The 265,668-nt window shown below is 41.1% G+C and overlaps 12 protein-coding genes across 24 annotated transcripts; 3 read left to right on the top strand and 9 right to left on the bottom strand.

The window, feature by feature from the left end:
• Positions 1-380: 380 nt before the first annotated feature.
• On the bottom strand, positions 381-11,210 carry brpf1 (bromodomain and PHD finger containing, 1). 3 transcript variants are annotated; one of them, XM_004546138.3, is made up of 16 exons: positions 10,988-11,210; positions 9,021-9,808; positions 8,474-8,663; positions 8,095-8,382; positions 7,032-7,549; positions 6,435-6,624; positions 6,128-6,259; positions 5,822-5,950; positions 5,238-5,619; positions 4,354-4,662; positions 3,952-4,227; positions 3,716-3,863; positions 3,343-3,473; positions 2,489-2,604; positions 2,243-2,397; positions 381-1,512 (listed from the first exon to the last, which is right to left on the bottom strand). In XM_004546138.3, exons 2-16 carry the CDS (start codon positions 9,761-9,763, stop codon positions 1,329-1,331), a joined length of 3,891 nt encoding a protein of 1,296 aa, XP_004546195.1. In that variant the 5' UTR covers positions 9,764-9,808; positions 10,988-11,210; the 3' UTR covers positions 381-1,328. The 3 variants fall into 3 exon arrangements, with proteins under 3 accessions (XP_004546195.1, XP_004546197.1, XP_004546196.1); XM_004546140.5 differs by lacking the exon at positions 10,988-11,210 and adding an exon at positions 10,641-10,865; XM_004546139.5 differs by lacking the exon at positions 10,988-11,210 and adding an exon at positions 10,592-10,864.
• A 409-nt stretch (positions 11,211-11,619) lies between these two features.
• Positions 11,620-54,217, bottom strand: LOC101487235 (serine/threonine-protein kinase WNK2). Its single transcript, XM_004546146.3, has 30 exons — positions 54,112-54,217; positions 53,345-54,008; positions 52,179-52,966; positions 38,613-38,785; positions 38,311-38,531; positions 38,047-38,204; positions 36,019-36,107; positions 35,391-35,610; positions 34,203-34,482; positions 34,002-34,117; positions 32,811-33,713; positions 31,050-32,192; positions 29,375-29,560; positions 28,079-28,420; positions 27,826-27,869; positions 26,696-26,855; positions 26,488-26,604; positions 25,746-25,916; positions 25,435-25,477; positions 25,012-25,098; positions 23,786-24,570; positions 23,323-23,380; positions 23,145-23,218; positions 22,288-22,952; positions 21,285-21,514; positions 20,865-21,089; positions 18,755-18,853; positions 15,282-15,326; positions 14,435-14,736; positions 11,620-14,325 (listed from the first exon to the last, which is right to left on the bottom strand). The coding sequence occupies exons 3-30, from the start codon at positions 52,824-52,826 to the stop codon at positions 13,975-13,977; spliced, it is 7,935 nt and encodes a 2,644-aa protein (XP_004546203.1). The 5' UTR covers positions 52,827-52,966; positions 53,345-54,008; positions 54,112-54,217; the 3' UTR covers positions 11,620-13,974.
• On the top strand, positions 54,055-65,456 carry LOC101468645 (ninjurin-1). The gene is made up of 3 exons (XM_012917753.3): positions 54,055-54,381; positions 60,317-60,554; positions 63,254-65,456. The coding sequence occupies exons 1-3, from the start codon at positions 54,346-54,348 to the stop codon at positions 63,394-63,396; spliced, it is 417 nt and encodes a 138-aa protein (XP_012773207.2). The 5' UTR covers positions 54,055-54,345; the 3' UTR covers positions 63,397-65,456.
• On the bottom strand, positions 65,453-70,009 carry LOC101464386 (caspase recruitment domain-containing protein 19). 3 transcript variants are annotated; one of them, XM_012917860.5, is made up of 6 exons: positions 69,720-70,009; positions 68,440-68,585; positions 68,192-68,348; positions 67,654-67,722; positions 66,359-66,424; positions 65,453-66,229 (listed from the first exon to the last, which is right to left on the bottom strand). In XM_012917860.5, the coding sequence occupies exons 1-6, from the start codon at positions 69,724-69,726 to the stop codon at positions 66,117-66,119; spliced, it is 558 nt and encodes a 185-aa protein (XP_012773314.1). In that variant the 5' UTR covers positions 69,727-70,009; the 3' UTR covers positions 65,453-66,116. The 3 variants fall into 3 exon arrangements, with proteins under 3 accessions (XP_012773314.1, XP_012773315.1, XP_076734566.1); XM_012917861.5 differs by having other exon boundaries at positions 69,705-70,009; XM_076878451.1 differs by having other exon boundaries at positions 69,614-70,009.
• An 89-nt stretch (positions 70,010-70,098) lies between these two features.
• Positions 70,099-75,177, bottom strand: susd3 (sushi domain containing 3). Its single transcript, XM_004546148.4, has 5 exons — positions 74,438-75,177; positions 72,695-72,889; positions 71,679-71,823; positions 71,029-71,196; positions 70,099-70,934 (listed from the first exon to the last, which is right to left on the bottom strand). The coding sequence occupies exons 1-5, from the start codon at positions 74,511-74,513 to the stop codon at positions 70,589-70,591; spliced, it is 930 nt and encodes a 309-aa protein (XP_004546205.2). The 5' UTR covers positions 74,514-75,177; the 3' UTR covers positions 70,099-70,588.
• A 13,944-nt stretch (positions 75,178-89,121) lies between these two features.
• fgd (faciogenital dysplasia) lies at positions 89,122-141,311 on the bottom strand. 4 transcript variants are annotated; one of them, XM_004546150.3, is made up of 19 exons: positions 140,968-141,311; positions 108,708-108,878; positions 106,382-106,583; positions 105,502-106,114; positions 102,458-102,547; positions 100,394-100,530; positions 99,436-99,592; positions 99,117-99,255; positions 97,312-97,370; positions 96,660-96,806; positions 96,470-96,562; positions 96,283-96,362; positions 95,070-95,100; positions 94,361-94,462; positions 93,830-93,883; positions 92,987-93,088; positions 92,737-92,862; positions 91,780-91,920; positions 89,122-90,692 (listed from the first exon to the last, which is right to left on the bottom strand). In XM_004546150.3, exons 1-19 carry the CDS (start codon positions 140,987-140,989, stop codon positions 90,447-90,449), a joined length of 2,712 nt encoding a protein of 903 aa, XP_004546207.3. In that variant the 5' UTR covers positions 140,990-141,311; the 3' UTR covers positions 89,122-90,446. The 4 variants fall into 4 exon arrangements, with proteins under 4 accessions (XP_004546207.3, XP_012773298.3, XP_076734246.1 ...); XM_012917844.4 differs by lacking the exon at positions 140,968-141,311 and adding an exon at positions 125,145-125,289; XM_076878131.1 differs by lacking the exon at positions 140,968-141,311 and adding an exon at positions 110,829-110,921 and having other exon boundaries at positions 92,987-93,085.
• Positions 141,312-145,966: 4,655 nt separating this feature from the next.
• On the bottom strand, positions 145,967-188,064 carry LOC101465152 (protein bicaudal D homolog 2). 5 transcript variants are annotated; one of them, XM_012917816.4, is made up of 12 exons: positions 187,531-188,064; positions 169,976-170,188; positions 161,473-161,625; positions 160,429-160,643; positions 160,100-160,346; positions 158,073-158,330; positions 157,728-157,931; positions 157,053-157,601; positions 156,425-156,576; positions 151,730-151,991; positions 149,996-150,064; positions 145,967-148,283 (listed from the first exon to the last, which is right to left on the bottom strand). In XM_012917816.4, exons 1-11 carry the CDS (start codon positions 187,768-187,770, stop codon positions 150,017-150,019), a joined length of 2,541 nt encoding a protein of 846 aa, XP_012773270.2. In that variant the 5' UTR covers positions 187,771-188,064; the 3' UTR covers positions 145,967-148,283; positions 149,996-150,016. The 5 variants fall into 5 exon arrangements, 4 of the variants coding, with proteins under 4 accessions (XP_012773270.2, XP_004546210.2, XP_012773269.2 ...); XR_013095005.1 differs by having other exon boundaries at positions 149,996-151,991; XM_004546153.4 differs by lacking the exon at positions 149,996-150,064.
• A 3,252-nt stretch (positions 188,065-191,316) lies between these two features.
• On the top strand, positions 191,317-195,338 carry ptpdc1b (protein tyrosine phosphatase domain containing 1b). Its single transcript, XM_004546155.4, has 10 exons — positions 191,317-191,605; positions 191,962-192,057; positions 192,493-192,658; positions 192,805-192,885; positions 192,999-193,117; positions 193,194-193,331; positions 193,433-194,436; positions 194,701-194,883; positions 194,979-195,089; positions 195,199-195,338. Exons 2-10 carry the CDS (start codon positions 192,012-192,014, stop codon positions 195,328-195,330), a joined length of 1,980 nt encoding a protein of 659 aa, XP_004546212.2. The 5' UTR covers positions 191,317-191,605; positions 191,962-192,011; the 3' UTR covers positions 195,331-195,338.
• Positions 195,339-195,496: 158 nt separating this feature from the next.
• fbxw12 (F-box and WD repeat domain containing 12) lies at positions 195,497-200,075 on the bottom strand. Its single transcript, XM_004546154.5, has 10 exons — positions 199,857-200,075; positions 199,738-199,775; positions 199,465-199,631; positions 198,221-198,345; positions 197,589-197,795; positions 197,338-197,502; positions 196,959-197,169; positions 196,293-196,474; positions 196,023-196,153; positions 195,497-195,879 (listed from the first exon to the last, which is right to left on the bottom strand). The coding sequence occupies exons 1-10, from the start codon at positions 199,953-199,955 to the stop codon at positions 195,780-195,782; spliced, it is 1,425 nt and encodes a 474-aa protein (XP_004546211.2). The 5' UTR covers positions 199,956-200,075; the 3' UTR covers positions 195,497-195,779.
• Positions 200,076-200,707: 632 nt separating this feature from the next.
• On the top strand, positions 200,708-210,002 carry wnt7ab (wingless-type MMTV integration site family, member 7Ab). Its single transcript, XM_004546156.5, has 4 exons — positions 200,708-201,086; positions 201,687-201,913; positions 204,422-204,693; positions 208,070-210,002. The coding sequence occupies exons 1-4, from the start codon at positions 201,016-201,018 to the stop codon at positions 208,550-208,552; spliced, it is 1,053 nt and encodes a 350-aa protein (XP_004546213.2). The 5' UTR covers positions 200,708-201,015; the 3' UTR covers positions 208,553-210,002.
• A 19,084-nt stretch (positions 210,003-229,086) lies between these two features.
• Positions 229,087-234,047, bottom strand: LOC101468942 (complement C1q and tumor necrosis factor-related protein 9A-like). Of its 2 annotated transcripts, XM_004546452.3 has the most exons (7): positions 233,921-234,047; positions 230,506-230,738; positions 230,375-230,437; positions 230,159-230,263; positions 229,983-230,066; positions 229,612-229,743; positions 229,087-229,527 (listed from the first exon to the last, which is right to left on the bottom strand). In XM_004546452.3, the coding sequence occupies exons 3-7, from the start codon at positions 230,433-230,435 to the stop codon at positions 229,244-229,246; spliced, it is 666 nt and encodes a 221-aa protein (XP_004546509.3). In that variant the 5' UTR covers positions 230,436-230,437; positions 230,506-230,738; positions 233,921-234,047; the 3' UTR covers positions 229,087-229,243. The 2 variants fall into 2 exon arrangements, with proteins under 2 accessions (XP_004546509.3, XP_076734920.1); XM_076878805.1 differs by lacking the exon at positions 230,506-230,738 and having other exon boundaries at positions 233,921-234,040.
• A 6,081-nt stretch (positions 234,048-240,128) lies between these two features.
• On the bottom strand, positions 240,129-264,088 carry LOC101466593 (fibulin-2). The gene is made up of 17 exons (XM_004546157.3): positions 263,993-264,088; positions 260,268-261,666; positions 254,667-254,781; positions 254,167-254,296; positions 251,288-251,489; positions 249,831-250,049; positions 248,995-249,093; positions 248,412-248,513; positions 247,538-247,669; positions 245,267-245,404; positions 243,795-243,935; positions 243,500-243,628; positions 242,877-243,002; positions 242,384-242,500; positions 242,149-242,277; positions 241,704-241,827; positions 240,129-241,060 (listed from the first exon to the last, which is right to left on the bottom strand). The coding sequence occupies exons 2-17, from the start codon at positions 261,592-261,594 to the stop codon at positions 240,703-240,705; spliced, it is 3,588 nt and encodes a 1,195-aa protein (XP_004546214.2). The 5' UTR covers positions 261,595-261,666; positions 263,993-264,088; the 3' UTR covers positions 240,129-240,702.
• Positions 264,089-265,668: the final 1,580 nt, after the last annotated feature.

The raw sequence follows: 265,668 nt of genomic DNA on the forward strand, positions 1-265,668 counted from the left end.
GTTAGCCCGCGACTTTGTTCCAGTTTTGAATTTTGGCCCACTGTGTATTTGAATTTGACACCCCTGCCTTAAGCAAACACGGACACGAACACCCCCCCACTTGGCAGTGTTTCAAAGCAAATACAACACTTGACTGGTCATGAATGTTGATCATAAATCTTTCATCTTATAAGTCGTCCCCGTCTGTCTTGAGTTATTAACAAAATGACAGAATGCATCAGGCCATGAGAAGCATGTATGACTCACGATTACCCTGGAAAGAGGTAATGGGAGGGTCTGGATTTTCTGCTGAACATAGTGAAATATTTCCACAGAACAACAGAGAACAAGGAATAACAAGACGAACCACAAAAAACAGCACAAAACTTTAAAAAACTCAATTATTTTCTGTTTTGTTTTTTTTATTAAATCTCTATTGTTATGCAATCTGCTTATATAAAAGTTCTAAAGCCATCAGCCTGATACTAAGACAGACAGTGAGGCAATTGTGTGTTTCAGTTTAGTCCTCATTATTCATTGACCAAGTGGCCTGTGTGACACGTACATATCTTAACAAAACCGTAAAAACAGGAAACATGATGGACACGTACTGACAGACAAAAGAGACTGCACCGTGATGTTCAGTGCAGGTGGAGTGATTAGAAGTAGTCCGTGACGAAACAAGCTTGTGGACCTTGTTAATGAGAAGTCAGCAGAATAAATTACAGTAACGTTGGTATGCCCCAAAAGTGGGCTGCGACAGTCTCTTTGTGCTCCTCTGAAAAATGACTTCGACAATAGCACCAGGCCTGTCACCGTTTTCCTTTTGCGGAGGTGGATGATGAATGTGAGAGACGTGCTGGCGTTGTGAAATATCCACAGTGTGTGCATTCGACGTACACGACACACATTTCCCTGTTTACATATGAGATTACCTGTGTGACTGTGTGAGGAAAACCCCCCAAAAGAACAAAAAACAAAAACAGGGAAAGGCAGTTGTGTATACTTCATAGCATAACACTATGTTCATTTTGTGAGTCTGTAAACCATCATCTCATTTGTTATTAAACATATATCGACCACATACGAGGAATATTTCGATTCATGATTCTGAACATAGCATATTTCTCCATTTCTTTTCTTTTTTTTTATCAATTCTCTTAAATACAATATTTTACATGTCGGATTAAATATGGTTTAGTGTGCATGAGTGTGAATATCACGGGGCCAAGATAGTGGATTTTTTTTCTTCCCCCCACTCCTTGTTGCTGGCACTGTTTTATTTCCCTCTTCTTCTTTGTAATCTATGATGTAGGGCTGGGCTCTCTAGCGTTCGTGTGTGTTTGTGTTCAGTCACTGTCACTAGTTTCACTGCTGGGGTCCCCCTGCACCTTGCTGCGGTGCTGCATGGCACGATGATAGGCCACCTGCACTGATTTGCGGATGTTGGACTTCCTGCCTTCGAGCATCTTCTCTTTGTCCAGCTCTTGGTCGACGCCCAGAGGCACCAGCTTAGAGCGCGGAAGCCACTGCCTGCAAGCACATAAGCACAAGCACAACATTAAAAAAAACATGCATTGGTAAATGCTAAACAGACTGGCTTCTTATATAACGCTTCTCTACCTTTTATACTATAAGCCTCAATCACCCATTTAAACAAGCACTTTTTTCTACACCACTGTTTTCTATTTAACATTCACACTCCCGACGAATGCAACAGGAACAACCAGAAATCGAACCAGCAACCCTTTGATTAGACACAGTCAGTCCAGACAGAGTTATTGTTTAGTTAAAGAGTAATTGGTTCCTATGGTCCGTTAATTTCTTGATTGACTTCAGAGTTTATGCACCCTGAATGCCTCCTAACAACTGCTGTGCTCATCAACTTTATAAATTTCTCCAAACTTAGCAAAACATGATCATAAGTAACTGCAGAGAACAAAGTGACCTAAAATAACACGTTCTTTCCCTCGTATTATCAAAAACCACGTTTGCCCCATTTCTGCTGAATGTTCTGTCGCTACACTTCCGTACAAAGGCTGCAGTTTGCTTTGAACTGTTGCCACAGAGCTACTTGTGTGCAAACATCCAGTAACATCACAAGCTGCCTTTGGTAGCAGGTTTTGTTTTATTTTTGCTTTACGCTGCTTGATTGTGTTAAAATAAAAATACAACATATCAGCAAAGAATTAGCAGGGAAAAAAATGGAGGTGAACTCTGAGAATGAGTCACCTCCCCCAAAAAACATCACTTGATAACCAACCATGTTCTCTTGTTGTCAAAGAAGAGGACCAGGAACAGGTGCTCCCTGGCCTCCTGGGTCATTTGCTCCCCAAGTTTCAGCACATCCAGAGGGGGGACAGGGATTGGGACACCTCGGTGGAACACCCCCTCCCTGGGCATCTTTGGGTCAATTATCTACAAGCGAACAGTAGCATGCAGAGGTTTAGAGAGCCAGTCATATTTTGACTGTAGTCTGTGCTATTTGTGTTGTTTGCCCATGTCTCACCAGAGCAGGATATGAAGGATAGCCTCTGCACTTGGCCCAGACCAGGTCTAAAGCTTCCAGAGAAGAATAATCATCTGAGGCCATCCAGCACCCTGACCTGTCCCGCCCACGCACCACTGAGAGTTGGGAAAACAGCATCCGTTAAGCAATCTCACTTCTAGTTAAAAACACACTTTATCACACAATAACACTGTTCTAAGCAACTGTTGGTGCAAAACACTTCCCTTTAATTTAAAATACGTTAACTCCTAATGCACATGGGTGGGGAATGATACAGCTTCTCCAGTTTGAGCGGAGTATCCTGAACAAATGGTGCTACACAAATATAACACTTGACATAGTGAAGGGAGGGCACTTCCTTTGACCATGTTTCATTTTCCCCATTATCAAGACAGGGAGTACAGGTCCTGCTATGCTGACATGTGGTGGCTGTGACAGATTACAGCAAAGAAACTGATGGAAAATTCAAAATGTTGTGTTATTTTTATGTTTCGTTTTTTAAAATACACCCACTGTTTTACGCTATCTTTAGCACTATCAGAGCCACATTGCAGAAATGATGTTCTGCTCTGACGTTCTCTCCTATAAGGACTTATCCGTCACATCTCTGTGGCTATTATTGTGTGAGGAAAAAAAAAGTTTAGCATATTTTTATCTGCAGTAATGTCTTTACGGGTATTTAAGCTTCAAGTAAAATCAGATTCCGATCAGACAAAATATCATGCCAAATTATTTACAGGCTGAAAAGGCAAAGCTATATTGGGTGATTCTGAGAAAACACTCACTATCTAAATAAATAGAAACTAGCTGTGTGCACTTTACGTGAGCCTTAGAGGTTATAAAAATGTGCTTACGGTGTGAAACACCCCTCGAGCCACCGACTGAGTAGGAATCATTTTCTGTGCCTGATGTTTCCTCACTGCTATCTTCCTGGAAAGCGCGTGAGAACGACGCCTTTCCTCTGCCCTGCTTAGAGGGAGTCGTGCTGCAAGAGAAAACAGAGCTATCAAGAGGCGTATAACTTTATCACAAGTGTTACAACAACTGGATGCTTCAAGCAGGGGGGGGTTTCTGTTGTAAAGTTAAAACTGTGTGTTAAAGGTGTCATAAAATTTCAAGAGAGATGATTGTTAAGTCACTGGGTTTGTTTCTGCAAATGAAACCTTATGCTCACGTCAATTGGTAAAAGAACTAATTTTAAGAGTACCAGGCATAAGCATTAATCACCTGGTCCTGTCTGAAGCTGCACTGCTGCTGCTGCTGGTTGTGGACTCAGAGTCTGAGCTTGAACGAGGGAGATGAGGTTCACTTCTGTACACGCGGAAGCTTTCCGTTACTGGTTGGTTTCCTGTATCAAAGCCATTAGTTGGCAGTCCTGAAGGAAGAAAATAGAAACAAGTGAGTGAGGGTGCGACTTGGCATTTATTGTACGTTAAAAGTTTATTGCGAATCATCTAATTTACCTGGCAGCAGGTCATCATTGTCACTGTCGCTGTCAGAGCTGGAGCTGGTGTGAGGGCTGCGGGGACGCTTCCTGTGCCTGCTTGGTGACAGCAGGGGGAGTTGTGGGGGACCAACAGGACTTTGACTTACTCCTGCCCCACCATAACCAGCATCCCTGTTCTTGGGTGGGCGCCCCGGCCTTTTGGGGGGTCCAGCTATTTTTTGGTTCTTCTTGGAGAAGAGGACAGATGTCCGACGGCCCACCTCTGGAGTCAGGGATGAGGACACATTCAGATCTTGATAGGGAGAGAGGTTTATATGTTAAAACACAGGCAAATGCTTATTATTCGACTGCTATTGAACAGCTAATATCATTTTCGTTATTATGTCGGACATTAGTGCTAATATTTTCCTAGACACACCCTTTCCACCAATCTCCTGGCTGCTGCTCTCTCCCCCCTCATCATGGTGTCCTGCAGATGATGAGTGATGGGGGAGAGAAGAACTCCGGTCTCCTCCGCCCACAGAGTCCCGGCTCCCCATGCCAGAGCCTCCTTCACGCTGGTGTGCAAGCTTCCTTTTGATCACACTGATCTCCTTTCTTAGGGCCTTGGCTCTGCGAGACTGGCCAATGCTATGCTTCCCTGAGCTGACCTCATCGAGACGGGACTGCAGGTAATGCAGCTGCTCTTCCAGAGGTAACCGCCGCCTGTTCTCTGGCAGGAGCAGGTCTGCGCAAGGCAAGCAGAAAGAGAAGCAGTTAGAGATGTTGGAAATGAAAAGAAAATCAATCTTATAAAGCAGTCACACATAGCCAGAAACAGAAAATATAAAAGTAGGTTTGTTTCCTGGTTAACTATATATGGGGTAGACCATCTTTGAAGCCAGACAGACGACAACATCAAGCTTTAAACATAAAGCACAAATCCAGCATACACAAGCACACAGGATGTATGATGATGTTTTAGCTCAACTGAAACGGAACTGCATGAATTACAAGCGTCACCTAGTGGTAGCAACATGAACTTCTCTGCACCATATTGTATGTTACTGTTCACCATTGAGCCTTTATTTTGTGACAAGGGACAGCACTGCAACCATGTTCCAGTAAACCTAAAATGTAATTTTTTTAAAATTGATTTTGTAAAACACTGTATCATACAGCATATTAATTAGACAAAAAATACATTTTAATGATCTAAAATCTTAAATCACATGTTTGTTTTTCTCCCTCCTTCTCCTTTAGCTGGTGCTTGAGGAAAAAATTATATTGGTTCCCAAGAACCTCCCAGTCAGAGACACTCACCATCTTCATTAGAAGACAACGGTCGATCTCTTTCTCTATCCCTGTCGCGCTCTCGCTCCCTCTCCCGCTCTCTGTCTCTCTCTTGCTCACGCTGGCTGTCCGGGCTTGGCTCTCGTGGTAGATGCATTCCGGTCTCGTAATCGAAGCCGATCCGTTCAGCTTGTCGCCTGGCTGTTCTTATGACAGCCCCGCCCATCTCTCTGAGCCGCAAGGCAGCGCGATAAAAGACTGTGTCCTTGGCGTTGTACTTGAGACAGTTGTTGACAATGAGCCCAAAATCGGCCTCAAAGGCCTCAAAAGTGAGGTAGCGGTGAGACTCCAGCAAGTTCCACATGGTCTGAAAATCCATTGGAGTGTCAATATGGTCCAGGTAGTCTGGCACCTAGGTGACAAAGGAGTAGTGAGCAGACCGAGCTATTTAAAAAAAATCCAATCATATTTGTACAGTGAATGAAGAAGAAAGAAGGAAAGCCTAAAATACATTATGCCAGGTACGTAGTATACAGACATAAAGTAGAAAAGAGTCAAATATAAGTATCTGAACATAATCAGATTTCTTGTGCTTGCGAGTATGTTGCATTTACCTCTGCCAGAGGCACAGGCTCAGTGAAAAAGTTGTTAGTGTCTCTCTCCTGTAACTGTTCCAAGGTACTCCTCAACAGCACCAGGAAGGGAGTCAGCTGCATCTCCAGCGCCATCTGCTGCACTTTAATCTGAAAACAGACACATTTTTAGCAATAAACTAACAAAGTAGTGCACAGTTAGAAGTATACAGCCTGATCTACAGAAAGGAGATGCATATTGCTCTTTGTTCTGTAATCTCACTATATCTTGAACAAAAGAAAAAAGAAACAAAACAAAACTCTCTCTTGCTATTCTTCACATCTCACCGTCTCCCTCTTGAGCTTCTCCCTCTTTCGGATGAGCTCCACCAGTAGCCTCGCTCTTTCCAGGTCGTGTCTCAGCCTCTGCCATGCTTTTAGCTGCTCCTTTAAAGCGGTCTGTTTCTCCTCGCTATCTCTCTGCAACATTAACGTGCACAATCCCATAAACATGTTAGAACAAATTACATTAAAAGGTATCAAGTCATGTCTGTTTATTTTTTAGCACATTTCAACACAACAGATGCTAAACGAAGTGTTTCAGGTATCAGACAACAGAATGAGACAAACACAGAATCACAACAACAGAAATTACCGAGGAAGGTTGTGACGCAGGCTGTGGTGGGAGTGGGTCAATGTGTCGCTGCGACTGTAAGTGTGTCTGAAGCCGGCGCAAAAGAGGCACACCGTTCCGACTTTGCCTCTTCAACGTCCAGAAGCTGTGAAGTCGTTGCATGAATTGGCTTTTCCTGGGTACTGTCAGGTTGCTGGTGATTTTGCTCAACCTGCAGAGAAGCAAATACTGTTTAACTCTTAAGCATGTTGTAAATGTAAAGCATGTTGCAAACGCACTAACAAAGGTAAAGCCTTTAAGACCAAAATGTCACAAAAGACAATGATAAGGTATTTAAAATTATTTACAGTCTAAATCAGAAACAAAACAGAACAGAATGTACAATCATCATTTCTAATAAGTAAAATAATGCAATGTGACATAAATTATTGTCTTACAATACCAAAATTAAATAGTATAAATAGACGAGAAAGAAAAAAAGTATGTGATGATTTCTTTATTTGTTTTGCCCAACATACTGCTGCATGGACAGTTTTCTATTAACAGCAAAAGGCATATATGTGCTTACTGGGCGCACGACTTTGAGGCACAGACAGAGCAGGTGAAGTACAGGCCTACCTGTGCGGTGGTATACAGGGCACTGACACCACTGGTGCAGCAGCTCTCCTCTCAGCTAAGATCTTTCTGGCTCTTTTCATCTTCAGCCTGGATTTGGCCTTTGCCCTCTTCACCCGCTCAGAGCTCCAGCCCTTAGAGTCATCATCATGGCCGATGCTAGGCTCGTCATCTTCCTCCAGCTCGCCCTCGCTGTTGGATGACCCCATGCTGGCCCCACCGACTCCTCCTAAAGGACGTGCTGAACCGGGGGGCGTGTGGATGTCACAGTATGCCGTCTTGCGTACGCTGAAAGAGGTACCGTTGGCCCCAGTCTCTCTTACAGGCTCCATTTTCATATAGAGGCCTGCCTGCTGGGCACAGGTGACATGGAAAGCTGTGTAACAGTTGGCTTTGTGACACTGGATGCAGGCGCCCGAGCCACGCTGTTTGCAGATGTAGCAGGTGAGCTTCCAGCGTGCTGGAGGGATGTGCTCGATGCTATCGATCGGCTCCAGAAAGACTGTGTTCGCAAAGCAGACCTGCAGAAAGGCAGGAGAATTGATTTAACTGTGATGATGTTTATAAAGTAAAAAAATAAAAAATAAAAACCCAAGACTGACTGAGCATGCTTCACTGTACATCAACTGAGACAGTATCTATCTGGCTGTTAAGTTTAACATTCCCACAGTCTTTAACTGTGTAATATCAATAATAATTATAAACTTCTTCTTTTTTTTTTTTTTTTTTTCTTACATATCCCTTTTAAAATAGGGGGTTTAAAAAATGACAGCGAGACTGACGTCAACTCAGACTGATGTTGCACAAAATAATTACAATAGACAGTAAATTAATAATAGTAAATATCGCTGAAATATAAAAGGAAAGGCAACACAGATAAACAATCTTTATCTCCTCTGCCAGGTTGTTCTAAAGCCAAGGGGCTTTGATGGCAAACAGCATGAGCACCTTTAAATTTAAGTTTCTAGGATCTAAGGCTGTGAACTGGCTCAGATGAGTTGAGCTTATTCAGTTTGTCGATATCTGCATAGTGATGTCGTTCCAAATCAAACATATATGGATTTACCTCTGGGATCCAGAGGGCGCAAACTACGTGGGCCCAGCGTGCGTCGTCTGTCTGCTTGAAAGCACCTCCTTTGTTCGGGCACAGAGCACAGTCCACAGCTCTGCTCGGCGACTGCAGGCACCGGCGACATAACCACTGGCCCTCCGGGATATAGGGAACGCCATAGCACTCCTGGTGTACTGCCAAATTACACATGTCGCAAAACAAAATCACGTTGCTGTTCTGACACTCTCCATCGTTACAGATGCAGCAGACGGCATCTTCGTCAATCAAGGTACTGGGGTCCGCCTGAGAGAAAGGAGCACAAGGACACATTACAGATGAAAGCATTTATGTCAAGTTTGAACCATCGTCTCCCTCTTTTGTCTGATTAAAGTACCTTATTGTGACTCTCAAAGTATGACTCCTTCTCTAAGCGGTCCATGAGATACTCAAAAACCTCCTGAGGGATGGGTGTCACACCGTCACGCCGCCGCTTGTCGTTCATGATATCAAGCCAGATGTAGTCCTCCTCATCGATGTCATACTCTACCTCCTCATCTAGCTCCTCCACAGATTTATCAATGTACCTAGAGTAAAAAAGAAAGACAGAAGAGTCAAATTAAGACGTATTCATGCAAAGAATACTTAGCGTGCAAAAAAATATAATTCATTATGGTGCCAATTGTAATTCAGTGTAAAGACAAGAATAATGATGGAAAAGTATGAATCTGAAGCACAGTAATCAGTAATTTCCCTGCTAATAAAGTGGGGACTGGCTGGACTGTATCAAACATTTAGGTCAGGAAATATTTATTGTATTTAATAACTTATATATACACTCAAATAACTCACTACCAACTGCTTTTGCTTTAAAATGGATGGTCCTCTCAACAATCCTGCTTATAATACATATATGAATTAAAAGACTACATTTATTTGCAGACCTGTAGTATGATAATGGCCGAGGTGGGGCATCAGGTCGGTCTTGGTCGAGTTCTCTGAACACAGCCTCCGGTAGCTTGACTGCAGGACCAGACTGAGCGCTGTGATGATGAGATAAGCCATCCTTCTTCTTGGCTTTGCTCTTATGTTTCCCAGTCTTTGGTGTGGATTTTCCCCCATTAGAAGATGGGATATCTGAGCGGTCCTTGCCACTCCCTCCTAACTCGCTGCCCCCGGCTCCACCGTCACTACCATTACACATGCCGCCACCACTACTACCAGTTCCAGATGGAGGAGCGTCTTCTGCATCACTGTCTTCATCTGACACCACATCTATATTCTCGAAGATGCTAATGCGGTGAATGCGCCCTTGAATCTCCACCTCCACCATGCGCTGTGCCTGGGCGTATGTCATGGTCTCTCTCCCCGGGGAATGGGAGCGTTCTGATCGGTTGGGGCTAACAGGCGTGTTCCCTCCATGACCCAGTCCTCCTCCTCCGTTACCCCCACCATCATCCGTATCTCCTGAACCAGTCAGCGAGGCACGAGGAGGACGTCCCTTCCTCTTCTTCTGAGGCACAGCCTGGGCAGGAGTTGGGTTGTCATGGTCATAGTGGTAAAGGTGATACTCAATGCCGCTGTAGCTCTTGTAGACCTTACGGCAAGTCTCCACGGGACACTCATAAGGGGGCTTAGTGGCCCGCAGGTTGTGGCAGAATGTCTTCACGTCAAAGTCCAGCCCCATTGTGCCAACAGCCACTGCTGGGACAGATGGTGTTCAAGTTTACATCTGAAACACATGAGCACAACAGGGAACAACGATATTTGTTAAAAACAACGCACATAACAGATACTGGGCACTTGTCTCCCAAGAGTTGCCTTAAAGAGCCCCAGACACCAACGAAATGCACCTGTTATGGTGCAATCACGTGACCACTGATGGTAGCAAACAAATTATGATCTGTTATTCAGTAACAGGTGCACTAAGCTCAGCGTGTTTGCTATGATCATTGAGAACTACAATCATGTAATACAAGCAGCAAACAGTAACGGCAACAGCTACAGCTGGGCAGCTGTAAACCCGAGCTCATTTGCGGTTCTTGACGAAAGAACTCAACCTTTATCTCGTTCGAACCCTTCCACCCTCTACCTCCTAAGCTAACAAATGAACTTTGTGTATTTTAACACAGCTAACGTTAGCATTAGCATTTTGCTGCTGCATTCCCCCCAAAACAAAGCTGCAGTTAGCTTGCTGGCTAACAGCAGCTAGCAAACAACAACACTGGCCACTACGTAAACAAGCACAGTTCAAGAGAATAACCCTACAGCACATGAAGTAACCTTACAAACTAGCCACGCTAGTCGCCATTATTATTAGATACTGTTCTTATTTTTTATTGTAACCTTTGCTCGGTATTTCATTCAAGCTCAGTAACATTTAAATAGAGTGCCAAACTGTAGTTGTGTCCCCTGGGCAAACGCTAGCCTCGCAAATCAAACCATTACAGCGCATTCCAGTATAGTTAATATTAAAGCAAATAAAACACACGTGAATGTTTGGGGCTATACACACCACAGCCTGGCCGTTCAGACCCCAGTGTTTCCCTCCACAATGACCTCACCCTGTGAATTTCTGAGGCAAAATGACAGCCTGGCTTCCTGAAGAGCATGTGTGGAGGCTTTATCAAACTAAGGTCCATCAAAAGCGTTCCTTCTCCTCCTTTAAGCCAAAATATCAGCGAAATCGTTTTCTCTGTGACGAGAAACAGCCAGACATGATTATTTTTTTCCGCAGTAGGGCTAACACCAAGGTCTGTTCATGTTGTCGGAGTACGGTGGGTTACTATGGATAACACCAATTACTGTAAAAATACACACACAGTCATCTAGTGTGATCTTTTTTTAGCCAAACATGGCCCTTTTCGCCATTTAAAGCTAATACTTCTGATCTAACGTTATAAACACTTACTACTCCACGTTCCTCGAGACCTGCGTGCTTCGGAAACCTCACAGCAGCTCACAGCGGTTGTTGTAGATTGATTTTTAATTCATTAAATAATCCCAGCAGAGCTCAGAAGAGGCGTAGGTACAGAAAAAATGTTTTCATGAAACCATATAATAGCCAAAGAATTTCATTGTGTTGGGAATAATTCAGGAACTCGGTTGAACAAAAGGGGCAACCATTACTGTAACGCTACGACAGATGCGGATCGACAGATTCGCCACACAAAGCGGGGTCTTATTTCTCCACTTTCTTTCCTGACTGTAGCCTGTTAGAACATATTGAGCGAGATTTTGTAATATAATTAATCTCTTTAAAGGGTTTGTTAAAGTGTTTATTTTCATTGCCAGGGTTTGTACTGTATGTTGCGAATCTGTGGCGTCTGTTCAAAGACGTCGACGGTGTGAAAACTCGAGCCTCACAGAAACACTTCCTGTCCGTCGTAAAAATATAATAATATAATTCTGAGTATTTATAAATTTACAAATTTAAATAATAAAAATGAAAACTCTTACTCCATGCTACTTACAAAAAGTAAACAAATTATTTATGAAATACACGGAAGACACTAAAAATGCAAATAACAACGAGACATGCTATCAAGCATAAAATATTTATTTCTCTCTCAACATACAGTCTGTGATAAGAGTGCAGCAGGATAGGGTGGGGTAATGCAGTGGGACATACAGCAGGCAAAAAGCAATCCCACAGTTTGAATACAAGCCTTTGACAACCAGTGCATATTCACCAGGGGGCAATGTTGTCCACAGAAGAGCGAGATGAGCAGAGGGAGAAGGTGTCAGAGCTGCTTTCCCCTCTGTGTGTATCAGCTCTTCATTTCATCAGTGCATCCAAATGAATATGCCATAGAGTTGTTCCCTTCTCTGCTCTCCAGTAAGTTAGCAGCGAGGGAGGTGGAACAAAACATACCAGATACAAATGACAGAGAACAGAAATCTCTTACTACTGGAAGTATTTCACCAAAGCAGAAGACTCTGCATAATATCCTATAAAAGTCCAATTCAAACCGAATTGATGGAATAATATACTTCAAAGCAACCCCTCCTCCTCATCCAATACCACCACCACCATCAATATCATTTTCATCCAAAAAACAACAACCAAAAAAAACACAAAAACAGAAAAACAAAATGTACAAAACAAGAAAACTGTAAAATTCACAGCTTGGCAAGATTGGGGGTGCTGAAATCTTTCAAATGTGCTGTGAAGATGTGAAATTTCTAACCATAATAGCAGTAACTGTTAAGCTTTGTGGAACATGAAAAGTTGGCCATGCTCGTCAGTGATATAAAAGTACAGATGGGTGAAACCCACTTATATACAGTGTAGGAACTCTTTTAACGCAGAATAAAAGGAGAATATGTGTTGTGCAAATCTCCCACATCGAGTGTCGTTTGCATTTTGAAATATATCACTGGAAAGAAACTGGAAAACAGAGCAGACATCAAAAGCAACGTGTGAAATGAACAAAATTTCAACAAGGCAATAACACTGCTTCATGAGTGTCCCATTTGTTAATCTGAGGAGTCTTGTTTATTATAGTGTCATTGTATGTGAACAGAAAGCCTAACTATACAGTAGGATCACCTTAACAGATGATAGCAGCATCACCAAAAGAAAAAGAAAAGCATCAAACATCAAATAGGTTGAAAACATCAGAGCTAACTTGTGATTGCACAGAACATTTTACATACAGTGTACGCTGAGTACTAGCAAAGTTGAAAGAACATTTACTGGAAGTGAATTCAGTTTGCTGCGTGGATTGTAATCTTTATACTTTGCCCGGTAACTTCTGTCTTCTGTCTGGTGCTTGGTGATTTGCGACGTTTGTTCAACTTTTTAGCTTGCTCCTGTTGCACACATTAGAGATAAGGCTTGTGGCAAGGCCACGATCAAAGCTTTGTTGAGGGGTTTAAATTGCACTTTTGAGCCTCAAGCCTTCACATATTAATCGCTACATTCTGATCAGAACACTTCCGGAGGCATATACTGTAGAAAGAACTATGTACAGTATGTATGGCTCTGGACACCGCCTTTCCTTTGAGCACAAAGCTACAACACTGCCAGCTCTTGTGCTGTCTAATGTATCAGCTATCCTATCAAAAGGAGGCCGTGTCCTGCTGAACCATTTTGACCTGAATGAGTGGATTTTGGCTGCTGGCATTTTTTTTTTTCTCCCTTCCCTCATCAGTCGTACATTAACCGTTTGTTTCTGCAAGGCATCAGTACGTCTCACCGCTATGGCATTCCATCTGTCACAGGGGTGGAAAGTAAACAAGAGTTAAAACACGATTCTGTTATTTAAATAAAACTACATACTGTGATGACAGTGCAGTAACAGAAGGGCATTCATATGTAAACCAAAAAAAGATAAAAATAAAAATTGCAATGTATTAAAAACTCAAGACTGCATTCAAGCTACATTAAAATAAAATAACTTGGATGCAGACTTGTGTTTTTTTTCTTTTTTCCAAGAATAAAAAATTTATATAAATTAATGTTCAAGGCACTACATTCTTTCCAATAGATTCATCATACTGTCCTATTATTGTATCTCAAACCACTGATATTTGGATTACAATGTAGTGTTTAAAGTGTACTTAACCCAGAAAGGCAAAAGCAACAAGAAAATTGCAGAATTGAAGAATAAAATGAAATATGGATGTTGTGACCACACATAAAATGACTAGTATGGCTGAGTCATGACTAAAGCCAAAAAAGTATTCAAACATACTTACTTAACATGTATTGTATAATATACACACATATCTACACTCACACACACAATTTACTACAGATTAGTGTTGCATGAAGAATCAACACTTTTCTCATGGTATTTACATGATGGGATTATGTACATGTGTTGCTCTGAACAGAGCAGAGTGGAGCTGGACTGTCTTGCAAATACACACTAATAAATTTTGGTAAGCAGATCAAGTAGTCCTTGTGGTTTTTGGACACGGGCCATTCTCGGGACTGTGGATGACCAGAGGGTAAGCTTGAATCTGTGGGTTTGCCATTGTGCCATAGGGCATCATTCTTGCTGCACCAAGCAAGCCTAAGGGGACCACAGACCCTACAGGACTGGGCAAGCTGGGCCATCTCTGGGGATAAAGAGGACCGGGAACCATCCCAGCATAGGAGCCTGCGGGAATGAGGTAACCAGGAGAGGGCGCTGTGGATGAGTTTGACGATAGGGTTGCAGGTATACGAGGGCCTAAAGCAGCAGTCGGGGGGCATGAAAGAGGCAGCTGGAACTTGCCGGGACCATTATGACATTTCATCTGGAACAGAGGGGACAAAATATGTGCACAGACTCAGGCTGACTCATGCTTACATTAAGAATGATGAAGTACAGCTCCTAAACTCTCAGTCACTCTCTGTTCCAAATACCTCACGAGTAACTGCTCCCATCGGTGCTGCACCGCCTTCCAGGTCTTGCCGACGCCTCTGCTGTTTCATCTGGTTCAGGGAAGGTCGTGCTTGACTGGCCGCTGCTACAGTTTCCTTTGTCCAGTCATCAACCAGTTTGTGAAGATCATCAGTAAACGTGCCTCTCTTGTTGTTGCTGTTGTTGGTCTGGACCTGAGCGAGACGTGTGAATGGCTGAGGAGAGGGCGAGGATGTTGCTGCAGAGAGTGATGGCTGAGTCTGACTGGAGGCTGTCTGAGCAGTGGTGGTGTTGAGAGAGGACCCTGAAAAGACACAAAGGTCTTAAAATCTGCCTAGTTAAAAAACAAAACAAAGCAAAAAAACAAACAACAACAACAACAACAACAACAACAAAAAACAGCTGTCAAATCAATTGGCTGCTGTATGGCAGAATTAAGGACAGTTTCACAAAAAAATCCAAAAAAACCCTGTAATGTGACCTTTCATGAAAGCCACGTTTAAATAATCCTCATCATTCTGGCGAGGCTAAAGCAAAATGAGTGTACAGGTAAAGTTGTGACACATATTTTGCCAGCAGCCAAAGGATTACAACATACATGTCTTTCATGAACAATTAAATAAAAATGAAATGTTTGATATGCAAGCAGTGACAAAATCCAGCAACCAAGACATGTAGGCACACTGCCATGCAAAACATGAAACAAATTAATGCAACAATCTGTTGAGTACCCACGTTTAAACAACGGAGACATTTTCAAGTGCCAAATTAATTTCAGAGAAAAAAAGGACTAAAATAGTGAGGACGAATAGAAAAGACAGAGAATAAGAAAGTAAATGAGATAGTTACTACTACTGCGTTCTTTGCCTAGACATAGTCGTTTCAGAGTGGACCCTATAAAAAGGTAAAACAGCACAAGACAGAAACAGTTAGGCCAGGACACACTGCACACCACAAGTAGGTGGACAAGCTGCTTCAAAAGCACATTCAGCTATCAAAACAACTGAGGAGAGAGAAAGAGGAAAAGGAGGAAGAGGGGTGTAAAAATCAGTGAGGAGGACTAGAGGAGCAAATCTAGGTGTTGTCTTTAATATCATTTGAAGAGCTGATGTTTAGAAAGTGTACAAGCCTAAAAGAAATCACAACTTGCCTTTACGTGTCATGTTGCATGTTTGTTCCTGCACATTTATTGACCTTTTCATGATTATATTTAATATGGAATATATCAAAAAATATTGGACAGAAATTTGGAAAAATGCAGCTACTATCGTATAAATTTGTACTTTTTGTTTGATCATTGGAATAACGGATGATTTACTGTTTCATTAACTGGTAGGGAGAAACTACAAAATGTGTAACATTGTGTTTTCTGGGAAAGAATATTGGAGCCTGGATTTAAAGGGAAGCAAAAAGATCCCTTTGTCGATGTGAGAATGCCTGTGAAACAAAACATGAAACCAAAACAAATAAAATTTAACCAACTGAAAGCACATAGATAAAAGCTGGAACTCATCAGAGTCAGCAATTAAAAAGAAAAAAAACCAAAAATCCAAACATGCAGGTAACTCAGGAGAGGTGAAAGAACAAAACCATAATAATATTGATGATACAGCCCTTCATATGGCGGAGCAAGTCTCCATCAGTGCCCTGCCTGGCGCCTGCACCATGCACGTCTTCTCCATCCAAACATGAGGGACAGAGAGAGCTTTCCTCAATCAAAGCATAGGGCCCTGCCTATTAGGGAAGGGTTGGGTTTTTTTTCTCTGTGTTAGTATACACAGGATGGCAGACTTAGTGCCTCGACTCATCTGTATGTGTGTGTGTGGGAGGGGGTGTTACACAATCAAAATTAACTGTGGATGGAAACACACAACAAATAAATAGGGTATAAAGAGTTTGCCATTCTCTCTCAGATGCACACACATACACAAACACACTCACACCATCTTGTATTAGGCCCATGTTTGGACAGGACTAGGCATTCACAAGCTCCAGCGTGCTTGTGGGGTCTATTTTTGAAAGCCAGAAGCACTGCACAAAGCAACTGTATGAAGAGCAGGGGGTAATATAATTATAAATTAATAATTATGAATGTAACTGCAGTTCTGTGAATTATGGATGATTGCCAGAGGAAAGACTGTAAACTGACATAGGTACCTACAACATTAAAGTTATTGCAGCCTGGATTTTGAATATAAGAGGCAGCACACCCTAGAAATGTTTCCTTTTCAATCTTAAGGTCAACTGGATGCAATCTGGGTCCTCAGGGACACTGAATTCATAGAAATATAGCTACTCCTTGTTCTACTTCCTTTCTCCCACTGACTAAATACAGCTCACAGTACAGCACTGGGTTGGTAAGATGGTTGATAACAATTACATGTTGTTTCACAGCTCTCTTTCTATCTGGAAAATATTCCTCTGTGCAAATGAAACACTGGAAAAACTGACTGCATAGAAATTACGCTCTACTTCAGTGCACAGAAATTATTTTCAGCAATTTGGACCTGCAGATCTCAACACCCGCACAAAGAGCCACACGTCTGAGTCATGCTGCACTTCTTCAGAAAAATATCAAAAAAGGCTTTAATTCAAGCTGAAAATATACAACACAGCCAGGAAAGAAAGGTCACCCTGCACGAATGAATGAATTGAAATGTCTATATTTTTCTCTGAGATCCCCCAGAGTTAGGTAATTCCCACTTCTATATATAGCTGCTGTAATCAAGTCACTTTAATTAAATCACTGTCTTCAAGTAAACTAAATCACAGAAGAAGAGTGATTTTATAATGCTAGTAGTAGATTTTGCTTAGTAAATACATTCTAACTCGGGTGTGATTGTGTTTTAAATTATATTATAGACAATAAGGGTTTTATTAGAAGAAGCCATAAATGCTGACTTACAAACACAAACAAGTCTAGAAAACAGCAGAGACTGTATCTATCTGTAAATGTCACACTTTTGTACCAATTACAAGCTTTAAAAGCACGGGTGCCGGCCAGTGCTACAGCTCAGCCTCCTAGTAGATGCACATATGGCATAAGTTTAAAACTAGCTCATTTTTGAGCTATCGTGCTCACAGACTTGGATGTCCATACCACCCACCAGGTTTGACGATGTCAGTCTTTTATGGCTGAGGGGTAAAAGCCCTAACACATTCGCAGACTTTCAGCAAAGTCACATGCTATAAAACAAACAGTACACAGACTGACCTGTAGGGCTGATCGATATAACGATATATATCGGATGACGATATAAAAACGTCTATCGTTTCATTTTACGCTATCGTTTGTTTCGTGGTGTCGCAAAATAAACTGTTTACGGCAATATTTTTTTCTCCGTTTTGATGGTCACTTTAGTTGCTAAATTAATTTCTTAAAGTTCTCTCTTTCTCTTATATTTAATATAACCACACTACGGACGGACAAGCGCCTGTTTTTATGCGTTGTGGTTAGCAACAACAACGGTAACACCATCGCGCGTTCGCTTGTTTATGTACCACATAAACCTTTCACAATAAAGCTCAAGATCCTGTTGAGACTTTTCAAAATAAACTGAATCACGTGAAAGAGCAGATTATTTACGATGAGAAGTAAAAAAAAAAGAGCCGCCAGGTGCTAAAAAATAAACCTTAGACTTAAATGTTAGAACAGGCTTTTCCCCGCAGCACGCCGTGTAATAAATACTCACAAAAAAACGGCGGCTGTTAAAATGTAAGTCTAAAAATGTATCGTTTCATGAATCGGTTAAAACGCTGGACTCCAGCTACATGACGCGCAGCTGGAAACACTTCCCGCAAGTCGAGCTGCCCGAGATTCACAGAATTTACAGAAAATGTTACATTTTTGTGATTTATATCGTTATCGGACGACAGAATTCTTATATCGGGATATGAGATTTTGGTCATATCGCACAGCCCTACTGACCTGCTTCACTGTACAGTATGTTTTTATGGCAAGAAACATTTCATGGCTGCCTAAATCTTTCATCTGTATTAGTCAGATATATCCAATTTTAAGTTTATCACAACAGTATCATGCTAATGTGTCAATATATATCATCTGTTTTTTTGTTCCGGCCAACAAAATAAATAAAATAAATTAGAAAATATACAGAAAACAAGTTTTAAGGTTGTTGAGAAGTGTGGGTGGTAGGAATAAACAATGGGTGTATGTCTGGTGAGAAGACCTGCAGGGATGGTGAAATAAAATATCCACTATATTCCACACAAATAAAAAATAGTTTGATAGGAGAGAGAGGCAGATAAATAAAGAGAATATGGAAATGAGTGAGGGGAAATATAAAAGAACAAATACAAACAGATGGACAGAGACACAGGTCCACTGAGGAATCTAGTGCGTGGTTTGCTACTAGATTTATAGGTGACTCTCTCTGACGTTTGGTGGTAAACCGTCCAGCCTGCAAAAATGAATATAAGAGGGAAGAAGAGAAGAAACAAGAAAGACACTATGTAAAAGTGCACAGAGACTGGGATGAGAAATCCCCACCATTAAAAGCACCAGAAAAGGACAGAGCATGATATGCAGGATCCAACCATAGTATCTGGTGATGAATGAGACTATTTTGACTCTCTGATGATAATTCAAATTGGCTGCCTATATCTTGCACTCCTCAAAACATTTAAGGGAACACTCAATCATCACAGTGTAACACAAAGTCAATTAAACTTCAGAGATATCGGTCTGTCCAGTTAGGAAACAAACCATTGTGAATCCATTTTACCTGTTTTGGTGTAAATGAAACTTTGGCTCTGCAGTGGCAGGTGCCAAGCTGATGGTCACAGACCAGTGCTCTCTCCTGGCTGATTTTTCTCTGCTTTGCTTTTTGCTAGTGTCTTTGTCACTGCTGGGAGTAATTCCAATCCAGCCTATTCGAGTTGCACACGTTGCTCCTCCAGGACAGTATATCTATATGTGCTGTCACAAGAAGGTTTGGTGTGTCTCCAGGACAGTCTCAAGGAAGTACCAAGAGATGAGACATTACACAACAAGAGCTGGACATGGCTGCAAAAGGGTTTCACCCCAGCTGCAGAACCTGTATCTGCTCATTTGTGAAAGGAGGACCTTGAGGAGCACTGCCAGAGCTCAACAAAATGACCTTCAGCATTCTACTCATGCTCATATTTCTGACCAAAGTGCCAGAAACAGACTCCATGAAGGTGGCATGAACGGCCAACATCCTTCAGGGAGACCTGTGCTCACAAACCAGAACTCAGCAGTTTGACTGGCATTCACCTAAGAACACCAGAACTGGCGTCCCATTCTCTTTAGAAATGAGAGCAGCTTCACACAGACAACATGTAGCAGATGTGAAAGACACAAGCAACGGCCCATTCTCGTGGTATGGGAGACACAGCCAACCGTTTTGAAAAATAAATATGGATAGTGCCATCCTGGAGGAGCTGGACTACCTGTGCACCTTTTCACGTACCAGCAATGATAAGGGCACTAGCAAAAAGCTAAATAAGGAAAATAATCAGACAGGAAGGATAAGGAAAGAGCAATGGTCTGTGGCCACACCTGTAAAACCATGTTGTCTCTCCAGTGCGCCTGTTGTCACTTTCATTTACACTAAAGTACAGATTATACACTTTTATTATGGGTCCTAAAAAATATATAATCATCAGGTAAATATAAAGTGGAGGGTTTGTGTATTGTTATGCCTATTTTATGTATTTATGGGATTATAGTGTCTATACCTTGGAATACGCTGAATTTAATATGAAACCTAAAAAAAAAAAAATAATTAAATAGCAATGTTTGAAAGACAGAAATCACCCAGCTTCAAATAACATTTTACAGTCACTAAAATTATTTCCCTTCACATTTCTCATTTCACTCTAAACACTGTTAGCAAAAAGCTAATTATCTAGTACTAGTTGTTTTGAGTTTTCAAGTAAATAACATGGAAATTCAAATGTTCAAATCTTCATCCTCTGCAGAATGTAGCAGATTAATAGAACCAGTGTCCAGATTTCTTTTGTTTTTGTTCTTGGTATGAACTGCATAAAAACTCAAACATCCCCAGCTTTCAGACAATTATCAGGGAATTTATGAGCTCAAAAGTTCAATATTAGTACACAAGTATTGTTCCTGCTAGGACACAATTATTTATAGCACAGTCCACTTTTGTTTCTCAACTTGAAAAAAAAAATGGCATAAATTTAACAATAAAATCGTGTATTTGTGAATATGCAGAATGTGGTGCTGTCAATAATCCTATAGTACACACAGTATGAAGTTTGAAGCTGGTAAAAATGAGGTGGTTCTCCATCCTCCAGTTAGCAAAAATGCTACCCAGGGGCACCATTAACAGTTGTTAAAAATGTGTATAATGGCTGAATGCATGTCCATCTGCATGACCACACACAAACTGCACACACACAAACCCATGAACCTATAATATGTACCTTGACCAGGGCCAGCATGGTTGGGATTTCCATCACCATGTAGTCCAGCGTAGATGTTGTCTGAGGAGAAAGAACCCTTCAAAGAACAGGGCTGCTGGGTGTGGACATGCTCTGGGGCAGTGCTCGGCTGATTGCTGGAGCTGGAGCAGCCGCTGGAGTGGGCTGAGCCATCTGATAGAACTGAACTTTTAGCCGGGGAGCCGGACGAGCTGGCAGCACTCTCACCTTGGCACAAAGAGAAAATAAATAAATAAAATAAGTAAAGTGTGAGTCAGAATGAATCACACACTCCTACGAGTTTTCTGAACCTGGTGTCATTCCTGTGTTCTCCACAGGCTGCAAACACTCTCCCATACACACAAATCATCACATCACATGGATACATAGCCACTCATCACCCCACGTTCCCAACCCACATACCTTTTCTGTCAGCACTGGTTGTATTAAGATTGTTTTTGAGCTGCTGCACCATTGGATTGAGCAGTTTTCCAGCCTTTAGCTTGTGTTTGCTGGCTTTGCGCCTACGGCCACTTGGAGGTGCAGCATGAAGCAGGCTGACATTGGGGGGCAGAGTTTTTCCCAACTCCTTGTACAGACGTTCAATCTCACTCCTCTGAAATGCCTGCAGCTCTGAGATCTCCTTCATGTGTCTTAAAGGTAGATTCAAGGAGAAAATATTTAGTAACCATCTTAAAACAAAAAAAACAAACAAACAAACATCATTTCAAAAGTTCCCTCACACATTATTATCCATCTCCTGTACTCTGCATTGTTAAAAGTCAGTATTAGCATGATTTTATATGTTGGTAATTGATCATAAAAAAGCAATTCTTAACTTAAAATAATTCAATTAAAGGTGGTTTTATAATCTCCTGAATCATTGGGTATACTTTTTCACAGGACTCCACCAAAATAAAGTCACCAGGGGTGTCATTTTCACTAAGTTCATTCTTTGTGTAATTTAACAGTCTCTTTGCCTTAACTATCACTGTTACATGCATATTAAACATACAAAAATACCCATTTTCAGCCAAGACACATCCTGTAAAATATCTATTAAGGTTTTCTGTTAAATGCAAGCATTACGTCATACCTACTTCTGATTACCATGCAGAGGGATATACTTGAACATAGGCTCCAGAGAATGGTGACTATAATTCAGCCATATTCCCAAATAGTCTCTTTTTTTAATATAACTAATTATGACAGTTAGACAATCAGACTAGTGTGAAGCAGCTTCAATAAACTGAAACGGTTATGTAATTAGAGCAGTGAAACAATTAGAGTGAATACACAGGAACTGTATTGTACTTAAAAAAGTTTTTAAACACCAGCTAATTAAAAAAAAAAGATTAATAAAACAGGCACATTAGTGTAGCTGTGTTTGACTGTAAGCATGTAGTCAACCACAGCTAAAACTTACTTTTCTCTAAGTTTCTGTAGTTCTTTTCTCATATCTGCATCCTCAAACTCAGAGTCATTGTCACTGCTGACGTAGGATGAGGGTGCATGTCCTGCTGAAGGCGAAGGAGTGTGACCATTCATTGACACGGGCTGTCGGCTCGGTGAATCAGAGCTCTGTTCACTTTTGCTTCGCCCAGAGCGCCGCAGGAAGGCGACTGCCCTCTTCATGAGGTCACTTCCACTGTGCTCAGACAGGGTATGAGCCGGAGGAGCTGGATGTGCAGGAGGAAGAGCTACGCTGCTGCTGTCCTCATCTGCTGAGTCAGAGCAGAGGTGAGAGGGGAAGCGATAGTGGTGATGTGCTGAAGCGTCAATAGTCTGGGCCCGGGGAATGTGGCATGGGGTGCTGTCAGGACTAGAAGAAGGTGTAGCCTGGTAGAAGTTTGGCGGAGCAGAGTAACGGCTACTGCGGTGAGATTTAGATGTTTCTGCATTCTCATCTTCATCTCGAGGTTTCACTGATGACCTGCTCATAGCCACACATCCTCTCTCTTTCTTGTTCATGCTCTGAGCCTGGCTGTAAGACCCACCAGAACCACTAGAAGGAGCTGGGGAACTGCAGGAGCTGCAGCTTGTCTTGCTTTTTTCCAAGCGACAAATAACATCCGGCGGAGTTGGGATGATCTGCAATAATGGGAAACCCATGTTCATAACAAAATTAGGGCCCATAAACAACTAATGCAATATTAAAGCTACAAACACTGGAACTCAGATAAACACTGGCATAAGCCATGACCTGTAATGCAATTTTATTAGGGCAAATGACATTTACATTGAGCTGATTTGCTCACTGAAAGTTTGAAAGCAGGGTCTTACTTGAAAACGGCTTTTGTAGCCATGTGCACCAGAGCTGGCAGGCACATCACTTCTTTTTAAACCCCTGTTAGTACCTAAAAGACCAGTAAGGAGATTTTTGTTTTCAAAACAAAGCTATCTGCAAAACATTATGCAGTAACAAAGTGACATGGATATTACCCAAATAAATGTTACCTACCTGGCACTGCAGAGTCACTTAATGTACCCACATCATCCGTGCGCTCAGGAATCTGAGGCTAAGACAGAAAGCGAGAAGAGTGTGTGTTGGACAGGTCACAATGATGTGCATAGTGACAAGTGTTAAAACATGACATACACAGGGTTGGTGCATTAAGGCTAGCTGTTATCCTTTCCTGACCTCAGTGTTGTCTGAGTCAGAACCTGATGTGTTTCTGCTGGCATGCATGTACACAAATATAAGGGAGGTCAGGCTGAATCATTGTTATGAAAGGAGTAACTTAGTTACTCTCGCTTCTTTCGAAACACAGTATTTACCTTGCTCTTTATAGATAATAGTCAAATCAATAACACAGAGCAAAGAATCGATCCACTGTTGCTGCTATTTATATACCATGCAGCTTTTAACCAAAGTCTGGTTGCTCACATTTCTCCCTTTTACTAACAAACACAGTGCATTTTACCAGAGGTTCCCCCTTCTTCTTTGTAAGTGCTCCTTCAGTGCTTTGGCCATCTGAGACTGGAGGGGAGCTGACCCCCTCTGTGCTGGATGCCTGGGTTTCAGATGTAAGGCTCGAGGGCTGGGAAGGAGCATGCTCTTGGTATAACAGGTTTCTCAGCTTCTCATCCAAAGTCTTGATAGTGCGGTCAACAAACTCCACCCTGCGTGGCCCCTCACTGTCTGACTCGCCTGGCCCCACACACTGCTGATGGCTTGAAGACTGGGAGTTCTGATGTGCAGGACTTTGAGGCTGTGAGGTCACAGTCCCAGGCTGCATGGGCGTTGCATAAGGTTGCTGCATGACCACAGACTGAAGGGAAGTCAGCTGAGGAGGAGCTTCTCCAGTAGGGCTGGCCTTCTGGATTGGTTGATTAGTCTGAGATGAAACCAAACCACCAGGTGTTCCTTTCTCAATGCCATTTACATCCAGCGAGACAGGGGGCACAATAGCGCAGCATGGCATATCAGTAACCATAGAAACAGCAGAGATGCAAGGTTCTTCCACAGAAAGTGAGCTGCGATGGTTGGCGGCACTAGAACCTAGGGCATGTTTAGTAACACCGGGCTGGGTCTGCTGGATGTGGGCTTTGCTAGTGATTTGGTCCGGAGGCTGGACCGAGGTTTGAGCTGCGGTGGTCAGTGAGGAAGATGAGGACGGGTTTTGGGAGGACAAAGAGACGACCTGAGTAGGCACTGCAGCTGTGTTGCCGTTGGCCCCGACTGACGATGAGCCAGACTTTTCAGATTCTGGAAAAATAAAGAGATGACAGTTAATTAGCAGGAGAACAGATTGATATGTAAACAGCCAAGGCTAAGAAAGGAGCTAGCTCCTGTGAGTGCCAAAGTGTTACATCATTGTTCGTCTTCCCCCATCAGGCTCTGTCAGTTGGAGTATAAATCCTGCCCTTCATTTTTTTTCTTCTTTTGCCTAAAACCACTGCAGACGCACTCTTATATAACTGACCCCAACGGAAGAACCAACACAGATAGACTCTAATGCATGTGCACCGTCTTCAGTAACAACAGCAGCAGCAGCAGAGAAAAGCAAAGAAAGGAAAGCTGCAGATTTCATTTTCTAGAAAATATACTCCAACTAGTATGTAAAACAACTCTTCATATAAAAGATTCTTTGTTTAACAAGAAGTAAATCAGAAGACATTATAAATTAATAATGGAGTGTGGGCTTACCCTGGGCGTGTGATGTATTCTCTTTGTCGTGCATGGGAGTCTCAGCCACGGGGCAGATTATAAACCAACGCTTACCAGTGTGCAGGACTGTGAAGGGCAAACAGAAAAACTCAAGCATCCACATCTATATTCCCAGAATTTAAAAATCACACCATTACAGATCATTTTCAGCACAACTGCATTCAATTCAATTTTATTTATATAGCACCAAATCACAACGATGGTAGCTTCAAGGCATTCCAGACGATTATGCTTTCAACAATAGCACCCTGTATAATTTGTCATTTATGATAAAATTAAGTATGACTGAAAAGGCATTCATAACAAACAGTAACAAAGTGCAAAGTATATAATCAAATGAGCCTTGTTCAAAGTGACATCATAATATTAACAGATGAGATGCTGGCTGGTAAAAAGCCTTACCATTTTGTTGGTACACTAGCTGTGGGGTGCTGGGAGATGAAGCCTTTAAAGGAAAAGAAAGATTACCAACCAGTGCTAAAGCATGTGCATCAGTCTAATGTACATTTAAAAGGCTTCCCCTAAAGAGCTAAAAAAGCTGAACCTCAGAATAAATTCAGTTAGATCAAAATGTAGCATCAGCAAGGCTGGTATTTTTGGCAGCAGTGCAAAGTCATCTTGAGAGTGCTGCCTGGATGATGCATCTGAGGCGGAGGCACTCGTAGACAGATTGCACCATTTCATCTATTAACTGTCAACAGTGCGTTTCTCACCTCTGTTCCCAGTGTGCCAGGTCCTTCACTCTGTTTGGGGCTGCCTCCCTGGTCTGAGTTCCTCTCACCCTCAGTGTCCTCACTCAGCATGTCCTCAGCCTTGTCTACGATGTCCTTCAGCTGCTCAATGAAGACCTCTTTTTCTAAAGGTAGAATAAAATCGTTCTCCACCTGAAAAAAACAAAACAAAAACACAGTGCAACATTAAAGGTTTTAGCTTAACAAGCAATGCTTAAAGTAAAGTGTTTATGACTGTGCTGGGAACAAGAGACGTAAAAGTACATTCAGAAGGCAAACATGAGAAACAAAATAAATAATTTATAGCCTTCTGATACATTAACCTAATGTCATTTTATGCCAAGATCAAATATTATCTGCAGTGTATTATTATTGTATGATATAAGAAAATTCAATGACTACAACGACTATTTCATTTTGCTTTTACATTTTAAAGTATTTTTGCTAGCAGTAGCATTCACAAGTAGATATTCACCTTCTACTATTTTTTTTACATTATAAATTAGTAGGCATTATGTTAATGTACTGCTTATGCATCTGTTCCCATATCTATCCATCTGTAAATATGCCCAATATGAATGACCTAGGAAAAGGGAAAGAGACAAAACAACAGATTTTTGCTGCATTGCAGGTAAGGACAGCAAACAGTCCATGAACAGCTTGCAAAACACTTCAAAAGCCCTTTGCATTAACTCAGCTGACTTCGCCTTCACCTCCAACATACCATGTATGTAGCAATCTCTTCTGGTGCATCTCCATCCAGGTCAAATTTGAAAGTGACCATTTTATGGTTATGAGTCTCCAGCTGACACTCGACCATTTTATCCCCAGTGTTACACACCTGCAACAGGAGCAAATGCAATAAAATTATTGTCTTATGTTGCATTTTTTTGAGAAGCACTTAAGGAAAAGTCTTTCTTTTGGTTACCCACATTCAGCATGCTAAGCTTTGGTCTGCTGAGCTTTTCTTGCCGAGAACGAGTGCGTGAGGACCTGCGGTGGTGTTTGCGGACTTTCCCATCGCATCTACCTCCATGTGTCCCTTCATAACCATCACTCATCTCCTTTCCTGACGTGGCATCGGAGTTGACACTGGTTTGGGGAAAGACAGGCAGTTATACAAATCCATATTCACTAAAAACCACTATTAATCAATAAAAACCGAATACCCAGCACTTCTTTTTACTCTATTACTCTAGTACTCAACACATAACAACCTTCAAAACAACAAGTATGCACAAACCTGTCCAAACCTGTCTAACCAGTATGTCCACACAAATGTAGGGGGGCTGACAAAGACAGATTCAGTTGATAAGATGTGTGATAGACAATCACGAATAACCTACTTAAATCTGAAAATACAAGAGCTCTATTACCACAGAGCCTTCTGTTTGCAACTGAAATCTTGTATTGAGAATATTGTACTGGTCTTTGCCTCCTCTTGTGTTTTTAAAACTCGGTGAAAAGGTTTTGTGAAGTTTATCACAGCTATGGAATGCCTGCAGGATTTAAAATGTCTGATACATGATATCTGTTATGCAAGTACTATTAAAATGCTTTCATTCATGTCACTATGACCAGCAAGAGTGGCATGAGTGTTCAGATATGTTTATCTGTCTCCTGGTCAACTGGCAGTGTTGACCAAACACAATGTTGCACTCCATCTACACACAAAGTTAGGGTGGTCAACAAGGTTTACAGGACAACAAATAAAATAAGAAGTAGTAGTAAATGACAACTTTAAGACAAAAAAATAGTTGCTAGTTGTTCCATTATTTATACTTATCAGGTCAGTTATCTATACCTCATGAAAAATTGTTTATGCCGCATTAAAATGAAAACAAAACAGATGCAATGTTGCCAACCTGTGCAGGTTCTTGCCAGGCATCATTTTTCATCATCATGCTTTTAATTTTTTGGTAGAGATTCTGTATAACAACAGTGAGAGGTGTACCACCTACCCTGAGGGTGCAGGAGGCCGGGCACAATTGCACATGTGCAAAATACACATTGTTGAGAACCTGCAACTAGCAAATATGGCTGAGAAGAAATAAGCTAGTACCTGTCATAGCTCTGTCCTCCTGTGTGTTTCTCTGCAGCTTGGTCCTAACGACAACAAAAGTCAGCGTTAAACAAGAAGAGAAAAATAATGGGATAACGGTGAATATGAAATCCTTTACTTTCTATTTTATGTCTTGAAAAGACGCACAGGGATGCCTCACGGCACTATGCCGGTATTGCTGTTAACCAAACTAACAGGGAGAAATAATTAGTGAGAACTTGAAGTGTTCAAGTAAATGTAAATGAGTCCATACCTCCATGTTAATCTCTGATGGACCCTGACCTGCAGCTCCTGTGACATTACTCAGTTGCTTCTGCTGAGTCCAACAGGAACTGGCAGACCCAGATGATGCTCTCTGGGAGTCTGCAGACTGCAGCACAGGAATTTGGCTTTGAACCTGACTCTGGGGCTGGGCCTGTGGGGGGAGCTGGCATGGGCTCACACTGTCCAGCTGGGCAGCCGCAGAGGCTGTTCCCAGTTCTGCCCCATTCTGCACATGTGAAGAAAAGACTGCAGCTTGTTTGAGCTGAGATGGCTGGACTGACTGAGCACAGGGAACAGGCTCGGGATGGCTAACCTGGGACTGCTGAGGAGCCTGCAATGACATACAAACAAGAAGACACATAATTATCATCCTTAAATAACTTATTTCAGATATTCGGCGACAGAGTTTCTTTCACATAATCCATGTATGAACTCCATATCTAGATTTTAGCATTGTTTCATATGCAATATTTGATTAAATTATGTGAAAAACATAAACGTTTATTATGTTCACCATACCTACTCCAAAAAAGTATATTTTTGACACAAATAATATGTAAAAACAACCCAAGACAATCACAATCTTAGGTTTCACCCCCTTGAGTAAAAACCACCTTTAACAAACACACACAAATGCTCAAATTCCAGTTCACACCTTCTTGGTAAACATCTGTGCTCCACTGCAGTGGTCATAATTACCTGTATTAGTGGCTGACTGCTGCCAATTGTGGAAGGGTGTGTGTTCTGGCACCGGGCAGTGTGTGTGTGTGTGGGGTGGGTGGTTAGGGCTGATATAAATGCAGGTGATGCATGAGAAACCTCAGATCTAGCAGTGTGTTGTGGTTGTGGGGATGTGGGCTCTATCTTACTCAGTGCATGTGACGGGGACGGTATGAGGGATACTGAGATGGGTGAAACTAATGTGTTTTCAATGTGCAGAGGAGAAATGGGAGAGACAGAAGGAGTCGCAGGGACAGTATGCCCAGGAGAAAGGAAGATGTGATTAAGAGAGGTTGAGGCTGAAGGGGGAGGAGCAGTGCAAGAGTGAGGGAAGGAAGATTCAGAATCAGTCACAGCTGCCATCACCTGGACTGTGGGATACTGTGAAGGAAACTAAAAGAAAAAGGAAAAAAAGGAAGAAACATTAAAAAGTCAAATAATCTAGAAAAAAAAACGTCTCCTGTGTGCAGGATGCAGGATGATGCATCAAAAGAACTTGCTTCAAGCCTATAAAAAAGAGAGTATCATGGAGGTAAGATTAGCAGTGATAACAGACTGACAATACCTGTGGTTGGTGTGATGGTGACAGTGAAGCAGAAATCTGCAGAGGCTGGAGTTGCTGTTGGTGAGCAGTTGACTGCTGAGCAGAGAGTGCCTGTGCTGGCCCACTGGAAGCTGGCTGGCTGACATTCTGCCCATGGCCCTGTCCACCCTGTCCAAGCTGTGAAATGCTCTGACCAGCAGAGATATTCTAAAGAACAAAAAAGACAAGAGACAAAAAAAGAGGGACTTTAATGATGGCAGAGACGTATCCCTCACTTTGAAAATCTACACTTCCTTTCATTGACCCAGATTAGAATAGCTCACATTTTCCATTCTCTCCCTATTAATGCATTCAGTCTGAATCTTCCACCTCAGTGAACATTTGTACCACAAAACAGCAAGAGCAAGCCTTAGAAGGCTAACTGATACAGAGATGAAAACAACTGTTATTGTTTCATTATGGTTTCCATTATCTCTCTGTTGGCTGATGTCTGAGGAAACTCCTGTTTGTTGGCCTTTTCATTTTACCATTTTCATTTTCATTCACCTACTGTCCAGAAACACAGATGTTTCCAATCCTATTGACCCAATCAAAACTTGCCATTTTAATATAAAGAGTATCAAATTTACACTGTAATAAATAAAAATGTCAACTTCTTTCATCATTTAAAGTCTCTCCCACACAGAGCATCACTGTTGAGACAACTTAATGCTGAATCACTCCTCCTGCTCCACAGTTATAGCACTGAATGACCACAAGATGCAGAACAAAAGGATGAAACAAGCAAACCTTTGGGTGCAAAATGTTATGAATTAGAATGTGATTTTTTAAATTATGACCAAAAGTGTAATCTGACTATTTCCCTCATGAAGTTTCAATTTATTTAACATAGTTTCACTTCATATGTTTTCCCTGGTAATCAATATCCCACCAGCAGCTGCTCACTGTTTGAGCCACTCCATTAATGTAGCATACAATTAGGAAAAAAAACAGACTTACTCTTACTCTATGTTAAATTAAATTTCGGAAAACCTCTCAGATACATTAAAAGAATGGAGAAAAGACTGTAAAGACCCTGAGACTGGCCAAGGACTGGTGAATGTCAGAACCACTGTCCAGGATGAGTACATCAAGAAGATGACCATGTGCTTAGTGAATACCTCAACAGAAACCTGAGAAAGAAGAGGAGCAAGGAGAAGAACCGTCATGGAAGGACAGGCCCCTGTACGGTATGTACCAACGGCAGACAAAGGAAGTGGCTGACATCCAGAAATCCTATCAGTGGCTGAACTCAAGAAGATGTGAGGGTGATCAGAAATTCAAAACCGGGGCACTATGTTGGTAAATGGTAAATGTCCTGTATTTGTATAGCGTTTTACTTAGTCCCTAAGGACCCCAAAGCGCTTTACACTACATTCAGTCATTCACACACACATTCACACACTGGTGATGGCAAGCTACATTGTAGCCACAGCTGCCCTGGGGCGCACTGACAGAGGTGAGGCTACCGGGCACTGGCGCCACCGGGCCCTCTGACCACCACCAGTAGGCAACGGGTGAAGTGTCTTGCCCAAGGACACAACGACCGAGGCTCGAACTGGTTACAAGACGAACTGCCAACTCTTGAGCCACGATCGCCCCTATATGTTACCTTCATATAGTTATTATACAGTAACCATCTACACTATATGCTCACCTGTTGGGTGGTATGTTCAGCCTGGCCTTGCTGAGAAGAGGTTGAAATGCTCTGAGAAGTCAGTACCTGGTTAGCTGCTATGTAAGTCTGTGGACAGACTGATTGGGCAGGCAGGTACTGACTTTGACCCGGAGCTGTTTGTTGAAGTGCAGAATGTGCATAGCTCTGAGAGGCAGCATCATGTGGACCTGCAGCTGAGTAACTCTGATGTTTGGCTGGAACCTGCAGAACTTGAGTTGCGGTGGTTTGGGGCTGAGACTGGGATACATCCTGACTCTGTTGTGGAACTGCTGTTTGGATAGTTTTTTGACTGTGCTGCTGGACATTTGGAGTGTGCACTTGTTGCTGTGTCGAACAGTGAAGACTTTGTGATTGTTGGGTTGGATGTTGTGCCATTTGCTGGTGCATGGCATACACAGTTTCTTGGCCATGCTGGAGTTGAGACTGAACACAGGCCTTCCCAGCATTTTGCTGTGCATTTTGTGATAAAGACTGTTGGTGCTCTTGTTGAATGGATATTTGCTGACTGTAAAGTGCTGGTGTGGCAGAGTTTTGACTATGTTGCTGATTGGGCAGTTTGACTGTGGTTTGGGCCTGCTGCAGTGTGCTGGAAGCTTGTACTGGTTGACCCTGAACTGTGGGTGCCATAGATGGGGCTGCAGATGCACTAGGACAATTTTCAGTTGGCTGCTGTGCTGGCAGAGTGGTTGCTGCAGTTGGCTGCTGAACTGATCCTGATGCAGACTGAGCCTGTTGTAAAGGTGGGGCCACAGAGTTCTGAGATGTTTGCTGCACTTGTAAGGGAAAAGTCAAAGAGTTCGCTGCAGTTACTTGCTGCTGTTGCTGGACTGGTGCTTGGTAGCTTTGTACAACATGTTGTGGCACAGCTGATGGTACAATACTTGCTGCAACTTGAGCCTGTTGCACATTTGGCGGTGAGTAGCTACCAGCACTGGTCGCATGTTGGATGTTGACTGAACATAGACTGGCTGGAGCTGGTGTTGGTGCACAAGGCTGAGGAGCATACAAAGTAGCAGGGTAGCTGTGTCCAGGCTGGAGGTACTGTGGTGGTGCATGCACTGTGGAGCTGGAAGAGGACAGACCTTGGACAGATTGTTGAGTCTGGTAACCTGCAGAACTGGCCTAAGGATCAAATGAGATATTTTTAAGTTAGTATCTGTTGGGAATGAATTTTCTATTCAATGATCAAATCTAACAAAAGCTTATACGTGTGCCAGTTACATTAATTCATGATGGGTGAAAATATAATGAGAGGATGAGGGATAAAAATAAGTTCATGAAACACGTTTTAACAATGAGGTCTTGACAGGTGTGAGCTAAAATGAGAGCACAAGGGAGAAAAAGTGGGAGAGAAAGAGGATGTAAATCAGACAGCTGCCTCTTCCCCTTTGGTTAGAGGATATCTTTCAGTGTCAAGCTCAACAGCTGTTGCATCTGGACAGTCAAGCAGAGAAGGAAAGGTTAAAATCTGGATCAGTAGTTAAAGGCATTGGTTAAGGTTGATCGGAAGGAAATGTAATATGTTAGAGGTTGCACCATTGTTCTCCGTCAGCAGCAAGCTTATGATTTCTAAGAAGACAGTTAGCTCTAGAGGCCTATGAGGGCAGCAAGACTCAGTGGGCAGTTAATCAGACCAGCTCCATGCAGAATAATGCAGAACCATCTACAAGCTGGGAAAATGTGTTAAGCAGGTTTTGGCCCCATCATAGGACGCGAAAACAACTTTTTCTTGTGACCTACCACTCCTACAGCCCTGGTAACTTGCTGCTCTCTGGCACAGCATCTGTCTTCACACTCCTGGAGAGGTTCGTGGTCCCCAACAAGACTGCTAATCTGGAACTGACTCTTTAGGCTGCAGTCTCCATCACTCCCGGTTGGACTGAGAGCAGCTGAAGAGTACAGTGATGAGGCTTGGGCAGGTGTGGGGGGACAAGGGGCTGCTTTGCGACTGATTATATTAAAGAGGGACTGCTGCAGCTGTGAGAAATTGGAATAATCACTTGAAGCCTTCAGCAGTCCATAGCCAGGAGTGCTCATCATTCCACCAGGTGATGGGTGGTGTCTAAAGTCACATGGACATTGGTGCGTTGGCATGACAACAGAATGACAGTGGTGCCTCCAATCTTGTGACCTCAAATGAAGCATAGAAATACATGCCTGGCACGCAGAGCCCCTGTGCATCGCAATATGGTGGTTGTGATGAGAGGTCAGACTCAGAAGACTACTAAGGTCAGAGTGCCTTCGTTCAGTTGGCACAGGAAGTGATAATGTCTCTGATGGCGATCTGATGTTGATATCACTAAGTCGGCGGTGGTCAGTAGGTGAAGAGACGGGGGAGACTTTGATTACTGGCATAGCACTCTGTGGGGAAAACCCTCCATAAGACTCTGAGTGCAGCTCAGCAGAGCTGAGTTCTGACCGTTCTGGTACCGTTGGGTTGGGACTGACTGATCTCTTAGACTGAATGAGGGCATGCAGTCGAGCAATGTGGTTTGCCCTTTGAATGTCAATAACAGGGGCACTTCCCCTCCGGCCTTCAGCTCCCAATCGAGCCCTGAGCTCTGGGCTCAGCGTTGCCTCCCACACTTCACCCTGTTCGCAGTACTGGGGTCGATCTGTCAGAAAATGGCTACTGCTCGGGCACTGATTGAGGAACAACCCAAAAGCAAAACATATGTTACTCAAAATAAACAGGGCATAACAAAAAGAATATGATGATGTGGTGAGGACAAACAAACTTGTTCACAAAGACAAATGACTGTATGAAAAATACATGGGCAACTCTTAAATGTGTGAATAAAGCATGTGTGTGGGTGTTTGTGTGTTCAGTTTCAAGGTCAAGTGCGTGTTTGCTAGTTCTAAATAGTCTATGTTTTTAAATAAAACTGAATGCACATGGTCCACCAGGGTGTGTAAGCTCCTGATACAGACCTGCTGTGTTGCCATAGTAATAGGCTCGAGCAGGGACTGGTAGAGGACACTGTGCTGGCTGCTGTGGGAGTCCGAGTACACTGTGGAGCCCATGCCACTGTCAAGTGTGCTGTCTGCTGCAGAGACACATAAATCATCCACTCATAAAAAAGTCAAAGATTAGGCTTGTGCTTCGGGGTAGATGAGAACAGAATCTCTTACATGTTACTGAGGTGGCACTGGCTGTGAGGTTATGCAGCCTGTTGTACTGGTCTGCCTCTGGCTCTTCTGGTTCCAGCACAAGGGGCTGCCCTACATGTGGCACCCCAGCAGAGATGCCCTGAGATGGTGTCATCTGGGTGCCGTGTCCTCCTTCACCCTGATTCTCTGCAGCCGCTGCAGACACTGTGCGCTCTCGTCTCCATTTGATCAGTGCCACACGGTCCCTGATCGACTTTCCCACGGTCTTAGCATCACTCTCATGGAAGAAGCCAGACTCCACCTGACAGAGAAAAGGGAAGAGCATGACTTCCAGGATATTTTTAGCAGTGAGCCATGTGAGGGAAGAGAGGGTGCATATAAAAAGGGGAGTGCACGAGGCAAAAAGAAGGAGCAAGAAAAGGAAGGAAGAGAAAATCTATTTTAAGGGGATCAGAGCAGTGGGGAAACGTTTCCTTTGTCTGCTGCTTGGCTCACTCTTCACAACAGAACTGTCTGGTCTGTTACATCAAAACGTCCGTCTTTCGCTCCAGTGTTTACATGTGATGTACAAACAAATGCAAAAATGTTGTGCTATGTACTGCACTGTTTCGAAGGAAGTTTCATCAGGAAAATTTCTCCACGTTATTCTCGCTAAAGGTATGACATCTGCAGTTTTACTGTGTGCTACCCTTATTTTCCTCTCAAAGTCTGTCTTCGGCTGAAGAAAGGCTTACAATGACAATGTTTACATTCCCTACCTGAAGATAACCCAATACACTTTCTCCAATACCCCTATTAGGGCACTTTTTCTATGGTGTAAAAGAATGTTAGACAAGTGACAAAACAAGAGTTTGAGTAATGAAAATCATAGCTCCCACAATGAGAACTGTCCATTTTTTTCTGGATCTTGTTTTTATTGCTGGGCCTGTGGAAACCTTATCTGATTGCGTTCACTTGAGAAAACTATGTAAACAAAAAGAAAAGAATAGTACTATATTCCTGGAAGTTATCAATCTTAGCAATCTGCACTATATAAAACCAAACACTAGAAGACAATAAGCCTCTAAGAAATGCAAAGCATAAAAGTGTGGTGTCAAAAAAAATAAAACGACAAAGAAATAGAAACCATTTCTAGTACTCAACATTCAGATTTAACATTTCCATGTATGAAAAGAATTCTGTAATGTATAGCTAAAACCATTTACTCACCATTTCTTGTGCGACAACCTCAGGGACCTCCTTCTCCAGGTCAAATGTAAACTCAATGGCCCCACTCTCCTTGTATTTCCCTTTTAACTTCTTGGGGTCCTCCACCCACAGTTTGAGAGCTATTGAGGACTTTTTTCCATCATCCTCCTCAGCTAGCTCCACCCTCACACCTGTGTCCTCGGCAAAAAAAGCGTGATTCAACAGATCTTTGATCGTGTACCTGGAAGCAGAAAAAGAAAAGCTCTGACTCCAGTGGAAAGATGTTCAAGATACAGTAAAGTTAACAGTGACACAGAGCCATTCATGGTCACATATTACTTGTGCTTCCCAGATCACCAATCACTGAACCTAATCATGATTCATTAAAAAATAAATAAATAAATAAACAAACAAAAAAAGCCACAAGAAACTAATTAAACGTTATTTGCCCCAATGTACACGAACTAATTATGTAACAGAATTGAAAGACACCCCGCAGATATGGATAGAAACTGCAGTGCTGCTGAGAGCCCAGCTGTCAGTGCCACAGCAATGAAACGGGGGAGGTGAGACAAGGCATGAAAGACGAGAGGGCACCTTGTGGGCCCTGTTGGCTGGACGCTGGACATCGCCGGGCACAGTCACTCACCGTTCCTCTTTCTTTTGGCAGATGCACTCTCCAATGATCTCCTTGATTTCAGGATCCATGACCTTGTTGTAGCTGGCTGGCTTTACTCCCTGAGCAAAGGGAAATATAAGCAAAACATTGTGGATATGTCATGAAAGGATGTCATGTTGATGACAAAACATAACAAAAGAGAAAAAAAATGAACACATGAATGGAAATTTCTTTTTTGTGATGCTCCACCCAAATCTTATCTTCTAAGTATCACACACTCGCTCTCTGAAAAGAGAGCCGAAAGTACCACAGCAGTGGTCAGTTTGAATTCATGTCAGGTCCCACAAAGCATAAAAACATCCAAAGGAAGCCTCACAAAAACTCCGGCAGCATAGTAAATTTCTTAAAAGTACAGCTCAAAGCACAAAAACCAACTCGTTCTCATACAAAGGCTTTGAATGTTCCAATTTACACATTTTAGAGCAGCCAGATGTTGTTTTGTAAACTACTATTACAGTCAGTTGGTCTAAATTCGGCTGTTTTGACTGTGCAGACGGTCCTGAGTTGTCACAGCTGGTGTGGTTTAACAATATATTTGATGCCCAATAGATTTTGAGCAGTTCTTCTAAAAATGGATGAATTCTGTCTTTTCTTAACATAACACTTCTATTTAGTTTCTTACAGGTATAATCTACCCAGTTATTTTTTTAATTGTGCAGCCAGACTATATAAAACGTGTGATATAATTAACTGGAGAAAATAAAGTTTCTGCATCAAAATAAACTAGATGTAAAGTATATGCATATATCTGGATTAATATTCCACCAATTATTCAGCTGGATGTTGTATCTCTTCAGGGAGTACACACAATGTATAATGCTATTAGGGTTTCTCTTTGATCAGCCTTCTATTAACATCCCACTGTGGAAGGCACATTCATATGAATACAATGCAAAAAATAGCAACTATAGAGAGCTGCACTGATGCTCCCTAACCATTAATATAGGTTGAGAGATTTCTTTAACAGCTACTAACAGGTGAAAGAGTCTGTTTTTTTCAGCTCCAACCCTGCCAAGTTTTAAAAGTGAAAAAACAAAACAATCAGTATTCAAAGCACTATGCTTTGCTAGCAAAGGAAGATGTACAGAAATACAGCCTTTAGGCTTCATCCAGAAAACAAAAGAAACTTGGACCCCCTGAGTGACACCATATGGCTGATTAGACTCTTCAACCAAGAAATTCAACACTGAGGAATCATCTACCTGAAAATGGTGCTGATTTTGTACTCTGAGAAATTCTCTGGACTTATTATCTGAAATGGCAAAATAAACATCCCAACCTTGCTATGCCATGTTCACAAAGCATGACACTGAATTATTAATACATTAAAGAAGTCACTTTCTTGCTGAACATTTTAGAAACCAAGTTTTACAGAGAAAACTTGGTAAATGAATATATGGAAAAGTCTTAGTATATGAAACTATCAACTTCTTAATTTTAATAAACAGTGCATTTATCACCTTAAAGGTTTTGCATTTAATACTGGTGACAGTTGATGAGCAATTAGTTCAGCCTCTTTTTGCCTGTATATCATCTTTTATTCCAAGCATATAGTCATTATGGTTCATCATATTTCTATTAGGGCTACTTAACATTCATTCATTAATGTTTAAATACTGGACAGATCTCTAGGTTTCTGTTAAAATCCCTGAGTGTAAGCCCATTTTTGACAAGTCATTATCTTAATCTTAATTTAACATTAAATATTTAGAAGTTCAATTTGTATGCATAATTAGAGCTCTGAGAAATTTTGACCAAAGTATGTTTTCCATGAACAGGTGATTTTGGTGGAAACATATTAATGTAAATGTAAAACACCATGCTGTGTGACCAGTTCCAGTGTACTGCATAACTGTAGCATCCCTGGTTTGATTCCAGCTGAAGGTCTTTGTTGCATGCTATAAGCCCTCTCTGCCCCTCTCCCTCTCCTTCACAGTCAGGCATCCAAAATAAATGCAAGAATTAAAAAAATAATAATAATTGCACAGCATGACTCACACTGGTAACTTTGCGGTAGATTTGAGCAGCATTCTGACACTCAGAATAGGGATATTCAGAGGTGGCCATTTCTAGCATACACATGCCAAAGGCATAGACATCCACAGCCTCGTCATAGTGTTCCTCATACATCTCTGGGGCCATGAACTCTGGAGTGCCTGCAGGAGCAGATGGAGAGAACAAGAGAGCCCAGTTGACAAATGACTAATACTTCTTACTGTAAAAACCACAAATCTGTCAAGTCACATGTTAAAAGTCTCCTACCTATGACACTCTTAGCAAAAGAAGCTGCCTTGAGTGTTGCCAGACCTAAATCCCCTATCTTTACTGAACCTGTAGGTCCAGTAATAAAGATGTTGTCACATTTAAGATCTCTGTGGATGATGGGAGGCGTCCTGGTGTGGAGAAAGTGGAGGCCTTTAAGGATCTGTCTACACCAGCTCCTTAACACTTTGGGCTTCATTACCTTGAAACGCTTTAGATAGCTGCATGAAGGAAAGTGAAACCTATTAGACCATAATTAAATGAGCAGCAAATTAAAAACAACTGCCTACATCCATACTCACGTTTTTAGCGTTCCTGACGTCATGAGCTCTGTTACTAAAACAATGCACTTCTTTCCTTTAAGCGGTGACTCCCAGAAGTCGTAGAAACGGACAATGTTGGGATGCTGGAGGCCTTTCAACATTTCTGCTTCCTCTTTAAAGCGCTGACGTTCCATTTTAGAAAGCTTACGATCCTATAGGAAACAACAGATGAAGAAATGATGACTATCAAGCCCCTAAAAATAACTGTAAAACATATTTGCTTCACAAAAACTACCAGATGGAAGAGCATCCCATCATTCCTCCACATTTTAAATTCATGCTTCTAGTATGCTTTTGATAGTGGGAAATACGGAGTAGTTGAGGTGGAGGTTAGTGTCAGTCTCTGAGACATATACACATCTCTAATTAGACCATATGTGCGTCAAAGCACACACGTCACAAGTGTACGTGTGTGGGAACATTCAGATGAGTGTCTTTTTCAATCAGTAAGAACATTCTGCGAAATCTTTTGTTTGTAAATACATTTTTAGATGTAATATGATCAGATGTGACCTCTTACTTGCTAGCTTTGATTTGTCCAGGAACACTGAGGACGTGTAAAGAGAAAGAGGGGTGACAAAGCACAGCCGCTCCTGGGAGAATGAACCAAGGCATTAACATCGTCACACCCTCAAAATGCTATGGCTAAAGGTTATGTGTCATCGATCTCTGCCATCTTTCACTCGCTTTCTCACTCTCTCACCCTCTTAGTCCCCTCCCCCCACATCTGCAATCTATCTCCTTTTCTGCACCCCGACCACTCCCTTTTTCATCCCCGAGATCCCCCACAAACACAAAAAGCATCTTCTGTAGCTACTCTCTCACCATTTCTCAGTTCCTAGTCTGGCAGCACCATGCTGTATCTAGTGCAAGGTTGTGGTTTCTTTCCTGTGATTTTTTTTTTTTTTTGTCTTCTTTTTTTTTACTGCCACTACATCAACGACTTATATAACACACATACACACAGTGAGCTGTGTCTAGCAGCAAGACCCCACCCATCACAGAAACCGACGACACTGATGGTGGAATGCAGTGAAAACAACCTAGCGGGATTTAATCTATTCAATTATTCACCCAAAGTCAACTTCCTTCTTAGATGAAACTGCAATTAGAAAATGAGCATGAATAACCAGAAAAATTAACAACATTGTGATTCAATGTGTTGAGGAGTGGATTGATGTGATGGATAAGGCTTGCATGTATAAGAATGTGGCATGTCAGGTTTTTTTGTGTAAGTGTGTATGGTGGTGATGGTGGTGGTGAGGGGTGTGGGGATTTTCACTGCACTCTTCTGAAGTCCCATGAATAATTCAGTTCTGCAGAGAACTCTTTCTACTGAAGCAAGCTGAGCAATGAAAGGCTTGGGCTGGCTAAGTTGGGCTGGGTTATCCCCATGTGCTGTTTGTTGCACAGGAGCACCACATGGTCTGAAGCTTACCTGAAACATAGGTCTAAAAAAGAGCAACAAAGAGGAATAAGGAAGACTGCTTAAAGCTTGAGTGCTGCAGCTTTCTTTCCTTTAGGCAATTCCCCCCCTCCTCTCCCCAGATTACTTCCTTTACTGCTCCCTTGCTTTCTTGATCTCATCTTTCAGGAAACCTGCTGCTTTTTTCAAATAAGCCCCAATTCAGAGTGTTCCCCAAGCTCCAGTCACACTCCCCGCATCACCCCCTACATTTGCACCCTCACTTGTCTTTCCCTCTTAGCAGACACTGGGGTTTCTGCATAATTCAGAAGCCACATGCAGGCTGAGAGGCGTGGTTCACTGCGTCGAGAGTTATGTGCACTTATATGCTTTTGCGCACTGAGAGAATGGAAGAATGTCACTTTGAAAATCAATTTCCTCATAGCTACTGTGAGGTCTTTAACAAGTGTGACTCATTACGGTACATTTGCTGCACTACAAACAGACCATTTATTGTTTGTGTGCATGTATGTGCATGTAATCTTATCACACCTGTGCTTCATAGCAGAGCAGGTAACTGCTTGAGTGAGGTCAAACACACAAACTGAAAGCTACAGCAGGCAGCAAGGGCAGAAAAATAGATAGTGACATTATCAGGAAGGAATCTTTAAACCTGTTCTCTACAATGCTGCCATCCACTATATCTGTATGCTCACCTCTGTTAATTCCACAGCTCGGCTAGCTCATACAGCGACACAGAATATCAGAATGAGAAAGCAAACCACTGGGTTTTTTGGTGTTGGAAGAATCAAGTAATGGATTAAAATATTAGATCCAGGAACTCTGCAAGCTTATCATAGTATATAAATGCAGTGTCAAAATCATATTCTTGACCTAATGTCACATTAAGTAGGAATAGCATACTCCTATTGTGAAGGGATTGCCATCAGTCCAGCTACTTTACCTGAGGATTTAAGGATAATTATAACAAAGCTGTAAGAGTTACACTTCCTAATGAAAGGAGCTTACTGATTGTATATAAAGGGCTTTAGCCTTCTCCCTGAAGGCTACTGACATAATCAGACATACTTACATTTTTTTGTGGATCATGACATGAACATTCCCTTCGTCTGGATTTAAATTACACCGATGCAACGAATGCTACCCAAAATTACAGTATGTACTAGCATCAGGTATGACTCCAATTGTACCATTTTACATGATCCCAGATCTCACTACATGAAAAATTAATCCCCCATCTCTGATAAAAGATTCAATTCACAATCCATCTGAAAGCATAGAACAATGCTAAGGTTGTGAAGTGGCACATGGACTGAGTGGCTAATGAGTGGCTGCTGACAAATGTAGTTCACACACAGCTCCGTTCTGTCTGAAGAAATCTTATGACTGTAATTTTTTATAGACACCAATTCGTCTATTTTAGTTTGTCACAGTTTCCCCCAATGAGACAAAGTCTACAAGTTCTTACCTAATATACAAATATCTGAACTTACTGAACCAGTGAGATCCGCATCCTAGAGGATAAATGTATTAGGAGAGAAACAGGTTTATGCATTAGTCCTGATTATGCCAGCCAAATTACAAATTGTCTGGCTGTTTCTTTGCCACTACAACTTAGCGTTCCTAATTACTATTTCTGCTTTACCTAATTAACTTGGCCTCATCTTGATCCTTCGTTAACAAGGAGCAGATTAGCAACACTGGGACTCCATAGCCACAGTGTTATTGGGATTTGTATTCAAACAACTTGTCAACAAATTGTAATATAAAAAAGGACAGCAGAACTCATATTTACTGTCACATGTTTTTGTCAATAAATTAAGATAAAGAAATATTTTACATGAATATAAGTTATTTGTAAAATCCAGTAAAACTTGACTAGCATGCATACCCCAATATGCAGAAATCCCACAGCAAATAGGCCTTAGTATAGAATTTAAATGCCGCATTGAAAAGCTCAGGTTCAGTCTCGCTCACAATGATAATGTGACGCATTAACAATCAATACAGGTCATATTCCTTTAACCATAGCTACAGAACTACCTCCTTACTGCCACATCTTATTCAGTTCATGCAGACATTTGTATATTAGGTAACAAAAAATGTTTGGACTCAAGGGAAACAAACCCTGGTTGCCAGGCTGAGGCGGTATGATAATTTACTTGGAAACCCTTTCCACCCATCCTTAATAACAGATGACTACTGCAGTGCTTCCAATGCTGTAACAAAAGCTGGTGCAGGGTGAGCCATGAGCCAGCAGACTGCCCGCAGCTGAATTGTGTCCCATCAGTCATGACTGCAGGAGGCTTTGACCGGCAGCTGTGCCAGCTACCATTATCCCTGTATTCATTGTTATACACCTGCCATACAACCATGGTAAACCCAGGCAGAGTAAAATGGCATACCCGGCATTCAGGGTGGCCCAGTATAATGTTTTGAATAAGAAAAGGCTGGTGAAATATCTGAAAAGCATTCTGAAAGAGACAAATGTATGCTTCACCTAGCCTTGGGAGGGAGGAGTCAAAGAGGCAGAACAACATTCAAGATGAGAAGCCACTCCGATACTGTGGCAGAAAACAACAATCAGACTATGCCCAAATGATTACTTTGCTGTTTGGGCATCAAAAGTGTGAGCTAAGAAAACAGAAGGGGAGAGACAAGCAGAAACTATGCAAAATAAAAGCATCACAGACACACTGAGAACAGAAGAAAAACAGAACATAAGATACTAAATGAAATAAATGAATTGGGTGCTGATCATATTAAGAGCACTTGTGATTGTTGCTTGGATGTTTATGTGTATGAGTGTGACTAGCTGATTGTGACCAGCAGTTAGCCAAAGCAGATTAAAGCATAGAAACCTCCTATAAAGCTTTTTTCTGTGAAAACGCGTAGGCTGAAAAGGAAGTGGTTTTTTTGGACACAAAGAAAAACATTTTACTAATACTCACTTATCTACTCAAGAGACCAACAGTTGTGTATGAAAATAGTTGAATGATTTTCAACATTACCAATGTCTAAGAAATCAAATACACATAAATATTGGGGTATATTCTTCATTACGACAGTCTTGAAAGTGATGCCTATTTTACAATTTAACAAAGTTGAGATCACTAGAAACAGACGGTTTAACAAAAAGAATCATCCGGTTGCAAAAGTCTATATTTTTTTTAAAGCAATGGACATAGAAGTTTGCAGTAAATTTTAAATACCTGGCTTAATATAAAATTTTATATACAGAACTTTCAAAATTCACAAGTGGTTAATGTGCCCCTCTCCAGTTGCACGAAATCAGATGTGATATATATATATATATATATATATATATATATATATATATATATATATATATATAAAAACACCCAGCACGCCCCTGCGGGCGGTTTATCCTTCAAGCTCGGGTCCTCTACCAGAGGCCTGGGAGCTTGAGGGTCCTGCGCAGTATCTTAGCTGTTCCCAGGACTGCGCTCTTCTGGACAGAGATCTCCGATGTTATTCCCGGGATCTGCTGGAGCCACTCGCCTAGCTTGGGAGTCACCGCACCTAGTGCTCCGATTACCACGGGGACCACCGTTACCTTCACCCTCCACATCCTCTCGAGCTCTTCTCTGAGCCCTTGGTATTTCTCCAGCTTCTCGTGTTCCTTCTTCCTGATATTGCTGTCATTCGGAACCGCTACATCGATCACTACGGCCGCCTTCTTCTGTTTGTCTACCACCACTATGTCCGGTTGGTTAGCCACCACCATTTTGTCCGTCTGTATCTGGAAGTCCCACAGGATCTTAGCTCGGTCATTCTCCACCACCCTTGGGGGCATCTCCCATTTTGACCTCGGGACTTCTAGGTTATACTCGGCACAGATGTTCCTGTACACTATGCCGGCCACTTGGTTATGGCGTTCCATGTATGCCTTGCCTGCTAGCATCTTGCACCCTGCTGTTATGTGCTGGATTGTCTCTGGGGCATCTTTACACAGCCTGCACCTGGGGTCTTGCCTGGTGTGATAGACCCCAGCCTCTATGGATCTTGTGCTCAGAGCTTGTTCTTGTGCTGCCATGATTAGTGCCTCTGTGCTGTCTTTCAGTCCAGCTTTGTCCAGCCACTGGTAGGATTTCTGGATATCAGCCACCTCCTCTATCTGCCGGTGGTACATACCGTGCAGGGGCCTGTCCTTCCATGATGGTTCCTCGTCTCCCTCCTCTTTCTTGGGTTTCTGCTGCCTGAGGTATTCACTGAGCACTCGGTCAGTTGGGGCCATCTTCCCAATGTATTCTTGGATGTTCCTTGTCTCATCCTGGACTGTGGTGCTGACACTCACCAGTCCCCGGCCCCCTTCCTTCCGCTTAGCGTACAGCCTCAGGGTGCTGGACTTGGGGTGAAACCCTCCATGCATGGTCAGGAGCTTTCTTGTCTTTATGTCAGTGGCTTCTATCTCCTCCTTTGGCCAGCCTATTACCCCAGCAGGGTACCTGATCACGGGCAGGGCGTACGTGTTGATGGCCCGGATCTTGTTCTTACCATTCAGCTGACTCCTCAGGACTTGCCTGACCCTCTGCAGGTACTTGGTGGTTGCAGCCTTTCTAGCGGCCTCTTCATGGTTCCCATTTGCCTGCGGGATCCCCAGGTACTTGTAACTGTCCTCTATGTCTGCAATATATATATATATATATATATATATATATATATATATATATATATATATATATATATATATATATATACATATATATATATATATATATATATATATATATAAATAAAAAAAATATTCCATATGTAATCGTGTATATATACAGATAGATATAATTACATTATTTATTATTAGATTTAAGCCAAGTAGATGTTATTTCATTCATTTCTAATCTGCTTTAACTGGTAACATTTTTAGCAGCATTAGCCTGTGTGTCCAGCCAATCCAACCCAAGGTACGACAGCTGGTGGTGACACTTTCAATACACTGACCCCAAACACTGATACTTAACGGTAACACGGTCACTCAGACCCATTGTAAAAACCATGGAGGAGCTGACAGAGTGGCTACAAATAGCTGCAGTGCTATGATACACCGGGTGGCAAATTTTACCCATCTGCTCTGAACTTCAGACAAATTCACAAATGTGTTCAGTGTCCATGTAAATGACTAAAGCCTACTGTAGCCAGTGTGGACCGGTGCAAGCCAGAAAGTGAGAGTGCGGAGGGTGGACAGGCTTCCACATGTCCTGCATCGTACAGACCACTGATGATGAGGGTTGGCACTGAGATAAGGACAAGAGCAATGATTTGTCGAGTAGAGCTGCCCTGATTTGAACTGGGTGGCCTGGCTAAACTCCCTGGTTTGACAATTTTAGAATCTGCTGCAGTGTTTGGAGCCACAGAGCCACTTAGACAGCCTTTATTCGGCATAATACCCTGAGCCAGACTAAACAAGTAAAATACCAGGAAGAAGGATTCCTACATTGTTTAATCAAAGAATTAGAAACTTCTTATAGCAAAGACAACAATCACATATTCAGTTTATCAGCACATTTAAAGATTTATAAATGAAATAAGCTCCCAGCATAAATGTTAATAGCAGTTTACAGTAATAGTAACTTAAGATGGAAGTGCTACAGTGAGCCCATTTGTTTTTTAGTCATTACATAAACAGCTTAGTAACGCAGAGGCCAACTAGAGTGAAGTAACCCTTGTCTTCATACCACAAAGCCTAAGCAGGAGGCCTTAACAGGATACAGAGGTGCTCCAGGTTTGTTCATACAAATAACCTTCTTGAATTCCAAAAGGGATTACTAGTCCTAATGAGCTGTTGTGACACTTTCTATTGTTGGGGGGGAGGAAAGAGAGCGGTCAAAGGCCATTTAGCTAAATGTCCTAACGTAAGGTGCTGCTCTGAAAGCTGCTTAGAGAATCCCTGTACGAAATGTTAAGGCAATACTACAGCGGAGGTACTAGCACAGCAAGTCAGATACAATATATATAGACCACAAGATAAAAACTGTGAAGACTGCAGCATAGCAACGTGTGTCAGCTTTAATAAAAGTCTAGCCAATGTGGCATTTAAGTCAAAACAAGGCTGCATACAAGAGGTCTGATAGCCACCCCTGTAACTGATAGACCGTTTTAGGCAAACCCTAATGTGTAGCTTCCATTACTGGTCAATTAACTAATTAATCAGTTGAAAATTGCTCTGCAGCTCCCTGATAAACAAATTTGAGTCTGCTTCGAACAGTTATAACATCAGTGCATGTTTCAGTGTGGGATATTTTATAAGATCAATAAAAAAAAAGAGGTATGGACCACAATATTGAACTGCAATGTGCTGAACAATACCGCAAACCTAAGGCTTTAAATCGACAAAATATCACATCTCACAGGAATTATAACTGATATGATTCTGGTTTTCTTAATTTTATCCACCTGTGTATAATGTAGCATTTTATAGTAAAAATATTAAAAATACTGCAACTGTCTCTTTAACCAAATGTTTGCTTAAATCACAGTAAAGAAGTTTTCCCAATTTTTTTAATCTAACTGAAAACATTCAAAACATTGTGTATGTCTGTGTATGTATGTGCTCCCCATTATCCCTCCTAAACATTAAGATAAAAAATTATTTATTCCTTTGCAGCTTTTCCTTTCAGACGATGTGGGACAAAGACCATGAATAAACCAACATACAAGGTGAGAGTTTTTGGGTAAGCATCATTTTACCAGTTAAGACATGCTGTGGATTTACAATTCTTTCTAAAGCCGTTTCATCAGTAGAGTACATACACTTCAGGCCTAGGCTATGTTCATAATGATAAGTGATGGTTACTAGATCCAATTATGTTGCAACTTGAACCATAGAGTGACCAGCACACTGATTCAGCCATACAGCAAACACATTCAGATGCTCTCAAATGAATGGAAATGACTTAAATGAAAACAACACCAACAACAAAAAGACTGTACAAGAGACAACTATCACACCTGCAGCATGCAACTATACCACACGTCACACCAGTAGGCATATCTGTCTTTGCCATTGCTTTTCAGTTGACTTGGTGACGTGGGAATTCAGATGTGATGAAAGATGGGGGAACGGATAAGGCACTGCCACAGTGAATGGCTCTCCATGCTGCCCAGGGCCTCTCAATGCCAGATGGGCTGTAAACAATGACCCATTTGGGCATCTCCAACTTTGTTTACCTTTTTTTCATCTGTGCAGACAAGGAGAAGATGTGTTATTACACATGTTAATCCAGAGAGAAAGCGTGGTATCATCTTGTCAGATGAGAGTGCAATCTAAATCTATGATTACAGTGAAATCCAGCATTTGGAGTGAAGAAACAGATCTAGTGAGTAAGCTGCTGGGTTTGTTTGGTTCAAGAAATCCCCAATCTTCAGCAAAGACAGGCGGCCTGATAACACTGCCATGGCATCATTGCCAACTCTGCAGTCACAAGCTGAAAAAAGAGATTTAATCTACAAAATAGCTCACTGCCAAATACCTGAGAAGTCTGCAAAAGGTCAGAAGTAAACTGTCTGCAAGTGTGCACACAGCATTCAACACTAAGATAAAAATCAATACACTGAGCCACAAGTGGTGGAAAGAAAAAGTTTCCAAAGTTTAGAAAAATTCCAGAGAGCAATAATGATTAAGACAAAGTAAAAAGAATCACAGGATGTGTTTCTTCTCAACAATGAAAGGACTGAAAACAGGCATCCTTCTCTCACATTAACATCCTTGCATGAGCCAGGGCCATCTGTGATATGCCAGCAGCCTGGCACAGAAACAGAGATGTGGGGGAGATGGGCATGAACAGGAAGGGGCAGGGCTAAGGGAGAGAGACGAGGGAGGAAGAGAGCAAAAACAAACACGAGACCAGATTAAAATTTCTAGGGAAGAAAGCCATGTGACCACGGGAAGGCGAGAATACAGTGGAAAATCAAGAGTGATATCTCATGTTTCTCTGTCTTCCATGGGGGTATCTCCTGTTTTCCACAACAGTTTGCTTGGAACGGCAAAGCTGGCATCATACACATGCCACACGTAAGATTTTACCCCCATGTTGTTTACTCTGACCTACTTCAGATGCAAGCTTAAGACTTGCTGAAACCTGCACTTTATTATTTTGTTGAATATGACCAAAAAGATCTTGTGTGATTGTGGGCAGGAGAGCTCTGAGTCTGTGCAGCGATTTTTACCATGCTATCTCAGGGTAATAGTATGAAGCAAGCTCAACACAGCTAAGCCCTCTTTGCATTGGATGGCTTGGAAAAACCAAGAAAGGCTAGAAAGATAATGGATATAATGGTGGTTATAAACTGTCTTTAACCACGTTTTCCACGTGCTCGCATAAAAGACACTCACAAAACGAACAAATTGATTGGTGCCACAAAAAGGGTAAGAGAGGAATCCATCCATCCATCCATTCATTTTTTTTCCCACTTATGTAATTCAGGGTTGCAGGGGGTTCTATCCCATGGGGCAAAAGATAACGTATACCCTGGGCAAGTTGTCTGTCTATCACAGGGTGCAAGACAAGAATGATGGCAGAGAATTTATTAATGGCATAGTTTTTCTATCATATTTATCTTATCCAGAGCATGCCCATTGCTGGTGTTAACTTCTAACATAAAAGCTGCTCATTAGAACGTCATACATTTAAACATGAAACACATGAAGTACATTTGCACTTTCAGTGACAGATACCTGGAAATTACTTTGACTACTTTGAATGATTCATTTTACAGAATGAATATACTCTGTGATTTTCTGTAAATACCAACAGAATAAAACATGTTATTATCTGTGTTCTATTAGCTGTAATACCTGCAGTATAAAACAGGCTTAGTAACAAATACAGACCGAGAAGAGAAACAATTTTATGCGCTTTTACAGCTGATATAGACGATTCACTGCAGTCTTCAGACACATGTTGCTGTTCAGAGAAAAAAAAGAAATCACAGCTGGAATCAGAATAGAATAAATTCAAAACATTTTAAAAAACAACTGTTGAGGTTTTCTGCAAAATAGCTCAGCTTCCTGAAAGTACCAGCAATCCCACTTAATGGTATATCATAGAGATGCTGGAAGAGACTGATCTGCCTGTACAATTGTGCTTCCAGCCTGTATGTGCAGACATGAGCGAGACAGATAAATATGAAGGCATGCCGGCTCGGACGTCGCCCGGATCAACAAGGTCCGCGTCAGGTGTTGAGGAACCAGGGCACCCTGACGAAAAGTGGGCTACTGGAACAAGAAGGCATGGAAGAAGGAACACGAGAAGCTGGAGAAATACCAAGGGCTCAGAGAAGAGCTCGAGAGGATGTGGAGGGTGAAGGTAACGGTGGTCCCCGTGGTAATCGGAGCACTAGGTGCGGTGACTCCCAAGATAGGCGAGTGGCTCCAGCAGATCCCGGGAACAACATCGGAGATCTCTGTCCAGAAGAGCGCAGTCCTGGGAACAGCTAAGATACTGCGCAGGACCCTCAAGCTCCCAGGCCTCTGGTAGAGGACCCGAGCTTGAAGGATAAACCGCCCGCAGGGGCGTGCTGGGTGTTTTATTTATATATATATATATATATATATATATATATATATATATATATATATATATATATATATATATATATATATATATATATATATATATTTTTTTTTTTTTTTTTTTTTAAAGCAAGCTGTATAGTAAGCCAAAACAAGACCAAAGAACCCTGCACAAGAGCAATCATAACATCAGTTTTGGCACTGGCTGCTGTGCACAAAGAAGAAAACAGCTTGCATGCACCACCTGTGAGATGTGCAGTATATATATTACTATGGTGATCGAGTCAGGTTCAAAGAGCTCCACCTTGAAAAGTCTGCCTTTAGGCTCAATATACACTACGATCCTATTGATCTCACTTCTTAGTTCATCTCTCCAGTGATTTCATCCTGATTACAGCTTGACAGACAATAACATTGAGGATGTTGATAAAGCCTACTGAAGCTACTCCTTCTTCTACTTTCTTTAGGAGTAAAGAATCTCATTTCCCGTACTACAGTCTGCAGATTATTACAAATGCCCATAATTAAGAAGTGTGCTGTTGGTCTAACTGCACAATGCAGCAACTCTAAACTTAAAATTGAATTCAGACATTGTGTAATATAGCAGTGTAAATACACACTGAAACATCCAGAATGACAGATTAAACAATGTTCAAGTAACTTTTCCACAAAAACTTCAAGCTTCTCAAATGTAACTTTTAATATGTTTGCTTGGCCCTTTAAAAAATAAATGAAACACCTTAGAATTTAGACAGGACAAGATATCTGAAATGTCAATTAATCCAATTCTGTTTTATAGTCACTCAATCTATAAAACATCAGAGAAGGAAATTAATTGTCTTATATTTTGTATTCTGTGACCAACAGCAAAAAATCCAGAGTAAAAATCATTTGGGAATGTGTAATTATGCACAATAAATAGCTTCAACTGACTCATTAATCAATAAACGGCTGCAGATTAATTCTTCAGATATCACTAAGGAGGCAAGGAAACTCCTTTGTAAGACATTTAATGATTCAAATGGCCAATAAAGAAAATAAATGGATAATAATTACCTAAACTGCATCTGCTATGACAGTTTAACAACACGTGAAAGAGTTCTGCCTGTTATTTTGTTTATCCAACAGTACCTAATGGAAGACCTTCAGCTCAAAGCTACAACAGTATATATGAGATGACTACATGATCACTTGAATCATGATTAACATCCATTGTCAACTGTCCACTAGAGGGAGTTTTAATCTGTCTTTAGGGAAAAATAAAATAAGAGTACATAGATCCCTCTTCCACATTCTCCATCCACTGGACTGAACTACAGCTTTGCGTTGTCCAGTTGAGGAAAGCTCGGGGCTGCTTCCTGCTGTCAGCGTGCATGATATCATCATCCAAATGAGGCCTTCGAGTCTCAGTGTGTCTTTGCATGCTCAACAATGGCATTCTATCTTTAAAGTCCTTTTATGTGATGCTATGTGTCACTGCGCTGTAATGCTAAAGTCAGACAAAACAGGTTTAATTCCTGCCAGTGGATGAAGTGGTTTGCATTCTTTCATCTTGCACAGTACTGACGCAGCATGTTTTCAGTACCCTAGGCAAAGTATTCACTGAGGCCACTGACTGCCACAAGGCTCCCAGCAGGCTATGGGGCAGGTTCAGCTGCTTCCTGTCTGCTCACCTCCTGTTACACAGAGGGTGCGATGCAGGGAGTAGCACCACTAATAACATGCAGACACACTGCTGGTAGAGAGCGAACCGGCATCTCCTGCACTGTCCACTTCAATGATTGAGCTGAGTGTCATCATGCAATCAGCTGGCCAAACTGCCATGGAAAATGAAGGCTGTCTGAGCACACACAATGTAAAATAAATCCTTTACAAAATTATCTAAATAGGGAGAAAAAATAACAAATCACAGGACATGTTTTTGTACTTTGAGGGGGCCAGTCATGCTAACTATAGTCCCCCTTAAGCCTCCTGGGAGAGGGAGAGAGAATAATCCTTGTTGCAGTCTCAGAAGGATGGAAATAATTAGTTAATACCTTTGCACAGTCTAAGCTTGTGATTTCCTTGTGTCTATGTAACGCAAGAAAATGAACTCCCCTTGTGCATTTGCGAAACTGTCGATCGCCATACTTCAGCGATGGTATGTTCCTCCATGTCATGTCTACAGCTACTGCTTGTCAATCAGTCTTCCAGTGTAAACCATTTAAAATTTAGTGGTGACCAATTTGCAACTCAGCATACTCCTTCATGAGACTAGAGGCTGATTGACAGCTCCCTGAAGACATCTCCATTACACTATCATGATGAGTGAGAACACAGAGGAGAAAAGATAGAGGGCTTCCTGTGGGAGTCAGGCATTCTTCCACTAATATTAATCACGCATATATTTATCGTAGAGGGAAAAATGTGAAGACACTTTTAGATAGCTCTGGTCAGCATCCATCTCATGGATTAAAAATGTGACAAATAAGCCTTTTTTTCACAGATATGAAAAAGATAATTGTGCCTTGTCTGTAACTGCTGCATACACAACGAATTGGTGTCACAGAAATTTTGTTAATGAGATGAGACAATTTTACTGCCTTACCTGCAGCTCACACCAGGCCACCTCCACCCAGGTCTCAGTATCCAGGCCTTTGTAGACTGTCTTGAAGGAACCTCTCCCCAGCTCTATGTCAAATTTAAGGAACCTTCCCCCTGGAGACGTGGAGACTGCCTTCATCTCTGCCTCCTCCTCATTCTCCTCACTGGCTGCCTTGACAGCAGCTTTACCACCATCACTGCATGTAACATTTAGCGCGTCTCCACCTTTCTCCTTGTCCTCATCGGCGCTGGCGCTCTCTGTTGCACTGTCTTTAAGCCCACCTTGACTTTCAGTGCTGGATCCCTCCTGTATCCCACAGCTGGTCCCCCTTGACCTGTCCACAATTGTTCGCAGGTTAATGTTTAGGATCTTACTCCTGTTATTACATTCAGGTGCTTCAAAGGCCTGCTCATCTGTGTCTGAAAACCATAAACTTCTCCTGATGAATCTCTGATGCACAATCCTCTGATAACTGGAGGAAGGATATGCGCTGGGGTCACTCCCACCTCTCACTACAGAGTCCACAAGACTGACGGGTCCATCACCCATGGCCTCGCGCACATTTTTGCCCGGTTCACACTGAGACTTGGTTACAGGCGAATTTCTCAGGTCTTGATGGTCCCCGGAGCCTGATTTAGACTCCGGCTCCATGGTGACTTAAAAGTTCAGTCGCTTTGGTTTCCAGGTCATTCGTGCCATCACGGGTAGACTTTCCAACACGCAGATCGACAGATGAATACCTGCAGCGCCCACTCGGTGACGCAGTTTGCCGGGAGAGGCCCTTAACAACACTGGGATGGATGACATAGACAAGATTTTATCCGCTAATAATAATAATAATAATAATAATAATAATAAAAGAACCTGCAAAAGAAATACGATATGCCCCAGTTATACATTATTGCTAAAGCTATCGATGGGCGTTAAGCATGGTAATAATCACTGAGGTGAAGTTAGCTGCTGTCAGTAAGAGGGGGTTGACAAAAAGACAAGCCCAGGAGTTAAAGCATTGCTTCCAGAAGCCATCGTCGTCCAGGTGACCGAGAAACTAGCAAGCTGGCTTCGGCGACATAAGTTTGGCAACTAGCTAGCACTAAATTCCCCCCAGTATACCCACAATATTATCTTACGTTCAAATACTGACATTAAAAAAATAAGGCACGACTTACCTTGTTCAAAAAAGGGGCATAAAAAACACCCTCGAGTATAACTGACGCTAGTGACACACAGCAGAGACAAACCTGCCAGGTCCAGTAGCAGCACTCAAAAAAAATCCTCGCCAACGTTAGCCGACTGTCCACGACAAAAGGTGGACTTCAAAAACGCCCTATCTGCATATTATCTCCATTTTCAAGCACAGGAGCCGCCCCAGCGACCGCAAACAAATTCGGGCTTTCTTAACTGAACACATACCACATGCTGACAAGAAATAACTGACGAATTTCTTGTATTTATCTCCTTTTAAGTCCCCGCATCCCTCTCTTCGGTTGCAGCTCCCGATGCGACTCTCCCCACTGTTTCTTCTTCTTCTTCTTCGCTGCCGCGTAAGTAAATAGCACACACGGGTCGCTTTAAGACTCGGGTTTTTTTTATTTTTCCTGTAGTCCCCTCGGTAGTTAACTTAAACCAACAGCTGTTTGCGCTTGTCATCGCCTTCCACCATTTGGTTAGTGCACCGGTGAGGTACACCAAATGTGTTTCCCATTCAGTTCGCTTGGCTCCACGCCCCTGGTGAGGACTATAGAAGGGAGGAGGATGGAGGTGGGGGGAATGGTCCATCCAATCATACGGCACTCTGGGACGCCACAGAAAGCCTACTCATCATATTGTGTGCTGTCCAACAGACAGAGTGACACGGGGTGAGACAAAGGCTGATTAGAGTCAGTGCAAGTAAATTACACAGCAATTGAAAACATAAATAAATAATTTCTCACACCCTTTGCAGACTCAGTCACGTGTCTTAACTCCCGAGCCTGCTGTTGAAACAACATTTTTCCATTATCACTGCTGTTGTGTCACTATAATATAGTAGTTACACGTGCATCAGTAGCTCTGTCACGTAGCCTTGGCTACGTGCTTGCGGGTCCAGTCTTCTCTACCCCTACAGGATATTTTGCCACTTTGCTGCAGCCTGCATCTGAGGTGTAGCAGCTCTTCGCACAGGGCAAAAATGAGCAGCAGCATCAACAGGTTAAGTGGCACCGAGGTAAGATATTTGCAGCCCCTTTTTAACATTCATCGAGGGAAAATGTAAATCCTCTGGTTTATAGATGTCTATAGGCTAAGTAGATTGATCATACAAATTGACATGCTCACAAGTGCAATAAATAAAAGATGCACGAAGAAAGATTACCTGATTAATAAGAGTATTCTTGCTGTTTTGCATGCTTTTATACAGTAGAATAGAAGGAGTGTTAATACAGTGCAAAAATGCACGGACCGCAAAGCAATCGCTTGGATATGGGCACTTGGGAAATGTGCTGTCATGCAATCATTTTTGTTTAGGTTGAATTTTTTGTTGCAAGAAGTGTTGATTCATTGTCGTGGTCATTTCTGTACCCAGAGTTGTCGGTTGTTACTTTTTATTGTAAGCCGATCGTGTAAAAGTATCCACCTCCTGCGGTTTCTGCGCTTCCATGCCACTTCTGTGCCTTTTCTCATGTTACATGTCATCTGCATGTGAGGTACATTCAGAGGTGCATACGCTTTGCAGAATAGAAGTGGTGCTGAATAAGACGGATTTTATGTCTCCGCAGAAGCATTTGACCAGACATCTTAAAGTCTTTTGCAAGCATGCTGGGTCAGATGACAGTCTGGTCTGGCTTAGGGGTGAAGTATTGTTGGTACCTGAGTGACCTTATAAACAATGAATGCCCTCCTTTGTTACCAGTGCACTGGCTTAAATGCACACATAAAAACAGACACAAGGTTTTACTTTTGTATTACATCATCCTGCTTCATGCCACAACTGTAAAGCTCACAGATTGATTACTTTAGTTTATTAGGCAATTGAAGCTGCCATTTAAGAGTAGTTCAGTCCTGCATCTAATGTGCAGCATCCAGTTTTACAGGGCAGGGAAATGGACTTCACTCTGTTATCCGCATGGTCACTGTCTTAATAGCGCCATTTAATTTCAGATGTGTGTGTGTGTGTGTGTGTGTGTGTGTGTGTGTGTGTGTGTGTGTGTGTGTGTGTGTGTGTGTGTGTGTGTGAATTTGAGGAAGAAGGCAGGAGGAAGAGAGACCCTGGCAGCCACAGATACTTCCTTGCAACAGTCAGAGCTCAGCCAGCATTTGCAAAATGTAATACCCTTACGCTCGATAAAATGAGCAATTGATCTCATTTACAATGTGTCCCCCACCAGTGTGAGTCAATATGAGTGGGTTTTTTTTTTTCAATCCGTGGCTCTTGTAGGGTGAATATCTCACAGGAAGACTTTCTGCAGGCTTTTAATATTCTTGCCTGCCTTTCACTGAAATCTAAGACCGATGAGATGAGTCAGATTTCACTTTCTTTGATAACCCGTAGTTTAAACTGCAGCTTTTCACTAAATGAGAAAGTGTTTTTGATTTGTTTGGGGTTTTTTTTCCCACCATAAGTGCCTTAGCTGCATAGACCACACTCAGAAACAGTCATGTTTGCTTTGCTTTGTGCAAGGCTGTAAAACTAAAAGCTCTACAGAGATTCATGGAAATTAGATTTACAGTTGGGTCGATTGTCATCTGGAAGCTGGCCAGATTTTGAGGTGAGTGAGAGAAGAAGGCTGCTGATAGGACATGATGGATGGAGAGCAAAGAAGTGCTTATGCACGAGGAAAAAAAAAGTAAGTGAAATACTCACTCATGCAGTTAGAGTTAATTTAGCATTTCATCATATAGCTGAACACGGGCTCAATTAACTAAATAATAAATGTACGGTTTCACTGTCTTAAGTGGTGTCTTGCTTTGTTGCCTTGAAGAGCTTTCTACATGTCAGACACAGAGCTTAACAATACAAAGCTAAAGGCACTGCATACTCTCTAAGTAACTTACATGCGGGTGTAATCAGTTAGTGTGACGACATGGGAAAAGGAGAAAAGTTTAGGATTAGGTGTGCAAGTTGAATGAGTTCATTTAGTTTTTGGGAAATCAGCCAAAACGTTCATTTGCTTCTGAATACACAATGAAAAATGGATTTATTTGATCTGAGGTTTGGGTTAAATCACGGGAATTAAGAAATTGCAGTCTTTCCAAAGTTGTAAAAAGCATGTATTATACAACTCTGCATCTAGCTTTAGCATTAAAAAAATATGAGAAGTAGCGAATGTGAATTGAAGGGTCTTTTATTTGTTTTTCACCCTTGGTAATCCTTTGCATTCTGCAACCCGGGTTGAAAGGTAAAATAATGTCATATTTTCTCATTCAATTCAATTCAGCTTCAATTTTATTGATATAGCGCCAAATCACAACAACAGTTGCCTCAAGGCGCTTTATATTGTAAGGTAAAGACCCTAGAATAATACAAAGAAAACAGAGGAAACCCCAACAATCATATGACCCCCTATGAGCAAGCGCTTTGGTGACAGTGGGAAGAAAAACCTTCTTTTAACAGGAAGAAACCCCCAGCAGAACCAGTTTTATTCTCAGTTTTATTTATGTGATTTATAGGAATGATTTCAATTGCTCAGTTAAGCGCTTAGGTCAACATTCATTGTTTGAAGAAGCCCTATATAAATAACTTACTGATTAGCTGGTTTCCCTTCTCATTCCCACATTGTAGTGTTAGTGACACCTTACAGCAGAAACTGAATAATGTTAAATATTATTACATGATTTCATCTGTTATTCCACAGTGACACATAACTGAGAGTTAAGATCCAAACAACTTTTATGTCTCTGACTATCTCCCCCTCCCTCGTTACCTTGCTCCTTCTCTCCCCTCGGTGTATCTCCCCCGAGACTGATTCAGACTAGAAATGCACTGTGAATAATTCATCACAAAAATCAGCACTGAAACCTAGAACCAGTACAGCACAACTGATTTAATGAGAACTTTTCTCTTTTTTTTCCTACAGTTTAGAGAGCTATAAATCTGGTGTGCCTAGATGACTGACAAGCACTGGGTTTCTCTGGGATATAAAATTCTGTCCAAAAATGCAATTGTGAACGAAACGAAAACCAGGATCACGTACATTCTCTTTTTAAAAAAAATAATTTGTTGCATGTTATCCCTCCACTCCACTCACAGCTGTTGAGTAAGACACATTATAAGAGCCTGTATTTGCTATCATTTTTGCACTGAATGTCTCCTCTGCTGTGATTAGTTGTTGTGCTATTTTGCCAGCTGTATGATGCGAGTAGACAGCAGGATTAATCGTGATAAATAGCTTGGGCAGACAGAGGAAATGACCTTTAGATTTGGCCTACGCACATGTCAAAAAGGAGTTCTTTTTTGGAAAAAATAGACATAGTGACTCCATATTTCCAACCTGCGATCTCACAACAAGTATTATCTCACTGTGGTCTGTTGACTCTGGGATAAAGGGCTGTATTTTTTGAAAAACCTATGTCAGTGTGTGAGAGCAGAAAGGCTGACCCTGACACGTCATGACAGTATGCCATTTGTGGTATTTGGAGCAGATCACAGTCACAGGACACCCTGCCACACCACATTGCTTTCCAGCGAAAATGCATGTTTGGCTTCACAAAGCATGTCCTAAAATGTGTTTTAATTCCTCGTTGTGAAGGTGTAACACAGTGCAGTGGATCTTTGAGTTGAAAGGAAAAAACACATTTTGTTTTTTGTTTTGTTTGTTTTTTTTAGCATTTGCTGGATACTGCCGAGATGTCTCTGAAGTGTTCACATGAATCTATGATAAAGCATAAAAGTTAAACTGATAAGTAGAATGCCAGATGATGAATTTGGCCAGTAACCCATTTAATACATCTTCTAAAAAGCAGAGATTTATTAAGAGAATTAAACATGGCTTGTCCAGTGGTTATCACAGGATTAAAAAAAAAATCTAAATAATTACTGCAACCAGAGTACCAGATCATTACCAACCCCATCGACCACACCTTCTGTTCAGAGTGTACTTCCCCTCATACATCAAGTTAACCCATGCCAGTTGATTGCTGTGAATCTCTTAAATACATTGTAATTCAGCTGTAGCCTCATCCATGGTAAATTAGAGGGTGCAGCTTTTCTTTCCTTTCTTTTTGTCTTTATCCCTCGAGCAGAGGGAAGACAGCTCGCACCACTTCTGCAGTTTGGTTAATCTCAGACAAACTATGCTCTCTGCAGCTGCAGGGAGTGTTATGATAAAAACGGAAGATTTTGGTGTTCAGGAAGAGACTGCTGATTTTTTTTTTCCTTCTCAAAGAAAAAGAGGCATTGGCATTGGCATTCATGCTTTGACCTTGTCGCCACTGAATTTTAAAATGTGGTTCTCAGGTGTAATGAGCCATCATTTTTTATAGAGACAGACTCCGTATTCACCAATAAGATAACTTTTTTTCCAGAACCTTCTGGTCCAGTGGCTATGTATGGTTCTCTCTTTGCAGTACATAGTCCACTGACATGGAGTGAATACACAAACACACTCACAACTGAGCTAATCTAATGTTGCATCACGCTCACCCACACAAGAATCGATAGGTTACACAACTCAGAGTAAAAGTAACTTTCTTAAACGCTTTTGATCAACTGCTGATTAATCATAGAAATGAATTACCATATTTACTCACCTCTCTTCCTAAGTCCCTGGTTTATTGAGTATAAAATATAACAAAATAATAAAGCACATTTTGTTCTGAAGTGAACATTTATTTCAATTCAGTTCATATATTCAAGCTGGATCTTACCTTAAAGACCTCATAGTATCACCCTATCACCCTAAAAGAGCATTTTACTCTCAGACTTCTGGCTCCCAGTTTGGATCCAGGAGACAGATAGCCTCTCTAATTTTAAGATTAGGCTTAAAGCTAATACCAGCTCACAACAACAGTCATCCCAAGGTAAGGTAAAAATCATGCAATATTAGAGAGTGAACTCCAAAGATCCCCCAACAATTGTGGGGAGGAAAAGCTCCCTGTCAACAGGTAGACCCTCTGGCAGAACAAGGCTTAGAGAGGGACTGCCGTCTGGACAGAGGACCATAGGCGCACGATGAGCCACGAGCAGGACATCACAGAAACTGCTGAAGAAAGTAGATGAGAGTTAACAAGATGCAGCAGTGGCCTATGAGTGTATGGGAAGTAAAAGCGAGGAGCGAAGAAGTGCTCAGTGCATCCACTAGCACCCTGGGTTTAGAGCAGCATAACTAAAGGAACTTGATGAAACTCTTAGATTTGTCAAAAAGGAAAGTGAAAGATTAATTTTAAGAGTAGAGAGGGTGTCTTTCTTCAGAACCAAAACTGAGAGTAGGTTTCACAAGAGAAGGTCCTGATAGCTGAAGGCTCTACCTGCCAAAAGATGGGCAAACTGAGGTAAACTGCTATCATATAACACTGGTTCTTCTTGTTTTTGCTCAGCCCATTTCTGCAGCTGTCCATCAAGCTTCAAGAGAATGTGATATGGGCAGAATATGAACAAAGGATCACTCTATTACTCTACACTGATAGTTTTTTTTACAGATAAGAAAATCAATCATTTGACTGTTTTGATTTATAAAGTCAACAAATACTGGAATAGAGGGCAACAAGTGCGGCGCAGGCTCATAGAAGCAATATAAAATGCCCAGAGCTCAATGCTCATATGACACTAGTGAAGGAGAAAATGTGCAGACTGAAAGTGATCGCTTGAAACTATTCGCACAAACGGCATATGCTGACTTCGTGTTTGTCATGTTTTAATGGTACTGTTACCGGATTGCCAGTATCTCCTTGCTGTACTAATGGCTCTGTTTTCAAAGGTCACTCTTCTGTAATGGCTGTTGTTGTTCTAATTAGGTCAGAATGATAACCAGATCCTCACCATCCGTGCTCAGGAAACACAAAATTACTGCTAGTCTCATCAAAATGATGCCTTGTTGGCTCTACTGGAAGAACAAAACACAGCACAGAGCAAGCCTTTCTGCTTGTTTCCCGGCGTTCTTCTTTCTGTCATTATCTGCAAGCCATAAACATTATCTCTGTGCCAATTACTCTCTTCTCTCCCCCAGACCACCCATCCAGATGCTTGGCCCAGAAGCCCAGCTCCTCTGAACATGAACCACTATGCCAATAAGAAGAGTGCAGCTGAGAGTATGCTGGATGTGGCCCTGCTGATGGCCAATGCCTCCCAGCTAAAAGCTGTCCTGGAGCAGGGGCCAAGCTTCCACTTTTACACCCCCACCATCACCCTAATCAGCATCTCTCTGTGTCTACAGATCACAGTCGGGGTCCTGCTTATCTTCATAGGTGAGAAAGTAAACATAGCCTGAGCCCTTCTGGTGTATCAGAGGTGTTTTTGCTGTCTGGCATCTCACATCCTTTACTTGCCCACTTCATCCTTCCTATTCTAGCAAGATTACAGCGATCTATATGCCACATTTTGCCCTACAATGCACCCCCTCCCCCATAAATGTCAAGTCTACTGACTCCTGACAAACAACCTATTAGGAGCTGGATTCAGTCTCTATAGCAACCAGGACTGAGAGGTCAAAGGGTTCACTAGGTTTTACTGCTGATATCAGCACTGCTGGGAGTTGGGAGAGGTGCTGTGTATGTGTGTAAATGTGTCAATATGTGTCAGTATGTATGTATCTCCATGTGTTGGAACAAAGAGAAAAGCCCAAAAAGAGACAGATGCAGCAACAATTTTTTAGGAGGTCTGCTGATATCTCGGGTTGAAAAATTTGTGCGTGTAAATAAAAATAATATAAGTTGGGGATAAATAAACTAATTTAGTTTTTTTTTCCTGACACACTGAACAACAGGTTAATGAACTTTAAGCCAGTCACAATGACTCAGCTGTTGATGGATGAGTAAATAAAGTGAGTTTTGTTTGGTTAGTGTGAAACTAACAACCCCACATGTCTTATCTACCTCCTCTGTGAAACTGCTGAAAAAAAATCTTAAAATAATCAATTATCAATCAGATATTTCAAAGCACGCCCAAATGAATATTTCCTCCCTTGTTGCTCAGATTTCTGCAAAAAAAATATTATATCATCATCAACATTGTTACAGTATGAGTATACAGTACAATCAGATATTATTAACTCTGACATTTGCACATTGAGGTATTCACATTAAAAACGTCACATGTCCATAAGACACATCCAGCACGTGAGAGTCATCACTCATTCATTGCCCCTTTGACCTCCTTCACCAGACTTAAACAGCATCCCTTGCCTTTACCAAAATATCACACACATTTCTTTCTCATTACTCTTTTCTTCATTTTTGTTTACTCTTCTGAACTTCTTTGGCCTCTCGTCCTCACATCCCTCCCTCCCCGTTGGATCCAGCTCTCTCTAATGAAGCCAGTGGTGCGTGATGTGAACGGCCTACATACTGGCCACCCCAACCAGACTCTAGCCCCCACCAAGACAGATCAGATACACACACACACACATCACAGGAAGCGTTCTTACGCTGTTTAACCTCTGGTAATTTCCATCAAATACACACACCCATGCACATATACATGGCTATGCATTCATGTGACCATTATTCACAGGCGACTCCCTGTACTGCTGATGACACCATAGTAATGTCTTTGTCACAACACTAATTAGCTGTTTTCATAACATTTAACACATGCCATGATGCTATTAAAACACAAAAGAAATGACACAGTTGCATATAGGAAATACAAGCTTCCCTTGATCAGTTTTCTTCCCCTGTATTGTTCTTTCTCTGTGATTTGAACCTGACACTTGTTTTCTTTCCCTGTGTGACATTTATGCCTGCGATGTATAGTAAATGTATCACATCATATACATGTTTACATTGGGGGACGCTATTGTTACAAATCCAATTCCAAAAAAGTTGGGAAGCTATTTTAAATGCAAATAAAAACAGAATGCAATGATTTGCATATCTCACAAACTCATATTTTATTCACTATGAAGAATAGAAAACGTATTAAATGTTTCAACTGAGAAACTATACTATTTTAACAAATGTATTGGATGCCGTTAGTAGCAACAGGTCTAAACAAAAGTTGAGACAGGGCCATGTTTACAACTGTGTAGCAGCGTCTCTTCTTTTAACAACAGTCCATATATGTCTTGAAACTTAGGAGACCAGTTGTTGGACTTTTCGGAGAGGAATTCTGTTCCATTCTTGTCTTATTCTGAAATATAGGATTGTAGCTGCTAAATAATTCTGGGTCTTTTTTGCCACATTTTTGGTTTCCATGACAATTTCATGTCTGTTTTTTTATGGCAGTGTCGCCTGAGATTCCAAAGATCACGAGCATCCAGTATTGATTTTCATCATTGTCCCATGTGCACGGAGATGTTTCCAAATGATTGGAATCTTATGACGATGTTATGAGTTGTAACTGATAAGATGTTCAAAGTCTTCACGATTTACAAAGAGGAACACTATTCTGAAATTGTTCCACAATTTGTAGACGCAGTTTTTTTGCAGACTGATGAGCCTCTGCCTACTGCACCATTACTTTTGACAAACTCTGCCTCTTTAAGATGATCTTTTTGTACTCAGTCATGTTACTGACCTGTTGCCAATTCAGCTAATTAGTTGCAAAATGTTCCTTAAGCTGTTTCATTTAAGTACCATTTACTTTTAAAGCGTTTTGCATTTCCCTGTCCCAACTTTTTTGAGTGATCAAATTCAAAATGAGCTAAAAATTTTAATAACATAGTAAATTGATTGCAGTAGATCTAACTTTTTTTTTTTAATCTGAGTTTCCTCTAAGTGAAAAATGAAAAACTGAATATTGCATTGTTTCCTTACATGCTTGCGTCATAAAATAAAAGACACAAATAGATGTATGAGCATTCTGAACCCAGAATTAAGTAAATATAGATTTGTGGTTGACAGTAAATCTTTGCACCATAATGAGTTGGCTTTAGTCCCAGAATAGAGTAGATTGTTGTGCAATTAGACATTATCTGAGTTGTGTGTTGTTCTGCTTTTGTTCACAGTTCGATGGAACCTGAATGATGAGCAAAAACACCAGAGGCTGAACTTCATGGAAAACTTGGCTACAGGTCTGGTGTTCATCATCGTGGTGGTCAACGTCTTCATCACAGCTTTTGGAGTCCATCGAACAAATTACAGCAACTGACCACGCACACACACACAGGCACATCTATGTATGTGTGTATGCATTATTTTCACAGTCTTTCACTGCTCCCCTCTCTCTTTTCAAACAGGTATTTTCTCTCCTGCCTTACTCTGCAGTTTGCTCCTAAAAACTTTCATGTCGTCAGCATGTTTTTGCTCTACTCCTCTTCTGACCGGACCTTCACAATCACCTACATGACCTACAAACACAGTGACCTCTCCAGGCTCGCAGAGAAATTTCCACCAGAAAACAACTCGAACAAAATACACAGCTGTTCATTTACCAGAAAATCATTGTCCCGCATGGCTGCAGGCACCGAGAGAAAATAGCGAACAAGAGAGAAACAGCCGTAGCGACAAAGAGGTCTGGTACGTAAACAACACAACATTTGTTCTGAATGGACAAACAGGAAAGTGGAGACAGCAGCAGTCAGGACCATGTGACCTCATGCTGTCTGTCTCCTATGCTGTCCGACAGTGACCCGACGCACTAGCCAGACATGGATGCACAGTCTCACACACGCACCTGAACACTCTTTAATTTTTAATTGCACCAATGACGTTTGATCATGTTTAACGGGTGTGCTGAGCACATGTATGCAGCACAGGGCAGGCCTCATCCGCCTCAAAACCACTACCCACCTCCACAGCTTTAACTTTACTATCAACTCTACCCCACAGGTGTCATGCCTAACATTCAGTTATAACAGTGTTTGGTTGTGCTATGAATCCCTCTGTGACGAGCAAAGCCGGACTTTGTTTGTGGTTCTTTGGACCAGAAGTAGCTGGTGAGTCAGAGTCAACAGAGCACAGACCCCGGCAGAACTACTTGTTAAAACAGAAGCCTTAATTAGGCAGCAATGCCACTGAAACCCCAATTAGAGCACAAGCAAATGCTCATTTTATACACTTGAGTGGTTTGACATAAATATCCAGTAAAGAAAATTTGAGGCTGTTTCACATAATTATCAGCTAAAAACCGTAATCGCATTCATGCAGCTATCTATAATTTCTCCAAGGTGGTTGTGAGGAAGCACCTTTCAGATGGCAAAACGTCGCAATCTCATCCTTTTCCTCCCCTACAACTATCATTGGTAACCGTGGAAACAGCCACACTGAAAGCCAGATTTGATGATACACACAGCTTCACTTGGAGGAGATCTGTAGATTGATATATATACATAATGTATATCCATGGCTCCTACCGCTCTGTCTTGAAGTTTAACAAAGTGACTCTGTGGGGGCTGCGCATCAGAGGATGCTGATGATCAACGAGGACTTTTAGTTCCTTTGAAGCGAGTGTATTAATAGCTCTCTCGTGGGAATGTGGATGCCAGAGTGTGAACTGAACAATCACTCTGGTGACATTTCCAGCCCCCTTTAGCACCTCCCAATTCCTCCTCCCTCTCTCTTTGACTCCCCTCTCATCTGTTGCTCTCACTTCGCAGGGAAGACAGTAGCAGAAAAATGCTGCCGAGTGCAGATAATCTCCTGAGATCAGACACCTCTGCTCTGCTGCTGTGATGTAGACCTTACCTCTGATGTGACTACTTTCCTGCACATTGTTTATTACAAGAAACAGAGAGCATTCAAATGCACCCATCAGGGTATTTCAAAGGCATTCTAGCTAGCAGCATTTAATAGAGCATTTAATCAAGTTAGCTTAACTCATTCAACCAAATTGATTGCCATTATTCATTAATGAGGTCTGATCCCTGCTTCCCATTGTCATTGTTATAGCACGCTTGAATATTTTTGTTTTTTTGTGTGTGTGTATGAGTGAGGAAGTAGCGCCCTCTAGTGTATGTGTTGCTGCTGTTGAATCAATTAGATGAATAATTTAACATAATCTCCATTTCATGATGACAGTGCAGTGAACAGTGCCAGAAACTAACCCGGAAAAGCTAATCAATGCACTCCTAATTACCTTTAATTCCCCTTTGTTGCTACACTACGGCAACATATACAGCATTTAATTAATGATGTTCCCATTTCTGCAAAGATCTTTGTCAAATATTTGTTACACAAGACTAAAAATAAGATGCAAACACAGGTGATCCAAATTTGCTGTGCTTTATTTGAAAATAAGTAACACTATTAGAGTGCCCTTTATTTTGCAAATTTCATAAAAGGCACTGGAAGTGGGCTAAGGTGTGAGCATACATGTATTTGTTGTGTATTTAAAAAAAAAAGAAAATCTTTGTTGTGAAATGCGTTAACAAACGGAGCAATGAAAAAATCAAGTTGTTAAATTAAGTGCAAACCAAGAGCCTTCCCACACAGATGCTCCTACTTGAAGCTCTCCTCAAAATACACTTCATTGCCCACTCTTGGGTTTGTTGCACCCAAACAACCGACTCAGTCTTTAGTAAGTGAAAACAGCTTTGTGGGAGTGCAGCTGCACAGTTACACTTGGTTATTATTACGCTTTAAGCATTTTAGTTAAAAAAAAAAAAAGAAATTCATAGCTATCTACAAACATGAAATCCAGGCAAGAATCATACATACAAGTACTCTGGAAGAACGTTGCATAGTTCTGCCATTTCAGATGTACGCTGTGAGAATTTGTGACAGAATGTGTCAGGTCAAGTTACGTTCCTCCAATTAGTACTTTCGTACATAAATTAGTATGTGAGGTTTAGGAAAATGATGAGTTTGGCACAGAAAAAAAGACATTTTTCATGGCTTCTTCTTCTCATTGCCTCGATGTTTTCATTTTTTTTACTTTCCAACTTCTCCATATGAAATGAAAACATCTCTAGCATCTTTACTCAGTCTTACAGCCGAGCAGTGAAGAAACACTCCAGTGCATCTCAAGGTTTCACCCTCTGTGTCTATAAAGAAGAGCAAAAAAACTGAGTTTTGTGTGTATGGAAGGTATGTTTTGAAATGTTGAACATGATCAAAGTAAGTAAAGTAAGTCTCAAGTCTGTGTCCCTCTCACTTTTTGTGCCACGACTCACCTCCGTAATAGTAGAGTATTGCAATTCCAACTACAAAACCGAAGCAGCTCAGGAAGAACATTGGTCCTGCAAGAGGAGAGAATAAAGTCATTAACTATACAATTATCTGATCAGTCTGCAGTGGCTCATACCTGCTTAATAAATTAGATGATCCAAAAAAAACTAAATACCACAAGCAAACTGAAATAATAGCCGATATTCTGAATGGCAAAGTCAAGAGTCCTAAATCTGCTCTGTGTACATAAAGTTGTCTTGCTCACAAGCTAAACAAGCTCCTTGGTATGACTTATGATCAGGAGTCAGTGTTTCACGGCATCTCTGATGACCCATTTCCCTGCTGACATACCTTTGACCCAGTGGATGCAGCTCTGACTGTTCAAAGGAATGCAGGCCAGAGGAAGCTGCTTTATACATGAGCTTAACTGCCCTCACAAAGCTCAAGCTCTCAGTGTGATGGAATGATGAATGGTGGAAGTAAAGAGCAGTGATGGGGCCGGCATTCTGATGCTAGAGGTTAAAAGGTTCAACAGACAACTGCGTTTGCTAAAGTCCACAGCTTAGTTGAGCTTAAGGGGCTTATCTTGGGATCAGCGAGGGGGTACAGAGGGACCCTGACACATACTCACACAAACTGTAAAACTATAATAATTTTTAAAATGCCATGCAGGCAAGATAAGGAAGAAAATGACACATATAGGGCTTTTATGAGTCATTACTTACATATTATCATTAAATATATTTCACAAGTGATTACCAGTATCCGATTTGTTTTCAAATTGCCCCTTAGTTAGTGCCATTGTTGGATTGAAAGTCAGTTTTTAGTGTTTAGTCATATTTTTAAGCTGATAAATCAACAGAATAACTCAAACATTAACAGCAGTGCATTTGTGAGCTTTTCTGCCATCAAGTCAGTGACACCCTATGGATTACACTGTTCATTTGTTTGTTAGTTCATGTTTGTGATTGTATTTTGTGAACGTCATGCAACTAAATCTGCATGATTCCTCCTGAGAGGGATTGCAAGTAAGAGTGTGCATGTTTTTGAAATAAATAAGTCCAATTTCCTGGAAAGCATGTCATGAATTGTCTAAACTATAGCAGAATTAGTTAAATAATTACAGAATAATTACAGAATAACTAAGAAACAGCAACATTTATCGTTTAACATCATTGTATAAAATCAACGAATGTTTTTTTAGTTTGTGAAATCTCAATATTCTTAAATTTTAAAGATTTGAATGATTTACATAGAAACAACCCCTTTTTCTGTTGTTAATGATGGTGATTATATGTACCTCTGTCGCTAAGCACATATCGCTCTTGCCGAACTGTCTTGTCGTTAGTGCATTTTGAATCTGCCACCTCTAAAAACAGAAAGTAAAAGAGGTTAAAATGCAGCATTCCACTTTAACAATAACAACCTGTGAAGTGTTAAATGGCTACTTGGACAGCAGTCTAGGCAGCACATTAGCTTCTCTTTGCATCTTAAACAGGATAAGCCGATGTAAAGCTAGACACAGCAGGGGAGCCACCTTTATAGGACACTTTGGAAGCTGCTCCTGTAATTTGTCTAACCTCATCACACCAAACATACAAGATGCACTTTTTTTAACATGGTAGAAAAAGCAACCAGTGCTGAAAAAAAAAAAAAAGCTTAGCAGACACAAAACTTATGCTTTAAGGATAAAACCAGAACCTTTAGGTCCCACAAAGACATTGGTTCAATAGTTGTGTCTGCAATAAAATTAATGTGAAATGAAATTGAACTTTATGGAGAAGAAACAGCTATCCTCCAATCTGGAATCTGTAGCCAAGAAAAGCTCAATGTTTCACCTCTTTCTCTGACTCTGCTGGGCAGGCTAGAGTAGATGTCCTCTGTATGGATGTGAAGGGCTCTGTAGAATTCATGGCATGCCTCTTCGCCTTTTCTGTGCAGGTGCTTCAAGAGGTCTGCTAACCGCACCTTGGTGGGCACACTTAGGTTCCTGAACTGCAGGGAGACACAGGCTGCATTGAGTCACTGCACGCATCTGCACAGTATGCTTCTGTTTTGTTTGTGTAACACAAATAGCTGCAGTGACCCTGTGGGCTTCCTTGTCACTTAGTATCTGCGGGTAGATCCTGTTGAGCTGCAGGACAAGTCTGTCAACCAGCTCAGTGTCCATCCTCTGATCTGAGCACAGGAACTGGGAGTCACTCTGCAGCTGCTCTTGGTAACCATCGGTGTCTAGTAAAGGAAGATTGATGACAGTGAAAAGACATTGCTTAACAAGGGGTGTCAAGGCCAGCGCTGGTCAAAGCGTGGAGACCAGGTCAGAAACAGGCTATGACCCTGCACAAATGGCTCATGCGACAAAGCCCTAACAGAAGGGCTGCAGATTTTATTGTTAGTTTTAGTAATTTCTTAGTAAGCTCGTCTTGGAATCAGCCATGTTCTGAAAATAAGGAACTAAGAGGTTTATTCTCTTGTTTAGAAAGGCGAATACAATAGCTGCAAATGTGTCAGTTTCACTACACTTTATAGCTTCTATAGCATAATGTTAGTACTGAAAATCAGCCAACTACAATCTAAGATGCATAAAATGGTGAGAGACAGCAGAAACAGGTAAGGTGTTAGTGTTAATAGTTTGGACTCTGAACCAGTTTTCCCCCCCAGAAATATGCATGAGCATTGTCTGTTTTCTTAAAAGAAGATGCTACACTTAAGAAGAAGACGACAAAGGGGGATCTATGGAAGTAAATACCCACACTGCCAATCATTAAGTAATATAGATATTGTATTTGTCCTGACCACTGTTGATATTCTTATGCTCAGTTGTGTACTTAAACAGGCTACAGGCTGCAGCTGATGAGCAAACATACTACTAATATTTCTGCCATCTGTTCATAAAACATAAACTATTAACTAAATTAGTAGGTAAGTGTCAGATACTGTCATAGTGTTACATTGCATGGTAGTTATTCTCAGTATCGTCATCCCAGTATGAAAGATTCTACTAGTTTAATATTTTAACAGGATTTACTTTATCCCAATGTACAGTTAATGCTATAATATCTCTAAGGACTAGACTGACAACAGAGGGAGCTGCGTGTCTTTAATAAAAGTCTGGATGCCTCTGATGACAGAAGTCTGCCGATTTAGTTACCGGTTGCATATCAGGACAAACGATGATACTGACCCATGACAAACTACTAAATAACTATGTGTAACAACAACGACTTTATACTATGACTTTACAGCAACAAGTGGCGCACCCAGAGAGAGAGCCTGGTAGGATATCCTGGAAGTCTTAGCTCTGGCGCAAGGATACGCGCAAAGCACTCACAACAAGGCGAAACATCTTACCCTCGCTTCACAAACCTGACATACTGACAAATTTACACCGTGTGTGAACTTGACAATCGGACCGACAGCCTTCCCGGTAAAACTTCCTGGTCTCCCCCGTGAGTCGGTGCTCCGCTGCCCCGTTACATCAGCACGCTTGGCCGTGGCGTCACCACATGACCGACCTCAAGGCTACATGATGATGTTAATGAGCCGGTCAGACAGTGACGGACTACAGCTTTATGTAGCAGACACTGAAGCACAGAAGTGCAACAAATAATCATACATCAGGTTATTCTAACCTAAAGGCTTGAATAATAATAATAATAATAATAATAATAATAATAATAATAATAATAATAATAATAATAATAAACGTGTTGTTAAATAAACTCTTCCCACTCCAATGCATCAGTCATTGTTATTATTATACGTCTGTCATTTATTTACATTTCTCAAAATTATTATTTACACACACGCAAGTTTTTTACAACATCTCTTCTCGTGTCAAGAGTGAACTTTTCCCAGATTCCCACACTCTCCTCAGCTGACAGCAAAGTTAATTATATCGCAATAGATCCCTTAAGTGTTAGCCTCAAGCAGCAGAACTTCCTTTTAAGCTCAAATCTCTTGACATCCGAAGAACAGCTCTCTCCAAGACTGGCGTCCTGAAAATGCACTGGCTCCTCTTTACAGACAGGGGGCAGTGTGCCATTACAGTTTGCATAAAAAGGCACATTAGTCTGTCAGATCAATGTCTCTTTAGAGTCATCTCGCCACTGCTGATACACCAAAACATACTGATATAGTTCTTACATCCCGCAGTCCTCGTCTATACAGCTGACACTGTTGAACAGATTTAGATATTAAACAAAGTCTTGATTGATGATTTTTGTGTGCTGTCCTCACACTGATATAATCCTTATGGAAAGTTCTTTGGGGTATATATTCCTGTTTGAGTTTATATTCCTCCCAGGGGCCTCATCTGCGGTTAATAGGTTTGCTCCTGATAAACTGCTCTGTTGTCCTTCATACTGCCACACCAAACCAGATCCCCCTGCTGAGATCTGGACCAGGCCCGGGCTTGTACTTTGACAGGAGGACAGGGGAGGGCCGGGATACTGAGGTGGGTCAGGTTCTGGCATTTGGAATAAGAGAGGCTGGTTATAGTCGTGCCCAGGAAGAGCAGCAGGGGGAGGTGTGGGGCCATAGTTTGTGCAGGCAGGACAATAGGCGTAATGCTGGTGACATCTGTGTAAGAAGACAGGAAGTTGGGGTTTTTTTGTTGTTGTTTTTGTTTTTGTTGTCACTGTGGAGCATTCAAATGAAATTCAGCACATCTCACCTGCAAGATCGTATGCTGTCACACAGGGTAGGGCCAGCAGTGTCCCATGGAGAAAGCGGATTCTCCTGGGTGTTGTTGTTGTTGTTGTTGCGGCCCTTATGACTATATCGAGACATGTTGTTCTCCTGGTTTGGGGTTGGCTCCTCCCATTGCCACGGATCTGAGTCACTGGCATAAAAAAAACCATACATGTCAGTATTTCACCAGACCTAATATTGTATTTTGGCACCTGTGGTTGTAAATAAGTAGATACATCTATTAATACATTGTATTCAAGCAGTCCTTTTGTTGCCATGCCTTTGTCATGTTTTAGACTGTTAGAATTTCTCTGTGCTTCATATAAATGCCACTTGTTACTCCAAAGAAGCAAAATAAAGACACATACACACATCTGTGTAGCAGATCAGGCCTTATTTTGTGTTCCTGTCCCATTAATGTCTTATAACCCTTAGGTTAGCAATCATTTAAGCTAAGAACCCATCTAATTTATTATGTATGCATATTTATTTGTATAAAGAATCCAGTATTTTGCAGTGTATTGTGATGTATGCTTTCCTTATAATTACATTTTACCAGTAACGATACCTCAGTAGATTTACTTTTACTTTTAAAAAACTTAATTTCAACTTTTCCAGCAATCCTTAACTCACTTCTCCTCCTTTTTCCTTTCTTCCTCCTTGATGCAGTCAAGCAAACAGCAGGTGATGAAGGCCACAGACATGAAGAGGATTATGCCTGAACTCACAAAGGATGCCACCACAGCCACGCGGTAACCAAAATCATTGGGCGACAGAGCTGAAGAGTGACAGAAGAAGAACCAGTTGACTGATGTATTGACTGATTTTTGCCTCATGCACTGAGTGTTTTCTTTTTCTTTTTTACAATTCCATTCATCATACTACAAAACCTGTGTATAACAACAACCAGAAGTCTCAAATGCCACCTCACACAAGGTTTGCAGATATTGTCTACCTCACAGACTGCTGTAATATGTCACAAGTGTTTCATTGTCATTATCCAACAGAGACTTGCAGAAATAAAAAGTCATTTTGCAACAAAGTGTTCTTGCCAGCTCATCACTGAAAGGACAATAAAATATAAATTTATTATTATTTTATTTCTTTCAGTGTCACTCAGAAAATTTCATCTCTCCCATGGTGATTGATTCTAAAAAATAGAATTAAAATTCTGCCCTCAGTTTTTCCACTTCCTCGCTGGCTGTACACCTACCTGAAATGATTCCTCGCTGCCAGTTAGTAGCATTAATATTATTGCTTAATGAGATGTATCGACAAACTGCACATCATTTTCCCTCCATTGTGTTCCCACACAAATTAAGGTCATAATTAGTGCAAGCCAAACACAACATAAGCATCTGCGTGTAACTTGGTCCCTAACAAGAATGCCTACACATAATGTTTAATATATATTCCATCACTTTGGAATAATGAGCTGACAGACATTTCAGTGGGAGTTTTGCAGCCTCTGCAGTTTTTCTAGGAAAAGCATTTGAGACATTTAATCTGCATACACACACATTTTGGTAATGCATAATGAATATGCAATTAGGTCCATGAAGTGACATGTACCTGGCTACAAATGGGTTACTAATATGTGCCATTTTTTGTATATTAATTGCCATCTCAAGGTTTTGGTTTCTACTTACCTTGACAATAGGAGTCTCCTGTCCAGTAGGTGCTGTTGGGGCCCATGACACACATCATATCACTGCCTACAAGTTTGTGCTTCCCCGGGCACTGTAGTGATATGACGGTACCCACATTAGTGCCATTTCCCTGGATGATCTGGTGGTTGCCCAATGTTGGCTGAGGCATGGGTGTGCACTGAGCTTTGGAATTACCTAAAGCAGAAAGCTGGAGGTCAGCTGGTGTGGAAAATTTGCAGCAATGTCTACAGTTGTTGCTGCTAATGATGTTTGAGATACTGTGAATATGCATTAATCACACAAAGTTCATCCAAAATTTGGGTACATGTATAATTCATGCATCTTCAAAAGAAAATTTGTATTCATAGGAACGATAAGACAACTTGGAATTCATAGATTGCACAACAATAATTCAAGGTGAACTGTATGAACAAACAAAAAGGGGGTGGGGGGGCACTGCGGATAAGAGTCAGTGTGGAATGGGGCAGTCATTCCATAGCTATCAGCACTGAACCCCTAAAGGGCTGCGCAACACTGCATGACAAAACACAGCCCCCCGTAACAGCCGAGTGCCGTGCTGAGATGAATTCTAACGGTATCAAAGAAGGAAATGTGATAAATCATTAAACAAAAGGCCTGCAAGACTGGTGGAAAAACACAGGCCATCTGGAGCAACATTAAGAGAAAAAAAAACAAGGTTATCATACTGAACAGCATGGAGCTCAGCATATTACAGGACGGACGGTCTTTCACTGTGACAGCTCAGTACACCAGCAGTTCCTGCATGTCTACAAGTCTCAGTCTACAAGAGCATGACTTCACTGTAAAACAAGTAGTTGGAATGCACATAAACACAATGACATGAAGGCGGTGGTTTCCAGCACAACTTGGAAGTATGATGTATTTGGTTTAGGGAAAATCAAAACCAGATTTTTGATTTTTTTTTCTTTACTCTGAGATATCTGCTTTTGGTTTTCACTTAAATAAAACAGACAGGTTACAGGGACTGATTTAGTGGAGGTTACTTTTTCGGGATTTCCATACACCTGTTACCATACATCATTTTTGACCCCAGGACAACACAAGGGTTAAGTTGGAGGAAAATATCCAAGGAGGAGTTGTGCACTTTGAAGAAAGACATGTGGCAGACCATAAAGTGAACCAAACTATATCAAAAGTCGCTGGTAGACAAATAAAAGAAGAAGAGATAATAGTAAACCATAAACAAGATAAAATTGTAACACGGAGACCATTAGTAACTCAGATCCCACCACAAAGACACACTTCGGTGCACAGAAGAATAATTTTATGTAACTTGTATGTATGATCATACATACAGTACATAGAGTGAAATGGCCGGCTGCTTGACGTCAAATCCACCCCTTTTCGTTTCCTCTTTCTGTCTTTCTTCATAACACCTGACAATTATATCAACTAACCGTTAATCGGACACCAATCCACCCTTTTTTTAAGTTTCATTTTATTACTGCGATGTCTAGTTCACACAATCTATTAGGTCTTTATATTACATAGGACCCTAAGCTACTAATCCTTGCAGTGCAATTGTTGTTACAGCAAACACACACATGCATGGACGCGCACATCACCTGAACAAGAAGCACGCAAGTTAACAGAATAAAACTGGCGTCAGTGCACAAGTGACATTTCGGTCTCTCGAGGATCCTGCACGCTGGCTTCGTCTAAATTAAATAGCATCTGGTTTTTCTATGCCATCTCTCTTACCTGACTTATTTCGGTCATTTTTGTTTGCGGTATCAGTCCTGGATACATCTGATATTGATGCTGTTGCCGCGGACATGGTGGTGACACACAGCCGTCTCTCAGAAAGCTCTTCTGGTTGTGCGTAAAGACGGCGCAGCTGTTCTCCTCTGGACCCCGTACAGGGTAAACGAAACGAAGAGTCTAGCTGCTGGCGCGGCGCTTGAGTTTCTCTGTGCGATGTTACTCGCTCCTCGTCCAGTGAACAGCTTGCCACCACCCACACTGCACCGTAACATTCACTTATTCTAATGTTCGTTCTGTGCTCTGGCTGTCGCGCAAGCGGATGAGCGCTTGAGAGGACGACGAGAGATGAAGTGATCAGTCGAGACCTTGTCGACCAAAGCAAAAATGACTTTGCGGATTAAATCATGTCGGGTCAAGTTAGGTTTCAGGTCTGCAGCTAACTACAGCTGCAAAAAACAGTCTACCTCAGTAGGTACAAATCAGGATGTGGTTGAAAATGTGCAAAACACATGAACGTGTGAACGTGGTCTATTAGAAGACAATCAAAAGTTACATCCGTTTACCAACGTCCAGCACGAGCACGTCAGCCTTAGAGCTTTCCAGTCTAAAACAGATTCAATTCAATTGTCAATAGTAATAGACTGTTGCCTGCTCAGGGACAAGTACAGCACATGCAGGACGACATTTTAAATATGCTGTAAAAACTAAGCATAACTAAGTTTGCAGTGCATCTCTCCAAAGTAAGGCTAAATGATCGTTACATAAACGGAGAAGAAGAGTTGTAATACCTCGATTAGAAGGAGGAAATTGAAAGTATAATTGTGGTAAAGAAGGAGATCCCACCTCTAAACTGAGCCAATGAATTAGGTTTTTCTTTGTTTACATCATATGACATCACATTCCACGTAAATTAAAAAAAAATATACAGTTTCTCTGAAACTAACCACACAGATTTTTCTTAACGTCATTCTACTTCAGATTTTACAAATGAAGGTTTCCCCACCGCTTTCTTTTCCTTTTTTATGCTGTGTCACATTTTTGTTGAGTTTGTGGTTATCAAACATTCGAGTCATTCAACATGTTTGACTTCTCTGTTCTACTCACAGCTTCCTTCAAACAGTTCACACTGTAAACAATAACCTCCGTGTCCAGGTATACACTTCTTGGCCACTTTATTAGGCACATCTGTTTAACTGCTGTTTAGTAAATACCTAAATGCGTATGCAGCAACTCAGTACATTTAGGAATAGGCACCTCATTGATGCCTTTGGTGCCACACCCATGAGCTAAGAACAGGAAACAGAAGCTAGTCTGCACAGGCTCACCAAAATTGGACAATAGAAGGACTGGAAAGATGTTGGCTGATGACTGTTGATTTCTGCTGCAACATTTGGATATTAGGGTCAGAATTTGGCATTAACCACATGAAAGCATGGATCCATCATATCCTTGTGCCAAGGTGTGGGTGTTATTTTCTTGGTACATTTTGGGTCCTTGGTTGAAAATTGAGCTAAAATTGAGCATTAGTTAAACACAACAACATACCCGAGTATTGTTGCTGACCATGTACATTCCTTTATGTCAACAGCATAAACATCTGCTGGCTGCTTCACTGTACTCACAGTTCACTGTACTCACAGTTCACTGTACTCAAATGGCTTAAAGTGACCAGATCTCAATCCAATACAGCACCTTTGGGATATGGTGGAACAACACACACACACACACACACACACACACACACACACACACACACACACACACACACACACACACACACACACACACACACACACACAAAGCTGACCCACATCCTGTATTTAATTCTATAAACACCCTATAGAGGCTCAGAGTTTCACTTTGAATTGACATTTGAAAAAGCAGAACTGTTCTCTCTCGGTGTACTATCATTCAGAACTCTGATCCTGCATCAGACTGTTTTGCTGTATTGGAACGTCCTTGTTTACTTGAGCACATCTCCTCAGACGCATTGAAAGTCTTTTTTCAGACAGCAGATTGCCGCATCATTCATGGATAATGCTGCAATTACTGAAAAACTTACCATGTAGAGAGGCCAAGATTCAGAAGAATCGGTCGTTATCTACCGATTTTCAGGTAAAGAATTTCTTGCCAGAAAGAATTTTTTTAAAAAGTGCAGTTCTTCTGGGGTTATTTTTGCTTTTCTTTTTTGTGCGTGCCTTTACATCCTTCATTGCTATCTGCAGAATATTAGAAGCCTCCACCAAAAAAACAACGACAACTACTTTCTCTTTTAAGTTTTAAATAATTCTTTATACATGAGTGGAGTTCAGCCCCAAAATGTCACAGATGGTTACAGTGTTTGTTTGTGAGTACTGAATTTCAATAAGTAGATAGCTGACGGAAAGAGAACGTCTGAATATGTACTTCCACTTTAACAGGGACCAATTAAGCTTATTTTCAGCTTCGTGTTTTATATTCAGACTCTACGAGCAGGTTATGATTCACGTACTGACCCTGGACTGTCATCTAAGCCCTCTCCCTCCATTTAACTTCCTCAACTTCCTTCTGATTGGCAGCCTCTCACAAACAGAAGGGCCGAACAGCTGGTGGTGTGGTGGTTGGTGCTCACTGCGTGCCTGAGATGACTGAATCAAGGATATTTGCTCTCACTGACATCATACAGAGCCAAATGCAGAAAAATCAATCTGACACTCATTTTTCAGTGTTGTCTGAAGAGTGAGATTACTTAAAACTTTGTTCTTGTTTAATACAAGCATCCACCGCTGGACAAAAAAATAATCAAATGTATGGCAAAGCAGACTGGCACTTATATAGAACCTTTGTACTCAATTTGAGTACTCAAAGGACTTTCTACTACACTGCAATAAAAAATGCATTATTTATGTCTAAGAACTTTTATCTAGCTCTTGATTCACTCCAATGGATATAGCTGGGTTAACTTGAAGCTCTGTGTCTTACCCAAGGATATATAGACACAGACATGGATCAATCCGCCAACCTTCGGACTTGTAGTTGACCCGCTCTACCATCTGAGCTACCTCTAGTAACAGAAGCTTTGCAAAATGAAAACCATGGAGCGTCTATAGCTGAAACACTTATATTTTATATTCAATGGTGATTGAGGACATAGGAGGTGACAACAACACAGCAAATGAGAGCATTTTGAGAAACTGATCTGAAACATTTGCTACAGCAACAGTAAATTGTTCCTGTGTGCTCTTAGTTGGTACAATTTGGACACTCAGGGCCTTCGGCTTTTTTCTCCACACAGGCTTGTGTTTTCTGTACTCTGCAAAATCCAATAACCCAGCAGGAGACCTGCTAATGAAGCTTGGAACAGTCAATAATGCCTCCTTTTCTGCATTAAAAAGAATAAAGCTAATGATGCCAAGTGTCATCATTGCTGTCTGTGTAAAGAAGTGGAGCAAAGATATTTAAAAGAAAGAGTTGGGTGCAAAAAAGCGGTCTCACAAGAGTGATAGATAAAGATGAGGCAGGCGGGAGTGGTCAGCTCGATGTGTCTGCCCCGTCCCTGACACAGTGACTCTGCTAGGGGGTAACCACTCCATCATTGGAGGTAATTAAGTATAACAGGAGGGGCATCATCTCCCACTGCCAGCGGCCCCATCAACACTGCTCCTCAAACCAGGCCACATATGGCTGGAGGTCTGGGCAGAGGAGACCAAAGGTGACCTCTCTGTGTGTCCTTGGTTAATTCCTACAAAATGCACCCAGTGAGGCACTAATGTGAGTTGCTTGGCTACCTGTGAATGCCCAAGATATAAGTGAGGCTTCATCTACACAGAGGATGAATGGCTTTGTTTGAGATGTCTGATATGCAAATCAAGCCCTCTAAAAGCATGAGTCATTATACAAAAACAGCAAAACAAGGTCTGTTTTGGAGAACTGCAACACAAGGCTTCTAAAGAGAAGGAAGAACTTGTTTAGAGGCCATCTAATATTAATGTCAGAGTCACGTTAAAGATGAACTTTTTTTCTACCCTGCTGTTAAAGCTATATGGCTGACTATCCTTATCAAACTAAGTAGCGACTACTTCTAAAAGGACATCTCTCTCTCGCACACACACACCAATAGTCTGTCCATAACATCATTAATGCTGCTCTCGCTGTCGTCTGTGTCTGTAATCTCTTAACAAATCACTTTTCCTGGCTGGACCGACGCCATCACTGACTGGGCAACACCATAAATCTGCACCTCTATACACTCGATGAAAGACAGAGGGAAAAATGGAAAGAAAAGGAGATGGGAAATGGGTGGCAGGTAAGAAGAATGACACTTTTGGAGGAAATTGAGTTGATCAAGCATTTCTTTCTTTCTTCAGACGTGCACAGCGTACTGCAAGGGATACACGTCCACGCTGTGTTTCTCAGACACCAAAGAAACGACAATATTTCTGTGCTAGATTTGAGAGACAAAATTCAGGGATTGTTATTATAGTAGGGGTGTTGACTCCTTTAAAACCTTTATACTTGCACTGCGCACTCTGCCATATCCAATGGTGATTGTATAAGTCCACAATATTAGACTTTGGAAACCAGCACTGAATGACAATCCAAACAGATTTGTTTTCTAGTGCACATGCAAAGTGCAGAAATGTGCAAAACACATTTCTGCACACAAAAACACATTTTTTCCTCAGTGATTCACTTATGACACATCAGTGCAATATAGCTGGTGTCATTTCTTAAACAGAATAACTTGTAGTTCCTTACTGTTGCTGCCCAGACTCTACCAGATGAGATTTAAGAGCCGGCAAGGATGACTTGAAGTTTGATGCCGACCACAGATGGAAACCAACTGGGAGGCAGTGGAGGAAAACAACAAAGAATAAAATCAAAAGGTGTAATTTCCTGTGAAATTTGAGCAACTGTGAAACAGAATGCTTATGATCATGGAATAACAACCCACACGAAAAAAAGGGGAAAAATTGTAAGAATTTACCTCTGCAAGTATTACAGATTTATAAGCTGTGAGTCATACTGTGATTTACTCAAAGTGTCCACTTTCCAGCTTCTCTCATGCAACACAGTGGATTTATTGAATTTCTGTTGTATATTTCCACAGGAGAAAAATACGAACAGGACCCACTTTCATGAGTAGACAGAATATCAGAGACATATAAGTCATACAAGAGAAGCATAAATATTTACTGTAAGTTTTCCCCAAATAGAGACGAGGCAAGCAAACTGAAAGAATTTCAGCAGACATTGAATATTTATATGTGTACTCCAGATCTATTTTTGCAGAACCACAACGTGGCCACATGGATTTTTATTGCCTTTATTGCCTTGAATGTTATATTTTTTAATATAGTTTGTCGTACAGTCTGTGTATGTGATCTGAAAACAGTTTCATATTTAGACAAGAAGGACGTGACATTTACAGTTACACTCACATTGCTTGTTAGATTCATACATTCATTATATTTATCTTTCAATTGTAAGCTTATACATATAGGGACATAATAAACATAATTCTGTCCTTCACATGTCCTAAAAATAGGTAAATACATGATGATGAACAAGAACACATGATGTATTACACCATGTCATTACTGATTTCACAAAAAATTAGGCCAAAAGATGCAGAAACAATGTGGAAAAACACCCTTCCTCCTTCCAGAGGAGTCCACGGGGTAAGTAGCACAATTGATTGACTCTGCAAGCCTCGGTAGCACCTTAATTGTTAAAGTTGATGAAAGTACAATTAGAAAAGACTGAACAAGTATGGTTTGTTTGGAAGGGTTGCCAGAAAAAAAGCCTCTTCTCTCTATAAGAACATGGCAGTTTGGAGAAAACTAAGTACAGCATATCAGCACAAAAACCTCATAACTACTGTCCAGTGTGGTCGTGGAGTGGTAGATTTGGCCTGGTTTTGGAGCCACAGGACCTGGACACCTTGTCTAACCTGTAACATGTAAAACTTCAGAAACTAAAGAGGATAAACTTTAATTTTACTATAACTGCACATCTTCCTATAGCTCTAGAGTTACTGAACCTGAAAATCCAAACCCTCCCAAATCCCTTTCATCAAAGAAGGGGAGACCTAAATGAGACCTAAGTAGAGAAGAAGAAAGCATGAACTACATTTTATTTGTTTTGTCACTTTCCCTGCAAATTCTTAAAGTACTTGAACATCCATGTGTGCCAGACAGTGTTAATAAGATTGGTGCAGCCTGGGCTGATTCCCACTGAGCCATCAACAAGGAGCAAACAGCAGGGTAGCCCAACAGCGCTGAAGACATCAGATCAATGATTAGAAAGTGCAGTGAAGGTGACAGGAATGCATGTACTGACCAGAAAAACATCAAAGAAAGAAAAACGATAAAGTACTTTAAAAGAGCGTGAAAAATGGACATCAGGTTAAGTGAGGTGAAGTGTGCAGATGCATCACTTTTTGTTTCATGAAGAAGGAACAAAACAGAAACCAAGCAGACAGGGCACTCAGTTTGTTAACGGAGAAAAGCATTTGATACGAGGCAGTCCATGGCCTGATGGCTCCACTGGGAAATTTATTTACTTCTTATCTTAAATTTGGTTCAGTGAATGTTCATCTTCTTCCATTCACGAGGCAAATCACGATCGCTACACATTATTACTGGGGGCATTTTAGCAACATGGCCTCAGCAAACCTGTTATAATAATACATGATGTCCACACAGATTACCAACCTGGGCATTGAGGATTCACAGTAGATACACAGCTTTTGTAAAAAGGCCTTCATACTGAATGTCCTCTTCAGGTTGATAATTGCTAAAGTATTTCCTGGAAGCGGTTCTGAAATACCATTTTTATTTATTTTAAATAAACACAGTACAATACACTATTATATCTGAGGACATGTACTTGTAGGACATGTAGGTATTTTGTTTAGCAGCATTTCACTTCACTTGACCCGTTCTCAAAATGATCCATCCTGGAATGATTGCTGCCTTTTTTAAATACTTCTTTATTTCTTTTAGTGATATTTAGATGCTATCAAGCTTCATGTCACTTCACAATGACATGTTCTGGGAAATGTATAAATAGGATATTCAGGTCTATTGGCTTACATCATTATTTATCTGACAGCGAAGAGCAGACACTGTTATGGAAGGAGGTCAGATGGGTTGGACCCTTCATTAAATGTGCTCATTTAGGCTGCGGTATAGTGTTTGCTCAAGGCAACACACATTTACATGTTGCAGCCAGATTTGTTTTAAAACTGCAAAACCTGGGGGAATAAAATAGATATCAAGTTTGCTTATTAATGAATATACAAAGAGTATACGGTACAATACTGTGCAAAAGTCTTGAGCCACCCTTCCTAATAGGAAAGTTCTTACTGAAAGAAAATTGGGGCGATTGTGGCTCAAGAGTTGGGAGTTCGCCTTGTAATCGGAAGGTTGCCAGTTCGAGCCCCGGCTTGGACAGTCTCGGTCATTGTGTCTCTAACAACTTGGAAAGTCAATGGCACTTATCACTTTTATTCTTCAACACGGCCTGAATTATATAATTTCTTTCAGTCATCTTCGGGAATAGTTCTCCTGGCGTCTTCTTTCTGTGCTTTGTCAAAATGACACTAGTTACACAGAACTACCCTCACTAGCTCAATAATATTGAGGTGTGGACTCTGGAGAGGCCAACCCCTGACTGATAGCATTTCCATTCTGTGTTTTTTACTGCTCTGGGGTGTGTCTGAGATCATTGTCATGCTAAAAGATAAAGTAGCTGCCAATCAGATGCTTTCCAAATTGTATTGCATGGTGGATGAAAATCTGATGGCACTTTTTTTCTTCATAATTACATCAATTTTGACTAAATCCACAGCACCACTGGCTGTTTTACAGATGGCTGTGACACTCACTGTTCTACCTCTGTCCTGACCTCCTCCATTCATAATGTACGTACAAATTTCAAACTTGGACTCATCACTCCATCAGATCTGTTCCCATGGATGGTCGGGGCAGTTCTTATGTAGTTTGGCACATCTTAGCCTTTTCTCCCTGTTTCCTTTGCTTAAAAATGGCTTCTTGACAGCCGCCCTTCCACTGAGACCGTTTCTGTTGAATCTTTGGTGACCAGTAAATGGATAAAATTAAGGGCCAGATGTGTCTCTCAGGTCCTGTGTCAAGTCTTTGCTGGATTTTGTCCCGTTTCTTAACGATATGACTTTTAGATACGGTTCATTTGCTGTAGATAGATTTTTAGGCCTGCCTCTTCTTCTTTTGTCCTCCATTTGTCCATTTGTCTTCAGATGTTTTTTGGGATACACAGCACAGCATACTGAGATATGCCAGGATTTCAGCTGACAGCTCTTTGGGAATCACTTTCTTAATGTAAAAATACAATTTCAAAAACTGCAATTTTGTAAATCGCCTAAAGATAGAATTTATGATCTGCTCTTTGCTAAATTATTTACTGTGTGTAGATTCAACACTGATTCAGGTCAGTGTTAGATGGTTTAACAAACAAACAAACAAACAAACAAACAAACAAACAAACAAACAAACAAACAAACAAACAAACAAACAAACAAACAAACAAACAAAAAACAACAATAAATGAGTGAAAAAGTAGCCCCTGTCCAAAGAAAAACTCAGAATGACCTTGAAAAAACCTGGAGAACTATTAGACGAAACACCTTTTTCTCCTTGGAAGCAAAATATAAAGAAACTAAGAGTGTCTCAAGTCTTTTGAACAGTACTATGAGTTATGGTGCCTTATAATGGAACACTATAGATCATGCAGTTACTCTGAGGCTATTCTGGTTATTCACTTGAATAGAACTCAAATTTTTATCATCAAATCCATTTAATGGCTTCTAATTAAACTATAATAGTAGGATGACTAACCCTCTCCAGTGCTTTTAAATCTGAACAGATTCCTTTTATCACCCACCTCCACTCAGGGTGTGAATAACACAAAGAAAGATGTTAGGTGATGTACTGTTACTATTATGAAGGTCTCTTCAATCCTTATCACGAACCTTGCGTCATTTCAGTTTCGTTGATTAAAAGCAGGTCATTTCCTCAGGACACCTGGATTTTTAATTCAGAGAGGATGCCAGGGTGTGTTGTGCTCAGGTCAAGACTAATGGTTATGAGATTCTACTTTAACAACATCAAACTTCCAGAAGATTATTTGTCTGGCTGGTTGTTAAAAAAATGTCCAGCATGCATCAAGTGACTTTATTAAAGAAAGACCAAAATATGGACACAAGCAACGAAACTGGAGTAAAGCAAAAGTGCACATAAAGTTTCTTGCAACAGTTGCAACCATTTCCTTTACGGGAACTGAGAGCTGTCTACTTCCTTTACTTCAGATAGAAGAAAGTTTCAGTATTTGCATTGTACGTGGGTGGCACTGCAGAGAGCGATGGATGGTACAGTGCAGCATGTTGCAAAACATGGGTGTGTCGAGGCTCAGTCTTACCCTAACCTTATCAAGATACAATCAAAATAGAATACAGAATGATTTGAGTGGAAAATAGAAATCAAAGACAGAGAAATTTGGCTCCCCCCCCCCCCCCCCCCCCCCCCCCCCCCCCATATTACTGTAAAGTTTGAATATGACACCAACAGATGCGCCTACATATTCGTGAAATCCAAAGATGTTACCACAGTACAGTCGCTAGTTTAGCATGCCAAACTGAAGTCCGGCAGTACAGCTAGTGATGCATCGTCTGTCATTGGCTGAAACTATGGCTGCAACTGCTATATTTACAGTAGCAATAAATCAAATAACAATATGGAAACAATTTCTCTATGTAGAGTTGAAGGGGTTGGAGTTATGGACCTACTGAGCATCAACACCTGAATCTGTTGCTGGCTTAGCAAGTTTGTGCTTATTATTGAGATGCACTGTCTGCAACTTCACTTTTTTTTCATTCACTCTCACAACTCACTGTGTTATTTTTGCTTGCAGCAGGTAAATGCTTCGGCTTGAAAGCCCTGAAAACCTACTATACCCTACAAGCTCAGATGGCAGACAAACACAGTTAGAAAGTGGATGATGAACAAAATGTAGTATTTAAATCACAAAGTGAAACGAGAGTGAGTACTGCACAAACAATCATCAGGTGGATGATAACGCCGATAACGTTCTTACATACTTTATATATATGTACTCTAATTTTAGAGCTTTGCTAACAAATCACATTTTAACAAGATGTTTCCCAATGTGACACATATGGTCATCTGCTCTTCACACAGGCTCCAAATACAAAACAAAACTAATTAAATTATGAAAAATAAGAATCATTCTCATAGATTTTGGACTAAAGTGTTGGAAACACATGCTGATCAATCACATTTGACGATGCTACCACCTCTGCTAAAAAGAGAAGAGGAGAAAAAAGAAAAGAGAAGTAAAGAGAATTGAGACATGTCATCATTTCTATGTGAAAAGCAGGTGTTAATTTGTTCTTGTTGTTCTTTCCCCAAATAGCTGGTTCAGAAGGAGCGTGCATTCAGAGGTTTGATGGTACAACATGCAAATGTTTTTGGGCCACGCAGATGCATGTTCACACACATGCTCATGCACACTCACACAAACAGCTGGTAAGAGGCTTACGCTCCAGTGGCGTATAACAGCTTTCCCATTAAATTCATTCTCTTCAGCTGTGATGGAAGAGGAACAAACCTCAAAAATCTGTGGTCACAACCTGAAACCTTGAAAAAAAAAAGTCTCTCTTTGAAATGTTCAGCTTCTATTTGCTCTCAACTATTACATTTCGTTTTTATACTTTTATACAGCAACAATGGCTCCGATCAACCAACCTTGTCTTTTGTGTTCATTCAAAGAGGTCTGTGCCCTTGATGAATAGAGCCATTAAGAGAAGCCTTGGGGCTTCTGTTAGAGGTCAATTCGACATGTTAAAGTTCCACTACAACCTTGGCAGAGTCAGCTGTTTCTGGCCAACGCAGATAAAGAAGTGCGAGAAGGAAACAGAAAAAAAAAAAAGTCAATTGTCAATTAGGGTGGTTTGTCATCCACAAACAAATTGAATCAAACTTAGGCTGTAATCAGCCATAACCTCACATTGTATAGCTGAGAAAAGAGCAGTTAAAATAGGTTTTCAAAGAACAAAAAGTTTAGCTGGAAAGAAAAACAACACACAGAGCAGGAGAGAGGCCTCTGGAGGGATGATGAGAGCTTATCTCAGCATGGTCTCCGTCCTGCAGCACACTCAGTACCCACCCTGCTCCGGTCTGTTCTAGATGTACAGCATGTAAAACTATGACAGAAGGAGCAGTCAGCATTTTGCTCTCTATCTTTGCACCACAGCTCACGGCTCTACAGAGAAGCCAGCCTTCAAATTAATCATTTTGACACCTAGTGTTGACTTGCTAAATAAAGAAGTTATGGTTCATACCCTCATATCAATACCTGTCCTCTCGCCGTTTTTTGTGAATGCGCACATCAATAAATTTATGCTTATAAGAAACGCTGGAACTAGTGTGGTGGCTTCAAAATAGAGACAAAAAAGAGGGGGGAGGAAGGTTAAAACTGAATCAAATCAAGATGTAGAAAAATGCACAAAGGCAGCTGCAACAGCTTTTCTACGCTCGTTCCACGCCTTCTTTTACACACACACACACACACACACACACACACACACACACACACACACACACACACACACACACACACATCTGAGAGTTGAAATCACATGCAGTCGAAGCACCCCGCTCTTTCAGAAAGTTAGATTTTCCCATATCCCTTTGATTTTGCTCTTTGCACTTTTGAGGCAGACATAAACAAACAGAAAAAGTATAACTTGCAGATGCTGAAAAGTTCTAACTCCCTGCATACTTCTTATTAAGAGCGAAGTCAACCATTAAACCAGATAAATGACAATAATCTGTGTGCTGATACTCAAACAATGATCACTCTGTACACGTTTAACTGATCTACACCAACTTGCAGCGAAATAAATCGTTTTATCTTTTGCTTCTAGGTTATATTTTTGTTATTACTATAATTATTAGAGAGGGTACACCTTATGCATAGTTACAAGGACATAACCAGACACAATAATCTCACAGCTGCAAATGACAAAAAATACCTGCTATTAAAAACTCAGACGTGACATAAAATTAAAGGGATCAGAATTTGGAAACAGTTAAAAAAAAATTCCCAACAGCTGTGGTGGAGCAATAAAAGATCAAAGAAATGACTTGAGCTTGTAAACTGTAACTTGCACTGTGACAGCTCACCTGTCTGAAGTAGGAAAAGGTACATGGTATTATTTGAAATAACTTGAATCATTTGTGCCACATGCACAAATGTGTGCAGCTTATGTCTCTTCAAGGTCACTCATGTTGTTGTTTCTGCTCTAAATGAAGTGAACCTGAATGCAAAACAAGCATATCTGAGTATTGAGAGACCGCAGATCTGTGTGGGTTAATCCCACACAAGCATCTGAAGAGTTTACAGAGTTCTCTGATTGTCTTGTTGATGCTAGAGTTCAGAAGAGAATGATTGGAAGGCAGCAGTAACCCAGATAACCATTCATTACAACCAAGGTGTGCAGAAGGTCATCTCTGAATGCAGAAAAGAACAGGAAAATTAGACAATAGTAGACTGGGAAAATATTGCCTGCTCTGATGAGTCTGATGATTTTTAATTTCTGCTGTCAGAATTTGGTATAAACAACATTAAACCATAGGTCCATCTGGCTTTGTATAGCATCAGTTCAGGCTGTGGGTGGGAATATGTTCTTGGCACACTTTGGGCCCTTTAGTGCCAAATGAGGATTATTTAAATGCCACAGCCTACCTGGGTTTTGTTGCAGACCATGTTCATCCCATAATTACCACAGTGTATCCATCTTCAGATCTTGCAGCAGTATAATGCGCCAGCTCAAATCGTCGCAAAGCTGATTCGTGAACATGACAATGAGTTCACTGGACTCAAATGGCCTCGATGTTCACCAGATCTCAATCAAACGTTGATCCTTTGGGATGCAATAGAACACGATATGCAGACATCCGAGGAATGTTTTCAGATCCTTTTGAAAGATTAAGGTAGTTCTGGCTACTAAACTTGCCAACTGATACAAGCAGGCGGCACTTGTGGGCAAAAAAGTGCAGTCTACTTGTCTGTAGATCTTTTATTTTTTTTTCTATCAATTTGAAACAAAAGTAATAAGATGACTCTAAGGTACTTGGATAGCTTTCCAAAGTGAGAAGATGCTACAGTAAAGAGAAGTTAAGTGCTGTTATCATGCTGACAACTGAGTATATTACTGCACACAGCAGGCAAACTGGGGTTTTTATGTGGTGTGCTTGAATTCATGTGGATAGAGGCTTTTGTTCCACCAAATGACAGAGATGTGTCTTGTTTAACAGTCTGAATCCAAATGGAAACGCTCACAATAACTCTGTGCCAACAAGGAAATTCAAAGCAATCACAATAGACTGTAAGGCTGTAAGACTGTAAGGGTTGGAGCTTTCTTTGCCACTAGAAATCCTAAACTCTTTCATCAAGGTGCTAAAAACATTGCTCTGAGATCTTGGGTCATATTGACATGATAGCACCACACAGTTGATTCACATCTATGATGTAAATCTCCTGTCCCACCACATCCCAGAGGTACCCTACAGGACTTACATGGTGACTCTGGAGGCTAGTTAAATACAGTGAACTCACTGACAGTTTGAGATTATTTTGAGATCTTGTTGGAAGCAGTTATAACAAGATGAATACGCTGTGGTTATAAAGGAATGGACATGGAGAAGTAGGCTGTGGCGTTTAAATAATGCCAAATTTGTACTAAGGGGCCCAAAGTGTAGCAAGAAAAGAACTTCCACTCCATTACAGCATCACTAGCAGCATAATCTGCAGCATCTTTGAAAAAAGACGGGATAGATTCATGCTTTCATGTTTTTTTTACACCAAATTCTGACCCTTACCGTCCAAATGTTGCAGTCGTAATCACGACTCATCATACTAGAAGTGGTTACAGTCTTTTACTTTCCAATTTTGGTGACCCCATGCAAACTGTAGCCTTAGTTTCTCTTTCTTATTACTTATCTGAGAGGAGTGGCACCCAGTCTGGTCCTCTGCCGCTGTAGCCCAAGCAGCCAAAGGTTCAAGGTGTTGCGCCTTCAGAGATGCTCTTCTGTATATCTTGATTGTAACAAGTGGTTATCTAAGTTACTATTGGTTTCCTTTCAGCTTCTGTCTGGACAGCTTCTGTCTGGACATTTTCTTTTGCCTTCTAGCATCACGAGGGCTTCTTTCCTCAGAGAACTGCAGCTGACTAGATATTGTCTCTTTTGTTTTGGACCATTCTCTGTAAACCTTAGAGACAGTTTTGTAGAAAAACAAAGATCCCAGGAGATCAGCAGTTCCTACATTGACCAGCCCATCTGGGACCAGCAATCACACCACGTTCAAAATCAGATTAAACCAGGTTGAACTTCAGCAGATTATCTAGACCATTTCTACTTAAATCAGTGCATTGAGTTGCTCACATGTAATTGGCTGATAGACATTTGTGTTAACAACCACTTAAACAGAGTACATAATAAAGTGGCCAGAAAGTGTATGTGCTAGCAGTATTTTGTGTGATATTCGTGTGTTATTGGTAACATTTGTAAACATATGTTTTTCATATATGTTTTTTTCTCCCCCCTTTTTAAAAAAGAAATAACACAATACTCAGGACATTAATATCTTACTGGACAGTGTGGTGAATTAACCACGTCTGTTTATTGATGATGCTTTTCCACTGTGCACAAACCATGTTTTTAAAACACTCAATGCTGACTCTGCTTACTTACAGTACTACAAGAACAAATTCTGGAGCATAAAAAGAGGGGCAAGGGCAAGATTTCATAGCAAGGTACATAAATATGAGAGAGTTTACATGCAGAAAGAGATCCGATGTTGCTTTTCTTTTCTTTTCTTTTTTTTTTTTTGCTACTTTTGCTTAAAGGCTGGTGCTGATAGGAGCGGGGTACGGGGGACAAGGCAGAAGAAACAGTTTTACAGTACAGTACTTGGTTTTCATCACATCACCAAAAAGGGAGAGAAGCAGGCAAATGGTTGCAGTGTTGAGAAAGAGAGACCTACACATAAAGGGTTTATTTAGTACGTGTACAAGTGGAGTTATTGAGACACTGAACCTGCAGCACAGTGTCAGAACTGAAGCCCTGTAACTACTCTTTCATCTAGACGAGTCACGAAGATAAGAGAAGTGAAATGTGGTCACTCAGGCTGAGATTAAAGGTCACAGAGTCCCACGATAATGACGGAGAGGGAATTTTACCAATGCATAAGAGACGAAAGGGTCTGTAAGACAGTGGGAGCATCAGGTGGCCAGCCACAAATGTACACATTTCTGTGCCTTTTAAGTTAAAATGTCTATTTTTTTCTTTTTTTTCCTTACATCACACTATAGTATACATATTGTACAATACCCAATAACCCACCACTGCTGGAGACAATAGAGAGGTGACATGGGTCCTTACACTAACATTCAATACTTAATAAACACTGGAAGGGACTCACGCTCAAAGACACGCATACATACATACATACACACACACACACACACGTCCGAACAAATGGAAAGACAGAGGTATAAATGTTAATGCTTCACAACACTATTGAATGATATACAAGGAACTTCATCTTTAAAAAAAAACATGTTTTTTTCAGCTATATTACAAATCAAGGTTCTTCAAAGCTGTTAAAAACACTGAGAAATAAAATGTACTAACCAGTGGCATTGGTTGCTTGGTAGGATAGTCCTTACTTGTGTGTGGGTGCGTGTTTGGGAAATACATAAGGATGGAGAGAGGGGAAAAAAAGTAGCTGTGTGGTAAGAAAGATAAGTTTGAAGTGGCAAAGGACTCAGTGGTCTTTATAAAGAGAAAAAATAAGGAAAAATAAAAAAGTGCCAAGGTAAAGTGATTTCAAGTAATGTGTGCTCTATACACAGGAGAGGGAGGGAGGAGAGTTGGGGAGTCCCGTGTCTCCAACGTGTCCACTACTGGCTCTTCCTGTGTTCAGTCAGGCTCGTCGATGCCTCAGCGGAAGCTTCTCCACGGGCAGCTTTGGAGAGGAAGTCCACCCACTTGGCCTGAAGTTCTTCATCTTGGGCACTTAAGAGCAAAGTTTGCTGAGTGTTGCTGAGCCGGATTATGTGTTTGACCTCCGTTTTCTCAGCAGCTGCAGAAGGTGCTGGGCTCACCTCAAACCCAGGGAGAGGTACTGGCCGCGACCCCCTTGAGTCCTGCAAAAAAATCGTAAAAAATGAATATAAAACATGTCAGTCAGAGAAAAATTGTATTTCAAAGTTGGTTTCTCTTGGGCAAGCCTTCCTTTGAGGTAAGCGAACCATACTAGAAATAATGAAAATGACAGCTTGTCTCTTCAGCTGTAAAATTTTCCAACAGGCATGTACAGTAAACCCAGCCCTCCTCTCTCCCTTCCCCCTTTTTCTTTCTGTATAATCAGGAAATGCTCATCCAACTCCTATTAATCCTAATCTTTGGAATGGCCGCTTTCTGCGGTCAGATTGGGATATTAGTCTTGGAAATGAAACCCTGGAAGGCTTTAACAGGCTGACTCCTTCTCTGCCATTATGAATGACAAAAAAAGAACATTTTACAGCAAATCCTTAAACTTAAAAAAAAAAATTTAACATCTGAACTGAATTATCTCAGTTAATTATTTTTAAACAATATATAAATATATGGACATGGATGATGTGTACAGAGATAGAATGCTTGGGTAATCTTTTTCAAAGCAGTCATGTACACCACTTGTTTTACACATCTCATTGGGATGTTATAAGGAGATTTATTGCTCCACCCACAGCCAAGATTTCAAGGAACTGCAGCAACTCTGAGAGCTGAGAGACTTCATCTACTTCAGCGCCAACTAACACCCACTTGCACATCTGACAGCAGTTATACCTGAGGTCAGATTCAGGATAACCAAATCCCCTGGCCCAAATCTACACAGCACAGACAGTGACAGGGACAGCCTGGCACATGCAGGATTGGACAGATTTGACTTGCACACAGTCAGTGATATATCCTGGTGCTACACTCTGCAGATGTCCCGCTCCAATCCGAGGAAGGAGACAGGATATATAGCCAGATGGGCGTAGCAGGAGGATTAGCAGATATATAGGACGTGACTAAAGCACTCAGGTTATGTGTCTATGTAGATGAACTTTTGCAATTTACTGTCCTCTATTTATACGATGCCTATCTATGAAAAATGTGCAAAATTATTTCTAACGAGGGGGAAAAGAAAAGTTAATCAAATATTTTTTTATAATTCAAAGCATGTTGACTGTATCCAACTCCTACCTGTCCGCTGCTTTGTAAGTACAGCACCAGTGGCTCAGCCTTGGTCACAGCAACCCACATTTTCATCCAGCTCTTCCCTTTCTCCTGTACTTGGAGGTGGCCACACAACAGGCAGTTCTCTGCCGTTAGAGAAACCTGTCTCTGAAACACACACGAGACCAATCATCAAGGACTTCCTCATTTTACTACTGAGCTAATTATTGAACTAAACAGAAAAAGATGCGCTTTAAAAAACACGTGTAAAAGACGTATTTATTATATTTTGGACACTTAATCTGATGAGGAATGACAGTGCAGTTCTTCTACTGTTCATCCTTACGTAACAGCAATGTAGGACACAGTGAGATTTGTACAGGGACAGGTGTTAAAGCTTCTGCTGCCCCTTGTCTAACCTTAGTACAGCCTACAGCTCCCTCATGTGGTGACTAATCTCACTACAGATGATTCCCCACTGGGATCCTTCAACAGAGACACGAGAGGGAATGAACCTGAATCACAATACTGTTTCACAGTTTCGTCATCGCTATAAGTGGTTAATGTCCTGTCAGCTTTAAGGTGCAAATACTCCATCCGACTGTACATCTATCCACAGACGGACAGTGGGACAGGGATACAGACACCTGAAGCCGCCAGACTGCGGAGTCAGCAGAGACGACAGATTCGCCTTAAGCCGAGATCTCATTATCATATTAGTCATCAAAAAGGGATTAGCTGATCTTTCAGTGTGAATGTCTTTGCACATGTACGTGTGCAACGTGTGTAGCGGTGTGTGCATACAGCACAGTAACTTAAAGACAACAGTACAGGAGTAAAAAGGCACTGCAGCGCTTTCTACTCTTTGTTGCCAGCAGCACAGTGTGGCTCCTGCCAACACTGAGCAATAACCTATTGGCATGAGCAAATGCAGCAAAAAAACTATTATTCATTATGTGTGTGTCTGTATTTTTTTGTTCTAACCTCAGGTGCAGTTTTTCTTCTGTGTTCACCAGTACCAAGGTTCTCTATGCTGAGGCTGGCTTCGAAACATTCAGGACACACTCGGCTCGTTTTGTTGTCCATCTTTGAACACTTTGCACAGATGGCCTGCAGAAGGACAGAGAGCGAACAGCAGACAGTTATTTGTCTAAAATTTCCACTTGTTCCACCACTTTTCTCTCCATCCCACCAAAAACAACGCCCAAATTTGTCTCGTTCCATCTGTGCTCACCGCTCCGCAGGACTTGCAGTGATGTTTGCGCTTGGTGAAATTGAAGCTCTCGCTGCAGCCTTTACATGTCTGCTTCTCCTTCTCCTTTTTCTTGGAACTCTTCTGGAAAAAAAAAGGATTGTGTGTAAAGGCCTTCAGCCTGCTCAGTTTCAGCACAGGCGAAGCAAAAGGAATGTCTGACAGCTTGTCCTGCTACATCCCGTGTTTGTTTGGCTTTCTGTCTCCCTTTTCTCCCTTCTATTAACAAAGATAGGGGGCATACACCCACTCAGACACACGAAAATATCCACACAGATTGTTGTTATAGATACTACATATGTGGGATGAGGAGTAAAATAAATCTCTCCCTGTTTGTATAGATAACAGAAAAACTTTTGATTTTTGAGATTAGCATCATCACATTTGCTCAGCCTAACTGTAATGTATGCTTTAGCATAACAAAAAACACTTTGAAAAACAAACACAGCTAACGAGACTATTGTTATATCTAGCAGCATTTCTTTAAGGACATTCTTCGACTAATTTTCCCTTTTAGTAAACATGAATTTACTAAAGCTCAGAGACGCTTGTTGCCTTTTTGGAAATGTAGTTTTACTCTAAAAACGACAAAAAAACATTGTTCACTGGAACTAGTGTTTGACTTTGTTTGACTCATCCTCTTGGAGTCTGCCCAAAGTCAGTCTCACTCCCTTTTGCATTCACTAGACAACCATCGACAATGTCCTGAATAAGAGGCAACTACTTTTCTCTCTCTCTGGCTTCTTACAGGAATGAGCTATGCAGCACACTCAGGAGCTCATAGAGGGATCAGGACTGTGTTACTTTTCTGTAAGAGCATCTTACCCTTTCTTGTAGTCTTTCGCCATCAGAGTCGATGGATGTGTTCGACCAGAAACCCTGAGGAGGAGGACATGCACAGTGAGCAACAGTAGTTTAACCTTGCAGTCAGCCATCTCTACCACTAGGTGTCAGTCTGGACCTTCTGAATCTGGTCCTCTGGCTCGTGTCACTACATTTGGCTTGGGTCCAGCTAAGGCCAACTCAAAGTGGGTCAAAGCACATCTATGATAGTTTTGTATATACTTTGAGTTGGGCTTTCCCTATTAGGTCATAAGAGATCTCTGTGAGAGGAGACTTGCAGACTCTACACGCGGAAATGGCGAGAGCTGTATGTACCCGAACATGACAGGAAGGTTAAGTGAGCGTATTGTCTGTATGATACTACCACATCCATAGAAGGAGAGCTATTCAGGCAGACAAAGGCCAGACTATGACAAGCTTGTTTGGTGTACCACTAGTCTCCCATGATTCATTGCCAAGGATGACCGACTGACTGATCAATGAAGTGCCTGATGAAGGCGGAGTGAGACTGACCGGTGACTCCGGCACATGGTCGTCTTCCCGGGAGAAGGAGCTGTTGAAGGCTTTGAACGTCTTGCTGTTTTGTTTGTGTCGTTCAATCGTGGCCTGGATAACCTGAGAGTCAGAAGAGATTTACAGGAAAGAGGAGGAATAATTATGAGTTGAAAGAGGGAAGGAGGAAAGCCGTCTTTCTTTCTCCTGCCTAACTGAAGAACAAAGAAAGCATGTGTGGTATGCTGACTACCCTGACTGTGCTTCAAACAAGTGACAGCGGCAATGACATCAGAGCTTAAAAAGTATCACGGTCCTAATGCTGGAGTCTCAAGATAACTAGTTGGCTAGTAGTGTGCGAAAACCTTTGCTTCTTTTTGCTTTCCACTGTCTGTAAACTTTTGGAGTGGTACCAAAGCCCCTCCTTAATCTTCACATACTGAAAAAAAACCCTCTGCAGTTTCTCCAGTTGCCCATTCCCTGTTACAGCCTGCAAGATGTATTAATCAGCTTTACTCTGCTGTAATAGGCTAAATGAGCAATAATGAGGGGCTTTATTAGAGAACATAATTCCCAAACACTGCATGAGTTTGTAGAGGAAATCTCTTCTAATTCTTCTTTAATAAAACACAACGACCAAAGGCACAGACCAAAAATGCTGCAGGTACATGAGAGGCACAGACAGTTTCATATGCATGCAAGTGTTCTACTTCAAGTGGGTGAAATTTACCTGAATCCAGTCTTCCTTCTCCTCAGCCGTCCTGTAAAGTTAAAGCAAAATATGATTCGATGATTTCACCCGACTAGAAAATTCAGGCCATCACAATGACTGAATAAATATTCCCAAATAAGCGCAATTCATTGTGCACACAGAGCCCCAAAGAGTGGAAACATGAGAAAATAACAAGTAAATAGGGCATTAAATAATAATAAGCTAAGTTCCCAAAAGAGTTTTGTTCACTGGCTAATTTAAATACTTGTAAAGAAAAATACAAATAATTTTAGTTACAGTCACATTAAGGCTAATGATAAGTTAGCAGTCAGAGTTAGCTGGCCACAAGCTAACCAGCTAAGTCTGTTGTTTTTCTTCAAAATCAAAGAAAAGTGTTAAAGGTAAATGCTGGTATGTAAGCCTAACCCACTGATAGGGTTAGATAAGTGACTAAAACAGTATGCAAATGATCCCAGCAGAGAAAGATGTGTATTTAACATGTATATGTCTCAAAAGTCTAGTTTAGCCTATAAAAAGATCAGTTATCAAAAGGCAAGGTAACTGCAAGCTAGTTTCTGGTTATCCAATTGCAATACAATCCCTGCAAGGTTTTCAGAAACAAACCTCTGGGGACAGTGGCGTGCTTATGTTGTGGCTTTTTTGCTACATATGGATGATAATAAAAACCTTTTTGGGCCATAAAAACCATTTTGATCAGGATGACTATTAATCAAATAGGAGAAGAAATCATACATCGATAAAAGTGCACTTTGAAGTCGGACAAGAACTGCTGCAGACAGAGTGGATGACATTATTGGTTTAAGTAATTCTGCTTAAGTGAAATTATGACTGAGTAACAACAAAATCACAGTGTACCATTCTGAAATGGACAACTGCGATGGGATTACATTTGATCCATTTTGCGGTTGATGGTTGTAACATTCTTGTTTAACATTTGATCCGTTCCAGACTTTTTTGTATTTATTAACAATTTAAATCCCAATAGAGGAGAAAATGGTGCCTAGGCTAAAAACACTGGATTTTTCCTTTAACATCAGCAGCTATTGATTTTGATTGGTTGAAAGATTATATTTTTGAGACTTGTTACTCATGTAAGTAATAATAACACAGTTTTGCATTCTAAAACCATATGAAGTGCTTTATTTACAGAATAACATCTTCATTTTTGTTTAATATTATGTGGCTCTGAGGCTGTTTCGCATATATTTACCTGGCTTGCAGCTCCAGCGAACGTCGCTTACCGATGATGGCAAACGTGTGAGGAAGGTTCTGCTTCACATTCTCCTGCACCTGGGGTCAAAAAGCAGAAGAATGCCACTTGCAGTTGGTGCAACAAGTGAACAGTCACGGGAGAAAAAAACAAAAGCTAGAGAATAGGCTGAAAAGCAACATTATACCTCCATGCCAGCAATGTCAATCCTCTCTCTGACACTGAACTTCTGCCCCATAAGTCGGAGTTTAGGCACACAGTATAGCACCATATTGTTGAACTAGATCAGAGACAGAAATAATGAAGTTGATGAAGAGGACAGATCAAATAAAAATCTTCCTTTATTTGATATTTGTCAAACTTAACAGGGATCTCACCAAATAGAGGTATCGGTCTTGCGCTGTCCCGTTTTTGGCTGACATCTTCTTGATATGTCCTTCTTTTATGAGCTCATTGGCTGGGTTAACTATGTCCTCCTCTCCTCCAAGCCTCTCATAAACCTCCAACAGTTTGTGCATCTTTTCCTAAAAACACAGAGCAACAGGAGGAAGCAGAAAAGCTGAGAAGATACTCGACAGCGAGAGGATAGATGGAGCTCAGCACAAACATTTAAAGGGTAATATATTGTTATCACATACAGTTCTTACTCATTCTTTTTCAGCAAGGTGGAAAGTATATATTACAATTCTTTATTGATTCACAGATGCATGTGTCTGCTTGAGCTGTTTAAAGAACATGAAAGACATCACGACAAGACAGAGGAAAAATACGAGGAGGTTGGGTGTTAAAAAAGTCAGTCAGACTTCCGCGAGCTATGAACAAGAAGGCAGGAAACAGCAGCTTCCTGTCTGTACCAATGCAATGCTGCTGACTGACTGTACCACATCAGCTACTCTCTTATTGGGCAACACATTATCTAGTTCCTAATCAGCCAAGTGGTAGAGTACTGGAAAGAGTTGATGCATAGAAGAGAAGATAGCAAAAACATAAAAATAAAAGAATGACTCAGAGCATCGAGCAAAGCCTTACCATTTTCCTGATTGCTGCATTGGAGTGGTTAGCTGCGGTAGAAATGAGCTCCAGTGCTTCTGTAATACACATACGTGAGTAACAAGAATTAATAAAAACAAATCATCTTATTAATATGCTAAGACTATCAGAGAAACTGATATAAATCTCTAACAAACACAATTGCGCGGCTGTTCCAGTACTACCACCTTAAAAAAACACATACTCTTAACATTAACCACACAGTGTGTTCTAGGCTGGCTTCCAGCCAGTCAAGAGTCTAGTACTAATGCCTGCGAGTACCTGAGTCAGCCATCTTAATCATAACCTACATAAACAGAAGAGACACACAGGCGGGGGAAATGAGGCCAAAACAACTGTGATAAATTGCTGTTCAGCTGGAGAGGATGAGAGAAACCTTTCCACAGACTCCAAACAACGCCGTGTGGTGACGTTAGGGATTAGGTAAATGGATACAGGGATGTAGGAGGACATGAGATAATGTAATATATGTAATCGGTTTCTGCCAGGCTGTAGTTGAAACAGCATGAGGAGCACTCTGACCTTTGTGAAGTATTGTGGTATCATACTAACATCTATGCAGAGACGTAGGAGGCCTATGTCCTACCTTTAGCTTCATAACACATTCATTTAACTAGTTATTCTAATGATTGTCATCATATAAGATCTGGTTATTTTGTACAAGGACTTTTTTTTGCTATACACGTATACCGATCATCTCAGAAGACCATCAAACACTTAAAGTGTACAAATCATCACAGTGTTGATAAATTATAGCAAAAAACCCCCTCCATAGTTTTATCCTAATCTAACCCTACATATGTAACGCAATAGTGTTCAATATGACGGAAATTAAGTGCAACACTTCGTAATTCTAAAACTGTGATAACACTAAGATATTCATTCTGCGCCATAAGTGGGTTTTAGCTGCGCAGAGTAAAACTAGAAAAACACAGAGGGATGTCTTCAGAGCGCCCGTGGTCTCAAACAGCTTGTTTTCACATTTACCACAAGGTGAAGTGAATTTTGGCTCCTTTTGATCAGTCGAGTGGTTTTGCAGTTTGTGCAGTCGACAGTCGAGGGAAAAGAAGACATTTGCTGTGAAAACAGATACTGGCCAGTTCCTCTCACCTTCCCTCCTGTCCTTGTACAGTTATGGAGTCGAATAACTCCCAAGTGTTCACTGCTGTATGAACTGGACAGGACATATTTTTGCTTTATCTGCACTTTTTTTTGTTTAATCTGCTCATGTTCTTTTCGTTTTTTTCCCTAGTGACCTTTAATGATTTCATGGGCTTTAGCTGAATGGTACTTTCTTGTGTTATTTATTTATTCTTCTGTTCTGAATCCATATTTCTGAGTAAAGTTAAACTGTGTCTGCCTTGAGCTGAATACTCATCAATGGGTGGCGTATTTCATACAACAAGCGCATCTTTAAAATGTGTTTTACATGAAGCTTTAGATTACTGAGGAAAGCAAAGACACAGCTGGGTGGATTTCTCTGTGACCTGGAGTTTATCAGTCGTGAAGCGTAAACGTGCGAGTCAGCAGCAATAATAATGGTTTGCATTTATACAGCGCTTTTCGAGACCCTCAAAGCACTTTACAATTCCACTATTCATTCACTCTCACATTCACACACTGATGGAGGCAGCTACAGTTGTAGCCACAGCTGCCCTGGAGCAGACTGACAGAAGCGAGGCTGCCAGGGACACAACGACCAAGACAGACAGAGCAGGGGATCGAACCGGTAACCTTCCGGTTACATGATGAGCTTCCCAACCCCCTGAACCCCGGCAACTCACTTTCAGCATCTTTTCTGTCGAGAGCATCATCGGGCAACTTCTTCAGGTAGTCTTTGAGCAAGAGCTCATAGCGAGGAATCCTTTGGACTGGCTCTAACATGTGGTGCTGCAACGTCAGATTCCCACACACATCCTGTTTCTGTTGGTTGAAACAAAAAAACAAAACTTTAACTTGTTAAATTTTGGCTAAAACTCCCAAAATTCCTGACAAAACTATATAAAACCCAAATAATCTTTAGATATGTGTGATTGGATGTTCTTTTCCAATACATGCTGTTGAAAAAATGTAAAAACAGAAAAAAAAGGAGCAGAGAGAAACCTGTATATTCTGAACGACACTCTTAAATTGTGACGATCGCTGCGTCCAGGTGTTGACCAAGTCCATGGCCCGGTCAAAATTCTTCACATACTCTCCATACATCTTCATGAATGGAGCCAGTTTCTGGAGGATGTCTCCGATGCGTGGTTTGTTTTCCCTAAAGCAAGAACATGCAAACAAACGGATGATTCCAAAACAAATTTCCACGCCAAGGTTTATATCAAAAGATTGTTGCAGTGTTTTAATTAAATGCAGATTAGTTACTTCTTCATGCAAATGTATAGACAGCTCTACAGATGCAAATACATCAAGTTGCAGCTTTGAGGGAAAATTCCCAAAGCCTATTGGGAAAAAGATCACACAGTTTCCTACTAAAGCAGGGAGGAGGTAATTAAAGGGTTGCTTTAGCAGATTCATTTCACAGATCCATGTTAGAACCAAGAGAGGCTGCACAAGCATAAATACTATAATACTGGGGGCAATTACATCACTCATAAAGAGACACAAACAAAGGCTCATAACTAATGAGAGTAATCTCAAGAATTTTATTGGGGCATTACAGAAATTAATCCTCCTTATGAATTTTCTTCCTAAGGTGCACTTTTCTGACTTGATGTCCTTTGTTTTGTTTGTTTTTTTCAAGTTTATTTCAGCCAATAAATTTTAATGAGTTAATGTGAGGGGAGCCATTATGTGACAGGTCTCCAGAGGAGTCATTATCTACCAAGGGTGGCTGATGTTGGCATAATATCACAGACTGGAAGCAGATTTCCTGCTTATTGTGGGAAAAAAGGAGAAAAAAAATACCCTCAACCTGTAAGTCTTTATGAGACACATAAATACACACAAGCTAAAATCAGACACCGCTGAAAACCTGACAATAATGACCCCCAACGGCTCATCTCTTCACACCGATACTTAAGGAAAGCCACCGAAATGCCGAGTGTTTAGTCCTCACCATTCATCAGTAATCCGTGTCTTGAGCTCAGGGAGCAGGAACTTATCGTGAAAGCAGTAGATAGAAGAGATGTTGGAGAAGATCCCAGTAATGACGTCCTGAGGGATTCCAGCCTCGGTGAGCTTTGTGCAAAATACCTGCAGAGAAGATATTTGTATATAAAAACTCACGCTAAGAACACAACTCGACTCAGCTCGGCTCTGTTTAAGTAACAGGTATGTAAGCTCAGGCAGAAAAATGTCCGTGTTGTCATATGTATATCTAAGTGTGAATGACATCAAGCTAAGATTACTTTTCTGCAGATCTGCTAAAAACCAGATAAACTACACTATATAATCTAAACTTTACTGATGCTTTTTCACGCCTGGAGCACCAACTCGCTGAAGATGATTTAGTAGGCCAAGGTAAACGGCTATTAATGCGGTGGGTTTGTGGGTATTTAAATGTTTAGTATGTAGAAGGAAGGAAGGAAGAAGAAGAAATAAGGAACAAAAGGTCTAATGAATGATGTCATAGAATGCATGATGAGGAATGTAGTATTCAAAGGTTGGGGAGGTTGACTGTTGGTTGTACATAGACACGCGCTGTAAACTTCCAGGTTTGAGAAGTGAAGTTGATGTGGGAGTGCCAGCAGGCAACTGCATGCAAAATCTCAGGATATCTATATTGCGCTTATTCTCTTGTGTGTTTTTAAACTTTGTGGAAATGTGACACTCAATGACTGACGAATCAATAATTGACTATCAATACTGTTGGCTTAAAAATGTTTCTGTCCAATTAAGCACTATTACAGATCGACTGATTTCACTGGGGGAGCATCAGCGACAGATTCTTTATGTGCAGGTTCAGCTTAATAATCGAGCACATCATTCGCCATGACGCTTGTAATAAAGTCCAAATCACTGCATCCAGTTTTGCTTCCTTGACAATCGCAGTAACCGGTATGCACTGATGTATCCACGGAAACAAGTTTCATGTGAAAGTTGTAAGACAAAAACAGGAAGTTAACCATAAAAGCGTTCTGCCTTCAGTAACAAATAAACCATAGCTGCTCTGTGATAGGGCAGAGATCGTCAACTCTACCACATGAGCTCAACAAAGAGGAAGGCGACTTAACCACTGGCAGTGAGCACTCGTCATAGATGCGACACCACGCTGCAGGTAGAGAAAAAACTGCAGATACACAAAGAAGCCAAGAGTGTGAGGTCTAACTGGGTGATAAAAATTAAGAGCCGCAATGACTGGTTTGCGACTGAACATCAGCAAAGTATTTTGTGTTCCTGAGGTCCTTTCACTTCATTATTTTAAGTTACGTTAATATAGAACATCTCTGGGTTTTAGATTGGCCAGTGCAAACTGGCACAAAGGCTTATTTTATAGAGGAGATTGTCCAATAGATTAATCTAGAAAATAACCTTGTAAAATTAGAAGCTGGGCAGAAGTCAATTAAGTAAGTAAGATCACTGAGTTCACATCTTTTTTTTTTTTTTAACAGCGCGATTTATCAAAAGTCTCTTCTGAAGTTCTAAATGTTTTCTCTGAAAGAACACAAACTATATTCACTGGTAGATACAAAATATGATTTTTTTAAACGACCAAGGGTAGACAGCTATATCAAAAAATAGCTGTCTAGTCATAAATAGAGCCAAGGGTCAGGAAACACACGCTCTGTTCACAGAATTTAGACAGAAATATAGATCACTGCGTGGTTTGCAACACACGACAACCTACGTGCCTCCTTTAACAAACACACACACGATGCACACTCAGGCTTGCGGTGACGAAGCACTCTTTATGTTGGACATTCATAAATATAGTCCACATGCACACAAACAGAGGTGCATTACATCTTACAAGATAGCACTTAGAGCGCTCTAAGTAATCAAGCCAGCAGAGGGTTGGTGTATAGTGGATCTCAATCCCAGCATTAATCCAGATTAGCTGTAATCTCAATCGCTAGCAACACTAGCACTACTAGGCAACAGAAAATTGAACCGGATACAAGAAAAACCTCGCACAAAGCCAGTAACAGATAAAGAGACACATACGAAAGGAAAGCATTACCTGGTCGAGGAGATTGAGTCGTTTCACGTAGGCCTCTTCAGTTTGGAGAAGCTCTTTGGCAATATTCAGGAGTTTCTGAGCTTCTGAGCACTGAGGGGAAACAGAAAAGCAGCAAAAGATTACATCTAAGGCAAAAGAAGACAAACATACACGCCAACTCCACCATATTTGAGAAGTTTTCAGACAGTAGTCAGAGGTGAAAGAAAGCTGACACCTTGTGCTTTAAGTTATAAATAATAATGTGACAAAAACATACGTTCAAAGATCATTATCTATATTGATCTTTGCAATATAATGTGATATAATTCACCACAGCCACCCAACAGGTTACACTGCACAGCTACTGCCAGAGAAGCATTTTTATTCAGTGTTAAAGTAACCACTGTTACTACTTCCTACCTGAATAACCTTTATGTTACACTTTCTGTAAACACTAAACAACATTCGTAATATATAGTTGTATTTATTTATTCATTCTTACCCTTTTTTACCCCGCAGTTATTCACTGTGCTTTTTGTATGAAACCACTAACATGGGATAGCTGCTCTCTTTTTAGCACACAAACACGTGCATCGGCTTTATAACCAAACTGTGTGGCAGAGAGAGACCAATTATTGAGTTCCTTAAAATTCAAATATCTGTGTTACTTCTTCATTTAAAGTTTAACCTCACGTGAGTGTGACACTAGGATTCCATTTTCACATCCATGTGGTAAAGGGAGAAACATCCTTTGTGCTCACCTTTAGTATCAATTCGCGACATGTACATACACGATTATTTTGTCACATCACTGCCGCTTACGTCCCAACGTTCAAAACACTACTAGGCGATACGGAAACTCAAACCCCGTGTTTGTCTCACCATGTGTCACCCCTGTGATGACCGGTGAGGGTGTAACCCACCTCACACCCAGTTCCTGCTGGAGCTGTTGCAGCACCCCTACAGCCTTTGAAGCATCAACAGATAGAGCTCATGGCTGGCTTGATGAGAAGTAGCAGCAATGCTTGTAGGAAAAACAGAAGTGTCTGAAGGGGATCTTGGACTTATGTAAAAGCCCAAAATATTTATGCTTGTGGCTGAGGCAACTATCAGCAGCGTCTGCAGCAGATTACTGTAAACTGACATTCAGAATGTGTTATTTTAGTCACTGGTTTAGTTCAACAGCAGTAAATTATGAGATGTGCTAATAGCTGCTGTGGTGAAATTGAAGAGCCCGGTTTCCTCTCTCTTTCGCTTTGACTTGATGAGATGAAATGACATAAAAACACTGCAGTAGTTCATCCTTGTATCACTGGTTCAACACACACTGAGGTCACAAAACACTTAGCCTATTGCGACAATGCGGGTTTTGCAATAGCTGTCTTCAAATTAAAACAAGCAGCATCACATTCATTTAAGCCGAACCCAAACCTGAGCTTAACCAAGTCTTGATGTAAAAATTATAGAATTTGTGCTATGGGGAGTCGTTTTTTGCCTCCCAGATTGTGACTGTGCAAAAAAACCTGAAACCTTGACCCTGCAGTAAAGGGATCTTAAAGCTTTGTTCTCGCTGATGGATGAAAATACTCCTACTCATAAAGCAGGAAGGAATACTGAATCGGTTAGTATAAAAATGATGTTGCACATGTGGTATGTCCTTCACAGTCACCATCAGAGCAGCTCCATCCTTCCAGCTGAGCTCCAGAGACATGGAGAATCAATACCAGTGTGCACTGAAGTTGTTTTGATGACCTAAGATCTCACTAAGATAATTCAGCTTGGGTTTTTCCATTAATATGTCACTCCTCTGTACTCTTACCCTGGCACAGATGGCAGGGGAAAACTCACCAGAGATTATGCTTTGTAAGGAAATCTAACAATGCCAAATATTACTATGTGAACAAAAGTGAAACTCAGTTTTCATTGTGTGCAAAGAAGAGGGCACACAAAGTCAGCAGAACTTGTTTTCAGTCACTCTTGCACCTCACATCACTAAAAAAAACCACATCCTCTGTCAAAAGGTTGTCATTATAGAGCCATCAGCATGTCAGCTGTGCTGTTAAGACACATTCATGTAGACACAGAAAGGCTAACAACCACACATGCACACACATAGATCAACACACCCTTCCTCTGCACAGCGATGCTGGGATCAGGAAGCGCTGAAGAGCACAGATACCTTTTCCCCAAAAGGCTGCGGGTGTGGGCAGATAGTTCATGTTTTACAGTACTGACAACAGCTGAGGGGAACAACTACTGCTGACATTCATGAGTGCAATGCCACATAAATCTACTGTCTTAAAACACTCCTATCGGTTCCTAATGTCTAACATTTCTGGACTTAGCCCGAGTAGGAGTCATTGGACAGCTTCGTCTGTCATCACCTTCACGATCACTTCTTCTTTTCCAATATTAGTATATTTCATGTCTGTGATACTGTTGTACTATGATACTTTCACAAGCTGCTGGATAGAACAGGAAGCACTGACCACACATTTAGACCACAAGGAAGGGTATGAGAACTATCTGAGGTACCTGTGTTGTTTACAATCGATACTGTACTGGGACACAAGTGAAGAAGAGGAGAAAGCTGAAATTTTAGATCAACTGTAGGAACACTCTGTCTGTGCAGTCTTTGATCTGGCAATCAAAACATGCTTTTGTTACTGCTCTTGGGCAGCTATTCAGCTTTTTTTTTAAATATGTAACACAAGAGTCCCTTTTAGCTACAGCTCAAGTCATTTGTGACTGGCAAACTGAGGCTGTAATAGCATCTAACGTTTCATGCAGAAGTATTCTTTGAAAGTGTTCACCGAGGCTCAGATAATTATAGACACACGCTACTTTTTTCCATTACACGAACGGCAGGCTGAGATGAAGCTTTTAAACTCGTGGGACGTGTGCTTCGATTTCAACAAGCTATCAGAATTCCTCAAAATTACCACACATCACCTGAACTGAACGGTGGAGGCTGTAGCGAGCCGGTGTCTGTATTCAGACTTAAAGTTACGGTCTTTGGTACGTGTGTTTATGACCTGCTGATGGTGAGCGAGGGAGGTACTCACTTTCTGCGCCTCCGAGTGTGTATCTGTGAGATACCCGATCTGTGTGTCTGTCAGAGAGTGTATCTCCCCACTGCTCCCCTCATCTAAGTCACTGTCCTCATCCTGCGTTGAGTCTCGCTTGTTGTCCAGTGTAACGCAGCAGGACACACTCTCTGTCTCAGTGACGCTGTCGTAATTATCCTCCTCGTCAATGACATCCTCATTAGGGAACACCTCCCCTTCCACGGTGCACGACGGGCTGTCAATGCCACTGTCCCGGTTGGGAATCTTCCCGTTCTGCTCTGAGGAGTCCGGATTGTCCAGAAGTTTGTGGGATGAACCTTCATCCCGCCCCACGTCATTGAGGCAGCCATCGTTCTGTGTGATGTCATTCACAGCACAGCTATCCATCACAGGATCACCGGTGCCGTCGATGCGCATGGAAGCCAGACGCGAGAGATCAGTCTCGTCGTCAGTCCGTTCAAAGTTGCCAAGCGCAGGTTTATCCACAGGGAAGGAGTCTCCTGCAACCTTTGCCGTGGTGTCCTGGCTGCAGGAAGTGATATCTGGTGCACTGTCCATTCTCAGACACAGCTGCAGCTGTGAGCGTGGAAGCACCCCAAGGATGGGGACCCTGGAAAAATAAAAACAAAGAAAAACTTAGTATCACATCACCTTTACAGATGTGTATTACATCAAGGATCAATACTTGGGGCTGCACAGCAAAACTTTAATTTCTTGTTTCCTTGTATCTACGTCTCACTGAAAAACCAGCCCACATCTTAAACTGCTACAAAAAAAAAAAAAGGCTAACCTGAAACTTCTTTTAGAAGACAAACGATAAATCTGCCAAACTAACCGGTCTCAGTCTAAAGCCAACAGTCTACATTTCTCAGCTTACCTTGAATTTTCAAACCTCTCAATCAGCAGCCCAACTTTCTGTGCCTCTCTCTGCGGCTGTGCTCCCTGGCCAGGAGGGGTTAGCGTAGGCTTTGGTTTAGGTGGAAGAGGGGGTGCTGGCAGAGGCCTGGAGGGTGCCGGTGGGATCCTCTTAGGTTTCTTGTCTTGCCCAAGGGCGAGCAGGTGCGCAGGTTTAGGGGGCACTACAGATGCGCGAGTCCAGACAAAACAAGAAAAGCAGAGCAAAAGAGAAGCATGAGGCTCCAGACAAGAACAAAAGCAATCAGGTAACAGGAATAAATCCAAGGGAGAAAACCTCCATAGCTGTGTCGCTGGTTCACTTAGTAAAAACTTGAGATAAAACACAGAAAATACAAAAAAAAAAAGTCAGAAGAGACAGAGAAACGTAGCAGCGCAGTGGGGCAGGACGAAATCAACTCTGAGCGTCAGCGATCTGCAACTTCCTTATTTCTGAACAGGATGCTGAGAGCATGTGCGTAAGCCATTGTGGCTCAAGAAAGATGAGAAAAGAAGAAGGAAAAAAAAGCAAGTGCAAAAATGACAGTGCTCTCTTAAAAATATATGCTACACTTAATAAACACTTACATTATAGGCCAACTTTACTGACATATCTGAATTTTTTTTCATACATTTCATTTTAGGAAGCATTTTTGTCAGAAACCAGGAAATGTGCTGATATGTTACAGTTGTTAATTTCAGCACTTCCTCCATCTGTGTGGGCCACTGCTGATTAGAAAGGAGCAGACTTTTCTTTATGCAGTAGTAACAGTGCATGTGTTTATGTGCGGTGAGCTGTCTCCTGAGGATGATAACATATAAAGATGTTTCAGTTTCATCAGTTCATCAGAAAGGCAACAACTTTACTTTATATACTTCTTTTTCAGCCAATATTGAGTATGTTAAATAAAAGTAAGGAGTAAGCATTTTATGTATGAGTGGGAAACAGAGGATACAGCATCACCAACAAACAGTTGGACAAACAGTTTAAACTGTAAATTAATGAATGTTTGCAAATTAATTTTTTAATTAATAGTTTAACTGATCCATTATTTTAAACCATTATTATTAATGTTGTTCACTGTAGCTGCAAAAAAACTCACAACGTTTGTAAAGAGCAATCCAATAAAAAAGGGCGAAAAAAGAAAAAAGGGAAAGTGCTACTTGCTTCTGCCATATAATTCATCAGTTAAGTGATTCAGCATGTTCTGCACCACCAAAGCTTTTAGGCCAGAGAGATCTACGTCCAGTTTTAGATTCTTCTCTGCTCAAAAACTGACAGAATTACGACTTCCCTTTCAATTCAATTCTCCCTCCCGTTGGATTAGCTCGGAGATGTCAGTGAGGAAGTTCATCCTGTCAGGTGGGAAGTACTGTATGCATTCAAATAGAGTACCAGAAACTGTAATTGTGCCCAAGTAGCTCATAAGTCAGGCGAATGACAGTCAAAGCACAGTACGACTAGTTCTATTTGCTAAACCTCTTTAATATCGCTTGCATTTTTAAAAAAACAAAACATGTATTATATTTACACTTTTATGTGCAGACAAGTACATGGAATAATATGTTTTGACTCTTCATCAGCTAACTGATATTTGATTTCAAACAGCTTTAAAGCAAGAATATGAAATGTAAACAGGTTTGAAACTCCTAGCCAGCAAATCTGGTGCTAACCCATGAACCTCTGAGCTGTGTGTGACTGTTTTCAGCACTGCAGTCCAAGTTCAGCCATTTTCAGCCAATGATCTTTACCACCAGTATCAATTCATGAAAAAATGAGAGGATCTTGAAATATCAAAGCTATTCTAAAGGGCGGCTGTGGCGCTTTATAAAACCTTGTTTTTTCCTTGATCAGAAATCTTTCCTGATAAAAATGCTAATCAAATGATCAATTTTAAATGATCAGCAAGAATTTCTCTTGCCAAAACTTTGAATAGTTCAGAGCATTTTTAAAATTGGGGACAGGTCTGTGGTGTGTCCTAGTATGTTTCCCAGCGACTCCCTAAACACAACACATGTTCATATTTAGCATTCTTCAAATGGTGCCCGATCACAAACACTTGGGAGACACTGCCCTGCTTTACAGCAGCAGCAGCAGCTCTTGCAGAGGTGACCTACTGAGCACAGTGAGTGGCAGAGTGAGGTCAGGCAGCTGACGCGTCCCATGTTATAGAAAAGTGTTTTGTCAGAGCAGAATAAATCACGGCTCGATAGCAGGGGTCCAACCTTGCAGCACCTTTCAATTATAATGACAGCACCGATGTCAAAACTGGCCTTCAAGGGGCTGTGGTGTGTCACTGGATTTTTACCTTGAGGTTTCTGAGCGGTTAGTGTTCTGGGCGAGGTGGGGGGCTGAGGCCGCGGTTTGATTGGAGGCTTGTCGTGACATGGTCTGGGGGTCGGACCTTTCTTTATGAGCCTTGGAGAACACAGGTAGTCCACTGATCCACACTGGTACTGCAGAGGGGAGGCAGGGAGATCTATATATAGAGGAAAAGAAGAAAGACAATCTTAGGTATTGATCAATATAATAACACACATCTAAACACAAGGAATAATCCTGCGACAGCGATGCAGTGGTGCGTGGTGACTACTGCGGGTGAATGACCTTGCGCTTGGTGTGCTCCATGGCGTCGCCCTCGGACAGATAGCATTGGGGCCAAAAGAAACTCTGCAGCATCAATCCTAATACAAGGCCTAAGGCAGCAGAGAGCTGCAGAGCCTGCAAATTGGTTTCTCTTCACACTCTCAGACTGGATAAATCTAATTTTCTGTAGATGCTGACTGGACATACATTGTGCACTTTTTAAAGCAGCTAAGTGACTTCCAAGACCCTCAATGTTATCAGTTTTTGTTTATCTCAACAAAGTCAATCAAATCAAAAATGGAAGGATTTCATCTAAAGTTTTATATTTAAAAAAAAAAGTCACAAATATTTCTAAAATAGCTGGGCCCTGTGCGTGTTTAGCACTATGGTTACTTCAGCTGCAGGTTTTTGTGCAACAGTGCATTTTTAAGCCACAAGAGCAATGTATTTGGGTGCCACATCGACATGGTTTGAGTTCTGTGGTGCTCTGTGTGGCTTTAGCTATATAGGCATGTATTTTTACATTTACATATAGTTAACTGTTAACTGTCAGGTCGCTTTTGGCCTTTTGTTAGATGTGAAGAGCAAAATGTTTCCTTTACACTTTCACAAATCCATCGGGATCATCAATTTGCCTTTAAAACTTCAAAATGCAAAATACACGATGCAAAAAATCTTTAAAGGACGAGGTGGTAATGTTATCACACATACACACATATTTCCATTACATTTTGACAAAGATATGCTATGAATGCCAACTCTTTGAAGTCCAGTCAAGAGAGAAGAAACAGAGTGTTTGCACTGCTATTGTTTGCGAGCGTGCATTTGTCTGTACCATATGCACTCTACGAGGTTTCATTTGAACATACCACAACAGCCTTTTTTGCGCCGTTATTATCGGAAGGGGGACAAAAAGTGCAGCCCCAGAGTAGATTATGATAATAGCTATGCATACTACAGCCACACAGCTCTGTTCCTTCAGGCTCATGGATTCGATCAAGTCACACCAACTTTTGCTCGACTGGATTACAGCCTAAAATTGCACCGAGCCCCCACAAGAGCCTTGGCACATCTAATTTGGTGTTTTTCAGCTGCGCTTCAGGCAGTGGAAGGAAAAAAATTCTGTCAGTAATGAGTCCTGTTATGCTGTCTGCCTCATGTGGCACACTGCAGGTGTTCCCACCATCTTTGCACCAGTGGAATAAGAGCAGGGCAGGGGGAACAAAGCAAACAGCTCCCTCAGCTCCGTACAATAGATGGAGAACACGTTTTCCACACTGAGGACTGCGGATCAGTGCCTACAGTAGGTAGATTTTGAATTTAGTTAGACTATCTTTGCATCCGGTCCCTGGCAAAAGAAAAACTGCAGGCCCTTCACAGTGGTTTCAGCTAATGCCATCTCTAAATCAGAGATGACTTGCGGGCTGAGTCAGAGGAAAAGTCCTTCAGCCAAATAACTGCCTGATGAAGAACACTTTGACCCAAGACTGGCTGTGGTCTTTGCTGGGAAAAATAAACAACAGTGCAAGACAGAGGCATAAGGGCCGGTGCCTATGGAAACTCAGTGTAGCTATGGTTACCTGAGAGCCAAACCTGGCCCTCATGTCAAACTGCTTAACACCGAAAGAAACTTGACAACACAGCAGAGCGAGTAAGGAGCTGACACTCACGTTTTTTTTCCTTAATTAAAATCTCACAAACCTCGCATGAGTACACAGGAAAATATGTAAGCAAATTCATTCAGTCTAATTATATCACACAACGGTGTTCGAGCCATTACTAAAACAAATACTTAGAATATAAAGGAACACACAAACAGCCAAGAGTGCCATAAATACATTACCTTGCGTCCTATCTTTCCATGTCAGATATCCAAAGTCCAAAGAGCAACTGAATGTAAAAGTCATCCACACAGCAGTGTTTAAACCAAAATAAATCCTGCCCTCCCAGTTTTCCGGAGTGCCGTGTGTGTGTGTGTGTGCGCGCACGCAACTGAGACTACTCTTTGTGGCCAACAAACACAGACATACACACCCTAACCAGCCCTTTAAAAGCCCAAACCTGCATTATACCAAAACACGCACAGTCACCTGTCCTTTCCCAGTGGTGTTAGAGGACCTGCACCTGTTTGCTCACCTGACAAACCTGATACTAACAGCTCCTCCCGGGGCCAAAATGACATGATTATGTGTCACTGTGGAATCCCGGAATCTCAGCATATAATCTTACAGTTTGCCCACAACACAGGAAACTTTGCCCACAGCGCACAACTCGAAAGACAAGGGTTAGAGTTAGATAATCAACAAAATCGCCTTTTTGAGGCAGTCACCTAATTGATTTGGACTCAAGAGACAATATTAATAATGTATCTATCTAATTTAGTGAGAACTTTGTAAAAACACAAAGGAGAATAATGAGCTCATTAATTTCCTTTGCTCCCCACACAGTAACTGAAGAATAAATGAACAGCACGATTAGAAAGAAATTATATGAGAACATTATTACTGCTACACCCTGAAGGCTGTGCGTTAACATGGCAACCTCTCCCAGCAAAACCAACAATTAGTCACTGTAAATCTTACCTGTTCTTTCATGGTTGTGATGTAATGCAATCTCAGCTTAGGACTGTGAGGACTTTGAGTTGTAACTTCAAAATACTGCTTCACAGTATACAACTACACAAAGTTAATGGTTGCCGTGTACCTTATACACAGAAATATTCGGATACCTTTAGGTACGTATACTGACACTTTGATTTTAATCAGCAGGAAGCATGTAAGCGTCCGGGATTGTGATGCTATCATGAGAGAAAAACCTAAGGAATGTATTTCTTGTATTAGCACGTCACAGCAATGTGTATCAGTCTTTGTTTGATTGCTTTTGCCTTTTGTGTAGTTAGATTGTCTCTGTTGTATGACAATTAATCAAATTATGAGTCTTAAGGTGTGTTTACAACGTTAAGTAAACAAGGTCAAGAATCAATGCAAGCTTTCAATATTTGCTTTTAATGCTCAATGCTGCAGACATATTTCTTTTCAATACCGAATAACATGGATACAAATCTGGTGACTGTTAAGTTACATACAGGAGATGTAGGTTGACCGTAGCACATGAAACAAATTCAAATGGAGACCGTAACATTGTATTCTCAGGTGGATGATGAAATGAACATAATGTATAAGAAAGTAACAGAAAATTGGGTTTTAAAATAAATTAATAAAAAAAACATAGATGTTAATCATCGCTGTACATGCGACATTTCTAGTTTTTGTCACAATTTTCAGTTTAACTACCACCTTACAAGCAGTCGGGGGTGTTTGCAGATAAGCTGGGATCTTCTGTGTAAACTACAGCCACTGTGACAATATGCTAGCAACTAAAGCAATCAGGAGGATTGTAGCAGCCTCTTTGTGACCTTTTTTTACCTAGCAACTGCTAGCAAACTCCAGCAACCACTCAGCAAATTGTCTGTGGACAAACATTTTTATCCAACATCCAGTGGTTGCCACGGGGTAGCCGACAGGTCATTAGGCCTGTACGGCTGAAGCCTTAAACTTCCAAACTTTCTCTAAGTTCTAATTTTCAGACTTAAAAAGATAAAATAAAATTACATATCTAATCAGACTAGGCCACATCAGTAGAATGAGTTAGTATGCAAAGTGAGAAACAGTGGGGCAAAGATGGTTTAGCTGAGGGACACTACATTTTGCTATTTGCTTTGTTATCAACAACTGATGATGCGATGCTCTGAGCATTTTAAAAGTTGCATGGCAGCAAAATTTAATGATTTTGAGTTGGACTTGTACCTTTCAAGCTGTGTCTCTGTCTCCCTAGTTGGGTGTGAGCACAAACCGTAGTATAATGTGCTAGATGTGCTCATTTTCACCAGGGATACTGAGATTAGTACAGAAGCTTGTTTCCACCACTGAAAACAAAAAACAGAGCAAAACATTTTCTTTACTCTCCATAAATCAAACCTTCGAGATAGACATCTCAAATTTTCACCGTGCTAATTCAAAGTTCCGAGAAAATAACTCATAACTCTCTCCTCTCTCCATTTTCCCCAGACCCCAAGACACTCAGGTTCAAAATATACACAAACACGCACAAGGAAAATGCACAGACGTAGCTACCCTGTCAATCACCTTCAGCCCCGAGGCGACCCCCACAGAGTCATTTATTACCCATCATCCCAGAGATGGATCGCTCACAGTCAGCAGAGTCTCCCCACTCAGACAGCTACTCAATCAGCTCTCCTGTCCACAAAGCAACCCTGGGTAAGGAAGAGCTGACAGCGCCACTCTGATAACTTCAACCAACCAACCACCCGCCCAGTTCCCCACCAAGACGTGGCAAGACATCCAGTTTGGGTGGTGTACCTCATTATTTCCTATGTCACCATCACATTTCTTAGCTTTTCTGCCTTCATTATACCCACTCTCTTCCTTTCCTTCTGTCTGTGTCTGTATAACTTTCTTTCACTGTCTCATTCAGAATAATACTGGTTTTATTTCCACCGTGTTACCCTGAACGACTCAGCCAGAGAGCAGCAAGCTCTCATTAAACGACTCTTAGATTTATAATGAACTTTGAGCCACAGAGCCACTTAAATTCTTGGCTTGGACAGGAACACATTGTCTTGTAGAAAAATAGCAAGGCTAAGAAAACAAAGGAATTTTGCTTTGTCTCATTTCTCCCTCTGCCATACCAATATGTGCTATGACCTTGATCTACTTTTCAGAAATCAACTTAATCATTAAAAAAAAAAAGAAACAAAGATAGATAGAAATGTATAGATGAAGACAGAATTTAAATACATGTTGCAGCTGGGACACAGAGGGACTGAAATAAAGAAGGTGACATGTTCAAAAAAGAAAATTAAAGCTATAAATAACTATAAAAAAAGTATTTACTTTTCTAGATATAAGAAACTGGTTGAAACGACACTATAAAAGGATAAAAACCCAAATGTACAAACCAGGAAATTAAAAAAAAAAGCAGAGAGAGAAAATACTGGTGTGAGTATAACAGCAGCTGCCCTGGGATCGACAGTAGGGCAGATCTCAGTCTCTGACAATCACACAGTAACGAGGGCCCAATTCTATTTTCACCACAGGCTTTATTAACCCACACACATCTCCACATGCACGCAGTCATACACACACAAAAGTACACAAGGATCAACAGCTATCCAATCATATACAGCAGCATCTGGCTACAGCTTAAAAATCTATATTCATCTTCTCCTCATCATGCTCTGTAATGAGAAACAATCACATTTTCTTTGTCAACCCATCAGTTTTTTTAACCTACTGTAGAAAATATTTATTGTTTAACAATTAGCGGCACCCCAAGTTTCACTGGTATGGCATTAGGCACTGAGCTGAATTAGGTCAGTGGGCATAGCAGGCACAATGGCATGTCTCCCACACTAAGTGGGAAGATTTCAGCAGCTCCCACAGATTGTGATTTTCTGGGATGAGAAGACAGAGAGGCTGAGAGGTTAGAAAAAGGTTCAGCAGGCAACGGATTGCTAGAAGGTGTTAAAGTCATAGCCTCATAATCTAAGAGTAAAACTCACAAAGCAGTAATGAATTGGTTCCTATATTGTGCTTTTCTAGTTGACCACTCAAGGCACTTTCATACAATAAATCTTCTTTGCCTGAGTGCTATCTTTCTAAGATTCACACTCCAATGAATGAGGTCCAGTGTCTACCCGAAGGACAAGTTGGCATGCAGAGTAGAATGGCCAGGGATTGAACCACTAACCCCTAGCTAGTAGATGACCTGGGTCACCCTCATCCTGGGTGAGCAAGCCTCACTTCCACTATGAACATAGCCACTGGACTTGATTTGATGTCTTGAGAGACAATTTGATGTCTCTTAAACCAAAGCAGGGGGAAATATATATCTATATAGATATCTATATCTATATATATTAGGGCTGCCACGATTTGTCGACTAGTCACGATTACGTCGACTATCAAAATCGTCGACGACTGATTTAATAGTCGACGCGTCGTTTGAAACTTTGTACGATCACAAAAGACGCAGGAATAAGTGGCAGGATTTAAGAGTGTAATAACGGACTGAAACAGAAGATGGCAGCATTGCATGTACAAGGATGTCAGCTACCGTTAAACCCCGAAGAAGAAGAAGAAGAAGCAGCTGTGTCCCAGAATTCATAGCGCGGCCCAGCGCAGTTTCCAACAATGGCGGCAGCTAGTTAGTTTTAATGTTACTCTTATTATTCTTTCTGGGTCACAAAATAAACGTTTAACATATTTTCAGGCGAGAATGTAGCTGTGTAAACCTCAAATATCTGCTCAGTTTATCAGGACACCACATATTTTCAAAAGCGCTCCGACGTTTTCGGAGACATCTGTTACCCACTAGCTCGTTAGCGAGCCGGGGGCTAGGCTCACTAGCGCCGTGAGAACACCGGACTCCCCGCAAATCGTTTTCAAACCCACCGCCGTCTTTCGCTACTCAGGTTAAATATATATGAGTCACTTAGATAACTTAAAATGTTATTGTTTGGCTTTTTTTTTTTTTAGTATTTTATTTGTTCCTGAGTAAATCAGTTTGTCTGAGATTAAAGTTATAGTTTTTACACAGCTGAATAAACGTCAAGCAGACAGCTGATTATCAGAAGTGTGAGATGCTCCAGAATATACTCCAGTGTCCTGTTATATTTTAGATAGCAAGGAGTTTATTAAACTTCACCGAAACAATCTGCAAATTTCATTAAAATTTAATAAACTATCATCTTGTCTTTATTTTTAGTTAGCACAGACCTTAAACACTTAAAGCTGTAAGCTAATGATAGTTATATAAGAGCAGATGCTGCTGGTGCAATAAGCTGTAGTTTTACGTCTAATGGATGATGATCTGATTAGTCGACTAATCGCAAAAATAATCGGTGACTAGTCGACTATCAAAATAATCGTTTGTGGCAGCCCTAATATATATCTATATATATCTATATACCGGTAGATATATATAGATATAGATTAGTGCTGTCAAAATTATCGCGTTAATTGTTAAGATCAACGCGAAATGTTTAATGCATTAAAAAAATTTAACGCTGATTTTGTTTTTTTTATTAATTTCCTGTAATCTAAGACCTTTAAATTCATGAGCACCTCTGGAGGAGGGGGCAACAGTGTGCTATGCTGGCGTTTGGCCTGACAGAAATGATTAGAAGAAGAAGAAGAAGTGACACCATGCTACTATCTAGCTAACACTAGCTAACACACGCAAGCATGGACGAGGGCGGACTTTTGGGTGGAAAGTTTCTCTTTAAGAAGTTGCCTGATGGCTTGTTGGACAAAACGAGAGTAAGATGCACAATTTGCAACGCTGAATTCAAGTACCACAGAAGCAGTTCATCACTGGCGTATCACCTGAGAGCAAAACACCCAACTGAATCCACCTCTACGGGACCTCGCCAGTCTACGCTTCAGAAGTATGGTGCTTGTGGACGAATAACAAAAAATGTGAGAGAAAAGGTAACCAATTCTTTGGTTGTTTGGATAGCTAAAAACTGCCGACCAGTTAGCATAGTAGAAGATGATGGACTGAGAGAAGTCATTCGTGCTGCATCAGGAGATGAGTGTTGCCCTCGAGAGGAACCATTGTGTCGAGACTGCACACTTTGTATGGGGACCAGAGGGCTCAGCAGTCCAGCAAGCTTGTGCAAGTAAGGAATGTCGCTCTCACCGGAGACCACTGGACTTCGGTGAACAACGATAATTACTTAAAATATAAAGAATAAAAAAATGTAATTGGAGCCAGGCTATTAATAAAGTAATTGAGATTAATCGCAATTCATTACAGAAAATTGTGAGATTAGTTAGTTAATTTTTTTTAATCTATTGACAGCACTAATATAGATATATAGATATAGATATATATATATAGATATATATAAATAGAGAGAGAGAGAGAGAGATATGCCTCTCATCATGCTTTTTAAAAAAAACAAAAACAAACTAAAACCTGAAACTGGCAATTGAGACCCTAAACGAATCAGTGCAGTGTTCACCATTATAACACATCAACTATGAAGTACATATATTTCCTTCAGGACTTCTATGCTATCTGATGATCTTGTTTTTGCCACCAGTAGAGTTGCCCCCTGCTGGGCATTAGAAGGAGTGCAGATTATTTGCACTTGGTTTCACTTTTCAAATATGGAGGGTAAATCCTTTATTTATACATTCTGTGCAGCATGCACAGAGCACTCAGAGATGTAAATATACTAAGAAAACAGGCCCATCTGTTTCCAGTTCCTGTAATTATACACTGTCACCAAGTGGAAAAAGCTAAACATAAACAAAGACTGAAGACTTAATATCGAAGTGGCATCCCAAACTAAATCAATCGTGCTTCCGTGTACCCTGAGAAATAAAAGAAGAGGCAACTGCTATCCCAACAGTTGCCTTTATTATGGCTAATAATATCGCAAGATGGTCACAGTAAACTACTTGTGCTTTTAGTAGATGCACAGTTTTAATAAAGTGTTAATTTCTTTTTCAATTGGAAGGTATTCTGTCGTCTACAGTTGCAAGCAGAAAGAAAGTAAAACACGAGCCAGAGCTCCAGTAGTCATATTATTATGTATAAACATGTGCCTGAGTCTAACAGCATCCTTCATTTCCTGTTGTGTCCTTGAGAGCCAGTCTGAAGAAATGCTGAGGGTGAGATATGACACACTGACCTTTTTTGAACAGTGTGACTCAAGGCCAGTACAATCAGCAGTCATCTGTACCGATACGTGATAGTCACTGGAGAGCACTCAGACTTTACAGTAAGTAGCACAATGATGTGAGGACGTGACAAAGGGATGGTTAAAATTTTTCATCAAACATGTGATTTGACAGGACGGTTGCACGCCGGCCTCTCCATTTCACAGCTACTCCATGCTACGGCAAACACTCTACACAGACTTTTATGAGGCAGGGTGCAGAGAAACAAGCCTCTGTCTGACTGGATGCAGTGTGCTACTGTAGCCCAGAGCATTGCTGCAAAGAAAACAGCTACAGATTGGCAATTAGGGCAACGCACACACAGGAGAACAAGGGGGTTTACAAACCTGCCTGTGGAGATGACTGCCTAACTGTCCCAGAAACTACTGGAGCCTCACTGAAACCTACTGTAGCAGCTCTCAATGGGGGCTTTCACTGTGAAAAACAAAAACCAGGCTGGACTGTCTTCACAACAGTACAAGCAAGGTTTCACAGGAAAGCCCATCTTTTCCTCCCAGTTTAAGTATATTCGACGCATATTTACTGGTAGAGAAAATTTCAAGAGAAAAGAAAAATACTATTTCCAGTGCCGTGGGGGATGGGTAAGTCTTTACACATAGGTCTGCTCCTTGAGTCACCAGCACCTACAGTCGGAGAAAGCATTTTCAAATTCAATGATTCCCTATTTTACTAAGGCCACACTGTCTCGAGTATTGCTCATGTTAATCTTCTGGATCAAAGCTCGATCGCCCCTCATTCTGATTAAAGGTCTCTGAAGCATCAAATCATTGATTATTTGACCAGACATTGATACGTGGGATTAACCAATCATTGTGTTGGACAGGACCAGTCACAAACTGCTTCAACGGCTGACAGCACGATCGTTGAAATGATTGACTGCACGTCAATAAATGTTGAGCACAGTGTCACTTGCAGCAAGGAAAAGTATCCACCGTTTGCATTCACACCAACAAATGTGCAAACGTACACGTCAAAACATGCAGGCTGTTCTGCCCAGTCACTTAACTTTATAGAAACCCATCTGCAGTACGCACCACAAAATTAGTCTAACACTTAACTCATGTCAACACTGTTACCATTAAACTCTGATCTGCTAAGGTTTTACAGCAGGCTGCAAAGCTTTCCACTGCAGCCACAGAAACACCATCAGGGCCAACCAAAAACACAGCCGACCAAAACGTTGCCTTTCCCAAATAAAATGCAACACTCACACCTCACATTTCCACAGAATTACACCTTTGGAAAAGCCAGGCCCAACAAAACAACAGAAGGAAGTGGCGCATGCAGAGCTGGTTTACCGAAACCAGCTTTTCCAGCACGTATCATATTATGCACGTGTGTGATGGAAAAAACAAGTAAAAGCAGGAAATTAGAGTGAACAGGGGTCCACTATTTTTGTGTACCTAAATGCGTCCGTTATTCCCCATTGGCTATTTTAACTACTGAACAAACCACGGATGATGTGATTAAGCAAACACTGTCTGAAGGTATTTAGCCAGCCATCACCTCAAGGCACTTTAAATTTTAAGGTTGACCCAAAATAAAATACAGAGAAAACTACAACCATCAAACAACCCACTTTGGAGAAGCACTTGGTGATAGTGGGAAGGAAAAACTCTCTTCTAACAGGAAAAAACCTCAGGTAGCAGTCGGATGGGGGTGATGGGGAGAAGACAAGACAAAACACACTGTTGCCAGAGATTAATAATAACTAATGATTAGATGCCAAGTGGTGTAAAAACATTCTGGTAATTCTGTAAATTTATTTCATCTGGTTCGCAACATTGTGCCAAAATGTAACCATCGTTCCTTTCAAATCTTTCCAACACATGTATTTACATTTTACACACTGGGCCACAATCATATTACTGCTTTTTTGCCCCCTGTTACAGCCTCTGTTGTCAAAGTGATGCTGCACTAGTGGGTGAGGTGGAAGGGTGGCCACAACACCACCCTGCATCTGTTCCAGGCAGGATGGATGTCAGCATGCGGAGAGGAGTGTCTATCAGGCTGCTGACACATGAAGAGTCCCAGAGCGGGACATCCTTGCCCAGTACAGGTCAACCTGTTACCCATTCTGATTCATTCCTGGTTGGTCTAAGGGCTGGGTTGATGAAAAAGAAAGGATGCGGGCGTGGAGCTGGGTGTAAGCCTTATCCCCTCCCTGTGTGCTGTTCTTCTGTGCACACTGGACTCTTCCCAACATACACACACAGAGACAGAAAGGTCACCGCACATTCAACCCTGACACATCTTCTTTGACGTAAGAATCATTTTCAAAATGTCACTTGGCTCCTGAAAGGCAGCGTCAGCAACGGGATCTCTGGAGCAAGAAGGATCCGAGGCAAGCAGCTCCTGTCAGTCTGCCCGAACCTCGAACACAGTGCCTCACACTAGCTGGCTGCAATTTCTTACTCACTCAAATGTGAAAACTGAGAATACTTTTAAATGCCAATGAGAAAGAAGCCTAAATTAACATTTTTTGTGTGAGAAATCTTGCATGGAAATTTAAAAAAAATGAAAACAAGCTGAAGTTTGTCAAGGGCAGAAAAAGCTAAGACATGGGAGCGAGAAGCCAAGACACGCCAAGAGCCACAAGCAAACGAGTTCACACAGAAATGACTGTACAGGGAGAGGCCTGTTATAGAAACCAGGTGTACACTAGACAGACCAATAAAGGCTCCTGTTTCCTCTGTAATGGCTCCAGAATTTTTAACTTACAGCACAGCACTACAGTGCTCTGATCCACATTCATTTACCCACACAGGAGACAGGAGGACCACTAGGACCAGCTTCTTGTACACTGAGCTGCTTAAACCCAAACAGAGATGCTGGCCTGCCGCTGCATGCGCACACTTTTCAAAGCTCTTGTAAATCGTTTACCAAGATTTTTGCTATAATCCAACTGACCCTCTGAGCCTATATTGATTTACAGATAACAGACTGTCTCCTTTGGCAATACAATCTGCAGTCCTTACAGTCTGCGTCGTGCTTAACATGCAAGTCATGAGCACACAAGACATCAAAGGATCGCTTCATGACCTTTATGTATACAAAATGCAAATCCAATTAAGGCTACAGCAAATGATTTTATAAGCTTAAATGTACTCATTATTTCCTGATTAACCCATTAACTCTTTAGCCTATAAAATCTCTCTACAACATCAAAAATCAACTTAGTTATTGTTCAGCTTCATTACTCAAATATAATCTCTGTAGACATTTCCACCATCAGCTTCCACTTGTTATATGTTCTCTTTAACATTAAGTATCTCTGTGCTGACAGGAAACAACAAACTACAATCCATAAGAGCTCCACACACTTGAAATGATCTACCCCTGATAGCTGTCATATTGTATATCCCATGACGGCTGGATAAATCAGAGCCTTTGTTAAATCTGTATAGAAAGAGCTGCAGAGAATCACCACTGCGCGCAGCAGGTAGCTCTAGCCCACCTTTCATCCGTCACGTCTGCTAAATGCTTTAGTTTTTCTGTCATGGGGTGTCTGAGGAGTGAGGCAAGGAATCATCGAAGACGGCCCAATTAGCGGGCTGCTGTTTCTGCAGCTTCCTGTGATTGACTGGCCAACATCAAAGATTAAGCAGAGATGTATAAAACAACCCTTTTAAATAAAAAACAATGTTGATCTAAATTTTTAATATAAGATCAAAATAATCATTTCCACATTTCACTCACTTTATCTGGTGAGAAACATGAGTCAAGCCAAATGACATACAAAAATGGAAGATCAAAAAGAAAAGCTCACTGTCTTGAAAATTACCATTTATGGTAGCTCCCACACTTACTGCAACCATGAGTGCACAGGTACTGACTCTGCATTTTATGAGGAGACATTAACAACCCCCTCCGAAGTTAATATGGCAAGAAGGGATTCACCAAATCCCATAAAAATATTTTAAAAAGCTGTCTGCTAACAAACATCTATGCAAGCAAATGTGTATGTGTACCTTACATACACTCACACTATGCCTTGCAGGAGAAAATCATTAAATATCTCGTTACTGGCCTCTGGAAGCCATCTCATCCTTTCCACAGCAGTAGGAGACAACTACAAAGACAATTTAACACTGAAGCCTTTTGAGCTTTTTGAAATACCAGCAGGCCACAGTTAGAGGCAAGTGGCCTTTTCTCCTGAAGGAGGTCAGAGTAAAAGATGCAAATATTTCTCATAATTGAGTTTAACTAGGTTAGAATGTTGCTTGTTAATGTGTGCTTGTATGCAGTTTCTTTCTCTTCCTTCCTGTGTGATGCCAATGTCTTGTACAAAAACAACACACGCGCTTCAGTAGAGACAAGAGAGCGCCTAACACTTTCCGAGTGACTGCCCCGACCAAATGGAGAAGTAAAACACAAACGCACACAGGCATATGCACGCGAAGGAGCAAGGACACACATGATACTAGAAAGCAAAACGCTTGTGTCTCCTTACTTCCAACCTTAAGAATGTAAACAAACTTTTAAACTCAAAGTGAAATATCACACAGGAACTGAGCTTTATTTAGATCCCTTCATGACACTGACAGCAGTACACTGATCCACCCTTATCTGATCGCTTGAGGCTGATTCATATAATTATACATTACCAACACAGGAAATACCATCACCATCTAGACCCTAGGTGCCCCAGAATAAGAGGAAGTTGTGGGTATAATTACTAGGGTGATGAAGTACATTAATTAGGCTGACTGTTGAGCATGGCATTTGTGTGTGTGTGTGTGTGTTTTTCTGTTTGCGTGTGGTCTGGTCAGTGTCACCACAAGTTCTCCAGCATCTCTGACCAATATAAGGCGCTTCCTTCCTCTTGATTTGACCAATAAATGGAGGAAAAACCACAAGTATGATGCTGGATTTCCCAGCTCTGGGATAAATAAGGCAGGGCCTCATCTTTATCAGTTTACATCGACATGACACAGATTACATAATCAAATTTGCTTCACATTAGCTTCACTCCGGGACAGGGAAGAATTTCCAACAGGTGTACAGATGCAGAGATACAGAGATCAAATCTAATGACTTCCACAGAATGGCTGCCCTCACAGTTACAGACCCACCCCTGTATTAAATACTTGTGGACACTGTGGGCTGAAAACCTTTCCTTTGGCTTATTTCTAGAAGTAAACCTAACCAGACACAGGAAAATGGGTGAAACATGACTCACGACTTTTTCCACTGCCCAGGGGTTCTGAAATTTTGCCTTTCACACAAGGACACACTGTGTGTGTCTTTGTGCGTTGGCCTTGAGCAGTTTCTACATGTCAGCCTAACCATAAATATCAGCTTATGGTGCTCACAGCTCCTGTACGCAACCTGTATGTTTTTATTGCGTCAATGTCACAGAGGAGCAGATTTGGCTAGTTTTTACCTTTGACCAATCCTCAAGCAAATAAAAGAGGTATGCGTTGGTTTTAGTAAAGCATCGGCAGCTTTTGCAGTGAGACTGTGTTACTTTGAAAGCGCAGAGAATGACATAGAGACATTAACCTGGAAAGAAAATATAGCTGCTTTCACACATGAAGTTTGGATAACTTTCAGAGAATCAGGTCAGGATAGTTTTTAGTTTTTCTGAAATGTAGCACACAGCAGAAAATAGCACACTACAGACCTATTTACACAACACTCAGTTTGGTTTAAACCCAGTCACACAGGCCAGTACAGAAGCCACCTGGCAACGACCGGTTGCTAGGTAAAAATAACTGGTTACAAGTGTTTTTAAATGGTTGCCAAGTGTGCCAAGCAAATCAGCATATTTGTAGAAACAGCGGGCAACCGTGGTAATCTGCTAGTGACCAAAGCAATTGCAAAGCGCTCCTCACTACAGCACCATATACCTCTTTGAGCCTAATTTCACCTAGCGATCGCCAACAACCTCCACCAACTCTAGACCTCTGTGACTGGGGTCTAAACCCAACCAAGTCAAAGTCTCCATCCCCATCTCCGACAACTTTCAGAGCCTTTCAGTTTCTTGTTTCTCTACTGACAGCAACATGAATTACAGGGAGTGAACCCTCATCCTTTGATCATTTCCTCACTTGTCTGCTCATTTTAGAAGTTCAAGCGTAAAACTAAAAGAATTCTAAATATACTTCTATAAATATGTACTGTTAAAATTGGCTTTCATTGCTATTTTGCCAACCTAATATGCAAAATTACCCACTTCAGGATTCCAGTACCTACCAAAGCTGAGATTCTACTTGTCTTACTTACACTTGAATACATCTAATCACCATGATTGCATTGATGAATGAAAAGCCTGTTTTTTGGACTAATACCACCACCAATCTAAGCGGATCAGACCACTCTGACACCACTCAAGCCTGTGGTGAGCCAGGAAATGTAAGCAGCTGTGCAACACTGTACTACAATACATACATGCCAGGCAGACTACATGGCTGCTTGGCTCAGCATCATCCCATTGATCTGGGTCAAGGGGTCGTTGATTAGACTGAGTGCGGCAGTCTCTAGGCAATGCCACAATGTCTGCCACACACTCAGCCTCAGCTCACACAGCTGCTACCAGTCGTCATAGAAACACTCAGACTCCCCTTTCCACGAGACACCTCCCCAGTAAGCTTAATTATATAGTTGCGCAAAAAAAGAAAGAAACTGAATACAAACAGAAACATATCAGTGGAAAATAACAGACATCATACACAAGGCGCTGTTTGGGCAATCTGTTAAGCTTTAATCATCTGGGAAATTATTGTCATGATGCCATGTAATGACATCACTGAGCTAGTAGTGGTCATCACTGTGTCACTTCATCCACTCCTTCAGCGAGCTTGTATTAACTGGAACTTGCCAAATTTTCAGCTGAAAAGTCATTTCAGTGAAAGTGATTAAAAAGGACAGTAATATGAAGTTGGCAGCGTTTGTCGCTCATTACATTATTCACCTCATATCACTTGTTTGAGAAGCCGGGGGGCTCATCTCTCACTCCTAATTACCCACTGCAGTTTGGATGAAAGAGAAAACCAAACAAACTCGAACTGAAAAACACACATATACTGCCTTGCTCTCTGAAAAAGCACTGCAGGGTATCCAAGAAGCAAGGCAGCAGAAAATCGCCCCCAATGTACGTACTCAATAAAACATGCAGTCTTGCATGTATATTTCAGAGGGCAGCGAGAATTAGCCCACATTCATCAGACAGCTAGAAGCCCATGCACCCAAACATAACCCAGACTGAGTTTTGGTTGGGAGGAAAACACATTAATTTTGTGAAGCAGCAGCAGCAGCAGAGGCAGCACCTGCTACACATACAAACTAAAACAAAAATGTAAACTAAATGCTGAACAAGTGAGCTCATGAATTAATGTTTGCTCCCACAAAGATATACACATGACGAAGCGACATCAGTAACTCACCGGCTAAACTCAGTTTGCCATCTACCTCCGATGTTTGCTCAGTTTTCGCTCTCTGTCTGAAATCTCTGTCGCTCCTGCTGTGTGACAAACATATGAACAGTAAAAAGCAGAGTCCGATCTGCAGCAGAGAGAAGTCTGGATGTTTTCACGGCGCTCTCAGGGAGACGGTGTGAACGTGCTGCTGCTACTACTCCTGCTCCCTCATCGACTCTCTCCAACCACCACGCTGCCTCTTTTACTCATCCCTCTCTCTCCTCCTCTACTTCCCTCCCTGCTCCTCCTCCTATTTCTCCTCCTCCTCCCTCCACAGACTACAAACGCAGAGAGTGTCAGTGGACCCCCCCCTCCCACCCACCCAAAAAAAAAAAAAAAGGAAAGAGATGCGTTCCTCCTGTCCTACGCTCTCCCCGTCCTGATCCCCACACCATTCACAGCAGTGGGCTAAACAATGCCTCCGCCGCCACCGATCTGAAAGGAAGCCAGGAGCACTTCTCAACACGCAATAATACCTCCCTAACTGTCACCATGGAAACTAATGACGGCCCGGGTTGGTTAGGAGGAGGAGGGCTGGAGGAAGGGGGGGAAAAACGGGGAGATGGAGAGGGAGGGGAGAGTTAAGTGAGAGTGGGTAGAGTGGAGGAGGGAGAGAGGAAAAGAAGCAGCCGAATGAAAGATGGGGGAAGTGTGTGTAAGTATTAGTGGGTGTGCCTGTAGTAGTTCAATGAGTGTGTGAAGATATAAGTGAGCTCAAGTGAAGGGAAGGTGAAGGGAGGATATTCTTCAGATATTTGCTGGAAACACGAAGGGGTGTGGCAACAAACACATTTTTTTTGCTAATGACATTAGAAAATGATCACAAAACACTCATAAAAATGTTCTTTTAATTGCTTGATTTATCCTGCAAAGAGCCCAAATGCAGAGTTATTGAAATTTTAATGATATTAAACACAGAAAGGTAGAAAATATTTAGATTTGTGCATTTCTATTCTTGTTTAAATTACTCAAACTGTTGCTCGAACTGTTCTACAATGTTTTTTCCCATGTAAATATTTTGGATTTTCACTCACATCTGACAACCTCAAATTATCCATTATATAAATACTGTTATGAACTGACACCTTCAGCACTATTGCAAAAAAAACAAACCCCAAAACAAACATCATCTGTATTTCTGATCATTTGTATCTCTCGGGGAGCTGCTTTAACCACAAGTCTCCGGGGAGTACATCCGTGTCCCTGCGTGACTTCCCCCCACAGACATGTGGATCACAAAAGCTGCCAGGATGACGCGCCCAAGCTGCTCGAACCCTCTTCATATGCACATATAATTACAACCACCCCCTTCCTCCGTGTCTCTCCGTGTTCCCCCTCTACACACTCAATAGTTGACATCAGCCTGAAAGACGGGGTGACATTGCCCGACACCGGCTGTGAACCCACAGACAAATGCCACCGATAACCATGGAAACACTGTTGGAAAACCCTCGATTTAAAACGATAACAGGGCTTTAGAGCAGAGTGTGACGAGAAGAGCGGAAGAGATGGTGAATGTGAAAAGGGGGATGGGTGTCTGAGTTTGATTTAAATTCAGAAAACGAAGGGTTTTACAAACTGGAGGAGAGTGGCTCAGAGTGGGTTAAAATAGGTCCCGATTGATCCTCTTGTATTCATGGTGAACGGGCAGTAAATGCATACTCCTTTGCAAACCGACTCACCTCTAGCAGCTTATTCTAGGCCACCTCTAGCTGAACTGGGTGAAATTCTCAGCATAGTGAATTATGCATCACGCTGGACGCTGGAAGAGGTAATGCTCTCCGTGGCATTAACATCCGCTGCTCAACCCAGCAGACCTGACGAGGTGAAATCTTTTCACAGGAGGGAAAGAGCAGACGGGGAATCAGTGCTGCAGCCACCCTGCAGGGCAATCCGAAAAGGGGAAAAACCCATTTCAAATTAGAATAGAGCCTTGCCTTTGTGGGTTATCTAATGAGGCATGGTGCTCATGCCCCCTCTTTACACCAAAGACAGGAATGTGAGCTGTGTGTTAGGGAGGAATGTTGAACCTCTCGCCATCTTGCTGCGATTTTCTCATTAATCGAAGGCTGAATTCACAGCTCAGACCAGAACCTGCTTTTAAAAAAGGAGCAAAGAGACGACTGATTTTCATTTTATAGGCTGGAATAACCTCATTTAGATAGAGATGAATTCCCTTGCATAGGATAGTGATACAGCAAGCTGGCACAGCTTTTCTTCCCTTCTGTCACCCTTTATTACATTCACTAATTACAACAACAATCTTTTTCCATCTGTCCACAAAGAGGAACCTTTGTGTGATTATTTAGTCTCTGTCACACATTAAAAACCACTGGAATATTGACAACTAGCGCTAGTCTAAATCTTCTTCGCTCTACTGACCTAAACATAGCATCTGCCACACACATCTGTCCAACAGGATGACCAATAGCCTAACACACACTCCACTCCATCAGTGTCTTACTGGAAAATATCACTCAACTGAGTATATTCAAAGGAACATAAGGATGTTTTTTGTGATTTAATAGGAAAAACATGAAGACCAGCGAGGGAGACGAGCCCTACAAATCACATGTATGTTTTTCTTCTGGGCTGTAAGAAAATGTAAACGGGAATTAAGTTGTATACAGTAAATGCAGAGTATTTTTTCCTCATTAATTTAGTATTGATGTGATTGGTTTTTTTTTCAGTTATTTTACATAATTAAAATAATTTCCAGTGACGCATCTGGTAGGCATTTATTTTGTAGTTGTTTAATGTCAGACAAGGCGGTATTCCTATATCCATGCACCTCAAGGAATAGAGGAATTGTCACAAGGAAGATAGCTTGCCATGATTTAAAAAGATAGACAAGAAAAGATCTCCTATTAAGGAACACTGAAACATACTGGACTGAAAAATTGTAGGTAAACTGTAAAATAACAGTTTAACGCTGCCAAATCTAGCTACCAATGCTATCGTCTGTGGACATACAGAAATTTGAGTATGTTGTGTACACTCCTGCAGTTCCCCACCTGCTGATTTCTACAAGACATCCACAAGAATGCAGTCAACAATAAGCAAAACAAAGTATCAAAGCTGTTTGACGGCCTGCCAAAGTTCTGTCAACGTACTTTCAAAGGACTGCGCTGAATTTAGTCTGCAAAAAACACACACTGATTTTCCCCATTCTTTCTAGCACTGACGACAACGCGCACACTGAGGACTTGGCCCAGTTAGAGTCAGAGAGGACTCGGTACACAAATCTACATATATAAATCAGCATATTTTAAATAGTTCAGATCAATCAGTGAGCTGTTGCCATCATGGCACACTTGATTGCACCCTGCAGATGGTAGCAGGAGGGAGGACACTGTAGTGTTGTCATGGAGGCAATTCACGTTCCACAGCATGTTGACCCGACTCCAGGATTTTTCCAAACAGTCCTCACATAGAAAAACAACACAAGCACATATGTATATGAATAAATCTACCCCTCACCACTAGCAAACTATTAAAAAACACACACACAGGTGTGAGAGTTTGAGCTGAGAAAATTGAAATCTTTCACATTCTCACGTCCCTGAAGGTCCTGCAGTGCCAGGAAGACACAACAACTAGAGAAATCTCAGCAGAAGATAGAGGTTGAGGAAGGACACAGCGTTAGTCTTCCGCTGTTACTGATACACATTCACCTTGATGCGGTAAGCCTCCGGATCAGCTTTCTCAAAGGGGAACTGCACTCACAAAGATTCAATAGAAGGATCAATTAGAGCTTTCAGATTCTAGTTATGAGTACAGACAGTTGAGCTCATGTGTCAGATTTTGTTGGTATACGTCACTTAGCCTTGTTCAAAAGCTACTTGAATGGGCATTTCCAAATATCTGTTAGATCAAATACTGACCCTGAAATTCACCTTGGCCTTAAGTCCTTAAACATCCTCAAGCAGCAACAAAAAAAAAATCAAAGAGATGTTTTAAATTACTCTAACAAGCGCAATGTCATCCCTCCTCTCTTAGGAGTCAAAGGCTCTCTTTAAAGAAGAGCTCATTAATATTTCACCCAGAGGAGAATCTTTTAATTCATTATTAATATTTAAACTTATCTCCAGGAGTGGAGAGGTCTTATCTGAATTACAAAGAGGCTGGAGCCCAGCATAATCCATGTATCTATGTTAACCCCCCACCACCACAGACAGAAAGACGATGCACTAGAACAGCTGTTACATTCTATTAAGACTGCAGCAGATGGAGGTGGGGCGCTCTAGAAAGTATTTTTCTACGCTGGTCCCATGATGTCTGAGGGTGCCTGGCCTTAGGGCATGTTAGCAGTTGTGGGTGCACAGCAAAGAACGAAGAAAAAGAAAAAGGCAAATAGTTAAGATACTACATTCCCAAAATGAATGAAAATAGAAAAAAAAACCTGTAGGGAATGTTTATGCTAAACTGGAAATGAAGTCTAAAACAAAAAAGTAGAGAAATAAATCTATGATTTAGCACCAGCTTTTATTAAACAATATTGTTGCACTTAAAATGTTTTGTTGTAACAGGTTATGTAATAATACAAAATATATTAATAAAAATTAAGGCAGACCAATATAGGATTGTTAAGACTAATGTCGATATTAGGTGATATTTGGTGACTCCAGTATATCAGTCGATACTCAGGAAACATGAGCCAATTTCCCTAATATTCATTCTGTTTTATTATTTAATTACTTATTTACAATTATCCAACTGTTCTCACCAAATTGCTGAGTCTCCTCTGGTGGACAAACTACGCAACATCAACACTCAGCATGGTTGAAGGGTGTTTCTCCTTTATTTGCTTTACCTTTTTCATTTTCATTCCTTGGTCATTATAAATGTTATTTCTGATGGGACTTCATTGTATAGTGGTTTATACATTTGCCTGACCCCAAGAGCTGCATCAGGAAGGACATCTTGCATAAAAAACTGCCAAATCAAATATGCAGAGGTAACTGCTGTGTGATAATATCAGCTGGTATTATCGACAAATCCATCAGGTTTTAATACAGATAATACTGCAAGAAGATAGAGATTCACCAACTGTTTGATGACATTTTAAAATCTGTATCATGGCAACATTGGATTAACGGGATTTGTCACTTTATTAGTGCCTATATTTACATAATTTATGTATATAACACAGGGTTGTGTGTTGGGCCTGTGATGAAGACATCATTATGTTGCTGTAAGTGCAAACAAAGCCTCCCAACAATTGTCAATGCATCTAAAAATAAACATCTGAAAAATGTCTTTAAAAAAACCCCTACATTTTAAAAACAAGAAAGGAGAGATGCTTTAAAGCTTACCGGTAATCAACTTCAACAAACATTCATAACATTCTGGCCATGTAAGATCAATAAACAGTGCTGAAAGACGTGTGATTTGTTTCCAAATACCACGGCAGTTACTTCCATTGTGCAACAATGCAGTTCGTTGTTCAGGGTGCATGTCCTTGATTATGGTCTTAAAAGGTGTGATGAAAGCGTACAGCCCTGTGATGGTTTGTAACTATTAAAAGGTGTGATTGTGTGCATGTGTGTGTATTAGGATGCAGTGCACACGCAAGTTTCTATCCACCCATGATGGGTTTGGTCATCTGACGAGCTGCAGGCTCATCTCTCCCTACAGCGCCCAGATGGCCTGTGATTATGCACGGCTCAGTAGAGATTACAGTGCAGCAGAGATAGAAAGAGAAACAGAAAGAGTCAAAATAAATAGTTCAAATAAGGAAAAAAGTTGGCACAAAATGAAATGAAAACATGAGGTATGTGAGGTCAGACAACTAGAGGGAGGATGATGATGTGGTGCAACTAGCTTCACCAGCACAACAAACATGCAGAGCAACGTCACAAACAACCTTGTTGCCAGGCATAAAACTGCAAAAATATGAGCTCCATTTTCAAGATCTGCATTATGTGTGTGCGTGTATGTATTTATGTCAAATGAGAAAGTCTCTAGCATGCATTAAGACAAGGGCATTTGTCACCAGTAGCTGTATGACATGATGGATTGTGCACGTGCAAGTAAAGCACAGCCAAAAGGGCGATGTGAAAAATGATCCATGCTTCACTGAACCAACACCATTTAACTCTTGATGTGTTTATCGTTACAGTCTCACCTGGAAGATAATATGTCAAATCTGCTCATCAGTTCTGTCATTTAGAATCTTACAGTTCAACTGCCTCTTTGCATGTTTGTGACCCAAAATATGAAGCAGTTATTTACGTGAGAACCAAATATCTGGAGATTGCTAACTTTAATACTCCGATCACCAACAGGAGCGAGTGACCTGCAGAATGCAAAGCATCTGCAAATTCTGGTTGTGAATGAGTCAACATATTTATACCTCAGCTATCTCAAACACTGAAACTGACAGTAGCACTCACTCAGTCACATTTCTTCTACTGGATTAGAGACAAGAATGATGCAATCCTTCTCTGAGTGTCATTCAGAGAACCGAGCCCACAAGCTACTTATTGTAATAGGGTTGAAGCTTGTTGTGGTTATGAGAGCTTTCCCAATAAGTGTATTGCTGGCACAGTCTCCCAGCTGGCAAACAGATTAGCCGAAGATGATGCGCGTCTAGCTGTTTCGCTTTTTTTTTCACCGGCTGAACGCAAGAAGACATATCAGCGGGGTCACGCTGCAGAAGACCAGCATGTGTGTGGCGCTCCTAGCTTAATGAGACTCATCATTCACTGTTGAACAGCAGCACCGTGGTAGACGACAGTTTAACAATCCAGAGTACACACAACTCATATTTCAAGGGTCCTTTTGGAAGAAATTAATTACAACAACTTTGCTTCGGGCACCTAAAGCAGCCTACAGAGAACACGCTTTTCAGGGAATCAGTTGACAGGCACGCTTGCTCGCAGATGTGCGCACACATGCAGACATGCATACGCAAAAACACAGATGCTGAGCAGCCTGAGGCGGCTTGTTGTTTTATTGCATTTTGACCTTTCAGGATCGCTGTAAATCTAGTGAAGAGCTTGTTAGTGAATTAGGGATGCAACACCCCCCCCCAAAAAAGTCCCCAAAACAAAACGAAAAGAAATGGCAAAACCTGAAATAACTGTTTGACAAAGATTATCCACAGCAGGCCACAGGAACAGGAACCATCTGTGTGGATGTGGCTCTCATCTCCTCATTAGGTGCAGGGTGTTATGACTGTCCTGTGATGAGAGCTGAGGCTGGGTGAGGCATGCTGGGAGAGGGCAGTACAGTTAAGTGCTCGTAAACTCATCAGTTCAAATCCCCGGGTGATGTTTTCAAAACAAAGGCAGGGCCTAGGTGATGCATCCTACCGCAAGGATGTGAAAATTCAGAACTACTGTCGAAAAATGCAAGTCCTTTCGAACTGCAGCCATTAAAGCGGCACGGATATTGCTCCAATATCACAGTGATATCTTGTTTCACAAAGTCATTACAGAAGCAAAGCACTACAGCAAGATAAATGGCCGACGGGCAGGGCAGACTACGATAGAAGAAAGGAGAGGAGACAGCCGAGAATCAGCCGGCTGTTGCCAGGGTGACCTTCAGTGCGAAGCACCTCGAGGTCACCCAGAACGAGAGCAGCTCTGTCACTAGAGCTTCAGATCTGTGTAGAACCCGCAGACAGCGTAGACAGCACTGCCACTGCTTTTATGTTCATGACCTGAATCTCCAAATATTAGACATATATTTATTTTTAGCATATGTTCCCTAAGACTGTAAGTATTAGAAATGAGAACAAATACAATATGGTGTGGCCCAGTAGATTCCAGCCCTTCTGGCTTATGATCATTTTCCATAGCGACTTGGCAGGCAGGTTGTTTTAAATACCTTGAAGATCTTACAACAGTACTTAGCCTGTCTCGGTATTCAGTCTTTTCTTATAAGACTGACTGACTCAGTGATGATTACATATGTGCTCTGTCACAGCCACATGATCTGCTGTAGGTCTTCCTGTTTGTCTTGTCACTGAAGGGAAGTCTTCATAACTCTGCTGAGGTATTTAGGGTTATAGCCATGATGCAGAATGAATCCAGAAAGACAGGACCTGCTTTTTGCTCTTTTTTCTCCCCACAGAATAATTTTTTTTTCTCTTAAAAATACATTTAAGAAATAAAATTATCACATAACAAGCAAAAATTCAGACATTATGAAAAAAAATTCGTTGTTTATTTGTTTAAATCTAGGCTGTAGAGTATGGTTAGGAAATGCTCTCTTCTTAATCAGCTCTGGAGGTCGCCAGGAGTAACCTAACAGTGCCACCTAGTGGTACCACAGCAGTTGTGCACTCAGTGTGGCAACAATACAACGTCAAATTTGCGACATTTTAAAATTCGATCTTAAAAAAGAAGTTACGAAGAAAAAGCAGCTTTTCCTGCTTAGTTTCATTTCTTTGGTGATATTTCGAGTGACAGGAGGGCTTTGAAGGCAGCCGGGTTTCGCTGGGGCAGACACGTCTGCAGTCATAACAAATCATCACACAAAGCTGTTTGAGTGAAAGCAGCATCTCTTCTCCTAACAGACAGAAACACTGTCATAGCAGCTGGGGTCACGACCCTTAAAATGCATACATCCAATACAGAAAGGCTCCAGACAGTACAGTACTTTCACACTTGGTATCGCCTTATACTGGACTAAATAAGAGCCCTGTTCAAACAGCCGTGGCATCCAAAAAGGAGCTACTCTGTGACAGTCTAAGACTGGTAGTGCGGAAGACAGTTGAAGAGAACAGAGGCAGAAAAAGTTGACTTTTTTTCTGCTGACTGACAGGCCTTGAGGCTGTGTGTGTGTCTGCAGTGTTAAAAAGAAGGTGTTAGAATAAAAAAAATTTTAAACAAGTCAAATAAGCGTCTGCTCTTAGTTGCAGAATCTTGAGCTCGTTCTAAAGGACCAAAAATACACAGGCTTAAAGGAAGGAAGAGGAAAGGGAGAGAGACAATGGTTAATAACAACAGAAGGGCAGAGCAGAGGGGGGTGTAGGGTGGGAGGGCACCCAGGGGAGAGAGCATGGAGAATTGAACACAGGCTGTCTTTGTTGGCTGCAATCAGCAAGACTTAGGAAGACATTTACAACATGGTTTATGGCGACGTCAGGTGAATGAGTGTGTGTGTGTGTGGGGGGGGTTAGAAGGAGGGTGGGAATTGTTGAGGAATTAAATTAGCTGAAAGATCAAGGACTGCCGGGTTTCCAAAAGATATACAACTTATTTGCTTTGCTAACCATTCTCTAAGGCACGTCTGTATTTTAGATTGATTTCCAACCTTCAAGTGAGCCACTGGTGTCATTTCACTGGGGTGCAGATTTCAACATCTGGAGCTTTGAGATGGGAAACGTATACACGTGGAGCCCACGCTGATGGTCATTAACCAGTGCACAAACACAAAGAGTTATGGCTCAAGGACAAGCAGCAACCCTGTAGTAGAAGAAATAACCAAACTCACATGTCCTTGTTTGGTTATTGATTGGCTTATTTTTGTTTCTCAGCAGCAGCGTCCTTGAAAGCACTACCACAGAGAGTTTTTATAACAGTCCCTGCTCATAACGAAAAAGGGCCAAATAAAGTAATACAATCCTGGGAGGAAATAACAGGATTCAGTGAGTTTCTGGAAAATCCTTATACAATAGAGAGAGAGAAAAAAATCACTAGTGCATCCCTAAACTGGACTGGACATTTTAAATAAGGTTTAACATAATCCCGAAAGCTGGTCGTATTCAATATTTTGTATTGTTATTTTGTTTAAGGAGGGAAAAAATACCTAAACATTTAAATTATCCAATTTAGATGATCTCAAACCTTCCCTTCAAGGTCATCTTTCCATGCACCTCTAGACCTTTTCCACTGTTTTTAGATTTCTTGCATGAGTTTGAGTTTGGACTGAATCTTTTTTAATAATATTGAAAAGAACAAATGGTGGGAAATGCATTTCACAAACTCATAGATGCTCTCTCCTCTCTAGATACCCTGCCTCGCCCCAGTGTGTACAGGAAGCCACAGTTTCATAGAGGTTGCTCTTCTGATGATCAGAGGAGGAAAAACACAATGCCTTCAGTGTGCTAAAAAGGAGCTCCACTCATAAAATGTACACACACACATACCACACACACCACACACACAAAGGGAAAGAAATATAATGGAACATGCTTTTACTATTAAGCCTTTTTTTTTCTTTCCATATGACTTTCCCAGGAAAATCCCCCTCATCAGGGTAGGTCCAATCCAGACAGACAGCAGACGGGAGAACAGACAAAGATACAGATAGACACAAAAGGCTTTGGAGGAATGGACCTCCATTCCTTCTATTCCTGTGACTGAGACAGACATTTTGGGTGAGTCAGCCTACTGTTCTAGGATCATATCTCAAAGCAAAATTGCTGATTTCAGATAATTTTTTTTCTTCCACTTTGAGAGCAAGCGCAGAGTTAAACTCAATAAATCCCGCACAGACACACACATACACACTCTCAGAAGTTTTTCAGACATGCATCTGGCTTGCATACAGTTTGACACATCAAGATTAGCAGCATGAGATTAATTTAGTCTCTCAGAATCTAACATGGCACTTGTTTATCAAGTGACACCAAGTTATTCTACTCATTTATAGAAGGCCTCAACAGTTGGTACCATTTAGGAAAACTAGGTCACTTCCGCCTTCTGTGTGTGTGTGTCAGCCAGACTTTAAGCCAAGAGACCTCCAGTATAAACAGTTTGTGCAGGAAGAACTGCTACTCTGATCAGAAACATCCTAATACCAAACAGAATTTTGACTCAATACTCCGACTATACTCACTATCAAAGTGCAGCTCGCTCTCACTAATCTCTAAACACTCTCTGGAAGCAGTGTGATCCCATAGTGCAACATCTGTTAATTATTCTACTTTCACCGGTAAAGTAGGTGGATACAATAATGCAAACACAAACAAAATTATCTCATAAGTAATAGTAATTAGTAATAGTACTATTAGTACTAGTTATAGAACTATTACCTCTCTGTTAAAGAGGGAAGATTTTTAAGCCATTTTCAGACCTTTACATTAACGTTCCTGAGAAATTCATTCTTACCTTTAAAAATGACAGAATGAGCCTGAGAATGAGTATGTGTCAGATTTTTGCCATAAAATGGAGAAAACATTATGCAGAGTTGCAAATTCCACCTGCTTTTAGCCTCTTTGTCTCTCGCTGCCCAAACAAATCATTTCAAATCAAAGGAAGCCTCAAAGCCCATCCTTTATGAAAAACACAAGCTTTCTCAAAACAGACTACAAAATCAATTCTGAACATCAGCGCATTTTAGCGTCAACAAAGCAAAAGAGGCGTGAATAATTCTCATGTAAGCTACGTTTCACCTCATTTACTTTTCTTAATAGCTGGGCATCTATCACAAACCAAAAGGTTGCAAAAGCAGAATCGGTGACAGGTTAGATTAATAAAATTCAGTAACAATGAGTTGAAATTGGGATTGACATTTAGAAATCATATTAAACACCAATCAATCACTTAATCAATTAGAGTAGAAAAGTGCCATAAGAACCAGTCCATTTACTATTTATAGACACTGAATTTCATTAAACACCTACAACATCATACACTGAGATCCACATATAAAGGGAATTTGCAAAACTATGCACTTACCACCATAATAGCAGCATCTTTCATTAGCCAACTTCATTATTATAATAACATATTTATAAATCACTAACAGGTTTGGTCGGGATCTAACAGACACTTTTTCCACATGTCAGACAGGTGAGCTGTCACGCACAGTTACATTATACAAGGTGCAGTTTGAACATTTGTTACACAGCAGCTGCACCCCTGAGTGTCTTTTGTGTCACTGCTCGTTACAGCTTTCTCTTACATAACCAGGTTTTTGGGGTTTGTTTGTTTTTTTGCTGTTTTCTTTTAGGTAGGTATTACTGTCAGTTTTTAACTAAACTGATAATCCAGTAAACACAACAAATTCAAAACTGCAAAGATATAACAATAAATAAAACTGGGACAGCTGTGGATTTTTTTTTTTTTTATTTACTAATGATTTCTCGTGTATCTGTAACTATGCTTATTCACGTAACAACAGTTCCATGATTCAAAACACACCTTTCAAAGCAACCAGCCCGGAAATGACGGGAGAACCTGTTAAGCAGGAGCTTCAATAGAAGTAGAAAGTCTGTTCACTGTAACTAGTAACTATGAACCATACCAAAGCAAACCAGTTTCTTATCCCACGCAGTTCTGTTTAGATTCAATCAGGTTGTGTTGTGAAGTCACGATACTTTTGTAAAAGTGTTTCATGGGCTCTTGCTTAGTCACGCTTACCAAAGTCACACAAGCAAACCAGCTAAACTATCTTATCAGGTGTAAAGCTACACTTTCACACCATTTAGCAGTGCACAAAAAGCTGTTACTTATTCTGAGTGGACAGATGGTTTAATACAGATATGTATCTCTATGTGTGACTGGGAAAAAAAAACACCATGTGCAGATGCAACTTTAAATGGGTAATCCTTCATGTGATGTAGTGTAGGAAAAAAAGGCTTTCCAAAAAAAAGTGCCCGATTTAAGAAAAAAAAGGGGGTCAATGGATTCTGAAGGCTCTTTTCTACTGACACACAAATGCAAAACTTGAGTGTCGTTTAAGCTGAAGTCTTTGCAACAGCGGGACCCACACATGACCACCATTAGAGAAATCAATGTGACACTCAGGCAGGCCGGGAAAGAGCCCGAAGCTTCTGCATGGCCCTGAAACTGAGTCATGCTGCCTTCCCCACATGCACACACACATACACACAGATAAGAGACATGGAGGAGTAGAGAGATGTAGAGGATGTGCTTGAGATTGGTTCCTACGGGAATACTATGAGTTTGTCTTTGGTTAGTATTAATCAGCAAGTTGTTGCCTTCATTATAAACAACCCCGTGTACACTGATAGTAGCTGCTGACTCCATCCAAATTCGTAAGACCTGTCACATCTTTCGCAGATACATGTGTTAGAAACTGACAGTATGTTCGGATTTAGCTCCTCACTGTTCCTGCTGTGTTTGTGAGCTGTTATACCGTGAGCAATATAGATTAAGTATAAATAACCTTAAAGTTTGCATCCTTGTAAAGTAGCTATAATCAATTCTTGGATCAAATGACAACTTGTATGAGGCGTTTACATCCGTCTCTCGTTCTGTAACTGACTTATGGCACTGATTAATGGCCATGTCTCTCTTTTTGCAGAAAATGATGTTGTCACAGTGATCCTGACCTTCAAATTGTCCTCTGCTCTCTGTTTGAAGAGGCAGATGACCACCAACCACTGACCCCCAAAAGAAAGGGGAAACCCTACTTTAGTTTGTGTTAGATGGGTCCAAGAGGGGGACCTGGGATCAGGCCAACATATTATGATTTATGCATTTTCCCTATTAGAAATTTGTTTTAATCATATTCACCTATCAGTTTATGTTTTATTTCAAGTGAACATTTGTGGTCAAATGTAATGAAATTCCCTTGATGTTCGAAACAGTAGCACAGATGGGAGGTCACAGTGACCACCAAACTCTAACCGTCTCATTACTGAGGCCAAATTTGCCAAATTTGGAGGAATAGGCTCAATGTGCACCTGGAAAAGAACGAGACACAAAGACAGACAGCAGGAAAACACGAAGGCTACAGATGCAGATGTCATCAGCGCGTAAGGCGACATACAACCCAACTCAGACAGCACTTGTAAAAGTAGAAGAGATGTACAGCAAGTGGAAAATGTAAATATTGATATTTAATTCATGCCTGGAAAGTGAAACTCCTTCCTTGGAGATCAACAGCTAGTTCTAAAAAACCCTCTTGCTGTTTACATTCAATATATGATCACTAAAAAAATGCTGCTTTAGCTTAATTTTGAGGTTTTAGGCTCAATCTCACAATAACTTATGGCCATTCCCCCTTTTTCTTGCTGGGCAGATATAAATCGCACCATCGTTCACCATAACTCCTCTGCTGTTTGTTTATCTAACATGGAGGGGAAATGTTTACATTAGCCCAGACGAGCCCAATAGCTTTTGTTAATAACAAATAACCTAAACAGCCAGATGGAGCATCCAGCTGCCCTACGTGAACCACTATTGTCCTCCATCTGTGAGGGACACGTCCTCCCATTTTTCAACCAGACACGGTGCAAAGGGAGTGTAAGACGGAGACTGAAGTCTGTCAGAAAGGTTTATGGAGTTGGAAACAATCTGAGGACTGAGGTAGACCTCAAACTGAGAGGCACACTATCTATCCAACCGCAGTTTATTTGTGATGTGGTTTATTTTAATAGATTCTCCAACGATTTGATGCAAGCAGCTTCCAACCCGTTTGACCCTCCCATCATATAAACACAAAAATAAGCATTAGAGAGTGCACAGGCCGGTTGGGGTTCCCATGTGGAAGGAATATATTTTGGGGAAGTAGGGAGGGGGGAGGTATTTCATCTGATGGTAGCTGCGATGAGCAATAGAGCTGTGTGTGTTTTGATGGGGGCTGTTTAAGGCGGCCACAAAGTGGAAGAGCGGGGCAGAGATTGATCTGGGACAGTGTGGGAGAGAAAGAGGGAACTGCAAAATAAATAAATAAATAAATAGGGAGCAAGGCCTTGGGAGTGAATGTGTGTGGGAGAGAAACGATACACTGCTGGACTGCCGGAAAAAAGAAAGTCAGCCAGAAGGACAGCAGATCGATTCCTCCCCTGAGTCTCACAGCAAACACGCTCTTTTTTTTTCTGTCTGCATAGCTCACCTCTGCTGCAGCTCCATATCGTCCCATCAGCACTTCATCTCTATCATTCTTTCTCTCATATGCCCTCCCCCATACTCTTCTTTGTCTGCATGCTAGCGCTTCATTCCCAGGCCTCTGTGAAAGATCTTGAGATTTGCACGAACTTTGGCAGTAAACTTTTTGGGGTTGTTTGATAGGAATATGAAGTCTAATGCCCCAGATCTGTCATCTCCAGGCCATGCAAAGCAAAATGCATGACACAGGAACAATGATCTGGACACGGTGTGTGATGAACAAAAGAAAGAAAGAAAAGAAAAACAAATCCCCCCCCCTCCTCCTCCTTCTTCTGATCGTGGTGAAATAGAAATGCAGGAAAGATTCTCAAAGGATCTCAGCATCAAAACATGGCTGCCCACACTGCAAAGAGGAAACCACACACTGTCACTCCCCTTAGGCCAAGATGTCCCTCTATCATCCAGCCACATAGCTGCACAGACAGACACACTTGCAACACTTTCAGATAGCAAACACTTCCCCCCTCCTCTTAAATCACATTCCTGGAAGAAAGTGTGTAGCTCTTATGGCCAAACACACACACACTACTGCAGGATAATAAATGAGTCCTCTTCTTATGATCATTATTAGAACGCGGTGTTTGATTTCCGGTCACTCATTACTAAACATACGTGTGTGGGATATTTATGAGAGAGGGGCGCGTCAGACAGGGGCAGCAGTGAGGTCACAGCTCCCTCACTCAAGGTTTGGCACTGGTTCGCTACTATTCCTGCCCTGTCAGCTCCAGTCTCCCATACAACAGAAATACCTCTTTTCAGTTATGCGGATAAAGTCGACAAACGAGCAAACAAGCTCTGAGTTTTGTTGTGGGGCTGATGCGGGCCTGCAGCTGCCCTGTTGACAGCTGGCAAAAGCATTCTGGTATTCAAACCCTGTGCGCAATACCAGCCGTAGCCATTTGGAAACAACTCTTGAAAACCGCAGAGGGTTAATAAAGACACAGAGAGGGAGGCTCGCAGTTATTCGTTTTACTCACCGGTAGCTGAAACTCCTTGCATTTTGCACAAACTTCTTCTCGCCTCTTTCTGTTAAAATCTTCTTTTTCTCGGAGCAACTGGCAGCAACAGCAGCAGCCGTGGATCCAGCGTACTGTGGGCTAAACTCGGAGGAGCGCCTGCACTTCAGAGCTTCACTTTTCCTGTTCGCCGACTAAAATAAAAATAAAAAAATACACACAGACCTACTATGGTGACTTCATGGCTTCTTAACAGACGCGAGAGACGTTATCCGAATCAGTTTTGCGCAGAACAAGAGGTTTATATTCCTCCACATAGTCCTTTCTCCTCCCTCTGACAGACAGAAGTCTCTCCTCTGTGCCGCTGGAAGAAAAGAAAATGCGCGTTCCCGCCGGTGCGAGGCGCGAGCACTACAACCCCATTCATTGAGTGCAGTGAAAGCTAAGCACTGGAGGAAAAAAAAAAGATAATTTGATCTTTTTACAAACTAATCAAGCTTTTTGTTTTTTCTTTTTCTTCTTTTTGGCTCACTGTTTTATCATTTTTCTTTCTTTTTTTGTCCGTTTTTAAAAGTAGACCCTCTATCCTTGTGCATTTCACATGCCCTGGGACAGAGGCATGAGTTGTCACATGAAGCCATGAAAAGGATGAGGCCTATTTCAGTAGATGGTTCTGCTCTGAAATCCCCACATTTGCCTATTAGCTAGGAAATAGTTCCTGGAACATGAATACTAACTGGCACAGCATTTCCATGTCACTGAGCAGGCTTTCTCCTCATCTTTTAATTGGTTCAGTTGGTTTTTCTGTCTCATCAAACATCTGCTGACTCGGTGAATGCTTGTTGAAGGAAACAAGGAACCGAAGCAGAAAACAAATCATGGATCTGCAGAAGTTAAGCTCTCATCTTATAAGGATATTATAAGCATGCCCTAACTCTAAACCTCCACATGATACAGTCGATGAGGAAAGGTCACCGGGGGTGTCTGCAGTCTGCAGTAGTGAAATATAACTAAGAACATTTACTCATGAAGCACATATGTAGCTTGACTACTTTTTTCCTTCAACACCTCTTACTCTTGTACTTGTACTGAATGTCTAAACGTTTCAGACGAGCCAAAAGATAAACATGTCTAATATGTAAGTAATGAAGCGAGAAAATAAGGGTAACATTTACTCATATCACATCCATGAGATTTATCTTAACTCCCTGGATACCGCCCAACCCCTGTAGGCTGAAAAAATGAAACTGCACGAGCTAGTAATGTATTAATATTGTGGGATTATAGTAGTATGGACTCATTTTGTGCTTAACACATACACTTTTAGCGCATCAGTGTTGCTTCTCAGTGATCATTTTGATTAATTTTTTTATTTTTCCCTAATTTTCAGGATCCTGTAGCGAATAACTTTCCACAGCCCTCGCTCTGTGTTTCTGTGCAGCCTCCCACCCACGTATTTGAAACTTGTGTCTGTTCAGCTACGCACCATTAACCCCTTTTAAGGCCACTGTTGGTGCTTCACACTTGTCACGAGCCTCAGATCCACATAGACAACAGCAGGGCTTCTAATGATAACACCTCTTTGTCTGGCTGCTTGCCAGGCAGAAGGCTGCTTCATTGACCTGTGCTCCTCTCTAATAAGCAGTGAATACACATTATATTTCATTCCTCTCTTCCCACATGTATATGACCTCTGTGACTACACTATTGAGTCACACATTTTCCACTTTTCGGCTTTCCACTTTAAAGACACAAGAGCAGCAAAATATTCTTCTTTTACTGTAACTTTGTACGTTTTCTTTGCTTTAGAGAAAAGTTCTGAACATGTCAGTGCAGAGTCTAAAAGGCCAAGTGTTTTGTGGATGACTGGATTTGTGTTTTTAAATAGATCGGGGGCCCAGTGCCCCCTGGGTGCATGGGGTTGCCTGTCTTTCGGCCTGTCTGTCTGTCTTTCTAGGGCATGCTGGTCCATAGAAAATAGAGCACCAAACAGTCCTCTGGGATACATCCTGTGCTCTGCTTCCCCGGGGCTCCTCCACTCAAAACCACAGAGCAGAGTGAAACAACTGCATTCAGAGAGAGGGAGGAAAGAGGAAAATGAGAGACTGGGGGAAGTGAGAGACAGAGGAGGATGTGAAAAATGGCAATTAGGATGAAGAGAGGAAGAAAAGCAGAGTGGCAGATGAGCAGCCAAGCAGAAAGCTTGGTGCGAAAGTCAGCATAGATAAGTGTGACACGAGCTCCACAGAGCTTTTTACACTCATCTGAAAGTGCCGTGGTATAAATGTCCCAATCACATGATAATCACACTCCAGAATTGGGTGCCAGTCGTCATTTGTTCACTCTTTTTCAGGTGCAAATTAAAGCCTGGTATCGATTGAATCAACACTTCATTGTTTGACACAGGCGAAGCTGCATTTTTTGAGACCACACCAGCAGCTGCGTGGAGATACTACAGACAGATCTATGAGTCACAATAGGGAGGACGCTCACACCCTGCATCCAGTGTCAGGACTCAGGAATTTTTGAATTCATCGTGAAGATGAGCTCACACTCCACAGGTCATAAATTGCTTAAGATTCTCGCTGGTGTTATTTCTCCTCCGGTGGGGTTGTTTAGAAATGTGTTAACGTGTGTGTTTGAATCCACGCGAGGCGTGTGCGGTGTTGATGATTGCCGTTGCTCTTTCAGACCAGCTGATCACAGCTCTCTGCTCCTTCAGGCTCCACATGGATTCATCACATGACAGCCCCGGAGCACACTCATAAAGGAGACTCTTTGTAAGTGCAAAGAAGCGCGCCCTCTCCCCCTTAAGGCCTGCAGCTCTCACCGTTACTGGAAGAGTTACAGTTACTCGGTCAGCTCACAAAGACGTCAACAGTTGTAGCATGGGGACCCCAGGTGGTGAATATAGATAGTGCATCAACTGAGTAGTGAAAACAGCTGCTCTGCTGCATGAATCCTTCTTCATCCTGGGTATAATCGCAGCAGCTGAGTATTAATAGAACAAGACTGATGCCATGTAGTGACCCATATTTCCTCAGGCAGTGGGGGGGGGGGGGGGGGGGGGGGGGGGGGGGGGGGGATAATGGAAGACTGGCAACAACAAAAGCTCCACTGTTACTGGAGTGATGTCATTGCTGACTTCTCCCGACTGGCTATCATTAATTCTCTGATGCTGAAAAATCTGCAGGACATGAATGGTAAATGATAGCACTTGGTTTAAGTGTACTGATTCACATCACTGTCTTTTAGTGACACAACTAAGCATTAATAATAACTTATTTCAGGTTTATTATATATAAACCTGAAATCAGTATATATTATATATAGGACTGACAATGGGACAAAGCTGTAGGGTGGACTGATCAGTGATGCTTTACTTTTATTTTGACTCAATGTAAATGATTACATTTCCTAAGTATTGCATGCAAATACAAATTCTAGGTGTGTCTACTTTGAGGATTTATATTTTATGCCTCTTTATATTTCCAGTGCACTTATTCACAGGCAGAACTTCAGTGCTTCACGCTCCTCAAAGGAAGAAGAAGACTAAGTAATTGCTATATCACATAGTCATTTATTGTAATTTGCATACCAAAACCTACACATTAATGCATAGCAGCCCCCCATAAATAATAGCAAAACACTGATATAGTAAGTAAGTGCTATAAATTTACTGTTAAAAATGCTCACATTACTTTTAATACATTTACCAAAAAGGTAAATGGGTCTGCATACTTTAGTTCTGATAAAAGCAGTGGTGGAAAGGACAAGAGTAAGAGTATCTCTGCTTCTGCTGTCTTAATTTTCAAACGGTGTAGGGCACAAGGCAAACATGCTACTGCTAAATTGCCAGCGTTTTTTTTGGTAAACTGTATCCAACGCGTCAAGATGATATTCCACAATTTCGTAAGGCGAAATAAGCTCGTAACTCTTTCTAGACCTTTTATTTGGATTAAATATTAAATGTCTATCAGAGACTTTAAATGAACTACTTTCATCAGAAAGTAGGAATGTTTTGGAAGCAATCTGAGAAATGCCCACATAGCTCTAAAGGAGGAGACTGAACAATGACAGGAGTGTGAGAATAGCTCTAGAGAGAATCGGATGTTTTTCTAAAATGATAAATAAAAATAAATATTTGAATATTCTAAAAGGAAGAAATACAGAATTAACCAAACCAGAAGAAAAACAAAATAAAGAGAGGGAGCCTTGACTTAATATTGACAATAAACTTGATCTGGGTGGACAGAAAAGATGGTTTTAAAGTACCTAAGAGCATCTGAGCTTTCAAAGTATAGAATTTTAGCCCTCTTATTCAGAGGGTCAATCTTGTGCTTTTTCACTTCTTCGTTTGGAGTAATCTGCACATTCAGAGTGCTTATAGATGAAGTTTAAAACATTCATACAACATTTTGACCTCTAAAGTGAATGGATCAATAACAGTTAGTCCATCTATTTATTTGGTTTCATTTGCATAAATAAAAATCTCATTTTTTTCCCCTTTATTGTCATTAATGTGTGTTTAAACGGCATAAAATAACATTCATACTTTCCTCTTGTAAATCAACACCAAGAAAATAACAGCAGTTTTAATTGAGCAGAGAGCCGGCCTCCAGAGCCTCGACAGGAAATGCTGGGTGTACCAAAGGTCAAAAAAGAAACTGGGACCAATCAGTGCTTGGGCATATCTCCAGGAGGGAGGGACAGTGGAGGAGAGGGGGAGAAAGAAACGGGAAATGGAGGGGGCAGAGGAGGGAGGGGCAAGGTTTAAGAGAACAGACAGGGTAGGGATGGGGAGGAGGGGGGGGTTTTGGTGGAGGTGTTTTTGTGCATTGTGTGAAATGTGATCAGGTTCCTGGAGCCGCTTGGACAGCTGGGAAGTTCCCCCTTCCCCTGGCTTCCAACTGGGAACGCTATGAGGAGACTCCAGGGCTGCAGACCACATACTTCAATGGTTAACCCTTTCATCCGCTTCAGCTGTGGAGCAGCTATAAATAACAACACTGAAACACGCTGGAACTTAAGTCACATTTATTGATTTTAGCCAGTATGACTACCCTTACACAGACATACCATCTCCACTAGAAAACAAACAAAACACTTTCATAGGATTAGTTCAGCAGTAATACATCAGACTTAACTGGTCCCCGCCCCAAGCCCTAATTTTTTATTTTCTCTCTTTTAAAAACACCCCGACAAAAGTTTTAACATGTTTGTTTTCAACTCTGTGTAAAGGTCCCATGACTGAGAAACATGCATATGACGTTTAGCTGTAATCAATATGCCACTAATCATAATGCACATTATTGATAAGAATACAGTACTGCATGACAGTTCAAATAAATACAGGTGAAGTCGTTATTTCATATAAAGATATCAAACTCTCATTATGGATCAATACTGAAACACAATATGACAATATAAAGTTTGCACAGCTATTTTTTGTAGTATCACAATGCTATCGCTTCCAGCAAACAGAAAACTTTCTCTTTTTAATGTAAAACAGTATCTGAATTGCACTTTTTTTTGTTAGCTTCTTATCCATATTGGTAACTTTAACGCCTCAACAAACAAGCATTGGCTATAATGGCACTATTCAAGCTTGTTGATGCTAATCTTGTTTTCTGTTTCCTGAAAACACCATGCTCAAAGATGATGTAAAAAAAGATTCAAGAATAAAAAAAACCAAAACAAAACAAACAAAAAGTCAAATTAGACAAAAGTAAAGATAAAATGCGCTCTCTGCACATTTTTAACAATACTATTGATATCACATTACCTTCACCAAACAAAGCTAGAGATACATAGATGTTTCCAATAGTACACTGATCTACCCCAACACATTAAAGATGCTTGGAGCACTTTGTTCAATAACAGGAGGCCAAAGGGATCTCTTTTGGTTCCCAATGTTTGATAAAATAAAATAAAAAAAAACTTTTCTCAATACCCCTGAATTTCTCGAGGGGATCACTGACCTGCAGAATTCAATACAACTTGAGTTTTATTGAGCTAATTTCAAAACTATCACCTCACTCATGCAGAAAAGGGGGAAAAATTCCCTTTGCGCTTATTGCTGCTCACAGTCATTTTGAACCCAAAGTCCTCACCTATATATAAAAAACAGAAACATAAAACACTAGTCTAAGATTCTCCCTTGAAACAATGAAAGGCACTACTGGTCAGAAACGAAGAACTAAAACGAACCGAAAAACAAAACCCCGGCTCTCGCACGGCAGCGAGAGCCATGGCCCAAACTGCACATTTCTTAGTTTTTTTTCTTCTTCTTTCCGATTCTTTTTCTCATTTTCAACCTAAACGGTGTACCAAGATTTGGCACAATAAACAAAGAGAGAATGAAACAATTCCAATTTGGAATTTTAATTGTCGCAGTTGCAAAGAATTCTGAAAGCCAGCGATCCCGTTTCAGTGGAACGCCCTCGGTAAGAAGCTAGGAAAAGCACATATCGTCGTCACGCAAATTTTTCCCAAGACACAACTTACCTATTTGAGTCAGAGCGTTGTCAAGTTTCATAGCGTAATTTTTGAACTATTCCTAGGAATAATAAATACATGAAAAAACCCCAGAATTTGATCACCCTGGATTTTTGTAGAGAACATGGCAGTAGAACAAACATATGAAAAATAAAAGCAACAGCATAACACGATGTAACAAAAGGATTTTAAAATGATTATTTGATGGATAAATTCTTGAGGACAGAGTCATCATAGTACATTTGTGGTTTGTGGAGCCTTACTGTAGTGCGTATTGTTTAAATTCAAATATTTGAGGAGGACTTACAATACTACAGTCCTCCAACCTATATTGGATAACTCAACAAACCATTGTACTACCATGCTTTCCTATAGGTTAATAATAGCATGTTATAATCCTATAAAATGAAAGTGCACAGATTAACAAAACGATAAACTAAAAATAAGAGATAAAACCAAACAAAAACAGCTTGTTGATTAAGAAACGACCACATCTCCCTTGGCTTCTCAATAGAGGATTCGGAGGGATTGGCCAATTACAAGCCAAGAAGTTCACTGTACTTGCGAGGCAAAAATGGCTTCCAGCAGAGGCATCCACAATTTGGACCAAGTGTGATCCTAATGTGCATAACATAACAGAATTTTAAAATGAAAAGGGGAGGACAATTGATTCAAATTAAAAACCTGTGCTTAACGTTTGTACTTAGGTTTTTGCCGTTTTATTTTTCTTCAAGTCCAAATAGCCTAGAGTAGCGCTAACTCGTTTCGCCCAACTCAATCAGCAGCGAGAATGGACCTTGTGTTGGTACTTCGTCGTCCGTGCAGAATTACTGAAATTACTGCAAAAGTGGAGAAACAAACAAATAATGAGCATCATTAGCACTTGGTTTTGGTCATTTGAGAGCGACTGTTTACAAGGTCACAGCAGCGGAGTCCACGCAGACAAAGTAAGATGGCGGCTGTTGGTTAGTCAAAGCAACAGAAAGCGATGTTAGGAACTTTAAGCCGGCCAGTATGGACATTTCGTTTCTGGTGTGAAAGCGCATTCACTGCAAATCATCCCGCAGGTGCGGTTAGGAAGCCAGTGACTCACGAGTACCATGAACTTTCATTCATAGGACAGAGCTGAAGCCACATCTCACCACCAAAGGAGATGGGTCTTTCTCATTAGCCATGCAAGTAAATGAAAAATGGGTTATGCTTTTGACATGCAGGCTTACTTTTAAATCAGAAACAAGATGCATCATGAGAAGTAAAACTTAGAGGTGATGTGGGAGGAGCCTGCAGGCAGAGGTAGGAGGAGCTTTGCTGTTTTATTTTAGGTGGCATATTGCAATGACACCAAAAAAGCCAGACATTGATTTCAAACTAGATCGAACCAAGCGGGGATTAGTCTATCTAAGGAGAGGGGATTCTAGTCACAATCACATCCTGCAATCATCTACTGCTCAGTAAATCCACATAACCTATACAAGGGATACGGTTGGGAGCTTAACTAATTTGAATCAATGTCCTCTGGTTGAGCGAGCAACCAATCTCAAGGTTTTTTTTCCTCCAAATATCAGCGGGAGTTTATCCCTCAGAAAAAGAATAAAGAAAAAAAAAATATCACGGGGTGTTTTTCGCTATGCCAGCCTATTCTCATGTCTCTAAGTATCATGGTAGGATCTTCCAATTCCTTAAATTATAAACTTTCCCAAGGAGATAAGCATGCGTAACGAAAAGCACCCCTGGATTAGATTCCCCATCCAGCCACACATCTGGCTTTCTTCACCAGCACGTTTAGCTTTCTTATCTCCTCTCTCAGGAGCTGGTTTACAACACGATTAGTTCTCCCTCCTCTACTCCCTAAACCTTTTTTCTCAGCGCAAACTGATGGAAACAGAATATACCGCACTTGTAAGTTGACTGAACTTCAAACATAGGAGTGACTGACCTCTAAGGAGGCTGCGCTTTTTTTCTTTTTTCAGAAAGTGTACAATAGCCTCGTCTCCATGCTGTGTGCTGCGGCTTACGGATGCACACTCAAGCAGGGTTGACTGCGGACATAATTCCCTGTGTTGAGAGGAATAAATGCCCATTGTATATGCATTTAAGAGGAAGGAATACTGTAGTAGAAACCTGCAAGATTATAACCTGAACATGATCCTATTAAGAATATAGAGAATTTTATATATAGCTTATTAGTAGTAGAAAATGCTATTTTTTTTAAACAAATCTTGCAGGATTTCCTCACATCAACCCTGCTTTTAGCATCATAAAGCTAATGTGTCTATGATCCACAAGCGGTACATGGATTTTATTAAACACAAGCCCCACTTAAATTTTGCCTATTTGCGTAATACTAGCTTGCAAGGGGTTAAAGCTATTGTCAATACTAAAACAGTACGTTGCTTTGTCCTCACACACCAAGCAACCCAAGAAAACAAACAAGAGAGGCCCTTCATTTCAATGGTTAAAAACCTTGTATACAAATGAAGGCCCTTCATCGCAACACTGAGATATAAACACAGGCAAAATTCGGAAAACACATCGTATGCGAGGACGTTACCTGACAAAAATATTCCTCATTCTAGTTAAAGGGTGAGTGGTGATGCTGGGGGAGCAAGCTGCTGACAATCTACAAGAGAGAAGGTCGTAGTAGCGACCGAGCAACGAGACACAGATTAGAGACATTAGGAGAGGACTTTTTTTTTCCCAGCCACATAACCACATAGAAATTATTTGACAGCTCTCAGCAATCTCGCAAACAGCGGGGGGCAGGGGATGGGGGGGGGGGGGGGGGGGAGTGAGAAGGAAAAGCATTAGCTCAGCTGAGACGCAAGGACAGGGCTTTACATCAACAAATAGATAAAAATATCAAGCGTTTGGGGTCGACAGGCACTTTTGTCGAGCGGTCGGTTGGATTTGTTTGCAGATTTATTGTCCGGATGTGTGAACAGTTTCGATTTGTGCTCTTCAAGGATTTATTCTATAGAGTTTTTTTTTTTTTTAAATCCTCTCTGATTAAAACTATATTGTATCTCTTTTCACAGTGAGCATTATATCCATTTGAACAGAAGCAGGAACCTGAGGCACCTATGCTGAAGTGCACTTAATTTAGATGTGTCGATTTGTCAAACCTTCTTTCTCGTAATATGGCTCTGAATGAATCCTTTGCAACATAATGGGTCACAGGGATTAGACAGCCCTCTTGTATCACACCAATTAACTCCTCTTTTCTATTAAAATTAAAAAAAACAATGTAGAGCCCTGTAGTACAGAGTTTTGTCTGGTACCACACACCTAACAACAGAAAAACAGTTAAAAAGCTCTCAAGCATTTTCAGCTGCAAAGCCATGCGATTCTATTGACCCTATAGTATTGGTGTGCTAGCGTCACAGCTTTAAAATTAACCTGAAATAAACAGCTGTGGTCACAAGTGCTCCTTTTCCGCCCAAACAACTTCATTGACCCACTTATGATTTTTTTTTTTTGTATTTCTGTGTAAAATCATATTATGCTCCCCTAGCAAAAAAGCAGAGGGAGCTTGCATATTCTAGTTCCTTTTTCTGGTTGTAAACATTAGAAAGTGGGCTGCCGGGCACGGTTCGGTCCTGGGGGGACCAGGACGGAGAGGCAGAGGAAAGAAGGGGCCGTTTTATTTATTCGGAAAGGAGCACCAATGCCGACAGACAAGCCAAAGAACAGAGGATGTCAAGTTTAGTTGTTAGAGCATCAGAGTGACATCATCTTTATACGTCTCCACCTCAGCAATGTGTTAATGTGACCAGGAAAGCCACTCCGGGGGGCCAGAACAAACAAGCACAGAAGCTGCCAGCTTTTACATCATACGTATAGCACTATGACAGCGGAAAGAATAGACAACCCATAATATCCACAAACCCCCCAATATAACCAGGGCCTTATAACCCACATGCCATATATGTCTACTACAGTCCAAACGTCTAGTGCACACTGTACATACACTGCATTCCCCTAAGCGTTTATAGTAGCACACACGAGCAGCTGGTTAGTAACACATCAGTCCCTAGAGGAGCGCAGGCTGGCCATGGAGCTAAGCGAGCAAGTGGGGCTCTTTAACACGAAGGCAGGGAGGGTTTCGGCCCGTGAGCCCCCTCCCCTCTGTACACAGCAGTCCCATGCGGACGTTTCTGCCGCCTCAGTCGCAGTAGATCTTGTACTTCTCGCTGCAGAAGACCACGGGGCCTCCCAGGATGCCGCTGGGCACAGAACTGCTGTGCTCTGGTCGGCCCGAGACAGAGCAGGTGAGACTCTGACTTACATGCGGGTTGTTGGTGGTGGTGGTGGTGGCGGCGGCGGCGGCGCTGGCGGTGCCGGCGGCCTTGCTGCGTGCTTTAGCACGGCCTGCGTTGCCTCCCCGACGGGTCTGCTCGTGATCAAACTCCAGATCTTCCAGGCGCTGCGTCAGGGCGAGCTTCTGCTGGATAGCCATTCGCAGCAGAGAGTTAAGGGTTTTCTTCTCGTCCTCTGCTGCGGCCAGCTGTCTCTGCATCTCATCCAGCTGGGTAACATACTCATCACAACTGCAGGAGAAACACAGGCAGAAAAAAAAAAGTCAGATTTGTTCACCGACTAAGAGGGTTTCCTGTGACATATCACAAGAGGGCATTTTTGTGATATTACTTAACATGAACCTCATGCCGCACCTCAGATTTGATTCACTGACAGAAACACTCAGACACACATTCAAACCCACACATCATAAACTTCCTGCTAGTGTAATAAATTAGCCACCAGCAGGTGGAGCCCATGAGCCACAACATGAAGGCCTGCAAGACTGCCCAAGCTTCTGAAATATTAACCTAAGACTTCACCAGCCATTTTGGTCCTCTTCAACAAAGTCCCCCCAACGAACACATTTTCAGCTCCACTTAAAACATTCTGCAGCTAATTTGCCAGATATAGTAACAAACTCTCACCGCACTTCCCGTCATTTCATAAACTGAAAATGAAACCCATACTTTTTATTTGTATAGCTGCTGCTGCTAGAGGGTATGATTTACATTCATGAACAGGTGAGACATCTGAGAGCAGCTTGCAGCGCCTTGGGATAATATGAATGTATGCACAGTGGCAGTTGAAGACAGATTACATACATAAGGGATGAAATCATTAGCCTACAGGTCAAAGGGAAGATTATTTCTGCATCACCTGAGAAAAAGGCAGGAGGGGAGCGACAGAGGAGAAAAATTAAGACGGGGAAGAGAAGAATGTGGTTTATTGCTCTGAGGTGTAGCTGTTCACACCTGATCTCCAATTTTCCAGTTTGAATGAGACAGCATAACTTCTATGCCTCCCTTGCATCTCCCATCTGTGTGTGAAATAGCACAAGATATGAAGTCTGTCTACTAACGCTCGTCATCACCGGGTGCTGCACTGCGGCATTATCACCTGTCTCCCGCTGTCCTTGCACACGTGTTAGTGTGTGAGTGTCTAAAGCTGGACAAGTATAAAAAGTGGGACACCTGACAGGATTTCAAGGTGGGGGGTCCATATCGCCACTCCCCATCTGCTGCTGTCGTGCTCCTGTTTCCTTTATCCCCTCTCCTGGGTCTTATCATTGCCTTTCAAGCCTCATCACTTCCTTGCTACAGTCTCTCTCTATCTGCCCGAATCAGTCACTTTCTCTCTCATCTTGCTCATCCCTGTTTTCTGTGCTGCTGACAAAGCAAATCGAGTGACATTCTTCAGTAATGACTGACAAACCTATTGGGAGGGAAGGGCTGAATACGTTAGTGAGCAGCACTTAATTGCCCAACCGTACAGCACCAAAGTTCAGACACAATTTAACTGTTGGGCAGCCTCACCTAACTCACTTTCATTTATTTGAAATTAATTATTATTTATTTTTTGTTAACACCCTAGCCTGAAGCTATAGTCTGCAAACTCTTTTCTCTACGAGCCGTAACTGTCATTACCGATCTGTTCTGTTTTAGTCAGTGTTTAGCAACTGAACTGCTGCTGCAGAAGCGATAAATAAATAACATAAAATAAAAAAATTCCATAAAAATAATGCAAAGCAAGCAAATAATCTTTCAGTAGGTGAAGAATTTATCAGCTTTTTCTTTAAAAAAAACAACAACAAAAAAAAACAAAAACAAGAACGTCTTGAAGGGAGCATCTGCAAACAGGAAGCGCAGATGTTTTTGCTGCGTGTGGTGCTGCACGTGGTGGTGGGCCATGTGAACCCTGGCCTTGCCAGACCACCAAACAAATATAAACCATGGCCCCCTCCTCTTGTGTATGCAGCTTGATTCCCTCTGGGACACACACCCAGACAATAGGGATCAGTGCTACCTCATTAAACCCAGTATGAGATTTGGGAACAACCCGGGAGCAAGAAGCGAGCTGGTGCACCTTCAGACAGTTCAGTCACTCTTGCATAGGGGTGGGGGGCATTTTTCCCGGGAAAAAAAGAGGAGTCTATTCTAAGCAGTGGGTGGATACAATAGGAGTCTTTTTGCCCTGGTGATCGGGAGTTCTAGCACAATAGCCGAAGGGGGCCAGGAGGCGACGGCTGGCCTTTTGAGCATTAGGAATCACAATATTCACACTCTGACAAACAAGCACATTATCTACATCTCGCTGTAATGATTTACAGTAGCTGCTGACATTTAAAGGCTGTGACTACTAAAACATTCATAACCAATAATTCCCCAATAGGACACAAACACACACATTCAAAACATGGTCAGCTGTGGTCTCGTCTAGAGCTTGATTGGTCATGGTGGTATGGATCACACACACACACACACACACACACACACACACACACACACACACACACACACACACACACACACACACACACACACACACACACACGAGGAGGTACTTCTTTAACAAAACAAAGAAAGTTAAAAGCGAGAGCAGAAGGCACAAGCATGTCGAGGCTTGTCTTAGGAATGTCGGAGGCAGAAGCTTACTGTTAACATGACACCAGATACTGCAGCCAGAGAGGCACACATACAGGAGGGGACAGTGAAGCCCATATACACGCGTGATAAACATTCCTGTGTTGCTTTCGTGAAATAAACTAAATAGAATTACTCCATCCTATTTGCCATTTCTGTTAAAACAAATATTGTTTTGTTAAATTGGTTTTAAAAACAAAAATGTTAATAATAAGTCTGGTGTGTCTTTTAGTCCTATGAGTATATTATGTGCCAATTCCCTGAACAATAAGACCATAAAAAGCCCCACATATTCTTTCACTTCCACTTCATCTCTCTTCCCCTTTTGTCAAAGACTATACATCATTTGAATCCACGAGTACACATCTCAGAAATCCTCCTTTGCAGACTTTGTGTGAGCAGTGATTATCTTGAAAAGTGGAAGAAAAAAAAAACTATCAAACTAGACTCCTGTAGTGGGTTGTAACTAAAGGCCTGGTCCTTCCTCTCTTTCTTTTCCACATGACAAGAGAACCGGGTGTTTGGCTGTGAGGAAGGATGGAGGGGGAACAGGGGATACAAAGAGGGGGGGAGTGTGGGAAACTTCATTCCGGCGAGTCCCCCTGCCTCTCAAAAGAGTCCCCTGACCTAACTCTGTGTCATATAAGACACAATTTACATACCAATACATGAGTCCCATAAACAGTGAATGTAAATCATACATAGTGGTGTGGTGCTGGAGCAGAAAGCCCAACAACATAGTCGGTGGAGCTGCTCTGGGCATACGGAGGAATAAAAACACATGGACTGAAACAGGAAGTAAACAGGAAGCTGTGATGTGCTCAAAAACATCTTAACCCTCTCCGGCAAAACAAACTCAAAGAAAAAAAACATGCAAATATGATCTTACACTTCAGCTGCTCTCCTCTGACACATGACACAACTATATAATACATCCTGCAGCAATTTAGCTCTGCAGTATATACAAAAAAGCCTGTGGTGACACGCCTATATTTGCAGCCGGATGAGTTTTAGAACTGTTACTAATTGATTGGGCACTGCAGGTATATGGAATTACTTCAGCTACTGCACTTCAGCGATCTGTATTGAATTTCTGCATGGGTAAGACGAGGGGTGCTGAGCTGCCCACACACACTCCCTGCAGCAATTATACTCTTCATTGTAAAAACTCGCCTCTCCCTACCCTTCTCTTTCCCCTCTGCACAGCTTGAACTTTGCTGTGGAATGTAATACAGCTTTAAATGAAGGACAGACTGCCTCAGCATCTCTGCAGTGCTTTCTGGAATATAGCTAATATTTACAGGAAGAGCGGGCATCATTGTTTTAAATGAAATTAGCTATCAAAAAAGCACATCAAAGCACAAAAATATTGTTCACACATGCACATGTGCACACCCAAAAATAAACAAGCAAGCAGCTCATGAGTCCTTAGTGTACTACGTGTTGAGGGGTGAATGTGTAATCCATCCCAATCTGAGGAGGGATTATGCGCAGAACCTTTGACCGGCTTCTCTTTGGAATCAGAAAAGATTAACATGCGTGTTGACCCATCTGACAGACACATACACCAAGTCACCGGTCACAAACAATGGTTATCCACATTAGGCACCTTCTGTTATTTATAGTCTGAATCTGTACAAATAGAAGGGATTTCTGGCTATGAATGAACAACACAATAGTGTACTTAAATATGTCATGTTTCAATATTAAAAATAAAGCCAACATATGGTAAACATGGATTACGTTATGACCATAATCTTATCTTCATGCTACCTGGTTATATTGTGTATGACCTTTGTGTGCTGCATGTGCGGCATTAATAAGAATGACACGTGTCTGTGTTACAGCTGTAGCATAGCAGCACAGTATGGAATTCATGCCACGACTTGCTACTGTCACAACCTCCTCTGGAGATATCAAATAAGTAAAGAATTTACCAGGTTACAATGTTATGTCAGATAAAGACTTTTGTGCTTTTGATGGCAGGATGTAGATAAAACATATTTTCTTGACCATCATGCAGGTGCTGGCACGATTCTTACCGTGTGGCAAACATAGCCCGGAGAGAGGAAAAGGTGGCAGCGTCCTCTTTCAAAGCTTTGAGCTCATTCCTCAGTTTCATCATGGTCTCGGTCACCATTGCCTTTTCATTCTCATACTTGCTCTTCAGGTTGGCCAGAGCCACTTCAGCTGTCTGTGAGTTGGCAGAAAGAACAAAAGGGTCAAAGCACCTGGAAGAAGTTGGGGTATGCTTGCTAATTCTTTTATTATGGCGCATGATTTCAGCTGCTAATGTTCATTTTAAAAACCCTAGCTGTGCGGTTTATGAGTTATTTTCACATCTGTGTTCTAATGCACACTGTGTAGCCACATGCATACTTCAAATGGCTACCAAACAACTGCATACACACTCCGCCTCTGGGTTATGGTTCTTTTTGCTTTGTAAAGCTGTTCTCTGAATCTAACCACACAAATACTCGAGGCAGCTGTCACCATACAGCCGCTCTCTCAACCAGTGTTTGTTATAGATCTAGACTGTAAAGAATTTGCTTCAGCAGCTGAACACACCCAAAATAATTCCCCCTACCTCTATTTCTAACTTTTGTGGACAATGACAAATGTTTGTATTGAGAGTACTTTGTTTACAGACGCTCAAACAGATCAACCTACCTGCTTGTTGGCCTTGAGGACAGTGCGCAGGGTGGCAATCTGTTCCCTCTTGGTGCTGAGCAGGGATTTCAGTTTGAGGATCTCCTCCATGCAGGCTTCCTTGTCCTTGTCGGCCACAGTGCCCAGCTCCAGAGAAGCAACCCTCTGGCGTGACAGCTCGGTGGTGCGGTCCACTGCCAGCTGCAGGTGCTTAATCTGGTCTCTGATGATGGCAACCAGATTGTAGATGTTCATGGGCTCGCGTCGGTGGTCAGACACAGGAGAAGGCAGGGAAGAGATCGGGGAAGGTGCTCCATCGCTCAGGTCGGTCTTACTGGGCTCAGGGAAGAGGCCCTTGGTGAGCAGGATGGGAGAGCGGCGGCCGCGGCCTTCCGGGCTGCTACGACCACCCTTACCCTCTTTGTAGAAGTCGAGCATAACGCGGTTGGGGGTTTCGTTGTTGCACATGCAGACATGGTTGTAGAGGGTGGCCAGTTCTTCACTGAAGGTGACCAGCTCATCCTGTGCCACACTCAGACTACCCTGAGACTCGCCTGCCACGTCGCTCAACTGAGAACACACCAAAAAAAACCCCAAAAAACCGCATTATTTCACTACAAAAAATGAAAAAGCTTTTTTAAAAATAAGGCATATATAAAAACATCAAAAATAAACATGTCTAGAGAAACACCTCACCTTGCGCAGCTCTTTCTCAAGCTTGGCTTTCTCTTCTCTCTCTGCATGGCTGGTCTTCTCCAGAGTTGTCAGGTTCTCTTTAAGTGTTGTCACATCGGTTGCCAGACGAGTGCGCTCCTCTTCGTAACGTGACTGACAGGCCTGGTATTCTGCTTTCAGGGTCTTCAGTTCCTCCTTCAGCTCTCCTGCCTCTGACACCGCAACCTAGAGAAGCAAGATCACATGCGAGTGTAAATGAAACCCAAATGCACGACATTTTTCGGACTTGACCCTATTTCGTTTTCCTGCAGGTTTCAAATTTAATTTGACATTTTGAGGTGCCTACAACGACCACGTGCCATTTACCTTGTACTTGCACTCCAGGATCTCAGGTCCGTTGATGTCAACCTCATAATAGTCTACATCTTCGTGGCTATCGCGTTCTTTCTCATTATCCAAAGCAGACTGGCGCTCCTTGCTGGCTTGGAGCTTGCGGATGGCATTGAGGTTCTCTGTGAGGCGGTTGACCTTCTCCTGATGCTCTGACAGAGCACCGTTCGCCTGCTCTAGCTGTTTCTGGGAGTCCTGCAGAGTGGACATCAGGTTGACCTTCTCACGCTCCATCTGTGTAGAAATGCAGAGACACAATTAGCAAAAGGACCTCGCCCTGTAACACATGCACTTTTGCAGTTTTTGTTAACTTGCTAATCTGATGAAGGACTCATGTCTTTAAATCATGTTATATATCTGGATTGTCTATCATGTATGTATGAGAGGAATATCGCTCGCTAGGTCTGACATCAGAATCAGGATGACCTTGACAGTCTGCTGGACTCAGTTCAGCTCAGTGCTGGCAGACAGCCTGGGTGTGTCATCTTACACAAAGACGCACACAAAGTTGTGCTTTTGCAAGCACTGAGCTATTTCGGAATCTGCTCTGTAAATAATATTAAAGTATCATGCTCATCTGCATGCATAATTTATTATTTCACAATAGCTCGTGAAGATTCATTTCTAGAAGTGACTGCATGCTTTACCAGATCGGCTTGTTGTGCTCAAGAGCACTCCTTTATTTACATCAGTGGTCACATTAAAAACTTTTATGAGACACCAATGCTTGAAATAGTGTTTATGGGCAGTCAGCATAGCAGTGGCCATCCTTATCCTGCAGAATCTGTCGTAAATGCTGAATTGCCAAGGACTAATAAGTTAACTTCCAATGAGTGGACGTTTGGGATTTATCTCTAAAGGAATAAGAATAGTATGAGTTAAGACACAGGAGCAGCAGAGTTTGACTAAATGAGAAGGAATGTTTTTTGTTTCCTCTGCTCTGATTGCTGCCAGGAATCTGTGGAGTGATGTGTCAGAAGGTCTTAGTGGGCTGAATAATATGTTGTTGGGTCATATCAAACATGGGATTTTGTCACAGTCTGACAGTCTGTCTATTACAATAAACAGCACTGTGGTGGCTTCAAGTTCCCACATTAATCCAGCAACCATATTTATGTTTGATGAAGGGAGAAAAAAAAAGACTTAGGCATCAAATCTATCCACTATCCACAGGTTGCTAGTATTTTCTGGTAACCATGGTGCCCAATCAGTTGTGGCCTTGGACTCATGGAGTGATGATCAAGCAGATGGCAGGTCCTCCGGTGCCACCACCCGCCGCCTTGGGGTCACACGGAGCAGGATATGTGTGCGCGTCTCCCTGGATTAACTTTGCTGTAAGGAGATTTAGATCCCTGCAGCAGACTGGGGCACGATACAACGCTCCGCTGTAAGATCACCTTCCGTTCAACCAAATATACACTGAGATTTCAGGTCAGCTACACCCAGTTAACACTGAAGGAGTCCATCCCCACAGCCCTCCAATAAATTCTAGTGTAAATGTGACAATTTTTAACTTGTAACTTGTAAAAATGTAAAACCATTTAAAGATGTTTATGAGTGTTTGGGAATTAATTGCATTTTATACAGACATATTCAACTTTTGCTATTTTGCCAACAAACATAAATAGAGTGAACAAAATAGGATTATTTGTAAAAAAAACAAACAAAAACAAAACAACCCAATCAAACTGAATTTCAAAAGTTGAACATTATAACTTCCAGTATTGCTGAACTATCAGATTACTTTGATCTAAGTGATGCTAATAAACTGGCAACTGTGAACAGTCATAGTTCAAAGTCTAAAAAACCACTTACATGAGCCACTAAACAGGAATTGCATGTCTTTCGTTCTAGCGTTTCCTGGTAATAATTCAGTGTGTAACAGCATAAAAATGATTCACACCCAATAAGAGAAATAAGCTGAGAAAGCATTGCTATGAAAACAGACCACCGTATATTGTATCGTGAGCAGAAAACACAAGCTCTCATGCAAAAACACAAACCTGCATCAGCTGCTGTTTGAGCTTCTGGATCTCTGAGATGTTAAGTTCGCTGAGCAGGTCATCAACAAGGCTGGGAACAGGACGGAAAAGCTCTTCTTTCTTAGGCATGGGGATCCGGTTGTCGTCAGTGATGGCATTGGCCAGTTTGATGAAGCCATTCTCATATCCGTGGAGAGCCTCGTCGTTGTTAGGTTCAGTTGCAGCATCGTCGCTGAACTTGAGACCATCCAGAGAAATGCTGAGAGGACTGAAGAAACAATGTGGAAACTGTATGTTATTAAGAGCTTCTCTTGTGAAGTGTATGAGAACCTGGTTTCTGTTCCATTTACCTGTTGTACAGAGTGTCACCAATGTTCATGTAGTGGGAAAGCTCTTTCCGCAGGGACGCCTTCAGCTCACGCTCCGTCTTGATGGTCTCCAGAGCCTCACTCAGTTGACGTTCAGCAATCTCCTTTAGACGGATGGCATCCTCTAGCTGGCTGTTAAGGAACTGAGTGTCCTCCTCTAGGCGACGGATCTCATGCTTCAAACCCTCAAACTCCACCTGGGAGGACAGGAAACCACTATCACGAGTTTCAGAATCACAGAATGCATATTAGCAGCTCCAATTAAAATGAGCCATTAAGCTGTAAAATTGCTCAAGATAATGTTAGGTAAGAACACATCCATCTGATTCTCCTTTTAATTTAGATTTTAAAGGGAATTTGATTTGGGAATCCTTTTCATTCCCTAAACAGCAGTAATATCTGTATAATTCATGCCATGTCTAATGAATATATAACACTATCCAAGGGGTTAAGAAGAGGATCAAGAGCTCAGGCATAAACAGCATCATCAAGTGGAAATATCCATGCTGTAAATATAGCTGCGCTTTATGTAAAAAGAGGATTTTTTTTAGCTTTCATGGCATTTGAATAAACCCAGGAAGTGTTTTGTACCATGATAGACTCTCTGATATAGCTGCTGAGTCTTTCAAATGCTCCCACAGCAAGACATTATGGGAAAACAAGAAGAAGCTGAGGATGATTTTAATATCACACTTAAATCTGAATGTTAAAGCGCAAAGTTTTTGAGCTTGTATGTAAGAGGGCTACTAAAATCCAGCATACAGTTAATATATGTTGACAAAGTAGGTGGTATGCCTGTGTAATTAAGGCTAATCTTTTAAAGCATCTGCAATATAATGGAAAAATATTTTTAGTTCATTTAAATATGCCAAAGAGTGAGCTTCATGATAGCAGTGAAGGCACATTTAGTTTATTTTTGCTCTCATACCCATCCCTTTTCATTTTGCTAATATAATTCCACCTGTAACACAATTTAAATGATTCAGGCTTGTGACATGAACAGCTGCAGTGTTGCTCTCTTCTCACCTGACTTTGCTTGAGCATGGAGACCTGCTTCTGCAGTGAGATGTTCTCTTCCTCCAGTTCGGTGTAATCCTGCAGCAGACGAGACTCCCTGAACTTGTACTCCTTGATGTCATCGCGCAGCTGATTCCTCTGGAGCTCCACCATCTGGCTGCTCTGTAAAGCCAGAGGAGATAGGCAGAGAGAGAAGAAGAAGAGCTGTCAATGACCACTATTTCAATCTTCTTGGGCCAAGTGTGAGAGATGCCAAGTGACTGGATATTGTTGCTTTAGTTTAACCTTTTGTGTCACGTGGGCTCTTTAACACTTTAAGAGCGCCCATCTGGTCAAACTAAGTGTGTGTGTGTGTGTGTGTGTCTCTTTGTGTTCGAGAGGGAGGTGCCAGGTGTCTATCTGGGCAGCGGGCCACAAGTGTGCTTGCCTGCCAGTTCTGATGGCACCAAAGAGACTGAAGCCTACTTATCTCTCCTGGTGACAGCCTTTCAGTGGATAGAAAGCTCTGTAGTGGTCTAATTTTCTAAAGAGGAGTCTCATTAGGGTTGATTCCCTGTACGGAACTACAGAAGGACCATTTCCAGAACAAGAAATGGCAATGGTTATCTACATTTCATTGCAAAATTGTCTGATATACTGATATATGCTAAGTTGTGTCCCAGTAAAGCAAAATGCTGGTACAAAAGAAAAAAGAATAAACATGCAAAGAGTCATTATGTCAATAGTGTGATTGCTTAGCAATTATTGCATGATAGCATGATGTTTTCCAAATGCAGTTTGAGCCCTCTTTCTGTGTAGAAAAGGCACCATTAATTATATAAAGGGTTAGAGAGGTAAACGGCATGTCCTTCCCCCACGCCAACAAACTAAAAGCCATAAGGATCCGGTCAGCCCTGCTGAGCCACCCATGTCCTTACTAGCTTGTCTAATGCTTTTTTATTGTTGCTGCTGATTCATTCCAAAGCACAAGTAACCTGGACTTAGGTGAGAAACATCACAGTTCTCAGGTGAAGTAAGTGGACACTCGCTAACAGCTGTTGGGCGCTGTGCCTTTTCAACTAAGTGAGCATGTATGCAAGTACTGGGTGGCAAAGGTTCAATCCACACACACCTGAACAGGAGAAGAATCTGCGTATATTTACATTTGTTTCTCAGAAAGACAAGAATAGCAGCCTCTACGTTTTGGATTTGCATGTGTGTTTGCGTGCTGGTATATATGTAATGCGTGTCCTTCCCTTGGCAGCGATAACCTAACAACAGAGGGACAATTAGCCTCCCAATCCCTAGCCAGGTGGCCCCTTCCTCTCATGCAGTCGTCATGTGTCCAAATCACAATCCTTGCTCTCAGATCCTTTCAGGATAAAAGGAGTCACTCCTGGGAGGTTTTCTATTTGCAGAATTTCTCATATCGGCATCATGTCAAAACTGAATTCACATCAGTGAGATTTGTAATGGAAGCAGAGTGAGGTAATAACACCTTTTAGTCCAATATGCACAGAAACCTTCAGAGAGAAATGACCTACAGGAGTCACACATCACTCATAACTGAGTACAATATCTTTATTACATAATGAAACTGTTTTAAAAGTAAACAATAATTCATCCTTCTAAAAAAAAAAAAAAAAAAAAAAACCTATCTCAATATTATGTCTCAGGAGACTATTTCTTGTGACTCTTTTTGGAAATAGAATTTACTTGCTTACTAAAAAAAAAATAACAAAGAAGTTACTAAATCCCCAATGATGACGAGTACACACACCCTGTCCCCTGTCTCTGTAATAATTAATCACTTTTTGCAGACCTGGGCTAAAGCTGACGTTCGAAGGTGCATTAAAATTCAACAGGGTTTTGGGCATGTCTAATGAGTGTGGGTGTTTGCTGTGCAAAAGCCCTGATGTCGGTGCATTGCTAAATAATGCATGAGCTCTGTCCTACCACTAAGCTTCTGCAGAGTGGTTCTGACTTCTGAACGAGAGCTAAATTAAAGCAAAAATAAAAAGAGCTTTGGAGAAATTCAAAATAATATTAGATTAAAAGATTCGAGTGTTTCATTAAGGCTCAGACGAGCTGTGTCAGCTGGCTTTCAGGTCACTTTCTTGTCAGGGTTATGTGCCTCAGCTGGAGGGTCAGTGCTGTTTGGTCCAAATGAATACAAGCTGCCGCTGAACCTGATTAAGATCCCACTCCATTCTGATTTAAATGCATGGCAGGGTCTTAACCTTTCACCTTGCTTCTACATCCTCTGCTACACTGAGCCCCCCAAAGACTGAGAACAGGGCAACAGCCTGGCTGTGTGACAGAAAATGTAAGTAAAGGCTGTGGTGGCCACATGTGTTCCTGCTACAAAGAACAAATAACATTTAACTGGGAGAGAGAAATGAGGCTCCCCGGGGGATGTTTTTGATAATTCACAATAATGTGGGTGTGTGTGGCTGTGAGGTGCGACATTGTGAAGGAAATTTGTGGTGCCGCCAAAGGAGAGCGGTGACAAGGCGCCGCGATCACAGGCTTAAGTGTGGTTTGTAACTGTTGTCACTACAGGTGACGTCTGGACAGCTGCCTTAAACAACAGCCGCGTACGCCCCCCCAAACACACACACACACACAGAGACAAATGTGCCACTTTATGCAAAGTGGGTGGCAGCAAAAACACCAGGTTGTTCAGCCACGCTGCATCATTATAGCAAAGGCACGATATATTAGATATTTAAAACAGAGATGGGGTAGTGTGTGCATGTGCACAGACTACACACAGCAGAGTTGTGAACATTCAAGGTCATACAGTCAGGAGCGAGAGAGAGAGACACAGAGACGTAGAGCATCTTCCAGCTAGACAGTCTAAACTCTCTCCATTTCAAATCTCGAGCTTTCTTGTCACCAGTAAACTGCTTTTGACAGCATAGAAAGGCTGAGCCCACTTAAATCTCCCAGAGCTCGGAGCAATTTCCAAATGTGTTTTAGCCACTCTAACCTCTATTTATATGAGAAATGGTTCCATCAGCCAGTAAGCCACAGACGCAAAGTTTCCAGATTAACACAAGTGTAGATTAGGAATGTTTTAATGCTTTGTTAAAGGCCCTGCTGTGTTCTTAATAACACCAGAGAATCCAGCTTGCATTTCTGAAAAACAAAATCCATTTTTACTAGTCTCTTACCCGGGGTTTGCTTCCCTGAAAGCGTTGCCTAGACTCCCAGATGTCACAGAGCTGTATTATTTATATTACAGCACAAGCAGGCCTACTATGAATATATTTTTATCCTCTTTCTGCTCCTTCTCTTAACACACTCATTCCACTGACCTCAATTTCACTCTATATCCTCACTTTGCACATATTCATTTTTTCCCCCACAAACATACACAAAGTGCAGAGAAGCTCCCAGATGACCTGAAGCAAAGTGCACATCAGCTTAATAATATTTTATTTTTTTTACCCCCTTTCTCAGCTTCTTTTTCTGACACCACTGATCTGCATTTTGCACTAAAACTGCTGCTTTCATTTTCCAACCCTCACCTCTGCTCTTGCATCCCAGAATGCTGTAAGAGGCAGTGTGATAAACTTTAGCCCTATCATATCTTTCTATCAGATAAAACCAAGATCGGACAAGTTCAGTGATTATAAAAAGAAAATAATAAAAACTTTAAATGCCCTGCAGTCTCTAAAGTAACTCAAGGTCACGTCAGCTCATGTTTAGTCTAACTAAACTTGCAGCCAAAGCCATCTCTTAAGAAGAGACGAAGAATAAATCACAGATGAACTCAACCCCCCCCAGTATAACTTCAAACACAGCAAAGGAAAAATAAAGCCTAAGGGCATCCTACTGCTGTCGACACCAAGAATGTGGGTGAAAGTAAAACTGCTTTTATCCTCCTTCCTGCTGCAACCAATTGTCATTCTCTTCATCTTACCCAGATTCCACTAGGGAGCAAAAACACAGCCAAGGTCACACTTTTCACTCAGACTGTGAAAAGCTAAAATGTGAATGGAACCTGGTGAATGAGTGGCTGGTGGTACTTAGCACAATGCGACACTGTGGAAAAGCCCACAGGGTGTACAGTGAATTAGTGTTTTTGAGGTCATTTGGATGAGAGTGCAGAAGAGTGAACAAATGTGTTTACACCCATTAGTTTAAGTGAACGTGTAGGCCAATGGGTTTGTTGTTGATTTATTAACATCCATTAATCTACCATGAAAACCCTGATTGGTGCTTGGAATTAAACCTTAAATGAAGAATGCATGTTCAAAGCTTTATGTCATAACTTGACTAAAAAAAATTCAGGCAAATTTATCTGCCATTTTTTGTCATAATCTTACTTGCCAACAAAATGTGAAGGTACCCAGATGCATCAGATGCTCCCTCAGAAAGCCTGAGTCTAGAAGAGAAGCAGCTAGCTAAAGTGATAATGTTGTTTCTCTAATTAACCCACATAATATCTGGAGGGTTTGACTAGGATGTAGATCACTTGTGACAGCAGTAGTAACCATGGCTTGTGTAAAAAGATCAAGGTCAATCTGGCTTGTATCTGTCTTTGGTGTCTTCACAGCTCTTCTACTACTGATTATTTTCTGAGAACTCATTTTTTAAACCTTTTCCTAGCATATAGCCTCCCTATCTTGTCAGTACAGCAGGACAAGAGTCGATCTGTCTTGGCATTAATGTAAGAAGAAAAAATAGGGCAGTCAACACCAACACCGCAGAGCCCTCTTTGAGTCCTATTCCATTAACCTCATGTCAGATGATAATGGCGAACAAAGAGCATCCTCTCTTGGATCGCTATACCACTCAACTCTGACCTTACAATAATCAACGTAAAACTGCAGCACAGCTGTAACATCCTGCATCAAAGGCTCCGTTCTACTATTGCACCACTGAAAAGCATGCATTTTATTTTCTATTTGTTTTAGCAGAGATCTTCAACCGACTGTTCAATCTCATCTCATCAGTGCAGACACCTCCCTTTTCTTAATTCCCCACTACTCGGTCAGGTGTTTAATCCAGATAGTTAAACAGCACTTAAATTAAGGGGTGGGAGGTAGGCCGATGCTTGATGTCATTTACTGTGCCAATGAAGTGGAAAAACCAGTCATGTTTAACGTTTGAATGGCTTCCACATTATGGTAACAGATAAAACAGCACAACACCCAACTTATGAGTGAGAGAGAGATGGTTCAAGCATGTGAAATATCAAAGGACAACAATAGACCTGAAGTGAAAGCACAAGCAAGTGTGTCAACACAACATCCTGACTCATGCAAAAGAAACTGTGTACTATAAGCAATCACTGAAAGCACAATTATGCTGTGCTGGAAACACTCTATAAGACAAAAGAGCGAATAGAGTGAATTACACTGGTAACATTTTCACCCTTTTTTCTTCATCTTTGCTTGATAATTTCCTGAAAGGCATGCAACGGAGGTTCCCATTCTGTGAGGCATCGTCGGAGGCACATTCCTCTCATGACACGAGATTGAATTTAATGAAGTCATGCCTATTAGAGTGCGCCTCCCCACAATGGTACTGGCTCTTTGTGTGGATATAATCCTGTAGACTGCAGTGTAGCACTGAAATGTGTCTTATCAGTGCTTTGGGCTAACATTTGAGTCTTTGGCACGGAAGAGTGCCTGGTAGGCTTAAATGTGTGGCATGTAAACGGGCTGAAAACCAGCAACTAAAATGGCTATAAATGAACTGTTCTACAGAGAGGCAAAATCCATTTATAATGAGTGATGCTTCCACATTCATGTACTGTGATGCTTTTCTTATAGTTGAAATTGTGATTCTCATGCATTTTGTAATTCTTTAAGTGATCTTAATTCCACTCCAAATAAAACAGCTCTTCAGAGGAACCTTGTAGAATTGCAGGACTAAAAAAATAAAAGAAAATACATAAACTTCACTTTAAAACAAACACAAAGGCCTACAACCCAACTGTCAGCTGCATTCCATGAAAAAAAGAAAGAAAAATTGAGTCATTCAGTCACACTCCTTTCTCAATTTGATTAGCCATGCAGTCTGGGAAAAGCAGGACAGTCCTCAATTTTCCTTGGATTTAGTCCCATTAAGCGTCTCTCGTTCTCTAACGGATTTTAGGCCCCCTTGTCTTTCTCTCATACCATTCTTATCATCTCCAAGGGCTCTCCTCCTCCTCTCCCAGCCTACACTTTGGGGCTAATTTGAAATCCAAGAGACAAAGGCCTCTTTCAGTCATGTCAGTCCACTCACAATGCCAGCCTCAGTGCCCAGGCTGCCTCTATTTGCCTGCCAGACACACTCCTAGCACCCACCAACGTACAGTTGGAAGGGCATCATTATCTCCCATACATGGTGTGATTTACACTCTAGACCCTTTTATCCAACCAATTAGAACTGTCCGGGGCCCATTGCTATGCAACAGAGTGTTTATAAAGGGAATGGCACCTGCAGAAAGGCCAAGGAGACCACCAGTGCAACACCAGTTACAGCTGTACATGCGACATGCAGCAAAGGCTGTATTTGCTTTTCTCTCAAAGATTCAACTAAAGATTTAAGAGGCATGTTATCAGTAATTATGTTTAAGCTGGAAACTGATGAATGAATGGAAGCTGGTGCAAGGTTTTATAAAGGGGAACTCCTCCTCTGTTACAAAAACATTTCTAGTGGGGCACATCTGTCTTCAATAACGTTCGAATTATACCAGTGTAGATGCAGAGCTGAGCAGCAGCTGACCTAATTATAGTGGAATTTAGAGCTTTCTGGAACTTAAGTCGTTGTGCGGGACATGCCATTTTTAAGTCTTTCACTAATCTGAGGAAGAAACACTGCTGACATCTGTGTCAAGCAGATGTCTACCAAAGTCTTGGGACTCAGGAGGGGAGTCCTTCACCCTCCCAATTACCAACTTGACCTGCAAAACAGCAGACTCAGCTAAATCTGCTGTGCACAAACACAACAAGATTAGGTGCCATTAGCTATCAGAACAGACAGAAACAAAACCAGACACCCTTAATATCACACTGCAGAATATAGGCCTATTGTTGAGTGTTGAACAGCGCTGGAGTGGAGATATATGTATGGAACGGGTATAGCAACACTAATCTTTCATACATCTATCGATCCACCTCCTGAATCCTATCCCAAGGTGTCATTTGGGTGAGTGGGATAGAACCAGCGATAGAGCTAACACTGATCTTTTAACTTTCAAAATGAAAAGTATTTTTGGAACCAATGCACTCCGAATAAATTAGAGTGTGCAGAAAGTGCTCTCTGACATGTGAAGCACCCAACCTAGAGCTGTGAGTGCAAATAAATTCCCCTTTCAAATCAGCATGCAATTAGCATTAGCATTACTCCACTTCTTTCTTTGACACGAAGCCAAACTCTTCAAACAACTTGTGACTTAAGATTCCCTCTTTAGTATTCCTGCCTTGATTTGCCCGTCAAGGGAGCGAGGAGCTCGAATGGTGAAAGCTTCCCCCTGCCTTCCTGCCAGCCTCTGTTACTGTTTTTTTACTTTTATGTCTCCCGTCTTTGTGTCAAAAGTCCTTCCCTAAAGCGCAGCATGATTTAAATATATAGTCCACTCTTGTAATTTTAACCTCCTCACCAACTGAGTCACACAACATTGGACATACATGACCATTGGCAAATAACATGAGCTACATACACTATGTGCTGTGCAATTGTCTCTTCTAATGAGGGCAAATTAGCAGTGAGTATATGTAAATTGAAACAGTAAAAGTGGGAGACATTGTCCAAATTGGGACACATACAAAGGTTTCCATAATTATATGTATGATAAAGTACAGGAATGTCCAAAGGGTGTGCTCAGTTTTGAGAAACAACTTCCTTGTGCTTCTGGTTATCAGAAAAGGGCTTGTCTAAGGTGGGGTTTTTATAACGAGTGATGTTTCTAATGAGTTAAGGCAGCAGTCCAAATAACTATGCTGTGTTACAAAATCCTTTTGTAACACAGCATATTTCCCATGGTCTCAGTATTTTCCTGTAAAAAAACAACTACACCCTGGACTGCATTAGGTGCTAAGGACAACACATTAGGCTTAAAGGCAAGGTGTTTCTAGTCATTAGAGAACGTTTAATCTTGTCTTGGCATGTCAAAAAGCAGACTCTGCAATTACACCCTGCATAACAGAGGATTGGACAGCAATGTCAATCAAATAAAGGTACTGTAGGTGTACATCACAAGTCTCAACAACCAACTGAAACTAATGCAAAAATGAAAAGCACAATGATTACTCTGGAGAAAAATAATACCAGGATAGGGATAAATAAGAATATCTGTTTGTTTTCTGCAGCTTTTGCAGAAAGATAAAATGCATCAGGTGATAAATGATCAACAGACACCCTCAATGTTCTAAATAGCTGTTCTAAAAAGCAGGTTAGAGCAATACTGTTTCTGCAAGTTACTGCAATACTGAAGTGACGATTAGGGACATCTGATCAAACAACAAATCAATTTCAAAATTATTTAGAAAATAGAAACAGAACAGTGGTGGGATTTTGGTTCTCCCTTTACCTCTCTCAAATCTTGACTGATGGCATTAAGGCGTTCGTTCTCAGACTGGGTGTTGGTGAGGATGTTGCGTGTCTGCCGGAGCTCGTTCTGCAGTTCCAGGACTCTCTGCTCATAGTAGGCTTCCTTACAGGCCGACTCCTGGATCAGAGACTCTTCTCGGCTCTCTCCATCTGCCGCCACCTTCCTGTGGTTGGAGTAGGCTTGTCCAAAGGCCTGGAGATACAGTGAAAGAGGAGAGAGTTGCTGGTTTAAACTATAGTGTCATGGGGTTGTTAAGAATATTTAGAGATTTGTGTATGAAGCATCACTTGCCATTTTCATTTTCATCTATCAGGTTTGTGACTGACATAAGTTTATTTGTGATTCAACCTCTCCAGAGCGACAATGATCTCTTCTACTGTGGTTTAGCTGAGGCTCAAAAACCTCCCCAAAAATACTGCAGTTGCTCTGTAGAGATAATCAGTCAGGCTCCATCTGGGCTGCGTGATCCTGTCTTCCCCCCATTTCCTCCCCCTCTCTCCTCTGTTAGCTGCAGGATATTGGCCTGCATGTACTCTGCAGTGACTCCACAGATGGAAAAACCAAACAGGAAAAGTAGAGCAAATGCACTAGTGTCTGGGTGATCACGAGATCCTGTATTCTAATGCTCTTAATACCTTAGGAGATCATAACAGAGTAAAGAAAGGTCAACAGATATTATTTGATTTTGCAGACTGCATGAAAGGGATGAACTTATGAAGATTAAACAACTATGGAGAACTTACGAGCTAAAGCCTCTACATTCTATCAGAGGCAGTCTGCTTAAAGGTTGTGAATAGCAGTTTGTGCAATATGAAACAGACTGCTTCATTAATATAAGTGCTATATTGTCCCTAATTTGCTATAACCTCCAAGGCAGAAGCCACAAACACATAGTGACACGGCGACCTTTACTGCAGCTGAATCTAGGTTAGGCTACACTTTCACTTCTCAAAATAATCACCTCATGATTACAGATTTCATTTTCAATCCTGTACCCGCTGGTGATCGGATGGGCATTCTGATTCTCATCTTGCCTCACAGCTCGAGTGTAGGCGGTAATCTGAAATCACCTGAGGCACTGAATCTGACCTTGTTTGCAGCTGCAGCGCACTCTCTCCTCTCTCTGACTGCCTATACTGCACGTGACTAGCTGCTGCAGGATTTTCTCTGTGTGACTGTGTATCGTATTAATCCTAGTAATTCCTTTAGATAGAGGCAAATCAGGAAATTTGTATTAGTCAAACTGACCTACTTCCAGGATTTAAGAGGTATATGTGACTGAAAAACTAGTTTAATGGGTTACAGTGGAGCATGACATCATTGCTTTAGCAGTTTAGCTAGCATAGCTTTTACATTTCAGGAAAGATGATGACTGAAGCACAACTTGGCAAGAAATAATTGACAGTGTTTCATTTAGAAGCATCTCTGTTACTGGCTAACAAATGTAAATATCCTAATTTTCCCTACATTTCACTACAATCCCACCGATATTGTAGGAGTCGCCGCAATTCCTGTGAACTGTGCAGGGACAGATTACGGTCGCCATAGTGTAAGCTCATTGGTCCTTCAGCAAGATGAGTTAGTAGGGAAAAAACATAACCCACACATTGACTGACTATTTGCATTTAGCCTAGAAGTGCTCTGAACAGAAAATGCACTGTGAGAACAAGAAAAATACTACTCTGACTGAACCACATATAACCAGTGTTCATAGTTGTTCGCCTTTTATTTGCAGCTCTAGATAAAAGTATCACTTAAATACGTGTCTGCATAACTCCCCCATCTGCCACCTTTCTCCAAATCAAATCATCAATCAGCAGGAGGCTGTATTTTATTAGAAAGTTATTAGAAAAGACAGGATTAACCCAATCAGTAATCAGGAGAATCCCATCATTATAATCTTGATGCATAGGTTTTATTGAATAAGACTCCAATCAATCCAATCTACGAGGCCTGCCCTTCAAACACGCAGAGCCCCTAGTCAAAAACCCAGTGACCCAAGGCCTTTAATCTCCGCTCCCCAAGCGTGGGTTTAGGCTACTTTAAAGGAGGGCAAATTGGGGCTGCACGCGACCAAGCCTATTATCTCACAGTGAGCTGCCCACCCAGTTTATAATTCATCTTTAGCTTGCCATATGTTGCAGTTTTATTAACACTGGACATGCGAATGTGGATTATTAATCTCTTAAAAGCTAATCAAAGACAGGTCTTTATTAGTGAGCTGTATGGACTGGATTTCCTCACAGATGACTACAGCTAAAGGAAGAGCTAATAATTCAAAAGATTTATCCCACCACAAAACCCAGATGACAGCATACATTATGGGCTGGTCATACCCTAGGCTGGCTTTTAGAGATCTTAGTACATCATAGTGCATGATCACTGTTGATGATAAAGCTTCATGTGATTGAGGAACTGACAAAATTAGTCCAGTCACATCTGATTTTTGGTTTTTCCCCCCTCAGATGACAGTGTTGTCTGATTACTTCCTCTTACATTTCTCTCACCCTAACAGGATCTAACAACCCAAGTCATAAGATTAATGAAGACAGATGCGTGGGCACATGAAGAAGGCAGACTACTGAAGAATAGAATAGAATAGAATAGAATAGAATTCAACTTTATTGTCATTGCACATGCACAGGTACAGGGCAACGAAATGCAGTTTGCATCCATCCAGAAGTGCTTTAGTGATATAGATATATTACAATATATATTAGCAATAATATAGATATGTGAGTATATTACAGAAATGGGTCTATTATGGTATGTTATAATGTACACGGTATGAAGTATGTTGTGAATATTCTATAACTATAAGTATGTACAGGCTGTAGTGAGTACAAGCTATGTACAGGATATGAACAGGATATAAATATGAAAAACTATACAGAATATGAAATAAATAACTTTACAGAATCTGGGATATACAGCTATACAGAAATGGGAACTATGCAAGTTGTAAACAGTTGTAGGATTAAAGATTATCGAATGTACAGAATGATTATTTACACAGAGCTATACAGTAGTGCAGTTAAGATAAGTGAGGGTGTAGATAGTTTCTACAGAGGCTATATAAAGTGCTAGTGGTTGTGAGTGGTGGTTCAGTCCATGTTATTATTGTGTTTGAGGGTACAGTTGTCCATTGTGGGTGTGTGTATGTTCAGTCCATGAGTTTAACGTGGGTCAGATGTCAGGAGGCAGAGTTCAGGAGTCTGACAGCTGTGGGGAAGAAGCTGTTCCGGTACCTGGTGGTCTTAGTCCGGAGGCTCCTGTGGCGCCTCCCAGAGGGCAGGAGGGTGAAGAGTCCATGTGATGGGTGACTGGGGTCTTTGATGATTTTCCCAGCCCTTTTCAGACACCGCTTCCTGTAGATGTCTTTTATGGCAGGAAGTGGTGCTCCGGCGATGCGCTGGGCAGTTTTCACGACCCTCTGCAACGCCTTCCGGTCCGAGGCAGAGCAGTTCCCGTACCAGACTGTTATACAGTTGGTCAGGATGCTCTCGATGGTGCAGCAATAGAAGTTCACCAGGATGTCTGAGGACAGGTGGTTCTTCCTCAGAGTCCTCAAGAAGAAGAGGCGCTGGTGAGCCTTCTTGACCAGCTTGGAGCAGTTGGTCGTCCAGGTGAGATCCTCGGAGATGTGGACTCCCAGGAACTTGAAGCTGCTCACACGCTCCACAGCCGTCCCCTTAATGTGGATGGGTGGATGTGGGTCAGCATTCCTCCTGTAGTCCACGATGAGCTCCTTGGTCTTCTCGGTGTTAAGCAGCAGGTTGTTTCTGTCGCACCACTCAGCCAGACGATCCACCTCCTCCCTGTAGGCAGCCTCATCGTTGTCACTGATGAGGCCAATCACCGTGGTGTCATCTGCAAACTTAATGATGGTGTTGGAACCATCAGCAGGTCTGCAGTCGTGGGTGAAGAGGGAGTAGAGGAAAGGGCTCATCACACAGCCTTGTGGTACACCGGTGTTCATTGTGATGGTAGATGAGCAGCGGTTATCCAGCCGGACATGTTGGGGGCGGTTGGTCAGGAAGTCCAGTAACCATTTGCAGATGAGGGAACTGATACCCAGGTCTGTCAGTTTCCTGATGAGTTGTGAGGGGTGGATTGTATTGAATGCTGAACTGAAGTCTATAAACAGCATTCTGGCGTAGGTGTTGTTGTTGTCCAGGTGTGAGAGGAAAGAGTGCATTGCGATGGAGACTGCAAGCTGCCATGTTTCTAGTCTTAGACAAAGCTTATATCAAATTACTGGTTTCTCTGAGATGTTTGCATTTATGGGTTAAACTAAAACAGTCATCTGCAAACTTATCTTTCTCCAAAACAAATGTTGCTATGGCAGATTGTCCTCTGATAAAAAAGTCTTAGGTTTAACAAAGGCTGTTTAAACATGTTTGAACATGGCGAGATCACTGCCTTGTCCTCCAATCTGACCAAGGATGCAGCCTTTAGTGACAATGATTAGAAGCTGAGACAAATCAAGACTCAAAGATCAAATCACACCTCTCTGCTTTTTGATCTCTGCTCAGGATTCGCTAAACACTTGCTTCTGAACATGACAGCTACTTAGTAATCTTCAACGCCTTATGTGGTAAAGGAAGAATATAGGTTACATAGTTCATTCTGGTTTTCTCAGCCAGAATCCCGCTGCATGGGCTTCTCTAATCCAGTGAGTCAAGAGCACAAGGGAGATGGGCTTTGGGTCTCCATCAGGTAACAGACAGATCGATACAGCCGGTCTCAGAGGCCCTGTGGAGCAGAAGTACACATCTAAAATTCTATTTTCAGTTCCCTTCCCACTGGCGAAGAAAACAGTTTCTGTGGCATCAAGTAAGAACAACGTGATCTACAAAGATACAGTTACTGGAGACCCTCTGGAAAGGAGATTAAGAACAATAGGCTCCAAAGCACAGGGATGGATTTGCAAGGGCAGGAAGTCTTTTTGAAGACTTAGTAACAAAACCCAATTAGAAAACCAAGGACGGATTTGGGTTTGACACTTGTATCTCTGGTCCAGCTCAAAACATCTCATTGTTAAGGTTTTACTTTAGCCTCCTGGGGTCTTGCATTCTGGGAAAGCAAAGCCCACTGCAGGAAGAAAGGCAGACAAAATAGAGATGGGATAAAACTAAGAAGACTCAAACAGCTCATTTTATTTTCCAGCCACAATGAAACACCTTCCATTGTGCAATTGCATTTAACCGAATGAGAAATCCAACTCAACCTTTGCTCTAACTGAAGTTTCAGAAAACATTTAACAATAGTATTTTCTAGCCGTTGATGAACAATCTCAAAATCTTGCTAAATTGTGCCCGATTAGGCACAACAAAGCAGCTCCAGACAATGAGACTTCTTGTTTCTTTAGCTGTATTTTGGGGCTTTGGGGGCCAGTGGAAAACATTAAACAATATCACACTGTGTCATCTGGATCAGTTTGGTTACTCATTCTGTGCTGGAGTTGACCCTAGATACCAAAGCAGTGTTTCAGCAACACTGAAGGCTAGTCACTGTTAGCATTGTCATTGCAAGCGAATGCAGAGGAAGAGAGGAGAGGCAGGAGAAGAAAAAAAATACACCAAATGGATTCTCTGGCCTCGTGAATCACAGCTCACGTGGAGTTGCAGTTTATAACGACAAACAGGCATGCTCCCCCCCCACCTTCCTGTCCGTCTCTCCATCTCCATTCACAGGCCACTGCACAGCGAGAGACTCGAAAAAGATAGATAGCTTCAAGGTGTGTGGAGATTCTATATTTAGCTGTCGGCTCTCAGCCGTTCATGCGATGGAGCATTGTGTTAAAGTCAAGAGACCCACTGGCGAAACAAAGTGTCTCTGCAACACGTACTGTTTGCGTGACCTAGCAGGCCGATACACTACTCTACATTTCACCTATTTGTGTGGGACATAATAGCTCTGTGTTATTTCTGCAACCGCATGTACAGTAAGGTACTGAAAGCAATGCAAATCATGTCAGGCAGTAGTGCATGCTTTTGTTTTTTTGTAAGCATTCACTAAATTTACAGAGTACATTTTTGCTAATCAGTGAACATTACACCAAAACCAGTGACAGCTGCTATAATGAATGACAGAGTAGCTAATTATTTACTTCAGACTTTACTCTTCAGTGGGAGTCGGAGGGAAATGAAAAGACAAATTCACTTTCATCTTTTGACAAAAATCCACAGAGGTTATGATTAACTCTGCACTACTTTCTTGCAGTGGGAAGAGTTAATCTCCTTCCTGCTATCCTGACAGTTCTTCCCCCCAAAATCAGCTCTCTCTCTGTAAATTTGAACGTTGAAAAAACCAATTTTCTACAACCAAATAAGCAATAATGTAACAGGGGGTCTTGAATATGTAGTTGGCATTTTCATGTTGAACAGTTATATGTATGCAAAGCATTAAAAGTGCCAAGCAGAAGGAGCAGGAGGAGGGGGAAAAAAAACAGTGAGAGAAACGCAAACGAGGGAGGCAGAGATATTTGCTGTTGCCTGGCACAGAGCCACATTGATTTGCTGCATAGCACAGAGCTGTTGGGCTATTATTCACACACAGGTCTGGACAATTTCACAGCCTCAACACACATACGCACGCATCTCATTTCCAATTTTGCCAGTGCTCCTTGCAGCCAGCCATAACGCACCACCTGATACTCAAGCCATGTTGAAGCATGTTCTCCCAACTGAGATAGAGGTTGAACAGGCGAACGCTCCAGGCCTTATAGGAAATCTACCGAAACGGCAGACGGCTCATGTTTTCAAAGGACAGAGGCAATGCACTGTATGCTAATGGGAAAGGAAAATTCCAGAGAGATCATCAGACAGCAGAGGTCAAAGAAACACACCTGCATGTGACTTGATGAAATGCAAATTGTCATGAAAAGTGAAATGATTTCGCCTCAAGAAGAGAAGCAGCATGTTCCACCGTCATGGGACTAGAAGGGCGTGCACCTCTTAAAAGCAACCACAAAGCTGTGCCAGATTGTGGATCTATTGTGTTGCAGGGTAGGAGAGAAAGGGGGAAAAAAGAGAACGCCAAAGGGGATGGAGCCACTGGGAGTAGGTAGACACATGCAATTAAAGCACAAACACACAGGCCTCTGTTTAAGAGAAATGTACTAATCAGACTCATGAGGCCCTTTACACAGCTGACTGATCAAGTCATCCTCATTGATAAAGAAATATCAGAATAGCATAACTGGGCAGCAGGGGCTTAGTTATACTAAGTAGCTACAGAAATTCTACCAGCTTATTTTATGTTATAATGACTAATTGCTTGTTAGAGCTTTCATCATATCCGGCTGGGGAAAACTACATTTCATGTTTTATTCTGCCTTCACATTGGCTACCAATCCGAAGGAAGCATTAGAGATTCTGTGTGAAGTCAGTCTTCATCTTCAAACACGTTAATTTATATTCCTCAAACGTCTACGAAGACTGGACTTCCCATAAAATACCTTCTTTATGAAGTGAAACACCTGCAAAAAAAGAGCAAAACCAGGTTTGCGTTGCCATTACGCTGTCTGTGTTAGCCTGAAGGCTCAACACTATAGATGTTACTGCCTGGTTCCTGTGTTATTAGAGAGTAAAAATCTCCATCAAAGTGCAGCTTACTTTAGCTCTCAGTCAGTATACTAAAAAAAGAGTACACATAATACAAACAGGTACTAACTGATGAGAAATGAGAATTTTCATGGCGGTCATTTAGAGAAATGGAGTTGGATCTTTCCTGAAATGTCTAACGTGTAGGTCACTAGTTTTGTTTTGTACTCCACAATGAAAAATTTTCTGCTCCGTCTTGTGTGATACGATGTGTTAAGTGCAAGATTTAAACTCTGCTTTTGTCTTTACCATTTATTCTTAGCAGTCAATTAAAAACAAGAAGGCATTGTATGTTGGCTCTATTGTCTACCAACTAAATCTACTGCAGACTGGAAGATAAAGAAAAAGCCTCAAGGGAGAGCAGAGACTCAATAGGCTCTTATAGATACACTGCACCACCATATTAGCGCCTGAGCTGGATTCTGGATTTTTGTTTTTTTATCCCTGTTCATATCACTGCAATGCCCTATACGAGCACCAGCTCTCAGCATTCACAGCACTGATCATTTGCAATGCAAAGCCAACATTATCTGTGCCTGCTGGTTCCCTTTACTCCCCGATACTCATTCTTGATGAGATCTCCCTCGTCCACGTGCCCACACCCCAGAGGGGAGAGCTGTTGTTATGGTTACTATGCCAATTACAGTGACAGAGTGAGAGGCAGGTCAGTAAAGGCAACGCGAGGGGTGCCACTGACACAGATGGCTGTTTTAGAGCTCAGCCCGGCACAGCTTGCTCTCCTCCCTCTTTCTCTGGCAACAGTCGACACGCATGCCTCTCCAGTTTTGTCTGCGCAAAGAACATCCTGGTCTGATGTTGATTCGAATCAACCCTACAGATGTGTGCTAAATTTGCGATAATGATATTTCTGACAGTACTAAAAAAAAAGCTTTATGGATGCTAGTTTCTTACAGGCAGCAGCATTTGTGAGCATAAATAAATGAAGCGCATTTATATCCTTCTCTTCCAGTAAGGTACTGTCACAGATGACAAATGACTCAATTCCAAGTCTTCATCAACAGTAAGCAATGAACACTCAATCAGTCCGAGTCTTCTTTTGGGGGCTCTGAGACATTGGTCCCTGTGGAACCTCACATATGATTTCCAAAAATGAACAGCCTCTTGATACCAATGTTCAGGGACAAGGGGAGCAGCTGGGGCTGCAGCTGAGGCCACGCACACAAACACAGATATACGCATGAATTTGTGAACTCAGACACCCGAATCTGAGCATGCTGTCTGCAAGGATCCAAGGTCAGGCTTAGAGAAACAAGGGGGAGGGTGAAGAAAATGTCGAATCTACTCGTTTGTGCATTTGCTGTCGAAAAAGCTTTACCATTACCAATAACCATTTATTAAAGTAATGCTATATGAAACCCTAATGCATTTACTTGCATCATCCTAGGCTACATTAGTGCTGAGACATGTCTAATCAATCAGGTTGAAGTATTGACATAATGGGGGAAGGACTGCAGAAACTTGATTTGCCCTTTTCCACATATTCTCATTCTAAGACGCCTCTAACATTGTCCTTTGCATACAATGATTAATCATTCCTAATCAACTCTGTCACCACCACTCTATTCATGAAAAAGGATAAAATTGTCTCCTTCTCTCTTCAATGTGTTGTCCTATCTCACCTTCTCATATCTCTCCACTGGCCATCCCAAACCCAGAGGACTGTCTCTTGGGGGATTCTGGCCCTGCTCCTGGCCAGACAGAAACTAATGACCTCCCTTCCCCAGTTGCAGTAATTAAATCCTTTAAATGATTGTGAGTGCACGGATTCTCTCTACCAGTGAGGCCAAACCTTGAGTGAGAGCGTAAAGTCTTCTTTTTGAGGTCATATCAGTTTGAAAAGAATAAAGTGCGTCTCAGTATGCTAACACTGAGCATATAAAAGATCATATCTGTGAGCAAATGAAGACTAGATTACATACAATGCCTTGTTTTTTTACAGTGACAAGAATGCCTTCTTTTATTTTCCCCCCATACACAGCAAACCTTAGTTCTTCAACACTTAAACCTCTCTGACAAAGAGAATTCAAATAAAACTGAAAACCAGATAAGACAAAGCCCCTGAACGTTGAACAAATGCTGGAAAAAAAGAGCCTACAATTCTATCATAAGATACTGCAATAAACCATGTTTTATACAAAAATAACAGCCAATTAGTCCCAGCGCTTTTAACTCATTAAGCTAGCTGATAGAGAAACTCCTATTCCAACTAAAAGAGTGAACTGTTCCCTCAGGAAGCCCGTGCATTTCCCTCTCATGTCTTCAATCCCCATTTCTCAAGACTGCAGGACTGCTGAGAGACTGGCACATATCCAATTAAAAACCCTCCTCTCTTTCATCTCTCCAAACCCAAGCTCTAATGTTGTCATTATCGTACAGCCAGCCCCCTGCCCCACTACACAGCTCCGTCTTCTTATTTCCCCTCCCTTCTTCTATCCACTCCCTCCCCTGGCCAACTACGCCTGAGGGTTTCAAAGTGTGGGCACCAGGAGACTTGGGTATGGCACACTGGAACAGGAGGACCAGACCCACTAGCCTATTTACTACTGGGGGAATGAAGGAAGGGAGGAAGTTGACGGAAGTGATTATGGCGTGTGGGGAGAATGCAGACATGCTGCTGTTTCCTGGTGCTAAAGTTAAAAGGACGCCCAGGGTGAAGGGACGACCCTTTGAAATTGGGTTTGCTAATGTTTGAATAGATGGCCTAATAAAAAGCAAAGATGCTTTTCACAATCTGCCCTCTGGTTTACTTAATTTAAGTGAGATAGGAAGCACTACGCTGCCAGTCAGGGAATAACTGAGATGAGCAGACAATGCAGAATTTCTGAGGAACCAGAGAGGCGTGACAGTACCCATGCAAACAAAGATCTCTATCTGTCTAGATCTCATCCCTGATCTCGTCTTCGGCTGCTTCAAAATAGTGTGTCCTGGGACAATCTGCAGACAAGGAGCTGTAAACAAACTCCTCTTAAGCGGGAGGATATGGGTGGGGCATACCCTACAGATGTGTATGCAAGAAGGTGAATATCTTGGAGTGAGATTGGGGTATAAAGCCCCCCCCGTCTACTTGTAGCTATTCCAAGTTTGCTCCTGCTCTTCATTCAGGTTACTAAGCAAGAAGTGTGCACAACCACCTTTATGTCAACATCTTTTTTGTTAAGGAGTCCTTAAAAGGACATCAGCGATTTCAAATCTCATCTTGTTTGCTGTATTTGAATGAGGTTATAATTGCTGCTGTAAATGTGAAAATTTGGCCTTGGCCCGATAAAAGTTAAATGCTTCCAGTACGAGTGGAATTGTAAATTACTGTTAAAAAACACCGCTTTTGATCTACAGAAGCAAATAAAGATCGCCAACTCAAAAGGCTATTAAATTTCAATTCCTCTCTATGTTGCTCTGGTAATACCCTGATCCTGCTGAGAGGAAATGCTCCATAATGAGCGCTGATGTTAACACACCAGTACAGGCATATTTCTCTTGATAAAGAAGACAAAAAGCAAATAAAACAATTCTTTAACATTTTAATTTTTTTTCTTGTCAGACAGGTGTGGCAGAAGTGACCTGAATTGTCCACTTCCTCTCATACACTAAGAGGTATCCGCTCTGATGGACAGCCATATTTCATATGCTTCCTATCCACTATAAAAAGACTCCTCGCAAGTAAACAGGATGTGGAGCTGGGGGGGCACGGGGGTGAGTTATGACTTCATTTCAATAGAAGGAAGAAGAGACTGGATAAAGGAAAGCTTCGCTTGTGCCTTATGATTTACAGCAAACCTGCACCCAAGATTTATTATCAAAACACAAAGCCATAAACAAGCTTTGGAAAGCGTTAACGTGTTTCATATGAGGGTGCCAATCGTGTCGACTGGAACCTTTAACAGAGTAGATAAGATTTGAGGGCAATCTGATCCACGAGTCAATCTATGGGCCCGTTTATAGGAATGACACAGGCAAGGTTTGTAATATAAAATCAAATCTTTGCACTACCCACATTCTGATTCATCTGTTTATATAAAACAGCATAACCTCGGTATAAATAAATATGACATTAGTCATACCTTTAAAAGCATGTTCAACAATTGATAGCTCTAAAGCTAACTAATATATCTTTCAGAAGGACTCTGTCTTGAATTTTAACAGTTTAAACAGCAAGGTTTTACTGACAGGAAACGTTATCCTTAAAACCATATTTATGAAAACCAAACAAACGAGTGCAGTAACTGCTAACTGGGGTGGTTTTCTTTTATTTAGCTGCTGAAAATGTAAATGCGATCCGAGAGACACAATGAAGCTATAGAGCACAGACAAGAAGGCATGTAGGAGTGAAGGAATAAGCATCTATTGTGTTTCTTGTGCACATACACACAGACATCTAGCTTAGTCACGTGTATGCACACAGTGCTCTTTGTTGACAACTGGAATTGTTTAAAGTCAGTATGTAGTTCAGGAGACGGAAAACTGGAGACCTTTTGCCTGAGTGAACTATGTTGTATTGTCAGATGCATACAGTCACAATGACCTCATCTTCTGCATTTAGCCTGGGCTCCTGCCTGATCTGGCCCTAGTCTCCAGTAATTGGATTACACTGGCAGAATCATGACTGTGCCGGGTTGCCATACAGCTTCTCTATATGCACTTCTGACTTGTTTGAATGCACAGAAGAGCTCTCCAAAAATCCACATTTGAAAATATATACTTTTAGTTTCATCATAAGCATGACTATGATTATGATTATGATGAATTGCATATTAAGGTTTAAGTATGGCAAATATAGAGAAATGTTAACTTTACTGTTTTAAACTATTCTCAGGTTAAACTATTTATTCTATTTTAGATTACTTTATAACTTCAACATGTTTACTGTAGCCAAAAAAACAGAAAGTCAAAGTGAGGAACTTCAGCCGTGTAAACAGTCAAGAAACTGCTAACACATACGCATGTTTTCTACATCAGCCCTTGCCTGATCAGGGCTTTTGAAATCCTCAATTTGCTGCATTTAAGCACACAGCACAAACAGACCTTTCTTTAAACGTCCAGGCCAAAAACATTCTAAACAGTTTACTCACTGAGGCCGAGAACAGCCATCCACTGCTGCTGTAAATGTGGCCTGTGTGCGAACTGTGGACGGCAGCTGATTGTATTTTGTTCAGAAGAGTTAGGGCCAAAAGCTTTTAAAATCATTCGTGATTAGAGGATCATTTTATCTAAAACTAGGGGAAATTATTCTTTTATTATATTGGCGATATAATATGGCTATCTTCCTGCAAAGCAGAAAGTAACATTAGTATACATTAGTGGGCCTTTCTTGTCTTGAAACATAAAAGATATAGTGGAAATTCCTTTGTAAATTTATTGTGTAGGTGGTGGTTACAATACTTTGCACTCCTTTAGAAAAACTGAGACTCAGGGAACAGATTGCCAGGCTCGACGGCACCCAGAGCACAGACTGCTCAGCTTGGCAGCCATTAGAGTAGGCTTATGGACCAGACGCAGCTGATGAACTACACAAAGGAGAACAGGGCAGCTCCCCAAGAAGACCTGACAGCCTCTGCGAAGCATTAACCCAAAAAGCACCTACCTGTGCCCGACAGTGGAAGCTGCTGAGTTTTGTTGGTCCTGGCAGACTCCCAGACTGCCGTAAGCCCTGCGCATAGCGGCTGGGATTCATCCTCTTATGCCCAGAGGGAAGGGGATTTGGGACTTTATTTAGTGCCATTTAGAAAAGATTACCCCTTAACTGCAGTCTTGCCATTGGGCAAAAGAAATTATGGCTAAAAGGGCAGATCAGAAACCCCCAAACAGTACTGAAAGGCCACATATTAGGTCCAAAATAACACAGATTGAAAGCCCATTGAAAATATTCAAGCTTAGAGAGTGAGAAACAAAAGGAATGGTTGGAGGAAATGTGTGAAGAGAAAAAAAGAAAGATTCTAAAAGTGAGAGACAAGCAGCTGGTGATGAAACATAGCCTGCATTGGCACTACAAATGAGAGCGACTTTATTTACGACTCTTCATACAAGGCACCAGATGGATCTGTGTCCACCTCGTATTTTCTACTGACGTCCAATCCGTATCCAACCCATTTAACAACACGGGGCTTAGAGTCACACCACATAGCTTTGTCTAGGAACATTGGTATATATTCTTTAGTGGTTTTGCCATTTCAAAGGGGACAAAACTGACCGATCCTTTCAAATGTAACTACAATGGAACGCCTCTCTCTATCGCTCCTTTGTCATACGCTGTGTCCTGCTGCCATTTAACCGTCTCTCTTCATCTGTGAAACTCAAGACCAGTTAACCCCAGTGAGCTGAAACACACAAAAGGGCAAACAGCCGAGCACAGAGAACCCGGGTTCGACCGACCTTGACAAAATTCAGTTTTCTGATTGTGTGGTTGAATTCCAATGCTGCTGGTATACTAGGAGGATAGGAACAGGGCGTCTGTGCAATTGAATGACGAAATGAGATCAAACTGATCTGTTCACCCTCACAATCAGCTGTTTTCCCCCTTTTTTTGTACAATAACTTTAGTGACTCCATGAAAAATTTGACCTTCATACTATTAAAATTTTTCCATGCAAGGGGCCTCAGAGCATATGAGGGTGGGTTCAGTATTTTTGAGCCCTAAATTTCTACAAATAATTCAGGGCTGAAAAACACATTAAAACTGCAAGCAGATCAGTTTTACACCTGAAAATGTATATACATTTATAAAGTGCAAAAAAGCCAGAAGGGCATACAAAACCTCTCTAGTTCTCCACACATTCACAAACTGTACAAAGGAAGCTGTACATTACTCAGACTGGAGGTGTGACATATGATGTAATCTGTGAGTAGCTTAAAATAAGTATATGAACAACAGTAGAGTCAGTCATCTTGTGCTTTCAGTTGGTATACTATCATTAACTACTTCACCTTGTGACTGAACCTGTGCAATAAGTGATAACTTGGTCAAAGTCCACACTCATATCTTTATTAGTAGCCAGGCTGCTTGTTAGATACAAATCAGCTGTTGACTGGTTTAGATACAACATACTGTGTCCCCCCCCCCCAAAAAAAAATTAGAAGAAAAGTAGCATAACCAAAAAGAAATGTATGAAAAAGATAAAGTCTGAGCAATATGATAGTCAAGGTCTCCCAGAGGCAGCACAGGGCATTGGGCCAACTGACTCACATTCATTATAATGCACCAGAAGATGAATCACTGCATCAGGCAGGATCATTTTGTAGCTGGAGTGCAGTGAGAAAACAGGAAAGCAGATGAGCTAAGAGTCCCAGGTGTACACATGATATACTCGCCAATAAACATAGAAATGATGCAGAAAACATCAGGAAGATTGTATTAATAAAATTAACCAATGCATGCCGGCTTCTAGTCCTTGTCCTGTGTACTATTCTAGCTAGCTCCAAGCTTATCTCTCAGCAGTCATCCACAAACGTACGCAAAAAGCAGAACCTGCTGAGGAATCGGCACGGCTGTTCAAATTAAGGCAAAGAGCTGGGCAGTTACTAAGCAACAGCAGTGCACGGGATTCCTCCATCTTCCTGCCTCAAGAGGAATGTGTGTGTGTGTGTGTGTGTGTGTGTGTGTGTGTGTGTGTGTGTGTGTGTGTGTGTGTGTGCTGTTGAGGGGTTCAGGACTGGCTGTGTGACAGGGGAAATTTGCCTACACTCATGATGATTTCTCACTGCATTTTTTTGTCCTTGAGAAGGCAACGCAGTGTTATGAAGGCATTTCAGTTGCTAAGAATAAATCTCAATTGTTTTCTTTTGTATTCAGGTTGTGCTTGCCAACAAGCAAAAGGAGGTTTGGGGTAACTGAACAGAATCCTGTGTTAAGCAACCGTCTAAATATGCCAGACAATCCGAGTCGGAGAAAAGAGACTAACAATCCAAACATTGCCGCCTTTAGTGCAAATAGCAGCTGTGCACCAAAGAGAACGTGGCATTTATACCTGACCAAAGATGTGTGCTTTGGTCCCGGTTGTTGGAAAACCACACTGGTCCGTCTGACCTAAAAGAAAGTTCTATCAACGAGAGCGACAAAAGCAACTGAATCATATGATATTTTTCCTACAAGACAATATCCTGAATTATAACGTTGTCCTTAAAGTGGAGACTGACATAAGCTTTTCATTTTACCCCATATCTTGTGCTTGTTACCCACTACCTAGTGTAGAATGGGCTTGTATTTCTCCTGTGATAGCATCTCTTCTGCCCTTCATATCCAGACACTAGGTTGGGAGTTGGGTATCATCTTTCAAAGGTTAACATCTGATCAGCGATCTGCAACCAGCATAACTCGACACTGTGGCAGTTTTCATCGCATCTCATTTACTGCCCATATAGATGAATGTTTGTGCTCCATTTTGAAAGAGAAAGAAGACCAACGATAATGTACAAGCCCAACCGATGCCTTTCTTTCCAACAGGCATAGCAGAAAAAAGTAAGAAAAATGTTTCTACTTATTTTTAAATCACTTCTAGTTTGTTGCCATGGCTACTCTTTTAATCCATTTTCTTCTATTCAGCGCTTTTAGCTGTCAGTCCATTCTGACAAAGTGATCCTCTCTTGGCAAAAAAAAAAAAAATGCATGGGAAAATCCAAGCAGCAGTTGCTGAGACAGCCCAAAGACCTCCTCCTCTCTATTTTAACAACCACAAGAGAGTGGGCCACAGGAAGACAGGCAGAAACAAGAGGGAGAAGCAGAGAGCTGGAAAACATCTCTGCATGTGTCTCCAAATGCAAAGGAAGCAATGAGCAGAGATCTGGCAAGGCACTAAAGGGTTTATCACGAAGGACACTCTCACACATTTTAGTTGTTTTGCTTAGTGGAGGGGGACACAAGAAGAATCCATATTAAAGGAGGATGTGAGCAACTATGAATAAGCCCGCCTCAGTGCCGGAAACTTTTTTTTTTTACCATGAGTGGGCAGAGAAAGAAGAATGAGAGGTACACAGCAGCTGGAGGGACTTTTGCGCCAAACTGCTCTGAAGTCATACTTCTCTCCATCTAAAATCACAACGCAGTGACAAACTGCTACTCCAGCGAAGAAAAATGGACACGCTGTGATATGACGTTAGGGAATAAGTAGGACCACTGTTCAGAAAAACAGTCACACCCTTTATCTGACTCTCAAGACCAGCTTGAACCATTGCACTCAACATTCTTTCCATTCCCCCAAAGGGTCACAACTCATCTGGCTTCCTCTGAAATTTGTTCATCCCTCTGTTAAGCGGGAAGGTTCAAAATTCAAACGTACTCCCGCCTTTTCCCTGCTTAACAAGATATTCTTGTTTGCAGGACTCGCCTGACTACACAGAAAACTTTAACAAGCAATCTGTGGATCTCAGTGTTTTTTCTAAAACAATGCACTGCTTTTATGTCTGGTACTTAACACAACTCAACAAGTATTGCTGAACTAAAAATCTTAATTGTACACTTGGGAAATCTGCTCGTGATAAGCACTGATTAGATAAACGTATGTGGAAACACACTGGACTTATTCTAGCTTTGAGCCAGACATGAATGTCTTGAAGAAGGGGCCTAAGAGCTGCAGCATAAATAAATAAAAGTGGCAGTCAAATGGGGAATACCCTGTGCTGTGTATGGAGGGGGTGGGGAACAGAAAGCATCCCTTCCTCTGCTTACAGTTTTGACCTTGTAGGAAGAGGCAGATGCCTGGCCTAATGACACATTAAATCACCGTAAGTCCCTATATTGAATATTATAGTGGCGAGTTTGCACATCCAATGAAAATGACAATGTGCTCTTAATATGTACTCTTGAATAGAATTTTTTATAGTTTTAGAGTTTATGTTAGGGGCCTATTAATCCTGGATGACATTCTAATCTTTACATATTCTGTGATTTTATTTCATTTGTTTTAATACACTGCCTACCTCTTTTAGCTGATCGAGCTCCTGTCGGACGGCCTCGTACTCAATCTCCAGGTCTTCGTACTGCTGCTTGAGCTGCTGCTTCTCTTCCAGTACCGCCAGCCCGTATTCTGCCGCCTGGATCTTCTCATTCGTGGTCTCACTCAGCTCCCGGGAGAGACGCCCGATCTCGGCTCGCAACCACTCCGGGCCGGCCTCCATCAACAGCACAGCGTCGGGGTATCCCTGCTCTTCCACGGACATGATCGCCACCGGTGAAGATCAACCAAGCTGATCTGCGACAGGATGATGTCAGGGCGTCTTCAAGCGGTGTAACCTTGAAGAAGGAGCGGTTGCTCAAATTCTTCTGTATTTAAATTGCATGATTGTTACGTTTGCGTTTCTTGTTGCCGGTCTTGTTTCTTTGGTCATGTAGATGACTCCGTTCAGTTATCTTCGTCAGCGGAGTCCGCTGTTACTGCTTACAGACGCTCCATCGTTGCGCTCCTGTGTTTTCTTCTCCGTTCTCCCGGCTTGTCGGAGCGACAGTGCGGGGAGCAGGAATACCAATTGCAAAGGCGAGAGAAAGTGTATGCAAATCCGGTTCTTACTTTCAAAATAAAGCACTGGCGAAGAAAAATAACTTCCCTACCATGTGTGATAGCTGATTTGTTTTGCCTTGTGTGCGTAATAAAAAAAGAAGAAAGGACAGACATATTTTTAGAGTGTATAAAACATATAGAAAATGATTGATGCTGTCACATAATATGCGCGTTTTTGTGCTTTATTTTGAAGATCATATTTCTTCTCTTCCGCTAGTTTGTCACGCTTGTTCAAAACAGCTGAATGGTCCGTTTGGTTTAATGAGATGCACCTACGCTATCAGCTGGGAAAACGCCCACCCGCTCCCACTGCCTGTCGGGAAATCTAGTACTTGTAGAAGGTGAAGCCAGCAAACTGGCCTGGCAATCCCACAAAAGAACTCGTTTCCCATAATGCCTTTTAGTTTGCTTATGTGGAGCACGGAAATCTTCACCCAAACCGTTTGTTGTCATAGAAATACAACGAACAGGCGGGCTAACTGCTGACCTGTAGCGGCGGACACATGTATATCTGCTGCCATCTGTAGGAAAAACTGAGTATTCGAATAAACGGTATAGGATGCTGACTCTTTTGGCAAAGCTACGGAAGAGGAAAAAGTGGGCACATCCCTTTTTTTTTCTTTTCCAGAATTTTTTTTTCTTAGAATTCTGGAAAGAAAAAACGTGGCTCTTATTCTCTTCCATACAAAGAACGTGCCATGTACACTAAAACAAAACTAGCTATTTTACTACTTGCTTCATAAATGTAACTTTTTCCATTGATGTTTGACAGTTTGATCTTTGTTTTGTCTGTCCGTGAAAAATATCTATTGCCACTGAGCAAAGTGCATCCCTAGAGCAAATTTGCATAAAACAAAAGGCTTTGTACAGTAGGAGGGTTTAACTCCTATGACCTGATACAGACTTAAGAGCAGAAAAAACCCTCAGAAGTTAGTATAGTTAAAGTTCATGAAAATGCAACTGGAAAAAGACAGGATGTATGGCATTTTTGGAAGTGTTACCAGGAAAAGGTTTTTGCTCTCTAACATGGCAGCATTGCTTAGGTTTGCACAGATGCTTCAGAGAAAGCCAGAAGACTTCTGAAAGAAGTCCTCCTTTCAGAAAGAAGAGATCTTGATGCCCAGCCCCACATTTGCTGAAAACCAAACACACCATACCAGCAGAAATACCTCATACTAACTGTCAGCACAGTAGTGGAGTGGTGATGATTTGGTCTTGTTTTTCAGCCACGGGACCCAGACACCTTGCAGTCATTGACTATGCTGTCAAATGTGAGGCCATGTGTTTGACAGCTAAAGCTTATCTGAAAGCGGGTCGTGCTACAGGACAATGTACGAGCACAGAAGCAAATCTACAACACAAGGGCGGAAAACATTTTAAAAATGTGTTGCAATGACCCAGTCAAAGTGCAGACCTCAACATGATTAAAATGTTGTGGCAGCACCTCAACAGAGCTGCTCATAAATGAATACCTGCACCTCCATGAACCAAAGCAATGTTATTAAGAAGAGTAGGTCAAAATTCCTTTGCAAAGATGTGAGATGATATGGTGATAAGGTGATAAGGTCATGTATAAAATGTTTAGTTGATGTTATTGCTGCTGAAGGTGACCCACAAGTTATTTAATTGTGCGGTAGTCTTGGTTTTTCACAGGACTGCACAGAGTTCTGCAACAACCTTTTTTTTCCCCACATGATTGTATATATGATGGAAAATAAGGAAAAGCATAATAACGTCTCTCTATGTGAATGTATTAATGTTAGTTATCACCTTAAATACACAGAGGCACTGTACATAAATACATTATCTATGTTTTCTCAAAAAACTATGTGAATACAAGAAAACTGCATGTAATGGAGGATTTTATGGTAAGTTATTTCATTTTTACTGTGACTGTTTCTTCCATCCCCAGTATTCTTCTTCACCTATAAACCAGATTTGTAAGCTTATTGTAAATCCAGTCTTTAATGCTTGTGGCAGAGCTGGTTTCTGACTGAAGTGCACTCTGTTAAATTAACTTTTTCAGAATTGACTGAAAAGGACCTGTTATGTTTATGGTTGGAGATAAGAGTGTGTAGATTAAATCTAAGCATCACATGCTTGTTTGAAGGGATCACAAGACATGTCTTGTGTCGTGCAGTCACTTGTTTTGTCACTTGTGACCAGAAACAGTGATTTCATTAAGTTGGAACAGTATCATTGCTAGATTTAAAAAACAAAACAAAAAAGCAACCTGACTGATAATATTTTACTCCTGGAGGTGAAAAGTTCAATACATTTATGTGACAGCTTCTAATATTTTTCTTTACACTTGACTGTATTACTGGGATTATGCATTGATAATCAAACTCACCCGGATTTCGCCTTATTGACATTTGATGTCATGAATTTGAAACACCTTTCTCCTTTTTCCACTGTCACATGCTCAAGACCGCACAGGTGGATTTGGTGTATTGGAGTAACAGAAAATTTAAAAATGCATTTTTAGATGTTATTTAAAATATTACTCATTACTCGTATTGTTTATTTACTCACATAAACACAAAGAAAATAGTAAAAAGTAATATAAAACCTTGTGAAAATAGAGTGTTTATGCACACTGATGCAGCCATTTGAATGACAGTGGTGCATTAATATATGCTGAAAATTTTAAAACCCACTTCACACAATAAACAATTTTAGTTTAGATATAATCAAGTCAATAATGTTTTAGTCACATTTGACTGTGATATGAACAGCAGCATTTTACATTAAATTGAGATTGTTGCCTTTGCAGTCTCTTGAAAAGCTCCACACAATAAACTGATCTCTCCTCTCTAACCTGAAGCTAACCAGCTTTAGCAAGATAAGCCAATAAGATTTTACCAACTTGCTATGCCACTATGATCCTACTATTTGTCACAGCAGAGTTTGGAAGCTTAAGTGTACTGATATTAGAAATCTCTTTATGTCTGTTCACATCTAAAAATGTTCTTATAGTTAATAAAATGCATAGTCTACATAGTGCAATCCAGTTTGGTCAGGTGTTACGAGAATATTATGTGTGTACTAAAAAGCAAAATTTGCATTAGATCATTAGAAGGCAATGCAAATGTGGCTAGTGTTCTGTTGAGGAGTAGAGGCTCTCTTTTATACCCGTTCCTGATAAGATTAGTAGTCTAATCTGGGAGGAGTCAAGAATATCCTTACATTCAGGCTAAGGATCTTGTACACGTAACTAGTTGGGACACAATCTCTGCTTCTTTTCAAAACATATCACATATTTATTTATTCCCGGTCTGGTGGGATAGATAGATTCTCACAAAGGAGCACACAGGATCGAGGGGAACTTGTATTGCCCCCACAGGAGATAATCTGCGACGAATCAAATAAAGTAAGGCCACAGGATTGACTTTACGCAGAGCCGGGGATGGAAAGATGCCAGTCAGAGCTGTTGAGGTTGATGTCAGAAATGGTGGCACTAGCAGCTGTGAATGTTCGTGAGTCAACTGCTGAAGGTAAATAACTGATTTAATATTTTTCTTTTTATTTACTTAGTTTTCATTGTTCGATTGATTGAAGCTGTTTGACATTTGGTTCTTCTGCATGCTGGTTTTAAGGGGTAAGAATAAATTCTGTAATATGATGAGGTAAAAGGGGGAGAAAAAGCTAACAATGGCTGATGGTAAATCCTTTGAAACTGTTTAATATGCTTTACATTTGACTGCAAGTGACTTATGATGTTGATCTTTGACTGTTGCTGAAAACAGTTCTCTGTAACATGTTACATCTAAAAATATTTTGTTCTCTCAGTATCAGTCATACATGATTATGAGTTTTGACATCCAGTTATTTATGAGATACATTTTTCTAGAATCCATGATCAAGGCTCTGCTATGACCGTCAGCCTAAGTGACTGTTCATATGGCATCCCATGCAAAGACAAGAGGTGGATTTCTGATGGAATACAGTAAGTATAGTACAAATGCTGCAAACCCTTCAGTTTAATAACTAAAATGTTATTAACTGATGAGCTACAGTTGTATTTTTACTTCACCAATAAAGCCACATCAAAGTCATGCCAGAACAGTAGCTATTTTTACTGCAACGCGCTGATAACTTGCAATGCCAAACAAGGATTAAACACTTATAAGTGAGCACTGATGATCTTAACTATTTAGGTGTTACAGTACAGCCTACATTTGACAATCTCTGTGCTGTGCAACAGTTGTGTATTTGAGACTTCTTAAAGGATTTTGACACTATCGCTAATCAAATCTCTAATCAAATAACTCTGATTTACATTTAGAGAACAGATTTAAGCAAAGGAAGCTTAAAAGAAGTGAATGTGTGATATTATATATTTTTTATTATTTTCCCTTTTATTTTTCTATAATAACTGCAGTCAGAGCCCCCAGATCAAAGTACACAATGGTAGGAGAAGCCATACGTTATGTTGTCCCTGGGCATATGCAGTGCTCAATCGGTTGTGGAGGTCAAGCCTGCAAGTATGACAATCCAAGTTATTGGAGTGATGACCAACAGGCCATTAGGGGCCTCTACTCATCCTGGTAGGCAATCTTTGTGCTTCAGTAGTTAATTTACCAGAATTCTCTGTTTGAGTTTGATGTTTTCAATTTTAATGTCTCTTTGAAGTCCTGTTAGGTAAACTGAGAAAGGTGGCTGCTATGTAACATACACTCCACTGTTGTTGTAGGATTACTGATCACCTTCTTGCCATGTCCAGACCTTCAACAGAAATCATTGAGAAGTATAACATTATTGATCAGTTCAGAAGGTATATGAAACTTTGCGGTCAGCAGTTTTCAACGTCTATCTGAGAATGCTCAGATAAAATAAGACTAATGAAGTGTTCTCTATATCTCTGTGTGTGTGTGTGTGTATGTGAAGGAATGGTATTAAAACAGTGATCAACTTGCAGATCCCTGGTGAACATGCTAGCTGTGGCAATCCACTGGAGCTACAGAGTGGGTTTTCATACCTCCCTGAGGTCTTCATGGAAAATAACAGTAAGTGCTTTATGAAATTCCTGATTCAGCAGTGTAGAGTTCAGTAAATTTAACCAAAAACATTTTGCAATTTCAGTTTATTTCTATAATTTTGGTTGGAGTGACTATGGCGTGGCCAGCCTCAGCACTGTGCTGGACATGGTGAAGGTCATGGCCTTTGCGCTGCAAGAGGGAAAAATAGCGATCCACTGTCACGCTGGTCTCGGCAGAACAGGTAGCTTTGCGTGTAGTTTCCTATAAAATCTGTTTGAAATGGTAAAATCTTTCATCTGCACACTACACAGAGGTAACAAAATGTCTTTTCTGACCCTCCAGGTGTTCTGATAGCATGTTTTTTGGCCTATGCTACTAGAATGACAGCCAACCAGGCTATTTTATATGTACGTGCCAAACGCCCTAATTCCATCCAAACCCGAGGTCAGCTGCGTTGTGTCAGACAATTTGTTCAATTCCTTAACCCCTTAAGGAGTGTGTTTTCCTGTGCTGAGCCTCGATCCAATCCAGTTACCCTGTCCCAGTACCTGAACCGTCAGAGACATATGCTGCATGGCTATGAGAGGAAGGAGTTGAGGCACCTGCCAAAGATTGTTAAGTTAGTGTCTAGGCTGCTGCTGGACATTGCAGAGAATCGACAGGTGATTGAGGAAGATATTCTGGAGGCCCCTGATATCCATGACATTGAAATGTGTCTCAGCATTATCGAGAAGATGGATATTGATATAAAAGAACCCCGCTTACCAGGTTCACCCACTTTACCAAGACATTTTAACGAGCCCCCCATCTTCTACCATCGTAAAAGTCTGAGCTACAGTGAGTCCGACTTGAGACGGTTGGGGTCAGAGCTGAACCTTCTCACGCATCCTCTGACCTCCCTGTCACAGAGCAATATTGAAATGTTCATTTGCCTATCTGAGTTCCCCGCTTCCCAGTCTCATGGTTGTAGTAGCAACACATCCGATACCTCCCACAACTCAACAGGCTCACTTTGGTGCGTTAAGAATGAGGAAAACCAAAAAGATGGAGCCATTCTGCTGAAGAAAGTGAAGAGGAAAACAACCCAACGTAGCGAGTCAGTAGGAAACAATGAACCTACCAAAAAGGGTAGCATATTGTCCAGATGGAAGGCTGAGCAGAGGGAAGAGCTAGGAATGAATGGGGTGAAATCTCAAGGTAAAGAGGAACAATCAGAGGTGCCATTTATCACCCTGCAGTCAGAGTTGTCCCTGGATTGCAGGAGATTGCTTGTGGCACAAGCTCTGGCAGTGGACCTTTTTGTCGATGGGCATGAGGAACACAACAGAAAAGTTTTGACTTGGCAGGTATTTAACTCACATTAGTATTAGAGTGGTGATAGCAGAAAAAGAAAGCATGCATGTAGCTTAGTTCCACAATGCTTTGTCTGTATGCAGTTCACAGCCACACCTGCATGGAGTGTTGTTCAAAGCCACTCCCAAAGCATTTTTGTCTTTGCCATGTATAGTTTTTTCCTGTGTGACAAAATAGTAATAATAATGATAGAATAACAGAAACCCACTCAATCTTGAAATGGATTAATACAGAAACACGTGTATTCACGTATGCAGGCAGAGCTAAATCAAGGAGGTGCATGGGAAAGGCTGTGCATGGAGCGAGATCCCTTCATCCTCACTGGACTCATGTGGGCGTGGCTAGAGCAGCTTAAAGAGCCAGTCATCTCTATTCAGGATGCCAAAGCCCTGAACCCCGATGAGACGGATGCTCAAACGATCCTAAACACACTCGATCAGGTCAGTGTGTGCAGTTTAAGATTTAATACAAAAGCAGTATCACATTAAATTGCTCCAAAGTGTTTAGTGTAATCCTCTTTGTCATCTTCTCTTAGGCCCCTAAAGAAACATTAACATGCATATTGGATTGCATGGCTCACATGCTGAAAATACCAGAGGAGATTGAAAATACATTCCTGAATCGTACTATCAAGGCTTTCACCTGGGTAACAAAAACCAACACACTGAATCACTTGTGATCAATTGAATAATTCAGTTCATGTACGGCTTCTAGTTTGTTCTGACAACTCAAGAATCACGTTTGTGTTTTAACAGGTGGATATTAATTCAGAGGACAGCAGCAAAGTGTACGAGTCCATGATCAGAGTCTTAAGGTGTATTCTTGAGGACATGAGATCTGCAGTAGAAGCAGATGAGACGCCCACGTCTCCCTTCCCTGTAACATAATATATAGCCACTAATCTATGTTTGGTGCACTGACACTGTGGAAAGACAAGGATGCTTTTGTGCCTTGTGTCAAAGTTGTTTAATGTGTAATATAAACATTTATATGTTAACCTGCCTCAGTAGATTCCAAATAACATAGTGAAAAACAGCTGATGAGAATACTGTATTCTTTAAGTATGCTGGGCCGTAAGCCTGGTCACATTCAACACATACCTCAGCTCTAAAAGCGTAGCGCTCAAACACAAATCTTACACTTATACAGACTTCTCACAACACAATACTACTGATGCCTTTCTCATAAGTACCACAGGGATCCTTAACTGTATTACTTTCATTTATATTATAAGCATAGTGCTACCAAAGAAAATGCATATAACAAAAAAAGAAATGTTGATCCCTCTAGTGAGTGGTGCAAACTAAATGCAGGCACTTTTGTGAGGCTGTGATGCTCAGGCATTGAAGGAATAAGCTTTTAGGACATCTTTTCCATCATTCCCTTCAACCGATGCCACAATGCTGGAGTAGTCACAGGCGACGTGAGTAAACCCTCTGGAACAGAGTATGGTGTAAATATTATGTGATACTCAGGTCATAATGTCAAAGACATGCTTGTTTTCAGTAATTATTGATGATAAAATGGCATGGATAGTGTTGATACAGAAGGGATACTAAAAGACCACAGCTTACAGTACCTGGACATTGTGTGAGAGCCTCCCAGTAAGTGGTATCGGCTCTCCAGTGTCAACCCATAGTCTCTGTCATTTTTCCAGGTTAGCACTCGTAAGGAAAGGTCCTTGGATGCTGTTACAACACGAAAACTGTCCTGCAACATGAAAACAACATAAACCGATCATTTACAGGCACTAATATTGTGAACTTTTCACAAAAATGGTATTATGTAAATCAAGAATTTCAGCAGCTAATGGGAATGTCTCTGAATTCCAAATGAGGAAACAGCCTACCACACATATGGAAGAGATTGGCAGAGTATGTTCTTTAAAGCTAGCAAGCATGACTCCTTTCAGTGAGTAAACCCATAGTTGTTCACCAGCTGCCAGCACTATGCAGTTGCTATCCTTGGCTGCTAGGAGGATGTTTGAGGACAAGGCATTCAGTGTCAAGGGGAAAGACTCGACCTGCTGGACTAAAATGTAAAGGAGACTCAGATTACACTTGTACAAGGCAAATATTTAAGAAAATAAGAAAGTCTAGGCTTAACATGTGGATCTAAAATTACAGCAATAAGACTGGTACATCATTTTTTCCAGTTGAAAAACTGCCTTTAAAACAGATCTGTGGGTGCGCTGCTTTCTGGTATTTCACAGTTGCAGTGAGTGCTGTACTTGGCATGTCGGGCTTTTTTGTCCCTGAAACATCACTCACCAATATTGTGTTCAGAAACAAACGTAGATACACAGTTTTCTTTAACACTTTATTCTAATTTACTTAGCTTATATATGTGTTGAAATCATGGAATTTTTATTATTCGAGGAAGTAAGCAAAACTCAAAACGACAAATACATCAAACTGCATATGTTCAAGTACCTGCAGTGGCTGTAAAGAGTTTTCCTTTTTGTGTTTTAAAGTCTGACTTTTACTAGTTAGTGTGCACATATCTGAGTCCTCACCTATGATCTCGGATTTGTACTTAGTCTTTTTCATGATGATATCAAAGATGGTTATATCATTTTTGTGTTCGAGGTCGTTGTGGTGAAGGACAGCCAGTCTGGCAGGCTGGGTGGGTATGAAGACAGCAGCCCGGCACCCAATGACTGGCACAGACTGGCAAAGGGGCTCTTCATCCTCCGACGAAGAGGTCAAACTCTCAGTGTAAAACACCTAGCAGAAAAAAAAACAAAACACAAAATGCAGAACTCTATATCTATAAATGCTTTTGACTACTCCAACTGTGCAACATATATTTTCTACATGAGTCACTTATACAGAGGTAATGTGGTAAAATAATCAGCGTACAGCAGAGCCGCTGAAGACAATATAAACAAATACCTTTGGAAAAAAATCGTTATTCTCCGTAGTTCCAGCTGTGATCCATTTCTTGTCAGGTGAAGCGAGGAGTATGTTGACACTAAAGGTGTCATACACTATAATACTGGACTTTTTAGTCAACGAAGGACCTGCTAGTGTACACACAGATCCCTGACCAGTTCCAACCTGGAAGGCAATATAATAAATCTTACTTTAAAATGATTGTATTTCATTTTCTAATAAGGAACTTAAGAAATGCTGTGGTTACTTACGGTTAGAAACCAATCATTGTCTATGTTGTACTGTAGCAGTGTACAGTGTGATGAGGAAGTAGAAAAAGAGGCCAACTCCTGGCCAGTTTGGCCTTGCCAGGTCTTAATCAGGCCCTGAGAATCTGCTGTGATCACAACTTCATGCTGTTCATCACTTAAAATCTTCATCAGAGGACTCTGTACAGGACTACACCACAGGGGCTCACCCTGAGAAAAAAAAGGGTGCAACTGTGTGTTACTGCCTAAGTGACAAACATTTCTCCCAGAAGACTTTCAAACAATACAGGAGAACCGTCGGAGAGATTTTGGCTCAGCAATAAAGATATATACTGTTACAGAACAGTACAGCACGTGTAGTATTTCTGCGTTAACTTTGTGGCACTGAAGATCTAAAAAACAAACAAAAAAACCTCATGACTTATTAGAAATGTATCCTCCAAGCTTCAGTACGGACAGAAAAGACCAGGATTTGACACATAATGTTCAGATTTGATATGTTTCCTGTCAGAAATTCAATTTAAGTCAGAAGTTTAAAGCAAAGGCGATATTTATCTAGCTGAATGCACAATTTATGTTAAGCAGATAAAAATAAGACACTACTTTGCAATGGTGCAGATACTTCTAGCACTGACGTTTTGGATGTTCCATGCTCGGACCGTCCCATCAGAAGAAGCACTGCAGACTGTGGCGTTGTGGCTCCAGAAATCTGGAAGCTGGCTTGAAATTGCCTTTAGGTAAACAAACCCCACAACCTGGCCTGATGGAAAGGAAAACAGACCACAGACAAAGAAAATAGACATAAAGAACGGCATGCAAGCCTGAATTGTCACATTTTTGTTTTGCTATTTTTTTTAACTTATTTTAATTTTGGTTTTATTTTTAGTTTAAGTTAGTTTCTACAGATCAGTTGCTAATTTGCGTTTCGCAGTTTAATTTTTTTTTAAAATAAACAAAGTTTGAGTATTTTTGTCTTTAGGGGTAGATTTAATAATAAGCTCATAACGGGTTTTACGTCACAAATGTGTGATTAACTGTCGACTTCTTTGTGCCTATTTTGTTGACAAATAAAGATAATTATAAACTGTATGTTTTAATAACATTCTCACAATCTGCAGAGTTGTGTATATTCTGTCACTCCATGGTGGCAAGTATGTTGTTACGTTTACTTTTTTTTTAATGCAGCAGTATGCCGGGGCAGCGGGGTGAAAGCAGCTGTGCCAGCAAACTGATCCAGATGACCCAGAAGGCTGGTCATCTTCTGGGGGTGGAACTTGAGCCTGTGGTGGAGGTGTCTGAGAGGAAAATCCTCAGCATCATCCGCGGGCTCACTGTTCTGATGCAGGACTGAGCGCTACAAGGGAGCTTTTCCAGCTGTGGTGGTTACTGGATTATCTGTAATTACTTCTTACCCCATCCATTAATGACACTTTCTCCCTTTTACACCAAGGTTCTCATATATGAGATACTGCACTGTATAATCTTTATAGTTGTACTCCAACTGTAAGAGTTTGATCCTTTCCAGGCTGAGATTGGTAAGTTTGAAGTGATTGACAATCCTGGCTGTCACTATACTCAGAGTTTGTTTCTATTTTTATTGCATTGAGCATGTAAAAGGCACGGACATTTTCCTCAGCAGTCAAGATTAATACAAGATTATTTTACGTTTATTTATTTCCTTTTCAGCTTAATTTCATTTTTCAGTGTTTAAAGTTGATTCCTGATATTTATTCATTTACTCCACTTTCTTTCTTTTTTAAAAAAAAATTGTTGTTAGCTAAAATATTTTGCCCTCCTTCTTTTAGTTTAGTTCTAGTTAACTATACTAACAATGATGTAAAGGAGACTCCAGTGACGCGCACACACATACAGACCACACCTGTGTGCCCCCTGAGGCTTTTGCAGGTATAGCCTCCTGTGCGACCTTTCGTCATGTTCTTCTCCAAGTGGGATCGTCGCAGGAAGTATCTCTTCCAGGAGTGATTCGCCTGTTCACTCCCCAAGACTGCGAGGTTACAGAAACCCCAGCGCTGCAGACACATCCTCCTGAGGAGAGCACACAGTCCAATGTTTACATGCGCGTTATCACGATTTCCACGCCCATCGACTTTTAATATCACGCTTTATGTTATAAAACTGGCAAACAAATCACCTCCATAACCAAGGAGTCTCTGCAGCTTCATGCCAATCCTGAAATACAGATTTGCAATCAGACACAAGTCACAATTTTTGTTATTTTGGCGCTACTTCCGCATGGTGGACACTCCTTACCTTACACACACTTGAAACATTAATTAAATCTTCCTGGGTAAGAAATGTAAAAATTTGAATCAGACAGTCATCGATTAGCTGCGGTTCACAGGAGTCCATGGTGGCATCGATACGGCGTTAAACAGATATTCCCGCAGAGACTGTCTTTATTTTTTCTCCTCAGTAAGTTACAGAGAAAGTGCGACAGCAAACGGGTAAGCTACGGAAGGAATCCAGGGACAAGGAGGGAGAGTTCGCTTTAACCCGCAGTGTCCTCGCTGCACCACCAGATGTCGCCATCATCAAAGACAGGCGATCCACAGAGTCTGGGACGGAGACGCACAACAGGTTGCGCGCACCAGACGCATTGTGCGTGGACAAGAGACCGGCGAATTCTACTTTTGGGTTTAAAAAAAACAACATAAATCCACATACAAAATTCAATAAAGGCGTAATTTAACCGGGGGTTGTCAAAAAGAGTTGAGAGAGTGGGCTACTCTTCAATCAGATTCTCTAATCGGTTTAAAAATCTGATCTTGGCTTTAATCAGGATCGTTAAATATTCTTCTTTTTACTTTGCTCCTCTTCTTTTTGGAAAGTGTGACATAAACATAGTTAAATGCAGTGATCCAAAAATGTTAACCTGGGCAAAATAAAAGTAGAAGGCTTTAAAATGAGTTAACGCGTTGAGTTATTAATATCGCCCTTTAGGTAAACCCTAATCAGCCAAGGTGAATGAAGAAGAGAGGAGTGTGCAGGCTTGAAAGCGTGTGTGTGTGAGTGTTTCTGTTGAGATTCAGCCCTGGCGGGATTCTTCAGCAGGGCCCCATGGCTCCTATGAACACGCCCCAGATAGATGAAGCAGATAAATATCCAAGACCTGCGGGTAGTAGAGGAACTGTGAGACAGAGATAATCGCACTTGCTCACCCCAAGAGTTACCTGTGACACCCTCGCAATGACAAGAGGGCCCGGCGATAGGGGCCACGTAATGGGATTTTTGGATGATACCCTAGTCGGTGATTTATAAAAGTACCGAAACATCTGCTGCTCTTTTTTATGCTTTTCGTCACTTTGGACTTCCTCTGGAGTTACCTGAGTCGTGATCGACCGGAGCGTAAGGGAACCGAGTGATTAATCAGCTCCACGAATCGTTGCATGAAACTGAGAGCTGGGCCGAAATGAGTCGGAGAACACGACGCTGGATTTTAAGAGTTTTACTTTGCCTGGGAATTGTTTACTTGAAAATCGGGTGAGCAGCGTTCATTTGAGTTCTCATCAGTTGCCGTAAGTCAGTCACAACACAAAATACTTTAAAGGCTGAGGACTGGCGGATTTTTAAATGCTGTCGGTCCTTCAGAAACCACTCCTGAGCCCCGTATTTCCTCAAAAGCAGGTAGAAGCACGCAGTTGAATAAATAAAGCCAGCGAGGAGCGTGGACTTACATGGCAGTTGCTCTTATAAGTGAATCACGCTTTCTTTATTATGCCTTAATGATCATAAAACGCATACATTCATAATAGTTCAAATGATATGAAACTGTATGCTACTGTAGGTAAGTTTCAGAAATACTCTTGCGGTGCACCTGAGCTCGCACATATGATAGAATCTATTGTAAAGAAAAACAAACAATTATGTTGATTCCATCTCCTCTTGATTTGGAATTACATAGTAAAAGCATATTTAATCCACACGGACGTGTTAAATGCATGGAGTATTACACCAATTTATAACACCAAACAGGAACTCGGGGTGCATCTGTTTTTAGACTGTTATGTAAAATAAAATTAAGCTAACAAAGCTAAGAAGCTGATGGCTGCTTTCTCAGTCATATCCATCTTCCGTTTACAGTGGTTTCTCATCGGTGGTGGCCCTAGGTGCGAGTATAATCTGTAACAAGATCCCGGGTTTGGCCCCAAGACAACGGATTATCTGCCAGAGTCGCCCCGATGCCATTATCGTCATCGGAGAGGGAGCCCAAATGGGCATCAACGAGTGTCAGTTTCAGTTCAAAAACGGGCGCTGGAACTGCTCTGCGCTTGGAGAAAGGACTGTCTTCGGAAAAGAGTTGAAAGTGGGTATGTTGCTGTCTGTTAACGTTTGCTTAGCCTTCTCTCTGAAACTTTAGTTTTCCTCCCAACAGCAAACACAGTGTATTAACCACCTTTGCGCATTGTGCGTAAAACAGCCTTTTTTGCATTTGGCTCTTTTTATGATTTACCTCCAAAAATTGACATGCATCACATATGTGTGTGTGTGTTCACTGTCACCAGTCAAGCACCTGCACATCATAAATATGAAAAATCATCTGTTTTTCATTAATACATTGTTGGATTTATACTATCAGGAGTCATTCACATCTGGGTTAGTCTTGCGCCCCACGTTTCAATGAGTAGGGCTCTCCGAGGTATCTGAGTCCAGCATGGTAACAAAACTCTTGCCACTGTTGGCAGCTTTTCTTTTCAGCCCCTAGAGTCTCTAGAGGCACATTTCCACTGGTCTTTATCCTTCTAGTGATGGGTGGCTCTCACTGTAAGGATGTCGGTCTTACCACGGGTATAAGTTACAGTGAGGAATAGCCAAGAGGAAAGCAAGACATGAAAGTACTAAATAAGAGAAACAAATAAATCCAAATCGAGTTCCTGCAGCTGGAATAAAGTTTCCTGTAAAGAGGGATGAACTCCCTCCAGGAGATGCTCAATTATCTTTGAAGTTTTGTGGCTTGTTTGCTAAAATGGATTAAAGATTATTAGATAGTGGAAAGGAAAGTGTTTGCTCAAGACTAAAGGCATTTTATCTTATGATGCCTTTATGGCTACAGGTAGTGGAAGGCTTAGAACAACAGAGGTGGCTTTGTCAAACTTTTTACCTAGCATTAAAAAACATGAAATATGTTTTTGTTCCATCCCCAGCTAAAGATAATAAAATTTAAAAATCACAAATAGCCCTATGCACAATGGTTAGTAGCTTGGGCCAGCTGTTGGAGGCTGCTGCTTTGGAAAGAAAAGTTTATCTCTTCATGCTTCTAAAATGAAAACAATGCACTTGACAGTCTGTCCCCTTTTGAATGAGCGCTTTTAGCCAATCCAGAGTTTTGGTCTGTGTGTCCAAAAGAGGAGTTTAACTCTATTGCTTGGACAGCCGTACCAAATAGATTGGTTTCACTGATCAGATTTAGCTTAGAAGATGAATGGTTGTAAATGAAAACCATTGTTGATCCCTGGGCTGAGTGGAGCTGTGTAGCTTGCTATTGTTCTGGAAGCAACAATTGGAAATGAATGAGCAGGGTGACTGACACAATGTTGACGCAACGTGCACTAGATTTGAGACAGTTTAGACCTCGGCTATGTTTGCACTTGAACTTTGTAGTTGCACTAGTCTGAGATGAGGAACATACAAAGAGACTGCATAGTGAGAGGCTGAAGTGTGAGTAAACTGGCACTCCTAGTTCAACACGTACAGGTTTTTGATTTTTTTTCTACTTTCTTTTAAAGATCTTCCTTCTGTCATTACAAGGTTATGAAGTATTCATACCATCTCTTGTGGTAAACCCATGCACTCAGAAGTGGAGGGGAAAAATTAACAACGGTGCACCCAGAACTGACTACCCCGACACACCTTTTTTTTTGGCTCTGAGCCCATCAAGTCTATAAAAACGTCCAAATAATTGATGCCTCAATATGAGGTTTTTTTTTTTCAATGGCAAGGGCTCACATCCAAGTTGTTTATCAAAAACACGGCAGCTTTACGTAGTGAACTTGGTGGCTGGAGGAAGCATAAAGAAGGTATGATGTTTGTTATGAGCAAATAGTAACAAGAAGAGTTTATTTACACATAGATATGATGGATGATACACTTAGGGGTTTCCTGTTTGCATTATAATGAATCATAGATCTGAAACTAAAACATCATACTTGCTGATTTTGTTTGAGAATGCTAACATACATATTGGGAACATTTCAACATTGAATTGCTTTGTTTACATTACACTTGAGGTTTCAAATAAGACATTTAAAAGCGATATTAGACTGTCTCTCAGCTCGTTCGACTTGGGAGCTTTGCTTCAGGTTCTGTCTTTTGACTCCTGTCTGAGCCGTTTCAGATTAACCTTTAGTTATTTGTCGATATTATCGCGTGTGTAAATGATTTGTCAGCTGGGCCTGGAACTAGATAACGGCAGAATGAAGATTCTGATGTGACTGCCTTATGAGTTTACACAGAATGTGACAGCTTCTAAGTGGATCAATAGCCCTTCCTTGCCGACAACTCTCTTATTCATACGGCTTTGTTGACGGTACGCCTGCAGACATTTTGGTTCACGGGCACGACAGTTTCCGGGTCAGGTTTCGAAACACTGTAGCCCTTGAGCGATATGTTAGTAAGACTGTAATGTAAGCACACATATTGTTAATAATTGACCTCTTTTTCCTATTTAAACAACCTCTTACATTCTGTGGTATTTCTTTTATAGTAAAGGAGAAACACTATAATCTTCCCCTCTTAATTAAATCTAAATGTGTGCCTACATTTTATTATTACACATCATTATCATAGTATTCATCACCTTTTTTCCCCCGCTCCCCTAGGCAGTAGAGAGGCTGCATTCACCTACGCCATCATCGCAGCAGGGGTGGCCCATGCAATCACAGCCGCCTGTACACAGGGTAACCTGAGTGACTGTAGCTGTGACAAGGAGAAGCAGGGTTTCTACAGTAAAGACCAAGGATGGAAGTGGGGAGGCTGCTCAGCAGATATCAGCTACGGCTTAGGCTTCTCCAAAGTATTTATTGACGCACGGGAGGTCAAACAGAATGCAAGGACACTCATGAACCTCCATAATAACGAGGTGGGACGCAAGGTAGGTAATTAGCAAGAGGACTTTGAAAAAGTCCTGCTCCGATCTCCACATCCTTTTTTCCATACTTAAATATAATGGTGAATTCATCTTAAGTAGTCTAAAGCTGGTAATGCTTTGATAGGAGTGAGTCAAAGCACTGAGCAGTGGGACCAAGCTTAAACAAGGAGTGGAATAAAAGATTGCTTTTAGCTGTCTAAGTGGCAGGGTTTGATTACAGCCCAGATCTCTGAACTGAAAACAGATTGACACAGTACAAAAAGGCATTAGCCCAGTCCCCCTCATGTTTTGCACCACTGGGACAGTATACAGTTACCTTTATGACAATCCCCACCCACAATTTCTCTGTTCGCACAAACACACATCAGGTGCAATGTGCATGCACATGCAGCTCGGGGCTGTTTACAGTTTAGCGATTGGGGCTGCTTGTCATTGGGTAATATTTGCTTCTATGGAGGCGTACTTTCTAATGCACAGGTTAAATTCACTGCTTACGTCAATTCTCAGAGTTTATTATATTTTTATTCACAATAAAATGCAAAAACAACCCCAAGCAAACAAATTAAGCAAAACATAAATGATCACAACATGAAAACATAATAGAAGCCAACAATATTATATTGAAAACTAGATTTTAGACAGTTTTTGTTAGAGTTAGTTTTAATTAGATGTTAATTTTAATCTTTTTTCTGTGCCTGTGTTTTTGTGTGGATGGTTGCATAACGCTGCAGAATGACAAAGAGACTCCAGTAGGTCTAGAAGTTGGAAACTGAGTGGAATAATGTGTCCAACAGCTAAGGCTTTGCCCAAGTTAACCCATATCCTCTCTCCCTCTCTGACTCTGCCAAAAGAGCCTGATTCCCACAACCGACACATTGAACGCAGAGGCTGAAAAGCCTCCTAACACAATAGTACCAAGCAGATAATTTTCTGCACCCATTTCAGGGCGGTGAATTCAGATTGGCTTTTCTGGACAGCTAAACTGCCTCCCAACGAAAAGGACTACTCGTGGATTCAAACTTTGAGCCGTCTCACTTATTTCCTATTCTTTCTGCAAATAAATAGACTCTCTGTTTTCCTTTACTTATGCTAATCAAAAGCAGTGACACTGAGCAGGAGCAGCGTTCACAGCTCCCTGGTCGAAGACGTCCACACAATGGCTGTCACAAGTGTTGGTCACAGGACAAGTGATGGATTAGGGAGTGAAGCCAATGTTTTTATGAAGTGGTTTGCTCAGGGAAAACTTGTTCTTTTTGGTCCTTGTTCACACGTCTGTATTTGGGTTTTTACTCCTTACAGTTTACTTGTCAAGAACACAGACACGTAAATTTCTCACGAATGGCTTTAGGAGACCGTATCGCATACCAAACACCTAGCATTTCAGAAAAAAACGGAAACTGCAATTGACCTTGTTGCTAAAGAAAACTGTAGTTTAGTCAATGGCACTTCTTATTGTCATCAGTTGAGGCTTTAGTCGTAATCCCAGTCACTCGGCGCCTTGTTGAGTCGCTCTTGACATTTGTGTGGTGTGTGTGGTAACTACACACACAGAGCCTGAAATCTGATACATTATTTTGGCTTCTGTGTATATGGTACCACACTGTTATGTGGTGGGGCTGTATTTAATCCCTAGCCGTACTGTATTTGTCAGTCACATTGTTTAATAAGCTGCACGTTTTTCACTGAAGTTGAAGTATGGATTGAAACAGTTTTATGTAAGGATATGCAAGCATACACAACAAATCCAGCATGTCCAAATTAACACTGTCGGATTTGATTTCAACACTATTAAAGTGTCTATATGGGTCCACACCAGAGAGTGTTAATTTAACTTTTTGGAGAGTTGGTACGTTAACTCTGATTTAGTGTTAAACACCAAATCTGTCTGGAGTTGATAATTTAACACTTGGTGTTAAGAGTTTATATATTAACTCTCAAAGAGTATTTTAGTTTAACTACGTAAGAGTTATCTTCTAATTCATTCTAAAAAGCGGGAATTTTACTGTTCTGAACTTCTAGAAATTTCTTTTGGAAATAAACATTTACTAAAAAGATGCAATGGTTTTTGAAAAACATTTATTCTGAACTGTGCACCACAATTTCAAAACATTTTCTGAAAGATGTAACAGTGTACATGTTCTCACTTTCATTAGAATTTTGTTTATCAAAAGGTCTGACATGGTAAATGCAAATAACAGCATTCTCATCACTTATTTCTTCAATACAATATGCATGTCCTTCATTCATCCCTTTGTGGAACTTCAATGCACTTCTGCTCTCCCCCATATTCCATCTTCACAAGCATATCCTGTGCGGAGATTGAATAAAAATTAGTTGACACTAATTAATGGCACAAATAATCCAGTAAACAATTGCAGCACAGTAAAAAAAAAAAAAAAGGAATCCTCTTTGAGTCATTACTTGTGTAAAGTATTTTCCCAAAAGACAAAGACACAGGCAACAGGTAATACTGAACTAAATGTAAAACCTCAACCTTTTTAATTTTTACCTAAACGGTGTGCACAAAACTCTGGAGGGATCTATGCTAACGTAGAATCCAGTCAGGACGTCAGCTACTGCTGTTCGCTCTTTTTTTTTTTTTATGGGCGATCATTTTCAGGCTTCAAGTAGCACCATTATACCAACATTTAACATTCTAGACATTGTTTTAGGTGTATTTGACCAAAGGTTTGACTGAAAATTCACATGCAAGCTTTTTTCAAGGCTGTGGTATTTGCCCGCAAACAATACCTTTCAGCTAGCTAAAACAGAATATTATGCTATCAGCGAGCAACATGGCTAATGCCTTCCACACAGCTTTGTCTCAACTCCAAAGAGCCACAGAAGTAAAAGCTCATAATAATAATTGAAACAATCCTTGAAAAAATGACTTACCAAGCATGGCAAACAACTCAAATATGTAGAGCAAAATGTTCTGAAACGGCTTCACTTCAGCTTCGATTGGAGCCGTGCTGGGGGCGGAGTCTGTGAATTTACTCTATTGGTGTCATAGCCCCTGTAGGAGTTCAGAGTTAAGAGGTCAAGAGTTAATGTTTCCATTGTAACACCTCCAGATTTGACAGAGAAACACTCATTTTTAACACTCGATTTTAACTACTATCATTTTACACCTCAGGTTACATTAAAAGAATGTGACTCTGCTTAGAGTAAAATTAACTCTACTTTTGCAAGAAGACTATTAACACCAAAACATTTAACACTTTTGAATTTGCTGTGTAGTTTCAATTTTAATTACACACAAATTCTGATTGATTTTAATATGACCAGTGAAGTCATCATTATAGTACAGGAACTGATTGTAAAATAGTCATCACTGGAGTGTGTTTACTACCTTACTAAGCTGCTTTTCTGTGTCTAGGTGCTGGAGAAGAACATGCGACTGGAATGCAAGTGTCATGGTGTCTCGGGCTCCTGCACAACCAAAACCTGCTGGACTACACTTCCCAAGTTCCGCGAGCTCGGCTACATTCTCAAGGAGAAATATGCCCACGCCGTACACGTGGAACCAGTCAAAGCCAGCCGCAACAAGCGCCCTAAATTCCTCAAGATCAAGAAGCCGTTCTCTTACCGAAAGCCCACGGATACAGAGCTGGTGTACATAGACAAGTCTCCTAACTACTGTGAGGCGGACCCCGTCACGGGGAGCCTGGGGACACAGGGAAGGGTGTGTAACAAGACAATGATGCAACACATCAGCGGCTGCGACTTGATGTGCTGCGGTCGAGGATACAACACACACCAGTACTCCCGGGTCTGGCAGTGCAACTGCAAGTTCCTGTGGTGCTGCTATGTGAAATGCAACACATGCAGCGAGAGGACAGAGGTGTACACATGCAAATGAGAATATTTATTGGATGGTGTGTGTGTGAGTCTGTGCGTGCGTGTGTGAGATGTATGCATGTGAGCGGTCTTGTTTTTTGTGTTTTAACGGACAACCTTTACAAGAAAAAAAGAGGCTGCTTTTACAGTCTTTACACACATCATGAGGAACTACTGTACTGCATATACAGTAAGCTAAAAATGAGGCACCATGATTCTTTTGCACAAAAGCTCTTCACCCCTCTTCTTGGACTGCTCGTTGGGATGTAGTGGCAAAGCATTGTGACAACCACTGTTAAAGGGGAAAAAAAATGTAGCCCGACATATGCGACTGGGTGACCACAAAGGGAGTCTCTAAAATTAAATGTCAAGACTTTAAGCTACATGGACGTGTACCGACATGCTGACTGCTTGGACTTTGCCAATGCAGATAAATTATGGTGGGCGTTATGCCAGGCAGCACACACTGCCGTCGTTCCAATGCCACCTGTGCACAGATGAAATTAAGCAGCAATTTGGAATATTTAACATACTTGTATTTAGAGAATGAAAAGTAATTAATATTAATTTATTCTATAAAGAACTACTGATTTTGTCCGATATGGACACAAAAAACAAAAACTAAATGTCATGAGTTTAATAAAGAAATCCAACCTTGTTCATGGTTAAGACACTGGATTGAATCTGTCTGGAATAATCTGTATTGCTGTAGACTAATGTTGTTCCAGATGAAAATGCTGTAGGCTGCTCAAATTGACCTTCTGACCTTCTCATGAGTTCGTCTTCCCTCTGTTTGCTGCTAGTCTAGAAACGTGAGGTAGAAGGCTGCACTTGTATGCTGTACTGACCGTCTTCAGCGGCACCTCCACCTCACTTCAAGCTGATTTAGCTTAACTGGAATCATTGATCAAAAACAAACAAACAAACAAACAAAAACCACAGGCACACTTTCCATGTTTGGTAAGCATTGGTTAATAGAGTATATTTTGTAAAAGCCTATTTTTATATGAATGTTTTATTTATATATTTTGCATATTCAAGGTCGCATTCTGACCCCGACGTCTGTTTTAATACCCCCGTGAAAAAAAGAAGCTGATATATGTAAGTTGGCCCCTGTTGTCGCTGCCATAGTTGTATATTGTAAGAGATAGAGACTGTTTATAAGTGTTCAAATGTCTGTGTTTACTGCATTTCATGACTACTACTGATGGAATACAGGAAAAGAATAACACTTACAAGACACGAGTTCCCTTATTTCTTGTTCACACATCGGTTTTTTATCGATTATGCCATAAAGAAATGTTCTGAAATAGCTTTATGTGGATAAAACACACTTGAACAGTTGTGATATGTCTCAGAATGAGTCAGCATGTCTTAGTGAATTTATCAGTAACTGTAAATTAAAGAAAAGGAAGCCTAGCTGTCATATTGTTGCCATAAAAAGTGATGCAGTGAAGCCGTTGAACATTTATGGCTCTAATTACTTTAATTGCTCATAAAAAAAAGAATCCCTTAACTGGTAGTGCTTTTACTTCATCCAGATAAACATAACAGTTTGACATAATTATCACAAAATAAATATGTTTGTTAATATCACGCAGTTACCATGGCGATAAATCCAGGATTAGCACAATGTGTGCGATGCTCAGCAGAAACAGAGATGTTCTTTGAGAGGGGAAAGTTATTCAGGCTCAATTGAGGGCCCATCTCGCACACTGGGAAGGAGCTGAATGTGCCTCAGAAGAAAAGTGTTTGTCCGCTAATGGTAGGGTACAGGGGTAATTGATGAGACTGCTTGGGCGGACTGTCACAGTGATGACTTGCTCAGTCGGGGGAGTGGGAGCTGTCAGGTGATAGATGACTCGCACATCTGCTTCATTCACTTCTGGGCCACCAGTTGCTACAACAACTCCAGCGCTGCAGAGAAAATGCAGGGTAGTCTCCAAGAGAGGCCGGCCAGCGTGTCAGGGAAATGTTAACGATGCAAAAGCCCACAGTCGTTCCAGATTCCACTCTCATTGGCCTGGAAGTGGAGTGAGGAGGTGGCCCCGAAGGTGTTGATGGAAAACCTGCTCCCAGTACCCTCCAAGGACTGACTGACAAAATTTTCAGCGGTGCTGTAAATTAGAGACTGTCCAAATGGGCATGTTCTCTGTGAAAAAACTTTTTTTTCTTTCCCCTACCTCCTTTGTGAAAAAAAAAAAAACGGAGACACATGAGAATTCAGGTTTAATTTACAGTAGATTAGCCATATCATGTGTCATTGCCAGTGATAATCTACCTAGAATAAAGGGAAAAGGGCGTGAAGGGATAATAACAGGGGCTTGTCTCTGTCTGACAAAGGCTTTCAGCTTTCATAATATTGATACAAAAGGCTCACGCATAAGAAAAGGCAGCTGCTCAGAAGGCTCTGGTTAAAACTAAACTAGGGGTTTTGTGTGCAAGACGCACATCCCACTATCTCAGGAACAAAACAGTTGCGTCTCCGAGACCTTTTTATACGCGCCCCCCATTTACTTTCACTTGGAGCGATCGAACATGAATGACAGGGGCAAAAATCCCAGCTTTGTGTGGATACTTTGAATGTGGCGCTCTAAAGTTACAAGGTGCCCTTTGGTTCTGCTAATGCGGATTTTGAAGATTTACACCGTGAAGCCTTTGATGCTATTATTTACATCAAAACACGCCTTTTTAAAAACAAACAGTGTAGTTTAGCTACTGTTCCAGGTAATCCACCTGCAGTGTTTTCCAGTCAGGTGCAAAACCCCACCACACAGAGGCCACAGTCACTTCAGACTCGTTGAGTCACAAGAACAAAATACCACCTTCTTTGATAAGTCAGACACCCTGCAGGATCACTGAATTGCTAATTATACTCTTAGCCGTGTTTCTCCATAAACAGGACCGGGCCCATGCCAAGATATTCAGAGGTGTAATATCCATGTTGCTCTGAAGTGGGGTAGTGTTACCCTTTGGAGTTTTGTTTATAAACACGCACACATAGACACACAAACACACACGCTCACCCATCACCTGCGGGAGCTGGAAATTGGTGGTAGCTGCAGATTTATGGTTAGTAGTCTGGCTCACTCCCTTTGTTATTGCTGGCGGTCTGCCACAGCTTCCCTATCTGCTCCCATGACCCGATAGATCAGGGCAGCACGGCACTGAGCTCCAGCCAGCAATTAGCGTCAAAGCCAGCAACGAGCCTTTAAAATATATCTAAGCAAGACCCATCCTGCTCTATGTTTTATCATTAGATCAAGCTTGACTACAGCAGTGATCAGATTTATGGCTAAAATTTAAATCTGTTTGATGATACAGAAATGTGTTGAAACTGGCGCTTGAATTGAGGATTTTGCTCCAATTCGCATAATGAACCCAAACCCACAGCTTACAAAGTGATTAGATTGTCTGTATGTCTTCGTGTCTGTAGCAGGTTACGCACTAAACAAAGAAGATGCATGACTAGTGAAAATATACCACCAATGAATAAGGAAATTATTCAATTTCACAGATAAAGAGCGGTTCAATCAAGGCTTTCATTAACTCGCGGCTCAGAGAGTCAATTCTGTTTCAACAGTTTCCAACATTTCACTCAAACAAGTGGACGGCACTAAAGACAATAATTTGAAGGTGGAGGAGGAGGTGGGGAAAGAAAATGCGCTTCCCAGTTTTTCTCTCCCCTCTGCTCTCTCTGACCATAAATCTTCTGACACATGATTATGTCAGTCATACTTTTGTTTTTCCTCTGGTTGAGACATGCACAAGCACCTGAGCGCTGCACACTAAATTGCAGAGCACAAGGTTGTCTTTATGTGATTCCAGAGATACTGCATGGTTGCCGAGCTCACTCGTGCACTCTCTTAACTCTGTTTGAGACTCTGAGATGGAAGCTCGAGATAGCCGACAATCCACTCCCCACAAGAGAGATCCTGGCCCTCGCAGGGTCTATCTGACTTCCCATGGTCTATCTGATTGTACAAGTAAACACAGTGTTCAAATAGCTTCAGGGTATTGTCGGTGGCATTAAGGTAAGAATACAGGCTGGTTAAGCTCTCCTGGGGGATTTTGAGACACCCATTTACAATGATATGAATGAATATACCAGCCCGCTTAACCTGCCCTTCAAAGCTTTTGAAATATTTAATCATGGAACAGAAGTGCATCTGAGACGCGGGGTAATAAGAATTTTGAGGGAGTATGTCAAAAGCTGTCTTTGAAGGTGTGTAATGGTGTGTCTCCAAATGATCTGAGAACCCCATATGATACTTTTCCCCTGGTTTTGGAGTGGTTTGGAACAGGGCTATAGAGGACCCTCATGCCTGCCCCCCCCAACAGAAGACATCACCTGAGCTGAGCTTACAGTAATCCTCCCACGTCTCAAGCATCCTGACCTGGGTTGTTTTGAACAAAAACACCAAACTCACTACAACCCCGTAAGACTCAGAGACGCTTAGGAAATATCACGGATCATCATCCAGCGTCATGACAGTCAGCCAGTCTGGTAGCACCTGACAGCCTTTCTTTGCCCTTCCAAAGAGAAGACGCTATCTCCTCACTTTGACTGAATTCTCTCTTCTTGGTTTCACAGTGCAGCTCACCTGTAGTCACATCTGAGGAAACATTTGTCCTTAAAAGTGCTCGCCTCGGCTTTTAAATCAATTTGTAACGGAGCGAGGCAATCATTTAATTAGATCCTGACATTTCAATTCAAAATTTCTGTCACAAGAAAAGAAAGGTGTGCAAACAAGCTGCTGGGACGTAAACATCCTGCGTGTACTTTAGCAATGGTGTCATAGCTTCCAAGCTCCTCTCTCTTGGCTGAGTTCAGAGAGAGTTGCAATGAATTCTCTCCTCTAGCATATTGCAACCTGTCCAGACACGCTCCTAAATGTATCATTGCAGAAAGCCATGAAACAATTTGAGCTGATGCTGCCAGTTTAAATAACTAAACCGTGTGGTCAGAGCTATTATATCATTAATCTTCTCCCTCTCTCCACTCATGCTTTGCCAAGAAATGGAAACTCCCTCACCTTCAACCCAAAAGAGGTAAAGAGATACCTGAAAGTACTTCTTTTGATATGTATCCCTCAATGCTGGTGACAAAAGTGTTTTGAAGTCAGTGCCACAGACCCTTTCAATCATGTTATCTATATTTCATTACCCGCCGCTGGATTGACATGCATGCTCCAGAGAAGTCTTTGAAAGGTATTTTTCAACATTGCTCCAACCTTTCGAGTCCCACCTCTGTGTCTACAGGACCCTAGCTGGCCATAGCATGTGGTTAACTGTGCACACAGTGCCATGAACTGTAATAACCACTTGTATGAGAGTTTTATGTCTGTGTGGCTCCCTGTAAATAATAGCCAGTGTTGGCTGTAAACAAGGTAAAGGCCTGATGTCTGACAGGTGGTATCTCAGGTCAGTTTGTTCATTCATCACATTTTCCATTACAATGCCGGGACATTCATGATTACAGTCCAAATCCAAAATTTTCATTGAAAAACGGGGGTAATGTGAACCAAATGACCCCAGAGTTGTGGAGGTTTCTCAGTGACAGTGGTGGATGATCCTACAGTTCAGCGCAGGGTTAGAGGTTTGTCTGCAGGGCAGGGATGGATGCTCCGAGGTCAGCTTCAGTGATGGTAATGAGATAAAGAATAGAACAAAAGGGACAGGGGATAAAGAGAGCAACGAAGGGGAGCGAATCTCACTTTCACCCTCCTTTAATGACTTTAAAGAGGCTTTATACCTGCAGTGCATTGATTTATGGTTATTGTAATGTTATATTAGGTCTTGTTGTTGTTGCAGTACTGAGGTCAAGCAGTACAAATGGCATTTCTTGGATGCTTCATTCATTAGCGAGTGTCTCCTCCTGGCCTAGTTAAATCCCGAATGAAAGCCTGATGGACAGTGAGTCATGATACTGTGCTAGACAATGACACCCTGAAGGGTTCTTGGCAGGAAGTCTTTAGACTTTTTGCTCTTTTGCAGGCAAAGAAACGACCTTGTCATGCACTGACATTGATATTAGTAGGACATGCAGAGATAGAACTGCTCTGTGTAGAGTCTCCTCCTTTTTTTAAAATCTCCTACAGTTGCCACAAGGGGAAGAATAAAAGCAGGATCTGGACTATGATCTGATGTCACTTGTGACTCCTGAAGAGGGAACAAAAGCATTGTCAGCTGGCACAGATGCCGCAGCGATCAGTTCCATCATAAATCACTGCTTTTCAAAAGGCTAGGTGTCTGGTGACAAAGTGAGACGTCTGAACAAAGCGGTGGAAGTAGTCCTTCATGGTGCTTGAGATGATGTTTTCTCTCCAGATCCAGAGCAGACTCTGAGAATCAGGATGCATTTGGAAAAATGTTGTTATTTAAAAATGATGTGAAATGCAGGCTGATCTTAGGAGGTGCTGAAAAAGAAAAGTGCACAAGTTTTCTTTGATCATTTTGAAAATTCAAGATGAGAGTCAACAGAAAAAATGTTAATTGGTGTCATATGATGTTTACATGTACAACAACAACACAAAAACTTAACCTATTATACAGGGTCAAAATTACTTTATTTGTAATATTTGTATCTTATTATTATTATTTAAAATTTCTTGCTTTTTAAACTGAAGAGTTAAAACTGCCATGAAGTAATGGCTAAATGCCAAAATGGACCACAATAACAGATTTTATTAGGCACTTGGGGGCAGCAAAAACAAGCAGTAAACACTGACAACACCACTTTTTTAGATGGCAAACTAACTAGCAGCTGCTTCAAAGCCCCTCCCATATTATGGACCTTATTGGAGCAGTAAGCTGATGAATTTAAATGTAATAGTCACCAGACATTTATTTATTTTTTATTTATTCATTTTGCTTCAACAGTTTAATTTAGTGATATAAAGCTATTCTATGCAGTATGACACAAAACCTTAAGGCTCTATTTTGTAAAACTAAAACAATGATCTGAAAAAGAGATTCACAGGGATGTCATAGAGCAAAGAAATCAGGTACAACCTGCATAGATCGCCAGTCTACTGCAGGATCACAATTAAGGACAGACAACTATTCACCAGTTCAGCAATCACTATTAAAAAGCATGTCTTTGGACTGTGAGAGAACACGTGCAGGCCTAAAAAGAGAACATGCAAACTCCAGAGAGAAAGGCCTAGGACCTTAAACCCAGGACCAGTGCTGCTAACCACAGCAAAACTGTCCCACTGATAACATTAAAGTGATTATGAAAGGATATCACTGTAATGCAGTGGCTCTGAGTTCAGACCTGCTGGTTGGCCAGGATCTTTCTGTGTGGAATTTGTATATTCCCTCCGTGCCTGCTCCAGCCTGCATGTTGGTTAGATGCTTAATTAATGTGAGAGTTGTGTTTGTCTGTGTTTCTGTGTTGGCCCAGTGATTGGCTGGCAACCTGTCTAGTGTGTACTCCACCAGTGGCTCAGTGGCATCTGCAATAGAGTCCTCACTGGTGGCATGGGCTACATAGGATAATATGATGTCAACCCACTGTGCTGCAGCAGTAAAGCTGAATGCTGCTAGTTGTAAATTTATGATCAGCCACTGGGACAGTGAGGTCCAGACAGGTCCGAACAGCAAATAAAATGTTTCTCAGTTGTGCTGCGAAGCATAAAAACTATTAAAGGCAATGTACAGACAACCCGGGGGAACAAACAAGCTAAAACAGCTACACGTAAGGCAGAGAAGAGCAGCTCTTGATGGAGTTATACATAAAAATTGCAGAAGCTATTTTGATAGTCTTAACGTTAAAGGATAATATGTCTCATATCATATATCTGAACAAGATGTTCTAAGTTGTAATGTATGTAATAAAAGCACATTTTTTGTCCATTTAAGTTATTAAATTACCATTATTTAAGTAAGAGGAGATGTTTTTTATGAGCTCCACGGCCAGGACATGTTCTTTGACCCAGTAGATGAAACCAACCTAATCTCATCAAGTTAGGTTCCATTTTCCCAAGAAGAAATAAAAAGCAAAAGATAAGGATGTGTCAGGTTTGTCAGTGCACAAATGACAAGTTTATCTTCAAGAGAGGCAGACAAACATTACCTCAGAGCTGCCTCTTCCAGTGCTGCTGCAGACTTGCTGCACACCCGCAAAGACAGCGTCAGTTCACCGAGTCTGTTCTGATCTGTCCCGGGGGGAAATTCCTTTCTAGTACTGTCCCCCTCTGAAGCAGACTGTAGTTGTCACTCTTGGGTCATAGGATGATATATTTGTGTGCTTCAATGATGGAAAAATACCACTATTGTGAACTCATGCATGAACAGTAAGTCTGAAAGACATGCAGGATTTAGATGGGGACTAGACAAGGTGTTTTAGATATAGAAAACAAAGTGCTTAGGTTAAACTGCTTGCTGGATTATTAGTTAATTCCTGGATCAACTGTTTAGCTTTAAGGCTCTATACAGGAGAAGCGTTTGGGAAGGTGAGTGATATTTGAGGTCAACGTATTTCAACCACCAAAAGAAGTGGCAACAAACATGAACCGGTGACTGAAAGTGAAATAAACCTTCGCTAAAGATTGCAGGTTAGATGTATGTGCAGTGTAAGAAAAGACTACGTCCCTCTTTTCACAAGCTGCCTCAAAGCCAGTCATGCAGGTTTTCTGTAATTAGATGAAAAATGGCTTTGGTCCCTCAGGGGTTTTGGCCACATTTGAGAGACAGAAGAGGTGTCTTTGCGTGCTTTTGTGTGTGTGTGCGTGCGTGCGTGCGTGCGTGCGTGCGTGTGTGTGTGTGTGTGTGTGAAACGCTGGAGAAACGCTGGAGAAATGCTGATGTACAGAAGAAGCACTGACGGTTAGTACGAGCATATAGAGGCAGGTGGCAAATGAAAAGAAAACAGAACATAAAGTATCTCAATGCTCCGCCATGTTCGATTCTTCCACAGCACACTTCCTTATTTGATGTTTTGATATGTTTTGATTTGGTGTTACAGAGCACCATCATCATCATCATCATCTCCTGTAGGTGTTCTCTACTCACCCAACCCCTCAGTGACCCGTGGTGATCTATGGATGGAGTCTCGTGCGGTCTGTCTGTATGTGAACCAAAATCGTCAGCATGGATGCCAGTATAGCTCACTGGGTTGAGCATATGACCTACTGCAGACGCCTGGGTTTCAGCACACTTTCAGCACACGTGTTTCCTTCACATCACTCCCCCTGATTTCTGTCTCTTTAACATCAGCTCCACAGTCCTTTCAATCAAAGTCCTTCCAGTTAAATGAATCTGAAAAAGAAGTCTAAAGCACTGTACAGGTCTCACGAGGCTTTAACCTGACCTAGATTTAAACGTGTCTGCCAGCATTTCTTTGATATAAAATACACGACAGACAATAAACTTTGTAAATCAACATCTATCAAATCTATATGTCATCACCATGGAGCAGTGACACTGTTACAGTCTGTTTAAGACTGTGTAGAACTCCAAACGCCACTGGCATCGAGCATCCCCGGTTTATTCTCCAAGACTACAGCGATTTGTGTTAAATTGTGTGAGATTCCTGCCTAAATCCTGGTGATCAATCAAAACATTTCCAAAACAAGCCTTGGGTAACAAATGCAGGAAAAACCCTGCGGAGGAGGAGCTGAAGATGGCTTAGTTGAGTGTAACCCCCCCCCCCCCCCCCCCCCCATCCTGGGTGAGTTTATGATTAATCTAAGTTGTATCAACAGAATCAATATTTTTGCTCTGCACAAGAAACAAGCTTTGAAACTCACAATATCTGCTAACTAGGCTAATCTTCAGCCCGAGCAGATGTTGTCTGCAGTTTGATAGATTTGGGTGAGAGTAGAAACTGTCTGGAGCTCTGAAGCCTGCCAGATGCTTCTGTATCAACACCTCTTTTATCACCTGATGAGAGTCATCCTGCCAACTATGACAGTAATTCCATTTAAGAGGGCCACACTGACAGCACTATCATCCCATCATGGATGAGTGGCATTGACTGAGTGCACATATTTACATTTGACACGTGTTTTCTGAGAGTAGTCCTGGTTAGCGAGCGCTGTCGGCCAATGTTTGGGCTTCCTGAATTTATGCATTCAACAAAAAATACGAAAAAAAAAGATGAGCACATTCTGTCAGAGTTCTGTGCCAACCTGCATAACTATTTGCACATGGAAACCGTGTTTCATGTGTAGGAGAACACCACTAAATGGGCTGCCTTGATGTAAGGTCAATCCTCCTACATTAACACCCAGGAACACAGCGATTAAACATCAAACTCCTGATTCCTACTACTGGTAGGAGAAGAAAATACCCAGTCAACACCACCACCTGATAACTTTCAGCCTTAGGTAAACAGACTGTCTAATGGTAAGAAGAACTAGTGTTGTTTTACACTTGTCAGATTATACAAACACATATGACGTGTGTCTCGCGCTATAATCAACTAATCAAGTGGCCACAGTGAACTATACAGCAATGTGCTTTAAATAGCCTCAGTGGCTTAGGTATGTCGACATGTGTTGAGTTTTATGGGAAGACCGGCACACTAGGATTTGGCAGCTACTTATACTCACAGGTTCCAATTAAGACGTGATAAACGCTTTTGTATATTTATCACTGTTCAGCTGTGTCTCACTCACAAAAACAGCAGCGTTATACAGAAATGCTTTCCTTTCCTTTGCTTTTTTTTTTTTTTTTTTACATACCTGTGTTTGATGTGCAAGTCAAAACGGCACCTCACGTTAACCGATTCCTGCCTGTTCTTGTGTGCTGGAACATCTTGATGCATCAAATTTAATCCTAATGTAGATTAAGGACATGAATAAACAGTGCAGGCAAGAGCGTCAAACAGATTAAGAGTTTTAAAAGAGCATTACAACAAATTATACTGCTTTGATGTCTTTGCAGAGTCAAAATGAAAAGTCCTATGCTTTGTCCAAAGCGCAGTGCTGTTTTGCATTGCCGTGCTAAATGTATTCTTATTCATGATCGTGGATCCACAATAACCGGGAACCATCAGTTTAAACCAGGTAAGGTGATATTTTTCTAATTTGCAATCAATCTTTAATGGCATCAGATACAGTTATACTATTTTTGGCTCCTGGTTGTCTTCACTGACTGACATTATTTTAGGGAATGCTAAAAACAAATCCCTCTTCACATTTTCTTTTCACTGCAACATGCCACAGCAGAGTCCACAACTGTATGACGATTGCACCTTGAAGAGGAAAAATGCCTTTTGAAATAACAAACACTTGAAGCCAGCTCATTACTTGGGTGACATTGTTTCTTCCAAGGCAAGCCTCAACTTTTCATCATTATACAACTCTCCTATTGCTCACCAAAAGAAAATTTATTATCCTTGCTCAAATCCACTTAGGACAATATGCATTCCATAGTTGGTTGGCTATGAGAGCCAAGCAGTTTGAGATGAATGCCTTGCACCAGCTGAGGAGATGTCAGGTTTGAAGCCACGCCTCCAGTGATTTTGACCACAAATAGATAAATGTGGGGTAATTAGTGCAGGCATTCAAGAACATGACAGTTATTCCAGAGAATCTGCTGAGGTGCGCTAGCAGCCCTGGGACTCTGCAGCTAGTAGGCGCAGCAGTGCTTTGAGCTAAATTCTAATGTCAGACTCCCAAGGCCTGATTTAGCAACTTATTGCACCAGTGCAAACTGGGTTTTAGTGTTAAAAAAATGTTGGTATTCACATAGAGAGCACAGTAACAAGAGTATGTGTAAGTGGAGCTTGCAGGTTTTTGGGACTGACCTTGTTGCATACATATTTCTAGCATGTTCTCCTTCAAGGCATAAATTATAAGGAGGGAATACTTATATCAAGCACACAAACTGATTTACTAATGTTTGCAAGATTAAATTTACTCCTAATTGCTCTGACATTTAACACTGAACATTAAACTCACCCTGTTTACTCACAATGTGGGCTGCCACTCTATTGAATCATTAGTTATTATTAATCTCAGGCTTTCTTCCACAGTGTGTCTTTGTCCTGTCTTCCCCCCATCACCCCAATCGGTCCTGAGACTGGTTCTGCTGGAGTTTTTCACTCCAATTGTAACCAAAGTGCTTACTCAAAGGGGGTTCATATGATTGTTGGGGTTGTCTCTGTTTTCTTTGCATTATTGTAGAGTCTTTACCTCACAAAATAAAACGCCTTGAGGCAGCTGTTGTTGTGACTGAATTAAAGTGAACTGAACAAAAAAGGATGTCTTATTTTTTGCACTTGATATTGAAATGAACTGACGGCGCCTGTGTTTAAAGAACAAGACAGCTTTTGTGAACCATCTGTAAAACTAACCCCACCTGTGAGGCCCGCACATCAGAATATTGTATTACATGCTGGTCTCCATTTTTTTGGCTTAATTTTGCTTTCTTTTATAATGTTGAGATGATCAAATAGACAGTTAAATAATATCTATAGAGAGACAATTATATAATGCAATGTGATATATTGTCTTTAATTCTTAGATACTGTTGTTTCTGAATCAATCTTCACAAGTGCTAATCCATTTTTTAGCTTCTGCTTGTCCAAAGCTGGGTAAGGGTTTGGGTGAAATTCTGTCACTTGTTCACGGTTCTCAGAGCAAAGAAAAGAACTAATGAAGGGAGGTTCTTGTCACGACCTAAAAGTACTCATTAGGATCTTCTTCTTCTTTTGGCTCCCCACTTTAGGGGTCACCACAGTGGATCATTTTCATCCACTCTTATGAAAATGATCCTGTCACATCACTCTTCTGCACATCTTCCTTCACTACATTAATGAACCTTGTCAGAGGTCTTTTTCTTTTCCTTGAGCCTGGCAGCTTTATCTTCAACATCCTTTCTCTGCACTTATCAAATCAGCCAAGCTTTTCCCTTTACAAATCATACTACTTACATTTAGAGTTATTACATTCACCTCTACACTCCTAACTTTGTCTTCAGCCAACAGCAGCACAGTTTCCACCCAATCCCTGACAGATCAAGTACATAAATATCTCTCTTTATGATCTCCATGTTTAATTTAATGATGGTTTTGCCTCAGATGCCATTTCTGATGCAGCCTTCCTCATTTACCTGGGCTTTGCATAGGAAGAGAATATTTGTTTTTTATTGACAATCTGTTTTACTTCACCCGATGGGCTCAGTCTGGCTCATATATACACAAGGGTATGGCATTAGTGACACTTGACTGTCACTTTCAACATTTCCTCTTTTGAATGTAAAGGGGCATTCTTACCCCCACCACAGTCTAAATCTATTCCAGTAGTTTTTAATGCCCAAACCTAACCAGGAAGTGAAAGCAAAAGTAAGAAAAGAGCAAGAATAGGAACTGTAATTGGTCTTTTTTTTAAGCCAAAAAGACATTTGATTTAGTCTATCACCACCTTAACAACATCCTAACACAGACTTTTTAAGAAGTATGCAATTTTCCCTCCAGCAGTAAAATCAGAATTTAGTGGAAATTATGTCAGAATTTTATTTGGATAAACAAAGGTTTATTAATATTCATTAGATATAGTTTAAATAAATTCAGTGCATGGTGGCTGTCTTAAAATAATTACCTTTTTAAGGTGAATCCAATTGTAAAAACAACTGACTCCCATATGGACTTAAAAGGATATATTGTTCAGTATCTGCAGCATTCAGCAGTGCAAATTTTAACCAACATCTTTAATTTTATTTGATAGGTATTAATTAAAGTTCTTGACAGATTCACAAACTAATTGTTTTCATCGTGGTAAGAGAGAAAATAGGGTGTCAGCAAACTCATTAGTACTCATTCTCTCGTGACCAGCTATTGTTTTGGATTTCCCGGCAATCAGTCCTGTAGCTGATCAAAATATGTGAGTCAGCACAGAAGCGGTAGGATGATTAAGAAACCAGCATTACCCCTAAAGAAGAATCCATTTTTTAAATTTTGGAAACATTGAAAGTGTTGCCTTCATGTCACTGACGTGCTGATGTTGCCATTTCTGCTTTGAAGTCTGTGTAATTTGCATATTAATTCAATTACTTTCAGAAACATGTTGGGTGGGGAAAGAACACAACTGGGAGTAGACTGGTGTGGACACTTGCCTCAGGAGCTCTAGGCTTCAAATGTGCATAGAAGTAGAGAAGAAAGAAACACAGTTGCCTTGGCTTACACATGCGTATTCCATGTTAACTTCATTTGCTGACTTGGACATTTTTAATATGACTTTAGTGTAAAATGCACCAAATCCAGTTCCTTCAAACCAAAAAGATTTGAATTCTCATCATGCATTTTTCAGTTCATTTTGAGTCATCAGCTCTTGTGGGAACAAGTCTGAAGATAACCCATTCAGGAAGCCCATATTAGAGTCAATGAGGCAGATGAGAACAAAAACACAGAAAACATAGCCCTGCAGGTAAAAATACTCATGGAAAGAGGAAGCTTGAAAGTGGCTGAATAACTTCTTTGCAAAAGAGGCAAAAGAACTTGTAGCTAAATGTTTGCAGAAAAAAGCAGAAAAGGGAACATAAGGATCATTTACATTTTTATATTATATCAGGTGGGCACACAGCTCAACCGTCAGCTTTCAATGATGATAGAGATACATTATGTCATTCAGGAAAAACAGAACTTCCTGTGTAAGGAGTGATATATTTGTTTGGGGTGGAATAATCTTTTTCCCATCATGAATGAAATGAAAAGAGAGGATTACAGTATCATAAATTCCTAAACAAAATATTTTCTGGTCTTGAAACTGCAAAGCTTCACTACAACTGACAGGCAGCAGATAGTCACAGTTGCACATTTAAATTTGGATTCTCTGGAACTTTTTGGGGCCACCCAGATCTGTGCATTTCAACAAACAAATCTCATCAAGGTAGATAAGCACCTAGCCAAAGTAAATAAGACGGCGTCATCAGTCTTTTTCCTTTGCTCTTTTTTTTTTCTTTTCAGATGCAAAACATCTCACGGAAATGAGGTAAAACTCAGTCACGGGCTCAGAAAACCTTTTACGCGTACTGAGCCAACGACTAATTCTGTACAGAGGGAGCTATTTGGTCATTATTGCATCAGTCATAATAGCAGTGGTGGAACCACTGCAACCGTAAGTTTTATAGCTGAAGTCAAGTTTGAATCATTACTTACACTGTGTTGCCGCTATTAGTGACATAGGCCAGCCCAATGTAAGTAATGACCTTCAGTATACTTTTTTTCCTATGTGGCAAATTTCTGTAACCAAAACAGTTAAAGTTTTTAAGTCACTGATTCTTACTATTTGGTTATGCAGGCTTGGCTTCCATGCAGAAGTTGCACATATAATTAATTTGTTTTATGCAACCACCAACTCATTTAAATAATCTTGAATGGTTCGTCTTTTTTCTATTTCTATATCTACATTGATATATTTATATTTATATTGATATAAGGTGGTTGCTCCATCTATCGATCCATCCATGCATTCATTCTCTTCCGCTTATCCTCATCAGGGTCGTGGCTGGATCCTATCCCAGCTAACATGCCACAGTGGGGTACACCCTGGACAGGTTTCCAGCCTGATGGAGGGCTCACACAGAGAGACAGACAACCATATGCTCTCATATTCACACCTACGGGCAGTTTTGAATCACCAATTAACCTAGCCCCACTAACTGCATGGTAGCTGCAGAGAACCCATGCAAACAGGGGGATAACACGGAAACTCCACACAAAAAAGGCCCCAGACAGATGGCGGAGTCAAACTCAGGACCTTTAAAGTCGCAGATACTGGACACCCATCCTGACACAACCCTGAAGGAGATTTGTTTCCATTTGGAATCAAACCAGCAACCTTTCCCTTGTCAAGTGAATATGTTAACCACTACAGAAGTACAACTGCAACGAAAAAAGGGTTCCCAAAAAAGTCCTGTAGTATTTACATAATGTAATTTTAGTTTAGTGAGTAGCCTCCTAATTAACCACTGGCTGTGTAGGTTGGCCGGAGGGGCTGACCAGACACACTTGTAAACAAGTGTAAACAACTTGTTTACAAGAAAAAAAACTTACAAATTACTGTGTTTTATCTATGAATAGAAAACACTAAAATCTACAAGTGATGCAGAAAGTTGCAGCATGTCCCAGACCATTTGTTTCTTCTAATATCATTTTATCTAATCTCATCTAATGCACATATATCAGCTACATAAAAAGAGAGAAGTTCTAGATGTAACCTTATAACCTGCAGAGGCAGTTACTCTGGTATCCTGCAGGGGGTCCTAAACAGTAAGTCAGCTTCTCCAGGTCTAAACTGCTGCTGCTTCTGCTGCAGTCATTGTTCTTCCTAAGGTGACCCTGGTTTGATCAAAACTGAAGGTCCATAACTGCACATCTGAAACGTGATAGTACCGGCTATCTTATTCTAGTATCTACTGTTACCCAATGCAACTGGACAAACACTCCAGTACATTTCATCACTTGAAGATGTGAAGTGATTGCCAAGTACTTTGCAGCCTCTCTGACCAGCACTAATACTGAGCTTTGTCAACAACCTTTAATGCAGTGCACCTACTCATTATAAAATTCAATAATGCAACTTAATCATGCCAAATAATTTAACATGAGTATGTTTTTAATAAAACAGTGTGCATTTGCACAACCCAATAACATGTCCATTTGAGTCTGAGTACAATCAGCTGTTTGACTCTGAGTAGATATGCATCTATAGACTCTGGCTACAGTGGAGGGCTTCATTTCCAGTGAATTGTTGGCTCAGAGCTGCCCTCTGTGTGCATACCTGCGTTTCTACATGAGTCTCTGCTTGTGTGTGTCGTTCCTTTGTGTTTTTGTTGCTTGCAACTTGCCTGCACCAGAACGTTCGGATCACAGAGCTTGAAATATGTACATTCGGTGCCAGGATCCTTTGTATTACAGCACATTGCGCTGTTATATGCAAACGTGTCATGCAAATAGACGCATTTGCTGCAAACGGAAATCAGCTTTTCCCTCTCTGCGATCTATGAAACCAGCTGTCACTTTCAATCTCCTAGTACTCTTATTACTGCTCAATAGAAACTCTCTTGGAAGCTATAGAAATTTCCAGAGTAGTCACATGATGTCTACCTTTTTTATAGTTATAGTGATGATTAAGGAATGCCTCTTGCTCATCTCTGATCAACTAAAGTGCATAAAAAAGAGGAGACTTCTCTTTTAAATCAGGCAGAAAGGAATGCACATTTACACTCACACGCCTTGGGGCTCATCCTGCACCAAACATGTTTTTTGGAGTGCAGAAGGAAGACTAATGGGGGTTCCTTTATCTGTTCAGCTGTTACGGCACACTGTCCAAGATCTATCTTAAAATTTAATTTCTATTTTAGCTATGCATGAAATGTGACAAGAAAAGGGTATACCGAGTTAAATGTGTAACAAGTACTCTTTCCACATATGTAAAAATGTAGAACATATTGTTACAATGATTTAGATTTTGCTTAGCAATTGCTATCATATTTATGTCATAAATTACCTTATAGTTAGTTTGCATTGATGAAAATCTATAGCTGACTCTTATCAGGCTCTAATGAACCTCCTCTTTAATTTAAATGTCAAAAGAAATCATGCCGTTTCTGTTGTGTGTTTGTGTATGGGTGCACATGCACACATGCAAGCAAGTGGAGGCATGAGTGTGTCTAAAGAACATTCACGAGGTTTTCAAACATGTCTTCCTGCTCTGATTGATTTTTTTCATTGACCAAGAAGATGCCAAACAAATGATATTGGAGACACTTTAAGCAGCCTTTTCTGGTGCACTCAGCTCTAACTAAAACATTCGCACTTCAAAAGATCAGCTTGCAAAAGCCGTTCACGAGACAGAGAAGACGTGCACTGTCACAGCTTTAATGAGCTTTCACACCTTAAGCTCCAGAACAAAGAAAAAATAAATAAATGAAAGACTAATGAAACTAAGGTTTTCAAATGGGAAATTCCCTCTCTCGTTAAGTGCTGATTCATCAGCTGGCTAAATTATCCCAAAACAGAGGGATTTCACAATATTGCACACATAATCAATTAAAATGCTGTATTTATGGGCATATTTCAAATATCGACAATAACAGGGATACATCTTAATGTGCTGTGTGTTTTCTTGTGTTCTTAAAGTCGGATCAATGATACTACCTCTAAACGAGCCGAAGCCTTGATGACAAAGGGTGAAAAGCTTCTCCAGCTTAGCCTCAACCTTAATAGTGGCACTGTGGGGACACCTAACATAGAATTAAATGCAATTATGAAAAAATGTTTCCAACCCAAGAGGTGCCTGTGAGAGAGGAAACCATAGAAGCTGCATTCATTTCACACAGCCCCAGGTGCCGAGAGGATACGGTAGTCCTTTTCATATTGGCAGCTGTTTGATCAGACTAACAGCGCTCCTTAGCCATACCATAGCTTCAGGTCTGATCTAAACTCCTCATCAAATTCAAAGGAGACACCGCGTCTCCAATACACTCCGGGCTCTTTCCATAAACACCGCTGAATTATTCCTTTGAGCACCCCTTTTTTGATAGTGACGTCCACCTTCCTTTCACGAGGCTGAAGAAATGTTAACTACCTACCAACTACAAATTTCACAGCGGTAGATGCGTAACGATATTGGACAATGTCTCCATATCTTCCAGCAAGGGTGTGAAATTGTACTGTGAGGGCATCTGATAGCTTGTAGATCAGCTGCGACTGATAGCGTTCTCTGTGGATTGTGGGAAATAAACAGGGAAAGTAGAGGGCAGCGAAAGAAAGAGAGAGAAAGAGTTCATCACAGACACTGGCAGTGAAAGGAGATGTAGCTTGCCTGCCTCTGTGTTGTGTGTTGATCATGGTTATCGGACCCATGCTAGATGACTGATAACTAAGGTGTGGTGTTGTGTAATGTGTGTGTGTCTGTGTATGCCTGTGTGATCTGAATGACTGCACAACAAAGAGTCTGAATGGATTTAGTCAAAGCTCAAACGCTGATGCAGCTGCATTCCTGGAGCTTTATGATGTGAAACACCAAAGGAAAGGAAACAATGATCACATTCATAAGATGTCATTTTCTTCCACTTTTATCTGAGGAATTTTAGTTTTTTGCCCCCCTTTTTTTCATAACATAATGTGTTCACCTTTTCCAAACTGGGGCCCTGTTAGGAGGTTTTGTTTGAAAACCTGACCCCAGTCTCACTAGTAATGTACAGTATGGCTACTTTGCAATAACAACCATCCACACATCCACGACTCAAATTCCAAAAACGTTAGAACACTGTGTAAAGTGTAAATAAATACAGAATGCGATGATTTGCTCATATTTTATACATAATAGAAACATAGAAGAAGTATAACATTTTTCAAATGAGTAAATGTACCCTTTTGGGAAAAAGTAAGGCAATTTTGAATTTGATAGCAGCAACACAGCTCAGAAAAGTTGGGATGGGCCCATGTTAGTCCAACAAAAGTGCAGCATCCTCTCTACTTTTAACTGATTGTACACATCTGGAAACTGAGTCTGGGGTCTTCTTTGTCATATTTTTGTTTCATGATGTGCCAAATGCTTTGAACTGGTGAAAAGTCTGGACTACGGGCAGGACAGTTCAGCGCCCAGACTCTACTACAAAGCCATGCTGTTGTAATAGATGCAGTTTAGCACTGTCTTGTTGAAATATGCAAGTTCTTCTCTAAATAATCAAGTCATCTGTAAAGCTTATGTTTTGTTTATAGTTTATACAACTTCTTAATTATTTGGCGAATGGGGTTGTGGTTAGTTGCACTGAAAACAGTGTTGTATTTTCTCTTTATGGATTAGAGTGTGAGAGGCTTAGAACGAGTTGAGTAAGTCAGTAAATTAATCTAAACTCACCATTACTTTAGTTTTTTCAGAATAACATTTTCCATAAAGTCATTTAACAGTGCTTCAAATTAGATGTGTCTGCCTTGAACCTATAATTTAAAATATGTAGTTTGGGCTATAGATTTGTGACATATCAACTACTGTATGGCTGTCAGTCTTGTCAAAGATTCAATTCAATTCTCAATTCAATTCTTTATTTATTTGTCACATGTAGTTATAGCTGGTACAACATACAGTGAAATGTTTTTTCTGGCTAAAAAAGTACTCCCCCCGACTGTGCAAACATGCTAAAAAGGATTTTACATAAGCTAAGAAAAAAAGGAAAAGAAACAAAAGTTAAAAGTAAAAAAATATATAAAAAAACAATGTAAAAGTCCATATGTTTGTGCTTATAAATATATATCCATGACGTGCAAGATATTGCACTGTAATGAGTTGAATGAGAAGACTATAAAAATATACATATTTACATAGTACAGATGTATATAATAAGGTACGGATAAGGTTCAGAGTCGTCGCGGAGCTACCAGGCAGCCGAACTCAACGGCGCCATTTATACCCTTAATTTCTGCATCTGTGGAGAAATTAAGGGTATAAAAATTGTATCTTGGTAGATTTAAAAAAAAAAATGTATTTAATGAGATTTTTCCAATGCCTGACTAAAGCTGGCAAGGAAACAAAAAAATTGTCTGCAGTTTGTGGAAAATTGTTTATTTATTAAAGTTAAGACTAAGTTTGTGTAGGAGAATGTTAATTTATTAATTGAATGCTCCAGAATTACACATGCTTTTATGTTTATGAGTTTGTTTCCATAAACCTACCCAGTGCAGAGAAATTAAGAAACAAAATCCTCTGTGAATTTGATGTTACCTTTGCCTTGTGTCCAACTCGTATGTTGGAAGTTACAAAGGAAAGAGCAGAAAGCCACTAAAAGTTGTTCTGTGGTACTGGTCATCCCAAACACTACCAGACAGTTGTACTGAAACAACATCTCCCACTTCTAACTGCAACACCACACCATTGGATGCATTGTCCTCAGGATCGGTGGTTGTGGTTTGACGGTCCCCAATGAAAACCATGGCATCAGAATTTTTGACAAGTCTCATCCTCATATTTTTCTCATAGTGCGCTATATGACCAGTAAATCTAAAGTAGTAGACTCCTCTTACTGGTGCAGTGAAATAACCTAAAAAAGAGAGAGAAAAAAGTCACAACTAATTGTGGTGAAACTAATGAAACCAATAATTAAATAGAAGCCTAATCTGCCTACCTGTGTTTGGGTTGTAGTGGTTTCCAGTGTTGGTAAAGACATTTCTGAAGATGAGTGTTGCAAATTCAGAGCCATATTCAATGTTACCTTCACCAGATCCCAGGAGGGAGGCAGAAAAAGCCACCTTCACTACTGTGGCAAGAAAACAAAATAAGTAAATAAATAAATAAATAAAGTAAACTCAGAATCATTAATGATCATCCACTAATTATTCATCTACTTCTTGTACACTTATCAGGAAAACAGAAAAGTATTTATCTCTGTTAATATTTTGAAGCTCTTGCGCTGTGGTATTTCCCCGTGAAATCACAAGACACACATGAATAACCAATCAGTCAAATCATTCCATACATCCCAAACCGAAGCTTTACCTTCCCGCTGTTTCTCCAGCATTTCCACACGAAGTTCACTGACTGTCAGCGTCTGCCTGATAGCTGCAAGCTCTCTAGCTTGAGCTAACATGATGAAAAGGGAGATAAATGAAATGGAAGTATATTGTGAAGGTTTACAAGTCAGAGAATAAACACCAAAAACCCTGACCCTTTACCTTCCTGCTGTTTCTCCACCTCCTCCACGTGAAGTTCACAGACTGTCAGTGTTTCCTGGATAGCGCCGAGATCCTGCCGAGCTATTGCAAGCTCTCTAGCTTGTGCTAGCATGATAGAAAACACGATAGGAGAAGTTGAAGCAAGTTGTAACAGTTTATGAGTAAGTAAAAATGAACACAACAATACAATATTTAGGGCCGGGGGCATTTAGTTACCATCATTCTTTATCTGCAGTTCTTCAACCAGGATCTCAGCTGCAGTCATCCTGGCCTCCATGACTATAACAAAAGTGCATGTAAGCTTAGTTGCATCTATTTTTAATGAAGTGATTCCCTCATCACTGTACCTGTATTTTCTTTCTGTAAGGCCTCCACCAGGCTATCCAGAACTGTCACTCTGTCTTTCAAGTATCTAAGCTCTACACTTTGCTCCACCACCAAGTCTCTCAGAGCCAACAGCTCAACCCAGATGTCAGTCTGAAGCACCTGATCGTCTTCACTTCCCTCAATGCTGGGCCTCTGTGTGCCAGCCAAATCTGTCTCATCATCAGAATCATTGTTACTGCTGTTTATTTGGGCCCTGCAAAGATGGCAAAGCAGGAGAACCATAAATGAAGGCATGAAAGTCCTCATCTTCATTCACGAAATGCCCTGTTTGCTGTGTGTGCCTGGGTCATTTATGGGTGATTTCAAGGCCAAATGTGTCAGGTGGATGGAGATTTGCCAAATGTGTGAGAAAGATCACAGCTACTGTAGTGTGGCAGGTATGGGATAGACAGGTGTGTGACTCAGACTTTTAAACACATATCACTGAGTGGATGTTGCAATGGAGAGCTTTGAATAGATAGAAGTTTGCTAATAGGTATGCCCAGCTCTCTAAATGACTTAAAATTATTTTTACTATTAAAAAAAAAACTATATAAATACTTAGATTTCAAAAAACTGAAATGTTGCAGAGTCAGAGTTAAATTCCTTGTTTCACAAGCTTGGCCAAATAAAGATGATATTGATGCTGATAGCCTCAGAAATTTTCTAGGAATCCTCGAGCAACTGTTGGTGTCAGAGTGCTGTCACAAATGAATTAAATAAATTACAAAGGAATACTATGCTCTGGACAGATGAATCAAAGGTTATCAAACTTTTTTGAGATTAAATACAAAATTTTTCAAGAAAAAACACCATGTAATGTGCATGTAATAATGTATACATGTAGTTCACCATTATCCATGACCTACTTTCAGTGGCAAACACTGATATCAGTGTCCAGTCTGTGCAAGAGAACGGAGTACATCTAACTCAATTCTGTCAATAACACCGCTTGATGTAAACACGGTGATCATTTCCAGAGGCTCTTTTTCTCTGACAGGTGTCGTTGTTTCCCAGAAGGGATCTGGAATTATCCTCAAGTCCTTTAGCGCAAACGGGCGTCCACACAGGTCTTTTGACTACCCGCAAGTTATTGTAACGAGCTAGGGAAATTTCCCACTGCAACAGGACCATTATGTGGGCGTGTTGCTTGTGAGTCATAAGCGTGTGCATCAGTGACAAGTTAGACAATTAGAGAGAAATAACAACAAATCAATCTGTCGTTAAAAAAAATATTTCTTGAAGCGAATAAAGTGGTGTGAATGACATGATTTATGCTGATTGCTGCTTGTGTTTATGAATAAGAATATTGAGCAGCTGTCAGTCAGAACTCCTCACTGCCACGTACAACTGTATTCACACCAGATAAACACGCAGTCATCAATCTTTCTAAGAAAACACTCAGATGGTGGGAAAGAAAACACAGATGAGTAATAATGTTGTCCTTAGTACAGCAAAAAAATACCGGATAGTTTCGCTTTTTACTGTTCATACAATTTTTCTATCTGCTTTTCTCTGTAAAAATCAAAGACCTGTCATGAAAAAATCTTTGCTGTAGGGGTAAACACAAACAAATGTGCATATCCCACAGAAGTTTTAAAGAAGAGGGCCTTTTTTTGGAAAGAGAACATAGAGTTTTCTACCTGTGTGCCGCAGGGGGCAGAGATAAAGACAGTAATAGTTAGACTGTGGTCACACTGGTATGCAGACAGTCATGAAAGCAGCAGTACCTGTTGCATCTTGCAAGTTCATTTGCTCAATATTGTGAAATTTAACCACTTAAATTGGGGAGACCCTTTCTTATCACAACTCTAGGTGTGTGTGAATTAGTTGCAAATTATTTTAATTACAGATTATCGACTGATATACAGTTGTTTACTTGTTGCTGATCAGTATCATCTTATCGTCAATTAATTGTATATGACTGTAAAATGTCACTGTTTTGTGAAACCTTGTAACACTTTAACAAATGTTTAAATAATAAACAAACTATACAGTTTTTTTTTGTTTTTTGCTTCATTTTGCTAAAAAATCTATTTTTTTAACTGCACTGTAGTAAACCAGCCTACACAACATATCTTATCTTTTGCCCCATATCTGTAAATACACAGCTGGTTGGTTCACAGCCTACAGCCATGCTAATGCTAACGGCTCTGTGGGACTGCAGTGATATGAGCTAAAGGCTAAAAAAAATGTTAGCATGTTACAAAGGACAATTCAAAGATAATCATCAAAGTTTAGTGTGTTAACCATATTACCATCTGCTAAACAGCACCCACTGGACACTCTATTAGGTACACCTTAGTAGTGTCAGGTTGGATCCACTTTTACGTCCAGAAAGGCCTAAAAAAAACATTGCTGAGAGATTTTGGTCATGTTTCCATAATGAGAATAAGGGGCCCAAAGTGGGCCGAGACAATTTCCCCTAAACTATAACATCACCAGCAGCACCAGTCTGATTCATTGACACAATGCAGGATGGTTCCATGCTTTCATGTTGTTTATGGCAGATTTTGGTCTCTTTTTCAGACCATTTTTTGTAAAGCCTAGACTCAGTGCATTTAAATACCTAAATGCACTGAGTTTCTGCAGTGTGACTGGTTAGCATATAGTTCTGTTATTACCTTTTTACAAAGTCTTAAAAGTATAGAAGCTAAATCATTTAAGTTAGCTATAATGTGGAAAATTATTAAAGTTGGAAATCACACACACACAAATCACTCACACACACAAGACCAGTTTGATATAAAAATGTGATAGTAATGTACCAAATATGCATGCCACATCACATTCAGTGATAACTGTTTGTGGTACAGACACGCACACAGACAGTGTTGCAGGTAAGTGTTCGCTTATTTACGGCAAAAGTGTTTTTCGCTTAGGTGCTTCCCCAGCTTTTCAGCTGCTTTGTCTCCAGCTCCGCTCTCCCTTGGGTCCCAGTGTCTTACAATCAAATGTGGGAAGGTTTGATTGTTATATTGTTCCCAGCCTAGCCTCCCTGGCACTCCTCTCCAAACTCACTGCACCACCTATTCTGCAGACTACACCCTGCCACACTGTCATTTTATCGAGGTGGACAAAGAAATTTTTGAAAACAATATAAAAAGTAAGTTAATCAAACCTGCATGAGGGTTACAGATGATAATAACAAATATTTGCAAGGTATTTGGATTAAATAAACCTTTAATAAAAAATTTATACCGGTGTAAGCTTACTTCAGTGAGTCAATACAAGACACTCATAAAGAGAAAAACATGGTTTGTAGTGTCAGAAGTCCCACATGCCAAAGATATCTGGCATTACAGTCTGTCAGAATGGCAGTTAACAAGGCAGCGCATCACTTGTGACTTCTATCCCATTGGTTGCTCTCCCAGAGACTGTTGCCAAGGTACTGACCTGTGATTTAGACTCTAGTAAATCTTTCCACCCTCTGAGGTCAGGCTGTTCCTGCAGCAATGACTCTTCCTTTCTTCTGTATCTGCCCTTCAGGCCCAATCTCATATCCAGGTCTCTTCCTTCTGGTCTGCTCAGAGTCTGGAGACAAAGCTCTGTTAGACTTTTCAGGGCATGCATTGTGATTAATTCTATTCCCATAAATGAAAAATAGATAGTGAAATATCTAAGTGTGATAGATGACAGCTTGGTTGAACTATCAGGCGCCTCAAAGTGACAGGCACCCTTGCATACCTTCCTTCATTTTCCTCTCAGGCAAATTCCTCTTCCTCTGTCTCTTCTTCAAGATTTCCCAACTCTTCTCTTGTGTGTGTGTGTGTGTGTGTGTGTGTGTGTGTGTGTGTGTGTGTGTGTGTGTGTGTGTGTGTGTGTGTGTGTGTTTTAAATATGTTTTCCTTTAACAAAAATCAAGCATAATCTCTTGCTCTGAAGTTTTCTACTATTATTTTTTTTCTGACTTTTAAGTTTAACCAGATAATCCTGCTATGCTCAGCCTGTGTCAATGCATTCACCCACAGGTCAAATCCTTTAAAAGATTCTTCTTTTGTCTCTTAATATGATCCAGATTTTCTGTAAATGGTTAGTTATGATACCCTGCATAATTGCTGTAATAGAGATGCTGACAAATCATGCAACCTATAATCATACATCTTTCAGTGTTACAGGTAATCATTTAGCAAGCTGACCAATCCCTCTAGTCCCTCTTCTGTCCAAGCCAAGCAGAGAGGATGTGTTTGTGCACCCTGCTACTGTAAGAAGTGGACTTGACTGCAGGTACTTAGCCTCAGCTTAATCTAATGATGCATACTTCCCCCTGTTTACGGCAGCCGGCGAAGAGGGAGCACTAGCCTATGCTTGTCTGCTGCTGAGAATGCCCATTAATGCTCTTTTCCCCCTCGGGTGATGACCACCTGAGCTATCAAAGACACCACCCCCCTTCCCTCCACCCTCATCATGCTCCATCTTCACCCCTCCTTGCTGTGACCGCCGCCCAGACACATAATGTACAGTCAAAACGGTTTTCCCCTGTGAAAGAGCATTCAGAATCTGTGCAACATCATCATCGTCACCATTATCACCAGTGTAATAGTGATCTTTTCAACTATTATTTATCCTCTGCAGCTACACAGCAGTCAAACTGGTACATAAAATATGTTCAGTACAATCCAGCACAGCAGCACCTTAGAAAGGAAGATATCATCTCACCTGTTCACTCACTCACACAGCATCCAGCCAAGCAGATAATTTAGGTTGCATTTTCTGAGTTTTTAGATGTTGGTGATTTCTGCTGCCCTTTTAATTGAACTGAGGATGTAATTATGTTTGCAAAACTGAAAAATATTCTTAATTTGTTTTTGTTTGAACTTTTTTATTGAATCTTTTATGCAGCTGTCCATCCTGGTACCTTCATCTGTTTGTTAAACCTTTTCTCTTTTCACTCATTAAATGGATTCTGGAGCAGATTTCTGCACTGAAATCATTACAGGTTTGTATTATTGGAGCGCAGATATAAAACAGATTATGTTTTATGTAGAGATGGCACGATACCACTTTTTTATGTCCGATACCGATACCGATATCATAAATTTGGATATCTGCCGATACCGATATGAATCCGATATAGTGTTTTTTAATCAACAAAACTGTTTTTTAAATATCTTGCTGCATTTTGTATAAGTTCATACTCAAGTTTAAAACAACAACAACACTAAAGCTATTCTGTTATACCTGTATGCAAAAAAAAATATTTCATAGTTCAGCAATACTGATCAATCTAATAAACTTAAACCTACACCATCCTCCCTATTCTGGTATTTTAAAGAGTACTTAGCGTAAATATTAAGCAACCTAACTAATAGGGTTCCAACTCCCAGCAACAACAAAAATAAATAAATAAAAAATAGGGAACCACCCCTCATGCTCCACCTCATGATGCTTAATCGACGTAATCAACCTTAATTTGATGCAGTGTGAAAAAAAATGCACAGAAATCAATTATTTTTCAAGAAATATTAAATAGATTCAACATCTTTCTTCAACAGAATTGCAGACTGCACAGATGGTACCATCCCAAAGTAAAAAGTACTATAGCTTACTAGGGTATATATATTAGACTTAATAGTTACTATATACAGTAATTGACTTCTATTCATTTTGCATCAAATTAAAACTTTGGGTGTCAGATAATTATTTATTAAAAGCTAGACATTTTAAATGAGAATAAGAAAGAAAAGTATGTCTTTGTGCCCCCTTTTCCCTGTTAATGCCCTATTGGCCCCCCTGGCTAAACTTTGCTAGATCCGCCCCTGCACAGTTACCAGCGTCAGCTACGTAGAAAAAGATCCTGGAGTAGAAAGTAATATTAAATAAATTCTAACAACAGCTGATCAAGCTTAAACGTGCTGCTGTTGTTCAGCCGCTGGTTTCCTCTTTCTGGTGCAAAGTGGGCCAAAAGCAAACTAGAGACACAGACTCGCGACAGAAAAGCCGATCAGCTGATCGTTAAGCAGTTTCATGATTGAAGTAGCAGCAAGAAGAGGCAGTAGTTTGTTAAGCTTAACGCAGGAATGCTTTACAAACATTCAGAGATGGACTTACACACTTGCTTTACTTCTCTCGGGATAACTTTGTCGGAGATGAAATGCCGGGTTGCTAGCGAAGCTCCAAATGCTATCCAGACCACCACAGGTCCTGCATGCCACAGCCGCTCTATCACGTGATGCATACTGCTCCGACGTGCTAACGTTCTGAGGTGAGTTACGGGTGTTGCAAGTTTTGTGAGGTGCTTTCGTGATATTTAATGGATCGGATTACATTTTTAATTTTTCTCCGATATCCGATCCAGTAATTTAGGTCAGTATCGGACCGATACCGATACGTAATATCGGATCGGTCCATCTCTAGTTTTATGATTATTAAAGTAGATGTCGGGGACAAAGCTGGCAGAGAGAGAAAAATAACATGGTACAAAGGTCCCTTGACAGAGAGCCAGATGGTGTACTTCACTGTTGGCAAGCAAACCTCACGCACCTGTGCCATTAAAACAGGTACTCAAAAACAAACGTTCAAAACTGACCCACTTTGGGTCAACTCACTGTTATATTTATTGATTGTTGGAGTATGATGTGCAAATCTCCATAGAAATCATACTTTTATCAATAGAAAGTCTGTAAAACAGTAAAACAGTCCAAAAGATAAAGACAAAAACAAATATAAAATCAAGTGAAAACACCATCAAAGAACCAATATAAGTTAACCAAGTATTGATTTGATGCTACACCGATCAGCCATAACAATAAAGCCACTTTCCTAAATTTGTGTGGCTCTGTTGAGGCATAAACATGAAGCCTCTTTGAGGTGGGAGCCAATTATTTAGCTCTTGTGGATTGTAGAACATACTCGGATTCATTGTTTCAATTCTTGACCTCATTTTCATCTATCTATCTATCTATCTATCTATCTATCTATCTATCTATCTATCTATCTATCTATCTATCTATCTATCTAGGGTTAGGTTAGGTTAGGTTATATAGGTTTTATATATATATTTAGAAAAGTGGTAACAAAATGATTAATATTATTCACTTCACCTGTCTGCTGTTTTAATGTTGAGGCTGATTAGTGTACATTGACATAACTGCTCAGGTGTTTGTTATGATTTAGTACAGCCTAAGGGAAAAGCACTGCCCATTCAGTTTCCTAATCTACACAATATTATTAATAATCTTTTCAACACAGTATTATGAAGATATGTGCAGTCATGTGAAAAAGATTTTAAAAAAATACAGCACTCTACACAGTCCTGTGAAAAGTACACTGTATGATTCACCAGCTTCATTAATGACTATCAGTCTGTCTCACACGTCATTGAGGAGGAATTTTGGTCCACTCGTCTTTACAACGTTGCTTAATTTCATTCAGGTTTGCAGACATTCATGTTTGCACAGCTCTGTTAAGGTCCTGTGACATGATTTCATTCAGGCTGAGGTCTGGATTTTGACTGGGCATTTGCAGCTAGCACCTCGATTATTTTCTTTTTCATCCATTTTTGACGTAGATTTGCTGCTGTGCCTGAGATCATTGTCCTTTGTAGCAGTCTGACAGATGGCCTCACATATGATTTGGTATGGAGAAGAATTCATGGTTGACTCATTAACCACAAGGTGGCCAGGTCCTATAGCTGGAGCATATTCCCAAATCTTAACCCCTCAACCACTATGCTTTACAGTTGGTTTGAGGTGTTATGCTGACATGCATTGGTTTTTTTTCACCAAATATGGTGCTGTACATTATGATCAAATGTCACCACTTTGGTGTCATCTGTCCAAAGGATATTGTTCCAGTTTTCTGGTTTCTTCTGATGCACCTTAGCAAACCTAACTTGTGTCTGAGCTTTGCAAGATCTGGCTTTAGGGAGGCTTTCCTAGGATATTTGATTTGATTGCTCCAGACCAGCAAACTGCCAAAACTTCTGCTTTTGTAGAGGTGCTCACACTTGTTGATGATTAATAATTTAAGTGCATTTCATTAGCACCTGACTGCTACTTATCCTTTAAATCCTAATGGTATCAGTAAAGGTGTAAAGGGACTGAACACTTTCTTTTTCCCATGATGAAAGACATTTGATGCATGTTAAAAAATATTCTTAAAATAAAGAAATATTAAATATATATTTATATATACATATAATGTATATCCTTTACCTTCCTTTTTCGAAGTGGATATTTGGCAGATATGTTACAAAGCACATCTGGGATCACTGAGCCTACATGTGTCTCTATTAGAGTGACTTTCACCGCTATATTGGTCACTTCCAGAACTGCCCATTCCCATAACTCTCTTACAGTCCATCTTGCTTTGTCTAGAATATTTCACAACTTCCTGTCAGTATCACTAAACCCATAATAGATGTGTATATCTTCCCCTGTCTGGGATGCGTGATTCACTGTCCCTGAAACCCAGCACCACCTAATCTTGAACGGCAGATAAAGCTAATTAGGGGAAAGAGACATCAATCAGTGCTCCAGGCCTTGTTATGTAGGCTACTGCACATACCAAGAGTGGCATCTCAGTCAATGGGTGTGTTTAAAAGCTTGAGTCAGTCATACACACATAGCTATTATTATGAGTTATGTCTAGAGGATGGCCCAGAACTTGAAGATTATGAATGCTGGGTTGAATGTTTCCTTTATGTTTTTCAAACTAGCCAGATATAATAATTTTTGCCAAGTAAGTGGACTAAAATTAGAGCAAGAATTACATAAATTACTTTTCTGTTGTAATGACCTTTGACAGTATAACTCATGTGGGAGAACAGTAATCTGGCGAGGGGCTCTGTTTGGATGCGCAGCATGCATTAATACAGCTGTCAGTGAGAAACACACGCCCTTTCCGACGATTACAGCAGGTCCAGGAGGTTCACTGAACTCTGAGCAGTGACAGATTGTAGCTTGGGGGGAAGAGGAGGGTTTTTTTTAATATACTAAAAGTGATTAAAATGTATTCACAATTAATGACCTTCAGTTTTTCTTTAGAACTTGTTGTGCAACTGTTGCTTTAGAGCCAACATTAGAGAATGTAGCATTTGTTTCATCCTGTAGGTGGGAGTGTAACACTTTCTATTTTATAAACTGCAGCAGCTGTAATGTGCAGAGTCTGCAAGACCTCACATGTTAAAATGAAAAGACTACTACGTTTTTTATTAAACACTACATGCCGATTACATTTATGAGCCATAAACCTGTATGTTGATCAACCTGTGTGTAATGATGGATGCTTATCCTAAGTTCTCGCAACTATTTAGACGAATATGAAAGCAGGTATTGGTATTTTCTGTGTCAGGCAGTGTATATTTTAAAAGGTTAGCTGGGGAATAATGTTTATAATATACAATGTGCTAGATATTATTGGATGCATAATAACAGCAGTTTGACAGGTGAAAAGAAATTATTTTAAAAAGCATCTCAGTGAATTAGACAAATGAGCATCTGCTTTTTGAATTGATAAAAATAGTTTTTATGTGAAATTATCAATTTTATTTAATGTTACTGGAATTGCTGTGTACAAAATAACAAGACTTTTTCTGTCTCAGTTAAAAATGCAAACAACACTCACCTTTGCAAATACAAATAGACCAGTACTCACCAAACCATGGTTTTTAAATATTTTACTAAAATACTTTGTTGTTTATGGGTTTAGCATAAAAAATATGATACATCCATCCATAATATGTCTGAGAGGTACAGAGATATAAAAATGTAACATACAATGTAGGATTAAATATATTTTGCATATGCATCAAAGACAGAACAAAAGCAGCAGTAGACAGTAAAAGAAATGGGACAGCTGTTCACAAATCATTTTTATCAATGCTATAAACCTACAAATTGCCATTAAACGCAATGATATCAGCCGAAAGTGGATATATAAAAAGTGGCAGAAGCTTGGTCATTGTCTATGATTTTGCAGAAAGCGTCATTTTTGTGGTATTTAAATATTTCATATCCCCAAATGTGTTGTTTCTGACTAAGACTTTGAATATTTTTTGAAAAGATGTAATTTTTAAGTGGCACAAAGTAGAAAGCTTCTTTCCATAATTTCTATAGCCATGCTTTAATAATAACTTCTGCTGGACATTAGTGACAGTGGTATTGTTAAACAGCGCTAAAGATGAGTCCTAAGGAATTGCTTAAAGGTCCATATTGGCCACAGCACAATTCCAGCTGTTAAAGTAAGTTGCCTGTGATGAAGACGTATATCCTTGCATGGAAGGTGGTAAATGTCCCTTGTCTCCATAGCTTCATCTCTACGTTGATTAGGAAATCCCTGGGACCCTGAACTTGGCGGTTTAAGAACACGGCACCCGTGTAGGCATTCAGCTTCCTTGTGCTGAAGTAGTTTTCCTCATTTCCGCTTGTGATACTGACAATGATGTTGTCTCCGGAATAGACAGGAGAGGGTCCGATGCGGAAGATCTGAGCAGGGATGATGATGTTGGATTGGAAGCTGAGGTAGTAGTAGGTGATTCTTAGAGGAGAGTTTTGACACTCCAGGTAGTTAGGACAGCTGATTCGCTCACAGCGCCTATGAGGGAGAAAGAAAGGAAACCTTTTTTTATACAGCAGCTTTATCACCTTCCAATAGCAAGACACTTCAAAATGACTTTAAGACACATTGTTTTAAATGCACACTGGCTCTGCTTTGCCAATGTAGCTCCATATCTGAATTTGTGACAGGTAAAAAAAAAACAACAACTACATTTCAAAATTATTCTATATTTATTCTGTACTTTGTGTTGTGCATTTGTTCATTCAAACAAGTCATTTTGACTTACAGGACACCCTGTGTTTAAGGTATAATTCTTCTAATTGGTTATCCTTCACACACAGAAGGTTTAAACAAAAGACAGGCTGGGCTTCAAACGCTCACAACCAGACCTGTGCACCTGAACTGATCAAAGTAGGGATATGCCATCCAAGTGACATCATACACAGCCTAGAGTAGAAAAAACTGAACAGAAAAAATTGAAAATTATAATGATGACCTTCTGACTGAGAGGGGTTATTTGTGCTGAGCTGATTTTTCAACAGTTGAAGTGATCCTTCCTAAAATTATGCAACTGCCTATGACCTCCCCTCCCACCCGGCCCACCCAAAAAAACCATAGACACTGTAAATTTTTACAAAGACCAAATGAATAGAATTCTTTAAGGCATGTTTTGACTTACGTGTCAGACACTTTTCGGTAGTTTGCCGAACAGCTAAAAGAAAGGCAGCGGTACCCTCCTTGAATGTTGTAGCAGGTCTCAGCTAAGGAGCAGTTATTGGCCCCTGTGGCACACTCATCGATATCTAAAACAGACAGTTTATGCACAAGAGCTGGTTTAGTCACCGACTTGGTTAGTCACAGGGTAATGGAGGGAAAAAAATGTCCTTGTGGGGAAAAAAGACTATTCAAGCAAAAAATCGAATTAGTTTGACAAGATTTTTAGGCCAATAAAGTTTTACAGGCTGTGTAATTACTGCACCAACCAACAATTATATTTATCTGAGCAGAACCATTAGTGTATGCTATGTAAGTGGGTGCTGAGCCATTTTTAAAGTCAGTTTCAGGGCGAAGCTCGATGGGGCTGCAGTACAGTGAGCGCATGCATGTTGTGGAGAGCTATTCACCTCTGCAAGATCGTCCATTTGGAGACATGGTATACCCATAGTCAGGGCAAGCACACTTGTAACTGCCTGGAATATTCACACACTTATAGGTGCACAGATGGCCAATGCTTTGGGAGCATTCATCAATGTCTGCATGACAAGGAGAATAAATCATGTCAAATTGATATATAAACTTGTCTAAACAAACGTTTTGTATAAACACGGTGCTTGCAATGTGTAATAGAGCATACTGCACCTTCACAGGTGTGGCCATCCTCCTTAAGGTAGTAGCCTTGTCTGCAGTAGCACTGGTAGGAACCATAGACGTTGGCACACTCCTGACTGCATAGGTTGGCCAGACACTCATTCACATCTGGGGATTAGAGGTTAGAGCTCATTACTGTCACAACTGACTTGATCAAAGCAGTTTCAATGTTTTTATCCCAACATATAAACAAGATGTTGTTATGAAGCCAATTATGGTTTTAATGGTTCCAGCTTGAAGGCATGGCATGATACACAGTACAATACACTAATGCAGCTAACCAGCACATGTTGTGCTGTGCCCAGCTTTCACATCAGCTCAGCCTTACAGCCTGTCTATCAATGCATACAAGCATGGTGTCTCAATAAATACACAAGAACACATATTTTTATGCACAAATGCACAAAAATCTACAGTGACATGTGTCAGCATGCACAGACTGATGCAAACACACCCGTACAGGCAGACATTAACACATACACACCTTCACAGTTCTTGCCATCACCAGATAAGCGGAAACCAGAGGTACAAGAGCACTCATAGGAGCCTGGGGTGTTCTCACAGGTCTGGGCACACAGACGGCCTCGGTAGCTCCAACACTCGTTTATATCTGAAAGAAAGAGGCAGCATCATCATCATACTTAGGTGAGTGCACTTTGTGTTTGTGAGTTTGCATCCATGTGTGCAAGTGCGTGCACGCAACCAGGCATGTGCAGTTTTGTTGTCCTGCACAAATACGTACGTGCCTGTGTGTGCTTGCGTGCATGTTAACGAGAGTGCGATGTGAGGGGACCATCTGTCTGCTGATAGTCTAAACACACGAGCAGAGTCCATTATTATGAGAGTCACAACACAGTGAGTCCCGAACAGAGGGAGCAGTGGCAGGATAAGCCGGGGTGGGACAAAGTCCTCTGCTGCAGGAGACGTGATGGGTAGCTCAGCGGCAGAGGCCAACAGCAGAGGCTGGGAAACAGCAGCAGCTCTCCCACAACAGAATAATAAATAGGGGGAGAAGAAGAGGCAGCCAAACCAGAGGGATTGCTGTACAGTGGCACAAGGAAAAACAGGAACTTTTTCTTCAGATTACATATGTAATGTCCTTCATACCTACACACATCCTTCTGAATGAATCATACTGATAGCCTGTTCGGCATTCACAACGATACGAGCCAGGTAAATTGTGGCACAGCTGGCCTTCTCCACATCGATGTACGTTGCTCTGACATTCATCCACATCTAAAAAAGGCATCATTTATAAACCAAAAAAAGGAAAAAAGGCAGAAATTATATTCATGAATAGCATTTGTTTAAACAAGACACGCATACAAGACATGTTGATTTTGACCTTAAGTCTGCACATGTAGGGTTGTTTGTTTACGATGCGTTTCAATACGAATCTTACCAACACATCGGGACCCATCAGGACTAGCATGATAGCCACGGCTACATGTTATCTTTCTGTTGCAAATGTAGGATCCCATTGTGTTGATGCAGTTAAATCCTGGACTGCACGGCTGGGTCAAAGCACCACACTCGTCAACGTCTGGCATTGCGGACACCACAGGGGGGAGGAAGATACGTTTTAAGAAAGGCAGGAGAAGAGGAAAGCCCCAAAGGCACAAAGACAAGGGTCCTGAGACCAGAGTGCAGCTTTTTAGCCACACTGTACAGCTGTGATATCAAAGCAACCACACATCACACAGTTGCATTCCTCTGGATAACTTTGTTGTTGTTTTGTGTGTGTGTATGTGTGTGCGTGTGTGTGTCAGAAATTTTCTCCATTTTCTCATTTCTCAGAGCATTTCTTTCACGCTCCTTTTATAGCGGCGTCTTCTGCCTCGACATGCCTCAGTTCCTGCCCCTGGGGGCTAATTCCACAGCATCAGTTTGTACTGGAGGAGGACATAGGATTGGCTTTTATCCACCCTTTGCAGCCCCTAACAGCAACTTCTCTGATCTCATGTCTGTGTGGCATTTAACCCCTCTGTCACTGCAGACCTGCTGATTCACCTGCATGACAAACAACCGTGCATCTTCCCGCACTATGATTCACCTGTGGGGGAATTTCTGTTGGTGCATCTGCCCGGATTCACTCATTTGTTTGGAAACAAGATAAGAAATCTCTTTAAAAGGAAAAAAAAGAAAAAACAAACGATGAAAAAATTGTTATGGTTTGCCAATTTTAATGACTTCTCTCTGTGTGTCTCTTTTTCCTTGGCATCCTTTGTTTAGTTTTACCCGTTTAAGTTCTCTACATATTTATGGCTCACGTCTTCTGATTATCTTTTGTCAGTCTGTGTTGCCAGCATTCCCTGGCTGGTCTTTACCCCATGTTCCTGTGTTTTGGATTTAGTTTCCTTGCATCCTTGTTGTCAGTATTTGGATTTGTCTTTCTGAATTTTTGGACCATCTTCTGTTTGAGCAGCTCCCCGATTTTAACCCAAGTTTTGTTCATTTAGTTTTATTTTGTTCATATGTTTATTCATCTTATTAGTAGTAGAACTCAATCAAAATAAAAATAAAAATATATATATAAGCAGAATATTGAGGAAAAAGGTCTTTACAACTAGTCTGAGGCAGAGGATCTTGTTTTGAAACAAATGGAAAAAATAAAGCAAAATAAAAACATATCCAAAGACAAATATGTGATTAAAATCTGCAGCAATATTGATCATTTTGGAGTTGGACAAAACATAAGAGAAAAAGGTGAAACTGATGATATGTGTCTCTGTACATGTAGGAATGTTGTATGAAATTATATCTTTTGCTCACTTTTTGTAATAAATAAAAAAATTTCTATTACACCTGTAACCGAGAAAACACAGTGAACAAAGCGCTGCAGGTCTAGCAAGGACATTTTTTGGTTTCTCTTACCTACACACCTGCCCTGCATGTTGTGGCTAAAGCCCACAGGACATCGAGTTTTGGGGTTGCATCTGAAAGAGCCCTCTGTATTCACACACTCAAAGCCATCTCCACAGTTATGGGTTCTCTGCGCACACTCATTGATGTCTGTGGGAGAAGAGAGGGTTTAATGGAGAGAAGATGTAATAGCACATTTTACCACTGGATGGCACTCTGGTTAAACAGCAGATCGAGTGTTTGACTTTTGCTGCTGTTCATTCATCATAAAGCACTCTAAGTCAAGGCTAAAAGAAGTAATTACAACTTAGAAATCATATGTATACTAAAAAGCTGTCATGGACAAAAGACCTTTCAGGTATATTAACCTGATTAGCACATCTAGTCAAACCAACACAAGTCTCCTGTGCATTGCATGAGTGAACACCGCGTTATATTCCCCGAGAGTCTCACAACACCTGTCTACTCAAAGATTTACCTGCTGAAAATCAGCTTTTCACATCTGCTGCCACGGTGTGAAGCAAAGCTGGAGGGAAATCATACTCTCAAAATATTTAAAAAAAAAGAAAATACTGATGTGTTTGTGTATGTCTGTGCATGAAAACGTTCACAGTAGTCTTGTGTTTTCAAGTAGGTGTGCAGTATTTCACCACTGCAAATGTTGTACAGAGGCCTAAACTAGTTCTGGCAGCCCTGCAGACACAGGGTAGGTCTCTAAACAGCAGATAGTGATTGAGCATCTCGCTCCTGACACAAACCTGGCAGACTCAGCAAGAAGCTGAGTGAGCCTGACACCAACAGAAAGACAGAGAAAAAGCAGGAAGCAGGATAAATGTGTGAGAGACTGGTAGGGATTTCCCCTCGCAGTGAAGTCAGAGGGATCAAGGAACCTTGAAAGGTCAAAGACTCCGCATGCTGCTGCGAGAGACGATTTAACCAGTCAGTTTTCTCAGTGTTTCACTTAAAAATTAAAAACAATACTACTAAATACTGCAGAGTTAGGTAATGCAGCCATGTTCAGAGGTCACATTTTTAAAAAGTTATTTTGACAAATTCTTGTTAATGTTTTCTAGTTTTATTCTCCCCATCCTGCTCTGGGTGCTGAAAATGAGAAATGTAATTTTTGCAGTGGAACGCTGGGTTAGCTGTGGGCTACATATGTTTTTAATCTCCTAATATTAAAATAATTTGCACTACAGAAAATCATGCTACATTTGCTGCTAGCTGTCTCTGTTTGCAGCTACAAATGCGCAATCGAGTGCTTTGTATTTGATAATGGGAAAAGTCTTTATTTGCTCATCACGAACCAAGATTTTCAAAATCAACGGCAAGACAGCGAGCACTAATGCAAGATTGCACAATTAATTTTCTGGCCTTAACTGAGTCATTCACTTCCCAGATGAGGGAAGAAAGCATTTGTTTCTTTTTGAAGGCTGAATGTGCTTCATTTGTGTGAGGAGGCTAAATGAGTGTTTCATTATAGCATTCGTGGTAAGACATTAAGTTGGAATAAGTAGCACGGCATAAAGACGTTTTTGCATTATCTTACCTAGGGTGAAACAGCCACATTCTTGGCACATTGTGTGACAAATTAAAAGAAAGAAAAGGTCTGTGTGCTTTTGACAGACTATCATTAATTTTGCTGGTCTGATTGCTCCCAACCCGCTTTGGATAATGTTGTTACTTCAGAGCCAATGATCTGTTTGGAGGCTTACTTTCTTCTTAAATGCTCGTTTTGCCCGACTGAAGATCCTTTACATTCACAAGGAATACGGATTAGCTGACTGTCCTTGCTCGAAATCCATCTGCAGTTTCAAATGCTACTAATACTGATCTTAGAGGCCCTTCTTCCTGAACACTGCTGGTGCTTTATGAAGGAGACCACTGCACAGGCCCAATTTATGGTGCATGGAAATAATGAGACGCATAGGGAGGTTTACTATTTCATACCAAAGTTGGGCACCACCCACCCTTGAGCCTGGAAGCTCTTCATACAATTAGCAGCAAGAAATACTATAGAAAAAGGTAGATTCTTCATGTTTTGTTGTTTTGGGGTTTTTTTGTTATTCAAGCTTACTGTGTGCTTAAAATGTCATAATTACAGGGTGATTTTAAGGTGAAGGGCGAATACTCATAAGGCTTATAAACACTGGAACAGTGCAGTTTCATTACATTGTAATAACACAGTAGTTCACATACTCCCTTGCTGCCATTTACAATATATTCACTGTGGATGTAAGTAAATACATTGATGCTGGTTAATGCTGATAAGGTGTAGTGTACCTTCACAAATGTCATTGTTGATCTGGTATCCAGGCGGACAGGTGATCAGTCTCTGACAGACATAACTCCCTGCAGTATTCATGCAGTGCTCATTCAGCTGGCAGGCATGTGGAGACAAACACTCATTTGTGTCTGGATTTTGAAAAGAAAAGAATCAGGACAAATGTGAGAGTGTGAAGAAAGAGAATAAACAATGAGAAGATGCACAGATTTAGAGAAACCAGACAAGATGTGGGGAGAAAAAAAATGTCTTTGTCTGGTATCTGACAATCAGCAGTTTGACGCAGACTAAAGAGACAGGTCAGACCCTCCTCCAAGAGAAAGATCAGGAGTAAGACCACTGGGTATAAAATCCACACAATGAGAAATTTGTTGCCACAGTGAGCTGCTGTCACAGTTTGCTGCTGCCAAGTAGAGAACAGACCAATGGTTATAGCTTAAAGACAGATCCCGAGGGAAAGAGCTTACACACATAGCGCAGTAGCTGATCAGACTCAGGATAAAAAGGATAAAAAGTCCATTCTGAATGTAAACAAGAGGTATGGTATGCAGCTGCTAAGCTATATTCTGATAATGCATGGATAGTTGGGATAATCCCTTTGGAAAATCAAAACTTCTCCACTTATGTTTTCTTTTTCTTTTCCAGTTGGTGGCTAAAAGTGAAAGGGATTAAGGGCTGTATCTCCTCTGCAAATCTAGAGGTGCTGATGAGCGGAAGAGACAAAACTGTGGCAGACAGTCTTGCCAAGAAACTTCTCAAATGGAACCAAATGTCTGCGAGCTCAAGAAGAAGACTTAAATGAGTGCTGCAAATGCAAGCCGCTTTCACTTCTTCAAAGGTTTTCTGCATTATTTCAACATTTTACTTCCTTACCTTCACACGAGCGTCCGTCAGCTCTCAAAGAGAATCCTGGCGAGCAGGAGCATCGGGGCTGTCCGCCCACTGGAGTGCACTGTTGCTCACAGATGTTGTTTCCTGAAAATAATGCCGTGTAGTCAGGTCAAATGAAATGCACTGCATTATCATTACACACAGCACTACTTCAGCAGAAACAGTGGAGCGCTTGTGTTGGAGGGGTGGGGGGGAAAACACTCTGTTTACTGTAATGCCGTTTGCTTATTTTCTTCCAGGTTTCCAGGTTGATTGCTGACCTGGTCATATTCAATTTCATACTATTGGCTCACAGTGTGGTGGACCTCCACCCTGGTGTCATGGAAACCAAACAAGAGCAACAAAATGTGACATGGCACTCATTATGATATGAAGAATGAATTACTAACACCAAAATGCCACTTGTGTTTGACATTTGCAGCACAATCACATGTGATGGAAAGGGAGAGTTATATTCAGCGGCATTAAGGTGGATGTTCCGGTCTCCAGATGAATGAGCGTGCTCACTATGAGCCGCCAGATCTGCAGCTCTCTCTCTCCATTTATCAAGCACTGCATTTCTAACCTTCACAGGGGTCGAGTAGGACTGACGACGGAAGTGGAGAGGTGGGTTCCACTGCTGCTCTGTCAACCTCCTGCAGTCTGTTCTCCTCATCCACCGCCTCTGCACAAACATGAGTAATGTCAAGACAAAAGCGAGGAATTACTCTGTAATCACAAATTCCACCTTTCCATCTACAAAGGTCTTCGAGACTTAGATGTTGTGGAATACCGGCGTTTTAGGATGATATGAGGCTAGTGGCTACGGATGAAAGTTGTAATAGCAATATAGGTGAGACAGGAAAAAACACTGCCTGCAGACAAACATTTGGTTTTATCAGTGAGGCCCATTGCTCACTGTAATTTGCTGAGAGCTCTAGCATTAGTATCCTGTTGAGACAGGCTTCTGTTGGTAAAAGCTAGTGTTGATTAAAGGCCGGTACGTTGCAGTCTTATCTAAAAATACTCCTGAACTGTGAATCTGAGCAGATCTTCACTTTTGTCTTGAAAAAAACAAACATTTCAAACAGCGTGGAAAAACTTTCGCTAAATCCCATTTGACGACAGCAGAGATGTGACTAATTGGCCATTGCTGTCAGTCAGGAAAGGGATGTTGTATGAATAGAATAATTATTATTAGGCACTATCAGGCCTTGCAGACAGGAAGGAACTCAATAGGCCAGGAAAATAATACACAGTGAATGTGTAGATAAATGGGCTCTCTCTGGGATGCATGCAGACTGTAAATCATTGCTTTAAAAAAACAAATGGCAGAGAGAGCCTTTTCCCCATGTGTTGCTATCGCTAGAAAGGTCTTGTGGTATTTAGTGTGACAGAAAAAGATTGGTGATCTTTACTTACCTTGCACGCAAGAGAAGGCGTCCTCTTGCAACACATACCCGGGGTTACACTCACACCGGAAGGAGCCTATTGTGTTAACACAGATGTGGTGGCAGATGTTGCCCTCATATATGAGGCACTCATCCATATCCTCCACCTCAACAGGACTCTCCACCGCATTCTCCCCATTCTGGTCTTGACCAATGGAGAAGGCCTCTCTACGATACGGGCTGTCCGATACTACAGCACAAGGAGAGAACAGCTGTTACTCTCACAAGTCATGGCATATCATCAAGGACAAAACCTGTTAATTACCTGCAATATTTACATGGAACATAGTAGTAAGGGGGATTTATTTTATTAGTTTATTTTTGCAGGGCTGACTGCACAGGACAAAAGTGTGACGGCTGGGGCAGCTGTCGTGTGGTGGAGTGAATGAGGACGCAAGTCGCAGACAGCGGCGGAGGTGCGAGCGAGTTTTATTTACAGTGAACAATAACTAAGGTGAGGGCAGAACAGAACATAAACCTAAACTGGGAAAAACTAATAAACAAACCTGGAAACATAAGGTCAGCGGGAGATACACAGAGATGACACGAAGAACGCAGGGCAGAGAGGGGAGGCGAAAAGCTGACTAACACGGCGCAACACAGACAAACCAACAAGGATCACAGACTGACACCCACTATATATACACACACACAAGGCAATCAGGTAATGGCACACAGGAGGGGAGCACAGCTGATCCTAATTCACAAGACGACAGGAAGACACAAGCTGACACAGTGATAACAGACACAGACCTTCAAAGTAAAACAGGAAATTCACAAAGACAAACTCAGGGACACGAACAGAGCACAGGAGGGAGAACAATAAAGCGCTAAACACAAGAACCAAACCCAAAGCACTAATACAAAATAAGAATTAACACAAAACACAAGATGAATCCAAAATGAAACACAAAACGCTGGGTCAACGACCCAGGACCATGACCAACAGTCACATATGACACCGTTCGCATCCCAAACAAGTTCATCGGTGGGCTATTATGAAAATCAATCCAGTGCAAGAGGAATAAAATCCACCAAAACACGTGCTGTATTTCTAATTATGCTGAAGATTTAGCCATGCAATGGACTGAACTTCTGTCAACCTATAGCAGCCAAAGAAAATCAGTGTATGGTAACTTCCAATAACAGTGTTTTACTAGAATAGAAATGAATACAGTGCAAGCAGGTACACACTAAATCTCTTATAATTATATTACATTTGGTTATTATATGTTTCTTTCAGCCGGTTTCTTTCTCAATATTGAAGAAATACCATGTTGATAAAAAAGATTGATAAAATAAAATGACCTGGTTTGTTTTTAAAACTGGTGCCAGGCACTGCCGGATTCCCATTAATACTCCTGCTTTCAACCTGCAGCATGCCTTTCACAATGTGAATTCATGCATGTCAATATTTGTTCAGAATACCTTTTTTTGGTGGTGGAGTAAAGTTCAAAGGAGGCCTTTCTCTGATAGTGTGCCGGCCATCTTGATTCACAGTCCTCCCCTCCTCCCCCTCGCAGCAGGTTAGAAAGATGTGTCTGCAGTGAAAATCCAGGAAGTGGTGGGCTTCGCAGCGATGCCCCTCACTGCGAAACTGCAGCCCAAGGGAGCAGCAAGTGCAGCACTCCTGCAATTCACACAAACAGCCTTTGAACGTGAAGTTGGGGTTTATGTAAGTTTTGAAAGTAGCATGGAAACAAGTCTAAAACCCACTTTGTGAAAAACAAAACATACTGTGGTCCATCCCATATTCATGATTTGTTCTCCCGGCAATGTGGTTCTAATGATGGCAGTTTTAATATTTCAACTGGTAGGTCAGCTGCATTGCCAAACAGGGAAATTACATTTTTTTATTAATCTAATTTTTTTTTTTTACAGAGTATGGTCCCTGAGGATAATGTTTTGTGCTTTTAATGAGACCCTGACATCTCCTCTAGTAGCTCTGCAAATTGTTTTTTTAGTCAAATGTTTGAAATGGGACTCATTTCCAGAAACTTGGTGGGCATGCTTGCTGCCTATATAATTAATCTTACATATTTTCCCTTGACTCTTCATAGTGCCAGTAGCTCTAAATTATAGTAAAATATATCGAGATTTGTGCTGTACTTTGTGGATTTGTTTTGCAGAGACCTGATTAATGGTTTCCAGAGGATAAAGACACTCATTGGCCATTTCTTTAGGTTAATTTGTTCAACTGCTCATTAACACAAACATATAATTAGCCAATCACATGGCAGCAAGTGGACATGAAGTTCAAACTGAGCACCAGAATGATGTAGAAGGTGATTTAAGTGATTTTGGATGTGGCATTAGCACTGACAGGCTGGTCTGATTATTTCAGAAACTGCTGATCTGCTGGGAATTTCCCACACAACTATTTCTAGGGTTTACAGAAACTGGTCTGAAAAAGAGAAAATATCCAGTGAGCAGCAGTTATCTGAACAAAAAATGCATTGCTGATGCCAGAGGTCAGATGAGAGCAGCCTGCTTCAAGGTGTAGGAAGGGAATAGTAACTCAACCACTTGTTACAACCAAGTATTGCAGAAGAACATCTCTGAACATACAGCAAAATTAAAATCACACTGGGTGTTACTCCTGTCAGCTTAGAACAGGAAACTGAGCCTACAGTTCACACGGACTCAATGGACAATAGAAGATTGGAAAAATATTGCCCAGCCTGATGAGTCACAGTTTCTCCTGCGTTATTCAGATGTTGTGTCAGAATTTTGTGTAAAAATCACGAAATGATGGATCCATCCTGCCTTGCATCAACAGTTCACGCCAGGGGTGGTGAAATGGTGTGGGCAATGTTTTCACACTTCACACCATCTGAACATAGTTTAAACACCACCGTGTACCAGAGTAATGTTGCAGATGACTGTCTACTCATCTTCTAACGTCTGCATCCAGCAGAGTAACACACCATGTCAGAAAGCTCAAGTCATCTCAAACTGCTTTCTTGAACATGACAATGAGCTCACTACAATCAAATTGGTTTCCATAGCGATCACATCTCAATCCAATAAAGCACCTTAAGGATGTGATGGAGCAGCAGATTGGCATCATAGATATGCAGTGGACAAATCTGAAGCGACTGTGTGATCCTGCCATGACAACATAGACTAAATATCTTCAGCAAGTTCTTCAATTTATGCCACAAAGGATTAGGGTGGTTTTGACAGCAAAAGGGGGTCTGACCTGTTACTGGCAGGATGTGAGTAGTGAGTGTATACTTGTAATGTTGGCAGTCACCTGAATGTTCCTGACTATTCCTCTGTTGCTACTGTTGCTATTTATGGGCTAGTTTCAGAGAACTGGTCCTAAAATTAATGCTAATCCTAAAATTTCATACACAGATTTATGTTCCCCTCCAGATAAATATCCCTTAACCTTTCCTCTTGTGCCATCATCAAGTCAGATAGTTTTCTCACACCGTGAAAATGAATTAGATTCCCTTAGCCTCAGATGTATTTGTGTTAAATACTCATTTCTAAATTCTTTGAAGACTTTTATTATTGTAAGCATATTAACAGACTCCTGTTAGCATTTAGCCAAGAGTACTGCTGTGCAAGAAATTCACAGAGCCACAAGCTTTTCATCTTGTTGGATTGATCTTTAGTAGTTACAAGTCTGAATTTGGGGCAGCTCTCCCCTTGTGTGTGGGCTCTTACTCGTTTTCCCTCTAGCTCTCAGCAAGATTACTGCTGCAAGTGCCCGGGACTATGGGGAAACATAAAACTGAAGTAATGATTGCTGTGATGTAGCGTGCTTGTAGATGGAATAATATTACTAAAACTACAGGGGTTCCTCAAAAAGGTGGTGAAAGCCAATATTTAACACCTGTACAGTGCCAGTAATGGCCTCACGCTGCTCATGTGCCTCTGAACAGATGGGCTGATTTCCTTCAACAGGTCAGGTAGCAAATGAGTTACTTTGGGCATCTGGACATATAATGGTTACGCAGTCATCGCGAATGGACCTCACTGATTGCCTCAATGTCTCTCCTGCCCTGCTGCTTTTTTGACATCTTTAATTATGACACCATGTTCACACAGTTTCATAGAATCAAAATCTGACATGTCCAATAGCCTAGGGCTGCTGTGAAGATAATAAAGTTTGCAAGACTGTGGGAATCTGGGGTTGTATCAGGCCCTAAATTAGTGTCTAGATTAAATAGGATCATTAAATAAAAAGGATTTGGCACAACACCAGTAAATCTCAGAGGACATCTACAATAAAATAAAATACTGGCAAATGCCATGCTGAACTGTGTTTGCCAGGTTACCTGGTCACATATACTTGCCTTGTAATAATCAATCCCACATTTATTGCTGGCATCTTCTCTGCACATATTTCCTGCTCTGGCTGCATTCACTCCAGCCAAGCACCGACTTTCTCTCAGGGAACCGAGGCAACACTGTTGTTGGGCAGTCCTGACAGAGAAAAGCACACATGAGAAATGACTGCAGAAATGTCTGGACTGCAACTGTGGCCTTCCAGCGGCAACAATTCTTCCAGAGAGTGTTACCACAGAGCTGACAGGACTGTGTTTCCAGGTTTCTGTGAATTCTATTAGATGGAGAAACTGAAATGAAAATCTTAATATTTAGCTCTGAGAATCATTCAGCAACACCAAAGAAAAGTGAGCTAAAATGTGATTAATCATGCAAGAAAACACCTCGTTGTAACGAAATGTGAAAATTACTTTGTCATTATGTCTTTTGTGGCCTTTAATGAGGTGAGAAATATATTCTTCTGATATGTTCAGTGAAGTAGATCGGTGTTACGTAATAATGCCCTTACAAGCACATCGAGTGGATATCTTTTGCGGGTGGTTCCATGTTGTTACAGTGACCATTAGCCGAAGCCCATTTCGCCCCTGTCTCACAGCAGGTTTTCAGCTGCTCCTTGGCAGACACTGTAATAAAACACAAACACCAAGATACAGATTTATCCTACTCAGTGTGCCAGGGTTTCAAGCCACATAAAATAATGTTGACATCATGCATATCGCTGGATTCTAATTGTACATCATTTTTATCTAAGAATCCCGTCAGCGAGATGCTGTAAAAATGTGGTTATTGATATCTGAAATACAATCAAATCTCATCTCCTGCGGGACAGAGTTTGCTGGATTCGGTGACTGCACGCTGAGAATAGCAATTACAGTGTGTGTGTGTGTGTGTGTGTGTGTGTGTGTGTGTGTGTGTGTGTGTGTGTGTGTGTGTGTGCGTGTGTGTGTGTGTGTGTGTGTGTGCATTTCTTTTCTTTTCAGACTCCTTGACTCTGCTCTCACTTTAAATGGCAACAAAAAGTAGGAAACCCCAGACTCTATAAAATTAGCTTCAGAGTAAAACTGTTCTTTTTTTTTGTAAAATCCAGGTTGATGACTGCTGGATCAGAATAAAGGGATAACATATTAGCACTTCATTTTAAGCTGAGAGCAGACAGAGCAAAAACACATGATTCGGTTTACAGAGGAAAAAAAGAGCTTATATGTGTTTCCTGAATAACAGGGAAGCGCATTCCTGTGCTGATTTGTGCACTACTGTACAAGACAAACCTCTTTGCATTTATGTCTTCTCAGCTTGTCACACCTTGCAAGATTATAAATATCATAAAATTTACACCTAGCAATGGCTATGTTTTCCTTTTTTACTCATCCAATTAACCCTAATTTTGCAAATAACATGTTCTTATCCAATTTACGTTCAAATTGAGACAAAAAAAAATGCTGCTACCCACTCTATTCAATACTTGACGATATATTTAAGTCAAAGCAACTTGTGTTAACATTTCATCGGTGGTGATGAAAGTTAGCCTTCGTCTTCTGTGCGAGATTAAGTAGTAATCCATTCTGTGTTTTGGAGACAATTCAGTTAAGTCTGAAACAAAGCAGAGGATACTAGAGCATGGTAAAAATGATTTATTTTATTTTTAAAGATTTTTTTAAAAACCCCTCTCAGAGAGCTCTAATTGGTTTCTTGCAGTATGGTCGTTTGGAAAATCAGCCATAAGTAAGGGCAGGGATCATAGAGAGGAAAGACCAAGCAAAAGTCTTTTCTAAAGAGATGATGCTCTGAAGAGAAATCAAGCATGCCTGAAGCCACTTTAGCTTTTTAACTTCCATGTTCACTTATTTTCATTGAACTATTTCTCTCTGACCTACCTGTGTAATAAGGCCCAAGCAATTACTCATAGCGGAGTGAGTGAATGCTGCAGTCTGCATAATTTAAGGGTTTAAAAATGAGGAAATCTAAACCTTGAAAGGCATGATGCCTCTTTGATACACAACTACAGTATCTGTATGTATGCCGTGCAGGTAAACAAGTCCTTTTGAACCTTTCTGGAAGTATATTAAAAGACAGAGAACGACAGGGAACGTAATTATTCACCCTCTCCTTATGCCTCCTATTCATTTTCTCCAAGTGGAATCACTCCACTTGTAACAAACAAGCATAAATTCCACATGTCAAATCAAAATGCAGGATGTATACATACAGCTCATCATCATGTTTCAAAAGGATTTTGCGTCTGTAGGAGATTATGTTTCATGAAAATAGCTACTGGGGGCAAAAACAATGATAAACTATATCAGCCAAACATGTATCTAGTCAAACCAAGTCTCTTCCTTTCTCTCTGACAGTCCTTATAATTAAGCCTGTGTAGAAACATTTTCCATTCAGCTGTGCAATAATTAACTAAGCTAATTATTGTGCTTCCACGACAGCGATTCAAGATGCACTTGAAAGGTGGCTTAGCGTCATCTCTCTGTTCTAGGCTTGTCATTAAATCTGTCCATTAAAGTAACATTAACACCAGATGCTTCACTTTTGTCTAAATCCAGAACTGGTGACATCACACCCTCTGAAAATATGAAGCTACAATAACAACCAAAATGGGCAACTCTCAACATGTCTGGAGGTGTCATAAAGCAGTGCGCTGCCACTAATCAAGGCTCGCGTGTCTCTTCTTTTGTGCACTTGGACAGGTGGGCTGAAGAGATCAGGACCAGCACTGAGGAAAAACAGCGCATGCCAAAGGTCGCCGACATGCAAACTCATGAGGCTGAACATGCCAGATGATTTAGGCTGAAAGCTTAAAAGCATGAGGAGATGTGTGTGTGTGTGCGTAGGTTGGGGTTAAGCACCCGAGGAGGTGACACAATGTTCTTCCCCACTTCTACATGAGTACTTGCAGAGATATCGTGTCTTTTGAAACACACAGTCGCTATCCAAGAACAGCTGGCCGTGACATAACAGGGATGACTCGCATGCTATGATTTCATTTCCAAAACAGACATTTCAGGTTTCAATTATTTGCAACTTTGGCCTTAATTTCCCCCGAGACTGTGAGCCAATAATCGTGGGATTATTGGCTCACAGACTTGTAGTCATGGAAGCCCTGAAGGGTTGTCACATTGTTTGATAGTTTTGCACAGTAAACCCCAATCCAATTACACCTCCTTGTGGTAAAATAATCTGAGTGAAACATTAATACACACTTTCCAGGGTTGCCACTATTTGCTGCATTGAATTACTTTGAATTATAGCTTCCTAATGTTTCCCAGTGTTAACACCCATCATCACAGCCCACACATTTTTGTGTATTTTGAGTTATAAACAACATCTGCATCAGTGTACATTCCTCAGCACACCTCTATCAAATTATTTTCCACCGTCTTGTAATTTGAACCTACTTTCCCCTCCCTCATGGAGCCTTATGGATTCCAAGTTATGTTCACAAGCCATAACACAGGAAATTTAGCCATGTTTTGCCTGAGGAAATCTTTGGACCTGACACATAGAAATAACAGCAGGGAATAATTCATACCTAATTTGTGCTTTTCAATTTTTAAAAGTCCCATTAGAAGTAATTCTGTTTCTGCATTAAAGTATAAATGAAATATTTTGTGTAAAAGAATGTATGGACTGGAGGTGAAATAGTCAATTACTTCTTGGATTACATGTATTTGTTCATATGCGTATATGTTTATGACAGAACTGCAAATGGGTGCAAGACACAAACCTGTTATTTTTCTACAATTTATCACCAATCTCCCTTTACTTATGCTGTGGGTGAGTTTTATGAGTGGTTTCCAGCATCTGGAATTTTTTTAAAAATATATTTATAATCATGGGTGACATGAGGCTCAGGCGGTTTTTTAGTAAGCGGATGATGCGTATGGGAGACAAGCCAAAATTAAATGAACTGAAAGATACTTAGATTAATTATCTTCTTCAAACTGATCTTTACAGAAGTTGGAATGAACTCTCACGTAGCCAATTCTGGATTTCACCCGCCTTTTATCCTAAGGAAAATTATACATTTCCCTTCCCCATGCCCACATGCAAGATGTTGTGACAGTTTTGTTGGCAAAAACAAGCACTACTCCACGTTATTTCACTTCACCTCTTATATTTCTTCGTCCTTTACTCTTGTGCCTTATCCACAGTTCCCGTTTTGTTTTGTTTTGTGGTTTGTGTTTGGTACAGCAGGAACGAAAGTTAGTGAGAGTAAATTTGTGCAGAGGTGCGCTTCAGATGGAGTGATTACTGGGAAGATTACTGGGAAACCAGCATCCTCGTGAGAGATGGGTAATCACATGGACTCATGAGGGAGAAGCAGCAGCGCCTGGCAATCAAGCCATAACAGTAGGCTCATTCATCAGATGGGTATTATGCTGCACACAGGTACAACCCCCAAGAAATCCTAAACCAGGTTAGCCCCGCATTTAAACAGTCTAAACAATTCCACCCTCCTTCTGAGCACATTCTGGATCTGTCTGGGAAGGAAAAAAGGCAAATGAGCAGGAGTTATTGACTGAAGAAAAGCACAAACACATTTGTCTTGGGCCGCAGCAAAGGCAACTCATTTATGTTTTGTGAAAAATGTCCGTGTTCTTGTTATTTATGTTTTCTCTTTTGCTGTCTAAATAACTTTGGCATCTTCAGATAATTGCACTGATAAAAAGGCATTAGTCAGGACTCTTATCAGCTGGGGATTTTTCCTGCTTGTGCTTGAAGTGTCACCAAACTGGACGTCTTCCTTTAGTCCAGTCCAGTGAACTCTCACTTCATTCCATCATGCAAACTGAGTAGCCAGACCAGTTAGTTCGAGCTCCTTATTGCTGGTGAAATACTATGCCCACTTAGACTTTCAGCTGTGTTGCATTATGTTTATCTTCTGTCTGTAGTGTCTTAAAAATTTCAATGTAAGGATAGACGACTCACATCCTGGACACCAGACTACCTATGGATACAAATAAAGTAACCTCTCTGTACATGAGCTTTACAGTTAGTTCTTGAAGTGCGCTCCAACAGAAAAACCACATAGATGCATTCTGCATATATTGTGCATACCTGTAGGGGCCAGGCGCTGAAAGGAAAAATTGGTTCTGACAGGTCTCAACAATAAATCATAGAGTTGGAAAGTAGCTTAACTACACACCTTTCAATGGCAGTTTGCTGGACAAAACACCAGGAATAAGTAAGATTTTTTAAAAGCTTCTCCCCTTTTAGGCATTTATAATTTAGTTCACCCACCTCATTTAAGAGATCTATAATATAGTGAACCCACCAGTGCCTTAAAGCCATAAAGCGTGTAAAAAGTAGGTTTTCCTGAAATGAAATTCTTCACTAAACTCAAAGCAATATAAATTTGGATTATTAAATTGTAATTATTTTTTTGATTTATTGCATATATGTAAACTAACTTCACATATTCCTAGTGCTGTGTAACTTGCCTTTGACAAACTTTATCGTCTGCTTTCTATCCAGTACTCTGACCAGCAGTATATGCACCGAAGGGGAACTGATCTGTTAGAGAATATGCTAATAAACACATGAAGGATTTAAGCAAGTGGTGTGGTCTCACTGGAGCAAAGCAGGGAAAATATGAGACACAGACTTATTCGAAGCATTATGATGTAATCATTTTTTGTTTAAAGCAGTGCCTGGCTTACTCTTTGTTGCTGTTTAGAAACCTCTAGAGAAATAAAAATAGCATTTTCTTAATGTGAATGTATGAAAATGAATATATACTAGATATAGTAATTTTCCCTTCTGAGTAAGGTAGATAAATGATATCTTGGGAGAACAATCTTTCCACGAACAATTGTTTTTCCTGGATCCCTGCCAGATAAAATAGAGTGATTATAAATTCCTCCTGAAAAGAGAGAGGATGTGAGAGAAGGAAATGGAGATTTCCTTTGAAAGAGTACATCAGTACATCATCACGGTGTGATTTATTTTGAAGCAGGCCTTGAATGCATCAAAAACATTTCATGTTTCAGATTTGTTTTAAATTCAATACCTTCAATGAAAATTCACACAAGTAGGGATGCTTTGATTTATCAGGTTAAGGTTGGGATTACTTAAAACTGTGCGTTATATGTTAACTTACTTTCTGTGTAGGCCTCAGCATCTCGAGTCTGATAGCTGCTGAGTGTTTGAGGTTGTCTTTGATGCTCCTCGCCTTCCTCTCTCATCCTGACTGGAGCTCTTCTAGTGGGACTGAATTGAACTGTAGGGTATAACTGTCGTTCCTCTTTACCAATCAGCTGCCTGTGCTCCACTGCCTTTTCATGTCCTTTGTTAGAGACAGAACGGGGGTCGCCATGACTTTGTCTGTTGTGGCCAAAGGGCCGGCTGTTGGTACGCGCAGTGCGTGCTGTGTCTCTTAGAGTATCCTGGCCCGCTCTGTTTCTGTGACTGCCATGTTTCATGGGTCTTTCTCCAGTTTCCTGTTGTGGCCTGTGGTGCCCGGTGGTCACTATCTGTGTGGCAGTAGTTGCCTTTGGTGATGATGTTTTGTTTTCACCTCCTGTGGTAGTTGGATCCATATTATGAGTAACCTCATCCTCTGTGCTCCTTTGTGTGTTTGGGCTTTCTTCTTGTAGCCTGTGTCTCCTTTCATCATGAGAGCTGAGGCTAGTGGAGCTTGACTCTGGGTAAGCTGGTGGTAATGTAGTAGATTCCAGTGGTTGGGCCAGATTTTGGATAGTGGAAGATGTTGGCTCTGCCAGAGTATAGTCATAATCCTCTGTGCCAAAACTGGGTGGGTCCTGCTTGTACAGCGGTAGAGTGTTTTCCCTCACCAGCTTGGAAAATGGTTCTGCAAGACTCGTTTGTTGGCTGTTGCGATTGCCTCGAAAGTCTCTCAAAGGATTGTTGTTCTCTGTAGTTGTTACCGACATGGGCTTATTAACACTGCGGTGGTCACAGCCAGGGATGGGTGAGCACATTAACCTTCCACCTTCATCTGGACAGTGGCAAACTTGGCAATGATCTATCTGAAAGGAGTGCCCCGCTTTATACTTCTTGTTGCCATGGGCACAGCCAATACGACCACACTGCAGACATCCATCTGCAGGTTGTAAAATGTCAATGCAGTTGGGGGAAATTTCAGGGCATGGAATGAAATGACAGCTTATCTTCCCTCCTCCCTGAGGACAGGAGCACTCGGTACTTCCGAAATCCACAAAGTAAGATTTCCCCTCTGGGACTTTCCCATCCCTGAAGCCTGCTTTCACACAGTCATAGTACTGGTAGCCCTCACAGGTGCAGCCGTTTTGTATACATTTAGGACAGCAAGCACCTTTTTCTAAAACATTTTCGATGCAGTTCTGGAGAACAGGACAGTCCACGCCTGTGCAGTCTCTCTGGCTTAGACAGACGTCCACGTACAAAATCATCGAACATAGAAACAATGTTGCTCTTTGCATGTTCATTTTCGATTTTTTTTTTGTATTCACTTCTTCAAAATAAGCCTCCAAATGACAAGGATGTTTGCATTCTTTAGCCTGTAAAAGTAAACAGTGATTATTGATATAAATTTCACAGCTATTATCAGAAGCATTTTTTTCACTTAATGACCTGTCTGTTTTCATTTGACAACATGCCAGATGTACATATTTTCCATGCTTAATGTTTTGGCACCAGGGAGGGTGAAAGCTGTGGTTTATATTTTGATTGCACATGGAAATTTGGCAAACGGTGATGTTGAGGGAAATATAAACAATAATACGCCAGCTACATTTCTCAGTGCTTGAAAAAAAAATGTTGTTCAATAACAAAAACACCCTTCATACAATACAATAGTTCAGTATTCAAAAATCTGTCATCTGAGTGTCTGAATGCATGTAGTATATTCTTAAAAGTCCTGTCTGCATCCCTAGATTATGGTGGATATGTTGACCGAGTCACTTGCTGATATCTTTCCATAATAATTGTTTTCAGCAAACTGTGCTCTTGCTGCTGCCTACACTGAATTAATATTTTAAGTACATCAGACACGTTGATCTATACAAAGAATTATACAGGAGCTATAAATGTTTTTCATTAAAGATCTGGAGCCTTTTCTTTGTATACAATACAGTGCAGAGACAGAGTGGCAAGATGCAGTCAGAGTGTGTCAAGCCTGATCCTGTGAGAAAAGTGATGTGACTTCAGATCAGAGAGCATACTGAAAACCAGGTGGTTTCTATTTTACTTTTCCTGTTTTTCCTCTCTGCTTGCTCTAGTGCCAAGCGCAAAACACTTATGTGACATTTCCTACTAAACAGTATGATTTTAAAATTAGAGAATAGCCCAAAACTGTTCTGCATGACAAACTTGTCTTAAGCGATTTCCTGCTGAAATGTTTCTAACTTAAACAGAGTTCTTCCTGAAGCTTATTCTGGCTGTAGCTCAGGTGGCAGAGCAGGTCAGCCACTAATCAGAAGGTCGGTGGTTCGATCCCAGGCTACCTCCGGGCTGCATGCCAAAAATCCTTGGGCAAGATACTAACCCCATGTTTGCCTACTGGTGGTGGTCAGAGGGCCTGGTGGCGCCTGTGTCTGGCAGCCTCACCTCTGTCAGTGCGCCCCAGGGCAGCTGTGGCTACAATGTAGCTTGCCATTGCCAATGGGTGAATGACTGAATGTAGTGTGAAGCGCTTTGGGGTCCTTTGGGACTAGAAAAGCGCTATACAAATGCAGGCCATTTATCACGTTTGCACCAGCAACATTGTGGAGCAGATCCCCACCCAGTGAAGAGCTGCTGTAGAGGGTACGTAAGAGTGTATGCTCAAAGGTGACTTTTTCTTAAGGATAAACACCTGACTTGGGTTCGATGCTATCTAAACATAAATCTTGTTGTAAGTTTGTTTTCATGTAACGTTGAGTAACTATTCAAAAAATATGAAATGCATCTACGCCAAGGTAATAAAATGAAGTCTAGATGTAATAACAATGGATTCCAGGTCAATAATGTGACATCTGTTGCCATGTCTTCTTTTCATAATTCAGGCACAGGCAGAACAACAAAGTGCTTTGCAGCTCCATTTAAAGAATCAATGATGTCTTTGTGCTCCTGCTGCAAAATCATTTTACCAGATCTTACAGCCTCTAACCAGCACTCTGTTGTGGTGCTTTAGCAGTGTTGAACTCAGCCCTAAAAGTACTAAAGCTTCTGCCTGTTTGTCTATAAAACCCATAGTAAGTGAAATGGTAAGTTAAACATGGAAAGGACCACTGATAAGGAAATCATAATGTTGAAAAATAGTCTGTGGGCCGGTGTGTTCGGCTCAGGTTCGGTTCGGCTCAGAAAATGTCCTGCAAAGCATTTCAATCTGTGTGTTTTGCCAACGCAGTAGCCAAAAGTTGACCTTTACCCTTGTGCCCACCGAGACACGCGCGCGTGCACGCAAAAACTTGTAAAAACCGCTTTTGCCCTCTGCGCAGAAGCAAACGCGCTGACTTGTCATAATTTAAACGTTTCCCTGATGGTTGATAAAACAGAGTGTCACACCTATTAAAGCAAAGCACAAACTTCCAAATCATTTACAATCATTTGTGATGAGCAACACCCCGCCTTAGAGGTGCCTTGACTGAACGTCTCAGTCACAGAGCCGCACATAAAGATTACATAACCGATGCTTTAATTCATTCATCAAATTATCCGGTCAGAACAAGAAACGGCAGTCCAAAACACTTAAACTAATATTAGCTGTAATTAGACTGTGCAATACACAGTTTAATTTAAGCGTCTGTTCATATGCTCACGTCATGTTTCATGAGATCTAAGTGCAAATCAAAAGAAACTCATGTTTGCAAGTACTTTTTCAGTTTTATTTCTAAAAGTGCTTACCTCGCGTTCCAGGATCTTGCAGCGCTGGTGTGCTTCTGAGCAACAGTTGTGCGTAAAGTTCGGGCTCACTCTTTGGATGGGAGCGCCTCCGCTCTCTTTTTTGGGGAAGGGCGGGACAGACTGCTATAGAATTATTTCCACCTTTTCCCAGCTTTTTCAGCTTCCTTTTGAGCATAATGATTCAGCCAAAGTACAAGAAATGACAACACTAAAATGTGCTTTGCGAGGAAAAAAATTAAGGAAGTTGAGGTTGTGTAAGCCTGTTTGGAAATGCAATCCAATGACGACAATGAAAAAACAGTGCCGAGTATGATGTGGTCTTATATGAATATAAGGACGATTTAAACATCACGTTTGTTCTTTGTTTTTTAGGTATTGCACAATTCACCTTGAAATCCTGTACCTTAGCAGCCAGATTAACACGTTTACTCACAAGTAAAGCTCATACCAGCATTATAGACATCACATGTTGTCTGTGATCTTTTTCAATGGGGTTTTAGAGAAAGCTGTAAGTGTATTACAGCTTAAATTTTTCAGACGGGATAAAAAAGGACTCCTCTGTGAATTCTATCTTTTCTACGTTTTCGCTGTTGTTGTTTTTTCCAGTTTAAACTTAAGGAATCACAGAGTCACTTTAGGAATAAAAACAAACAAAAGCTGCCTGGTTTGGTGAATAGACTGATCAGCCAAGCGGATGGGCAAGTGGCCACTTTGTTTCAGGGCCCTCCCTTGACTAATCAATGACATGGATGAGACAGTTGCCCTATTATTAGTATTCTCTGCTTATTATAATCAAATGCAGGTACATTTGCACAAGTCACACTCTTGTGTGACCTCCCAGGTTCTTATATGTATGTCCTGCTCAAATGAAATCTTTATGTCTCATCTAGTACACAGTTCAGAATAACTACTCTGCTTTACGTCTTTGTGACTTCTTTACAGTGCATGGATCACAGAATCCAAGGAAACAGCGCATCCAAGTCCTTGACAGCCCATTTAAACGTGGTTGCACAACTTAGATTAGTGCATGAGTCAGCTACAATTTTTTTTTCATGGGTCAGTGATATGATCTCATCCAGAACGCCTGGTAGGCAACTTGTGTTATACCCCAGCAGGAGAAACATGTATGACGTCCACTGGACTCAAGTTCATCCTTGAACTGACCCACACATAAGATAATTAAAAATCAGAACAAATGAGCTAAGTGGTTGGGGAGCTATTCTGCAGAGAGACTGTTGTCACTGTCATGGTCCTGGGCCATGTGGGCCCAGTATTCTTAGTTTCTTGTATTTTTGTATTTCGTTCCTTATTTAGGCCATGTTTCCTAAGTTGTCCTGTTGTGGTGTTCCTTATTTGACTTGCCCTTGTGACTTTTATCCCCTGTGTGCCCCTCTATGTATCTGTGAGCCCTCATCTCCCCTCCTTGTTTCATTCCATGTTTCCCCAGCCCACTATGCCCGTGCTCTCTCTCTCCTCCCGTTTGCACCTGTGTACTTCCTGTTTTACTTTGACAGTCTCCCGTCAGTGTTGTTTACTCCTGCCATGTCTTGTTATGTTTATCTGTGTCAGCTGTGTTCCCATGTGTGGCCACTTCCCCTGATCATCCCTCTTGTGTATTTAGTCTCTGTGTTTCATGTAGTCTGTGTCGCGTCGTCTGTGTTACCACCCCCTGTGTT

Source organism: Maylandia zebra, linkage group LG20, assembly GCF_041146795.1.
Source record: "Maylandia zebra isolate NMK-2024a linkage group LG20, Mzebra_GT3a, whole genome shotgun sequence".
Classification (NCBI taxonomy): domain Eukaryota; kingdom Metazoa; phylum Chordata; class Actinopteri; order Cichliformes; family Cichlidae; genus Maylandia; species Maylandia zebra.

Coding starts and splice junctions, on each gene's coding strand:
- brpf1 (XM_004546138.3), bottom strand. CDS start 9,763: ATGGGGCTGGACTTTGACGTGAAGACATTCTGCCACAACCTGCGGGCC. Junction 7,550..8,094: donor GCGCCCTCTGGATCCCAGAG/GTAAATCCATAT, acceptor GCCTTTCTGCAG/GTCTGCTTTGCGAACACAGT. Junction 1,513..2,242: donor TTTGACAACAAGAGAACATG/GTTGGTTATCAA, acceptor ATGTGCTTGCAG/GCAGTGGCTTCCGCGCTCTA.
- LOC101487235 (XM_004546146.3), bottom strand. CDS start 52,826: ATGGAGCCGGAGTCTAAATCAGGCTCCGGGGACCATCAAGACCTGAGA. Junction 22,953..23,144: donor GCTACAAAAGCCGTTTTCAA/GTAAGACCCTGC, acceptor CCATTATTGCAG/ATCATCCCAACTCCGCCGGA. Junction 15,327..18,754: donor ACCTGTGTCTCTGTCCATCT/GTTTGTATTTGT, acceptor ACCTTTTTATAG/GGTCCACTCTGAAACGACTA.
- LOC101468645 (XM_012917753.3), top strand. CDS start 54,346: ATGAGCAGCAGCATCAACAGGTTAAGTGGCACCGAG. Junction 54,382..60,316: donor ACAGGTTAAGTGGCACCGAG/GTAAGATATTTG, acceptor TCTCTCCCCCAG/ACCACCCATCCAGATGCTTG. Junction 60,555..63,253: donor GGTCCTGCTTATCTTCATAG/GTGAGAAAGTAA, acceptor TTTTGTTCACAG/TTCGATGGAACCTGAATGAT.
- LOC101464386 (XM_012917860.5), bottom strand. Junction 66,425..67,653: donor ATATGTGCTTAGCGACAGAG/GTACATATAATC, acceptor CTCCTCTTGCAG/GACCAATGTTCTTCCTGAGC. Junction 66,230..66,358: donor AATACTCTACTATTACGGAG/GTGAGTCGTGGC, acceptor TCTTCTTTATAG/ACACAGAGGGTGAAACCTTG.
- susd3 (XM_004546148.4), bottom strand. CDS start 74,513: ATGTCCGCGGCAACAGCATCAATATCAGATGTATCCAGGACTGATACC. Junction 71,824..72,694: donor AGGAGACTCCTATTGTCAAG/GTAAGTAGAAAC, acceptor GTCACTCTTCAG/CTCTGTCGCCCAATGATTTT. Junction 70,935..71,028: donor GACAGCATACGATCTTGCAG/GTGAGATGTGCT, acceptor CTTCTTACACAG/ATGTCACCAGCATTACGCCT.
- fgd (XM_076878130.1), bottom strand. CDS start 110,892: ATGACTTTTACATTCAGTTGCTCTTTGGACTTTGGATATCTGACATGG. Junction 97,371..99,116: donor CGACAGAAAAGATGCTGAAA/GTGAGTTGCCGG, acceptor TGTGTATTACAG/AAGCACTGGAGCTCATTTCT. Junction 95,101..96,282: donor TCGCTGGAGCTGCAAGCCAG/GTAAATATATGC, acceptor TTAACTTTACAG/GACGGCTGAGGAGAAGGAAG.
- LOC101465152 (XM_004546152.5), bottom strand. CDS start 187,770: ATGTCCGTGGAAGAGCAGGGATACCCCGACGCTGTGCTGTTGATGGAG. Junction 170,189..187,530: donor AGCTCGATCAGCTAAAAGAG/GTAGGCAGTGTA, acceptor CTGTATCTCCAG/GCCTTTGGACAAGCCTACTC. Junction 157,932..158,072: donor TCCTGGAGTGCAAGTACAAG/GTAAATGGCACG, acceptor TTGCTTCTCTAG/GTTGCGGTGTCAGAGGCAGG.
- ptpdc1b (XM_004546155.4), top strand. CDS start 192,012: ATGGCATCCCATGCAAAGACAAGAGGTGGATTTCTGATGGAATACA. Junction 193,332..193,432: donor CGCTGGTCTCGGCAGAACAG/GTAGCTTTGCGT, acceptor CTGACCCTCCAG/GTGTTCTGATAGCATGTTTT. Junction 194,437..194,700: donor GAAAAGTTTTGACTTGGCAG/GTATTTAACTCA, acceptor TCACGTATGCAG/GCAGAGCTAAATCAAGGAGG.
- fbxw12 (XM_004546154.5), bottom strand. CDS start 199,955: ATGGACTCCTGTGAACCGCAGCTAATCGATGACTGTCTGATTCAAATT. Junction 199,632..199,737: donor GAGACTCCTTGGTTATGGAG/GTGATTTGTTTG, acceptor TGCTCTCCTCAG/GAGGATGTGTCTGCAGCGCT. Junction 197,503..197,588: donor ACAATGATTGGTTTCTAACC/GTAAGTAACCAC, acceptor ATTGCCTTCCAG/GTTGGAACTGGTCAGGGATC.
- wnt7ab (XM_004546156.5), top strand. CDS start 201,016: ATGAGTCGGAGAACACGACGCTGGATTTTAAGAGTTTTACTTTGCCTG. Junction 201,087..201,686: donor ATTGTTTACTTGAAAATCGG/GTGAGCAGCGTT, acceptor TTCCGTTTACAG/TGGTTTCTCATCGGTGGTGG. Junction 204,694..208,069: donor ATAACGAGGTGGGACGCAAG/GTAGGTAATTAG, acceptor TTCTGTGTCTAG/GTGCTGGAGAAGAACATGCG.
- LOC101468942 (XM_004546452.3), bottom strand. CDS start 230,435: ATGGAGGCCAGGATGACTGCAGCTGAGATCCTGGTTGAAGAACTGCAG. Junction 230,264..230,374: donor ACTGCAGATAAAGAATGATG/GTAACTAAATGC, acceptor CTATCATGCTAG/CACAAGCTAGAGAGCTTGCA. Junction 229,528..229,611: donor CCACTACAACCCAAACACAG/GTAGGCAGATTA, acceptor TCTCTTTTTTAG/GTTATTTCACTGCACCAGTA.
- LOC101466593 (XM_004546157.3), bottom strand. CDS start 261,594: ATGAACATGCAAAGAGCAACATTGTTTCTATGTTCGATGATTTTGTAC. Junction 250,050..251,287: donor TACTCCACCACCAAAAAAAG/GTATTCTGAACA, acceptor CTTGTGCTGTAG/TATCGGACAGCCCGTATCGT. Junction 247,670..248,411: donor TGACGGACGCTCGTGTGAAG/GTAAGGAAGTAA, acceptor TTCAAAATCCAG/ACACAAATGAGTGTTTGTCT.